At 47.9% G+C, this 250,110-nt stretch overlaps 7 protein-coding genes, 2 long non-coding RNA genes and 1 other non-coding gene across 24 annotated transcripts; 3 read left to right on the forward strand and 7 right to left on the reverse strand.

Moving 5' to 3' along the window:
* Positions 1–3,752: 3,752 nt before the first annotated feature.
* On the forward strand, positions 3,753–29,318 carry DHX8 (DEAH-box helicase 8). 2 transcript variants are annotated; one of them, XM_019752260.2, is made up of 24 exons: positions 3,753–4,034; positions 5,378–5,463; positions 5,767–5,839; positions 6,246–6,331; positions 7,265–7,374; positions 7,764–8,153; positions 8,561–8,705; positions 8,797–9,000; positions 9,689–9,776; positions 11,147–11,244; positions 12,229–12,376; positions 13,391–13,572; positions 14,857–15,051; positions 15,357–15,542; positions 15,665–15,875; positions 16,209–16,390; positions 18,485–18,625; positions 21,264–21,419; positions 23,733–23,870; positions 24,326–24,454; positions 24,632–24,828; positions 25,283–25,462; positions 28,725–28,735; positions 28,768–29,318. In XM_019752260.2, the coding sequence occupies exons 1-24, from the start codon at positions 3,887–3,889 to the stop codon at positions 28,842–28,844; spliced, it is 3,561 nt and encodes a 1,186-aa protein (XP_019607819.1). In that variant the 5' UTR covers positions 3,753–3,886; the 3' UTR covers positions 28,845–29,318. The 2 variants fall into 2 exon arrangements, with proteins under 2 accessions (XP_019607819.1, XP_019607818.1); XM_019752259.2 differs by lacking the exons at positions 28,725–28,735; positions 28,768–29,318 and adding an exon at positions 26,197–28,613 and having other exon boundaries at positions 3,754–4,034.
* LOC141569119 (U6 spliceosomal RNA) lies at positions 20,750–20,856 on the reverse strand. The gene has a single exon (XR_012492511.1). It is a non-coding gene; the product is annotated as a U6 spliceosomal RNA (small nuclear RNA).
* A 957-nt stretch (positions 29,319–30,275) lies between the features above and the next one.
* On the reverse strand, positions 30,276–44,911 carry ETV4 (ETS variant transcription factor 4). 6 transcript variants are annotated; one of them, XM_074320674.1, is made up of 13 exons: positions 44,512–44,666; positions 43,899–44,009; positions 43,617–43,710; positions 43,332–43,379; positions 36,720–36,773; positions 35,379–35,505; positions 34,754–34,909; positions 34,266–34,525; positions 32,431–32,505; positions 32,206–32,274; positions 31,858–32,030; positions 31,494–31,595; positions 30,276–31,154 (listed from the first exon to the last, which is right to left on the reverse strand). In XM_074320674.1, the coding sequence occupies exons 2-13, from the start codon at positions 43,956–43,958 to the stop codon at positions 30,930–30,932; spliced, it is 1,443 nt and encodes a 480-aa protein (XP_074176775.1). In that variant the 5' UTR covers positions 43,959–44,009; positions 44,512–44,666; the 3' UTR covers positions 30,276–30,929. The 6 variants fall into 6 exon arrangements, with proteins under 6 accessions (XP_074176775.1, XP_074176777.1, XP_074176776.1 ...); XM_074320676.1 differs by having other exon boundaries at positions 34,754–34,891; positions 44,512–44,662; XM_074320675.1 differs by lacking the exon at positions 44,512–44,666 and adding an exon at positions 44,134–44,283.
* LOC109458518 (uncharacterized) lies at positions 43,216–131,333 on the forward strand. 3 transcript variants are annotated; one of them, XR_012492352.1, is made up of 4 exons: positions 43,216–43,408; positions 125,403–125,542; positions 125,639–125,985; positions 128,563–131,333. It is a non-coding gene; the product is annotated as an uncharacterized LOC109458518 (long non-coding RNA). The 3 variants fall into 3 exon arrangements; XR_002139241.2 differs by lacking the exon at positions 128,563–131,333 and having other exon boundaries at positions 125,639–126,219; XR_012492353.1 differs by lacking the exons at positions 125,403–125,542; positions 125,639–125,985; positions 128,563–131,333 and adding an exon at positions 46,697–50,452.
* MEOX1 (mesenchyme homeobox 1) lies at positions 103,602–122,309 on the reverse strand. Of its 3 annotated transcripts, none has more exons than XM_074319837.1 (4): positions 122,099–122,309; positions 121,416–121,743; positions 106,437–106,609; positions 103,602–105,283 (listed from the first exon to the last, which is right to left on the reverse strand). In XM_074319837.1, exons 2-4 carry the CDS (start codon positions 121,537–121,539, stop codon positions 105,161–105,163), a joined length of 420 nt encoding a protein of 139 aa, XP_074175938.1. In that variant the 5' UTR covers positions 121,540–121,743; positions 122,099–122,309; the 3' UTR covers positions 103,602–105,160. The 3 variants fall into 3 exon arrangements, 2 of the variants coding, with proteins under 2 accessions (XP_074175938.1, XP_019607825.1); XR_002139240.2 differs by adding an exon at positions 106,003–106,087 and having other exon boundaries at positions 105,154–105,283; positions 121,416–122,309; XM_019752266.2 differs by having other exon boundaries at positions 121,416–122,309.
* Positions 131,334–149,065: 17,732 nt separating the features above from the next.
* On the reverse strand, positions 149,066–160,250 carry LOC141568872 (uncharacterized). The gene is made up of 4 exons (XR_012492107.1): positions 160,028–160,250; positions 158,078–158,146; positions 150,518–150,808; positions 149,066–149,270 (listed from the first exon to the last, which is right to left on the reverse strand). It is a non-coding gene; the product is annotated as an uncharacterized LOC141568872 (long non-coding RNA).
* Positions 160,251–185,547: 25,297 nt separating this feature from the next.
* Positions 185,548–193,897, reverse strand: SOST (sclerostin). Its single transcript, XM_019752198.2, has 2 exons — positions 190,281–193,897; positions 185,548–187,544 (listed from the first exon to the last, which is right to left on the reverse strand). Exons 1-2 carry the CDS (start codon positions 190,498–190,500, stop codon positions 187,123–187,125), a joined length of 642 nt encoding a protein of 213 aa, XP_019607757.1. The 5' UTR covers positions 190,501–193,897; the 3' UTR covers positions 185,548–187,122.
* A 3,765-nt stretch (positions 193,898–197,662) lies between these two features.
* DUSP3 (dual specificity phosphatase 3) lies at positions 197,663–208,706 on the reverse strand. The gene is made up of 3 exons (XM_019752248.2): positions 208,166–208,706; positions 205,016–205,242; positions 197,663–201,371 (listed from the first exon to the last, which is right to left on the reverse strand). The coding sequence occupies exons 1-3, from the start codon at positions 208,288–208,290 to the stop codon at positions 201,166–201,168; spliced, it is 558 nt and encodes a 185-aa protein (XP_019607807.1). The 5' UTR covers positions 208,291–208,706; the 3' UTR covers positions 197,663–201,165.
* An 892-nt stretch (positions 208,707–209,598) lies between these two features.
* On the forward strand, positions 209,599–212,783 carry CFAP97D1 (CFAP97 domain containing 1). Its single transcript, XM_019752249.2, has 5 exons — positions 209,599–210,087; positions 210,639–210,709; positions 210,992–211,110; positions 212,162–212,285; positions 212,727–212,783. The coding sequence occupies exons 1-5, from the start codon at positions 209,964–209,966 to the stop codon at positions 212,781–212,783; spliced, it is 495 nt and encodes a 164-aa protein (XP_019607808.1). The 5' UTR covers positions 209,599–209,963.
* Positions 212,784–213,475: 692 nt separating this feature from the next.
* Positions 213,476–241,851, reverse strand: MPP3 (MAGUK p55 scaffold protein 3). 5 transcript variants are annotated; one of them, XM_074319518.1, is made up of 20 exons: positions 241,629–241,849; positions 241,251–241,333; positions 240,377–240,439; positions 239,995–240,113; positions 239,679–239,756; positions 238,416–238,496; positions 238,008–238,145; positions 234,795–234,876; positions 233,531–233,616; positions 232,105–232,179; positions 229,624–229,820; positions 227,793–227,857; positions 226,587–226,607; positions 225,957–225,998; positions 223,654–223,818; positions 223,473–223,553; positions 220,959–221,052; positions 220,661–220,769; positions 219,098–219,220; positions 213,476–216,663 (listed from the first exon to the last, which is right to left on the reverse strand). In XM_074319518.1, exons 3-20 carry the CDS (start codon positions 240,399–240,401, stop codon positions 216,487–216,489), a joined length of 1,758 nt encoding a protein of 585 aa, XP_074175619.1. In that variant the 5' UTR covers positions 240,402–240,439; positions 241,251–241,333; positions 241,629–241,849; the 3' UTR covers positions 213,476–216,486. The 5 variants fall into 5 exon arrangements, with proteins under 5 accessions (XP_074175619.1, XP_074175621.1, XP_074175622.1 ...); XM_074319520.1 differs by lacking the exon at positions 241,629–241,849 and adding an exon at positions 241,493–241,622; XM_074319521.1 differs by lacking the exon at positions 238,416–238,496 and having other exon boundaries at positions 241,629–241,851.
* Between the last annotated feature and the right edge of the window lie 8,259 nt (positions 241,852–250,110).

Raw genomic sequence — 250,110 nt, forward strand, 5'->3', positions numbered from 1 at the left:
GACATTTTTAAGACAGCCCTTCAAGTGAGAGAGAAAGGAGGAACTTGACTGTGACACGCAAAAAAGAAAGACCTAGTTGAGGCAGAACATTTTTTTGCCTGATACTGGAAAGCTATGGAGAATTTAGAGCCCAAAGTACCCACTATTACTGATGGCAGGTTGATGGCCTAAGAAGAGAGGGAATTTTAGGTCATGGACATTTGGCGCAAAACTGAGGCTGTGCTTGGGCATTAGAATGTAAGGCAGACAAATAATGGATTGCAACAGCAGGAACTGCCCTGTGAGATGGCCGCGGCCCCAGCCTGCCCCCTCACCTCCTCCCAGCTACCTTCAGATGACAGAGAGCAGACCTGATTTGTTTTTTGTCTTCTAATCACCTGCCTTCATGTTTTGGCAGCAGAAATGCCTGAGTTATAAACACAGCTCTGTCCTCTGCCATGAGCGTGGCATTTAGAATATTCTAGTTCTTTCCTGATGGTTTTCCACCACTTCTCAGACCCCTAATGATCCTTTCCAGAATATACCACAGTGCCTGGGCACAAAGTTGGTGTTCCATACATGTTTGATGAATTGATTCAAATTTGGAGAAAAATTTGGGGGAAAAGTCAAAGAGTGAAAGATGAGGGGTGTTTCACTGCTTCACTTTCTCTGGGGTCCTGTCCCTATCAGTGTGGGCCTCAGATAAAAGGGCTCAGGCCACTCTAATCAATGTCTTTAGGTTGGTTCCCAGGCTCTCTGGTTGTGTCGGTTTCCAGAGGAGCAGTGAAGAAGGGTCCATTTTTTCTGAAGTCTCTCTGCATTAATAACAATCACAGTTGGTGGCACTTACATGCTTAGAAGCAAAGCATTCTTGTTTTGCCTTCCAGAGCAGGAATGTTTCCCCTCAGGCCCAGTTTTACACCATCAGAAAAAGCCAGAGCTGTCTTGCTTGCAGCAACACCATTTTGTGTGGTGACAGGAAGTCCTGTAATTTTTCTCACCAACTTCCCTGAGGATGCCACCTTTCAGTTACAAACAGACTACATCTGCCCTCCCCCATCCAATCTGGGGTTGCTAAGTGGTTCAATACTTTCTTCTCTGCTTCCTGACTTCCCCCTGACTGTCCAACTTCTTACCCAACTGCCCACAGCTGGGAGCAGTCTCCAGGACAGAACAGAAATAACGTGGGAATTGTGGTTAGGGTTGAACACATATATCAGTCTGGGAATAAGCATAAAGTACAGCCTTTGTTACTACAAGGGGGGTGGTGGGAAATAATTTCTTATCCATCATGGGTGGTAGGGTGGGTAGTGACTAAGCATAGGCTATTTTTAAAAATATTTTTTGGTGAAGGTAAATTATTTACTGGGAACTATCCTGGCTGTGTTAAAAGGGCCACATGGAGGCTGTCTAAGGAAAGCAATATAATAATAATGGGCAATTAACTATATCTGGTATAATATTTTAAAATATGATATGCAAAGGACAATTAGGATGCATTCACTTTGAATTGCATTTGGTTCAGCATCTCTTATGGGGAGAGAGAGTAGTGTCCATGTAAAAAAAGTCCAAAAGGGTAGAGAATATTTATAAGAGTTTATTTGAGCCAAAATTGACGGCAATTGCTGGGAAGCAAGATCTAAAGTGCTCTGGAAAATGACAATTTTGCAGTTTCTTTTATGCATTTGAAATTAAAGAGGGAATGTAAGAAAGATTACATGAAGATAGGAGAAAGCAAGGCAGGGACTGGGTTACAAGATTGTGTTCTCTTGATGGTGGTTTTGCCTTTGAGGGGTATTACTTCTGGCATTTCAAAGGTATATTAACCAAATGCACAAGAACAAAGGATAGGGCTTGCTTAGAAAATTCTCACTAAAGAAGTTATAGGCCTGGGGCATGATTACCCACATGACCTGCCCAGTTAGAAATCTATGATTTATTACAGCACCGCTTTTCATCCACAGTAGGTTTCCACGTGTATCTGTATTTGGGCTGTCAAGTTATCAGTGTCTATGTATTTATCTGTTTTCCTTCAGCTTCAAAAAAATTCCTTACTGTTACAGGAAATAGGTGTGTTGCATAAAAAACTTTTACTTCAGAAAATGTAAAGTTAATGGCATATGTAAATGAAATTTAATAAGTTTTGCTGTTAATATTTACTATTGAGATATATGTTCAACAATTCCCAAATAATTAGAAAAGTTCTTACAGTATTTACTGCTACTCCTACTACATGTATGGCTCTGTACTTTTTTTCACAGTACTTTTTTTTTTTAATTTTCTTTTTCTTTTTTTTAAGGAGGGCGCAGCTCACAGTGGCCCATGTGGGGATCGAACCGGCAACCTTGGTGTTATTAACACCATGCTCTTACCAATTGAGCTTATCAGCCACCCCTCCACACAACTTTTAAAACAAAACAAACTCCAGATTCTGTCCCCGTCCCACTTAAATATTGGAAGAAAGCAGAATTTAAAGGCAAAGAGGCACAAAGAAAGGAAGTCAAATGGATTAATCCCTGATATCCTAACTCCAAACTGGCAAGTTGAGCACATGGAATCAAGTGCAGGATTTTCCATTCCATTCATGGGGAAAAGAAGGAAGAGAAAGGGGAGGAATGGGAAAAGCTCAGAGGGTACAATACGGACTCCTTAGGAACCTGGAAACACGGAGCTCTTGGAGGCAGTGAGAACTATTCCTCCGGGGTTTTCTCCTTCTGCCATCCTTCAGTCCGTGGTGAGATGCTGGAAGAACAGAGTCCAAAGGTGCAGCAGTCTAATGCAACCTGAAGTTAAAAGCAAAAGGGTCTGATTTCCTTCCTTTTGTTTGATTACAGGTCACTCACTTTGGGGTGCCTCTGTTTCTTTATTTATCACACAGAGCAGTGTGATGTGGGAAAATCCTCACCTCACCATAGGGTTGCCACAAAGGAAAAGGGGGCCTGGAGTAGAAGTTGGGGGACCTGAGCTTATGGCACTGGGTTCATAGCACAGCAGATATTTGGAAGTATGAATTCTGAGAGGACTGAGGGTATTAGCATCATTAACATTGGGAAAATCAGGGGTTGAGAAATGGTTTTCACAAGAGAGGAGCCAGGCCAGGTGGCATTCTGGGGTCTCAGACTGAGGTTATCTGTTCTTGACATACAAATTTTAAAGTGAGCGTTGTTCCGGCCTTGGGATGGCAGTAACTGCCTTTGTAGTGTGTTTGCTTACTTTAGGCTCCTTGCATAGCTACCTCACAGTCATCACCTAAACCCAGTGAGAGCAACACTACCCCAGTTTACAGGTGAAAAACCTAAGGTCCCAGAGATTAATTTGCCCAAGGTCATTCAGCTAGACAGTGGTAGTTTTAGTTTCCTCTTCTGTAAAATGAGTTAACACAACTAGACTCCCTTGCCTGCTCGTTTGTCACAGAGTCGTTTGAGATAGTCATGAGCCACGCAGAAGCAAAGCCCCGGGAATGAATATAGGGATCTGTTGTAAAGAGACTTTTGCTCCCCCCCCACCCTCCTACTTGAATTAGGGTGCCTTTATCAAGGCCTCTAAAGCGCAGGCGCTGGCAGGTGGCGACCTCCCCTGGCACCCTTTGCGCAGGCCACGGTTGCCCTCTGCCGACGTCGGGCGGGAGCGCTCTGTGAGTGAACGTTTCTGGGCCTGAGAATCGGCCAAGAAGCTCGCTCTCCTGTAGAGGGCGCCAGCCGGCGCGCAGAGTAACCCACTCGGCCGTCCCTTCTTTACGCACTTCCTGTTTGATCTCGATGATCTATCCGGTTACGACAGGAGACGTTACTTGAGTTTTCAACTTACCGTAAACAAAAGGGATGTACGCTGACCCGGAAGGGAAAATTGGAGCCAGGCCGGAGTAGCTCCGAAGGCCGGCGGTGAGGAGGCGGGGGAAGCCGTAGCCATGGCGGTGGCTGTGGCCATGGCCGGAGCCGTAATCGGGACGGAGCTAGGCCCCGCGGAAGAACTCGCCAAACTCGAGTATCTGTCTTTAGTGTCGAAGGTTTGCACCGAGCTGGACAATCACTTGGGGATCAACGACAAGGATCTGGGTGAGCACGGGGAAGTTCCTGCGGCCTCTGGGTTTGGGAAGCGGAAGGAGAAAGGGGGTTGAGGGGCCCACTGGGTCGGTGTGAGTCTCTGTCACAGAGACTTCGGCCTGGGGAACCTGCGTCCTTGGCCTCCGCCTGACAGCCCGCCAGACCGAGCTGTTAGAAACCATTTTTTCAGGGCTGTTAGGGAAACCCGGAGCGGCCATCGCTGCTTCCTTTTTAAATTTTATTTTAGCCCCAGGTAATTAAATAGCGTTAACGACAACAGCAGCCACATGATGATGGTGATAATGGCAGACATACTTCTTGCACCGGGTACTTGTCAAGGAACTTTAATTCACAGTAATGTCTTGGGGCGGCCTGTCGTGGGCCCCCACAGTACCTACCTGTGAGGTGTTGTAAGGATCATGGATAACTGTGTGAAGGATCACGGATAACTAAGTGTGAAGCACTTAGCATAGTGCCTGGCATGTAGTAGATGGTCAAAAGGTCTTAACCATTGGCGTTGTTCCTAACTTAATATGCGTAAGCTGTGTTTAGGTAGCCTGATGGCATTTGGCTTTCTTCACTTATTGTCATCAAAAAGGTAAAGGCAGATTCCAGCATGGAAATGGCATGGCAGTACTAGTTTATGAGTTACTTATTCAGGTCTTCCATGTTGTTATTATTTGTTAGGATTAAAATCCAAATGAAATCGTTCAAATTTTCTTGCAGGACTCACAAGGTTGAGGCATATTATTTTGGCTTATCATAAAATGCACTTCTCTCCTGAAAGGTTCTTAATAAAATAGCTCTGATATTAGAAATTTCAAGAACTAGGCAGTATCGCAGAGAAGAATTTGGGGGGCAAGTAAGTTTTCCTTCAACTTGTAGATTGCACCATCCAGCAGCTACCTGGCCATCATATATAGATTGCGTCTGCCTTTCCAGAAAGAAACTAGAAAGCATCCTATGTGTGTGTTTTGTGTATACATGGACTCATGCTTTTGGACATTGTTACCTCTAGAGTCTATATGGCAGTGTACACAGCTATTAGTTTCATGAGAAGAGAGTACAATGATATGGAGGGGACAGGGTCCTCCTCCCTCAAGTGCACTCAAGGGCTTGGTGAGCCATTTTGTAGTAATATCTCCTTTTCATTTATAAAAACTAATTAGAACATACATGGATAATCTTGGTAGTCTAAATTCTCTTTTTTTACTGGATGGTGGTCTTTGGCTTTTATGATTGTTGGATAGCCTAATTGGTTTTGTTTTTAGCGTACTGATTTTGATTTTAGCATACTGAAATTGATTTTTTGCTCAAGTCTCCATTCTTGTTTTCATCCCTTTTTTCATTTGCAGCTGAATTTGTGATCAGTCTTGCTGAGAAACATACCACCTTTGATACTTTTAAGGCTTCTCTGGTCAAAAATGGTGCAGAATTCACGGTATGTGTATCTGAAGCACTCTGTTTTATTTTAATGTCACAATTGAATTTAAATTTTGATAGGATTTAATATGGGGTTTTGATACAGAAAGGAGATACTTTATACCTACCAATCAAATACACCTTAAGTGTGTAATGTTTTCATGCCACTAAGCAGTGGTGATGTAACTGGATTTCCTGTGACACCTTTCTAGGAAAATGGGGCAGGTGGGCATAATCACCCTTCTTTAAAGGACACCCTTGTCTTAGTGTTTTTAAGCACTGGTCCAGGGGCTGACAATTTTTGTTCTGTTTCTTTTCAAAGGATTCTCTTATTAGTAACTTGCTACGTCTCATACAAACCATGCGGCCTCCAGCAAAGCCTTCTACTAGCAAAGGTGAGCAGAGCTTCCAGCTGAGCTTAGCCTGCAGAATGGTTTAGGTCGCAAGCATTCTGTAAATTGTGTTTGTTTCCCTTGCAGCAGCTGCCAAACAAGTAAATGTTCTAGTATAAATTTTCAAATGACTTAAGACAAAATTAAAATAAGAATTATAAGACATAACCAACCAAATGAATACTGATGCACCCTCCCCCACCCTAATGCCCAGATAGTTTGTTGAGGGTTTTGTAATCAATGTTATTTTTAGAAAATTAAATTATGTGTATAGTAATGTATATGAATAATATGTAGAAAAATGCCATGTTAATGCATATCTAATGTTGAAGTTCTTTGGTCAATCATTGAGAATACTGAATGTATCTTCTTTTTTTTTTAATTCCTTCATGCTCTTTAATGAAACAAGATCCAGTTGTTAAACCCAAAACTGAAAAAGAAAAACTGAAGGAACTCTTCCCAGGCCTTTGCCAACCAGACAACCCTTCTGTTCGGGTACTGATACCATTTTGAGAATGTCTGCTATAACTGTATGTTGCCCTCACCCCTGCCTCTTTTCTTTGTGTCATTAGTTATTAACTTTAAGTTTACCTTTATTGTCACATATTTTTCAAAGTGAAAGTGATCACTCTGTGAGCATGTGCTATGTATAGAGTAGTGTTAAAGGGTTTAGATAATGATATTTGAGGGAAATGAGTTTGGGAATTGTAGAAAGCAGTGACTGAAGTATGTATAAAATAACTTAAACCTCTAGAACACATGCTGATGTGTGAAATTAGATTTTTTTTTGCTCCATTACATGTTAAAATATCTAATCTTTGAAATGTTTTGATTTTTAAATTTTATCTTGGCAAGTATTTGTTGAATGCCTACTATGTGCCAAGCATTGTTCTAAGTACCAGCAGTGAACAAAACAGTCTAGAGTTTCTGCCCTCTTGGAGACTACGTTCTAGTATTGGGCTGGGGGCAGGAAATAAACATGTAAATTCTTTTGGTGGGGAGGAGACAGGCAATAGACAAATAAGTAAGTATATAACATAGCTGATAGTGATAAGAACTATGGAAAAAAATAAAGCAGGTGAAAGGGGAGAAGGGAGTGCAGACAGAGAGTTGCTTTTAAAAAATTTTAGCATCTGTTTTCTATTTCTAATCATTATTTGTGTGATTCACGGAAGGGGTGATATCTAATTTCTTTCCATAGCCTTGCACTAAGGACAAAGGGGTTTGCCAAATGTAGAAATGACTTCCAAGAGCCTTCACTTATTCCTCTGCCTCAAATTGTGTTGGAAATCTCAACCCCCTTCTGCTTCTCTCACATAAGTAGGGAGTGATATAGGGGCTGTCAGATTTGTAGTACCTGAAGTACAGATTCTTGAGTGATTATTTTCCCCCCCTTTTTTCCTAACTTTGCTGGCCTTGCCCCTATAGACCATGCTGGACGAAGATGATGTGAAAGTCGCTGTGGATGTCTTGAAAGAACTGGAGGCCTTAATGCCCAGCGCAGCAGGCCAGGAGAAGCAAAGAGATGCTGAGCACCGGTTTGTCCCTGGTGTCCTATCCTTTGGGGAGTTTAGGATACTGTGGTAGTTGAATTTTGTGGACCAGACAAGCAAAATTGGGGGCAAGTTTACACAATCTAGACTGGCCATGTACCATATTGTTGGATCTGTTTTCATTGCTCCCTGTCAAGAATATTTATGCAACAAATGCTACGATGTTCAGAGGATAGAAATCTGGACCCAGAGAGGCTGAATATTTTTCTGGCCTCATTCTTTATTGGCCTGCAGGGACGTCATAATTGTTGAAAGTCCTAATTTAGTTTAACACTTAGTACCTACCACATGCATGGCACTGTGCTGTGTTCTTGAGAATGCAAAGATGAAATTGGGTGGTTTCTTTTTCAAATAGGTGTTTGTTGATTTGTTAGGGACAAGACAAAGAAGAAGAAGCGCAGCCGGAGCCGCGACCGAGAGCGAGAGCGAGAGCGTGACCGTGACCGTGACCGTGACCGTGACCGTGAAAGAGAGCGAGACCGCGACAGAGACCACAAGCGGAGACACCGGTCCCGCTCTCGATCACGTTCCAGGACCCGGGAGAGAAATAAAGGGAAGTCTAGATATCGGTCCAGGAGCAGAAGTCAGAGCCCCCCTAAAGACCGGAAGGACCGAGACAAGTATGGGGAGAGGAATCTGGACAGATGGCGGGATAAGCATGTGGACCGCCCTCCCCCGGAAGAGCCCGCTATTGGGGACATTTACAATGGCAAAGTTACCAGCATCATGCAGTTTGGATGCTTTGTGCAGCTGGAGGGACTAAGGTAATGGCTGGTGCTCTTCTTTCACACCAGTGATGGCCAGAATTTCTTTTATCACGGGATTTTCACATTGTAAAAGTTATGATTAATGACACTTGAATCAAATCAGCCATATCAGGTTGTTAGAAATTGATTCATTATTTGAAATGTCATAGAGCCATTTATTCCTGCCCACTGCTTTCAAGAGATCGACCCTTTTGCTGGTTAAGACATGAGAATTTGTCTTGTCTACTCCCCCTCCCCCATGTCTTTCCTTTGGGAGGGAGGTAATACTATTTTATTTGACCACCTTCTTGGTACTTTCCTCTTGAGTTTAAGACCATTTTCGTTTGTTCACTTCCAACAAGGGGGGAATCTATTGGGGAAAAGGTATTTTAGGAATGCTCCTGATGTCTCTGCCTCTCCCTCAGGAAGCGGTGGGAAGGCCTGGTGCACATCTCTGAGCTCCGGAGGGAAGGCCGTGTAGCCAATGTGGCTGATGTGGTGAGCAAAGGCCAGAGGGTCAAGGTCAAAGTGCTGTCCTTCACTGGCACCAAGACTAGTCTGAGCATGAAGGTAGGTGAGAGAGCCAGCTTATGACCACATTTGATGGCCAAGGAAACAAGAGGACAGCAAATGAGCTAGTTTCATTGTTTTTGTCCCTTAGGATGTGGATCAAGAGACCGGGGAAGATTTAAACCCAAATCGACGACGAAATCTTGTTGGGGAGACCAATGAGGAGACCTCAATGAGGAATCCAGACAGACCCACTCACTTGTCCCTTGTCAGCGCCCCTGAAGTAGAAGATGACTCACTGGAACGCAAGCGCCTTACCCGCATCTCTGACCCAGAGAAGTGGGAGATCAAACAGGTCAGGACTATTTGCTTTTATGGCCACATAGTCATACAGCAGGTAGCATAGTGGTTAAGAGTGTGGGCCCTGGAGCACGATGGCCTGGGGTGACTTCCGGTCACTAACTCGCTGTGTGATCCTGAGCCAAGTTACTCTACCTCTTTGTGCCGCTGCGCTCCTCTGTAAGACAGGGCCACTGGTGGCCTGAGGATTAAATGAGTTAATAGGAAAGAAGCTCTTAGATTACTGCCTGCATGTGGTAAGGCTACGTAAATGTTCGTTCTTGTTTCCATCATTCAATAAACAGCAGAAGCACAGCGTGCCAGGCACTGTGTAGACGCTAGGGCTGCGAAGACGACTGTATCATGGTTCCCGCCCTTGAGGAACTCCATGTCGGGTGGAGGAGGTGGATGGAAACAAATAGCTGTGAAGGTTTACATACTACATAACGAGGAGTGTGCAGAGTGCTGTGGAAGCAAGGGAAGAGGCAGATCACTGTTCCTGGGGAAGAGACCCTTGAGCCATGTGTTTGGGCACCATGTGGTCTTGTCCCCCAGGGGTGGGATACATGGTGTTTGAGGCCCTGCAATCCTGGGTCAGGAGGAAAATACCTTGGTTTCCTACACGAAACCTTTCTTAACTCTCCTACAAAAGAAGAGTTTTGATCCTAGCAAGTAACAAGTGCTGCCTTCTGTCCTTTGGCTAGATGATTGCCGCCAATGTCCTTTCCAAAGAAGAGTTTCCAGACTTCGATGAAGAGACTGGCATTCTCCCTAAAGTGGATGACGAAGAAGGTAATTAGCCACTGAGATTGAGCAGGATAATGTTTCAGGAGAACATTTGGCAATTTGAGCCCCTGGACTAGGTGGTTCTATTTGTAATTTAATCCAGTGGTTATGAATCATTTGTTCCTTGGATCTCACCACTCATCTCTCAAAAGAACAAGGGCCCCTCATGATGGAAGCAAAAAGCTTCATTTTTCTGGGAAACATTTATGTATTGTTATACTTGTTGCTTATAGTAAGTTTTTAGGATATAAAAAGTTATAATTGTATTTGGGGGAGTAAATTTGATCTCATATTCTTTAGTAATTGTTCTAAAAACCCTGGATCTGCCTAGATTATCTCTGAGTTGCCCTGGAAACAACTTCTAACTCAGCCCATTAAAAATTTTAAAAAATTGTGAAGTCCTATGACGGAACATACATAATTCATATAACAATAATAAGTAAACACCTACTAAGTGAACTGTAAGACCCAGTATTATATTATATTATATTACATTATAAAGACCAGGTCTTATGTTATATAATACCGGGTCTTATATTAATTTATGCTCCAAAAGACGCATTAGCGCTGATGGTCCGACTAGGTCTTGTTTTCGGGGAAACACGGTATCTATCTGTAAACATTGTATTGTTTAGTCTGTTTTTGAACTTAATTTTTTTTTATTTTAAGTGTGTTTTTCCAGGACCGTCAGCTCCAAGTCAAGTAGTTGTTTCAATCTAGTTGTGGAGGGCGCAGCTCACAGTGGCCCATGTGGGGATCGAACCAGCAACCTTAAGAGCACCACGCTCTAACCAGTTCAGCTAACTGGCCACCCCCAAACTTAATTTTTTTGATTCATCATTCTTTTGATATTTAGCTTTGTTGATTTTCATAGTCATATTTCACTCATTTTCAGTGCTGTAGAGTGTTGCTGTATATAAATTTACTATAATATATTGATTTTACCCTTAGTGGGGATCGAACCGGCAACCTTGGTGTTATTAGCACCATGCTCTAACCAACTGAGCTAACCGGCCACCCCTAATTCTTTTTGCCAATCTTTTTGTGGGTTGAGTTACTTTATAAATGAAGTTGAATGTCAGATGCCTTAGTACTATCTAGAATATCAGAACAGCATTTTTCCACAGGCTTAATTGCTTTTGAAAGTAGCTTTGATCAGTTCTTGGGCCGGAGCGTAGATGCCCTAGAAATGGCTGGAGAGCAGGGGGAATAGTCACCTGGGTTATAATTTCACTTGCATTGCTGTCCTTTTGACCTTAGGAGCCAACTGTGATAAAGACTGCTGGTGTTCATGGAAATTAATTATTTTGGTGAAAATGATTGGTCATTTTTGTGTTTTGTGTTTGGCTAATTCTTCTTTCGGGGGGGCCTTTTAGATGAGGACCTTGAGATTGAACTGGTTGAAGAAGAGCCTCCATTCCTGAGAGGGCACACCAAGCAAAGCATGGACATGAGCCCTATTAAAATTGTTAAGGTGAGAAATGCTGGGACTCTAACCTGGACATGTCAAGTGAACTTCTTTTCTTAATGTAACACTTCAGTTTTTCAGAGCAGGTTATTAGATCTGTGTAAGCAGAACTCAAGCCACAGGAGCTAGCACTGACTGTTGGTCAAGGTCTAGAATATTTTTATTTTAAAGGGAGATCGACTCAACTTTGTTGCTTTTGCCTTTTTAATTCTTTTGTTCTCATTTTAGTGTGTTTTGGGAGAAAGGAGAGCTCACTACACGTGCTTGATCTACTATCACTGCTTTTTCCCAGGCCTTAGGGCTTGAACCTTGCAGATTCAAAGGCAGTTCACTTGACCGATTGCTGCTGGCATCGAATAGGAAGCTTTAGTGCTGGGTGTTGTGGAGGGCAGAGTATGAGTAGAAGAATTCATGGAACAGTTACGATAAAATTTAGATTTGGAAAAAGGTTGTCTTAAAGGTCTCTCAGCCCAGCCACCCATTCAGTGCTTGCAATCCCATGTATCCTTCTACAGTGTTCCTCCCATGTGGTCTTCTCGTGTCTGCTTGACATTGTTGGTGACAGGGAATTAATTGACCAGCCCTTAAGAAGACACATTCCATTTTCAGGTGGATCTGATCATTAGTTCTTCTTTAGGCAGGAGTGAAATCTTTCTTACTGAGGTGTCCACATTGGTCTTCGTTTTAGTTCTTGGGACCATACAGAAGATTTTTTATCCCTTTCTTATATGTCCTATCTCTTGGAGTTCCCACCTTCAAAGTCAGCATCCCCAGTTCCTTCAGTGATGTATCGTTGTCCTTGTTTATTTTCTCTGAATTTGCTGTAGTTTATCCATTTCTTTCATGTAGTCTGGTATGTTGATAGGAACTTTCTTCTAGGAGGGTCTCATTCTTTAGATTCAAGTGGCTTAACATCTATGTCGTATTTCCTGGATATTTAATTCATGCTGAGACCCCATTCTGATGTTGCCTTGTCCTCTGTTGCGCTAGAACCCAGATGGCTCCCTCTCCCAAGCAGCGATGATGCAGAGTGCCTTGGCCAAAGAAAGACGGGAACTCAAGCAGGCTCAACGGGAAGCTGAGATGGATTCTATTCCCATGGGACTCAACAAACACTGGGTTGATCCTCTGCCTGATGGTGAGACCCTGGGATGGGGTGTGGACTTTTCAAAAAAAATCTGAGCCTTCAAGTACACAGGGAGGGGGCATTGTCAGCACATACTAAAGGTTCAGCCTTGGCTTTGGTGATTTGCTTTTTCCCTTCAGTTAAAGCATGTTTTTGTTTTTTTAATCAAGTGTTTAAAACCAAAAATGTTTTAGTAAGCCTGGTCAGGTTATTATTAGATTGAGTTTTTCTTCTGAATAACTTAAAATTTTTATTTAAAAAATAGTATAGCTCTGAAACTTTCCTTTTCATACAATTCTTTGTATGGCAAGTATTAACTAATTGCTGGATACAGTCATGACAAGTATTTATTCATTTATGTTGGGCAACTAGAAATACAGCTGTGAATTAGACACGATCCCTGCTTTTATGACACATACAAGTTAGTGGGGAAGATTGATGTTAATCAAATAATTGCCAGCTAACTAAATCATGACCAGTGCTGTATGAAGAAGTACAGATAGTATAGTTGGCTTAGGGGGTCATTTCCCTGGGAAAGTTGAGAACCGAAGGATAAATAGGACTTTGTCATAGGGGATGGGACAGGGGTTAGGGAGTTACAGGGGTTACTCCAGGCTGAGGAGTAGCCTGTGCTGGGGCTGTGAGGTAGGAAAGAAGACCCGTGTGCCTGGAATACAGAGTGATGGGCAGAGTGGTGGGGGGGGGATGGATGGCAGGCCAGGACTTTGTAGATGATATTAGGAATTAGGGCTCAATTCTAAAGTTCACTTGGAAATGTTGCAAAGTTCTAAGCAGGGGAGTGGCATGATTGGAGTTGCATTTCTAAAGGATGGATTGGATGGGGCAGGAGTAGACACGTGAGATGAATTACGAAGCTTTTATAATAGTTCAGAAGGCAGGGGATGGTGGTTTAACATGGAACTAGCAGAGAGGAAGGGTGTACTGGAGAAATGTGATTTGTTGGATGTGGGGGAGGGGCGGTGGGGTAGCTTCAGGACATTTCTAAGTCGCTGGTTTCCTTTGCAGCGGAAGGCAGGCAGATTGCTGCCAACATGAGGGGTATTGGGATGATGCCCAATGACATTCCTGAGTGGAAGAAGCATGCCTTTGGGGGCAACAAAGCTTCGTATGGAAAAAAGACCCAGATGTCAATCCTTGAGCAGAGAGAGAGCCTACCCATCTACAAACTGAAGGAGCAGCTGGTCCAGGTGAGAAGCCCCTTTATGATGTATTGGTGGGGAAGTAGGGGTCTTTTCTAAGGGAAGGATGACATGTTTTAATTGAAATTAGCTGGACAGGTATGTGTATGTTTGAAGTGGCTTTTCCAGAGGGCATAGGAAATAAACAATATTTCCAAGTACTTTTTTAAAAACATACAGTAGTCTACATATTTTATTTTTCCTATGAGGAAGTAAATCTGTTTGAACTGGGGGACCCTGGAGCAGTTCCAAGTGGGCAGAATATTTGTAGCACAGAACACTAGCTCTGGTCAATAAGAAAAATGTAGGTGCTTGGCCAACAATCTCATATCAGCAAGACTTTGCTTCAAGTACTTATTTCCATTTTCTGGAGATCTGATTTTAACACTACCAAACTTCCTGAGGCTACCGAGTTTACTAGTTTCTAGTGAATCCTTTCAGCAATATCTTATACGTATATAAGCAAATACAAATACGTATGTGTGCACACACACAAACATATGTTTTATGTGTACAGTGTGTGTTTCTAGATTGCAGCATGTTATATAACTGTTGGGCATCTTGCTTTTTTTCCTTAATGATATAGCTCAGAGGTTGTTCCTTATTATTATTACTTTTTTTAGTGCTTTGTTGTATGGATGTGCTCTGGCTTTTTTAACTAGTCCTGTATTAGTAGACACGTAGGTTGATGGCAATCCTTTGCTGTTATATACGCGTAGAAATGAGGTGACTGTTGGAGGAAAGACACTGGTGATTTGGGAGTGTCAGTAGAAAGGAATACTTTATAGAGCTTTTTATTTGCTATTAAACTCTTTATGTGTGTGTAATGCTTAAAAATTACACATATATAGTCCATACGTACATACATTGTGTGTATGTACCATATATATGTGTATATATGGTATGTGCACGCGCACACGCACACACACACATATTAGGGATATCTGGGTGATAGTTTATGCTTTCAGCATCTTTTTATTTTTATGAATTTAGGAAAACCAATAAATTTAAAAAAAATTAATGTTAGTTAAAGAATACCCATAAAGTTTAAAGTTTTTAAGTTATATGTGCAGTTAAAATAAGAAAGAGCATCGCCCATAGAAAAAAATCATTAATGTTTTTTTCTATGCATGATTAAAAATAATTTAAACCCTGGTTATAGTCTTACCATATGTACATTATCGTGTGCCCTTTTTCTCGTTTAGTTTTAGACCGTAAGCATTAGTTATTTTACTCCAGAGTAATGAGTGGCAAATTTTTATGACAGTATTTATATTCTGTTGTTGCTTTCAGGCTGTCCATGACAATCAGATCTTGATTGTTATTGGAGAGACAGGATCTGGGAAGACAACGCAGATCACCCAGTACCTGGCGGAGGCGGGCTACACTTCCAGGGGCAAGATTGGATGTACCCAGCCCAGAAGAGTGGCAGCCATGTCGGTGGCCAAAAGAGTGTCAGAAGAGTTTGGTTGTTGCTTAGGCCAAGAGGTAAGTGGGTAGTGAAGTTGTTCTGAAAATGCCTGAAGAAAGAGTAAAGGCCAGGTCTCTAAATATGGGCATAATGCTACCTTCTTTCAAGTTTCTCCTGAGGGAGAGAAGGTTCTCCTTGTCCTCTTTGATCTGTTTAGGATCAAGTCCAAGGCTGATTTTACTATGAGGGTATCACTGTACATCTTGGTCAAACTGAATCTAATAAGATTACGGGTAACAGTCTGCCTGGGCTGAAATCTTGCCTGGTGATTGCACAAAGGAGAGGTTTGTGTCTAAGGTTTTCAGCTTCTGTTCTGCCTTAGGTGGGCTACACCATTCGATTTGAAGACTGCACCAGCCCCGAAACAGTCATCAAATACATGACAGACGGGATGTTGCTCCGCGAGTGCCTGATCGACCCCGACCTCACTCAGTATGCGATCATCATGTTGGACGAGGCGCATGAGAGGACAATTCACACCGACGTGCTCTTTGGATTGTTGAAAAAGGTAACTGGCTGTTCTTTGGTGACCCTTCTAGCTGCTGGGAACTGAATTCTGGGGATGGGATGGGAGTACCTATGCCTTTTTGGGTAGTCCTTCCTAGTAAGCCGCATCGCATTTCCCTTTAGACAGTTCAGAAACGGCAGGACATGAAGCTGATTGTCACCTCAGCCACCTTGGATGCGGTGAAGTTTTCTCAGTACTTCTATGAAGCTCCCATCTTCACCATTCCCGGCCGAACGTATCCAGTGGAAATACTGTACACGAAGGAACCTGAGACAGACTACCTGGATGCCAGCTTGATCACTGTCATGCAGATCCATTTAACAGAACCACCAGGTAGGGGAAAAGAACATTTTTTTCCTTAGTCCTAATGTATCTTTTTCACTCAAATGCCTTTTAAATATTGTAAGTCTCAGGCTTGCATGTTTGAAATGGTGATGGTAAAAGTGTAAATAATGGTGTACAGGGTTTAAATCTACCTATTTAAACATAGACACAAATTATAAATAAATAAAAATGAATAAACATGGACAGATAAAAACCTCTTGATTTATTAGAGGTGAGAATTTGAGTGTGTCTTCTGTCGTTTGGAGTTCTGTTAATGTCACTATGGCCTTTGGGTAGAACATACACAGAGAAAGTAAATTAATGCTCCTATTCTCTTTTGAGGTGACATCCTGGTCTTCCTGACTGGTCAGGAAGAGATCGATACCGCTTGTGAGATCCTGTATGAAAGAATGAAATCCCTGGGCCCTGATGTTCCAGAGCTGATTATCCTCCCAGTATACTCTGCTCTTCCCAGTGAGATGCAGACCCGAATCTTTGACCCAGCTCCGCCTGGCAGCAGAAAGGTAACCCTGGGCAGAAATGAAGCTCCATTATGTTCTGAAACCACGTGGTATATGCCGCTGGCCCTGATGGCGATTGCTTAGATGTGTGCAGGTCTTGTTTATTGTTTTAGAGACTAGTCCAGCCAGTTTGTTAAGGAATGAGGGTTGTGTATGTGACCCCTGCTCTTCTTCCTCTTCCTCTCCTTTCCTTTATTTGACAAATATTTTTTGAGCATTTTCCCGGCTTTGGAGTAGACACCAGGGCTGCAGTCTGAGGACAGGCCTGTCTCTGCTGTGGGACGTCATCTACCAGTAGGCAGGCCTTTAGCATATGGTGTGAAAATGCTACTGGTGCTCTGGATACCCCGGGGGGAGCACCCAAACCAGCATTCTTAGAGGAGGTAAGGATCTGACTTGAAGAACACTTGGATGTCCATCTAAGCAAGAAGGGCAGGAGGGCACACGTTCTGATTAGACAGAGTAGCCTGTGATACTCTGTCTAGAGGTAAGACAGTGTGGCCATTTCAGGGAGCTGTGTAGTTCCAGGAGCTGACACTGAGTGTGCGTGTGTGTGTGAGACAATGGGAGAGGAGACAGATGGATTGTTTTTAAATAAAGCTTTATTGAAATATAACTTACATACCATACAATTCACCCCTTTAAAGTGTACAGTTCAGTGGTTTTTGGTATATTCATAGAATTGTGCAACCATTAATTACCATTACTAATGGTAATTAATCATTAACTCTTAATCACTACAATTAATTTTAGAATAGTTTTATCACCCCAGAAGAAACCCTGTGCCCTTTAGCAGTCACCCCCATTCACCCCTCTGCTCAGCCCCTAGAAACCACTAATCTACTTTCTGCTTCTATGGATTTGCCTGTTCTAGACATTTTATATAAATGATCATATAATATGTGGTCCTTGGTAATTAGCATCTTTCACTTAGCTTGTTTTCAAGGTTCGTCAATGTTGTAGCCTATATAAGCATTTCTTTTTATTGCTGAATAATATTCTATTGTAGAATATTATTCTGCATCCAAAATGTATCCATTTATCAATTGATGGACATTTGGGTTGTTTCCACATCTTAGCTATTACTCATATGCTGCTGTGAACATTTGCTTACAAATTTTTGTGTGGACATGTTTTCATTTTCCTACAAATGAAAGACAGATGGATTTGAATAACAGTAAAGAATTAGAATGGGTGAGACATAGTGGGTGCCTGGAAGTGTAGAGAGGAAGGGCAGAGAAGTCGGGAATGACTCCCAAGTTTTTGTCTTGGGCATCTGGAAGGAAGATGGTGCTGAGAATGGAAACACAGAGGAGGAGCAGGTTTTGGGGGAAAGATGGTGATTCCTTCTCTGTTCTGTTCCTGATGATTGGACTGGTTTCCGAGAGGTCATCTGCAGCTCTGTGGCAGGAAGAAGCCTCTCAGGGTCGGGCAGGTGCTGGCATGATGCAAAATGTTCTGGTGCCTCCTAGCAATGATTTTCCCAAGCAATGTGTTTTATTAGCTGAACCTCTGGGTGGAAGAGCAGTAGCAGTGCCAAGCTGAGACCAATAATCTTCTAGATCACAAATACTGCTGCATTCACGCAAACCGTGAAATTCCTCTGCCACCTCGTGGTTCATTTTATGATCAGGGAAAAAAAAGGCTCCCTCTTGTTCCACATACACAAACAGCCCATTTTGTAGTCCAGATGTCCCCGTGGGGGAAGAAAAATCTCATTTTGCACTGGCACATGTGATGCCAGGAAGTCTCTGCTTTCCCAGGGTGCTAGAAAATTAAAATTGTAGTAATCAACATTGGATCTAGAAAATGAGCTATGTAGCCATTTGTACCAAATGAAATTGGCTTTGATTGGCCTTTGCTTTTTCCTGTTCCACTTATCTCAGGTTCTACCCCCTCCCCAAGCTAACCCTTAAGATGAAGGCCCCTTTCTTTCCCCCCATTTGGGGCAAAACTGAGATTCAGTGCTATCTAGTCGTCTGTAGAGGGAGATAACTGCATACTGCTTTGGGAAGATGTCTGAGTTCAGAAGTCATGTTTCACACCTCAGGGCTGAACCTGGGTAGCTCAATCCAGCTGTGTCCCTCTTGCCTGCAGGTCGTGATTGCCACCAACATTGCAGAGACATCGCTGACTATTGATGGCATCTATTATGTGGTTGACCCTGGATTTGTGAAGCAGAAAGTTTATAATTCGAAGACAGGGATCGACCAGTTGGTGGTGACTCCTATTTCTCAGGTATGATGGCTTCTCCCAAGAGCTTGCCTGCAAATCCTGGTTGTGGCCTTTCGGAAATTTTTTTTATAGTTTTGTATTTTGAACTTTGTTGTTTTCAAAGGTAAACTTTTAAGATACCAGATGCTTTCGTGAGATAGAGATTTTGTGTTGTTTGTTTTTAATCTTTAGAATAGTTTTTCAACATTGAAAAGCCCCATATAATTTGAACTTAAAAAAAAAAGTTTGAATCCTAGCAACATAGACTCATCTAAGATAGTTGGTTAGAATGTATTTTCTAAATACCGTCCTTAGCCATAGATAGCTGAGATGTAATAATTAATGAGATGATAATGTGTTTCTTTGGTAATTATATTTGGAATAATTTCCTGCCTAAATTATATTTAAAAGTGAAGAACCTAATGATCCTTTCTGAGGGCAGTCCGGCCACATGTATCCAACATTTTAAAGATCATCTCTTTAACCGAATAGTTCCAATATATCTGAAAATTAGACATGAATATATACCTCAAGATAATGGAAAAGGATGTTCACTAAAGCACTGTTTATATGAAACTTGGAAAAATTCTAAATGAGCTCCAAAAGGGATGTAGTTTAATAAAATAAGGCATATCCGTGCCGTAGAATGTTATGTGGCATTAACATGGTGGCGTGTATATGTATTTAGTGACTTAAGCATAAAACTATGATATATTATTTGAAGAAAGTGAGCTACAAAATAGGAGGAATAGTATAAACCAATTTTTGTTTAAAAAGATGGTGTGCGCTTGTGCACAGTGTATGTAAACCCACCTGAGACTTGAAAGCATGTATTTGATATGTTAATTGGTATTATTTCTTGGTGGTGCTACTGGTTACTGAAACTTTTTTTTTCTTTATACTTTTATATATTTTCTTAATATTTTATAATAGGTGTGATTAGATTCATAGTCTATAAAAACCTTTAGTCTATTTTCATTTTGAAATTTAAGTAATAGTGGCTAATACTTGCAGGGTGCTTAGTACCTTGTTTTCCCGAAAATAAGACCCGTCTTACATTAATTTTTGCTTCAAAAGACGCATTAGAGCTGATTGTCCGGCTAGGTCTTATTTTCGGGGAAACACGGTAAGTGCTGCTAGGCACTGTCCTATGTACTTAAATGAAATCATTACATTCTTGTATTGATCCTTTGTGGAAGATATTATTATCCTCATTTCACAGATGAGACTGAGGCAGAGGGGTTAAGTGACTTGCCTAAGGTCACACAGCTAGTGGAGCCAGAATTTGAACCTGAGCAGTCTGGCTCCAGTGCGTGTACTCTGCACCACTTCTCAGGGTGGTGCGTGCAACTCACAGTGACCACCCAAGAAATTAGTACACTTGCCCTCGCTGATTTAGAGAGAGACGTCTGTAGAATACTGTGGAGTCTGCCACGGTGTGTGATCATTATGTGCTTTTGTGTGGTTCGTGACCTTTCATACTACATACATCCTTTGGTTTGGAGTTGGCATAGGAATTTGTAAATCCTGATACTATTTGTAAGATAGATGGTTTTCTACATGTATATATATATATATATATATATATATATATACACACACATACATATATATACATATATATATATATATATATATATATATTTTTTTTTTTTTTTTTTTTTTTTAATTAGTGCCCCTAAGTATAGAAGTAATATTACATTTTATTTTTGGGAAATAGGAAAAATTGAAATTACCATTGATCCTACCAATGCTGTCATCATTTTGATGCTTTTCTTGACCATCTTTTTTCATGTTCTTTTTTTTTTATGGTTGCAATTCTAGTAGTCTAGTAAGTAGGTTTTGTATATTTTTAAGGGTTAATTGTCCTGATTATTAAGGTAGTATGTGTTCAATATCAGATATTTGGTAAAGTAAAGAAAATAGAACCCATCAGCAAGCCTACTGTCAGAGTTAGCCATAGTTAACATTTTAGGTTATTTTTCCCTGGGTTTTTTCCTTTTGGTAGTTTATGCTATATATGCATAAAGATATATATTTTTTAAATCAGTATTGTTTTGTAACTTGCTAGTTCACCAATGTGAGTGAACATTTCCTTCTGGCATTGAGCATATCAAGCCTGATTTTTTTTTTTTTTCTTTTTTCTTTTTAAGTATGGAATGCTCCGCGAATTTGCGTGTCTTCCTTGCGCAGGGGCCATGCTAATCTTCTTTGTATGGTTCCAATTTTAGTATATGTGCTGCCGAAGCAAGCACAAGCCTGATTTGTAAAATGGGTACAGTCATCATTGGTATATTAACATTACATTTATTTAGTTCACTTACATTTTCGGTCCTAATTGTGGGGATAGTATTTTGTCATCTTGTTTTATGCATTGCCTTTTGTGTTGTGCCACAGTTTTGAAGGTACATTTCTGTAATCTTTACAATATTTCTTCTATTCACCTTGCCTATATTTGTGTCACTTGAACAAACTTTCCAAAAATGTTGAGTATTGGAGAGGGGATGATAATAACATTGATAGTCTTGGAAATGGTCCTAAACGAAGTGAAATAAACCCCATTTTGAATTTTGCTAGTTGCCCCTCTTTTAACAGATTTTCTGGGTAAGGCTGTTAAGCAGTTTTTAACAGATACGTTATTTTTATATGCCCACCCCTCTAGGCTCAGGCAAAGCAACGAGCTGGCAGAGCTGGGAGAACAGGCCCAGGAAAGTGTTACAGGCTATACACAGAACGTGCCTACCGAGATGAAATGCTGACCACCAACGTGCCGGAAATCCAGAGAACCAACTTAGCCAGCACAGTGCTGTCACTCAAGGTAGGTACCATTGTCTTGTTAGAATGGGTTGGTAGGACAGTCCAATCCTATGGCCTTAGTAAATGAGTGTTTTATGAACCTTGTTAAATACTTCAGTAACCTCATAGAAGCAGTCCCTTTGAGTGAAATGCAAATGGCTGTGCTAACAGCCTTTCCACTGCGGTTCTGGGGTAAAGTTGGCATGTGTGCTGTGCACATGCATTTTTTTCTTACCATAATAACCAGCAGAATGTTTGGTTATAAAAGATTTTAGTTAGGAACATTTTCTAAAAGGATATTAGAAAAATCTAATCGGTGCCAAACTGTGGACAAATTCACTTCCTTTATCCCTTTAGCTTTCAGATCCAATTGTGTTTTTTTAGAATGGAAGCAAAACTCCCAGTCCAAAAACTTTGCAAAGGAGCTATCAGTAGAGGTTTCAGACTGGCCCTCCGGGGCTTGGTTTTCATTCTGAATCATTGCTCTTCCTCTCTTAGTCCCCCGTGAGCACCTTCATTCTCCTTTGGCAGGGAGAGCCACATGAGTAATTTTCCAGATGATGGCACCCCCGCCCCACCACCCCGACACTGATGCTACCCTGGAGCCCTGGCACTTTCCTGGTGCAGAAGGCTCTGTTGTAATTTATTATTCATTCCCCGTGAGAGAGGCTACAACAGAGCTGCAGAAAAAAACCTGCTCCAGTCTCTGGAGTGAGAACAGAGGCATCTGTGGCTCAAATTTCTGCTTCGAGCTGTTTCTCCTTGGCAAATTTACCTGCTTGGCCCTCTGCTCTGTATTCTCTCAAAGGGGGAGGGAGGCTATTAATAGTATCTGTTGTGAAGATAAATGAGATAATGCAGGTAAAGGCACTTGGCACAATGCTTACTGATTGCTAACATAATTCCTTGTAGTTATTAGTCATACAATAAACATTTATTGAACACCTGCTGTGTTTATGGTCACAATCACTTTATGGGAAAGACACAGAAAGCTTATGTCCTCCCACATCACCCTTTGTATACACTTGGTTAGCACATCATTCGTTTCTTTTATTCTTCAACGTGGCTAACAAATGTATTGACTGCCCACTGTGTGCCAGGCATGCAGATTGCACTGTGTTGTCATGGTTTTGTGCCCATGTGTCTTACCATTGTGAACTCTGAGAGCAGGCGCCATAGCTTAGTCATTTTCATATCCCTACAACCGAACATGGTATGAGACAGGTCCTGGATGCACAGTAGAAATTACATGTGCAAGAGACAGGACAGGCTAATGTATTCTCTATTTTTAAAAATTGTGGTAAAATACACAACACATTACCATTGTTACCTTTTGAAAATTTTCCAATCAGTGGCATTAAGTACATTCACAATGTTGTGCAGCAATCACCATTCTGTACCCATTAAACTAAACTATCCCTTCTCCCCTCCTCCCAGCCCCTGGTAATCATTGTTTTCTGTCTCTATGAATTTACCTACCCTGGGTATCTCATATAAGTGGAATCAAACAATGTTTGTCCTTTTTTATCTGGCTTTTTTTACTTAGGATAATGTTTTCAAGGTTCATCATGTTGTAGCATGTGTTAGAATTTCATTCCTTTTTAAGGGTGAATAATATCCCAGTATATGTACATACCATTTTGTTTATCCATTCATCTGTTGATGGACATTTGGGTGGTTTCTACGTTTTGGCCTTTATAAGTCATGCTGCTGTGAACATTAGTGTACAAGTATCTATTTGAGACCCTGCTTTCACTTCTTTTGGGTGTATATCTAAAAGTGGGATCAGTGGATAGTATGGTGATTCTATGTTTAACTTACGAGGAATCATCCAATTATTTTCCACTGGCTGCACCATTTTACATTCTCACCAGCAATGTGTGAAAATTCCTGTTTCTCCGTATACTTGCCACTTATTTTTTTTTTTAATAGCCATCCTAGTGCGTATGAAGTGGTCGCTCATTGTAGTTTTGATTTACACTTCCTTAATTGCTAGTTATGTCGAGCATCTTTCCATGTGCTTCTTGGCCATTTTTATATCTTCTTTGGAGAAATGACTATTTAAATCCTTTGCCTATTTTTTAATTGTTGTCTTGTTATTGTTGAGTTGTATGTGCTATCATTTTGAGGGAGTGTTTTTTAAAGTTTCCTGAGAAAGTGTATGCTTTCTACTAGTCTGAATTTTGTGTGGCCCAGCCTTGGAGATTACTGCTAATCTTGCTGGTGGCTTCCTGATGCAATTGAAGAAACAGGAACGATAGCGACAAGGAGTCCTCCTGCACGGTGATTGAACCCTGGTGAGGCTGAGCCTCCCATCACACACTTTCTGTTCTAGGCCATGGGCATCAATGACCTGCTGTCCTTTGACTTCATGGACGCCCCGCCAATGGAAACCTTGATCACAGCCATGGAGCAGCTGTACACGCTGGGGGCCCTGGATGACGAGGGCCTGCTGACTCGCCTTGGCCGCAGGGTAGGGGACTTAACTTCCAGTGCTTTGGGGCTGATTCCCTGGCCAGTCTTCCATACTGTTTTGTGCAAAATGTAGCTCTGAGGCCCTGGATAAGCGTTGAGTAGAATTCTAGATGCCTGTTTTTAACTTGGGTTTTCAACTATCACTTAAAACTGTTTCAGAAAAAGGAAATTCTATCCACAGTTTTACCTCAGGATATATTATTGAGTCTAGCCTTAATTTTAAAAGATGTCTGCAAAATCCCCAACTACCCCAACAGTAGTCATGTTCTTGGTCGCATACATTTCATTGGGGTTTATTTGGGAATAAACAGTAACAACCTTCTGGTAGAGACAGGCACCCCACGTCATCATGCCTCCTATGGTCTGTTACCCACTCTGACCAGTATCTCCCGCAGGTGGGTCCAGATCCATTTTCCACAGGGAAGCAATTGCAGTTTCTTCTTCTCCCTCTAGATGGCAGAATTCCCCCTGGAGCCCATGCTGTGCAAAATGCTGATCATGTCTGTGCATCTGGGCTGCAGCGAGGAAATGCTGACCATCGTGTCCATGCTGTCTGTGCAGAACGTCTTCTACAGGCCCAAGGTAGGGAGTGCAGAGCCACACTCAGATGGGGGTGTGATAATGTCGGGTGCAATCAGCCGTTGCCACTCAGTGCTTCATGTGGACACTGACAGGGCCATGTAGGGCTCCGTGGAACTGCTGGGTGTTCAGTTCGTAGCTTCTGGGTGGCAAATGATCCTCTGTGCCACTGCTTGGCAGGATAAACAAGCCCTCGCTGATCAGAAGAAGGCCAAATTCCACCAGACCGAAGGGGACCACCTCACCCTACTGGCCGTGTACAACTCCTGGAAGAACAACAAGTTCTCCAACCCATGGTGCTATGAGAACTTTATCCAGGCTCGTTCTCTGCGCCGGGCCCAGGACATTCGCAAGCAGATGTTGGGCATAATGGACAGGTAACATGGTGACTTCTCCCACGTTTGAGTTGAAGCTCCTTGAATGTCATGTCTGTTCATCTCTGTATACCTGCGAAGCTGTAGAATCCTCGCATGACCCTTTTCCTCCAGCTTTTCTAGTTTTGTTGTGCTTCTCCCTAGGCAAGGGTGTAGCCGAGAATCACTTCAGAAAGAGTTCCTAAGGAAATTGATTTCTTAATTGTTGAAAAATGCTTTGTTTACAAGCATCTGGGACATTCTTAGTCGAGTTGAATTAAGTCTCTGGCTCTCACTGCATCCATCTTGCCCACTGTGCAGAGCTGCCCTGTAGTACATTTAGGTCTGGAAGGAGCGTCCTGGTGCCTACTCTGGGGACCCGAGATGGGGGTGTTGAGCACCATGATTCTGGAAGACAGAACCTCTGAAAACAGAGTTGCCCACCTCTTCATCCTGTCTTGACTTATGTTCCTGACAGACACAAGCTGGATGTGGTCTCCTGTGGCAAGTCCACAGTCCGAGTGCAGAAGGCCATCTGCAGTGGGTTCTTTCGGAACGCTGCCAAGAAAGACCCGCAGGAGGGTTACCGGACGCTGATCGACCAGCAGGTGGTCTACATCCATCCTTCCAGTGCTCTGTTCAACAGACAACCGGAATGGTAGGTGGGCTCTTCTGGGCGGAGAGAACCTATAAATCTGCTGGCACTTTGTGTCTGTGTCTTCACCCACCGCCAACGCTTTTTCCTATTCTCACATTGCTTATATTTCTAGGGCAGCAAGAGCCTGAATTAGGCCCAATATCAGGCCCTTTTCAGAGAAATAAAATCATAGGAGTGAGAGCTAGAAAGGATCTCAGAGATCACTCAGTGAGGTGGTTAGAAAAACAATTTTTTTTGAAGTAGCATTTTTAAAATGTTGTAATGTTACCCACCCTAATATAAAAGTGATTTAAAACCACCGTGCCACCGTGGTAGAAGAGTTGGAGAGGTAGAGCCTTGCCTGTGTGGCTTTTCCCCTCCCCTTTATAACAGCCCCTGAAGCTGCTCTTCAGGGCCCTAGAGTTCTGTGGAGATAGCCTGCAAACCTACCCTCCCATTTCACAGACCAGGAGACTGAGGTCCAGAGAAGTGATGTGGTTGTCTCTGTGTCACTTAACTAGTTGGAGCCAGAGCCCGGTTTAGAACGCATTATCCTGACAGCTTTCTTGTGGTTAGAGGTTTGCAGGCTCCTCAGTATTGGAGGGTGGTTGTCATAACGAGAGACAGTCTCCTGAGGGGTCAGGCAGGAGAGGGAAGGGTAAAATGCAAGCTCAGCGCCGCCCCCTGGGGACCCGGGTAACTGGAGTAGGGCCTGTATTGGAGGCTTGAGCCTATGTCTGTCCACCCCCCCTCAGGGTGGTGTACCATGAGCTGGTGCTGACCACGAAGGAGTACATGCGTGAGGTTACCACCATCGACCCCCGGTGGCTTGTGGAGTTTGCTCCGGCCTTCTTCAAGGTCTCCGACCCGACCAAGCTAAGCAAACAGAAGAAGCAGCAGCGTCTTGAACCCTTGTACAACCGCTATGAGGAGCCCAACGCCTGGAGAATATCCCGGGCCTTCCGTCGGCGCTGAAAGGCAAGACTTGTCTGTTTGCATCTCCTGCAGCACTGGCCTGGGGCTTGGACTCACTCGTACTGGTGAGAAGGAGGTCCTGAGGATACAGCTGTCCAGTGACTGAATATCTTAAGTGGACATTTTCTAAACTTGACTCGCATTTCTTCCCTGGTGGTGAAATAGAAACAGGGAGATTTATGCCTGGTTTGACCAGAGCCTGCAGCCCCCACCACCCCGTCACTGGGGCCAGCTGGGACTCACAGCCAATATGGCGGTGCACTGTGTCATCTCCAAGAAAGGGGCAACTTGTGTAGCTCTGGGATGGAAAAGGCAGTTGTGAGCATTGGAAACCTGGACAGACGGACGAGGTGAGGGCCCTTATGCCCTAGCTGGTACTCTGTGGAGGAGGAAGCCACAAAGCTCATTGAAAGTGTTGGCACCACTTCCTGGTCCTGTCCAGCCCCGGTACTTTACTTAACCTCCCAGAAATATTTATTTTCTTAAGGAAACAAAAATGGTTTTCTGTGAAGGTTTCTTTCAGCGGAAAGGTTAGGATATTAGCTTGGGCTCAGCATGGGGAGATTTAGTGTCTGTGAGTTCGGTGCACATGGTGGAGAGTCCCCTGAAACCAGAGCCCCTGGCCTCTTTGGGCTGAGAGGTGACGCACAGCCCAGACCTGTGTCTCGTCTCTCAGCACCCGCGCCCGCCCAGCTCTGCCATTGATGGCCAGGATTCACTGTATCCAGTGCGCAGGCGCTCAGGTCTGGGCGCCTGAGTGCTTACAGATGCCACATGCTGAATACAGAAGGCTGTCCCTGGCTCCCTGGCCAGCCCACCACACTCACCGTGTACAGCGTGTCCTATTTCCTTTTGAAACATGTAAGTAACGACATAGGTTTTGTTTTAGTTTATTTTTTCTCTTTTTGCCCCTGAGGTCCTCGATGAGTTTTAACAAAGGATTTTTATGGTCAAAGCCTCCCTCCCCCCACCCCAAACAGAAAACCAACACAACACGTCTCAGAGCCAGTTAGTGCTGTTCAGCATCTGTGCTCCGGGCCTCCTCATGCTGAGTGGTTGTCTCCCAGCATCCTGTTGGGGAATGGCCACCTCTTAGTGCTCCTCCCACAGTTTCTGAGGAAGCTCTTGACTTGGAAGAACATTAGACAAATGCTGCCAGTCCAGGTTGTAGAACTTGGAGAAAGCTGTTCTGGATGCAGAGCTTGTAGAGAAGCCCCTGGGGGGTTGGGCATACTGTATGTTATAGTCCCCACTGCCTCCCTCATCCCCATTCTAGTAAATTTTGAAACGATGTAACTATTAGAACTACCACAGATTTACACACCAGTCACTAAAAGACTGTGTGACATTCTAGGATATGAAGGAATATAGGCTGTTTCTGGGCAGCAGACAGAACACCCTAAAGACACAACTCAAGCCAGCAGAGGAGAATACAGGCCAGGGAGTCTGCTGACTGAGGTCCCTGCCCTGTTATTGAGCTGAGTGTGCACCTCTCGTTCTGTTGGAGTGTGCTCCTGGGGAAGCCCAGACCTGTAATTAAGGGCAGGGGATCTGTGTGCTGACCTTTACGACTTACGGGGAGAGACAGTGTAGGGGCTGACAGGAAACCGAAAGGCAGCAGGGGCCTGGCACCCAGGTCTCTCCAGTTCAGAAATAAGTTCTGGCCTTGGCAGCCCGCCTGACCCAGCCGAGTGCCCAGCACGACGGCATTGGCACCTCTGAGATCATAACCCCTGAGGAGGGAGTTCTGGGATTTCAGCTGAGGTGGAGAAGGGGATGTTTCAAGATGAGAGAGAGCCAGCAGGGCTGGTCCTCTTTGTGGGTTAGGTGTGCGTAAAAAGGACGCTGCTCTGTGGGTGTTCCTTGAACATCTCCCCCAGGAGCTGGGGTCACTTCTCTGCTATCACAACATGGCTGGGGTCTGATCTTCTAACTGTCCATGAGGAAACAGCATGCAGGCCGCATTGCCCAGCCTGCTCAGAAGGGGGCTTCCAGCCAGATTCGAGAGGACTCGCCTGCTGCTCCCACACAATGGGGCCCTTGTTTCTCTTCCTTGAACCAATATTACCCGGGATTGAGTGACAGCCCAGGAGAGGATGTGGGTCTCACACAGGGAGCTGGAATCTTCTCTGCCATTAAAATCTACTGTTCACTGCTCCCCTGCGGGAGCCTCGCTCAAAAGTTTCCTGCCCCTGCACATGTGCTGAGTCTGTGCTTGTTTGTGTATGTGGGGGGACCGTTCCCATGGGGCATATGTAAGCTCTACTGCTGGGTCAGGCTCTTCAGTCCCGGGTTCACCTTCTTCCAGTCCGGAGCATGGTTTGGTTTTGGCTGTCTCCTTCCACCCAAAGAATTTCCTCCCGTGGTTGCTGTAGCTGTCTCTGAGCAGTGCCCTTCCAAGTTTCAGGCTTTGAAGGAAGAGCTGTGAGGAGTGGCTTGTTGATGTACATTTCAGAGGGCAGAGGTCACGTGTCTCAGCCTGTGGAGACCTTTTCCGCGATGCTGCTTCTCATCCAAATCCCTGTGGCTTGTGTGCGTACTTAGGACCTGTTTGTACTCAATAAACTTTTACACCTTCCGATGATACCATGTTTCCCTGAAAATAAGACCTAGCCGGACCATCGGCTCTAATGTGTCTTTTGGAGCAAAAATTAATATAAGACCCAGTCTTATGTTAGGTAAGACCCGGTCTTATAGTAAAATAAGAACAGGTCTTATATTAATTTTTGTTCCAAAAGACGTATTAGAGCTGATGGTCCAGCTAGGTCTTATTTTCGGGAAACACGGTAGCTAGCCTTTAATGTGGAATTAAATCATGTATATTTTTAAAAACTTAATATTTTCTTTTCCTTGCTCTAAATTGTAAAAATCAGTACATTGATGTCTTCTGTTTCTAGGAAAATTTTTATTTTTGCTTTTTATTTGCGGGTAGTGGTTGAGAGGCATCTCTTCCTGAGAAGGCCGCCAGGTCTTAACATCAGTACTGGGCAGCGGCTGTGGGTGAAGTGGGACAGGCATTAAAAAGGGTTGGGTGACCCAGCCTCAGCATGGCTGTGGTTCTGATTTAACTGGAGAGCGCCTAGCTTCTGGGAAGCTGTTTACACAGTGGCTGGGTCTCTCGCTGCTCCTTCTGCTCTCTTATATCCACAACTACCCGTCATACTTGCTCAGCCACACTGTCACTTTTTCAGCCTTGCCTTTCCTGCCCACCCCCCAGGAAACTTGGCCCCAGGGTCTGGTCTCCCCCAGATTTAGGCAAGGAGAATCCACAGGTCCCCACTCCCCTTTCCCCTGAAGATCTAGTGTCCTTTTCCTAAACTGGCTAGAACCCAGGGCTTTCTCCAGCCTCTCCCTGCACCCTCTTGCCTGGGTGCCTTTCTTTTCCCATTCTCCAGATCTTCTCCACAAAATTGTTTCCAACTTCCGCAGAAACAACATGGAGCCACAGCAGGAGGGGGGACACACAGTTGGGGTGCCGTGGCTCATGGGAGCAACTGTCATCACAAACCACAGGCCAAACCCTGCCTGAACTAGCTCCGAAGGCCTCAAGCTCAGTAGCCCTACCTACCCCCCCCAACCCCACGCAGGGAGATGGCCAAGGGGCACAGGGCCAGATTACAAAGTACCACATCCATTATTTCAGGATCCTCATAATAATCGTGAAGGGGGGAAAGAGCAGGTATCACTGAGCCCATGAGCTCATTTTTCAGAGGAAAAAGGTAAACTTTTCCCCCAAAACATACGGGAAGTTAAGGGTCAGGGTCAGGGTCAGGCCCCAAACTCTGGTTGTCTGCTGCAAGGCTGAGCTTTTTCCACCCCAGGTCCTTCACCCATAGCAGCAAAGAGGACACAGGAGAACTTATAGAAGAAGCAAGGGCTTTTATTAGGGTCTGGCAGACACGGTGGAGGTGATATCCCAGGCCTGGGCCTAGGAGAAGGCAGAGCAAAGGGCCCTTGGAGCAGGAACCCAGCCCTTCCTGTCTCTACCAGCAACCCCTACCCCATCCCAGGTTTCTCCCTCCAGCTTCCCCCTGCCTCTGGAAACGCAGAGCACCAAGAACTAACAAGCAGGACCCTCCAGGGCCACAGCTTGGAGTGGAGTGCAGGATCCAGGCTTCTGTCCCCCAACAGTGGGAGATCTGAGCTCAATGCATCCCTCTCCACCAGGATAAAGTGGGGACGCTCCTTCTCTGTCCCCCAGAGCAGAACAAACTCTTGTTCTTGTGATAGGGGAGAGGGAGTGGGGCGTGGGTGTCTAAGCATGACCTAGGAAGAGACCAGAGGTAAAACCCCAGGAGTTCCCGAGATTCCACCTTTGCACTTGCAGTGTCTCCACTTTTCCTTCCCATTGGCTCTGGTGAGCAGCTCAGAGTCTGGGCAGGGCGACTGATGGGCCAGTGGGGATCTGCTCCAAAGACATCTGTGGGTTTCAGAGTGAGGGTTTCCCCAACACCAGATTCATCGATATATACATAGGGCAGCACCCCGGCAGCAAGGGAGCAGCTGCTAGGGGCTAGTAGGAGTAGCCACCCTTGGGGCCAAAGGGTTGGGCAGGGCCAGCCAGCTCTGGCAGGTAGGCCGGGCTCTCGTCCAAGTGGGACAAAGGGACTGTGTCCTCCTCACTGACTGGCCGGTCAAACTCGGCTTTGAGAGCTGGACGCTGATTGTCTGGGAAGGCCAGAGAGAAGAGGGCCTCAGGCTCGCACACGAACTTGTACACGTAACGTTCGCCAGCCACCTGTGGGAAGAGAGGGACTGGGTTAGCCTAGCTCTCCCTCCAGGTCATTGTAGGGTCCAGGCAGATGGCGTGGGGTCCATTTCTCTCCCATGCAGGTACCTCCCTTCACCATTCTTGTTCGCCTCTAATCTCACTGTCTCCATACTTGTGGCTTCTCAGTTACTGTTTAGCACTTTTTGAGGAGAGGGAAATATCAGGATTGTCCACAATTTCTTGTCCCTTCTGACTGGTTCATTATCCGCTCCTACAGACTCACTGAGAATGCTCTCCTACCCCCATCACCTTCCCACAGCCACTGCTGCCGCCCCCTTCCCTGTCCCTGGACCTTTAGTTCCTGACCTTCTGCATGATGCCTTTCTCATAATAATATCGGAGTGAGCGGCTCAGTTTGTCGTAATTCATGGCTGGCCGGTTCTTCTGGATACCCCAGAGCCTGGCGACCTGGGGGGATAGAAGACAGTTTTGGGATGGCGATGCTAGTTCAGCAGAGGATAAAGGGGGTCAAGTCAGAAAGAGCACTTGGGATTTTTAGTGCAAAAGGCTAAGCTGGTCCTGCAACTAAGCACCAGCCCAGACCCAAGTCTGGCAAGAATTCAGCTTAGGTAAAGCAATAATGGTGAGGGCACATGCCACCTGTTCCTGGGTTCTCTCATCTCCAGCCCCCAAAGCTGTTAGGAGAGGTGGGGACATCTGAGAGGCCCACCTCTTCGGGCTCAATTAGTTTGAACTCCATCCCCCGGCCGGTCCAGGCAATGAAGTGGGCATTTGTTGGGTCATCCAGCAGGGCCACCAGAAACTGCCACAACTGCAAGGCACCCCGGCGCTGGTAGGGCGGTCCCTCTCGGAATGTGCCAACTCCTTCCTGCTTGATGTCTCCTGGGGAACACAGGAAACAGGAGTGGAGAGTTTGTGCCTTCTAGTCCCCCAATCAACCCCCTCTCCCAGGGGTCTGTCCATGCTCTTTCTCATGAAATGTCATGTAATTCCTGGGTGGATACAGTCAGAGGGCATGGAGAAGACCCTGACCCTCTCATGAAGTCACTTCTCTGACCTTCAAATTTCTCAGGGACGACGCAGACATCATCTGGGAACGGTCGCACAGGTTTCTCATAGCCATAGCCTTGAGGAGGAAGTTGGGGATCATCAGAACTGAGGGCTCACTGATGAGATCCTCGAGTCCAGAGGGAGTCCTTGAAACAGACCCTCCCCCAAGGCAGGCAGCAGGACTCCCTCCTCCATCGTGGAGGGCTTGGTTGGGAGGAGGGGGCTGCCTTACCAATGGTCCCGTCACCTGGAGAGGGCCCAGGGAAACCCTCTGTGTGAAGGTACATTGACGCACACCCAGGGACATCTGGGGGTGGAGAAAGAGAAAGGGTGATGTTGTAGGGTAGAGGCGGGGGCAGCAGGCCTACAAACACTGAAGAACTTCCTGCCCGCCTGTTCTGGTTCTGTTCCTAGATGCCTGCCTACCACCAATCCCAGGGGAAGTTCACCCAGAGGGGCTGTGAGGCTGGAACCCCTCAGTGAGGGCTGGCCCAGAGGTCAGGGATGGCAGCAACTGGGGCTGGGCAAAGCTGTTCCAGAAGGCCCAGGATTCCAGGGAGCAGCTGTTTCCTGTGAGTTTAGCGGCAGGAGGGAGGGGTAGAGATGAACCTCCGGGGAAAGGCTACAGTGTCCATGTCTAAGACTCTCTTGGAATGGGCTAACCTCCGGTCAGCAGGTCAGGTTCCCTGCCCAGTTTATATGTGAAGGAGTGTGTGAGGGAGGGTGGTGGGGAGGAATCTGCACGTATCTGTATCTGGGGAAGAGGCAGTGGGCATCGGGCTGTTTTTTCAGGTCAGACAGCACATTCCACTCCATTTGATTCCGTTCCATAGGATTGAAACCTCCCCACTCCACCTGGAGGCGGTGGTGTGAAGCCACCCATTCAAGTTCCAGCCCCTTCCCGCCCTCCCCCTCCACTCCCACCTATGAATGAGACGGTGAAACCCGACACCTCAGGAAGGAGGCGGGAGGGTGGGCTCATTCATGCCTCCATTTTGTGAATGGAATTCCTGACTCCATTCAGAGGAAGCTGAAGGGGGAGGGACAGGAGTTCAAGGGCAAGTAACACGATCTCCTCCGGTCTACATCCTTTGAAGGTCGGCAGCAAGAGCGGCTCCCTCTTTCCTGCATCTCTCTGCCCGGACCTGGCTCAAGCTTATGCCCCGGGTTTGAGGAGAGGCGCACTCTTCTGGTTCTCACTGGGGCAGCCCGGGGGTGGGGTGGGGAGGTGGTCGCTCATGCCCCTGCCCCTGAAAGACTGGGCATCAGGATAAGGGAAATTCGAAAGCTCTGGCCAGCTCTGAGCCTATTCTAATTGCTTATTTTTCACATGCAAGTTTGCAGATAAACTCAAATTTGGGGATGGTAGCAATGTTACCAAGTCAGAGTTCTCTGGGGCCTCCCTCTGCGTTTGGGGCTTTGAATTACAGCTATCTATGACTATGGCTGAGTGCATCTCTCTCCGGTCAACAACAGGCGGAACTAGAATATATAGCAGTCCCTACTTGGGGTGCCCAGCTCTGGCCAGAATTGTGGGTCATCCATCAACCTGGAGGCTAGAACAGGTGGAAAACACCTATTAACCCTGAGTCCCAGTTGCGAACAATGAGCCTGGCTAGTTGAAGTTCATGGTTCTCTTCATTCAAATCCCTTTGTATTTTTAAGCTTCTGTGGGGACAGGGAACAAGGATACATTCTATTGATCTTTGTATCCTTCAACTCCCCACACTCCCGCGCCTGGCGCAGTACTTTGTTCTCAGTAGGTAATTAAAAGCCCAAACACTTGCTAAATAGAAATAGAAATGCCTTAACTTTCCTATTAAGTTACATGCTACCTGAGGGCAAGGACCTACATTGCATTTATCTTTTATCTGAATATAAGTTTACTGATTGAAAAAAAATGACAATTCTTTTGAATCTATGAAAAAAATGGATGAATGGGTTGGAGGTCTGAACTGGTAAACAGATAGGGAGGGAAAAAACTTATGGGAGGACTCTCTGGGGTTGATCCCATGCCACTCCACCAGCAATTCCACCCAAACTCCCTCACCCCCCAGCATCTCTTACCTGAGTCATAGGCGAAGTCTGTCTGCTCCTGTTTGATCACCACCCCCGCCCCTGGGTACCTGTGCCCATTGACCCCACCCTGGCCCACGGCCAGCTGTTCATACAGGGGGTCAAGATATTCCTGCTTGAAGCTCTGCTGGGGGTAGGGTGGGCAGGGCTCCGACAGCTGGTGTTGGTAGGGGGCTGGGAGGGGTTCCCGGCCCCCTCCCTGAGAGGACGTGAAGGAGTGACAAATATCCAAGGGCTGCTGGAAGACAGAGCTGGATGTGGTTGGATGGAGAAGAGGAGAGAATGTTAGGTTAAGCGCTCCTGTGCCTGCCACTCCCAGAGCTTGCAGAGTGGGTTCTAGTGGGTGTTGTGTCAATATCCCTTCCCCCTACCTTCCCCACCCCAGGTCTCTTAAGGGCAGGTGGACAATACTCTGGGATTGAGGAAAAACAGCTGAGACCTGGGTCTACAAGTCTGGGGGTTAGCGGGTGTCTCCTTACCTATGCTCCCCGAGGTACCCATGGCCAGGGTGGGGCTGAGAGGTGCTGGAGGATCTCAGGAAACTCCGTTGTTCTGCCCGGGGAAAGGGCTGCAGGGGCGACTGTCCAGGGGCACCAGGGGACTTGATGGCGATTTGTCTAGGGGGGTCATAGGCACTGGAGTTGAGGGAGGAGACAGGGATGAGGGGGCAGAAAAGTGGGGCAAGCATCTTTGAACCCTTCATCCATCCCCAGGGAAGTGAGGGCACAGGGATTATGGGAGGAGAGGACAGGATTCCAGGAAAGGAATGGCATGGACCAGATTCAGCCCCAAATGAACTTTTTCTCCTTTCATAAATGCTAAAACTGGGTATAATCTTGAGAACACCTCAACCAGCCCAGAGCCGCAGGGTTGGGCGGGAGAGTGGTTTCTCCAGGGGAAACAGACTCTGCCCTGGCCTTCACATACATCCCGTGAACCCCCTGCTGTGTTTTCCATCCTGACTACTCAGAGGAAATCCTGAGCTGTACTGTTCCCTTACAGGAGCTCGGAAATCCTTTCTGTTGTCTAATTTGCATCTCAACCATGGCCTCTGCTCCTAGGTGCCTCACTCCCTCCTCCAGACTACCCTTCAGCAGAGCTCACCTGGAATAAAGGCACTGCTCGCCATGGTGGTAGGGGAGTGGCGGCTTCCTGCTGCAGGACAGGGCCGGGTCTGTGCGGGGACTCTGGGGCTCCTTCTTGATCCTGGTGGTGGGGCTGTGGAAAGCTACTGTGGGGGTGGGAGGAGGCAGAGCAGGGCCACAGAGTGTCACAGAGGACGCAGTAAGAGCTTCCAGCACCTTCTGCTCTCTGAGAACCAGCTGGGGTCACCGGTATAGCCTCATCCCCTCTCTGGATCTCAGTTTTCAGAGAGTTGTAGTCAGACACTTTTAAGAACAGTTTGGCTATTTACATTATGTCTAGTTTTATACATCAGGCTAATGTCCAATATTAACCAAAGGAACGGTCTAAAGTTGAACATTTAATGCAACACCAACACCCCAAAAACACTTTTGGAGGAGTGAGCACCTCCAACCTAGGGCCTGTGGTTTTCCTGAGTGCCCTGGAAAATTCCAAGGAAGAGAAATGTTTTCTTATTTGGGGCTATAAAGAATCTTTCTTTTTCTGGTTAACGTTGGATATTAGCCCGCTTGCAAAGTCAGCTGACTAACATTATACACATGCTCCTAATTATCTGTGAAGAACATTGGCCTTTCCTGTGGCTCCTGCTGGGGCTGAAAACTCCAGCCACTAGGCTGAGCAGCAAAGAGTTGGTTCCAAGTTGGTGAGTGTGAGATTCTGTCTTACTGTAGTCGAGTCAATGGCCTGCAATCCACCATTCCAATACCTGCTGTTTTCGATTATTTGTGTCCTGTGTCATTTCATTGGTGAAGACAGTTGAGAGTAAGTAAAGTATCTGACATTAAAGCAGGGTATCTCAACAGCAGCACTACTGACGTTTGGGCCAGATAATTTTTTGTTGTAGGGAGGCTGTTCTGAGCTTTGCCGGGCGTTTGGCAGCGTCCCTGGCCTCTACCCACTAGACAGCACCCACCTTCAACCAAAAATGTCTCCAGACATTGCCACATGTCTCCTGGGGGGCAAAATAGCCCCCAAGTTGCATAAAAGTACCAGAATGGTAGAATTGGACCCTGCTGAACTTGTCCATACCCCTCATTTCAGAAATGAGGCAATGGAGGATCAGAGACAAATGTCTGTTCCAAGGTCACACAGCTAGCATGGAGCAAGCCCAGATTTGAACGGAGGTTTTCAGCTCCCAGTTACTGTCTTGGTCTTTGAGTCCAAACCCAAGAATGGGGAGCCCTGCCCTTTACCCTTTTCTTTAGGAGAGAACAAGTTGATCTTTTGTGATTCCCTATCCCTATGACTCATTTCCTGCCCTCCCTCACTCCCCATTCCCTCTACCCAGGGCCCTCTACTCACAGTTTTCTGAATGGAAATCAGGAACAAACTGCTCATCACTATCTGGTACCTGAGCTGCAGAGAGAGGTCAGAGGTGAGTCTGGGGTGGGGGCCCTGGATGGCAACCCCTGGGAGACACCATTATAGTAGCCCTGCAGACTAGCACCCGCCAGAAAGAGAGAACAGTCTTCCTAGGACTGAAGGCAACTCCACCCCGGGTCCTAGTGCCCGCCATTTCTGGGCTCCATTAAGACCCTGGAGGGAAGGCTGCAAGTTCTTGGAACCTGTCTGAACAGATTCCAGAGTCTTTTCCTAGATGCTTTGTCTTTATTCCCTCCATTTTTTTCTGACGTGAAGATAGCCCTGCCCCTCAGAGTTTACAAAGGTCTCTCAAAGCTTACAGCAGAGTCATGTCTGAGATGGGGCAGGCATTAAAAGGAATGAGATCCTGTGGACTTAGAATCATGTGGGGAGATTCTGAATCTTGGGCTGAGCCCAGGAATCTGCATTTCATACAACCTCGGGGTGAAATCTAGACATCTAGAGCCTGGGAAAGGAGATGGAATGGTGGAAAGAGGGTGGTTCAGAAGAGAATGACAAAGGGAGAGGAGGAGGCTGGGGACACTGGCAGGTCAGTGTCCTTTGATGTGCAGCTTGGAGAGGAGGGCTTCCCAAGCACAGAGGTCTGAGGTGCACTCCCACGGTGCCGTCTGGGTGACGCTGGGTTTGGGGATTAGGCAGCAAAACTAAAATAGAACAGCAATTCATCCATGGCTTCCAGCCTGGATATCCGGGCTTTGATTTCTAGTTTTTGTCATGGCCTCAAACACTCCTTCAGGTAGGTATGCAGCTGAGTACTTCCCCTGACCCCAGAGACTGCCCACTTTTGCCCCTCTCTCAAGAATAGCGATCACAGCCGGAAGGGGGAGGGTAGATACCAAGGAGATTGGTCTCTTGTTCCCTGGAGACAGCTCTCAGATGGGACAATGGGGTAGCTGATGGGTAAAATGACTCGAGTTGGGAACGGCTGGCTGGTAAGGGCCAGGGATTTGAGGAGACCGCTGCAGAACACCCCACTCATCCTGGCCTGCACAAGTACACACCCCACTCTCTACTGCTTCTCTCCTGAGCAAGGGTTCCATCATTTCTTCCTTGGATTTCAGCCATAGCCTCTGGTCAGAACTCCCTACTTCTCCTCTCACTTCCTATAGTTAGTTGTTCTCCACAGAACGGTCAGTGATCTTTTTACAATAGAAGTCCGATCCCTTCTCTCCCTTGCTTACAGCATGAACCCCAAACTCTTCCACTCGGCCTCCAAGGCCCCGCATGGTCTGGCCTTGCTTACCTCTCTGATCTGCCTCCCCTTGCCTTTTACCCTCTAGTGGTCTGGTCTCCTTTTGAGTCCTCAAAGCCGATCAGCTTGATCTCTCTTCCCCAGATCTTTGCCTGCCTGTTTTTCTCTGGCCACTTCCATCTTCGCTAACTTGGTCACCTCCTCAGAGGCCTTCTCTAACCACGCAAACCCGAGCGGTCCCTCCCAGCCCTCTCTCTCGCATCCCTGTTTTATTATTTTTTTCTTCAGCACTTAGGGCTACCTGAACTTATTAATTTACGTTTACGTGTTTATTGTCCATCTCCTCTACCAGAAAATTAAGCTTGCTGAAGGCAGGGGCTTTATCAGTCTTGTTCATCTAATGCCCCAGCATCCCAGAACGGGGTCTGGCTCAGAATATCTGGCTCAGAATACACAATGCGTTATTTGTTGGCTCCATGAATACACATACAATGACCCGTCCTCAGGCTTGTGGGAACCAGCACGGTGGGCTGGGGAGCAAGAACTAAAGAGATCTTAACCAGCCAGCCTGTCCCTCAACCTGAGGGCTTCCCCTCCCTCTCCACAACCAGGTAAATTAGAGGCAGGTGCTCTGGGGGGAACCCATCTCACAAGGAATACTTTAGGCCATGGTAGGAAGATACTCCATCAACTTGCTTTAAGTATCAGAGATAACAAGTGTTCTAAAATACACATTTATAGATAGTTGACTTCTTGACAGAGAGACTGGTTGGAGGGGGTTAAGAATCAAAAGCCACCAGCAGCTAAAGAAGAGCTTACGAAACGTCAGCAGAAAACAAGTCTAGAATGATCAAATAAATCAGTCGGACATGAAATCTCTTGGCCAAAACAAACAAAAACACACAGGCAGCACACTTTTTTTTTTTCAGGAGCGCCACCAGCGCACAAAGGCAACCATTCCTAAACTGGCCTGAGTCAAGAATTTGGGGGCACTGTTAAAAACATGGATTCCCAGGCCTCCCCCCACCTCAGTCTCATTGCATAGGCCACCAGTGGGGCCCAGGCATTTTTATTTTTAGCAAGCGCCCCTGGAGGCCCTTAACAATAGGCAGGTTTGGGAAACACTGGATAAAGGGCAGGTCGCAAAACCTGCTCACTGCCCAGGGAAGCAAGGCCCAAGCTCATCCCTGCTGGCCAGGGGGCGGAGGAACATTTCTCTCCCTGTTACTGAGGCAAGGAGGGTCCCCAGAGCGGGGGTGGGGGAGTGAGGCTATGTGCAGATCATGGGGGAGGGTGACGCACCTGGGCCCCCTCTGGGGCTTCATTAACTGCAGCTTTCCACTGAGGTAATGGGCTGAGGGCATCTCCTACTGGCATCACTGGCGTCACATGATGTTAAAGAGCCCTAGGGGTCATCTTGCCGTTGCCTGGGCTTCAGGTTTAACCAGACACCCACCCCCCAGCAGTCCCAGAGGAGGCCACCCCCAGCACACAGACCACACCCCAGAAGAGGTGGTGCCACTTTTTCCTGAGCCAGGAGAAATCAGAAGAGGCAAAAATGGGCTGTGGTATGAACCCCAATCCCTGGTTGGTTCTTCCCCAGAACGCTGGCTTCTCCGAAAGGGGCAGGACAGAGCCTCAGTTACTCAGAGAATGTTAACAAAGATAGAAATAGGAACAGTAACACTGCCTCACGTTCCTGGAGAGCAGGCACATTTCTGATGACCATGTTTGGTCTTGAGTGTACACCACTCTCTTTATTTGTTGACTTGGCTGAGGTTTGGCTGCCAAGCCTGAGTGCCAGTGTCTTCCCCCAACTCCATCCTGGCACTAAGGTTGAGTTTATCTGCCTGGGGACATTGCAGGTGACTAAAGAGGGATGAGAAGTGCCAAGCCAGCATAATGCCCAAAGAGAATTGTAGGGAACATCCCTCCAACAGGAGGAAGTGCTTGGGGGGGGGGGGCCTCCCAAGCTGGGCTCCAGGAGAATGGGGAGGTTAAACCAGCGAGGCAGCTAAGCCCACCCCTACTGACGCATACCCCAGATTAGCTACCCACCTATACCATATAGGCCCTATATCCTTCTCCCCTTCCTAGGGTCCAATCGCAGGGTGAAGGGGCCTCTGAAGGGGTCCCAGTAGAGAGATGGGGAGACATTCTCCTGAGCTTCTGCATCATTGTGTCACCACTGGCCTCAGCTCTCACCCTTACCCTGACCCCACTCTGGCAGCCTCTGTACTGGAAGGAACCGGTTCTCTATCTGTGGAGGGGACAGAAAGATGTAGAAGGAGGCATTGTAGCTAAGAAAGACTGGGGGAGGGGATTAACCCCGTCTCTCCCCACAGACAAGCTGAGGCACCAATGTGCATACACACAATTCACACTCACCCTGATTCCTTTTACTTCACGGCAGCACATGAGAGAAACATCCTCCAAACACACCCTTCACACATGGGGTCTCCTTCTGGACTTACAAAGATGATGGGGGAAACCAAAGGGAAAGGGGACTAGAGACCTTAGAGGATTGGGGAGCAATGGTTCTTATGAAAAGGGGAACACAGACCCATTCCTTTGAGAATCTCATAAAAGCTATGGATCATTCTTCTATTCCTAGAAAATCCATATTCCTTTGTGTATGGTACACCTTCAAAATTTCCCACAATGTCAGAGGGCTCAAGGACCCCTGCAACCTATCTGCAGAGCTTTTGAGACTCCACAGACTCCAGCCTCACACAAAGGACATACATGGCCCAGAGTCAATGTTCCTTACTACAAATAGACCAAAGCCATTGTCCCTGAGGGTTCCGACAAGCCAGGAATGGAACCCTAGACCAGAAGCAGCACCTTTTACCACAACCGGGCACAGTTTGGGTTTAGCCTACCTAAGCCTGGGTTTCCCTACAGCAGCCTGATCCTTTCTCCAGTAACTCAACAGATCCTAGGCACCCCCAAACCAGACACGCCCTCTTAGCCTCACTTCATCCCCCCTCATCTTCATCTGTCTAGAAAAACCCCAACCCCTAAGATATCGGAGCTGTCTCTACAGAGCCCCACTCACACTGACCCCCAATGATACCCAGACACCAGACTGTGAACCCACAGCCACATCAGCCGGATCTAATCTGGGCATCCCCCAAATTCTTCAGTCCCACCCACACTACAAGGACCTGCTTCTCTCCAGACTGGGGATTTAGGAAGAAATCAAGCTGGAGGAGGGCAGTTGGTCTCTGGTCCCCATCCCTACTGACGCATACCCCACCACTGGCAAGTTTCCAAAGGAGCTAGCCCCTCCCTGCCACCCCAAAGCTCCCCCTGGGCTGCAGGGGTCACTGACCTGGTGGGAAGAGGCAGGAGAGGAGGCTGGGGTGGTGCTGGGATGGTGCAGGGGGACAGGGCCCCGGCAGCTGCATCTGTCTCCGCAGAGAGAGTGAGAAGGAGCGAGCGGCCTCAGCATCCCCCCCTCAGGCCTGGCCGTCCATTGCCAGCTGGGAACCTGAGCTGCTCCCTCAGAAGGAAGGAGAGGGAACCAAGGAGATCCCAGCGCCCACCCCCCCCACACTCCGCCTTTCGATCCCCACCCCCCACCTCCCCACCCACTGGATTTAAATGTACAGAGACTCCCAGGGCAGCAGCATGAAACATACACACACATACACACTCGCTGTCACACTGACACACAGATAGACACCAGTACAATCTCTAGACCCCCCACCGCCAAGGGGTGGGGCTTCCAAGGTTGAGAGGAAATGAGGCTGTTTTCCTCCCCTTCCCATTCCCAACCCAGGCACAAATGGACCAGCTGCAGCCAAAATGCCAACCTCTGAGCGCACCCCTAGATCACAGCCCTGGGAGCTGCCCACTGTGGGGAGCCCAGGGACTCTCAGCTGACAGACAAGGAGCCTGGTGAGCCAGACAGAAATCAGGCGTTGGGAAAGGAAGTCTTTGAGAGACCACGGAAACTGACACCTCTGCGTTCTTCAGCTCCAGCCCAGCTCCGGAACCTCAGGAGGATGGGCAAACTGGGCATAGCTCTGCCTGTAACTCAGGGCTGGGCACTCAGGGTTTGCAGAATTGGAAAGATGTGCACAATACCCCCAGAACTCCGAAGACCCCTTCAGCACTCATGCAGCTGGTCAGCCATGAAATCCACAAAATGTCTGGAGTGCTTGTTCTATGCTAAATAGTCATTCTGTCTATCTATCTATCTATCTATCTATCTATCTATCTATCTATCTATCTCACAGTGGTCAAGAGAGATCTAGTCTCACTCCAAGGACTAGTTAGGGGTCTTTCTCTTCTACCCCAGTCTTTTATAGAGGGTTTCAGACGAGCTGGATTGGAGCTTAAAAAATCACCAAGGATACAGAGGTGAGAACTGTGGAGATCCTAAGGAAGAGAAAAGCCTCCCTAAAGGTGTTGCTAGTGTTGTGGTTTCTTGGTTTTCAGAGTGTTAAAATAAAGGGACCCTAAAATGGGGGTGTTAACCCTTCCCTCTCAGAGGCTGTCTAAACACCATTTGTCTCCTACCTATAGCCCCACCAGCGACACCCTCAGGCTCCACCAAAACACACCAGTGAATCCAACCAGGAGACCCCCAGAATACACTTCTCCACCGACCCAAGGCCCAGCTACTGACCCCACCCCAGCCAGCTCGCAGCTACAGCTAACCTCAAGGCAAACAAGAGGGGAAATTTGCCTGGGGTGCAGGATTTCAGGAGGAAAGGAGGAGGGATCAGTTCCATCAGAATTACAATCAAGGCTATTGGGGGGGAGGCGGGCTAAACCCTCTTTGCCACAGTGCTGCGAAAAGAATTAATTAAACGTTTGTTGTTCTTTTGGCTCAGACAGTAACTTGTTTGGCACTGGGAGTTGGGAAGAGAAACCAAGGGGGTAAAAATCAATGTTTTGGCAACTCTTGAAGACAGGTAACAAATTAATTGCTCTTTCTCCTCATCCTCCTGTTCCTCACCCCCCCACCCCCTACCCCATACACCCCGACATACACCTCGGCCTGGTGGCTGCTGCCAAACAAACTTTGCAAATGAAAATTTCAACCAGGAAAACGGGCCTGGGGCCAAGTTCCATTCAAATAAGCAAATACCCCGCACAATGGTCTGATTCATCCCCAGGCCTAGTTACACAAGCCTGGCTCAGGGCAGAGAAAATAAATATCAATATAAGTGTCCACACTGGGCGCTGGGGAGAGGAGAGAGGCCAGGGACTTGGGGAGGGGCCTTTGGAGAGCTGCTTCAGGCCTGGGAGAGAGGAAGTGGGCTAAGTTGGAATGCTGGGGTAGAGAGCACCCCCACCTCAATAGAAAAGGTCACAAAACTACTCACCTTCAGCGAGCCAGGTCTCCTGGAAGTGACTTAGATCCTGGAAGAGATCTGAGGGGTGAATAATGGAATTGGAGAAGGTGAGGTGGACGTGATGGTGAGAGAGAGCCCCAGCGAGCCCGGTGACACCCCCCGCCCTTGGGGTTAGGGGCCCAGAATGATCAGAGTCCCTGGGAAGGCGAGTCTTATTGGGAAAAGGGAGGGGGTTCCCGGATCGGCCCTTGGCGTGTGTGTGTGTGTGTGTGTGTGTGTGTGTGTGTGTCGCGGTTTGTCTGTCTGGCTCTTTACCTTCGGAGTCGGGGGGCGGCAGGGAGCCGGGGTCCATGAGCTTCCCCTGCGGGACCATCAGCGCTTCGCGCAAGCTCCCATTTCCGGGCGATTTCTGCGGGGAATGGAAAGAATGCCCGGAGTTACCCTGAGGCCCGCTGGTCTGGAGGGGTGGGACTCAGGTTCCGGGGTGACTCGGGCCGGGCAACCCTGGACCCCAACGGGCCGCGGAGAAGGGGCTGTGGGGCGGGTAGGAACCCGGTGCAGGGAGGGGGCGGGCGTGGAGACCGGCGCGGCGCTCACGCTGCAGAAGGTGTAGGGCACTTGCTGGTCCAAGTATCCGCCTTTCATCCTCCGTTCCATCCGGCCGCTCCCTTCGGCCGCACGGCCCGGGCCCCGCGCGGGGGCAGAGACCTGGGAGGGGGGGGGCTGCGTTCGTACACTGTCCTGCGAAGGCAGGGGGTGGGGGTGGGTAAGGGCAGCGGGGAGGGGACTGTCCCCAGGCTCTGGGTCCGACGGCAAAACTTCTCCGACTCACTCAGGCGATGGGGGGGTTTCCGCTTGCTGAGCGCCGCCACCACTCCCCTCCCGCCAAAGGAGGTCCCACCTGCTCCCGGGAGCCTGACTCGCCGTTTCGGCTGCCTTCTGCAGCCCTGCTCTGCCCAGGCTCGGTTACATAAGACGTGTGTGTGTGTGTGTGTGTGTGTGTGTGTGTGCGCTCGCGCGCTGAGGAACGGGCGAGGCGCGCACCATTCGGGTGCTCACAACTCCCGCGCCCCCTCCAACCCTGAATCCCAGCACCTCCCACCCCCGGCCCTGGAATCTGCGCTGGTGGCAGTGAGAAAGTGTGGAGTGTGTTGGAGGTGAGGCGAGGAATCACCAACACTCTCCCTCCCTTCCCTTCCCGCAGCCTCACCTGAGGCCGGGGCTTCAGTGCTGGAGCCGCGGGGGGTCCCGAGCATGCTCCGGGGCCGCAGCGAGGGCCGCGGGGCTAGGCCGGAGCGAGGCGGCCCCGGCCCCAGGTCCCCCGCGCACCAGCTTGTTTTCCGGGCGCCGCGGACAGTTGTGAGCCCGGGGGAGCCGCTGATTGGTGCATTTCCTCCTCGGCCTCGGCCCTTTCTCCCCCCCCACCCGGTTCCCTTTGTTTCATTGACTTTTGTGAATGAAACCCCAGGGCCGGGCACGCCCGCCAATCCGGAGACTCGCTTGGCCAAGCCGGGGGGGGCGGAGTTTCCCAGCCGCGAGGGCCAATCAGAACGCAGGGGCTGGCTCCCGACTTCATTCACGGCTTGGGCTCCCATTCATAAAAAAATAAACTCTTCACGGCCCGAGTTCATTCAGAAAGAGCTGAGAGAAAAGGAGGGAGGCCAAGGACCTGATAGCTTCTCCGCGGTGCTCGGCGGTGGCCCTGGGTCTGAGGCTCGGTGAGCTCCGCCGGCTGGCGTCTGCACGCGTCTCTGTGTATCTGTATGTAGTGGGAGTGTGAACACGTCTGTGTGTGCGCTCTGGGGGAAGGCGAGTGGACTTGTGCCCAGAGGAACACTAATAACTAACATTTATGAAGCACTCTTCTTCCACATGCTTATTTCATTCCCATAACCTGGCGAAGTAGCTCTATTGTTTCCATTTTACATAGATTGAAAACGAACACTCAGTTAGCTGCTGGGGTTTACAGCTCCCAATCCCCCACATTCTTCTAACAGCCCTTTGAGGCCACAGTTAAATAAATTAAAGCTATGTGACAACAACTAATACATGGTAGGCACTCAATAAATGAAAGCTGGCACAGAATCCAGGCTTTTCCTCAAGGGTCTGCTCTGCAGAGCAGTTCTGTGACCCACTTTCTACTGATTGCAGCAGAAACCAGAGCCCCCAGCTTGGACCTCTGAAAGGACAATTCCTCTCAGCCATGTTTTCTCTTATCCAGAGAACAAACATAGGGTATTAAGGAGGCCCCAGAGATCTGATGATCTGAGAGCAGGACTAGTTTCAGTTCTAGCCAAAAAAGCTGGCCATAGTCTCTGTCACTACATTTATTCACTTCATTCAATAAACATTTATTGTGCCAGACACAGTGCTGGGTGCCAAGCAGGAAGCAGTGACCAAGACAAGCACTTGATGGGAGTTGGGCTGGTTAGGCTGCAGCCATAGGGACACACAGGACACAGAATTCCCCAGGCCTTTTTTCTGAGACAATTCTGAGTCTACAGTCTATGCACTTCTACGAAGAGAGCCTGATTTTGCTCCCTGCCTGTTTGTGATAAAACACAAGAGAATGGCCAAACCCCAGGGCAATAGGAGCTATCTTCAAATCAATCTAATCTACCACTCCACTTTATGGGTGAGGCAGTGAAGCTTCAGAGAAGGAAATGATACATGTGAGCTTTCAGTTGGTCGATATTAGAGCTGAGACTAGAATACCAAACCTCTAGCACCTGTTTAGACCTCATTCCACAAGATCATCTTGGGCAAATGAGAATAACTTCCTCTCTTCTCTGCTGAAATATTCTTTAAGGCTCATGACTACTTCCCGTCTCCTCCAGGAAGCCTTCCAGATAGCCTGAATCTGTTCCTTAAGGTCCCACAACATTCTTGCCTATATCTCTGGTGTGGATGTCTTTTAGGCCTCATACCGGTAGTATAGTAATTCCTATGTATATAGAGATCTCCAGGGCCCCAGGAAGTCTCTTATGCCTTTGTAATTCTTCCCCCAGCCTGCTTCACACTTATGAGGGTCCCATGAATACTTATTCGGTGAATAGTTACAATAAAGACAAAACTAATGGAGCTTAGCAGCAACCCTGCCCAAGGGAGGAGAGACAAGCCCAAGCAAATCCCAGATTCAGGCTGGATGGAACCAGTTTGGTTAGGGAGGAGCTTGTGTGTCCAGGCCCAGGCAAGCAGGGGAGGAGGACAGAGGGTTCTTCTGGAATGCAGTTGTGGTACAGTCTCAATGACGATGAAGGAAATTCGGGCAGGTCCCTGAGAGGGCACTCCAGGTGGGGGCTCTCTAGGGGTGCCCCTAATTCTGAGTTTTTACTTTTTTGTGGAGAGCTCCTGGCTCTCTGGAGAGTAACTGCTCTTTCCCATTTCCCATCCAGGGACCCTCTCCTCTGTTTCCTGTTCAGCATGCAGGCTGAGTGAGAGAAGGCACCCGTGCTGCCACCACTGCTGTCACCTGGCCTCCTGTTCAATAACACCCAGGCTCAGAGTAGTAAGATCTCCAGAGGGAGCATTTGAGCCTCTTCCAGGGCTCGAGATAGTTGGTGGAGAAGAAGGAATAAAGCGGCTGGAGATTTCCACACTAACCAACATTTACTTGCTATGCGCTGCTGCAAGGACTGGACCTGTATTAACTCATGCAGCCTTCACAGCAGTCCTGTAAGGTGTCCCCATTTTACAAATGAGGAAACTGAGGCCTTGAAAACACACATCTACTCCAAGAGTTCACTCAACAGACTGAGTACACCCCAAACGGACGAGGCACAAAGACTACACCTTGAGGGAACACATAACGAGCTGGATGGAGGACAAACCTGAGCCAGAGAGTACACATGGACACCCCCAGATTAAGGATGCTTCTGGACGCACAGCTTCAGGGAGGATGCGCACACAACTCCCTGACATCCCCCAACACACTTTTGGTGGGGGTTGCAATAAGTAAATGCTTCCTTCCCTCTAGCATATTGGAGCTGGACTCTGAACAGTTTTCCAGGAGTCTAAGTTATAAAATGTAAATGTGGGTTTTAGATCTGCAGATGCTTGTACCAAGGCACCCCAAGGCTGGAAGGATGAATTTCTGGGATGAAAAGGGAGAGGAAGCCATTGAGACACCTGGATCAGACTAAGAGGTCCAGCAGCCATCAGCGAAGCAGGCTCACCTCGGGCCTTCAGATAGACTTTCCAATATAGTGGCAGGGGGCTGTAAACCTGACTACGAAGGAAGAACAGAAATGTCTTCAAAGGCCTGGCTTGCTTAATGTCTGGAAGAACTGAGAGTCCCAGAGGCTTAAAGGAGGGAACTTAGAGGGTAACGCAGGGCGACAGCTTGGTAAGGCCAGATAGATAAGATAAATGGGGTTAAGTGATGTCCTACATCCCTTTAGTGTCTCCCAGACTGGAGTGGTTACCTGGGGGAATGAACCAGAAAGCAAAGTCAAGCGGTAAGGGTGGAGGACATGGGGTCTTCCCAGGGGCTGGTGAGTCAGGACCACCAAGAAAAAAAAGTCCCACTCTTGGATTTCCTTTTGTCCTTGTCTCACAGCCCCACTTTCACATTTCTTCCTGTAAACTGTCGGGGTCCTGAGCCCAGAGACAATGGATGTGCAATCCCCTGAAACTAACAGCCTACATCGGTCTGTGCGTCCCTGTGTGTATTTGCTGGGAAGAGGGTCCATCAGGGGTCATCACAGAGCAGGTCTATGAAGCCCTCCTCCCCAGGTTAAGAACCACTCTCCTATGACTTTTATCACAGACGGCTTTACAAGATCATAGGTCTTGTAAATATATATTACCTTAAAAATGATTGGAAAGGCTCCACTTTTGGAGAGTGTGCTTGGGAGGAGGTAGAATGACTTCCCTTGTTCTTCTCCACCTTCCACTTAGCCTGAGACCTCTCATGAGACCCACAGAAAAGGTGGCCCTTCCTTCAGGCAGCTGGCCGGGAGCATGTTGGGTTAAACAAAGAAAGGTACACAGAAAGCTGGTGACTTGCTCAACTCCCGAGGGCACCCTCGTGGAGGAGAACTGTCTCAGGAGAAAAGACAGAAAGATGAGGCCTTGGGTGGAGACCGGGCCTCTTTCCCTTATGTTGTAGGGGTGGGATGTCCTTGGCAGAATCAGGAGGAGACAATAACCTCAGCCTGACTCCCGTGGGATCTCCTACTGCAGACGGAGCCACTGCAGTCAGGAATCGGAGGTGGCAGGTTCTGGTTCTGGGAAAGACTCTCCTCTGGGGTGACAGCTGTGAAATTCTCAGCAGTAAAGCGATAGACCCAATGACACCAATGTGTGGGCAACCCAATCAATCCCTGATTTTAGGATTCTTCCTGAGGGGTCATCTTTTGGGGAGCTGTATAGGAACTTGTCAGAAATCCAGTGAAGAGCATGGAAATATTTTTAAACAAGGCTGAATAAACGTGTCCTCCTTTCATCTGGAATATTGTCCCAGGAGGGAAGGTTGAGCCTAATGCTGGGAAAAGAGTCTGGGAGGCCAAAGAGAGACCAAGGGTACTCCAAGGAAAATAATTTTTATTTTTCGAGGGTGCTGGTGAGTTCACCTTTTCATATTTGCCGCCTGCAGCAGCTCAGGACTCCCCCAAAATGTAAAACCTTCCTTGTTCTGTTTTGTCTCTTCCCCTATTGGTTCAGATTTCAACCCTCTGCATTTAGATGAAGTGCCCCAGCTCAAGGACAGGCCCTCTCTGAAAGCTGCAGGATATAAGATTTTATTTTTCCTTTTGAAGTTTTCCCCTTTCTGTCAAAGAGAGACAAATGGACAAATGTCAGCAGCCTAAAGGATTGGAATGGAATCCGTGCCAGTTGGGCAGAGTCCAGGATGTTCCCTTTTTTAATTAAGTGCGGACTTGAATTATGAAGGCCACAGCTCCCCCTGGGCGGGGCTCTGCCACGGGAAGGTGATTTCTCTCCTGAAAGATTAAATGCCGCTTATTCCACTTAGTCTCTCCTCAGTTCTCTGAGAGTGTCTATATTTGCTTTTGCCATCACGAATAATGGGCAATCGAGTGGATGCCCCAGCTCACTAGGGCAGCAGCAGGGAACCCCATAGCTGGCAGAGGCCTGAGCACTTGACTCATCCTGGACTCTCTTGGGGGGAATGGTGGAAGTGGGGATTCCTGGTTTTATTCCTGAAAAATTTCCCCCCAAACAGAAACTTTTAACCCCCTCTGTCCCTGTCTGTCACGGGCACCCCACCCCACCCCTGACTACGCCTGAGGCTCTAGGGCTTCCCTGTGACTGGGGGAGCTGCTGCTATAGATTTATTTCTCCTGTTGATTCTCACCTATCCTGCTGGGCACCCCAGCCCAGATTATCTGGTAATTTACAGCCAAAATTATTAATTTACAATCTGGGGCCATGGAACCCTGAGCCGAGGAAATGACTCTCCTCCTGGGTGAAGGCAATGGTTTCTTCCCACTCCGTGAGGACCAAACGCCTGGGTGGAGAAGAGCATGGCATACAGGAAGGATCTTGTGGGGACACATGCTGAGAGGACACAATACCTAACCAGATGGAGGCTACTTCTGGATCTCAACTGCAGTTTCCAAAATATGGTGTCTGCACGTACACTTTACACGTTACTGTTTTCTTAAGCCTTTTCAGATAATGTTATCTTACTCTATTTTCCCAGCATTCCTCCAAGTAGGTCCTTTTAGTTCCATTTTATAGTTGAGCACTCTAGAATTTGGAGAGCAATTTGCCTTACGTCACCCGGGTGGGGAAGTGGGAGAGGGGACTAAACTCCTACCTCCTGATTCTCATTCCAGGGCTCCACCTAGCTCCAGGGGAATCCACCTCTGAGAGCCAAGTAGGGACAAAGCAAGTGTTCTTATCAGCCTGATCCCCAGTCCTCTGATATCCTGACCCACCTGACCCTCCCCTCCCTGACATTTCCTTTTTAATGTTCTTTTTTCTCCCTATAAGTCCCAATTTCCTGTTAAGAAATACCTGTTAGGGTCTTGTTAATTGTGTGTCTTCTTAGGGGGTGGTTCAGCATTTTCTTAAATTGCACATCAGACATGAATGTCTCCCACAAAAGGAGAACTGATTGGGGGGGAGCATGTTGTTCCCTAGAAATTGAGAATGTAAAGTATATTTAATTAAAATGATAAATCTGATTTTCAGTTTTGTTTTTACTACTGCTAAAACTAATCTATTTTATGCACGTTTGCAGAAGGCTGCAGCCATCAAATCAGAGAATATTAGAGCTGTGAGGCACCTGGAGATCTTTCTGGGCCAAACCCTTCATTTTATAGACAAACTGAGTCTCAAAAAAAATTTAAATTAAAAAAAAAAAAGAAAAGAAAAGGAACTAAGTCTCAGATTAGGGAAGGGACCCCTGAAGTTCCAGTGATGTGTGAGGGGCTGGGTCTTCAGGGCTATACCTTCTGTCCCTACTTAAACATACTGGTGTACTCCTCTCTCTTTAAATGTCTCCCCTCCCCCCCACCAGTCTCCAAAGCAAACTCTGTTGGGAGAGGCTTGGCCTCGGGAGCCCCTCCCCCCACCTCCCAGTTGGTACCAATTACTTCTCCATCCAGTTTCCTCCTTCTGACCTTCTGTGGCTTTCCGGGCTGAATCCTTATTCTGGATGGATCTCATCTGGTGAGATTTTATTTATTTTTATTTTTTAAATTTTTACTGGGGAATATTGGGGAACAGTGTGGTTTTCCAGGACCCATCAGCAGAGGGGTCAGCAGCCTAAAGATGTCAAGTCGTGTTTTCAATCTAGTTGTGGGGGGTCACAGCTCAGCTCCAAGTCAAGTTGTTTCCAATCTAGTTGTTGTGGAGGGCGCAGTCAGCTCCAAGTCAAGTGGTTGTCTTCAATCTGGTTATGGAGGGCGCATCTCAGCTCCAGATCAAGTTGTTGTTTTCAATCTAGTTGTGGAGGGTGCAGCTCACTGGCCCATGTGGGAATCGAACCCCGGCGACCTTGGTGTTATGAGCACTGTGCTCTAACCACTGAGCGAAACTGCCGCCCCCCTCATCCGGTGAGATTTTAAATCATACTTGGTTCTCTCTATTTTTCTCTCTGCCTTACGACAAGGTAGTAACCCAGACCTTTGTTTTTCTTGTCCCAGCTATGTCTGTCGTGTTGAAAACAGAAGCTATTGAATCCACATTTCATGTCGCTTTTGCTTAAAAATGTAAATGTTGTAAATGTTGTGAAATGTTTCTTTATTTGAGTAAGTAAGACAGCTACATGGTACAAAATTCAAAAGTCATATAATGCTCTCCGGTTTAATTCTATAATCTCTCCCCTGGCAACCCACTTTAACTTCCTAGAGGCAGCGAAGGTGTTCAATGTCTTGTGCATTGTTGGTGATATAGACCATTCACATGTCCTATATTCATATGTACAAACACACACACACATCACCAAATACACACCTCACACATACATTAATCCCCTCTCCTTTGTTTACACAAGTGGTATAGAACTGTGAGCCCTGTGACATGAATGTATCAAGAGCCAAAGAAACTTCATCTCTACAGAGCCTGGCATAAGCACAGAACATGTAGTTCAAGAAGCAATGTATGCAGATCCAGAGAACAAACATGGTTACCAGATGGGAGGGAGGTTGGGGGGCTGGGTGAAAAAGGTGGGGGGGATTAAGAAATACAAATTGGTAGCTACAAAATAGTCATAAGGATGTAAAGTACAGCATAGGGAAAACAGTCACTAATGTGATAATAACTATGTATAGTGCCAGGTGGGTACTAGACTTATTGGGGGGATTCACTTCCTAAATTATATAAAGGTCTAACCACTACACTGTACACCTGAAACTAATATAAACTAATATTGATTGTCAACTGTAATTGAAAAAAGAAAAAGAAGCCATGTATGCAGCTGGACTAGAACTTTTGGAGGTTGTTCTGTGTTATAATGGTTACCCTTACCTCCCATACAAATAAAAATAAAGACAATATAAACCATAGAATAAGTTAGAGGAGGTCCAGACAAGATTTGATTTTCATTCTGACAACCAATACCAAAGTATTTTAAAGAAAAAATAAATTTGGTGCTTCCACTTTGGTGGAGGCCTAAGTACAGTCTTAGTCTGACTGGGGTTACCTGACGTAGGTTCTGACATAGGCCCAGGTCCAAATCCTGGTAGTACCTCTGACTGACTTCGTGATCTGAGCGAGTCAGTGAATCTCTCCGAGACTCAGTTTCCTCATCTGTACAATGGGGATAATATGATCTACCTTGGCTCTTGATTTGAATTACCTTGTAGGAGAGTGGGGAATAGAGATAACGTGTTGTCAACAATACCTAGTTAACAGGAATGAGGCTCCTTTCACCCTTTCTCTATATAGGTGTGTGTACACACACGTACAGATCTCTTCCCCTTGCACATCCTCATTTCACTGCTTCCTCTACTTGAGGCCTCTCCTAAAGTAGATGGAGAGGGAGATTTGAGAATCCTCAGGGGCGAGCCCTGCCCTTCACTCACCCGAGTCCACAGTCTGAGAAGTGACCCCTTCTCCCAGGGCTCAGCCACCATACCACTGGAGTTGGCTCCAGCCTGCACTCTGCCACCTATGAACAAGGGGTTAAACCAGCGTGCTTTGTGCTCTCTCCTTCCTTTCTGCACCCACACGGAGGAGGCAGCTGAAGACATTTGGGGAAACTTGCCTTGAGGAACAGCTGAGTCCGAGAGATAAGCAAAAGACCCTGTGCCTGGGTGGCATTGACCAATGTGGGAAGTCACTATTGGGGTCAACCTCAGGAGACCACCTTGAACAGCACTGAGAGCATTCTTTTTAAAGCTTATCCTGACAGTGCTGGCCCTGTCCCTCCCCGCTTGTTCATTCATTCAGCACATGTTAGTGGAGTACCTTCTGTGGGTTGAACTTACCCTTTGGTAGGGAAGATTGACAGTCTCTACTCTGGGGAGAATGTTATAAGTGAAATAGAAATCACTAATGTTTGTTGAGAGCGTGCTAGGTGCCAGGCACTATTCTAAACCCGTGCCTGTGTAAAATCATTTAATTCTCTCAAAAATGCTGTGGGGTGAGGTTTGGAAAGGTACTGTCATTGTTCTTTTATTATAGATGAGGACACACAGGCTCAGCCAGGAGAGGGAACTTGTCTGAGGTCATCCAGTTGGAAAGGGGCAGAGCCAGCCTATGAAGCCAGGCTTGTCTGATTTCAGAAGCCAAAGTCCTAACCACCTAAGCCTGAACTTGGGTGAGAGAGAGAGAGAGAGAGAGAGAGAGAGAGAGAGAGAGAGAGAGAGAGACCCTTCTACCTGGGAGGATCAGAGAAGACTTCTTGGAGGAGGTAGCAATGGAGCTGGCACTGAGATGGGTGGGATTTGGGTATGGGGTTGTGGGGAGGGTATTCCAGGCCCAAGAGATATCAGGACCAAAGGCTGGGGAGCACAAGCTAGGTAGGGGAAGAATCCAGGGTAGCATGGTGAAGGGTTGTGGGGAGACTAAAAATCCCTGAGACATTTGCCTTGGAATTTTCTCTTTGGAATCTTGGCTCTGTGGCCTCAGACCTGATGTCTATGCTTACTGTCCACTAAGCTGAGTGAGAAATTCCAGGCCAGTATGAGAGAGAGAGGCTCCAGTTGGCCCTGACCTTCTCCAGGCCTGCACACACCAGTAGCCTTGGACGGATTTCCCAGGGCTCAAGCCTGGTCTGGGTGTCGGGATTCCCCGGAATGGAGCCCAGACTTGCTCCCCACGCTGAGATTCCAGGTCCTGCTTGTGTATTTTCCATGGGGCTGTCACACCTCTGGCACCATGGGAAGGAAGAAAGAAGGAACCTTTGTAAGCATGCAGCTTGTGGCTTTTCCTCACCAGGCTGGACCCACTGCTCCCTTGTGGGATGGAGTGGGGGAAATTTTACCTTCAGGAACCCGGGAGACCAAAGTTAGGGGCCCAACTAGAGATTTAGCAGCAGACACCCCAAAAGAACAAGCCTCCGGCATCCAACCTGGGTCCCTGGCACCTATAGCAGTGCTTAGTAAATAGGTGTAAATGAAGGAAGAAGGAAGAAGTTCAGTGTATGCTGGGGGAAAGGGTTTGTTCACGGAGGTGTAAAACAGGCCTCTACTTGCCAGAGGCTTCCTGTCTAGCCCGGAGGTGGGTGGGGAGTGGCAGTGGAGGGGTATAATAATAACAATGTATTTCATAACTCAAGTTTGAGGCAACAGAAAGGCGACCAGGGTGAGGTATGTGTCAACACAAAGGTGAGAGCCACTCCCGGAGGGGTCATCCCCAATTTTAGCCTGAAGAGATTCGGAGCTCCTGCTCTGCTCAGCAGTGGCTTTTCCTGGAGGCCCTTTCACATAGGGCCCCTCACACCCACAGTTTGGGATGTCAGGTCCTATTTGATTTCTGCAGTTCTCTGCCCAGGATAGAGACTCCAGAACCACATTGATCAGTGTGTGTCCTCCTGGGGGTGGGAGTAGGGAGAGGGGGCCCTGGTGATTTCCCACCAAGGGGACCCTCACCCCAGCAGCTGCAAAGCTTACTTTCTGTGCTCATACAGTGCCGGGGATCGAGTTGTGCTTTTTCTTCAAACCCAATTTTAGCCACTACCCGTGAAGGGAGAAACATGGCAGCCCTGAGCCACACTCATGGTGCTTTGTCCCATGGGTCCCCCTGGAGGGGTGTCTGCTCATGCTCTCCAAGTCATCCATTTTTCTGTGGCCAGGATAATGGTGATATCTCTATATCCCACCCCTCTTCCCAGATCCCCTCAGAATTTCAGATTCTGGAGATCTGCAAGGTATTCAGCCCTGACCCCTTCCTATATCCTGCCCTCTTTCCCAGGACAGGCAGCTGTCACAGGGAAGGGAACCCATCAGAATAATCTCGGTGAGGCTTTATATTGCTGAGTCTCACCCATCTCTCTACATTATCATATCACTGGGGGCTCAGAGAGGTTAAGTAACTTGCTTAAGGTCACATAGCCAGGAGTGGCAGTTGGAACCTGTACCACTCTGACTCTGTCCTGTGTTCTTGTATCAGTGGATTCAACAGACTAAGAACAGGAGATGTGGGCTTGTCCCAGACCCTCACTTCCTGAGGAGCAGGGCAAGGAGGCAGAGTCCCAACTGAGGACTCCTGGTTCCAGATAATAGAGATGGGAAAGAGAGTCAGAGAAGGGAAAGTGAAAAGGAAAGGAACTGCTTGTGGCAAAGCTCTGTGTTATCCACATCTGGAGGCCGGAAATCCTGGTACACGCCTGACAGCTGCTGGTTCAAAACGCCTTCTGCTGCCTGGTGTGGGAGGGGACCAGGTGTTAATTTATGTGGAACCCTTGGAGTCCTGTCTTCCAGAGGAAATACCAGGCTAATGGAAACAGCAAATAGGTGCTACATCTGTGCTCCCAAACTTGAACAAACAGCAGCATTTCTGGGGTTGGGGTGGGGAGAAGAGGTGGAAGGTAATTAATTAATCAGTTATTTTATCCATTGTATTCATTTATTGAGCAACTGGTACATCCCAGGCACTATGCCAGGAGATGGGATTACACAGTCAATGACAGCCAAAAACAACAGGGAATCTTTTTTTCAGCACTCACCATGTGCCAAGCTAAATGTTTTACATGTGTTTTCACTTATTCCACATCACGCACATGTGGGGCTCAGAGAAGTTAAGTAACCTTCCCAAAGTCACAGAGCTAGTAAGTGGCAAGGGGAGACAGCTGAGTACCTCATGTTGTCAATACAGCAGACCAGGTCTCCTTCCCAGAGAGATGCACTCTGATTGCCCTGGGGGATTTGAGAGAGGGGACTTTGCTTGGGGAACTGGGGAGGAAGCATTTGGGGGGAGGTTTGTTAGGATGAGTAGGGTTTCATCTGTGGGGGAGGGAAAGAGTTTCCAGGTTGAAGAAGCTGCATTTGCAAAGGTGGAGAAGCCCCAAAGGAAATATGTGTTCCAGGGTGGTGATAAGTTTGGGTATGGAGGGTGAGGCTGGGGAATGTGGACATTTTGGAGATCATGTTTAGGAGCTTGGATTGTATTCTACAGACAATGCGGAGTCACAGGGCGGGGGGGTGGGGCGCGCGTGTTAATGTAATTCTGACCCATCAGATCTTGGGCAGAGGGAGGGTACTGGCTTGGAATTTTCAAGAGTGTCCCATCCCTGGTCCTGTCCTGAAGCCTATACCTCCCCCTTCTTGCCGCATAAGACATGATGCCATCCTTCAACCCAGAGAGAAGGCAGAGGCATTACCGTAGCAAATGAAAGCATGGGCTCTGGAGGCTGATTCTTCTTGCTCTGCCATCAACAAGATACAGGGACTTGAGCAAGTTAACTTTTCTTGACCTCAGTTTCCTCATCCATAAAATAGCAGTGTTAATAGTACCTACCTCAGAGAGGTGAGGGTGAAGATAAAATGAGAAGCCCAGTGTCAGGCTGTCAGTAAACATTCAATAAAAGCTAGTTCTTGTTATCAGATGTCAGTTCCCCACCCTGTCCTGGGTCCAGTCAGCACCTGACTGTCAGAACTTCCTGAGTCTGATATAAATACCGCCTGCTGCAGATGGATCCCAGCTTCCCTGACAGTCTTTCAGGTCCAGGATGCACTCTGTGTGCAGTACTCCCTACCCTCATCCCACCCCTCTGATCTCAGGTCCTTCCCTTCTCCCCTCCCCTGTGATTATCATACCCCCCTGCTGCGGGCAGGCTTGGCTGGGCCCCAGGGCCCTTTGAAGTCCTCAGCCACGTTCCCAGCCCCACACATTGACTTCTGAGAAAGCTGCTTCCCATCAAATCCTGCTGCCAAAAAGACTCCTCTCTTAGGTATTCCTGCCAACTCCGTTTTATAATCTCCGAACTGGGGAGGGAGGACAGTACAGGCACTTTGTGCGCAGGAAGGAAGCAATTAAATTATTAGCACTTTGAGAAATTAAACGACATAACTTATGGCGGAATAAGTTTAGCAAAAAAAAAAAAAATCCTGTGTAATGTGAGAAAACAATTAAAAAGAATTATATAAGGTTGGGCTTGCTCCTTTATTGCAATAGAGTTAGCAGTTCATTGATTATCGTCTTGTTATAATGCAGCAGGATGGAGCGGGCTGCCATGGAGGCAGCGACACTCAGGAAGTGAGGCGCTTAGCTGGGTCCTGCAAAAGGACACAGAGGAGGAGTTGAAAGGTTTTCCTGGAGGGAGAAGGGTGAGGGGTGAATGGGGTCAGGGGAGGATCACCAGAGCAGCTCTCCCTGCGCGGGGCTCCTTCTGCTTTGGTAAAATTGTCAGTTTCAGTCTGTCCAGCCCCTGTGCCCTCGCAGTTCCGCTCCTAGGTATTTATCACAGAGAAATGTTCACACAGCTCCATAAGGCGACATGGCCCATATGGGCTGATCACCCAGGCGCCGTGTGTGTCCCTCACTGAAGAGTGGAGAGGTAAAATAGGGTGGAAATGCCCCGGAGCAGCAGCGAAAAGCAGACCGCTGGATGTATACAGAGCCACGTGGCTAGATCTTAAAAACTGAGTGCTCCATAGCAGTAAAAAAAGCAAACCGCTGCCCCCACCCCACATGGAGGAGTCTCCCAGAAGTTGAGCAAAGGAAGCAAGACATGAAGGAGGACCCACTGTATGATTCCATTTAGATGAAGTTCAAGAACAAGCTGAACTAATGGGTGGTGACAAGCTGGAAGAGTGCCTCTGGCAGAAGGGGGAAGGGATAGTTCATTGACTGGGAAAGGGACACAAGGAAACCTTTCTGGGGTGCTCAAAATGTGTTATATTTTTTATCTAAGTGGTGATTACACACGTGTACATATAGAGAAAAAAATTGAGTTTATGCTTAAGACCAGTGCAATTACACACTTTACTGTATGCATGTTATGCCTCAATAGGAGAATACAGAGTGAAAAATGTTGCCAAGGGAAAAAAAGGAAACAAGGAGATATGACGCAATACAATTTATGTAAATAAAATACCACACACATATGAAATAACGCCAATCAGTCTGTAAGAACTTAGCAAACAGAATGCTAGAGGCTATCATTTGGACATAGGCTATGGGAATAAAAGAGAATGAATGAATGAATGAATGAATGAATGAATGAATGACTATCAAGAGCAGGGCTTTGCACAGACTAATCATAACAGGCCATGAACAGAGAGTGTGGTTAACTCAACCCTCTGCCTATGATTTAGAAGTTTGTAGAAAATCACTAGCTAATTAATCAGAAGGTCTTTGGGCTGGAGGTGGTCTGTGTGGGGTATTGGGGCATTTTGATCTGAAGGGTGAGTGTAGAGTCAGTCACTGATGCCTGCCAGGAGGTTAGGATGGCATCTGTCTCATGTTTCTATCCTTTTCTGCAATTTGCCAAGCAAAGCCACCATGCCTGCTTCCTCAGAGGGCCTCACACAGGGTGGGCAGCTCCCTGGGGTAGGTGAACTGGAGCTTCCACCTACACTTGGCTTTAGACTTTCCACTCCCAGCTGGGATCCCTTGGCAGGTTTCTTAACCTCTCTGGATCTCAGCTTCCTTATCTGTTATGTGGGACGCTAAAAAGAGTGCCCACAGTGAAGGTGGTTTGGAGCAAGGGTCAGCAGACTTTTAACATAAAGAGCCAGATAATACATATTTTCAGCTTTGCGGCCCGTAAGTAAAGTCTTTGTCACAGCTACTCTGGAAACAGTCATGATGCAAATGAATGTGTGTGGCTGTGTTCCAAAACAACTTTATTTATGGACACTGAAATTTGAATATGATAATTTTCAAGTGTCATGAAATATCATTCATTTTTTAAAAACCATTTAAAAATGTGAGAATGACTCTTAGTTTGCAGGCTATACACAAACTGGGGGTGAGGGGCCGGATTGGCCTGAGGGCTGTAGCTTGCTGACCCCTGGTCTAGAGAATTAAATGAATTAAAGAGAATTAAATGAGTTGGAGCAGTGCTTGGCACATGGCAAGTGCTCAAGAGAGTTGAACAATATTAGTACTCTCACCTCCACTGTGCAGAAGAGAAAGCAAAGGTGCAGAGAGGCGAAATGACTTACCCAGGGTCACCAGGGAGTTAGTGGCAGAGCTAGGACTCCAACCCAGATCTCCTGAGTCTGTGGTCAATGTGGTGGTTTCAATCGACTTTGAAAAATGCCGAAGGAGGGAAGAGTCAGGTAGCACCTCATGTCCCCTTCCAGGGCCCACATCTTGCAGCAAGAAGTCTGGCTTCATTCTTGGGGGGCTTGTTTCACCTGATGGATCAGAGAACCCCTTGCATCCGTAGGGTACATTTTTACTCTTCAAAGCCCTTCCTTATGCTTTGTCTAAACAGTGATCAATGCTACTCTACATTCCTGTTTCCTACTCTTCTTTTCTCTTGTGATGTCACGGTTAGGAATTTTTTGATGTGGATGTCATTACAGGGAGTCAAAGTAAACTTCTGATTGCATTTATGTAAAGTGCAAAATCAGGCAAAGTTCATCTATATGCTAGAAGCCAGAAGGGTAGTTACCCCGGGAAGGCGGCACATAGGGGCCTCTGGGGTTCAGGAAATGTTCTGTCTCTTGATCTGAAAATGGTCTTTGTGAAAAGGCAGTGAACCTACACTTACAATCTGGGCACGTTTCTGGGTAGATGTTCTACTCCAATAAACGGTACATAAAATAGCTCCAAAGGCACTTGGGAAAAACAGTAAACTTTTGGTGAGTCTAGTTGCGGGAACAGGAGGACAATGCTGACGTCACCCAAGCCCTATTGCTCTACTGGGCAGCAGGGAACGCGACTGAAAAAGCTGTGCAGATGAGACCAGAAGTTCGCCGGCCCTTACACACCTTTCACCTTAACATAGAAGGTGCTAATCTTGCTTCCCTGGGGCACGGGGTATGTGTGAGTGTATATGTGTGAGTGGGTGATTGTGCTTGTGAGTGTGTATATGAATATCTGTGTGGTGTTGAGATGTGTGTTGTCTGCAAGTGGTGATTTTGTTTGTGAGTGTGTGGTGTGTGTGTGAGTGTGTGAAATGTTTGTGTATGTGTGAGTGGGTGTATTTGTGAGTGAGTGTATGTGTGGTGTGAGAAGTGTGTATGTACAAGTGATTGTGATTGTGTATGAGTGAATGTATATGTGTGACTCTTTGTATTGTGTGAGATGTATGTATATATGTGTGTTTGAGTGTGTACCTGTGCATGAGTGTGTTTGTGTTTGTAGGTATGTGTGAGAGATGTGGTGTGGGTGTGTATCTATGCATGGATATCTGTGCATGATATATGTGTGATGTGTGAGGTGTATGTATGAGCAAGAGAGTCTGATTGTGTTGTTGTGTGTCAGTGTGTGAGATGGTATGTGTGTGTCAGTGTGTGAGCACCAGCTTAAACAGGGCCCAGAAGCTATCCCCTCCTGCTGGAGTTGCAATTTGGGACCTAGCAGGGGCCCGTGTGTACACACATGTGGGTAGTGTGTGCCAGGCATGGAGGTGCTGGGCTCATCTCTCTGGCGCGAGTGCCTGGCACACACCGTGGCAGCTCCTTCGGTGAATGGCCTTTATGTGCTTTTGTAATGCACAACCCTTGATTGCTGCAGATTTATGCAGAGAAAATGGGTTCTGGTAACCGGCTGACCCTTTTAGCCATTGCTCATTTGGGTGGATCTCAGGCCCTCTGCTTGTTTCTGGAGGGTTTGCTGGAATTCTCTCTGAAATGTGCCAAGCTTCCTGCCTGGGAGAAGAAATTTATTTAATTTATTTAAATCAGATGATTTAATTCTCTCATTCACAGGGAGCAAAACATAGATTTTGCATTACAGGGACTGGAGGAGAGAGAGGAGAGAAAGGGATGAAGAAGGTTGAAATGGTGATTTCAAGTGGAGCTCTTAGAGGACTTCTCTCTGCTGGAAGGAATTGCTCACTTGGACCGAAAGGATGAGGGCCTGTCTTGCCGGCCTTTCTGTGAAAATGGGCTGATCTTGTTGGTCAGATCTGGGAAAGGACATTACATTCCTTCCCTTCCACCCAGTGTCACCTTCTTCTGCCCCCTCACTACTGAGCTCCCCTGTTCCTAGCCTTCAGCATCAGACTCCGCCTACTGAGATCTACCTTGACCTACCTCTCTCCCCTCCTTTGAACTTGACTGTTCTAGTTCCAAGAGCACACCATGCCTCTGCATGTTTCTCTCTGCTGCCTACAACACCCTCCTTCACCCTTGGCCTACCTGGTGAATCCTCATTTGTCCTTGACTCTGCTCAGATGTCGTGTTTGACAAGATGCTTTCCCGTCTCCCCTCCCTTGCAAATATCTTGACTGGGTATTCACACGCAGCTGTAATTCTTTGCACATGTGTTTTTCTCCCACATTCGGCCACAAGTTTCTCCTGGGTAGAGAATGTATCTTGCTCATCTCTGAATCACCAGATCTCAGTGCAATGCTTGCCACAGAGGAGATGCTGGACAAATGATAGCTTCCTGAATGAATGAATGAATGAATGAATGAATGAATGAATGAACACACAGCAGGGGAACAGACAGAAAGAACTCCACAGGTCTCAAACACAGGCACACAGACATGTGTACAGTGCATGATGCCACCCCTCATGTGCTAAAATCATCACACAAATATTCACCTATACAAACACAGGCGCCCCAGCTCTAACTCGTGGCTGCTGTGTTAAATTCTATTGATTGATTCATATTCTGCACACCTTGGCACTTTGCTTTCAGAAGGTCTCTGTGTAGCGTTGGCTGTCCTTTCAGGCAAGGTCTACCTGAGTCTAAAAAAGCACAAGATGAAGGTGAAAGGTGGGACTGGAGGGACATTCTGATATGGGACCAAAATCAAGTTGGGGGACTTGGTGCTTTGGGGTCCTAGCGGAGATGGGCTGCTCTGCCTGTGATCACAGACTGGGGTAGGAAGAAGGCCTGTGGGGAAAAGGGTTAGATCAGTGATCCAGAGCAGAGCAGGATCACAGGCTGCCAGGACAGATGCTATCTCCACATGGATGAGTATTCCCACAGGCGATTGGTGAGAACACATACAAGCACCTGGCACGGCAAATGAATGAATGAATGAATGAATAAAATAATTCATTGTATGAATTGGGCACTTTTTTTTTACATCTCTTGGACTTTTTTCTCACCTGTAAATGAGGGAGGGTTGAAGTTGATGCTTCCTGGAGCCTTTCCTATTCTGTTTCTGCTCCACTCCCCTCTTTGTCTATTAGTGGCACATGCACTGCACATACATAAATAAGCATATACTTACATTAAATATTAACTTTGCCTTATTCCCTTGGGCTCTCAGCATAGGAGGATGAAGACTGGAGTTAGACAACTGAAGGTTTAAAATTTTGAGCTAATTGTGTGAGTTAGGGCCGGTCCTGTTAGTCTCTCGTCCTTTGTCTTTGAAGCAGGGATAATAATCGTTCTACTGATGGCTCCGAGTTGTGAGCATCAAGTGAGATAATAAATTTAAAAGACTTTTGCAAGCTGTAAATGTTCCTAAGACATTATTTATGATTGTCCCACACAGTAGATACTCAGTAAATGCTCACTAAATGAGTGGGTGATTTTCTGGATTTGCTTCAATCTTCACTCAAGCTCCGCTAACATGAATTCCTCCGTGTGTTTGTGTGTGTGTGTGTTCAATGGCCTTTACCCTAATGCTGCAGAGAGCTGGAGACAATGCAGCCAGAAGTTCCCCATCACTCCATAAAGCCCCCCACCTAAGTGCTCTAACTTTGTCCCTCCCGTAAGTCAACAGACCGGGTGGGGGCTGGGAGGGGGAAACAAAGGAGCTGTTAGCAGGTAAGAGCAAGCTGGCTCGTCACTGTGCAAGTCACCACCAATAAAACCTAATCAATGCAACCCTTTTTAAGTTGGTTGGATTAGTGACCCAGAAAATAGCTCCCCTGTAGAAAAGGAAATGATAGTCAATAAACTGAGACGTCAATGGGAAAAATCTATTAAAGTGAGAGAGATATCAGGAGACCTCTGGTGTTAACGGAGACCTTTTGGAAAGGAGCCATGGAGTGAGAGTGGGTTTTTAACCCTCTTGAGGCTGAAGTTGTTGCCTCGGCTCCAACGCAGACAGCAGCAGAGGCTGCAGCTTCTGCAGCTTCACTTGGCCCCGGTCTCTCCAAACAGTATCCAGGAGCCCATGTAGTGCTGGGCTCTGGGCTGCTTGCCGGTTCAAGCCGGTCCTTTGGGTGCGTGTTCCCTGCTAGATGATCAGCAGGTGAGGCTGGTCCGAGGCACTGTCTGGGGTTCTGTACCAACAGCTGACACCTCTCTGGAAAGGAGCTGGTGGGCTCTGCTCCTTCAGTTACAACGGCTCCTCTGACTTGGGTATGGGAGCCAGAGGGCAGTGCCTCCCCCTGAGCCTGGCCTGCAGACACCACCTTGACAATTAGCAGGCTTCCCTCCTGTGGCGTTTCCAAGGAAACAAAAACTGTCCCCAAGAAACTGGCCCGGCCTGCACACTGCTTCAGTGACTCTTCAAGCTCTCTGTGGTCAAGTAGGGTGGGAGATGGGCTGGCGGGTTTCAGAGTAAAGCTGAAAAATATGGAAGCCCCTGGGCAGGACAGAAGCGCTCAGAGTGCTGTGTGCTGGTTCTGGGAATGCCGTACAGCCCACCCAGGCCCTTGTCCTACACCCATTCTCACCACCAGCTCCAAGCTGCTCACATTGCGCCTGTGTGTGTGCAGCTGTGGGCATGTCTCACCGGGTGAGGGCTGCTGTTAAAGAATGTCACCATTGTAGCACACTCAGCAGTCACAGTATTCTAGATAAAGGATATTTGGATGTGCTGATGTATTGTGAATAGATGTGAACATGTAAAAGTAAGTGTAAAGGGGGCAAGTTAATCGGGATTTGGGTTAGGTACACGGGACTGGCCTGGGGTGGAGGTTTGCAGGGAGCAAGACCTTCACTGTGCTGTGCCTTCTCTCACGTGCATGTGACTCCACCCATCCTTTGTATATTATTGTCATTACTACTGTTTAATCTTTGAGTTTTACAGTCTCCTTTTGGAAGGGGTAGAGTCATAGAGCTGTAGTATTTATGCTACCCCAGAGCTCTGGGCTCTAGGCAGTGTCTTGGTCTGTAGGTGGCATTTCCAGGGCCCGTGGGTGGGTGTTTATGCTCCAAGAGGCCAAAAAACTCCATAAGAATAAGATAAGATCACTGGATGAGACAATTACAGACAATATCTTCAGAATGGGGGTAAAGGTCATCCTTGCAGTCTCTCCTTCCATCTCTCCTGATGATGCCCACATTGCTTGTGGGGTGTCAGCCGTTATGGCGTGGGGGTGGTTACATTTGCTGGGGATGGTGAAAGATGTTCTAATGTGTTTGAAGAGGTAACTGATAAGCAACTCTAGGAACGTATAATTTTTGGAGCTGCGCTTGTCTTGTTCCCAAGGCGTAGGAATGCATCAGGAGGAGAAACAGTTTTCCTGAGTGTATTAGAACTGGATGGGTCTCTGTGTTCATTCACCACCTCAGGTTAGTCATGGCCTCTGGGAAGCGGTGGTGTGGTTTCTACTGGTGGTGGCAGAATACGTTGACAAACATGTCACAGACACATGAGTCTAGTTTCCGGTTTCTCTGAGTAATGGGTTCATGCCTTTTTCAAGATCGGGAGGTTTCTCTTTGGCATTCCAGGGAACATTCTGAAAGCTTCTGATGTGCCTCAAGTCTGCTTGGTGAGCCCAAAGCTTTGGGTGAGGGTCCATCTACTCCCATCCCAGGAGCAGGCAGGGGTTCATTAGAGACCTTGCTCCCTTGTCCTTCAACTTAAGAGTCCTGTAAAAATGGAGTATGAAATAGCTGAGAAAAGTCAACTTCTCGCTCCTGAGGAGGTAGCCTGAGCTTTGCAGTCCGTTGATCTTTCTCTGTATTTGGGGGTAATCTCTTTCTAGCTGTGTGACTTTGGGCAAGTCACTTCATCTCTCAGAGCCCCAGTTTTCTCATCTGTAAAATGAAGGGCAATTGATTATATCTTCCTCACAGCATTATTTTCAGGATCAAACAAGACAATGTGTAACCTATTTACCACGGTCACTGGCACATAGGAGGAACTTGGAAATGGTCGTTACCTATCTTTTCCAAGACAGGATCATATTTGCAACAATGAATGTCCTATGATACAAAGCGTAAGAGGGGGATTTTTCAAAACAGAGTCATTGTTGATATGAATGCATCCCTGTTGTGGGATGGGGATGGGGTGCAAGGACCCTTCTGGCCTCGGTGGTTTTGACCACAAAGGCGCCAAAATAGAGGCCTCAGCTGGGAGTTATGTGTTTCTGCCACAAGGTGGCAGTGTTGTCAAACACACCATCTCTCATTCACTGCTGAGGGGCCCTAAATCAGAAGAATTTTACCTCTAGTTTAAATTATTTTTAGAATGGGAATGCTCTTAGAGATCATCTAATCCCATGATTATACATACACCTCTGGAAATGGAGGCCCAGAGAGGTGGAGAGCTTTCCCCAAGATCACAGAGCTAGTCAGTGGCAGAGCTGAGTTCACAGTCCCTCTACAACTTCTGACTAGATTCATTCATCCAATAAACTCACCTTTGTCATCCTGCTCTTTCCCATCACATTCTTCCACTCAGGGTGGGTGGTAGGAATTAGGTGGGTTTGAGAGCCCTTGATTCAGCCTTCATGTTTATTTTCAGGAGCCCCCAACCAGTTTACATGATTACCCAAAATAAATTGAGGGGTCCCTGAGTCCCCAAGATCTTAATTATATATTTTGCACCTCACTGTTAATTAGTATCCTAGTGACAGGAGCAATGAGAAAGCTATTTCTCCCCGCCTCTCCCTGAAATAGTCTGGTATTTTCATAAATCCAGGGTGAATGGATGGCCTCGCTCTAGTTTGTTTGCTCCTTCACAGAATTAGAAGGCCGGGCCTAGCTGTGTTTGCTTAAGGTTCAGTCTATAGGCTTCGGCTTCATGTTAGGAACAAGATAATTCCCTGACCCTCACTGAGTGATACTGGGAGAGGATGATTAACACCCAACTCCCAGCTGAGGAAGCTGACGCTCAGAGGCTCAGAGACCAAAGTAACTCATCCTGGGTCACACAGGATTTCCAGATTCTGAGCTTCTGCTCTTTCTGGGCTGGCCCAGTAGGGTGGGGGAGGACTGAGATGGCCCACCTTTTATGATTTGTGTCCTCAGACCCAGGGCTTTGTTTTGCCATGAAAAGTCTTTCTTTGCTCAGACTCCTTCCCTCCTCCCACGTCGCCCCCTCCCCACTGCAGCTTCCCACCAGCTCCTTTCCAGAGCAGTCACTTGCTGAATAGGTTGCTAGTGGAAATGTGGTTTTCAAATTTGGGAAATCTCCATTAAGTCCTTTTATTTAAGGAGGATGTCATTATCGCGCCTCCCCGAGGACTATTACAGTTCTATTAGGCAAGGCCGCAGACTTCCTAGGTACTGTCTGGGGTCTGATTCCTGGGCAGGAAAATGTGAGACAGGAAGAAGAGGAGGGGGAGGGGGACAGAGAACAGAGATGGTGGGGAGGAGAAGGAAGAAAGGAGGAGAAAAATGAAAGAATGCAGGAGGGAAGGGGAAAGGAGTGAGGAGTGAGACAAGGAGAGGCAGAGGGCACACACTCTTTGGCTCCCCAAGGTGGTGAAGAGAGGCCCGAGACCCTGGGCCACTTGGCCACCTGCTAGTCTAGAGGGTTCAAGATTAAACGGGAGGAGAGATACTCAGAAATGCCTTCCTGCTTTCCCCTTCTGAGCAGATGGGAGCTACCGGGCAGCCCAGACAGCTCAGTCCTCGTGCTCTCCAGCGGCCAGTCCAGCCTCAGGCCTCTGGGTTCAGACTGGGGAGGGGCCTCTGGGCGTGCCCGGAGAGAGGCAGAGGACACCCCGCAAGGGCAGCTCTGGGCCTGGGTCTGAACTCAGGGCTTTGGCTTTTCTGACCTCTTTGGTGAACATCCTGCTTTCCATCTCTGCCCCTCTCTCTAGAAGGTAAACAGGACCTCTTCTCTGCTCTTTGCTGTCTCCTGGGCACCAAGAACAGGGCCAGACACACAGTAGGTGCTCTGCTCATTAAGTGTTTGTGGAATGAATAATGAATGAACGACGGATGAAGAAACCATTCTGCTGGTTCCCCATCTTCTCCCTTGTCGTGTTCAGAGCAGTCCTCTGGTTTGAAAGTATCTTCTCTCTGTCCTCTACAAAGCCTGGTGACGCTGGATCATTATCCACACACACACACACACACACACACACACACACACACACACACACACACACACCCTGGGCAGGGTTTAGGGAGGGTCAGGAACTGCATGGCATGCGGCTGACGCTGGCTTGGCCAAATGAGAAAAAAAAAAATATATGCCTCTCCCGGGACCTGCCTGTTAGGGGGTTACCAGCCACAGGCTGGAAGCGGTTTTTAACCTCCGGGCAGGAAGGCTGCTGCTCTGCGGACAAACATCCTGGCTGGGAAATCCCCTGGCCTGGGGGTCCCTGGGGCCTGGTAGCCTTGCTCCATGCCATCCTGGACTCTTCAGACCTTCCCTTGGCTCCGGGATTGAGGCCAGGTCCCCTCCTGCCTCCTCCAGGAGCCCCTGTGAGAACTAGCCCAGTGACCCTGGGGTGCCCCTCCCTCAGAGCTCCTGTGCAGAAGTGATTAATGAGGCTGAGGAAGACTTTCTTCCCAGCTGTGTCAACACGCCCCTGCCGCCTCCAAAGTGGCCCTGCTAGTTGTAGGAATGGCCTCCTCCATGCCTGTTCTCCCCTCACCAGAGGCCCCCTTCAGGGCCCTGGGCCTCCCACGGGGCCATAGGAGTCTGATGGTGGTGATGATGATAATAAAAATGATGATTTTATGTCTACAGCACTTGATCTTTGCAGAGAGCAAGGCCCTCCTTTTACTCTATTCCTTCCAGCTACCTGAGCCAGAAGATCAGGTGTGTGGCTAACTTTGGGTCACAGGGATCAACTGGGTTACTACTGCTGGAGCTTATGCCACCTCCTCTATGAAGCCTTCCCTGATCACAGGCAGGCTTTGTGCGTATCCCGCCCTCCAGTCACGGCTGGGTATTGTCATTGCGTGGGGAGCACATCTGTTTCCCTCGCTGCTTCCATAAGGGAGGAGACTGTGTTTCTCTGGGTCTTATTCATCTTTGTACCCACAACACTCTTCCTCCACATTCCTGTCCTCACAGCAGCCTAGCACGGTGCTTGGCATGTGCTGTGATAAACACAGGAATGAGCAAATGACCTGGAGATCTGGAATGATCTGGAATTCCAGGGCTCTGGTCTGTCTGTGGTTCTGCAGGCTGATCCCCTGGTGTTAGAGCTGGCTCAGACCTGCTCATGACCACACATCCTGCCACCGGTCCCAGCTTGTCCTTGTGGGGCTGTCAGCGGTTGCCACCCAAGGAACTCTGGTGGAGCGATTGTGAACTTGGCGGGGAGTAGTGGTGGTGGTGGGGTGGGGGGCCAGGAAGTCAGAAGCAGCCACATGAGTAAAAAAAATAATAACCTTTTTATTTTGGAATAACTTTATATTTATAGAAAAGTTGCAATGATAGTGCAAGTTTCCGTACACCCTTTACCCAGTTTCCCCTCATGTACACATTATATAACCAAGGCATTTTCGTCAAAACAGAAATTAACACTGGTGCCTTATTAGTAATTAACCTCTAGTCTTTATTTGTACTCTACCAGTTTTTCCATTAATGTTCTTGTTCTTTTTCAGGATCTAATCCTGGATGCCACATTTGTAGTTAGCCCACATGATTTTGAAGATGATGTTTTATATAAAAATGTGCATGAGTGTCGCTTTCTTTCTCATGATCTATCTGGGTTTTTATGAGAGAACAAAGGTTCTCCCTGCCAAATAGTCCAGTAAGTGAATGTCATCACGTTTGTTTCTTGTGGCCTGTCAGGCTCTCTTCTGCATTCTGCTGCATGCCTGAGGGAGTGGAGGACAATCTCTGGTCATCTGGATTCACAATATTAAAATCTGAGCAAGGAACAGAGGGATCTTTGAGCCAGTATAGGGCTGGGGATAGCAGAGGGGCAGGAGGGAAAGGATGTATGTGAGTATGTTTGGGGGGAAGAGGGACCTCAGGGTGGTAGCCTGGGGTCTCCTGAGAGGCAGAGACATAGTGTTTGAGCTGTGAGTAGGAGAATTGTCCTGTGTTCTCTGGTTATTGGTCCTCAGCCTCTCTCTCCTATCTTTTCACGTGTGTATCTATTTGCAGCATCACACAGAGTTGGTCTTGGTTTTGCTTGGATTACTGGTCAGCTGGTGGAATAATTAGAGTTAAATTTTCAATTAAAATGTTACCGGATGTTCTGTTAATAGCGAAGGCGAACATTCTGCCTGCTTTAGGAAAGACAGGATCTTCCTGTGCAGCTAAGGCTTTGGAGGCCCAAAGGGCTGGGGGAGAAAGAAGCTGGAATGCAGGTGGGGCGATGGGTCAATTAAGATCCCTGCTCTCTGGCCCCTCCACAGACCGGCTCCCCTTCTGGTGTGCTGGTCTCTGACCAATGTCCACTGATGTCATTTTTTGTGCTTCTGGTTTCTAATTCCTTTGCTCCAAGAGGTGGACAGGCTGGTGGGGCTATGGGAGGATGTGGGAGGTAAGGTATTTGGAGTTTGGTTTTGGAACTCTTCCCACTTCTGAAAGGCTAGCCAGTGACTTCTGGGAGAGCCCTCTGCAGGCTGTCTGTTCTGGGCGGAGGTGGGAGGAGAGGGAGGAAGAGGCTAAGGATGGACAGAAGTCTAAGCGACCTTCCTGCCCTGCTGGAGACAGAACACCCTGCTGGGTGGGCCTGCGGTTGGAGGTCCAGGACTCACCCTCAGGCTTTCACCCCAGGTCTCCCAAGGCCTCTCACTATTGGAAGGAAGAGGCCTGTAAAAGGCCAGTGCCAAGTCAGCAGGCAGGAGACCACTGGGCACAGGGATCTCCTGACCCCACAGACACCAGTGCCTTAAGGGGCAACTCCTCTCATCTCTGGGTGGAGGAGCCGCGATGTGTGTAGGCAGCATGGGGCATTCACCACCATCTCCTTCATAATTCTCGACTGCAAATCTACTTCCTGGTCTGAATGTGATAATCTCAGAGGTCCATAGCAGGTGGTCACTACCTTAAAAACCCTTGAATGGTGGTTTGAAACATCATCATCTCCTCTCATTCGGACCAATCGGCTGTTTTAGAGGCGAGCATGTTTATTGTGCTAGGTGTGCTTTGGGGTTCTTGTCTGCCCAGCCCTTGTTCCAGCCTCAGTAGGAAGTGCCTGCTTAAATAGTGGAGGTGTCCTGGGTCCCTAGTCCCGTTTGCTGCTCTCAATGATTGGAGCAGGGGTGGGCACCTAAAGACAGGCAACTATAGACTGGATAGGGACCCAAGGCCTTGTCTGAATCAGGAGCTGGGCCAATCAGATCCCTGTTTTGTATCTCAGCTAGAAAACAGAAGCTGGACCTGGTAGGGGCTATGACAGTAGCTGGTGGGGATTCCGTGAAGTTGAGGATGAAAAGCCAAAGCCTCATGCAAACCAAAGTTAGAAGGGAGCTGAAAAAACAGAGTGGAGGAAGCTGGCTGGCAGAGAAAGAACCATGGAACAGATGCCCAGAGAGAAACAGGGCCACCACAAGACAGGGGCCAAACACTGCCACCTCCTCTATGGCTTTTCCTTTTGCATTCTGGTTCTAGATCTCTGGCCACATGTATCCTTGCCACAAACTCCCCTTTCTTTGCAGTGACTTAAGTGGCTCTCTGTTCTTGGCAAATAAATGAGCCAGACCAGAATATAATATGTCCAGCTTGCCCACTCCTGGCAGCCCATTTTCCTCCTTCCAGCATCCTTAAGAGGGTGATACAGTCTCTAGAGCTCAGAGCTGGGACAAGGAATGTACATAATTAGTACTACGCTTCTGGTGGATTATGGGTAAAATAGGTTTTGGGGGCATCTGGTTGGGGAACCTAAGCACTACGTGGGAAAATGAGTTAAATTTGAAACAACCAGTTCAACAAGGACGCCTGGGGTTGGGGCCTGACCTGGGGCTCCTGTGCAGTGCAGCTGCGATATCACTTCTCTCTCCATTGCCTTTCCTCTTGATTCTAAAACTCTACTCAAGTCTCTCTCTTTATTAGACCTACTCACTTTCTCGCTACCTCCGGATTCTGCCTGTCCCACAGGCACCACCTTCTCTCTTCATTCCCAGATCTTCTTTTAACCATTTTTTTTTTTTAATTTTATTGGGGAACAGTGTGTTTCTCCAGGGCCCATCAGCTCCAAGTCGCTGTCCTTCAATCGAGTTGTGGAGGGCGCAGCTCAGCTCCAAGTCCGGTTGCTATTTTCAATCTGTAGTTGCAGGGGGCACAGCTCACTATCCCATGCAGGAATTGAACCAACAACCTTGTTGTTGAGAGCTTGCGCTCTAACCAACTGAGCCATCTGGCTGCTCCTCCAGAAGCTCAGTGGCAGCTCGTTGCCTTCATTCTAGTTGTGAAGGGCATAGCTCGCTGGCCCATGTGGGAATCGAACTGGCAACCCTGTTGTTCAGAGCCCATGCTCTAACCGACTGAGCCATCCGGCCACCCCCAGATCTTCTTGAAGGAGCTGTCCACCTCCTCACCTCCTGTGGCTTCCTCATTCCTCTTCCCACCATTCCCTGGAAACAGATGTTGTAGTCCATGGGTTTAAGGGAGATGCAGATTTTGGTTGATTTTGAAGTTGCTCTCACTAAAGTCATCAATGACCTCCTTGTCTTTAAACTACAGTTTGGTTCTTGTCTTCATGCCCTTCCTTCTCTTTTGCATGAACCCTTCCTCCTCCTCTAGTTTACCAGCTTTCCTGGTCTTCCTCTTGCAGGATCTCCTTGCTGGCCCCTGGTCTTCCTCATCTCTCTCTGCCCTTCCTCTGGCAGCCTCTCATCTTCAGCTCTCTTCTCCCTCTAAACCCTCTCTCTGGTTCAGCTCATCTGAGCCCATATTGCTTGCCCAGCAGTATCACCAGCCTAAACTTTTTCCTAAGCCTGAGCCCTTCATATTTCATCTGGTCATTTCATCTGAACATTGCCTATTCATTCAAAGTCAAGTCTAAGATTGAGCACATCCTCTGCTCCCCAACTTGCCTCTCCTCCCATATTTCCCTGTTTTATTTGCTGTTGCCACTATGCACAGTTGCCCAAATCAGAAACCTGGAAATCAATTTAGACTCCTCCCTCTCTCCCTCACCCTCCACATCTAATTGGTCACCAAGTTGGGTAGCTTCTTACCAGAAATCTCTTTAACTCCATTCCTGCTCTCCATTTCCACCATCACGGTGTTGGTTCAGGCCGTTATCATTTCTCCCTTGGATTATTACAAAATATCCCAACTGACTTTTCTATTTACAGACACTTCCAGCTTTAATCCCTCCTCTCCATGGCTGCCAGCATTCTCTTTCTAAAAACAGATTGAAAATGCCATTTTCTGTCTAAAAGCTTCCAATGGCTCCCCATTGCCAATAGAATATGATCCAAAATTTTATCTTAGTATACAGGGCTTTTTATGGTCTGTGCCAAGTTTATCTTACCACCTCCCTCGCCCACCATTGCTTCTCCTGCATGCTTTGCCCAGCTATCCATGCCTCTCCTGATCTCAAATCACGCTACCATCTTTTATACTCTACCCTGCCTTAGCACACACAGGTCTGCTATGGACTGAATGGTTGTATCCACCCCAAAATTCATGTTGAAATCCTAATCCCCAGTTTGAAGTGTTTAGAAGTGGGGCCTTTGGGAGGTGATAGAGTCATAAGAACAGACCCTCATGATGAGAAGAATGCCCCTATAAAATGAGATCCCAAAGAGCTCCCTTGCTCCTTCTGCCATAAAGACAACCCTTTATGAACCAGGAAGTGGCGCCTCCACAAACAGCAAATAGGCCGACACCTTCATCTTGGTCTTCCCAGGCTCCAGAGCTGCGAGAACAAATTTCTGTGGTTTATAAGCCACCTTGTCTATGGTATTTTTGTTATGGCAGTCCAAATGAGTTAAGACAAGGTCCTTGTTTGAAAAGTGCTAGCTAGTCTGTGTCTGACACAATTCTACTTTAAGGAATTCGAGGCCCTGCTCTAAAAAACCTCCCCCCGCTGTCAGCTAAATAGTTGTCCTCTCTAAATTCCCATAGTTCTTTGTCTCTGAAGAGCACACATCACTCTATATGGCAGTTCTTTTTCTGTCTAACTCTTGTAGGTTATCAGGATCTTGGGGCCGAGGGTCACGTCTGATTCAACCAAGGCCTGGCAGCGTCAGGCATACGTAGGTATTCAGTAGATGTCTATTATTGAAGGAATGAGTGAATAAATGGACAAATAGATGAATTATTTTGGTCTGCATTTGGGCCTAGCTCTTCCTAATCTGTGGGTATAAGCTGCAGAGGAGGCTATGGGTTGGAAATACATTTCTCACATGCTGTTTATCGCCATCTCCCCAAGACAGTGCCCGGCACGTGAGATGGGCTCTGAGTGTTGGTGGATTGGATGCACAAAAGATGCTGGGTTTGGGCTGACTTAAATGTCTTTGACATGAAAAGCAACACATAAGTGTTCCTCTCCCCATTTTACAGGTGAGGCAGCCTGAGCTTGTACAACTTTTCCCAGGTACACAGTAGCATCAGATTTTCTAAGTGACAAGGTGCCAGGATCTGGGGGGCCCCTTGGTTCAGAGTTGCGGACCAGTGTGGAGCCCTCAACACACATGGGATCAGAACACTCTCACGTCAAATTCACGAGGACATGTTGCTCTCTGCAAGCCAGAGCTTCTCACTGGGGTTTATATTCCAGGAAGGGGCGTCTAGGGCCGCCCAGGTCTAAGGTGAGGGGAGTGAGGTACTTGCCACAGGCCCTAAATGTAGTGAGGCAGCAAAACATTTAGTAATCAAGAGAAATAAAAAAAAAATCAGTAAACTACAGCCCATGCGTTGGCTGCCTGGTTTTTGAAATAAAGTTTTATTGGAACCAGGGCTGGGATTAAGGTGAGGTGGATGAGGCGGGGGATTGAGTACAAAAGGCTGGATCTTGTCTTTATTTGAAATTTTCACATTTTCTTCATCATGGATTGCTGCATTAATTTTGATTAAAGCATACTGCATTAAAATATTATCTATCTGGATTTCTGAGTTTTGGGGACTTCCCTTAAATTTTGGGCCCCAGGCGAGTGCCTCACCTGTCTCTCAGGGCTTTCCTCCAGTGGACTGGAAACCCTGGATCCCAAGATGGGCAGCTGTAGGTCAGTGGCAGGTCCCTGGGGCTCACTTCTGATGTGTCCCTGGCTAACCACAGCCCTGAGCAGCCCATATGAAGTAGCTGCGGGCCTGGACACTTCTCTGTCCTTCAGAGAGATAGGGCATGAGGTTTTGCTCTGGGTTCTTTCGGAAGTTAGGTCTCCCCTAGTCCATTGGTATTTCATTGTTGAACAGCTCCCATCTGCCAGCTACTGGGGGTAACAGAACTGGGATTCTAAATGTCTTCTAACCCCTGCCCTCCCCTCCTTCCCCACTGCCCTGCCTTATCAGCCGCTGTCTTCTCTTTGGACTGGTCCCCCTGCCTCCAGTCTCACCCCTTTGCACCCCAACTTCCACAGTGCCACTAAAGTCACGTGCACAAAGTGCACACCTGTCCTTGGTGTTCCCCAGCGCCCTCGACATAAGTCCCAACACCCTAAACAACCCCCTCCTGAGCCAGCCCAGCCCTTAGATCCTGTCTGTGCCCCAGGCACACCAGACTGCATGGGATGCAGGTGTGGATGTCTCTTTTCTTTCCTGCTTCTTTGTCTTTGCAAACGGTTCTTCCCCTTGGATGTCTTGTCCCCTCTCATCTACCTACCCTCTGCACCAGCGCAAGGGACTCCTCTGTGCTTCACGACTCTCCTCTGCTTACCTTGGTTATTTCATTTGTGCCTCTGCACTGTAATTATTTATTTACAGGGCTGTGCCCCCAATCAAACTGTGAGCTCAAGGGCAGGTCATGCCCATTTTATGTCCACCCCCCACCCTGTCCCATCCCCACACCCTCAGTACGGGAACTGGCACAAAAGAGGCTCTGAGTGAATGACTCAATGCACGAACAGAAAAAAACATAATCTTGTTTGCCTCTTTAGAATTTGTCACACAGCAAGATTTTGAGTGGAGCCCTACTCCCTGGCTTCATTCTAGAGCTCGTAGCGAGGTTCAGAAGTTAGGGGTTTCTGGAGCCTCAGCACCAGGGAGGACAAACGACCAGGCAACTTTGGGAGAACTGCGCCACTCCCGGGGAGGAAATGAAAACTAAGATGAATTAATTAATGTTCATGTTGAGCCCTGCTTTTTGAGTGTGATAAAATCTGATTAAATAAACAACAAAAAAGATAGAATCACTTTGATGTATATATATGTATTTTTTTTTTTTTAGTGAGAGAAAAAGCCAAGATGTTGATTTAAGATATGGCCCAGGGCTGGGGGCCGGGGGAAACCTGGTGAAGGCTCCTATTGTTTGGGGTTGGAGGTCACAGGAGCAGCCACTGCCTGGGGATCAAGCTCAAGGTTCTGGAGTGATGGAAAAACCTGGCCTGATGCTTTTCCTCAGCGGACCCTTAACTCGCTAACAGGAGCCAGCTGAGCGAACACAAACAGAGGCGCTGTAACCGGCACAGATCCCAGCTTCCTCTGAAATTTCCAGGCCTCTTTTTTCCTGTCGGATTCCAGACAGATGAAATTTTCCTGGCCCCAGCCCTGTTCCTGGCAGCATCTCCCCTCTGAATCACCATAAATCAGGGCTAGGGGTGAGCAGTGGGATTTTTCCTGATTGACAAGTGGCTGCCCTGCTAAAATGGGGGCTCCATTTCCTAGGCTAAAAATAGCTCTGGGGTGCTTGCTCGAGCCCTCCCCATCCCAAGTCCCTGGTAGATATCTGCTTTGGATTTAAAATGGCCATATCTGTCTGTGATTATTATTTCATCAAGAAGGTCTGTGGACGTGCAGATGTGAGCTGCTGGGGGCCTGAAGTGGTCGTAAGTGACACCATTGTTTGCGGGATCACATTGGGGGCCTGTGCATTCCTCAAAGCCTTCATCATCCACGAAGCCCCCAATTAATTTCAATACAAACACCGGATTTGGCCTCCCCCACGCCTTTGCAGCCATAACACATGAGGTCATGCCGTTTTGGTTAACTGAAGAAGTTTCAAGGTTTCAAGGGTGAGATGTGTGTGTGTGTGGGGGGAGCTTCCATGCCCCAAGAGGTATCCATCCTGCATCGCTCAGGACGGGTTGTTTACTGCATGGGGTCCACCGCACACCTCAACTCTCTTTCTTGACTTCCTTCTATCAGAAATTCTTAAATCTTTTATTTTTTTCTGTTGCTTTTCCCAGCCCCTCTAGCTTCATCTCCAGCCATTGGGCTGCCAACCCCCTCCCCTGTAGTTCTTTGAAAATATTCAGAGCCCCTCCCTCTCTGTGCTCGGGCACATACAGCTTCACCCACCTGGACGGCTTTTTACCATGTCATCTGGGTTCCTTGTTCTCAAAGATTCACTGCAGGAGTTTCTTCCTCCAGGAAGCCTTCCCCATCACTCCATTCAGGGTTAAGTACTACTCTCTGTTTTGTGTTCCTATAGCTCATTGGTTCTCAAACCTGAGCCTGTATCAGAATTACCTGGAGGGTTTGTTATAACACAGATTGCTAGGACCACCCCCAGTTTCCCAATCAATAGGTTTGGAGCAGGACCTGCAAATCTGCATTTCTAACAAGCTCCCTGGAGATGGCATGCTGCTATAATTCCCGGGGACCACCTTCATTGATAGAACGTACCCTGCTGCGTTGCAACGACCTGTTTATTGGTCCTCTCCTTCTATTGGAGGGCTGGAACTGTCTTTTTCATCTCTATCTCAGTGCTTAGCATGGTGCATGGAGTGGTAGAGTGAAGCTGTCCACTGGAGTTTTGTTGATTGAATGCACTGTGGTTATAGAACTGACTTGCTGGATGCAGAGCTCAGTTGGGGGGAGGAGGGCAGCAGACAGAGCCTGCGCTTTAAGAACCTGGCTGCTACCTTCCCGAGAAGGGCAGCTGGACAAGAGGGCTGGTTATTGGGGCACTCAGGGTTATGAAGGGGGATCACCTCAATCAAGGTGAAAGGATGCAACCCCCTCTCCCTGCAGGTCTCCCAGAAAGCCTGAAACAGGAGGGCCATGTTTCAGCTGCCAGCCAGAGATGCCAGAAGTGTAGAAAACAGAGTCAGGATTTCAATTTGATTTTTTCTGTCTGAGACCCGGGAAATGCCAGATGATGCAAGTTACTGGGGACCCTGTCCCTTCCCTTCAGCTAGGTCGAAATCCCAGCCGTTTTTTCTGTTACCTTATGCTCCAGCCACGCGGTTGGGCAAGATCTCACCCCCGGCCTCAAACTATGAGGTCACATCTTATGTCTTAATCATCTCTGTAGCTGCCCTTCTTCCACACTTACAACTGTGTTTTCTATAGTTTCTTTAATGTACCATTTCTTTCTTACCTCCATAGTTTTGCTCACACTGTCACCTCTACTCAGCACTCCCCTTGTTTCTTTTTTGCTAGTCAATATCCAACTCATTCATTCAAGGCCAAGTCCAAATGTGGCGACCTCTGTGCAGGTCAGAGTCTCGTTGGCTCCCCGGGCCTCCCACATGGTAGCAACATCACGGCCTGTTATGTTAGTTTACATGGGTTTGCTTCCTGCCCCAGATGGGAAGTCTCATTTGTTTCTCTACCTCTGTTTTCTGGCCCGGTTTGCAGTGGGCACTTGGTCAGGGTTCTTTGACCTGGGTCGTCCCTGCTTATCTTGGAGTATATGTTGGTGAAGGGGTTCAACTTGGGACATCACCCCCCTTTAACTACCAGGGATGAGCAAGGGGTTTCCTGCCCCAACCCCCATTCCAGGGGTGGCCCTGTCTAGCCACATGCTCAGATGAAAGGGATAACAAGTTGGGGTGGAGGTGGGTAGTGCCTAGCAGCTGGTGTGGCTCAGAGAGCAGGGACTCCTGAGTCCAGTGGGAGAGGGTTGGAAACTGGGTTCTGCTTTTTACCACCTGGGTCAGCTTAAGTTATTTGTTGTCATTGAGCCTCAGTTTCTTCTTCTGTAAAATGGGGATAATAACGCTCACTTCCAAGGCTGTAATGTGGAATACAGACGATACCATATAATGGGCTTCAGGCACAGGCCTTGCCTTGCATGGCGGCCTCCCCTCTCCACCAGAGCTTCAGAACTGGGCCCTTAAGCTTTCTCTTTGTAAGTCCCAGAAGTGGCCACCTTTCTACAGACCCCCCTTAATTTTCTTATAGTCACAGCGGACAGCCGTCTGAGAGGGAAGCAAGCTGTTTTGCCCAGGCTGATTTCGGCTGGAAAACCAGGCCTCAGACAGGAGGGAGGAAAAATTATTAAAGGATTAAATCCAGAATAATCCTATAAGCCCCAAGAGGCTCAGAAAGCAATAAGCCACAGACTTAAAATCTGATCTGTGAAGTCACGGGGGCGGAATCAGCATCTGAAGGCTGGGAGTGGGTTTCAAGTATACAATGGGGTCAGATATTTTATAAAAAGTGGCCTCATTTTCACTGCTCAGACAGCTTTTTTCCCCTCTTCTTGTCATGGTTTTTAATAACAATGAGTGAACTGCAGGAGTGGGGGAACTTTAGCTAAAATTCCATAAAAATAAAAATTTAATTAAAATACACAAGTTGTGAAATTCCATCCTTGTAAAGTGAGATGTCTTGGGACTGTGCCCCGAGCAGATCTCGTTCCCGGCCCCAGGCTCACACTGGCTCCTCCTCGGACCCTGATAGATGACATGCATCCTGGAAATGAGTTGCCCCGAGTGAGGAGGTGTCTTGGGCCCCTCCTCCACAGCTCTCTCCTGGATGAAGGAGATCCCCAGTGTCCTGTCCAGAAAAACCAGAAGAGCCACTGGGCTAGAGTGGGGGGCATTTTACAGGACTGAAGCCAGGCCCCTGTGTGTGGGCTGTGGAAGGGACTGAGCACTCTGAGGTTTGGGGGCAGAAAGTATGGTTTTCACATTTTCCCAGGCAGAGAGAAGCACACAGACCTGGCCACTAGGGTCGGGGTCTTACATCCTTGTCCTGGTGAGGTCACAACTGGTTGGACAACTGGAGTAACTCACTTCTTTGTGGGTCTCAGTTTCCCCATCTGTAACATTAGTTGATTAGGTGAGATCAGGAATTTTGCAAAGTGTGCATTGAGGAATCTTAGAACTTCACCAAACCTTCCTCAAGGTCTCTCGGGTGTCTTCGAGGGTCAAGGCTTCCTTTTTCCTCACCACCTTCCCTATCTCCTTTTGTCTGTTTTCCTGTAATATTTGTTTGAACACAGGGTGCTCAGGCTGAAAATGTTTGAGAACCTCTCAGGGCCCTTCTGGTTGGAATAGTGGGTGATCTGCCCTGTAGTGTCTGACTCCAGCTTCCATCTGACAGCGTGCTCCTTCCTCCTGCTCTAGTGTACAAGTAGCCCTCCCTCTCCAATCCCGTTACCTTTTTTTTTTTTTTTTTTAAAGATTTTATTGGGGAAGGGGAACAGGACTTTATTGGGGAACAGTGTGTACTTCCAGGACTTTTCCAAGTCAAGTTGTTGTCCTTTCAATCTTAGTTGTGGAGGGCGCAGCTCAGCTCCAGGTCTAGTTGCCGTTGTTAGTTGCAAGGGGTGCAGCCCACCGTCCCTTGCAGGAGGAGTTGAGGAGTTGAACCAGCAACCTTGTGGTTGAGAGCCCGCGCTCCAACCAACTGAGCCATCTGTCTGTCCCCCATTACCTTTTTATCTCTCTTGATTTCTGAGTCATGGAACTCTTTGAGAATTGCATGAGCATGACCAAGCCTCTCTCCAGAAAAATACACCTAGAAAAAAATATATACGTATTATGAAAATATAAATATTTTAGCATCTGGATTCCTTTGGGGAAAGAAAATGCCTTCATTTGGGAAAATTACTTGATGGGGCTATAGGTCCGATGTTGGGGCATGAAGGGTGGGAGCCGAACAAAGAGAGGACTAACTAGTTCTGTATAAGAGACTGGTGCAGTTTGCACATGGTTTCATGATACTGCAGGTACTGCTGTCCTGCTCTGGCTTGACCCAGACGTGCAAATCAGCCCTTCCTCATGACTTCAATACCAAAAAACGTGCTGCAGAATTGGCTAAAGGCGTGAGGACCAGCAAGGCAGAGTAGATGGAAACCCCATGTGTTTTTAGTCTTTTGATAGCAAGTGATTAAACCTCAATTCAAATTTCTTAAAAAAGAAACCAGGGAAAATGGAATGTGTTGGCTTGCCTAACCGGGAAGTTGATAGTGGATCCATGGTCCCACTGAATTGCACAACTCAAGGGGGTCCTGTTCATATTGTGGCAGCTTTCACATTGGCACAACAGGGTCCTGGGACTCAAACGACATTTCCCTTCTCGTCCCCCTGTCTCTCTTGGCTTGACTTCTTTTGGTCTTGGCTTCATCCTCATTCCTGGAGAGAGGCCTCTTTCACACAGTTGGGAAGATGTCCCCAACAGCCCCAGGCCTACCTCAGTCTCTGGGGGATGGGGCACCCTAATTGGATTGGGCCGGGCCTGGGTCAGGGGCTTACCCCAGTGGCTGGTGGGCTGGGATACTGTATATGGCAACACTTCCAGAAACATGGAACTGGGAAAAAGCAGTTCTCTGTTTTTACTGGATGGTGAAAGGGACACTGGACAGATAAAAAACAAAACACACACACAAATACAACAACATCGAAACAAAACAAATGTTTCTCTTGGTGGTTCTCAGACCTTTAGCCCAGTCTGCAATATGAGTTGAGCATCATATGAGTGATTTTGCGTATGTGTATTGACGTCACAGAGAGGGGCTGAGTTCTGTGTCTGGGTCAATCCAGAGCAGAATAAGAGTAGGACTTACATGGTGGTGAGATGACCTATGAACTGAACCAATTTGGAAGACAGTAGAGCCTGTGATAACCAGGAAAGTATTTAGTCAGATCCCAGAATCCCTGAAGTGGCTGGGAGGGGTGCACGTGGGGTGGGATAGGCACCGATTTTACTGGAACTCAAAGGATCAGGTGTCTTTGCTGACACATCTGGATCATGCACCCAAATTATTGCATATAATTCTGGGGAATTCAGGATCCCCCTGAAACCCATCCAGTGGAAACCCCCATCGTGGACCCTGCCTCTTTCTCTAGTCTTTACTTTCTCCATACTCATTTGTGCACTTCCTCTCAAACAGCAGATTCCAAGGCTGAGGCCCCAATCCTAATACTCAGCTCTCTCCAACTTCTTTGAGATCTGACACATATGCCGCCTGTGGGAATTTTCTGGACTGTTCTCAAAGGACTACTGGGCAAGCCTGCCTTCTGCATTTGTATCAGTTTTCCTCCCCCTCAGGATGAGGTAGAAATCCCAAGAGACAAGAAGTCCTGCTACCCTCACCCCTGCCATCCCCACTGCTGAGAACCCGTCCTTCCTGGTGACGTAATCTCTGGCACATGGGCCTCAGCTAGAATGCGCAGCTGTGGGTCACCCACTACAGGCAGCTCCTAGCAGGGGAGCTGCCACGACTTGGTCCTGGGCCGCAGCTGCTGTGGGATTTATAGTTACCTGCTTTTTTTTTTTTGGATCTGACAACTGCAGAAAGGGTTGGAGAAAGAATTTTGAATTTCTCCCAAGGAAATAATTCAAAAGAAGAAAAACGCTACAGGCAGAAAGTATCCATGGGTATGGTAGTGGTACTAATCAGCAAAACCCCAAAGTCCAGTAATGCCAATAACCACCATTTGCCCTGCACATGTCCCAGTACTCCTCCCGGTAGGCACTCAGCCCAGGTTTGGACAATGAGCAAGAGGCAGAGCTGGGCTTTCAGCCTGAGCTCTTTCAACTCCCCACTACAACTCAACTCCCTCCGCCTGGTTTCACAACTTGCCTTGTACAAGTTAGGTGAGCTAAGGATATCTTCTATTGATTACTGGCTTACTGTGCGCCGGGCACTGTACCACACATGCTACGTGTGTTCTCCTATCAAATCTTCCCCAAACCCTGTGAGACGGATGTTATTTTAAAGATGAGGATGCTGAGGCCCAGAGTGGGTATGTGATTTGCCCAGAATCACAGATGTACTTTCAGGCTGGGTCTGATTATTATTGCCACTGGTGTCACCCCCAGGAGACTGACGGACTTGACGGCAAGCCTGTTCCTTTCTCTGGCACTGTAGCACCTACTAAATGCCCAGTAAGTCCTGGTGGTGGTTGTGAAAAAAACAGTAACTGACAACTGTCTGGTAGCATTTCTTGGGGTCTAGCACTCAGGCTTCAAGTTTCTGGACGGCTACTGTGTTTCCCCAGAAATAAGACCTAACTGGAAAATACGCCCTAGCGTGATTTTTCAGGATGATGTCACCTGAACATAAGCCCTAATGCGTCTTTTGGAGCAAAGATTAATATAAGACCCGGTCTTATCTTTGGGGAAACATGGTAGGAGGGTTGTGGATGGGGGCTGGGAGCAAAAGGAAGCAAAGGATTGCTGATCTGGTTCTCCCATTCTGCACAGCCCACACCAGCAGCTGTAGCACAGCTAGATGTGGCCAATCAGATGAAGCAGAAAAGCTGCAGGTGCTTTCTGATGATAGCTGTATGAGGAAGCTGCCTGCCCTCCCCTCCTCTGTCTTCCGTGTCTTGGGCTGGAGTGTGGGATCACCCTAAGGAATGACAGGGCAGCACAATGGGAGGAATCTGGGTGTCCAGATAAGCTCTGGGAATTTGCTCTGGTTACTTGCCTAACCCTGGTGCATAGCATGAAAGAAAAAATGAAATTCTCTCCTCTGCTGTATTTCTGTTTGTTCCAACATCTTAGCTTGTACCTTCACCCAGAGAAGGTCATTCACTTGCCTTCCCAGTGTCACCCCTGCTCCAGACCTTCATTCACCAAATTGTCCCTCGTTCATCAGAGTGTGGACCCAAATCCACACTTTTCTTAATTTTCCTTAGCAAAAACTAAGACAGGATGGGGGGGAAAAATTTCATGAACTACAAAGAGAAGTCAAAGGAGAAATAAAATCCAGGACGCCAAGCACAAGCCAATTTGGTTTCTATCATAGAGAGACCTCATCCCACCACAGTCAGGACCAGGGCAAGCCCACTACGGTTTTTGCCCAAGGGGCTAGAAATGTAGAGGGTGTGAAATTTTAAAAAGATAATTCCAGAAAGTGATAAAATTTTAAATGTTGCAAAATTTACATGCTGATAGCACATGTACTCCTTCAGGGACACAGAAACAGAGGGATTTGGCTCTTCCATAGGAAGCTTCCAGAGGCCCATTGTTAATAACACCCCCCTCATGATTCATAGATGGAAAATCAAAGTTGGCTTGAGGGTGTGTTTCGGGCCCTTGCCTGAGGCAGCCCAAATACCACTTAGCGCTCTGCGTCCTACCATAGGTGACTCATTCCTTACCTCACCTTTCAGAATTTCCAACTGGTACAACTTTGTGACCACTTTCTGCAGTTTCTTGCTCCCAACTCTCTGGCTGCTTCTGTCCAACTAGCATCATCTTGTTTTCTGCCCTCTCTGGCCTGGGCTCCTGGCCTCGCTCGCTGTTTCTTTCATGGCCAAGACCGGGGAAGTTCCCTCTAGCTCCCTGGAACCCCTCTTCTTAATTCTGGGTTCAGTTCAGAGTGACATGTCAATCCTAGGCCATGCCAGGACTCTGGTGATGAGTACAACAAATAACCTGTGACCCCCTTATTTCTAGTCCTATGGGAATTTAACATTTCTAAATCCCAAAGTCTCACGACTGCTTCATTATATAACATCCTTTGCTTCCACAGGAAGAAAGGGCAGAGGGAAATACTAAATAAGCATCTACTGTGCTCTAGGTTTCTTCCCATTGGCTTTCTCATCTAGGTGCAATCTAGTAACAGATGAGACAGCAGAGGCCCAGAGAGGTGAAGGCCCTTGTCCAACATCACACAGCCAGTAAGTGGTGGGGCTGGGATTTGAACTGAGGTCTCTCAGATTCCAAAGCCTGGGCTCTTCCCTTCACACAGTCTCTAAACAAAAATACACACAGACACTCAAGGGTGTTGAGGGGGAATGTTTGGTCCAAGATGCAAGACGATCAGGGGATCAAATACGAATGGGCTCAGATCATGAGGAGCGAGATGATAGAGAAGGGAGGTTACAGACAGACTAGCTGATGGAGGAGGGAGGTGATGGGAAGGTCAAGGGTTCTACTTTGACAAGGGATTTGGGATTCCAAGCCTGGATCTTTTTTTCCACACTGTGCCTTGCTGGAAACACCTCACATCCCCACATGCAATGAGCTCACCCTTTTGTTGGCACTGACTCACCTCTCATCTTGGCCCTGGCGGGTGCGCACCAACATTTCTGCAGGAGGAATAAGCAATAACAGGAATCTCATTTTTCTCCCTAAAATAATACCTCTCTGTTCTGCCAACAAGCAGAGAGCTGCTCCTGCCAACAGTCCTGTGGGAAGCCTGTTCCCAATCCGGCAGCATTAGTCTGATGCTGGCTTCTCAGGAGACCCCAGCGGGCAAGGCAGCCCTCAGGTGACCTCAAGCTCCTGGCTACAGGTCCCCGAAGACTTTCTTAGCCCTGGAGGGTCCCTCACCTCCATGTCGCCATCCTAGGCTTTCCAGGGAAAAGGGACACACTGCTCTTACCAGTGTGGACCACAGGCTTCTGTAGCTGGTGGCTTCTTTGGCATTTCTCTAGGACCTAAGCAATTTCCTACAAGGAAAGGATCCTTGGAAAAACCATTTTGAACAGGAAGAATTTAATTTTTCTGCAACAGGCTTTTCCCCCTTAAAAAAAAAAAAAAGAGTCCTCATTTACCTAAAGGTCTGAGTGCCTGGAAATTTCTTCCCTATGTGCACATTACCCACTTCCTGGCTGCAGAGATGGAAGGACTCAGAGAATTCAGAGGATATTAAACAGATTCATAATGGACCCAGCAGTATAAACATGTCTCAAGTGCAGACAGAAATGCCACAAGTTCCTGTTTGGTTTAATGTAAAACATACACCCGTTGTGTCTGTGTTCCCATTTTACAAATAAACAAGGTGAGGAGATGGACTCTGAAATTGTCCCAGGGGAGCCAGGTGCCTCTGTTCCTTGCAATTTCCAGGCTTCTCCTGCCCACAAACAACTCGGAAAAGAACGCTTAATGTAGCCTTGCAGATCATTGCCAAAAGGCAGAGCAAATGGGAGAGGCCTGGCCAAATGGTCTGCAGCCATTCCCACCCTTCGGTGGTGATGCCCCAAGTAGCTGGGGGCGCCAGGCCCCTCCGAGGGTGTTACCAGTGGACTGGTTCAGGCATCGGGAGGCCTGGATTCAAATCCGGCCTCTGCCTCCACCTCCAGCGGGCTGTGTGATCACAGGCAACTGACAACAACCCTCTGCCCCTAGCTGGGTTTTCTCATTTGTGAAATGGCGTGACCTGTGTACCCCACCACGTGATGGCGAGTGCCCCATGAGACAAGGTGGGTCAATGTCCTTGGTTAAGATGTAAATGATCTCAGGAATGGCCATTTTCCCATTTTCATTCAAAATCAGTATTTCCTACCACTGGTTCTTTCAAACCCAGAGGTGGAGGGACGTGTCACTGTCAGAAAGTCTAAACATGTTGAGGCAGGATTGTTGACTCAAGGGCCAAAATGACTAATTTGGCCGCATAACTAATTTGGTGTGGGGAAAATCAGCCAAACCAGTGAGATGGCTGAATTGACCAGCGGGTTCAGTCAAGATGCACCGCCTGGTGGCTCCAGCAGCCCTGCTAGACAGTGAACGACGATGGATGAGACACTGGAGGATTGATTGTGGAGCCAGCCTGCCTGGGCCTTGCTATGTGACATGAGGCAAATTCCCCAACCCTCCTATGTCCTGGGTTCCTCATCATCAAAATAGGGAATGAAAGAAGGCCCCCAAAGGGGATTGGGAGGATGAAATAATGTCATATGTATGAATTGCTTTGGACAGTGCCTGCCCCCACCCCTCAACCCCCACCCCCACCCCCACAACTTCTCTGCAAGTGTTAGCTATTATTTGTGTCAGGGGAACTCTGCGCATTGAAAGTGGAAGGTTTCTAGAGAAATAAAAAATGCTTCAGATAAAGAAACAGGTTCCTAAATTGGACATGATCCCCTGAAGGTCATACAAGTTCAACTAGCATTTGCCTGATATTTTCCAGGTACCATGATCATAGTCACAATTGCATGGTTAACATTTATGGATCCTTTTCTCCATTCTGGGCATAGTGCTAAGCATATCTCACACTTTGTCTAATTAAATCCTCACCACCACTCTGTGAGGAAAATACAATTATCCCCATTTTACAGATGAGGAAATTGAGGCTCAGAGGGAAAGACTTTGCCTGAGCTCAGACAGCTGGTAGCTGGGATTAGTAGAGCTGGTCGTAGGTCTGAGATCTTGGAGTCCAGGTTCTTTGTCCCTGGAATGCTCACCACCCCTTCAGCCAGGCCCAGAAGCCTGGTTCTTGACTCAGTCCAGACTCCAGTCCTTCTCTGCATTGTCCCCTGCAGTCTCTCCCTCTCTACTCCAGGCTTACCAGGGCCTGGGTGTGCTGTCTCACCCAACGTGGGAAGTGGAACAGGATGGCTTTGAGCCCAGTCTTGGGCCTGCATCTCCTCTTCAGGTGGGCGTCACCATGTCTCTCCAAATGTCCTCACCTAGCACTACATTTTTCATTGTGCTTGGTGAGGCTTGGAGCACTTTTTCCCCCTAGGTTTTTGGCCATGCTCTTGTCTAAGGCTCTAAGGAGTCTCTGTTTTCAGACAATATATTACAAGCTTCGGAGTCTTCCAGAGAGGTGGGAAGGGAGACGCTCAGCAGCGCTGAGGTTTGAAGAGGCCTTGGAACTTACTCAAGAGTTCCTGGCATCCTGGTTCATATGTCCCCAAAGGCATCTACTCTCCCACTTCTCTGACTGGCCGACGTGTAAATTATCTCCAAATTCTTCCCAAGGAAAATTGAAGAGAGAGGAGAATCAGCGAGAGCAAGTGAAGAAAGAAATACCCAAAGTAATCCCCCTCCTCACCATCACTTTAGAGTTTAGACCAAAAGGCGGCCCCTGATCCGAGTCCTAAACTTCGTCTAAAAGAGTCCTAAACTTCGTCTAAACGTACCCCTCTCTGTAGCCAAGGGGATGAGTCCCCTTGGAGCCACCCCCCTTCTACACCATGCTGGGCATACCTGGGCCCTGGGAATTTCCGAGCGTTCTTCCAGGATCCACATAGGTGTCTTTCTTGACTCCATCCTCCAGTGTGTGCACCTCTAGGCCCACAGCTGTTTGTGGTGTGTGTGTGCGCGCGCGCGCGTGTGCATGCTTCTGTAGTTTAGACATTAGGGCTGGGCTGTCCTCATGTGTCATACCCTGAAGCCCTTACTGTGCGGGATGAAGCTGGTGGTGGGAAGAAAAGGGGGCATGAGGGCCACAGGCTGGCTTCCCCATGCCATGGTGTTCCATGCTGAACTCCAACGGGTCCAGGAATTCCGAATTCAGACCTGGCCCTCCAGGTTGTTATGATAGAATATTTGTCAAGATCAAACATATTTCATTTAAGAGTTTGTTAAATTTGACTTTTAGCTCATTAGTGTTTAGACATATGCAGGTGAACCTCCATCCATATTCTTGCCCCGGCCCAACAATTGTCAGGGGTGGGCCCGGTTTCCAGAGCCCTTCTTACCCCACCACTGACATTATCTTGTCTAGTCAGCATAGTAATACTATGAGCTGGGTTTGATCATTTTCAATGACAAAGGAAGCCTCTGAGGCTCAGGGAGGTTAAGACACTTGCCTGAGTCAGCATAGCTGGGAAGTGGCAGAACTTGGACATGAAATCAAATCTTCTGGGCCCTCATCTGGCTCGCCCTACTTTCTGGACCCCCTTTTGCCATGGGGAGCCCCTTTTCCTTAGGAGGTGGTGCCTAGGCCAAGTGGTCAGCCAAGTGGAAGGGGACACACACAGGCTGGGAATATAAGAGGACAGACTCACCCCAGCAGAGGAGGCTCTAAACTGGGGTCAATGAAGAAGAGCGCCTACTTAGAAGAAAGAAAAATGAGAACATTGTCGCCTGTTAGATTGGCGGTTCCAGACAGCTCCTATTTCAAAACCATAACCTCATCAAACTCCCCCCTACCCCCCTAAAGTCTCCCGTCTCCCAACAAACTTAGAGTTTTCCATTGTAGAGAAGGGAAGAAATGCAGCTCTAATCCCCTTTGTTCCATGATTTCATCTCCCCCCCTCTCTCTTTCTTTCCCTGGGGACTCCAAGCAAACATTTGGAGGAGGGAAGATGGGGCAGGGAGGGGAGCCAACACTCTTTTCATGGTCTGGTTGGGGGGGGTCATCCTGGGCTTTAGGCAGGAGGGAGGGGAGCTGGAAGGGATAACCCATCCCCTCCCCCAGCAGCCAACAAGAGCTGGAAACCTGGGAGACTTCCACCCTCCCCATCTCCGCCCCAGCCCACATGCCATTGATTTCACCTCCTTAACTGTGTCCCCAATGATCTATCATGAATATGCCCACTGCCTGCGTGCAAGCCTCGTCATTTCTCACTGGATTTTGCAACAGCTGCCGAAGTGGTCTCCCAGACTCCAGCGCTATTTGCCTTGGGCCTATCTCCACCCAGCTGCCCAGTGAGCCACCAGGCCACCCCTCAGTGGCTCTGTATCATCCAGAGGTTAAAGTCCAAGCTCCCGTGTAGCGCTCGAGGGCCTCCTGTCCTCTCCCTACCTCCTCTCCAACCTTGGTTGTCACAGCGTCCTCTTGGCACTGCAGTCACTATTCAGCAGCCCTGCACTCTTTGGGGGCTTGCTATCCTTCACCTCCAGCTGTCACCCCTGTTGCTTTCTCTCCTCCAGGAAGCCTTTACACTCACTCACATTCTCTCTGTCTGGACTGACCACTTCTCATAGGGGCTCCTATAGTCCCCTGTGCTTTTCTCTGTCATGTTCTTACCACTTTTTTTGTTCTTGTTTTTTTAATCATCCACTTATCTCTCACCCACTAAGGCCCTTGAGGGAGGGGACCTTCTCCACATCTCCACCGTTTTTGCTTTCCTAAGCCCTAGCAAAGCTCTTGGCCAATCAACCCTACGCCCCATTCCATGTGCTTCAGGGAAGCCAGGCAAGCCGTCTACTCTCAAACCCTCAGTCTCTCATTTACCTCCTCCCAGTCCTTCCTGCTGCTGGACACGACCCCACTGCAGAGCCCTTCTTTTCTTCCATGTAAAGATGGCAGACAAACGCATGCACATCAACTTGACTCCCTCCCAAACCAAAATCCCACTGAAACAACAGGTTTTTTGTTTTGTTTGTTTTTTAAAGCATAAACCCACAAGGACAAGGAGACCAGGAGAGGAAATAATACACAGCAAAAGAAAGCTCCGTCTTACATCAGCCATGGGGAAAGCTGAGAGCCAATCAGATTTTCACTTTGGGAATGGTGGCACTGGGGACCTCTGGAACTTCTGGGAGATGGGTCGGAGCTCAGCTAAGGCAGACTGGTTGGAAATCAGAGAAACAGACCCAGGTCCCTCTCACACTTTGAACAGCTAGTGACACAGGTCTTCTCAGGGCCTTAAATAAACTGATGTGCAGTGTATATTGAGACCGTCTAGGAAAGGGATTCACTAGGCAGCATTTTATAAGCATATTTATTCTTGAAAAGATTTCCCCCACTTTTTAACATCTTGAGGGACATAGCTTGGGCAATGGCTGTTAAAACTTGCCAATGGCTGGGAGAGGGGGTGGAGCATGTGTCAGATGTTAGTTCAAGTCACCATTTGAGCAAACTCTTCAGTCAGGTCTACTAAGTTCATTCATTCATTCAATCAATCAATGTTTATTAAATACCTACTATGTGCCAGGCTGAGCATGCTGTGGAAACAAAGATGAATGACATTGTTCTCATCCTCAAGGAGCTGATTTCCTTGTGGGGAAGAAATCTGTTCCCATCTGGCCCCATTCAGGTAAAAGAAGAATCTAGCCCTTTCTCTTCCTCTCTCTCTAGAACCACCTTCCTCTAGAATATTGAGGGCAAGTGTGGTATCTCCAATATCTCTGAGGGCTCCTGGGTTACGCAGCTCTCACCTGGCCCCGCCTCCCTGAACCTGCCTACCTCTGTCAGGGGTCTCCTCCAACCTGCCGTTGCTCATCGAGCTCCACGAACACAGGGCCGGTGTGTGGTTCATAGACTTTCACTCCAGGTTTCAGGTACTATGGGTTTCCAGACAGGAAGCCACTTGACACTGAAGATCAGCCATTGCTAGACCAGGGGTCAGCAAACCTTTTCTGTAAAGAGCCAAATAGTAAATATTTTAGGCTTTGTGGACCAAGAGGCAAAATCAAGCATATTATGTATATACGTCCATAACAACAATGAAAGCAAATTTTCACAGGTTTTCTTATTAATGAAATTCAACGCATAATGATAATAATTCAGTGAATTTCTTTGTAAGATAGGCCTACGAATGAGAAGAATTATTTTCTTTTGGTGGGTGGTAATAACGTTTTGCTTAATTGGTGTTTAAAATTAGTGTTCCCTATCAACAAATTGATTACTAATGATCCTATGTAAAAACCATTTTATCTCACAGGCCTTACAGAAACAGGTGGTGGGTCGGATTTGACCCGTGGACCACAGGTTGCAACCCTTGGCCTAGACATTCATCAGCCATTCCTGACTCCCTAACTAGCTCTCAAGCATAAGCACTGTCTATCTTTAAGCTGTCTCCTCCAGACCTTTTCTTCCATCTCTCCACCTACCCCTCCACCCCCACCCCAAGCTGTTTATTATGCAGAGCATTTAAATCTTATTTAGCTAAATGTTTCCTATCTAGACCAGGGGTCAGCAAGCTACATCGGGAGTCAAATCCAGGCTGCTGTCTATTCCTACAGTCTGGGGGCTGAGAAAGACAGCTTTATTGAGATATCATTCACATACCCTATAATTCACCCACTTAAAGCATACACTTTGATGGTTTTTAGTATTCGGCGATACGTGCAACCATCACAATAGTCAATTTTAGAATATTTTCATCACTCTGAAAGAAACCCCATACCCTTTCACAGTCACCCCCTACTCCTCCACGCCCCCAGGCCTAAACAGTCACTAATCTACTTTTCTGTCTCAATTAAGAATGTTGCTGTTGTTTTCACATTTTTTAAAAAAGCAAAAAAAGAATAATATTTTGTGACATGTAAAAATTATATGAAATTCACATTTCAATGCCCATAAATAAAGTTTTATTGGCACACAGCTATACCCGTTCATTTCTGTATTGTCCAGGGCTGCCTTCTGTGCTAGGAGGGCAGAGCTGAGTAGCTGCGGCAGAGACTCTGTAGCCGAAAGCCTAAAGTATTTATTATCTGGCCCTTTATAGCAAAGTTTTCTGACTTCTAATATGGGCTCTGCCCTGGGTTGGGGCTAGGGAGGAGGAAGGGGGGAGCTTTTCTTTCCTAGCCTGACGGGCACATAAGAAGAACATTTCTCACCTGTAGAGGAATTGAACTACTCTCCTGGGCCAGTGGTTCTTAGACTTTTATGGGGGGAACTTGGCTCCAATGCTGACACCTGGGCCTCATTCCCAGAGAGTCTGATGTAGATGGGTCCAATGTGGGGACCAGGAAGCTGCCTTTTTCATCAGTACCTGATGATTCTGAGGCAGGTGGGCCCCCGAGCACACTGGGGAAACCCTGTCACCTGTCAGTGCACTCAGACACTCAGATAGCAGCCCCTCTCACGGAACAAGGATGTTTTCTTCCTGTTCCATAAGCAGTGACCTTGAGATGTGAGAAGTGCCATAAGGATGCATGTGTGCAATGGAGGAGGGCGACTGAATAGGTGGGTGGAGGAGCCCTGGGGGAACACCACCATTGAGCAGGGGTCCTGAAGTGACCTATCTGGTCTCCGGAAAGAGCATGTAAGAAGCAGGGGCCAGATATGTACAGGAAAGCACCCACCAACCTCAGCTAAAGGAAGTTGGATGGAGGAAAGGACTTTGCATTTCTTTGAGCACTTTTGCTGCCCACAACCTGCTTTCTATTAATGCCTGCCCCTTTTCTTTCAGACCCTATATTTCTGGGCCTGGCCATGTCTCTGTGGAAAATCACTGGAGTGGTAGAACACACAGATGTGATGCTTTCAGAATCCTGGGCACTTAAACATACCCCAGCACCTTGTTTGATAGAGAGGAAGAACCTCAGTGGCCCCATAATTCTGAGAGCCAGGGGAGCTGTGCGGTGAGGTGGACTAGTACAGGTGTCCAGAGCTGGGGTCTCACAGACCTGGCTTGGATGCCCAACTCTGCCCCTTGTTTGCTGTGTTTCCATGTACCTTGGTATAGTCATTTGTAAAATGGGGATAATAGTTACATCTTCGTGGTGTTATTGTAAGGATGAAATGAAATGATGCACAGCAGCTGGCCCAGAGGGAGGATTTAATGAATATTAACATTTTTTTATTTTCTTTCAGTTTTATTGAAATATAATTGACATACAGCACTGATAAGTTTAAGGTGTACAGCCTAGTGACTTGACTTACGTATATTGTGAAATGATTACCTCAATAAGTTTAGTTAATGTCTATCATTTCAGAAAGAAAGGAAGAAGGAAGGAAGGAAGGAAGGAAGGAAGGAAGGAAGGAAGGAAGGAAGGAAAGAAAGGAAGAAAGAAAGAAAGAAAAAGAAGTGTTATTTGCTTTGTGATGAGAACTTTTTGGATCTATGTGTGTGTGTGTGTGTGTGTGTGTGTGTGTGTGTGTGTGTGTGTGTGACATGTTATTGTGTTGGTTCCAACTCCAGGCGACCTTATGAATAAGTGACGTCAATCCACCTCATATTTTCTTCCTCTTTTCCTGCTGCCGTCTGTTTTTCTCAGCATTACTGTCTTTTCCAAAGGACCCTGCCTTCTCATGATGTGCCTGAAGTAGGACAGCTTCAGTTTTGTCATTTGTGCCTCCAGCGATGTCTCAGGCTTAGTTTGCTGTAGGACCCACTTGTTCGTCTTTCTGGCGGCCCAGGGTGTCGTAGAGCTCTCCTCCAGCACCAACTTTCAAATACACCACACAGCAGTGTTAACAATAGTTATATTGTGTTGTACATTCTAACATTCTGATTATTAGACTTGTTACTATTTTTAGAAACAGAGCTCTGAATTGGAGTTCACGTGGCGGGGGTGGGGGCGTGACTCTGAGGCATGTTCTATACTAGCTTTGACCCGTAGAAGTAGAGCCACATGTAATTCTAAATGTTTTAGTAGCCACATTAAAAAAAAAAAAACTAAATTGGTGAAATTAATTTTAATAATATAATTTATTGTACCCAATATTATTTAAAATATTATCATTTCATTGTGTAAACAGTAAAGCAAATAATGAGATATTAGGCATTCTTTTTTCATACTTAGTCTTTGAATTGACGTGTATTTCATGCAGCACATCTTGATTGGGACTAGCCACATTTCAAGAGCTCAGTAGCCACACGTGGCCAGTGGTAACGCATTGGACGGAGCAATCCATACAGTCCCCCAGCATCTCCTGTGCGATTGTGGGGGGAAATGGGCTCCCTCAAAGGGCATGATGGGAAGAATGCCCATGGGTCCCCCAGCCTCATGTATCCAGCAAGAGGAGCAGACCAGATCTCCTGGAACAGGGGGGAAAAAAAGGCAAAAATATCTTCCATCTGTTGAGTATTAACCTCTGAACCATTTAACCAAACATTGGCTTCTCTTGTCATTTGATAAGGTGTATCCAGCAAAGGGAGATGAGAAAATTGGGAGGTTATTCTTTTAAATTACATCAGCAAGGGGTTTGTTTCTGCCGCAGAGCTCGGAGGGTCCCGTCTGGGCCATCACATCACCAGCAGCACATTCAAGGACAGATTTGAGTGCTTTCCTCTGCCTGGGCGTTCAGGCATTCACAGGGATATTAAAAAAAAGCAAGAGGGATTTGAAAATAAAGCCCATGCACGGCAGGCTGTCTGCCCTGAGCCAGGGCTGCAGCGAGGGTGATTATGGAGGAAGGAATGGTTTGTGTCACCGTCACACGGAAATGTCCGACGGCTTTTCTGCAGAGACAACACCTCTCAGTCTTCCAGAGACTCTGTGTGCAGACTTCCGGAGCTGTCGGGGACCTCCAAGGCCATCCTGCCCACTCCAGCCCCCCTTGAGTCGAGTTTCTCGGCGGGATAGGCCAGCAAACAGTCTAGACAGATAGGGACCTGCAGGGCTGGCCAGCCAGCTTCCGCTGGCAGAGCTGACCTGTCAAGAGGACATCAGGCCCTGGACAGAAGGGTGGGAGCCCAGGATTTGGCTGCTGTCTCTGGTCCAGTCCTTCCTCCTGCCCCTCTCCTGACCTGCCACTGATGGGAGCAAGTTGTTGACCCACCCCCACCCCCACTCTTCCTTGGCCCCACCCAGGCCTCCTGGGAGGTGAATTGAGCACTGGAGGGAGTCAGAAGTCTGTTATGAATGACTTGTATGACCCTGAACTTGTCCCTTCTTTCTGGAACTCAGTTTCTCGTGGGTCAAAGGAGCTAGATGAGATGGTCCTGTCAACTCTGCCCATGGTGGTATTGAGTCATAGGATTCCTCCAGTAGGGAGGAAACAAGCATTCTCTGCTTCTGTGCCATCTTGTCCAGACCTGTCTCACCCAAGCTTCAGTCCTTTGTTCCAGCCCTCTCTTCTTGGTTCCAGAGCCCATGAGGCCTCGCCTGCCTCTTCCCCTAGACTCACTAGTCTTGTATCTCATATGTCACTTCTTCTCTGGTGAAAGAGCACAGCAATCCACTCTCTCTGAATACTGACTAGGTCCAAGGCCTGGCCTTTCACACGTTAGATTATTTAATCATCGAAGTAGCTCAGAGCCACGGATGGGTCTCCTCTCAGATGGGGAGATTAAGGCTTAGAAACCATGGCCTGGCTAAGCTCCACACTTAGGGAGAGGTGGAACCAAGATTCAGACCAAACCAGTTTAACTCTAAAGGCCAGATTCTTTCCACTCCATCTTTTTATTATTATTATTATTATTATTGGGGAATATTGGGGAACAGTGTATTTTTACAGGATGTCAAGTCATTGTTTTTTCAATCTAGTTGTGGAGGGCGCAGCTCAGCTCCAAGCCAAGTCATTGTTTTTAATCTAGTTGTGGAGGGCGAAGCTCACTTGCCCATGTGGGACTCGAACCGGTGACCTTGGTGTTATGAGCTCTGTTCTCCACTCCATCTTTTAACACTTTCCCATGTCACTTAGCCATCTGGGTTCTTCCTGGGTGAGGCTCCAGGCTCCTCGAGGACAGGGGAGGCAGAATGGCAGCACAGACTCCAAAGACCTAATCCTTTGGCAGGTGGGGAAGAGGGAGGGAAGTGCTCAAGGCTCAGAAACTGGTCAGGACATGACAATAATTAACTGAGCCCAAGCCTCCCTGCATGTGACATCACACCGATTCCATACCCCATCTCAGGTCCAGTTTCGCTGACCAGCCTGGCTTGCCAGAGAGGACTGTATAACGAGTCCCATACAGTAGCCCAAATGACATAAGGCAAGGTGCCATCATTTCCAACACAGAGTAGATGTGTGACCTTGGACAAGTTCCTCCAACTCTCAGAACTTCATTTTCCTCATCCACATAATGGGCATAAAATGCCCACCCACCTCAATAGGCAGCAACAGAGAAAAGACTTCACTGGCTCTGATGTGAAAAATACGGTTTTTCTTACTCTCTCATAATGTCCATCCCTCGTGTAACCATATACTTGGCAGATATTTGTTGGACGTATACTAGTTACCAACCTTTGGGTAGCTCTTTAGAGTTTATTGAATATTCCCATACTTTATATTATTCTTTAATTCTTTCAGAAGGCAGGGCTGCCCTTGCTCTTGGCCCTAGTTTACAAGATGAGGAAACTGAGGCCCATCTTTTATGGCTCCCAGCTGGCTGAAGAGTTGGGGTTTTTTTTGCTGACAACTCTCTGTCTTCGTGTCGTTTGGAGAGAACAGGCCTGTAAGGGCAGCTCAGCAGCCAGCTGCGGCCCAGATGTGGAGGCCTGGATGGCCACAAAGGAGGTGGGTGGGTGGGAACATTTCCTCCCTTGAAGACAAATGGCTCCGGGGCCACTGGAGGCTCTGAGGCTATGGCTGAATTAGAAGCCTCCCCAGAGCCTTCGTGAGAGGCAAGAGTTGTGCTCATCTTGAAAACAGTTCCTCCATGAGAAGTGGCTACTTGAAGGCTAAAATCAAAGGGCAGGGGCTTAGTCAGCTGCAGCCCTTCCCTTCACAGCATAAGTTTGTTTAGGCCCTAGGGCCTAAGGGCCCTCATCCTGGTCTGGGCAAAGGCAGACATGCTAAAAAAGGGAGCCATGTTGGCCAACATTTTGTTTGTTTGTTTGTTTGTTTGTTTGTTTGTTTTTGGGGGGGCAGCATTTTGAACTCTCCTCTGGCCATGGAGTGAATAGACACACACACACACACACACACACACACACATAGAAGACAACACAATGCACACACTTAGGCAACCATACGCATGTACGCAGGCACACACACACACACACACTCACGTACATATGTGCACACACATGCATGTATATCCTCACCTCCCAGGAGCAACCATGAGCTCCTTCAATCCCCTTGGGGAGGAGGGAAGGAAGCTGGGTGTCATATATCATTTCTCTCCAAACAGGCAGTGTCCTCTCTGCCCAAAGCAGGGGTGAGGGGGTCAGCAGCCGCGAACTGGTCTCGGGAAGGAGCCCCTCTGGCCCATATTTCACAGACACCCCAGACAGAGCCTGCTGTCAGGAGCGCTGTCTAACTTCCTCCCCTGACTGCCGGCTCGGATCCCCCCAACAAAGAGGGGCATTGTGTCCTCCTCTCCACCCCTGGCATCTGCTCCACAGAGATCCATCCGGGACACACAGAGGGGATTTGGGGGATGAAGCCGCCGCATCCTGCACTGCAGCCCCCAGAAGGGCCACAAATTCTTGAGCTTAAAGAGCCTGGTGCTGGTCCCCCAGCCTCACAGGTCTCAGCCACCCCAGCGCCCCCCACCAGTCCTCTTAGGCCTCCCAAGGCTCTGGAATAGCTTCTCCTTAGCTCTTTCAGGGGTGAGGAAAACATTTAAGGGGTAGTAGCTGAGGATGAAGAGGCATTTTAAGGGGACTGGTCTTCCCTACCCTCTCCGAGAAGAAACACAGCCTTCAGCCCTTGGCCTCCCTTTCTGTAAGGATCCTGCAGGCTGGCCAGGCCACCTTCAGGGCAGCTGCTGGGAAAAGGCAGTTGTGCCTGCTTTTCCCTGCTCTAGAGCTTTCACAAGTTGAACATTCTGGGAAGGGAAAGTGGGGTCCTGAGGAGCAGTGCTGAGGGGAGACAGAACGAAGGGAGAGTGAGCTGGCAAGAGAACACTGCACGACTTCCTGGGAGAAGGCTATCAAGCAGTGCCCTGGGCAGCCACTTTCTGACTCCCTTCCAGGGTCACCTCCGAAGAGGTTGCTCCTCCCCAGGTGCCAGGCCACTGGGTCCAGATCTGAGCGACGCCTCCTGTGGAGGTTGTGTCTGTGTTGGGCTGGGGGGAAGATGCTTTAATGGCTGAATGGCTATCATAGGGTGTGCTTAGGGCTGTTGTGTGTGGACATGGTAGGGAAGTAGACAGGGGTTCTGCTCTGGATCCACACACCAGAAGCAAATCTGGACCCAGCATCCTCCAAGTCCTTGACCTTCATTACTATCCCTAATGCTTCTCAGTGGTGCTTCTTATCTGGACACTTTGGTGCTTTGAAAACATTTTGCCCATAGTGTCTGCTGATTTTTTTGTACTCAAGGCAGAACAAGGTATTAGAATGTTTTGTTTTTGCACATCAGGAAATTGACCCAGAGAGGGTAAGTGGCTTGCTTAAAGTCGCACAGCAAATGAGTAGGAAAGCAGATACTAAAACTCAGGCCTCCTCCTCCTTGCTCTGTGCTTTTGTTGTCACTGGGTTGAAACCTCCCTATAGAAAAAGAAGAAAAGAAAAAAACTCTGTCTGGAACATGGTGTGTGTGTGTGTGTGTGTGTGTGTAAGGGAGAGAGAGAGAGAGAGAGAGAGAGAATCTCACCATACGGAGGGCCCACTCTAAGCCAGGTACTGTGCTAGACACTGCAGATCTGACCCCATTGTCCTGGGGACAGGTTTGCTCTGTCTCCGTTCACCGTGCTCAGGACTAAATACATAGTTGGCATTCAAGAAATATTTTTGTGGAATGAATGAATGAATGAATGAATCTAATACCCCCCACTAGCCTGTGAGTAAAATACAATCTCTACTTTGTAAAAGCATTTTCAACAAATGTTTTCAAGCACCACAACTTCTGTAGGCCACTGGGATGTAGCAACTAGGCGTGGAGAAGTTAAGTGACTTGACAAAAGCCACACAGCCGGTTTGTGGCAGAGCCTGTGTTGCAACTTTAGTCTGTCGGTTTCCAAAGCGTGTGTGTGTGTGTGTGTGTGTGTGTGTGTGGAGTTGGGGGAGGAAAGGTGATAAGGAATAAGAGATTTCTCCTCCTGCCATACAGAGTATATTAAAGGAAAACAACCTGAAGAGAGCACGGTCCCACCAGGCAGGCATTCAGCTCAGACACAGGCTTGCAGCTCTCTAGCCAGGTGTGCTGGGTGCTTTCGACAGGATTTGTGTTCCTGGAAAACTGGTTTTAAATCATTTTTTTAAGACACAAATAAAACCATCCCTTACAGGCATGGGGGAGGCCTGCTGCTTGATGGAAGGCTGCAGCAATTTTCTTCTGTACCATGAGGAATTCTTTAGAGACTTTGAATTTGCCCTACTGGATTTTCTCAAAGCATGGTACATCTGCTGAATGGTAGAGAAAACAGACCAATGGGCTCTGGCCAAGATGAGCGCAGACTCGATGGTAGCCGCCCTTCATGGGGACTCTCAGATCCAGCTGAGCCTGCTCCCTTCCTAATAACTCTGGAGTTAAGCCCAGCCATGGGCCCCAGCTCTGGGGACAGGCTGGAGTCCTGAGCCAGCAGCCCCGGTTAGAAAATTAATAAAGAATGAGAAGCTCTCACAGCCAGGCCCATGGTGAGAGACGAGTTAGGTCATGTCTCTTTCTGTTCAATCGGATATTAGTCCCGACCCTGATGTCACCTTCAAGCTATTAAGCGTCACCCTCAGAGACATGCGTAAGCTGCTCACAAGCCTGTTATCGGGTCAGGCCCTGGATGTTGTTTCTTTGAAACTAACTGCAGGTCAAAGGGAAGAGGCTCATTCAGACTTCAGACAGGGCTCTGGGCTCAGAGTGGGGGAGTGACTGACAGAGAATCTTAGTCCTGTGGCCAGAATCAGAGACAATTCCCCTGGGCCACAGAACTAGGATAAGTGTCCAATGCCCCTTTTTTGGGCAAGGGCATGGTCTGCGAGACCTGAGGGGTTCTAAAAGCCCAGACTGCATCAAGCCAGCCAGTATAACAAGCTTCTGGGCCAGAGCTTTCCCTATGTGGTCCATGTGGCCAGCAATGGGTACTTGTGACCTGAGAAGCCAGGCATTAATTTAACAAGTCATCCATCCATCCGTCCATCCATCCATCCATCCATCCATCCATCCATCCGTCCATCACTATCTATTGAGCTTTTATTATTGTCCGGCATCATGCCAGCAGCTGGGAATGAAACGGTCAGAGAAACACAGCTCCTTTTCTTCCCTCCAGCTTGGAAAGCAGACCACAAATGAATAAGCAAACAACAAATCAAAGAATTATAAATTGTGGTAAGGGCCGTAAAGGAACACATCCAAGGTGGGAAGACAGAGATAAAACGATAGTAATGGCCAGGGTGGCATTCGAGAAGGGCATGGATTTCAGATATTTTCGAGGGTGTCTATTCAGGGTTTGCAGCAAAGGGGGCTGAGAAGGCAACCGGGGAGAAAAGGAACACAGTGAGAGCCCAGTGCTGTGGTGGCCAAGAGAGGATGTGGTTGACAATTTCTGCAATGGCATTTGTAAGGGATTGGCTGGCACAGGCCCCTCTGCCTGGCTGGCTGGAGAATATATAGCTCTTAATGGAAAACATTTCCACTCAATGGAAGAAAGCAAGCCACCCACCGTGGGCTCTCGTGGTTATTAGAACTATGGCACTTTGGGGGTCCAGACAGGAAAGAGTGGATCCTTGGCTGACATCTGAGTCCTTCTTTGAATAGAGGAGCTGTAGAAATTCACGCTACCATCCCAGGGCCTGACCCAGGCAGGTGGGTAGATTTCTGAAGCCCTGAGCCCTGCCAGGTCCTTTCACTTTGAAATGGATTCTTTACTCGCTTCATCACTCTACCTCTCTGCAAAGGGCAGCCACACACTTGCTCATCTTTGCTGCTCTTTCAAGGATGAAGAAATCCATTACTGAAAGGTTATTGTCTAGGAATTCTTGGTTGTTTGGATTCCTACCACGCCACTGTCTCTGGTCACAGTCACTGGTTCACATCAGGGAGCTGTCAGTGGGTGGCCTTGCTTCCCTGGTACAGATTTGCACTCCAGGAAAAGCAGAGGATTTTTAGCAACTTGAGGAGCAGCTGGTTTCGGCTACTGTTCACCTAGCACTGGTCAATCAAACGCCAACGCTGAAGAGTGGGAGTAGTTCAGGGAGTGTTCAAAGGAAACCGGAAAACACTTGATGGATGTGTGCATGCACCTTTAATTTCACTTCTCCTCAATGGACTTATTAACTGTGTTTATTGGGGAAATTAAAATTCTCACATCGAAAGAGAGTTTTTTTTTCCTATTGGTTTTAGAAATTGGCGAATGTTGCTGCCTAATGTCAGGCATTGGCCTGCTGTTGAAAATTAGTTGGGCCTTATTTACACGTTCAGACTTCCTCTGTGTTCCTTTCGAGTTGTCCCTTTAAGTGCTCCTAGGAGTTGTCCCTTTAAGTGCTCCTAGCACCTAAGTCCTTGGTCTAGGAGAGCAGTCCAAACACAAGAAAATGAGCAATGGGATGTAGGAGAGAAATCACGTGGTACGTACAGCAGAAGGGTGCATGGAGCATGTGGTAGGGGTGGTGGAATGAAGTTGTGGAGGTAGACAGGGGCCAGAGCATGGAGATCCTGTGTGGGGTTTTGGGCTTTATTTGCAATTTAATGGGAAGCCACTGATAGGTTTTAAATCTGGGGTGACATAGATAGTGCATGTGTATGTGTGTGTGTGTGCGTGTGTGTGATTGTTCTAGGGGGTGGACTTTGAGGAACCACAGAGGAGAAGGAGGGAGAGCTATTGGAGGCTCTAATTCAAGTGAAAGATGTTGACAGCCTGAACAAAGGTAATGGCGGTGGGAAGGCAAAGGATGCAGTGGGTGTGAGAAATATCTACATAGGAAGGGAAGTGAACAGGACCAGGTCATTGACTGGTCATGCAAAGCAAAGAGGTTAGCATCAAAGATGTGTCCCAGGTTTCCAGTATGAGTGAGTGGGTAGGTTGTGGTGTCACCAGTTAAAATACAGGATTCAGAATGCAGGCCAAGGAGCCCACCTAATCGGGGGGATGGGGACTTGCCCCTTCAGATATCTTGAGTTTGTGGTTCCTGTAGTCATCTAGGTGGAAAAGGGCAGTAGACAGTGGAATATGAAACCTTCAGCTCCCAGATTGGGTGTAGGAGAGTGTTGGCCTGGTGCCAGAATGCCTGAATTCAAATCCCAGTGTCATAACTGGTGTGGTCAGTTTTCACGAGGTGGTACAGCAGTGACACGTGACCCCCAAATCCCAATGGCTTCCAGCAACAAACTTTCACATCCTCACTGGCATATGTGAAGGTTGTGGGTCGGCGTTGGCCTTGCTCCACATCTTTCTCATGCTGGAATCCAGGCCAACGGTGGAGCCCATCTCAGTTGTGTGCAGAAGGAAAAGAGCAGTGGCAGAGCCAGCGCCCGGCACTGCTGTTCACATTCTTTTCACCGAAGCAGGTCACATGGACAGCCTGGAGTCAATGAGGCGGGGACGTACTCTCCTCTTATGAGAGGCACAGCATATGGCAGTGGACACGGAGCTGTGTTCCCTGAGCGGAGAGGGAGGCAAATAATTGGGCCCAATCATACGCTCTACCACAAACACTAACCAGCTATAAATCCTTGGGGGTTTACTGAACTTCTGGCGCCCTTCGTTATCTCATCTGTAAGACGGCAATCCTAGTACTACCTCTTAGAACACTGCCCGACACAGAGTAAACACTATATAAATGTAGGTGGATGGAAGGGAGGAGGGCACGGGGAGTTGTTTAATGGGTACAGAGTTTCAGTTTGGGAAGATGCAAAAGTTTTGGAGAGAATAGTGTCAATGGTTGCACAACAATGTGAAAGTACTTCCTGCCGCTGAACTGCACACTTAAAATGGTTAAAATGTTATGTGTATTTTATTGACCACAATAAAAAACTGCAGGTAGATGGGTTCATCTGGGGAGGACTTGAAGAAGGGGAAGGCTGGGGGCAGAAAGAGGACATCTTGGGAACCAGCAGTGGAGGCAACAGCATTGAGAAAGGGATCTCCATGGGAGACAGAGAAGGAATTTTCTGGACAGACAAGGGAAACCAAGAGAGGTGGATGTTCTTTGAAGTTCCTGGCGTCAAGTTCGAGTGCCTGAGGGGTGTGTGTTTTGCTTGGTTTTAAACCTGAACCTTCCCTATGGCACCTTGATTTTCGTGAGCCTGCTTTCCTTTGCCAACTCCTGATGAGGTCACATCTGGCACAGACGGCCTGCCTCAAAGCCAAATCCTGGCCAGGTAGGAACTCCTCTCCTGGCTCCCTCCCTTCCCTCTCGAGCCAGTCCTGTTTTGTTCACTGTTGGTATCTTGATGAGACAAAATTTTTTAAATTAAAAAGGCATAGAATTGGGGCATTTTTTCTTGTGTCATGTTTGTTACTATTGGTGTATGTCGTTTTACCCTGAAAAACAAAACTTCCAGACTTTGAATTTAAAAATTTGGGATGATCAGTGAAGATGCCCTTATTAACAAAAGAGTTCATCTTTTGTTTACAGAATTTTGATTGTTTGATAAGCCATAGGCTGGGGAAACAAAAAGCTCAAATTTTATGAGAAATAAAGACAATGTAGTTGCATGGGAGAAAATTTATTTTTTGGGGGGAGGCAATTATTACATTTGCACCCCCTCCTTTTAAAGAACCTAAAGGGGGATACCTTGTTCTAGATTATTCCCCTTTTTTGTTGCTTCTAGACATTAGCCAATCATCACGTGAGTATCAGAGGCTTGCACACACAGCTGTGGTTCTTAGCTCTGCAAGGAAAAAGGCCTGGGAACTTTGCTTTTTTTTTTTTTTTTATTGATTTTATTTCTCCAGGAGTTTTCTTACTAAGTGAATTGACCTTGCACAGTTAACTTGATGTAATCTTAAGAAAATATATGAAGTATGCTTTAGAAAAAATTACGCATGCTCTAACCAGCCATCTCATTTGGCAATCATTTCCCACAACATTAGTCCTTTTGGGATGGGGAGGTGGGATTCTTTTTACAAGTGAATGATTAAATCTACATGCAAGAGATCCAAACTCTTGCTGACCTCCCTCTGTGACAACAACTGGCATTGGGAGGCAGAGCACTGGAGCAGGCAGGGGATCTTTCTCCAAGACTTCAGTTGCCCCAGGATGTTTGGCCATCAGTCCTGGAGTGTCAGGCCAGAGGACGTGGGCAGTTCACACACATACACTCAGTAGCTCCTCCCGTAAGAACAGCATTTGTGGACTACTAGATAGGCTCAAACGCATCCCTTGGAGAAAGAAGGATTGTTTTGTTGTTGTTGTTCCCACTTGCAGTTAGAGTCCTTTGAAAACACAAGACATTGCAGCTGGAGCACCTTCCTCTCCAGGGTTCCACGTTTCTAGGCCTTCACCCAGCAGCCCTAGTATAATCTCTCCATCCTCAGAACATACGGAACACTCTTCACTCCTCAACTCAATAATGTGAGCATCTGGATAGTTTTTCAATCAGAAATCGTGAATTTAAAAGGAATAACTGCTCCGTTGCTCTGGGGCGCTGCTCAACAGTCCCAGCTGTATTCCTGAATTGATTCTGAAAAAGCAGGTGGTGTCCTGGGTCCATTCTCACCCCACCCCCACAGTTAAACCAGTGGAAATGGGCCTGTAAGGGACTGCGGAGACCTATACCAGGTTGTTTTTCCAACTGTCTTCTTCCAGCCAGCGCTCATAAACTTGCCCACCTCACAGCCAACAAATTTGGAGACAGGGATGGTTTCTTGTTTGTAGTAGCTGAGTTTCTGTCTTCATTCCTCCTCACACTGATTTTCCCTGGGGTTTTGGGACAATTCAGGGGCCCTAAAGCCTCAGATATAGAGCCCAGCAAGGAAAGGTGGTCTAGGTGTGTGTGTGTGTCTGTGTGTGTCAGTCATTTCCTTTCTTGTGAAGTATTAGCTTTCATGAGTCACCAGCTGGTCCCAAGTCTCCTCTCCCATCAGGCCAGGTGGTGTCCAGACCTGGCAGAGGCCTGGCTGGTGCAGAAGGAGGGGAGTAGGAGGAGGCATGGGAAGCAGTCAGAAGACCCTGAGAAGCAGTGTCCTTGGAGCTGTTCCCTGGATTCACTTGGGTCTGGTCTGGCCGCTGTATGATTCCACGAGACTTGTGGGAAGCAAAGGCCCTGGGGAAGGGGCTGCTAAGACAGAGCAATGCTGGACAGGACTTTCTGGGAAACTTCAAGGCTCCCAGCAAGGCTGGGCAGCTTTACATCCAAGAGTCACTGCAAGATGTGGAGACACTGCCCTGGGGTGGGTGGGAGAAGGTGAAAGTGGGGTTGGGGGTGGGAGTAGTTGGGTCGGGGGCTCAGTCCTTAGTCTCTTTTTCTCCATGGAGAATCTCACTCTGAACTTGGAGAGGCTGCAGAGTCCCCATCCTCAGGGTCCTGCCCCTGAGGGGAGATGGGCTGACCTCCCTTCACACGCTTCCACTTCATCCGTCGGTTCTGGAACCACACTTTGACCTGACGGAGGAAGCAAAGGAGCCTGGTTACTACAACCACCTCCGCAGTTGATGCTCAAGCCAACCACGGTGCAGCCCCAGGGACCCCAGCTCTAAACACTGCTTGTCCCTCACTCCTCCAAAAGTCCAGGAACTGAGACCAAAGGGAGGACACACCAATCTGCCCAGAGGCCTGTCTTGTGTCTCCAAAAAAGAAAGCCCTAGACAGACATGGGAACAGGTTCTACAAGTCACTGTGCACTGGCTCCACCCCCTTTCACATGCCCTGCCCCTCCTGTGCCAACACCCCCACCTCTAGCTTCTATTAACTAAGGGTCTGGGAACAAAGGATCACCAGCCTCATCTTTTAAGCACGTGTATAAAGCACCTTCCAGCTTGGTAGCTCTGGTCCACACATTGTTTCATCTGAGCTTCAGCATTACCTGCCAGGGTGGGGTTATGACCTGTTTTACAGATGGAGACTCAGAGAGGGTGGGAGGCACGTCCCAAGGGTCACAGGGCTGGGAAGTGATAGAGGCAGGATTTGAATCTAAGTCTTCTGATTCTAAATCCAGCACTCTGGCAGGGCGCTTAATCAACTGAAAGCTGCTATGAAATCATTATTACTATTATATTTTACTCCACATCAGAGCATGGTGTGGGTGGAATGCTCTGCGGGAAAGCCCAGAACAAAGGGCTAGGAAGTTCTTCTCAGAGTGTGCCCAGGAACCAGCCACATACCTGAATCACCTGGAGAATTGATTAGAAATGCAGATCCTAGGCCCAGTCATTATTACTGCAAAATCTCTCTCCAGAGCTCTGGAATCTGCATTTTAAACAAGCGCTTAGGTGATTCCAACGTACACTCAAGTTTGGGACTAATCAGATCACGGGAGTAATAATCTCACTCGCCAGCTGCATGTAAGAATCACCTGGGGGACATCTGAAAAACTCTGGTGCCCGAAATCCATCCCATGACCATGAAAATAATCGCATGGATGTTATTAAAACGTCCCCAGGTGATTCTCAGGTACAGCCACAGTTGAACCACTGGACTGGGCAGAGGGAGAAGAAAACAGGAGAAGTTTAGGGAGTCAGTGGTGGGAAGGGAGGGTGATGAGAGAACCAAGGAAAGGAGGGATGCCCAGAGGAAGAGGGGTCCCTTGGGGCCGCACCTGCCGCTCGGAGAGGTCCAGGTTCACGGCGATCTCATATCTCCGGAGCCTGGTCAGATAGTTATGGTGAGCAAACTCGGCCTCCAGCTCCCGCAGCTGCTCCTTGGTGAAGGCTGTCCTCTCCTTGCGGGCCTTGCTGCCACCCTCCGGTTTTCCTCGGTTCTCCTGGTTGTCTGGGGAGAAAGGGCCCCAAACAGGAAGTTGTGAGCCCCAGGGGCCTCTGTTCCCTTTCTTTTGTCCTCACACAGTAGGGCAGCCTTTCCTTATCTCTCTTATTTTTAAAGGATGCTGAGAAAGGATCCAAGTTGTCCCTTCATCTTTCCTTCTAGTGTCTTAACCCCCTTAAAATTAGGAAGTTTTTTGATTCCCAACCGCAGGTGCCACCCCTCCCCCCCAACTGTTTGTTATTCCCAAGACACAAGAAGCTGCCTTTGGCTGTTTAATGATCTCTACCACTCAGCCCACCCACCCAGTTTGACATTAGAAGTTGGCTTTAAACTTTTGGGTAAGATGCTCTAAAACAGAGGTTCTCTATCCTCGGTGACATCACCATTACCTGAGAACTGTTAGAAATGCAAGTCCTGGGGCCTCACCCCAGACCCACTGAATCAAAGACTCTGGGAGTGGGGCCCAGTGATCTGTTTTAACAAGCCTTCCAGGTGATTTTGACTGCATGGCCCAGTTTACAAACCACTGCTCTAAGACCTTGCTAAAAGGGTGCTCCGGTGGCAGCAGCAGCAGGGAGCTGGTCAGACTTGCAGGATCTCAGTGGCCCTCCCCACTGAATCAGAATCTGCATTTTAGCAAGATCGCCAGGGGAGCTCTGTGCACATGTAAATTGAGAAGTGCTGCTTTAAGCTTCTTCCTCGCTGACATGCGGAGGGGTCTGGAAAGTTCATCTATGAAGGAGGCTCTGAATTAGACACAGCAGGGACTTAATCCTCACAATAACCCAACTAGATGAGTTCTAGTAGTAGCCCTATTTTATAGACCAGAAAACTAAGCACAGAGAAATTAAGTAAGCGGTCCAAGTTCATCCAGTGTCATCAGCCAGTGAGTGACGGAGGCAGGAATCAAACCCAGGCAATTTGACTCACGTACTGTTCAAATGAAATATAGGAAGGGTTTACAAACTGTAAAGAGTTTACAAACTGTCGAAGGGTTTACAAACTGTAAAGTGCTGTACAAACAATGGACTGTATCGCTATCTCCTGAGCAGGGTAAGAGGCGGCTCTCCCTTCACGTTAGTGGTGGTGGTGGGTGGAGTGGGCACAGGAAGGAGACCCATACACTTGCACAGTTAACTAACAATGGGTGCCCGTGTCCAGTGCAGGGTTTACAGGAACCACCCTTCCTGCAGGCTTTAAGAGTTAGAGAAGTCTTTCACTTCCTTGTCCTGGTTTTACAGACATGGGGGTGGTGGCTCAGAGTCAGGTGCTTTACTGAAATCTGCACCCCTATCCCCACCTGGATGTGTGTGTTGTGGGGGAGATTATCTGTTCTCAGACGCGGAGTCTAAACTGACCCGCGTGGTGGGTGAGGCAGGCAGGCTGCCCACACTCCCGGCCAAACAGCCACATCGCAGGGCTGGGTGGGGACGTAGGGACCCCGCGTCAGCCCCGCGTGCCAGTTCCCTTCTCAGTCCTTCTCCTGTTTTCCCTTCAGTACCGGTGTATTTCAGGTTTCTCGTCCTCCGCCCCCGTGTCACGCCGGCCTGAGCACCGGATAAGGGCCGGGGTGGCGGCTCCTGGCGCGGGTAGGCGCCGCGTATAGCGATTTGGGCGCCGCCGCCTCCGCCCCGAGCCCCAGAGAGAAGATGAGTGGGCACCGCTGAAGTCCCGGGAACCCGAGAAGGCGGAGGAGGGGACGCCCCCGGGGGCTCCCCGATGTCTTGATGCCAGAGTACTGGGGGTCGCGGCGCCGGGTCCGGATGGGCCGCCTGCGGGACGCGCCTGGGAGCAGGAGGGCGCGCGTTCTCGGGCCCGGGCTGCCTGCCCGGCGGCCTCTGGCTCCCGGCCGGAGAAGGCCGGCTCAGATCCCTCCGGAAGCGGGAGCGTGGGCCGGAGGGGAAGGACGTGCAGCCCCGGTCGGGGTCCCCCAGGAGCCCTCGGCCTTGGCCGCCGCGCGCCGGGGAGGGCGGTCGGTCACGCGGCGGAGGGACGGCCTTCGGAGCACATCCCGGCCTACCGGCCCACAGTGAGGCCGGGAAACCCGCTCATTTCCGGCCCCCACCTGTCCCAGGGCTCAGTGTTTTCCAGCCCTTCCCTTTAACAACGGAAGGGGTGTAAAACCCTGGATCTGCTTGCTGGAGCTTTTGAGGAAGTCACTTAACCTCTCTGGGCTTCAGTCACCTCATCAAGAAACTGGGGAAAATAAAGTACCTACCTCCTAGGGGTTACTGGGAAGATTGGACGAGCTAATGTGTGGAAAATGCTTTTAAAACTTGAGAGCGCTAAAAGAAAGTATTCTTGCCAATTCTTCAACTCTACAAGATACCATCTGAGGGGCTGGGATAATAATAGGTTACTGGCGTTTTGAAGGCTCCGCTGTGTTTAGATGCAGCCGCTGCTTTAATCCTCTCCATGTAACACTTAGGAGAAGGTCCTGTTATTATCCCCTTCAGCATTGCCATGTGGATGTGTGATAATTTGATTAATAGCTCTCCCCACCTCACCCCCCCCAGAAATGTAACTGCTTTTCCTCACTTGCTACTGTACCTGGCACATAGGAGGTACTTGCTAACTATTTGCTAGATCCTTCTCAGTTAGAGAGGAGGAAGCAGCCTCAGAGGGCTCAGGACCTTGCCCAGCGTTCTGGGCAGCTTTTAGGTGGCAGAACTGAGATTGGATCCCAGACCCACCTGACTGGCGCTGAGGTCATCAACCCTGGTGTCAGGTTCTCCATCTTGTGTCTGTCTGGCTGGGGGCTAGAGCTGGACCATGGCAGCTCTGCTTGTCTCCACCTCCAGGGTTCCTGGGGAGGCCTGTCCTCGGTTGATCCCCGTACCTACACTCCCCTTTTCCCCAGGCCTGCTTAGGTGTGCACAGGTGCCCTATAGAATCCCTGAAAATAACACCTCTGCCCACACAGTCCTGTACATAATTCTCCTGAGAGAGATGAGGAGAGGTAGGGAGAGGACCCCCTTGAGTCGTTCTTAGACTTGTTATGTGGGCAGCTGACCACTGTCAACCAAGCCAAGTCACTCCCTACCCACTCTCTTCTCCTGTCTCTATCATCCTGATTTAGGCACTGGGGCCTCAGATGGAAAAGAAGAGGAAATGAGACAACTGAATGTGTAAACCTTGGGCAACCCCCACTAGAGGGGGTAGGATACTGGCTTTGGGAGGATATTTGTCCCTCATTAGCTTCCCAGAGGGGGAACAACTTTCATTACTGATAGAAATGACAAAAGGGCCAGAAGTACCAAAGCTAGCTATGAAAACGGAAGTGGAAGTTACGGTTCTCTTTGTTCTGCAGCATTTTCATCAAGATAGAAAAAGACAGACTGAGCACTTCCACGCTATTGCTGGCAAGGGAGTATGTCGCCGGCTCACACACACACTATCCCCAGGATGGCTTGATCCCAAGAGTACCCCTTTGTTGGGGAGCTTCCCTCCCTCTCTGGGACTCAGTTTCTCCATGTGTAGAATTATGGCGTTGGGCTGAGTCTTCTTTTCCCTGGGGAGCTGGTGTCAGAGTCCTTTCCCAACACGCAGCCCTGATACCCTCTTCTCTTTGCCCTACTCCCTCTCCTGTTGAGAAACCCTGGGCTTGAACCTGCAACCCCTTCTAGTTTCAAATATTCTTGTCTTAGCCCCTAGTTCCCCCCTTCAGTCAAATCTAGGGTCTTGCTGTGTGCTCCGTCCCAAGACATCTCCCCCCATCCCCAGCCTTCCTAAAATCCTCAGCTCAAAGATGAGGACTATGCCAGGGAATTTCTCCCTCTGACATGCAAAGCTCCTCATTCCAAGCTGAGTGCAGGGAAATTGTGTTTGCAGAGGTGTTTGAGGACCCCTTGGAGAGCCTGGGTCTTACCTGCCTCCAAGAAAAAGCCCTCTGACCTTGGGCAAGTCTCTTAAATTCTCTGAGCTTCACTTTCATCATTTGCAAAACAAGAATAGCTACATCCTCTGTGATCAGAAGGCTGCTGAGAAGGTGAAATGAGATGGGTGGGGTGTGTCTAACACCTGGCACATTGCACGGCACACCACAGAGACTCCGAAAAAAACCATCAGAAGAGGTTATACTGGAGATGGAGAGATGATTCACGGAGGTGAGAAACAATGCTCCTCAAGGTATCACGTCTCCAGAGCTGTGTGAAAGGGATGCCTTTTCAATGTTTGGTCTTTTAACTATTTCCCCTTCACTACTTTTCTACATCTCTGCTTGGAGCTGTGTCTCTGGCCACTATGGATACTATTGTGTCAGCCTTCCAGGGGGCCATGATTTCAGACACAGAAAGTAGCATTGATAAGAATCACTCATCAGTCCTCCTGCTCCGGCTTCTCTCACAGGGGCAGCGGGTGCCTCTTCTAGGACTGCAGAGGGAGGAGGCTGGTGCTCAGCTGGCCGACTCCATGGTTAGGGAGGAGCTGCCTGCCCTGCTCCAATCCCTGCACAACCCTCTGGGGGAGCAGGGCCATGATGGAACAGTAGGCAGAACCCAGAGAAATGCAAACAGGATGTGTGTGTGATTGCGGTTTCCACCATGAGCTTTTACACCACCCAAAGTAAATTATTTCATAAATAGCTGTCACTTTTGGCAGGCCTTCCTAAAGTCAGCAGACAGCTTTATCGGAGCTACAAGGAAGTTCAGACAGACTCTGGGGAACATGCCTTTTTGGAGTCCTACATCTCTACCCCCCCAACTCTCACAGTCATTTTACATAAATTTCTATGCAAGACCAGATAGAAAGCCATAGGCCATGTATTTAAATGGCACTTTGCAGTTGATAATGAATTTCTTTTGGGCTTTCATATATACTACAGAATCATAGAAGACTAGAGCTGGAAGGGAACTTAGTGATGACCTAATGTCACTTTTTCATTGTACTGGTGAGCCTAGAGTAGGTAAGAGACTTGCCTAAAGACACACAGCAAGTTAGTGGCAGGATTGAACCTAGAACCCAGATTTCCTTGATAGGAAACTATTTCCACATATTATCCTGCTTCCCATTGTATCCTCTTAGTTATTCTGTGAGGTAGGTAAGGTACACATTAGCCATTAAACAGACGAGGATATTAAGACCCAGAAACTGAATGGCTTGCCAGAAGTCCTGTGGGCCCCACGCAGGGTTGTAGCCACTCTGTCACACTGCCCCAGGGGGACGATCAGCATGGAGGCTGTGCTCCAGGGACAGCCTCTGTGTCTGGGTCCATGTCTGTCTCCTTGGGAATCCCCAGGGAAGGAAGAGGGAGAGGATATTTAGGGCATGATGTCAGTAGGTGAGACCCTGACAAACCTGAAAATGGTGTCTGGCTTCCTTCACAGCACACACCTTTGATGTCCTTGTTAGTTCTGACACTTTCAACTTCAGAAGGAGGAGTCAAACCCATCAAAGCAGACAAGACCTGGGTGGAGCCAGCCCAAGACCAGTTGATTGTTGGCTTCCAGGACCTCTCTGGCTTCCTGGGACTGGCCTGCCCTTCTCACTGGGTCCTGCCCACCTCAGTGTCCAGGCCTTCTCCTTCTCCCGTAGGTGCCAGAAGAGATATGGGTTGGGCTCCCAGCCTCTTTGAGGAGCCCAGCAGTGGGGCTGGGGAATTCAGGGTATGTTTTTTGAGAGAGAAGCAGATTCTTCTGGAATGAGAATGTCTGGTGCTGCAGTAGTCTTCGCTGAGAGTCCCAGGTGGGGTAGGGCTGTGAGGGTGGAGGGCAGTGAAGGAGAGTGAAATGGATGGGGCGATGAGATGGGGTGTGGGGCCTGTGGAAGGGGGGAACCGAGAAGTGAGGGGGCAGGGAGGCAGTGGAAATGAGAGGTGGGGGCAGCACCAAGCCTCCAAGATGAGTTGGGGGAGGTCTGGGCAGCGCTGGGCTTTGTTTGTGTTTATAAGTTCCAGATGTCGCCTTTAGCTGCCACCAAAGGAAGTGTGGGCTTCAGGCCCCAGGCCCCACTGCTTACACTATTCCTCCACCACTGCACTCAAGGAAAACAGGGAAAAACATGAAATATAAAAGACTGGGGTGGGGGGTGGGGGAGAAATGCTGGCTAGAGGCCAGGGAAACTTGACTCAATGAGCAGAGAGGGCCTTGGGGAAAAAGTCTGGCTCCAGGGGCGTGCAGGGGTCCTGCCCCTCAGAGAGAAAGGGCTGCTCTGCCTCTGGGATCATCCCCACCTCCTTGGGCCCAGGTGCCCTAACTTATTCAAGCCTGAGAAATAAGTGCGTGGGATGGGACTCCTGAGCATCCAGCACAGCAGGACGGTAGGCAGCTGAGGTGGTCCCTCAACTGACCTCATGATCCGTGTGCTCTTTGGACCCTTACATCTTAGAAGCTGGTCAGAATCCTGCTGCCCTAGTGGAAACAGACTTTCACCAGAACTTCCAGAATGTATCTGGGTGGGGCCTGAGCAGGCCCAGGCACAGGATTTATGCTGATGCCTCTGAGTTCAGACAATGGCCAAGACCCGGATTCCTGCACTGGGCTCCCGATCTCTACCTGTCAGAGGAGGAGGGGAAGGAGCTCTATCTAACCAGGAGGCAGGGGGTGCCCAGAGGGATGGAGTGTAGACTTTCTGTCTCTCCTCCCTAGCTGTGAGATAGCATTAGCCTCATTTTTCAGAGGAGACCAGGACTCAGTGAAGTGTAGGACTTGACTGAGTTCACACCACCAGGAAATTGTGGGTCCAAGACTTGAACTAGGTCTCCCTTGTTAGTGCACTTAGCATTACTCCCCTCACCCCTCACCCCATTGCTAGGCTGTGGCCAGCAAGTGGATGGGGGTGGATATGAGATCACCCAGCCTGGTACTCAGCATCACTCTAGTGACCCAAGTGACACTCCCTGAAGTTGTCTATTTATTTTGTTATCACCTTCTTTCTTCCTCTGTCAAACAGCCCACTTCTTTAGAGACTCACGCCTAAAACTGCCTCCACTTTTTTCAGCTCTCTTTGTGGGTATAAGAATGCAGAGCCTGCTTATTGACAAAATAACACTCTATCTGGGTAAAAAAACCCTAGTGCCTAACCGGATGCCAGGCTAGGAAAGCTCTGAGGTTGTGCCCACCTCTGAGATGTTGCTTTCACTAATGGGGTTTTTAACTGGAACATTTGTGACACTGCTAGAACCTTCTCCCTGCCCCTATATCCCCTGTTTATGGGCTGAATTGTATCCCTCCTGCCTAATTTATATGTTGAAATCCCAGCCCCAGTACCTCAGAATGTGACTGTGTTTGGAGACAGGGCCTTTCAAGAGGTTATTAAGTTAAAATGAGGCCACTAGAGTGGGCCCTAATCTAGTGTGACTGGTGTCTTTATAAGAAGAGTCGTAGATTAGGACATATAGACAGACACCAGGGATGTTCACACACGAGGAAAGACCATGTGAGGATACAGCAAGGAGGTGGCCATTTGCAAGCCACAGTGAGAAGCCTCAGGAAGAACCAAACCTGCAACATCTTGGTCTTTAACTTCTAGCTTCTAGAACTGTGAGGAAATAAATGTCTATCATTTAAGCCACACAGTCTATAGTATTTTGTTATGACGGCTTGAGCGGACTAAGACACCTGCTAATGTCCCATAGCTAAGTGCTCACCACTGAGGAGAGGGAGCAAAGCCATGAGGGGTGGTTGGCAAGGCTGATTCTAGCCCCTAGGGGACCTCTCTGTAAATTAGAACAAGGTGCCCTTTCCTCTACACTAGGAAAAACAGCCACCTATACATGTGACAGATGGGCCCTCTAGCTGCCCAGTCATGGCAGCCCCCTAACTTCTCTGCCAAGGTGGATCCACTTCATCGCTCAGCCACAGCAGCTCCACTTATTTCCTATAGTGGCCCTGGTACTTGGGAGCTGGCCCCAGTACCCAGTGGGGGATTCTTGTAGAGTCAGCCCAGCTTGCATGTGGCTGTTTATGTATCTTTCTGACCCCAGCACTCTCTCTCTCTCTCTCTTTTTCTCTCTCTCTCTCTCTCTGACTCTGGGCTGGTTTTATGATTGAAGTCTGGCTCTCTGCACATTTTTTTATGAGTGAGATTGTAAAAGTTCTGATGCATTTTACAGAAGTATATCACACATGGTGGAAACCCTCATGCCAGGCAGTGGAGCCACGCTCAGAGAGAAGGTGACAAAATGAATGAATGAATGAATGCCAGGCTGCAATAGAGATTATTGACCAGACATTGAAGGAGCTCCATGTGAAAATGTTTCAGTAGGTGTTAGGGAAACTGCACAGGTGAATTTTGGCCCTCCAGACACTTCAATTTTGGGGAGAAGGGCAGCTATATGCATCTATAACTCTGGATACAAGGCCAACTGTGGTTTGATGCTAAAATGGAGGAGGTGTGAACAAGGCTTGTTCTGTGAGAGTGAGGGAGGAGGATGTCAAGAAAGGATTCTAGGACACTCAAAAAACTAGAAATAGAAGGAAATTATCTCAACATAATAAAAGCCATAAAATCTTATAGCTGCCATTATATTCAATGGTGAAAAACTGAAAGCTTTTCTTCTAAGATCAGGAACAAGACAAGGATGCCCAGTGTTGCTACATCTATTCAACATAATACTGGAAGTCCTAGCCAGAGCAATCAGACAAGAAAACGAAAGACAAGACATCTGAATTGGAAAGGAAGAAGTAAAATGATCTCTGTTTGCAGATGACATGATCTTGTATGTGGAACCCTAAAGATTCCACAAAAAATCTCTTAGAACTAATAAATGAATTCAGCAAAGTTGTAGGATATAAAATCAATATGCAAAAATGAGCTGCTTTTCTATACACTAGCAATGAACAATCTGAAAAAGAAATGAAGAAAACAATTAATGTTTACAATAGCATCAAAAAGAATAAAATACTTAGGAATAAAATTAACTAAGGCAGTGAAATACTTACACACTTAAAACCACAAATCATTGCTGAAAGAAATTAAAGAAGAAAATAAATGGAAAGACATCCTATGTTTATAGATTAGAAGACTTAATATTATTCAAATGTCCGTATTACCCAAAGTGATCTACAGATTCAGTGCAATCCCTATCAAATCACAATAGCATTTTTTGCAAAAATAGAAAAAAAAACTAAAATTCATACAGAATCTCAAAAGACCTTGAATAGACAGAACAATTTTGAGAAAGAAAAGATGGAGTCTTCATAATTCCTGATTTCAAAACATATTACAAAGCTACTGTAATCAAAACAGTATGATACTGTCATAAAGACAGACATATAGACCAATGGAACAGAATAGATGCCTAAAAGTAAATTCTCACCTACATGGTCAAATGATGTTCAATAGAGGTGCCAAGGATACTTGATGGGGAAAGAACAGTCTTCAACAAATCGTGTTGGGAAAACTATCTACATGCAACAGAAAGAAGTTGGACCCTTACCTTACACTATATTTAAAAATTAACTAAAAATGAATTAAAGACCTGAACATAGACCTAAAAGTATAAAACTCCTAAAAGAAAACATGGGAGGAAACTTCATGATATTGGGTTTGGCAATGATTCCTTGGATATGACACCAAAAGCACAAGCAACAAAAGCAAAAACAGACACATGGGACTACATCAAACTTAAAACCTTCTGTGAAGCAAAGGGGATAATCAATAGAATGAAAATATAACCTACAGAATGGGAGAAAATATTTGCAAATCACGTATCTGTTAAGGGGTTAATATCTAGATTATATAAATAAATACAACAAGTCAACAACAAAAATCAAACAATCCAATGAAAAAATGGGCAAAGGACTTGAATGAACATTTCTCCAAAGAAGACATACAAATGGCCAAAAAGCATATGAAAAGATGCTCAACATCATCAATAATTGGGGAAATACAAATCAAAACCACAATAAGATATCCTTTCACTTCCATTAAGAGGGCCACCAACAAAAACAAACAAACCCAGAAAATAACAAGCGTTGGTGAAGATGTGGAGAAACTGAAACCTTTATGCACTCTTGGTGGAATTGTAAAATGGTATAGTGGCTATGGAAAAGAGTATAGTGGTTCCCCAAAACATTAAAAATAGAATTATCATATGATCCAGAAATCCCACTTCTGGGTAAATATCCAAAATAATTCAAAAGCAGGATCTAGAAGAAATATTTGTACACCCATGTTCATTGCAGAATTATTCATAATAGCCAAGAGGTGGAAGCAACCCAAGTGTCTGTCCATCAATGGATGAATGGATAAAGAATATGTGGTACATACATACAATGGAATATTATTCAGCCTTAAAAAAGAAGGGAATCCTGTTATATGCTACAACAGGAATGAACCTCAAGGACATTATGCTATGTAAAATAAGCCAGTCACAAAAAGACAAACACTGCATGATTCCACTTATATGTGGTAACTAAAGTAGTCAACCTCTTAGAAACAAAAAGTAGAATGCTGGTTCCCAGGCCTGGGATGGGGGAGAAGGAAGTTTTTCAATGGGTATAGAGTTTCAGTTTTACAAGATGAAAAAGTTCTAGAGATCTGTTACACAACAATGTGCATATAGTTAACACCACTGTACCAGGCACTTAAAAATGGGTATGATGGTAAATTTGGTTCTGTGTTTTTGACCATTAAAAACAAAAAGTAGATTTCAAATACAAGATGTCCCATGGTAAGAAGTCTCAGGAGAACTATGAAGTTATAAACTATATTTAGAAAATCAGCACAGGTTCTAGTGGATACCATGATTTGAAATGTCTTAACTATAGCTTTCCCTGCAATGATGCTATGTACCAGCGGAGTCATAAACTTAAAAGAAAGAAAGCATTCTTGAAGGGGGTGGTTTGCAAGCTGGATGTTGAAATATGTAGGACTTCAGTTGGCAGAAGAGTGGGGGAGAAAAAGCAAGGTGTGTTTGCAAGGCAAGTAAACTGGTATGGCTTGTGGCAAGGTGAGCAGAGGTGGGAGGGTTGGCCTGTAGAGGGAGAGCAGGTGGCAAAAGCGCAAAAGGGGCCAATTTGTGGAAGGTTTTAAACCTCAAGAGAAATGAGAGTTCACGTGGTTGGGTAGGGGCAGGTGGAGATCAGGTCTTGCAGGGGAGGGAAATCAGGAAGGGAGAGCCCTGGGGAGGCACACGTGTTGGAGCTGAGGGAGGATGGGACAAAGCGAGTCTGATGAAGGCAGAATGAGTATGTGAGAGCCCAGCCAGCAGTGCTGAGCCCTCGCACCACAGCTCTCCCCCGTGGGCGATCAGATTCACCTGCAGCCAGGCTGATCACGCGCGACCTTCCCTTGAACCCTGTCAGGAAATCACTGCGAAATCCCTCATCCCCATAAATTAAAGACAACCACGGTAGCAACGACAGATTGGGGGCAAACAACAGTGGCCTCACAGCTGTCCCTGCCAGCAGGAGTCTTTAACACCCACTGGCCCGGGTCTGGGAGTGATTGGGGTGAGATAACATCACACTGGTCTCCTCAATCAGTTTTGTGCTGCGAACCAACAGAAGGTCTCAGGGTGGGGGGCCAGGGATCCCCACTTTCCTGATCATTTACTTGAGCACGTCAGCTCTACTTCCAGTAGGAGTGAAGGGGGAGCAGTTGGGGCTGGCAGAGGAAGGAGAGGGGAAAGCATAGAACGTTCCTCTTGAAACACACTTTAGTAAATTTCTGTTACTGATGCCTCCTTGGCCAGCCAGTATGGGACACATTCAACCCCCAACCTCCCCAGCACAACTCACCTCCAACCTCCCCAGCAGATCTCTGAGCTCCAAGCTCCTAATCGATGACTATTGGATTTTAGGACCAACAATGATTGCAAGAAGTTCCCATGTCTTATATTCCAGACTCAGGAATTTCTGAGACAATGTATTTGAAAGATTCAATTCCATTGACCCCACAAATATAGGGAGATTTGTTAGACGCTATGTTCCAAAGGCTGGTTCTGTAAATAGGGGCCTAATGCCATTCATAGCAGCTATTGATTGAACTCACGGGCCAGGCACAATGTTACTCTTGTGGGTCACTGCATTTACCCTTCACAGAGATTCTGTAGAGAAGGTGCTATGGCTGTAGTTTCATTTTACAGCTGGGGAAACTGAGGCTCCAAGCAGTTTAGAATTTTCCCAAAGTCATGCAGTGCTGACACTGCAACCTGTCTACTTGACGGTGAAGCACTAAGAAAAACACATTTCTGATTAATACTAGTTACCCTTCCAGAGATGGCTTAGCAGGGGCCAGGGGGAGGCGTTGAGCGCAAGGGGCACCTAAAACCTCAGTAATCAAGAGAAATCATATGTTAGTGCAATGTTTTTAAGAATCAAAATTAATGCAAAAAAATCCATGATGAATAAAATATTAAAATTTCAAATAAGACAGTATCCAACCAGTGACTCAGGATTGGTGGGATGGGGAGGGGGTCCTTTGTGGGTTTGTCTCTTGTGAGTAGATTCCTGGAGTGGGTTGTGAGCCTTGCCCATCACGTTCCCCTTTCTTTAGGCTCTTAAAAGTTGATCTTTTCTCCTTCCGCCCCTTCCAGTTAAATTCCAGAGGAAGACTCAGGCAACCAACAGGGAGATAAAGATTTCCGTGCTGAACAGAGGGTGGGTCTGGAACCCCAGAGAACGAAGGAAAGTCACCCTACCTTGTATGACTGCTACTGCTCCTAAGGGGACCTTGAGAGGGATCCCAGGGGTGGGAACCTCTCCCAGCCTGAGGCTTACCCTGTGAAGAGTGCAGGGCATTCAGGAGAGGGTGCCCATGTGCTTTTGGGGATGGTCAGCTGCTTGGCACGAGAGCTTACTCCCTAATACAGTTCCATGGGCCACCGGCCAAAAGGAAAGACACTCGTTTGGATCTTGCTGAAACACGGAATGATTTTGCCTAAGCCCAGCCCTTGGCTTTGCCCACGCCTTCCCAGTGCCTTGGCTCCCAGTTCCCAGGAAAGTGGCTAGATGCAGCCAAGGGAGGTGTGGGCAGAGATGGAGCTACGGTGGCCGGCCCACAGAGGGGAGAGCTCTTCAACCAGGCACAGGACCAAGTTGCTGAGAGCTCCTTGGAGAGGAGAAGCAGAAAGTGCCCCATCGTTGGCAGATCTCCAACCAGGGCTGGGAGTAATTCAGAATTTAACCGGTTGACAATTTAAAAGTCCCTTCTATTGAACAAACAGGAGGGTTGTGGTCATTCCCATCTATTATGAGTGCGTTGAGGGGATTCTTCATGCATGGAGACCAAATACGTCAAAATGACGATTGTGCTTGAAATCTACTGAAGGGTGTGGGATTTGGGATCTGAAGTTCCGGGTTTAAGCTCACTTTGAGGGTGACAAACTGTCCTGGTTTGTCCGGAGCTGAGAGTTTTCTGGCACACTGGACTTTCAATGCTAAAATCAGAGGAGTCCTGGGCAAACTGAGATGAGTGGGTCACTCTCTTTAGATTCCATCCTAGCAGTGATCCCCTCAAATTTTCCGAATCTCCTTTTCCACACATGTAAGAACCAAGATACTGGTAAGACTTGCTGTACTTGCCTCGCAAACTGCTGGGACTCAAAAAGAACTAATGAGTGTTGCCCCCCGTACCTTGAACCTCTCTGATTATAGCACATCCACTGCCAGACAGGCATCTGCAGACCTCTCTGCCTTCTCAGTTTGAACTCTTTGGGTGGGGGAGGGTCGAGACCACCTTATTCATCTCTGTATCCCCAGGGCTTTGGCCAGTGATTGACAAAGAGAAGATACTTGGGAAATTTGTGCTACATTGAAGGGGTTTTGCAAAGCACCTTCTCATTGGTTGGTTGGCACTCTCATTTTCTGCCTGTGCTGGTTAGCCCCATGAGAAGGTCCTCTGTCGGTTCAGACAGACAGATGTTGCCCCAAGGGCAGCTGTCAGGAGGACAGAGCAGGCAATGGGGGCAGGAGGCATGGACACTGCCTTATTTTGGGCAAGGCGGGGCCAAAGAACGATAGGAAAGGTGAATAGGCAGCGAGAGAAGCCGGGGATGCCCCCATGGGGAGATGAGGAAATAACAGGTTCCCACCACACAGGAAGGAGATGGACTTTAGCTGGGATCTCAACAAGTGGGCCAACCAACTCCATCCTTTGGCCTCTGGGGCTCCAACACCGAGCTGGGTTTTACCTGCATTCTGAGGTCCAGTGCTTGCCCTCAGCTGCCTGCCCCCCTGACTCTCCCCAAGGCCAGTGACTGCTCAGGAGGGCCTTTTCTGGGGGTCAACCAGTACTTAGCATGCTGAGCTGCCCCCTTGGCCTGGGCACAGCCCAACTGGGCAGGGTGATACCTTGTGGGCAGTCTGCCCCAAATCTCATACTCCATTCCCCTCACTCCTTGCCTCTCTCATCCCAGCCCTAGGCCTGCTTCTCTGCCTCCAGGCTCCTGGAGACATAGGGTCCTGGCTCTGCTTGACTGCCCAGGGTGCTAGCCTCAGTCCTACCCCTCCAAGCCTCTGACTGCCCTGTTGTGCAAACCCTGGGGTTCTGCAGATCATTTGGATCCAGCTGGAGCACGGTGGGGAGAAGCATGACCCAGAGGCTGCTGGGGTTCAGGAAAGCCCTTCTCCAGCCCTTGCCAGCTTGTACTGAGGCTCCATCTCACATATCCTCCAAATCTCTGTGGATCCTGTTTCATTCTTTTGCTGGCACATCCTTCCTAGGGCCCAGGAGTGCTGGGTACACAGACACAGCCCCCATCACCAGAGGATCCTAGAACTCTGAAGTAGAAGAAATCCCAAAGGTAATTCTTGCCTTTAGATAATACTGTTCACAATTCATGGTTCAGGGCAATTGAGTTCAGAGAGGGCAAGCCACCTCTCCAAAATTGCACAGTAAAAAAATGGTCAGCTGCTCTTCAGCCACCTACCTGAATTCTCCTTTTTCCGTCTAGTTGACTTCTTGTCTGTCTCGTTGGCAGTGCTTCCAAGGACCTCGTAGTCCTCACCTGGGCCTCCCGTGGCGTCCATCAGGCTTGGGCTGCTGGCCCCCATCTCTCTAGAGCCCCCAGCTGGGCCTGGGTTGAGCCTGCCCCGGGTCTCCGAGACAGGGAAATGCCAGTCAGGGGGCTGTGGGAAGGCAGGGTGCTGCTCAGTGAAGACGCGCTCCTCCTGGGGAAGGCTGTGTGGGGTGGCCGCCAAGCAGGAGGCCGAGAAGTCGGGGTATGCTGCTGTCGCTGTCGCCGGGAAGTCTGGTTTCTGGTGGAAGGAGAATGGGGTTGGCGGGTAGTGGGGTAGCCCTGAGGCCCCACTGCCTTCGGAGTGGGGATTTCGAAGGCAGCCCCAGACAGGGGCTGGGGGGTGGGGGCTCCTCATGCAGCTGCTGGCCACAGGATCCATCTGCCGTCTGCTGCACGCCTCAGTCTTTCAAAGGTTTGATTCTTACACTGTTTATATTCAAATTTTTAAAAATGCAAAAAAAAAAAAAATCAAATAGGAGGGAAAAATGTTCAATAGAAAATTCACCCCAGGAACCGAGACAAAAACCAAAACTAAAGTCGCTTTTTAAAGTCCGCGCACATGTGTCCAGCTACACATATATGTATACACACACCTCTGTCGGACTTCACTCCTGGCTTCCTGCTCCCCGACACACCAGCCTGCCTATTGGGGTCCCCTGTACATGTATTTGTTGCCGATGACACTAAACATTTTCACTGTCCCAGCCCAGAAGCACCAGCTGATGGAGTGCTCGTCCTGGAGCCCACAGCAAATGCCTGCGGAGGGCTGGACCAGGGCTGCTGAGACACACTTTTAAATGCTGCGGTGGGGAGAGAGTGACAAATTTCTGAAGTGAAATGTGAGAGAGGAGAGGGAGGGGTTAACCCGCACCCACACGATCCCCTCCAACCAAAACCCGAGCAGGCAACTATTAATCATCGGAAACCTTATATGCACATCTAATGGGATTTGCAGATGGAGACTTTTAAAGAAACATTGTCTGTATTTTTTTTTGAAGGAGAGAGAGCAGCACACACACACACAACTTCTTTAATGTGCCTCCTGTAACACTATGAAGTTATTTTATTGCACTGTTAACAAAATTCCCCAAGTCTTGGATTTGGAAAAAGCCTTAAGTCAGATCCAGAATCCATCAAGTGCCAAATTCCAGGGAGTGAAGCAGGGAATAAGTGTAAGAGACAAGTTTGCTGATTGCATTTGATTTAAAAGCCCTTCTACTGCTGCTTGCAAAAAGGAAGGTGGATTAAAAGAAATCTTTTTTTGCAAGTCTCAGTGGCCCACTAGGGTCTGTGGTATAAAGAAAGACATACTCCAGAAAAAATTTTTTTCTCTCTGCCCAAAGTGACATTCTCACTTTCTCAGTAACTTAAAAAAACAATCAGATTCTTCCTTCCGCTCTTTAACCCCCAACTTAATGCCAATTAGCCACACTCTTCTCTAGAGGGGTTTCAAGTCATTTTTCTCCACAGCAAAGGAAAGCCTCTTTAGATAAAGTCCTTGAAGTTTTTCCAGGCCTCCCCCACCTGCTCCCTGGCCTCCTAACCTTCACCCACCTGCTTCCCCCTCTCCACTTCCAGAGGCCAAGTCTTCCATGGACTCTGGAGCACAGAAATAGAATCAGGGGTATTCTCATTCCCAAAGGAGTTCTCTTTGGCAAATAGTCACGTGGTCTTCCTAGCTGGTACCTATCACAGGAGGGCCAAGGCCATTTTAACCAGTCAGTCCATCTACTTCATCCCCATGGCCTTGCTGGCCTTTTTGGAGGGTTAATGTAATTTCTTGGAGGATGACATTCCCAGCCCACGAGCCCAGAGCTCCTCTCCCACTGAATATTTCCATGATCCAGAGTGGCAGGACTGGGGCTGAAATGGGCACGGACCATTCCATCTTTGCTGGCTGGTTTCAAAGGAGGAGGGGTCTTAGCTCTGCAGCCTGGAGGCTGCATACATGCTCTCCATGAAACAGGCATTTCATCTTTTGGAATGGGCATTGTAGGCCAGCAAAGGAGATGGAGCCATAGCCACAAACTAGACTCATCATTTTGCTTTGTCTGGGACTCAGCTGTTGCATACACATTTCTTCTCTGAAGCTCACCACTCTCCCATTATGGATAAAGTGAGAATTGTGTTCTACATTTTACCAGCAAGGGAAATGAGGCTCAGACAGATGACATGGGCTGCTCAGAATCATACAGCTAAGAAATGGGCAGAACCAGGAGTTGTCTTCAGGTGTCTGGAGCAGCTTGGACTGATGCATGGACTTTGGGCTTAAACCTATGTGAGTCCAAATCCTGGGTCTGCCACTTTCTGGCTGTGTGTCTTGGGACAAGAAACCTCACCTCTCTGAGCTTCTCTGTTCCCTTATCTGGGATGATGGTCCATTCATCACTGATGATAGCGGACATTCATCCACTGATCTTAGCATCTCACATATATTCCCCCAATGGATCCCCACAAAAGCCCTCTGAGGCAATTGTTTGTTTCATCATCTCCTTTTTTCAGAAGAGGACTCTGAAGCACAGAGAGACTGTGTAACCTGCACAAGGTCACATAGCTGGGAAATGGAAGATCCAGAATTCAAATCCAGGCAGCCTGGCTCCACTGCATCAGAATGCCTACTGCACAGACATTTGAAATTTTTAAATGAATAATTTATGTGAATTGTGAAGTAGGTAACAGATAAATGAGGCTCACTTTCTAGCATAGCTCATTCTTAACTCAACGATTCCAAAGGGAGATTGTAGGACTGGGGGGCACTGAGGAAATTCTACAGAAATAGCCTTGAGAGGTCCCTCGAGACGCTCCAGGTTGTGGGGGCTCTAGAAGGAATCCCTCAGATATTCTGGGAGGAATATCTGGTCTGTCAGCTTCTCTAGGAAAACCTTCCTGGGGCCTGGCCCGGCAGGCTGTAACCAGATTCCTGCTCTGCCTTCACATCTGGTCCAGGGACCCCATCCCAGGGAGACCCAGCCGCCTGGCCCTTTGCCCCTGGAAGGGGTGGGCCCTGGGTCATGGTGGAGTGGGTGGAGAGGTCAGGAGGGGCAGCAGGGAGGGGGCGTAGCAGGGGTACTCTGTGCAGGGCCCTGGCACCCCGGCGCCCACACAGCTGCCGGTGTCTGTCAGCTACCCTGCAGGGCGCGGCTGGGGGCCCTGCTGGCCTCTACATCTTCCTGACAGGCCCCTCTTCTGAGGCCAGGAAAAAACAACAGCGGTCCCTCCCCTCTCGGCAACCCATTTGTTAGATGAAGGCCGGGCACCAGCACCTTTAACCTCCTCAAAGTCAGCATTTCCCTGTCAAGGCCCCACAGGCCCACGAGACAGAGATGGATGGAAGTGGCTGTTTGTGGAAAAAAGGCTCAGCCCTGAGGCTGGGCGGCCAAGAAGAGCAGGTTTCAGGAAGGGAGGGGCTCCCGTTTCTGGTTGTTGTTGGGGTGGTAGGGGGAGGAAAAGGAAAAGCGTGTGTTCGGGGGAGGGTTCTTGAGGGCCCCTGAGGAGGGCCACACCTGAGCCATCCCAAAGAACTTTTGGAATTTCCCCCATTATGCATGACAAACAGGCGTGTCCTTGGCACTACAGACCCACTTCTGTGCTTGGCCACCCCACCCATTTGTGCGGGGACTTGCAGGGTGCCTGAGGGAGAACCTGGGGCCTTTAGACAGAAGACTTGAATTCAAGGTGTAGCCTTGCCTTTCCTCAGCTGTGTGGTCTCAGGCAAGTTACACCCCTTTCCTGAGCCTTGGTTTTCTCACTGGCAAAATGAAGATGACAGTACCAGCCTCATGTGGCTGTTCTGAGGATAAATGAACTGATGTCTGTGAAAAGAGCTGGCTGACTATAAAGGGTGATACATGTGGAGAATTATTATGCCTTCTCTTTCTTTATTCTGCTGGACCACAGGGCATGTCCCATCTCAGTGGAGGATGAAGATGGCCCATCCAAGCCCCCCAATACCTTTTCCTATGGCAACATAACAGAAGGTCAAGATCATGGCCTTGGGAACCAGGAGAGCATGGGTTCAAATCCTAGCTTTGCCACTAGTAAGTTGAATGGCCTTGAGCAACTCACTTGATCACTTGAGCCTCAGTTTTCTCATTTGTAAAATGGGAGTAAGCTTTTTCTTCTTTCCCCATTAGGTTGCTGAGAGAAGTGAGTGAGGTGAACCAGGAAAGCTCTCGCCAAAACCTGGTATACAGTTTTCAGTGGTAATAGCTGGATGACGATGATGAAGAAAATACCTGAGATTTTCTCCTTAAGGACAACTCCAGAAGGTCCTGTGAAATACTGATATGCCACCTAAGAGAAATATGATGAAACCATTAGCATTCACTCACGTGGTAGCTAGAACATGTGAACCGGACAAGATACCTGCTGCCGAGCAAGACCTCGGGGGATGGAACAGGAGACAGACAAGCTTTGAATATGGTGGAACTCACACTGGATTAGGATATTTACCCCTGGGCCTGGCATTTATTTGGACTGTGTATGTCCTTTGCTTCTCAGAAAGTTTTATGGCAGCAGGGTCATACTATCCTATAGGACTTTGTGAGGCTCAAATAATAGGCTGGACAGGACAGAGTTGAGTAAACCACAGAATACAGGCCTCAGGACTATTGCAGATGTCCCTGTGAAGCCTGCAAGGTGGGGCCAAGACTTTCCGCCCTAGGGAACCAATAATGTGGTCTTTTCTTAAATCCCAGAAAACACTGAGTTAATGAGAGTTAATGAGAGTTTCCTCAGGCGAATGTTTTCTCTCATGAATATATTTTTTAAACATTTGGTGCTAGTCATACCTTGTCTATTACTAAGATTGTGGGCAGATGAGTGAAAAACCCAATACATAGAGGGGCCTGCATCAGAACCCTGGCTCTTGGAGGTCACGTGACCTGTTTTCCTCAACTGAAAAGTGGAGGCTTGCTGTGTAGACCACATACATACACTCAGGAGGTGCTCAGTAAACATGCCCTTTCTAGGGCTTCTGTGCCTGAAGGAGTTAGAGGTGTGTTGAACTAAAGGAAAGGCTCTAAGTTAGGGCAACCAGATAAAATACAGGGAGCCCAGTTGAATATGTTCCATGCGATATTGGCGACATAGGCTAAAAAGTTATGTGTTGTTTATCTGAAATTCAAATTTAGCTGGGTGTCTTTTTTTGCCCCCTTAAGTCTGGAAACCTTAATCTAAGACCAAAGTCATCCTGATGAAGAAGGCTCAGGCCTTACCTTCTAAGCCAGGATATTTGCACTTTGACAGAAGGTTCTGGAAGGAAACTCTAAAGGAAGCATTCCAGGGGTGTGTGTGGTAATTGGGTAGGTTTGCCTTTGGCTGTGGGCTTTCTGGTTGCAGGAGGAGCCCAGGGTCCCCCAGGAAGGTCTCCCATGGAGGCCTTTTGAGTGAGACAAAGCAGAAGGGAGGCGGGAGGAGGGAGGAAGGGCATCAAGGTGGAGAGAGTGAGGACAAAGGTGAGTGCCCCTGGGCAGGAAGTGCTGAAAGAGAGAAGGAGGGAGGCCACCAGTGCTGGCTGGGCAGGGCGCCAGCCTGGGAGACTCCTGGTCACCCACTTCCCGGGGCGCACTTTTGCAGCCCTTGCTTGAAAGGCAGCAGTGCCATTATTTGGGGGAAAACCAGCTAACCAGATAGGACAGCAAACTGGGGATTTATGTGGTGTGGGAACAGCTCGGGTTTCCCTCACTGTTTATCCAGCAGTATTTTTTAAAACAGAAATCAGCGCGCGGGTAACCACAGCTGTGAGTTACTGGCTCTGGCTGTAAGGGCTGTGGGGGTGGGGGGTCTCCCCCACAGTGTTTTGCTCTGTATCAGCTTGGAAGTTGCTGAAGGAATGCAACCTCCCCAGCCAGGGTCCAAGTGGAAAAGGTAGCCCTGGGCAGGACCTAGGTCGCTGTCTCTTCCCTAGGAGGGATCCTTAGAGATCACTCACTCTAGGGGTCACAGCCCCACATGGGGCCAGACCAGTACACAAAAGCTGGGGAAGCCAGCTGGGAGGGAGACAGAGGAGTGCAGTGAGAGAGGGGCCCCAACAGCTACTTGGCACTGGCCAATTTTGCCTTGCAAGAACATGGGCCTAGTTTTACCAGACCTTTCCATTTTTTAAAAAGAACCATGATTCTAGATTTTTATAGGCAATCTCTCAATTTTCAAATGTTGGTAATAAATTTAAAATGCTGCTGGTCAATTAAAAGAGGCCCACGGGCAGATTTTGGTTCTCAAAATGGCAATTTGCAATCTCAGGTCTTTTCAAAGTCTGCCTGCTCCCCATTTTACAGATGACAAAACTGAGGCCCAGAGAGGCCTAGTGACTTGCCCAAGACTGCACACTTTGCTATTGGGAAAACCATGGGTCCAGGACACCTGTCCTGTTCTCCTTGCCCAAGCTAGTAATTTTGCTGGCTGAGCCGAGGGTCTCACCAAGCAGTTCTCAAGTGTTCCCGAGCAGCTCTCTTTTGCACAGATATGACATTTGCTAGCACACCCATAAACTACTTGATTCTGACAATGACCCTGAGGGAGCGAGGCTGGCATGAATCCACTTTTTACAAGTAAGGACACCGAGGCTAGGGATGCTAGGTGACTTGCAGAGTGTCAGTCTTAGGAAGGGCTAGAGCCTGGGTAGATCCCTGATTTTTCCACTCCCAACCTCTGTCATCCTCAGGGAGACAGACTGAGATGGATAATAAACTTCTAAAAGGGAACAGAAAATGGATAAGATACTTGGGTAAACTGAATATTCCTCGTAACTTAAAGTTAATTGAAAATCCATAGGTTATCAATTTTCCAAGCAAGAGAATAAAATAGAAGGTTATTTCAAAGAGCAATTATACGAGGCATGGTTTAATCTTTCTTTGATGATTCCAAAGGCATTTCAGGGGAATGTAATACCTTGGGGCATCATTATGAACACCAATAATTACTGTGTTAGGCTGTGAGACAAGTTCTCATCAATTCCCTCCTGGCTATTTGGGTTGTTGTAGGAGACGATCACAGCACACGGTGGTGAGCACATGTCTGTGTCCTGCGCTGCTCTCTCTGTCTTTGTCTGTTTCAGGGCGGTGTTGTGGAGAAAGCAGTGTCCCAGGAAGAATCCTGCCGACCTTCACCTACTTCTCTTATAACATGGGGCTAATGCTGACACCTTCTATACTCACTGTACAAGGTTCTACTTAACAAAGGGCCTCAGCTGGCACTGCGTCCGAGCAGGAGGGCACTGCATAGTGTACACCAGCTTCATTTTTATCACAGAGGAGTCTGAAGCCCAGAGAGGTTAGGGGCCTTGTCCAAGGTCACACAGCCAGGGTGGGGGTGCTAGAATCTGGGTTTTCTGCTTTCTAGACTTTCTGAACACCGTACTGAGGCAGAGAAGACCTGTGGGAACTGAAAGCTTCACAAGCGATCACACATGCACACAGAGACTCATGGGGCCTCTTTGGCCACAAATCTTCCCTGCCTCAGAAGAAGGACTGCCCAAGTCCAGGGAGGAGGTGAACTCCTTAGTTCAGGGAGGGAAGAACCTGGGCCAGGGTAGCTGAGACACCACCACGAGGTTTATTGTTTCATGAATGTCGGAGCATTTTACAATGTGGTAATTTTGAGTGTACAGGCTCCCAGGGCCTTTCTTCTTTTAATTGAAGAAATAAACAATCTCCTCTAAGGCATGCTCGGCCAGGGAGAAAGGCAGGTGCAATGTAAACCGAGGAGAGTAGCAGCCTGGAAGGACTCTGTGTCATGGAGAAGTAAAACATCCAGGAACTAGACAGCATGCTGGCCGTGCCTGAGCCCTGGGAGGGGAAGGTCAGCAGGGGTACCCCACACACATAAGCTCTCGTACACATATGCCTGCCTTCGGCCTGGGCCCTTGCCGTCCCTACATAGACCCCATGCGTTCGGGCCACATGTCACACAGAATTGAAGAGAGCGCACCAGCACCACGTGTGTGTCCATGACAGATGCTCTCAAGAGATGCTACTGCATGTACCTCCTCACCCTTAGGGCAGAGCCCGTTATCTGGGCAGAAATACCAAAGCAGGGGCAGGCACAGAAACACGGCACAGCCACAAATGCTCGATAAGGTACTCCCAACCACACGCACACACAACTAGACACGCTAGGAGGCACATCAGGACAAAAGTGTCCCCACATCCCTCTCCCTCTGTACACATGAATGTTCTCCCTCACCAGGCATTGTAGGGAGTTTTTTTCTCCATCCAAATTCTCAGACAGCGGGACACAGAGATGAGCTCTGAAACCCTGATGTACAGGCTCCTTGACCTGTCACACACACGTGCACACACACATATGCACACACTGACGCATGGCATCAGCTTTGGGTTAGTTTTGAGAGCTTAATGTGTGTGGTTACGTTCTCAAATAGCAGCAGCATTCATCTCTTTCGGCTTAACCAGCATAACAACTCCCACGTTCCGCACCCAAACAGTTAATGTCCCAGGTCTCGGACCTTCAAAGCATCTCACACCCTGGTCAAAGGGTCCCCCTGATAGTCTGTAGAGGTGCTTTCACCTACACTGAGAGGAAGAGTTAAGAAAACCTGGTTCAAGGTTTTAAACCAGAAACATTCTAGCTTGGGAACGGGACGATGGGCCCTGGTGCGCTATCTAGTGGTTAGAACCAGAACTGCAGCACATTCTGCAATGAGCCTGGGCCTAAGCTTCTACCTCTTCCAGAGTGAGGACTCCCTTTCGACCATACAAGGGTGGGGAGGGATGGGGTGTAAGTCCCATTACCCCTGCGACTCCATAGCTGCATGCAGACAGGAAGGGAGGGAAGAGAGCTACCTTCAGGTTACTGAACCCCTCCTTTCCAACATAGCCCCTGGCTTACGTCCACCTCAACTTTTATTTTCTGTATTTTAAATGGAAGAAATGTGAAAGCCAGTGAGCTGGACATTGTCCCCACCCCTCTGCTGTTAACTATAGGCAACAAATATTTATTGAGTCCCTACTGCCTTAAGTGCTGGAGTGAATAAAACAGGTCAAGTTCCTGCCCTCACGGAGCTTACCTTGTAGCAGGGGCGGAAGAGCAATACAGGCCTAAACAAGAATATGTCAGGATGCTAAGTGCTGAGGCGAAACATAAACCAGAGTAAGGGGGTAGAGAGCTAGTGGGGGTGAGGGCTTGCGTTGCTTACACAGCGTGGGCAGGGATGGCTACTCTGATAAGGTGACATCGGAGCAGAGACCTGATGGATATGAGGGAGGGAAGAAGAGAGGGAGCATGCTGGCATCCAGGAGAACAGTCCAGGCCAAAAGAACAGCATGTGCAAATGCCCTGAGGCAGAGGAATAATTAATGGTAATAAGGCTAGAACAGAGTGAGTGAGGTGGAGCGTGGTGAGAAAGGTAGTCAGAGACATAGCTGGGTGGGAGGAGCGGGACACAGGGCAGGCCACTGTACATGGTTACCTCATCTTGCTCCAAAATGGAAATTAAGGCAGCTCTGGGTATTCTCCATGGACTCAGCTCTATCCTGAAAGCTTAGCAATGCACAATGATAAACCTTGGGCCCTCTCTTTGTCTGTCATACAGTCCGATTTCAGAGATGAGGCATATTCGTGCAAAACAATAGCATAAACAAGAATATGTCAAGATGCTAAGTGCTGAGGTGACATAAGATGTTAGTACTAAAACAGTGTGGCATCCACAGGCATTTGCAGCCTGGAAGGTCGTCTGGGACTGGAGTGGTCACAGAAGTCATCTTGGAGGACTTGAAGCTGTGAGCCTGGCATGGCTACAGGGAGAATAGCAGAGAGACAGGGCCAGCAGAAGAGGGGACAGTTTGGGCAAAGGATGGCAGGGGATGGAAGAATCACTTGGAGAATAAATGTGCCACGTTTCAGCAAGAATAGAAAGTGTCTTGTTTATTTCATATGTATGTATTGAGCCAGGCACTGCTCCCCAATTGAGTCACTTACTGACTGGGTGACCTTGGGTGAGTCCCCAAGCCTCTCTGAGTCTTAGGGCAATCTGGTAACAATACTATCATTGAAGCTGCTATGCACATGTGACATACTGGGTGCTCTGGGATGGTAGGATGAATGGGTCATAGTGTCTGTCAGCCCAGAAGCTTACAGTTCAGAGAAGGGAAGGTGGTAGACCCGTTAAGCCCAGATAGGGATTCAGACTTGCTGCTAAGACTGGCTGAGGAGAGTGGGGCATGTGGAACGCTAATCGCCCAGAAGGCCAGGGCTGAGATCCCCACTCAGGATGGAGTGGCCTGGCCTGCCTCTCCTGCAATAAACTTTTTAAAGCAGGCTAGCCTCTCCAAGAGGCATTAATGGAAACCTCTCAGAACCAATCTCATCCTCCATGCACTGTGGGAGCTGGCTGCACAGAGAAAAGGATTATACGTGTAAGATCACTCGTTAATTCACAAACAGGCATTGAACACCCACCTCGCCCTGGAACCTCCTGAAGGGGCTCCTTGGGGGACCCCAGCCAGCTCTCAAGGAAGATAATGACTAAGCCAAGGGAATAGAGAAGGTGCCCAGACTGATGTCCAGAGAGGAGAGGTCTCCCGGGCAGGGTGGACCGGGAAGGCCCAGGGTGGGCAGAGTCATCAAGGAAGTGTAGGACTCAGGGGGCCCAGAGGAGGGAGGAAAGTGTGAGAAAGCAGGAGATGGGGTGTGTGTGTGTGTGTGTGTGTGTGTGTGTGTGTGTGTGTGTCAGTCAGGAGGGATGGGAAAGAACAAAGCAAGGATGCGCACAGGGCATCCTGAAGTCTGGGTGATGGGGAACAGGAGCAAAGCAGGTTGTGTAGAGGGAAGGTTTTGGTGGAAAGCAGGGAGAGACAATGTTAGAAGTGTCGCTGAGAGCCAGAATACAGAGTGGAGAATGCTAGGTGAGGGGTCTAGAGGCAACAGAAGGCACTACAGTTGTGGGGGGTGAGAGGATGTTGGCAGAAGGGCACCGGGTTGACCCAGGGCGGGTTGGGGAGGCAGGGTCTGGAGGGAGAAGGGGAAGGAGGCTGTTAGGGAATTTGGGAGATCAGTGCCCTGAGGTGGGCTGCTGAAGGTGGGGGAGGGGAAGGCAGCAGACTGGAGCAGCCTTGTCCTTTAATTCCCTAAGGGAGGCAGCTATGGGTTCAACACGTCTCTAGGATTTGCCACTGGAATGCCCCTCAGCTGGCAGAAGGCTCCTTGAATTACTGCCACAGGCCCCCTAGGTCTGGGAATCTCATAAATTCAGCGGTGGGGGGGCACCTGTATTTGGACAGAGCAGTCCAGCCCACCCTGAATATTGTCACTAAACTTGCAGAGCAATCAAATCCCAGAGGGAGGGGCTGGAGGGCAAGGTCACCTCCAGCTGGTGCCCCTCTGGCCTCTAACACTTCCTTCACTGTCTCCCTTCCCTCCTTTAACACTTCATTCACTGTGTCCCTCCCTCCTTTCTTGCTTTCTTGACTGGGACTCAGAAGTTTCAAGGCCTTGCTCTGCTCCTCACTGGCTGTGTGATCAGGGGCAAGCCCTGTAGGGTGTGTTAACATTCTCTTCAGTGCCCTCTTACTTCCCTTGTTTAAAAACCTTTTCTCCTCTGACAGGGACCACCACCTGTTGTGCCTCTGCGCTCAGCTCACACTTACCTCAGAGGAGTCAGACTAAGGTGAAAGGTGCTAATAGCCATGCTGCTGATGCTTCTGTGGGGTGAGCTAGATTCGGAGGCAGCTGCCAGAGGAGGCTCTGAGGCCCTGGGTGGCAGTCCTTGAAGAGGCTGTCCCAGGGTCTGGAGGAGGCACCTGTGGTGACAGGGGATTTGCGTTTTGCCTCTGCCAGATGAGGGCGTTGTGGTGACTGCCCCCAGGCACCAGTCCACAACAAAATCCCTCCAACTCCCCACCATTGTTCACACATTTGGCCGCTTCTTGGCCTGGGTCGTCTGTCCCTGCTCTGGAGAAATGTTTGCACCGAGTCCCTTCTTGACCGGGGGAGGCTGGTAAAAGTTACTGCCATGGGGGCCCTTGCCACCACGTCCCAAGCACCTTGATTTTCCTCCAAAGGAGGCCAGACCTCACCCTCCAGCTCCGTTTCATTCCTCTTAGAACAAAGCCTTGTTTCTGGTAATTAGGTTGGATGGTGTTGACAGTGGGGAGGACACAGAACAGCCAGGCTTAGGAGACTCATGACAATTTCTCCTTAGGGAAGAGAGAAGAAAGCTGTGATGAAAGACAGCCAGGGTTGGGAAAGCTAGAAGGGACCCCCAACTCTGCTGACCACCAAATCTAACCCCCAACTCCACGACTTCTGTGTTTAATGTTCTTACCTACCAAAGAAGCTGCGTGTACTTGCATTTAGTTTCTTTTCCCATATCGATCATCAGGGACATTTCTTAGTTTTTGGAACACTGAGACTTACACCAGTGTCTGCAGGGTGTTCAACCCTTGTTACCTCGGTTACTCTGGGCAGTTTTCCAGAGGGTAGATGTGGCCCCTACCGTTGGGTTTTCTGAAATGACAGAGGGCGACCCCCTGCTCGTCCCCACTTCCTACTGCCTTCAGGGACTCAGGGGTCTGGGCCCACTAACCCTGCTATTTCACAGATGGGAAACAGGTATGACCGACTGGGGTTAGAACCCAACACACAGGCACCGGGAAAAGTACCTCTGCTTTTCCGCAGGGGCCTGGCAGTGATTGGCTTCCACCGACCCCCAGATTTTGGCTCCTGGGCAGCCTCGGAGAGAGGAGCCGCGGTCCGGATGGTCCAGACTCTAGGTGCTGAAAAACCAGACACCACCGCCTTTCAGGCGAGTCCGCACACTCCCGGGCCCCATGGCCTCCGACCGCCCTCTGCTGGCCAAGCCCAGCACTACAGCTTCGCCGTGCCTTGGTCTGTACGCAAACACCCCAGAAATCAGCTGGAAGCACCTACCTGCACCCTGGCCCTGCCATGGTACTTTTTAGCTGCGTGATCTTGGGCAAGCGAACCTCTCAGAGCCCTACCTGTGAAGTGCTTACTTTTCAGAGTCGGTATGAGGATTATATGGGAGAACATATGGAAAACACCTGGCACATGGTGGTTTCTTTTAATGGTAGCTGTTATTCAGAATGCCCATCTCACATGTTGGCTGTGAAAGAGATGAGGTCTGAGAAAGCTCCTTATAAAGGTAAAATGATAACCAAATGTTGATGCAAGACAGCTGGTATGTTATCAATACATCCAAGTTGGTGGGCCCTCTGGGGGTTGTTAGGAGCTGCCCTCCATTTTAGTATGGACACTGGACTGTTTTTCTTTTCTTCCTTTTATTTACTGCTTACTCTTGGGTTGAGGGTTTGGGGAGGGCATGACTCCAGCAGGGCAGGATACGATTACCTCTCACCACGCAGGGAGGGTTTGAAGACCAGCCTCCCAGCTTTCAGAGAAGGGCAGCTGTCCGTCACTAATGATTTGGATTTGGTTTGTAATGGACCATCAAGCTATATCGTGAAAGAAAAACGAAGGAGCTTTTTTTGTGAAGGGCCACGAGGGTGTGGGTTGGAACCCCAGGGAAGAATGAGAAGAGGAAGAATAAACTAGGGGGTGCTAGTGGGGTCCTGGATTTAGAGACAGATCTGAGGAAGTGGTTCACAAGGCCCCTTACTGAGTCAGGAAGGATGGTGAGTGGATGGTGAGTAGGACCAGTGAGGAGACTGTTTGCCAGAGTCATCACCAGCCAATGCCCAAGGTCCTGCCGTTGGATCACCCAGCCTGCACCCAGGATGGGATGCTTGCGATGACTCCATTCATTGCCTGGACCCCTAGAGCCCTAAAGCAAGCCCTTGGACCCCTAAGCAGTTGTGGAGAGGAGTTTCTTTTGTACTTGTGGGGAGGGCTCAGGGTAACACAGGGAATACCCTTACTGTGGGGGCAGAGCCCCAGAAAGTAGTTTCCAGGCTCTTGGCCTCACGTGGAGGAGTGCTGGCTCGGGTAGTAGATGGCCGTCAGCTGTGGCCGATTGGCCGTCAGCTGTAGCCAGTTAGCCAATTAGCCGCTAATATAACTGCTGCGGCTACGGAGGAGAGGAGAGGAGAGAGAAGGATGGGGGCTAGCAAGAAGATGGCGGCTGGGCTGGCAAGCATGGATGGCGGTTTGCGGACAGTGTGGATCCAGCCTCCAGTGAGAGTATAGTGCCGCCAGCGAGAATATAGTGGTATGACTCCCCTACCTATGGCTCCGTGGGTGTTCCTTTTTGGCCTCACCATATCCTGCGTTCTTGTATGGGGAGCGGGAGCAGAGACCCCACAGGCCGCCCCGCACGACAAATGGCGCAGCGAGCAGGGTCTCCCGCATGACACTTACACACAGGTTTTCTGGAGGGTCTTAGTCAAGGACTACATCCCCTGGGAGGAAAGGTTCATACCTTCATCTGAACTGCTCAGCAAGCAGTCCCACCCCAGGGAGGTGCTGGAGGATGAGAAGGGACAGCTAGTTAGATGAGGCTGAGAGGGTGGGCAGGTATTTATGTTAATCTTCAGAGAGAGAAGGGGGAGGCCAAACCAATTTGCTGCTCTTGACAGTTTGCTGAGTTCTGTCTGGGTGGGCAGACAGGGCCACACCAGAATGGCCTTCTTGCCCCTTCTCTGTGTTCCTCGGGCATTGCTGGCCCAAACAGACTTTTCTTTTATAGAAGAAGATGACTGGTGGATGGTAAAAGACGCTGCAGAGGGAAGGAAGGAAGCACAGGCCTGTTGCCCTGGGAATTAATATGATTTAGGAGATACGCAGGTCACCCTCTCATGACTGAAAGCCATCCTGGAGTGAAGGTTTGCAGCTATTTCTAGGCAAAACTGTATGATGAGATGAAATAGCTCAACTTCTGACCATTAAGTCATGAAGGCCATGGCCATCGTAAATCTCGATCTCTGCAGCCCTCTCTGTCTTGCCTAGAAGCACAGATGAGCCAGTGCCAGCTGCCTTGGTGGGACCCTTTTCCATTCTGGCAGTGCCTCTGAGGACTGGGCAGGCTTCAGTGCCAAGGAGTATGAGGGCACTTCAAAGCCACCCTGCAGCGTAATTGTTTTTCCTAGGTGATCCAGAACTCTTCCTGGTCTGTACCAAATCCTCCACAACCCACACTAGGCAAGCTGACCCTGCCATTTACATTCTGACCCCTTTGGGCAGGTAAATTTACCTTCCTAAATCTTAATTTCCTCTCTTAAAATGCGAGCAATAATAGCTCCCTGGCGAGGTTGTTGTGAGGGTAAAATGCAATAATAAGCACAGACTGCATCCTGGTACAAAACATGGCTTGTGTCCTTTTCTTACAAAGCCTGGCTCAAGTTCTGTCCCCTCTTCCTTAGGCATCTTTCCCTAGTTGTCTCCTTGGCCATTGCCTACCCATCCACAAGGCCCTCCTCCCCAGAGGGTCTTTGTGAATCACCCAAACATAGCTGATCTTCTGCTTCCTGCTGTGACTGCACTTAGGACTCTTTGGTATGGTGGCTCAAGATTTAGAGACAATGTGTCTCTGAAGAGTGGAAATGGCCGTGTTTGCTTTGTGTTTGAGGAACTAGGGAGGGAGATGGATGTTAGAGAGGGTACTGGTTAGGGGCAATTTCAAACTGAGGGATTTGGGATTGGGGAGATGGGATTATTGGAGTTGGGGATATAGCTTCTCTCCCAGGTCAGCAGATCGGAGGAAGATCCTGTCAGGTCCTTCCCAGACACTAGGCCTGCAATTCCACTTCTGGTCACCAGGTGTCAGTGGTGTCAGTGGGGCAGCTATGCTGAGGGAGGGAGCCTACAAAGCAGAAAGCATTGCTTAAAAAAAAAAATTAGCACTTGTTCAATCGCATTTTAATAAGGTTAGAGCTGTAATTCTTGCTTCTCCTACGCTGCCGCACCTTGTGATGATATTCAGTGGTGTCCCACGCCCGCGAGAATCTATTATACTTCACGGACCGCGTAGGACTCTGGTGCTGGCTCTTCCTGCAGCCCTTTCTCCTACAGTCAGGAAAGCCAATTGCAATGCCAATGAGTAAGAGTGAAACCACTTGAATCTACCCTAATTTTTTTAAAAGTTCAATTATTCACAGACTTTGGTACTTTAAAACTAGTAATATAATACCTATGACATACTTCAAGATGGTGTGTTGTGATATTGTGGTTGAAAAGCACTGAGCTAGAAATGCTGAGAAGGTTGCCCTCCTGGGACAAGCAAAACTTCCAGCCAGGGGGCTGTTCCTGTTGGGCTTTTTCTGGCTATTTTTATAGAGAAGCAGCAGAGTGCAGTGATTAAAAGCATGATTCTGGAGTCAGACTGCCTGGGACCAAAGCCTGTCTCTACTACTTATAAGCTCTGAGAATTTAGGCAAGACTTACCCTGTCTGTGCCTCAGTTTTCTCATCTATGAAATGGGAGTAGTAATAGTCCTATCTCATAGCATTGTTGGGAGGATTAAATGAGTTAATAAATGTCATGCTGAATCAGTGCCTGGCACAGGGCGAGAACTACATGAGCATTGATTAGCTCATATTATTATTTGAAAAGGCCCCAACCTACCCATTTATTGTTCACTTGCATCAGATGCTAGGTTCAGAGCATTGTTCTTTTTTAAGATCAGACATGGAAAGATGGGTGGGAAGAAGTTGATCAAAACAGGCTTCTCATCCAAGCAGACAGGGCTGGCCTCATGCACGGGCAACACATTTAGTTTAATGCTCTGCTGCTGTCGCCTTGATATTCTTAATAATGTGTGAAGAAGGGATGCCGCATTTTCATTTTGCCCTGGGCCCACAAATGTAGCAGTTCCCACAAGCAATTTTCTCTGGATGCTGAAGGCCCCTTGTCTTCTCCCTCCTCTGTTCATGCCACTTCCCTTCTCCCATCACCAGTTGCCCCAGACTGAGCCTTTTTTCCTCTCCAACATTTTAATAAAAAAGTTCAAGCATACAGCAATGTTGAAAGAATTTTAGAGTGAACACCCATCCACTTGCCACGCAGATTTCACTATGAACATTTCCTGTACTTGCTTTATCGTAGCTACGGTAAAGCTTTTGCCACCTTAACTACGCTCACCCTGGACTCTGTCCTCAGCTAATGGACTCTTGTCTCTTGCTGACAGCTCTTATGCTTCCAGCCCTGCTCCTTAGACCAAGAAAGCTCTCCAGGGCTTTGGTGACAGACAGTGACCTGCAGGAAGGCCGCCTGTGGATGAGGGGGGAAGGTTGCTTGAAGTTCTAAAGAACCTGCCGGGGAAAAGCTGGGAACAACGTTCCACTAGCCCTGTGGAATGAAGGTGCAGGACAGCTTAGGATGAATTCTAGAAAAACAAGGAAGGTGTTATTCTGGAATTAGTGGACTGAGATTCCTACCTGTGACCATAGTTCTTGCTAGTTCCTCATGTAGTTTCTTATGCCTCGTATGGTTTTCCAAGCGTTTATCACAAATGTGGTCTGGTGAGCAGACCCTAACAGCCCTGTGAGGGGGGCAGGAGGGCAGGGAGGGGAGCATTTCGCAGCTTGGGGAAACTGAACCTCAGTTTCCTTCACTTCCCTGCCCAAGGTCCCAGTGCTCAAAGAGGCAGACCCAGCAATGACAGCCATGTCAGCGGATCCCAAGAACAGGCCTCTTTCCTTTGATCCCATGGGACAAGGGCAACAGTGTCACATTCCCTTGGGTAATTTGAGGTAACGACCTCCCCAAAAACTTTTTAGGAGAAAAGAGGGTGTCTGGTCTGTGATTTAGCTCTGAGGGTGTGGTCAGGCCAGGAGAGATCACATTTCAAAGGGTTAGAACTCATTTTTCTACTTTTCCAGCTTGGGCCCAGAGCTCAGAACTGCGTAGGCTTCTCCCTGCCCCTCCCAGAATCCCCACCCCCTCCCAAGTGCTGCAGGCAGGTGACACCTGTATTATTGCTAAGGGTTAAAAAGCCCCCGAATCAATAAAACCCATTAATGAGTGTTGGTACCGCGAAGGCTACAGATAAACCTCTTCTACTCACTGAGTTCAATCCCATAAAACAGCTCTCCCCTTTCGATCCTGGCATTCATTTGATAGAAAATGTGGAGAAATTTTTAAAAGGTGACTTACTAATTGCCTGTAAAATAAAAGGCAGATGGAAGCTTTATTACAGTTGAAGGAAGTCAGGAATATTAAGGTAAAGTGTCAAATAACAATTGATTTTCCTCAGACATAAAGGGGCGATTTATGGCTTCCTAGTTACTACAAATGAGAAATTATTTGAAGTTTTAAAAAGTATGAGGAGAAATAAAGATTAAATAGAAGATGAAATCATAGGGATTTCTCTGGGATGTGACTTCAATGCCCCTAGGGGCTAGAATTCATGTGGCCGGGGGCCCAGGCAGCTGGGGCTTGGCATGGCGGCTTCAAGATTTAGATGTGAGGTGATTTAGACCTGAGGTGTCGCTTGGAGTATTTGCTTTGTTGGAGGAACTAGGAAAGCGAGATGGCATTAGAGATGGTAACAGTTAGGGGTGATTTCAGATGTAAGGATTTGGGATCAGGGGAGATGGGTTTATTAGAGTTGGAAATATAGCTTGGTTCCCAGCTAGTGGATATCGGGAGTCTAGGAAAGGAAAGGGTGAGTTGGTTTCCCTGGGACCATGATGACCTTCTTTCAGCCAGGTGGGGCCCATCCGGGTCCCTGGACAGCAGTGATTACACGCCCCCCTCCAGACCACAGCACTACCCACTGTCCTGTGGTGACTTTGCCTGGTCTGGGCTAACCTGGTCACACTGAGAGCCAAAGAGGACTCACTTCCTGGCTGCCAGACCCTGCTCTGGGGCTCGTCTTAGCATGGGGTCCCTGAGAAGCCAACCTGACACAAAGATTCAAGGGCAAGTTGTTTATTGAGAGGTGCTCATAGTAAACTCCAGGAGAGTGAGGAATGAGGCAGGGAAGGCAGTTTGCAAAGGGTGTGTTATTAGACAAGTTACCCCGTGAGTGACTGGGGCTTAATCTCCCTGGGGGGCTAGGGGGGGCCGTGTGAGAGCCATGCCTCAGGGTTAGCCTGTCTGAAGGATGAGGGAGCTGGGGTATTTATCCACCAACTCCATTCTGTCATTGGTGAGCCTGCTGAGAGGGTGGGGGCATTCATTCTCTGGCCCTCAGGCAGTCAGAAGTTAGGTCCTTTGGGTTCCAAGATGATGGGGCCCTGGGGGATATGGGCAGAGCATCCACAGCCTCTGCTTTATGTATTTACATTAATCCTCATAATTCTTGTCATATGCATAGCAGAGCCCCCCAGTTTATGGGAGAGACCCTGGGGCTTGGAGAGTTTAAATAACTCCCACACTAGGAGGGTTCAGCCAGGGCTGCTGACATAACAGCTCTTTCCACTCCATAATTTCCGTGTCACAAGACACATCTGAAGAGCATGTCAAACTGCAGGTTCCGGGGCCACCCTTAGAGACTCTGCCCTGGCAAGGGGGCATTTATGGGATGACTGGGGTGTCAGAAATATGCACTTTAATAAGCCACCATCTAGGCTAGCCTAGCCACCGTCCAGGCTTCAAGAACAGCTGTAAGGAGGCCAGCCTCTTTCTCACAAGTCTCCACTTTCCCTCCTCCCCTCTGATTGGGTCCATCCCCCAGATGCTCCTCCTGGGAACACTTTGAGCCACATCTCTGTCCCTGAGGGCCCAGGGATGGAGAGAGAAATCGCCAGACTGGAGCAGGCCACCAAAGTGGCATTGAGAAGGGATGGCTCACTCTTTGACTCCTGAGGCTATGAGGGCTGGCGGGGATGGTGGCTGAAAACAGGAGAGGCTGCAGAGGAAATGTCTTGGACAAGGTCACTGTTTCCTTATCTTCTCTGTGGTAAGAGAAATCTTCCAGAGGAGTGGATGAGAGAGGTGAGGGTGTAGTGCTAATACTTGTGGGGGAATAACTTCCCCTGCCAAGACTGAGGTGGGCTGGGCTGCAGAAAAGCTGCAGAGGAGGGACCAAGAAAATGGGAGAAGACTCCACTGCAGCCAGCACAAACGGGTGAGACAGTCGGGGGAAGAGCAGGCGGGAGGCGATGGCCCCGTGGTTTCTGAACAGGAAGAGCTACTTGACACCAGGGATCCTCTGTGCTGACCCTTGGGAGTAGGGGTCCCTCTCTGGCACTGTCTGCAGACCTGCCAGTGCAGTTTCATGTGTCAAAGCTTCTCTTGAACACTATGTTAGTTTCTTCTTTCGGCTCTAACAAATTACTACAACTTTAGTGGTTTAACACAACACGCATATCTTACAGTTCTGGAAGTAAGCAGTCCCAAATCAAGGTGTCAGCTGGGCTGCGTTTCCTCTGGAGGCTCTAAGGGAGATTGTTTCCTTGCCTTTTCTAGCTTCTAGAGGCCACCGTGGTTCTTGGCTCATGGCCCCGCATCATTCTGGCCTCTGTTCCGTCTTCACTTCTCCTTCTCAGACTCTCCTGCCTCCCTGTTTCCTTTCTAAGGACCCCTTTGATTATACTGGACCCATCCAGGATAATCTCCCCATTTTAGTATCCTTCATGTAATCCTACCTGGAAAGTCTCTTTTGCCATGTAAGATAACATATTCCCATAGGGCAATTAGGGAATTAGGATGTGGACATCCTTTGGGGGTGGGAATAAACGCCTGGGGTTCTTGTCTCACATCAGCCATAACGATTGGGGTAACCGTAAGTAAGGCCATCCCCTCTCTGGGTCTTGGTTTCCCCACCTGTGCAGTGAAGGTGGGCCAACTCGAGTTTTTCAGTCGGGGAGCGTTTGGGGGAAGGGTGTATAGCTGTTCCATTTCAGGGCCTGCCAGAGTCCCACAGTGGAGTGTGTGTGTGTGTGTGTGTGTGTGTGTGTGTTTAATTTTCTACATTTGGATGTGGTCCTAATCCAATAAATGCTTAGGAGATTTCTATAGAATAGATTAATTTTTACTAGAAAAAAATATAATTGGTTGACGTTAAGGCTACTGCCCTGACAAATCTGCCTTGGCCATATATCTGAGAAAGTAAAAGACCTGATGCACTTGCATATAAATATGCCATCCCCCCCGCAGTCCCCAGCGGAGCACTCCGGGCAGGTTCCTCTCGGTGATTTATTCTTCATTAATAAGCTCTATGCTATATTAGGATCAGATTTATGACTTTGCCTTTCCAATATTTCTGACATCTCATCTGCAAGGAATTACAAATGAAATCTTGAAACTTTGCCACTTCTCCCTGCTGCTCCCTGGACACTGTGTGGTCAAGAAGAGCTGGCGGGACGAGGAAGCCCTGAGGAGTGGGGCACAGAGGCGTGTTTCCAATGGAAAGGAACTTTGAGCTCGACTTTGGGTGGCCTGAGGTTTGCAAGCAGTTCGGAATATGGGCAATTCAGATGCGAAGGCTGCAGACCACAACCACAGCAGCAACAGCCACACCAGTAACATTTCTTAGAGGCCTGCCGTGGTGCCAGCACAGTGATTCATTCATTCATTCATGCAATGAATATTTACTGAGCCCTTACTATGCGCCAAGTGCTGTGTGTGTTGCTTGGTGATCAGGATACAACAACAACAACAAAAAAACCAAAATGAAGCAAAGATAAAAATGCTAGCCCTCATGCAGATGATGTTCTAGCAGAGGAAGGGGGATGTCAAACAAGAAAGCATGAACATCATAAATAAGGAAAATACACAGTATGTTCGCAAGTGATAGGGTTTTGGCGAGAGAGCAGGGTAAAGGGAGCCAGGTGCAGCCTGGCGCAGGTTTCAATGTTAATTAAGGAAGCACTTCAACTCATGAACTCAGGGTACTGCAGCTCTTCCCATTTCACAGGTGAGGAAAGAGGCCCAGGGTGGATAAGGAACTACGCAGTGACACGAAGGGACCATTTGCATAGTGCTATCTCAGCCCTTAGTGTCCATTCTTCCCCTTGGCTGGATACTCGAAACCCTGTGGACCTTAAAAATATTGTCACGTGGGTCCACCTGCAGAGGGTCTGGGTGCAGCCTGGGTCTTGGGGTGTTTGAAACCCTCCCACTCCCATGATTCTGTTGTGTTTCCAGGGTTGAGAACGACTGGTCCTAGGGCCAAGCTCAGGTATTAAAGGCAGAGAGAGCTGCTTGTGAATTCCAGCACTGCCTCTTGGGCCTCTGTTTTCTCACCTGCAAGATGTGGATAAAAATATTTGCCCCTGTGCTGTGAGGGGATGGCATGAGATTGGTATGTGGCAAGTGCTCAGGCCCCTCGGGCCCTTCCCCCACGCCAGACCCCCACTCCCGGTTGGCCCATCTAACCCCAACGTGGCTGTGATGACTTCACTCCCACGTGTCAGCCAGCCTCTGAGGCCACTTGCTCAGAGATAAAGAGCTGGTATGTGGCAGATGAAAATGCAGACCTGAGACTTTCAATGCCACCACGGCCAGCTGCCTCTGGAGAATCACAGCTTTCCAACTCCTGAATCACATCTACTCTACGACCTGCAGCGTTAGAGCATTTGGTCTCGCTGGGCACTGTCCAGCTGGAGAAGGAGATTTTTCAGCTTTAAGAAATCTGTGTCATGTAGAAATGTACCCAGAACTGTGTGCATGTTAGGGAGGTTTTCAAATGTGTCCACATCAAATATTTTTCCTCCAAGTACCTCTCTCTATACTCCTGTCATTCATCGTGGACTAAGAAGCTGCCCATCACCAGGTCCTGGTGGGGAGGATGAAGGAGTCAGAGTCTCATCATCAGAAGGCCTGCAGATGGGAGCCCTTGATGCTCGCTCATTAAAGCAGGGCTCTGAGCCTCATTTTGGACTGGATTATTCTTTGTCGTGGGGGCTGTCCTGTGCATTGCAGGATGCTCAGCAGCATCCCTGGCCTTTGCTCACTAGATGCCTGTACATCCACTTGTTGCGACAACCAAAGCAATGTCTTCAGACATTGCTAAGCGTCCTCTGCAGTGCAAAATTGCCCCCAGTTGAGAACCACTGCATTAAATGAAAGAAGAAGAAAGAAGACTCCTGTATCCTCTACCCCTGGACTAAATTTCAGTGACTTTAATCTAAAATGACCAATTCCATTTCCATATTACCATTATTTTTTTTTTTTACCAGCTGCCATTTTATTTCCTAATAAAGCACAAATCGAATTTAAAGTACAGCTAGATTTCCTTTTGTAAATAATGCCTAATGGATTGAATTTTGCCTGCTGCCTACAAAGTTCGGGTAGCTCAGACAGAAGTGAAGCACCAATTGGGGGCGCTGCAACTGAGAAGTTCTTCTGACCAGCACTCCCGCCACCCCCTTGAAAGACGTTTATACTCGGGGTTCTCAGCTGGGCTACAACTGAATCGCCAGGGCCTACAATACAGATTCCCCCCTCCCTCTCCTTGAGGTTCTGGTTCTCTAGGTCTGTGGTGAGGCACTGGCGCCTATCTGTTTTAAAAACATTACAAATAATTTAGATCACTATCCAAGTCTATAATATTTATAATCTGATATTTCCCCCCATTCTTCATTGTCCTGGAAATAAAGCCGAGTTCTACTGAGGTGCCATACTACAACTGACCACGAGATGTCGCTTTTCAGCCACAATTCCCCGCCATGTGGCCTCTCTGGGGAGGCAGGTGCCTTCTGCAGAGAGAGATACGGCCATAGCTGATGGGCCAAGGCCAGGTCATCCTGGCTCCTTCTCGATATACAGCCTTTCCACGGATGTGAACTATCCCCTCTCCCTGCCTGCCCTTGCCTCAAACAAAGCTTCTTAGCAGACAAGAGCTAGGAGCCACCAACGGATGCTATTACTAGTTCCTATAGTGTTGGGAGACACCAAGGGCAGAATTATTAGGGCTGAAAGGGACCTCAGAACATCTAGTACAGTGGGTTTCAAACTTTAAAAAAATAAGTGTGGCTTTGAACAACTTATCTACCTCTCTGCCTCAATTTCTTCATCTGTAAAATGGGATAAGAATATATCTGTGCATAGGGTTGTTACAAGGACAAAGAGAAGTAATGCATGTAAAGCACATAGTTACGTCCTCCACAAATGGAAGCTTTTTTTTGTTGGTCATAGTTTTATATATGGGTAAACTGAGGCTCCATGAAAGGAAATGACTTGCCCAAGGTCACATAATGAGATAGTTCTGGATCTGGGGCTGCACCTCAGAATTCCTGATTCCCAGTCTATCACTATTTTCAGTGCTCTGCTTCTTCCTTTAGGGAAAAATAAAAAACCCTGAAGATAGCATAAAGAATAATAAAAGATAGCTTTTTAGAAGTTGGGGAAAGCCCTGATCCTGGCTTGGGGACAGAGCTGTGAGTTCCACTTCAGTCTTTCTCTGGCTTGTGGGGGAGGACAGGGCCTCTCAGAAGAGCAGTAAAGATCAGACCAGAGTATCAGAAAGACTCAGCACCTAGTCAGATGTCAGCACTCAACACAGCCACGGGACCCTTCCCTCATCTCTATCAGAGGTGGCCCCTCCCAGAGGCCATGGGTCCAAGACTTGGCCCCAACCTGGGAGCCCAGGGACCTCAATGTGGTTCTAAATCTGGTTCTGCTGCAACTTGCTGTTTGGCCGTTGTCAAGTCATTTCCTCATGTACAAAGTCGAGTTGGATGAGATTATTTGGGGGGTTTCCTTCTGGCTCTCACAATCCTTACGTGCTCACCACGTCCTTTTCAATTTAGCCAGCATAGTCCAATAAAGGGTTAAGCAGTGGCAGCCCCTCTCCTTCTTTGGACAGGAAGGTCAGGGATAAAGCCAATACAGGAGGTGGCCTCTGTCAGTAGAAATGATAATATTTACTTCCCATCTCACATTTGTTCCCTGTCCCTGAAGCCTTGCCTGCAGTGCCCCCATAAAGACGTTGGCGAGGAGCAAGACACTGGCTCAGGCCTTCTCTGAAATGGATATGCCGGTCGCACCCCCTCAAGGCTGGTCTCATTTGCCTTCATTTTTAGACACATTCCAAACTTTTCAGCAAATTACAGTGTTTGCCAACTGGCCGTCTGGAGCCCAGGAGAGATGCTATTTATAGAGGTGCTGGGACGCTGCCACTCCAGAGCAGCCTGTAAGAAATTGGGCCAGAGTGGCTGGGAGTGAGGTGCTGCGCCCTGGGGAGCGGCTGGGGCTCCTGGTGCAGGGTGGCACAGCTGGCAGCTCACAGCAAAGGCCACCAGCACATGCCCACACCTGGGCCCAGGGGTCTGCCCTCCATGCCTTGCACGTCAGGGGGGTCCTTGCAGATGCCTGAGAGCACCAGAAAGACAGCGGTACTGCTGTGGCCACAGAGCAGAGTCAAGGTTAAGACTCACCATAGGTCAACAGACCACAGATCACACTGACCGCTGCTCCATTTCACTTCATTCATTGCCCCACTCACTCGTTCCTCAGGGTCTGATTGCGGCTCCATCACTACCAGGGGTGTCAAGGCACCTTGGTAAGCCTTGATTTTCCCATCTGTGTAGAGGGTGAGTCTGAGCTCCAATGTTCCTTCTGGCCACATGTGCGGGAGCCCTGTGGGGTATCTAACATACAACATGTGCATCATAAATGTGTTTGTGTTCCCACCTGCCCAGTGCTGGGCACTAGGGCACACAGAGGAGAAATATGGATACCTGTTGTCCTTTTCCTTGAGTGACTCAGGACCCAGTGCAGGATGAGGCAAACAGACCAGGAAAGCAGCATGCCCTCCCCTCTGTGCTGACATCACAGTTGACAAAGGGTTTTTGTGGCTCTTGCTTCTCCCTACAACATGTGGTGGTGCCTGTTCTCATGGGGGAAACCCAGCATCTCAGAGAGGCCGAGGTCACGCAGTCAGTAAGTGAGGGTCTCCCGGTGCCTTTTCAGGGCTCTGCATTTTAACATGCTCTCTTGGCCTTCCCAGACTCTGGGTCTCCCCTCTGTGGGGCCCCCTAACTTCCATCAAGAACGCAATTCTCTTATCTTCTCATTTCTTCCCCACCTCCTGTCTCCCAGGAAAACTCTTCCCACTCTCAGAAAAGGCTTTGATTCAGTTATTTGCACCATAGCTCACACCCAAATTACTGTGGGGTCCCTGGTGCTGGCCTCATCGGCCACTGGGGAAATCAAGGCTGCCCTCTTCTGCTAGGAAGGGGGATGGAGGCTCCCTTCCTAGCAGAGGAGGGCAGCCTTGAAAAAGCAGCTGAAGACATCCTGTTTTTTTTAAAGGGAAGTGAGCACATACTACTTTTACAATTAAAAAAATAAATATAAAAAGAAAGAAATCTTCATCTAAAAGAATAATCAGACACAAGGCACGATATGCTTAAGAGCCTAATAGCCCCGTGGCAGGAAAGGCATTGGTCACTGAGGCCCTGAGTGGCCCAGCCTGGAGGGAAGGTGGAGGCACCCAAGGGGGCTGTAGTGGTCTGCCAGTTGGCCCCTGCTCCTCAGCACCACAGACAGTGCCTTGCACACAGTCGGCCCTCAGGAAATACCTGTTGATCACAAGGTAAGGCAAAGGCTTAGGTATAAGTGTGCTTGAGGCCTGGGCAGGGGGATGGGGTCCTGCTAGGTTGGAGGGGAAGGTTTACCCAGGGAGCAAAGGTGAACTGAGACCTCATTAGAGACGCACTTCAGTGCCAGCCCAGGAGGGTTCCTTTATCCCATGGGGAAGAGCAACCACCCAAGGCAAGGCCTGAGGAGTGACATTTGAAATCAGCATTTTAGAAATATGGAGCCAGTAGCCCAGCCAGTGCTGACTTGTGAACTTGAAGGGACTCCGGGAGAGGTCTACGGAGCTCCTAGGTTTCAGACAGCCCTCTGAGAGCCTGTCCCCTGGTGGTGGGCTCAGTTTAAACTAAGTCCAGTGTGAGAAGACCACAGGCAGAATGCTCAGGGTCCCAGAGATACCTACGAGTTGTCCCCACTTTGAGAGATGAGATGGGGGTGACTGAGAGGAATAGAAAACTAAGGGCTGAGTGTTGGGGGAGGTCTAGGGAGGGCTGTGTCGGCGAGGTCGGAAGGGAGTAAGGGTAGGAAGAGTCACAGAGACAAGTGAGGGGGGAACCTCAAGGAAAAGGAGGGGAACGAGGGCTGGGAAAAGGCCTCAGGACACAGGTTTGACTGTAGCTTACACCGGTCCTTTTCTTAAAGATCCCAGAACAGGGCAGGAGGGCTCAACCAGTGACTCCCCTCCCCCCGCATTCTGCCTTTTCACATGTTCTCTGGCTCTTTCATCAGACAGCTAGAAACAAGTTATACTAGATTTGTGAATAAAATTCCACGTCCTTACCGCAGGATCTGTCCCCAGCCCTCCTCCCCCAAAGCCATCTCCTGTCACCCCCACCCTGTCCCCACTGCTCTAGCCACACAGTCTTGCTCCTACACGAAATTCATTCCTGCCTCGGGACCTTTGCACTTGCTATTTCCTCTGCCTGAAATTCTCTACCCCAGATAACCACATGACACATTGCCTCACTTCCTTCAGATTTCTGCTACCTTATCAGAGAGCCCTCCCCGGGCACCCTTATCTACAGTTGCATTCACCACCCTCTTCCCCTTCTCCAGTCTTCTGTCTGTTGTTCCTATCTCCATCTGACATCATACATTTACTAGTTGGCTTGTTTGTATTCTCTCTCTGCCAATCTTAGTCAGCTATTGCTGAAATAATGCTGCATAACAAACCACCCCAACACTCAGGGGCTTAAGAAAACACACATTTATTATTCCTATTTATGAGCCTGTGGGTCCGTCAGGGCATGGTGCCTCCAGGCTGTGGCTTGGATACTGGTCTGTTCCAAGCATTTCTTCATTCTCCTTGGACCAGCAGCTTTGGGGCATGTTCTTCTCGGAGAGAATAGCAGCAATGTAAAAGCCAAGCCGAATGTCACAGGATGCTCATGATACACCGCTCACATTCTATTGACCAAAGAAGCATCATGACGAAGTTCAGTGTTAATAGAGTGGAGAAGTATACACCCCTGCCCCCTACAACAGGTATGTAAATGTGTGGGTGGGCCAGGTGGGGCGAGAAGGGGAGCCACTATCTCTGTAACAACAACCCAAACAATCACGTCCTCCAATAAACACCATGAGGCTAGGGCTGGGGCTCTATCCAGCTGTATCTCCAGCACCTAGAATAGTTCTCCATTCATAGCAAGAGTGCAATAAACACTTGTTAGGTGAATACACAAGTTAGCCACTTAACATTCAAATGACAAGGCTTTCTCTCTCTTCCTAACTCCTGTGCCTAAAAGATTGATGTCTCCCCATCTCCCTAACACAGCTCTCCAGCCCCCACCTATCTGGGCCCAGGGATTGGATGCTGTAACAGGAAGCATGGGAGCCTCCTGTCTCTCCCTTGGGTTCCCAGTCCTTTCAGAATCTGTGTGCCCCTCTCCTGCTCACCTGAACTCCCATCCCCTGGGTCCCTCTGGAAGAAGTTTCCAGGGCTCCCCAAGTTTATCCAGCTCTTAAGTCTGGCCCCACTTGTCATCCCAAGCTTGGCCTTGTTTTCTGACCTGACCATAACTTCATTCCTCCTACCTGACTGTGCAGACTATTGAAGAGTTTGCCAGCCTGGAATGAAAAAAGAACCTTGTTATGAAGGATGTTATTGGGCAATCAGTGGGATTCGAAGATGGACCGTATATTAGATCATAGTATTGTGTTGATATTCAATTTCCTTACGTTGAACATTCTCCTGAAGGTATCTAGAAGAATGTCCTTGAAATATTTAGGGGGGATAGTCATGATCTCTGCATCTTACTCTCAAATGGTTCAGCAAAATAAAAGACTAAAAATAATAATGTGTATATTATTATATTAAATATACATATGGATAGTGAGAAAGAAGCAAATGTGGCAAATGTTAAGAATGGGTGACCGACTGTAGGTGATAGGTATACAGCCGTTTATAATACTCTTGCAACTTTTCTGTATGACTGAAAATTTTCAAAATAAGTTTAATAATAAAAACAAGCTGACAGCTGGGGCCTTTCAAGCACTCTCGAGGGAGCTGCTCCCCCCTTTTTCTGTCCCTTGTTTTCTCTCAAGCATCCCTGCCCCTACTCAAGGGCTTAGGGTCTTGTTTACTAAACATCTCAGCAATGAGCTCTGGCTCCCCCACCCTGATTTCATCAATTATAAATGTGCTCGCTACTCACCACAGGGCAATTTGTGACGGTCTGTGGCTTGCGGTGAGAGTAGCACCATCCAAGTTCACCGCAGCCTCGAGTAGAGACGAAGGTTGGGGCCAGACACAGGGCTGTGGGGGTGGCATGGGCACCCAGGCAGCCCTGCCACCTTCCTGTTTGTCAGCCAAGCGAGGCTACAGAGGGCAGCGGGCAAGTGGGTCACTGCTCACGTTTGTTACCGCTGCTAGGCCAGCCTATTCAGGTCTGTGTAGCCAGAGCTAGAGGTTCCTGCAGGATCTGAGGTGTCCCGACTCCTGGGAACTGAAGCAAACACTTTGGCTAGCTCTGCTGTAAGTGCCTTATGTGTATAAATTCATTTAATCTTCACAGAAAAACCAGGAACAGATATTATTGTACCCATTTTGCAGATGAGGAAACTGAGTCATAGAGAAGTTAAGTAACTTCCTCAAAATCACTGGTAAGTGACAGAATCAGGTTCTACTCCCTTAATCATTATGCCATATTGTTAAGTTATTTACATTAATAGATACGATGTATGTTTAATTGACATTTAATGATTAGACGTCATGAATAGCAGCAAGTTCATTGCTGCCTGATTGAATTCCCTGAACCCTATGTCAATAACAGCTTTTCCCTGTTAGCGCCTACTGCCAATTTGTAAAATTGAAATCCTTAATCTGTACAAAGCCCTCTTTCTTATCTAATTTCCCATTTTCCTGCCCCTCACCCTCCTTCTGGTAATAGCTTTTTCCCTACCTGCAATACATTTAGTTCTGGCGGAGCTGATCCCAGCTTGCCTCACTTCAGACCAATCATGTGAGCCAGGATTGGCTAATCAGGTCACTGAATCCCCCAGCTATAGTGATTGGTTTAGGGAGGGACACATGACCCACCAGAGCCAATGAGGATCAATTCTGGGACTTCTTTCTGAACTCTTGGGGGAAAAAAAATCTCTTCTAATATTGGGGTGGCTGAGAGAATGAATGTGAGCCAGGAGCTGCTGGCAGCCATCATGCTGTTCCCTTCAACTTCCAAATAGTATTTTCACTCCTTCTATTAATTTTAAATCTTAATTTTTCCTGAAGTTCTTCCTCTAACCAATAGCATTAGAGGTCTTACATGGTTTCTCAAATTTTTGGAGTTAAAAGCCTTTGCCTTGCAGCTTTCCTGGTCTGAGACCTGGCTACTCTCTATTGATCATGGGGAAGGATTTAGCCTGCCTACCCTTCCTCCCTGGTTATTTCTCAGAGTGCAGATTCCCTGCCTTGCTCTTCCACACAGATAACAAAAAAGAGAGTCAGATCGTGGCCCTACAATAAAAGAGAGAAAGTCAGATCATGGCCCTAAAAGCACAAGAGGCTTGTGGTGAAGCAGAGAGAGCTCCAAAGCTGGGGCTAGAAAACTTTGGTTAGAACCTAAAATTCGCCATTACTAACTGAGCGTTGTCAGGTACATTAGTTAATCTCTCTCAGGCTCAGTTTCCCCATCAGTAAAATGGGTACTGCTGAAGGTTAAATGAGATGTGATCTTTACAAGTGTTCTCTAGACTGTAGAGCACCAGGCTTCCTGATTGTTGCCTAAACAGAAATATAAATGAGTTTCTTCTCATCCAGGGTGGCATTGAACTTCTGGTCATTGTGAGATGGGTGGCTGAATGCAGGTCTGCACACATCCAGATGTCTTCTCTATCTGTGGAGCTTTCCCAGCTACAATCAACCACATATGGACCCTCAATCGGAGTTTGCTGAATGAGTGAGTAAATGAGAATTGTTTCAGAATACAAATGTAGACATTCTTGCTACAGTAATATTATACAGAACCCAGAAATTCCAGTGTCTGAACTGAGATGGTGTTTGTGACTTAAAGTGACTCCGGGACTCTGTTTAACCTATGAGTGGGTGGGCAGAAAAGTCATGGGCCTCTGAGAGTTTTGATTCAGAAACGGGAGAATGCTCTCACCAAAGAAAATTTAAAGAAAAGTGGGAGACAAAAATAAAGTTGCGTTTTGATGATACTAGGAGTTGTGATTGGTTCAGTGTACCAGTTACATCTGCCATCACAGAAGTTATGAGTCAAGGAACCCAGGAGTCTAAAATCATATCCAGAAGGCCTCTGAGGGCATGGGAGCAGAAGTCCCTTGGCTAAGAGTGAATTAAACCCCAAGAACTTTCCCAGACTGTCAGCCCTCATTTCTAGGGACTCTGTCCTTGAATCTTGCTGCTTCTTCCATAGGGTGCTAGAAGCCTGAATCTGTCCCCACTCCCTTCTTCCCCCAGGCCCCAGTCGTGGGAAGGGGAGCTCCTGAGCAGTAAGTCAAGCCCTATTCAGCCTGGACCCAGATTCCCATCCATGGGGTGGTCTGTACAGCGGCCAGCCAAAGAATGGTAATTACTGCGAGGTGCAAGGAGCTCAGGTGGGCCCCCCAGATCCCCACCTCCTTGTGGGCAGTGAATGGCCCTGGCCCTGGATAAGACGTGTCAGCAAACGCCTGCCCACCCCTTGCTGGGTTCCCAGGCCCCTGGAGCCCTCTCGTAATAGGAGCCATTTGCCCCATAACCAGTGGGTGACCAGGTTTTTAATCTTGGAGGCCCCTTGGATCTCAGCTGGGAAGTGGGATTTGTCAAATGGGGAGGGGAGGGCCTGTCTGGGAATGCCAGAGGGCTTCTCAGCAGAAGGGGGTTGTCCTGGAGCAATATGTCTTCGTTCCAGACCAGCCCCCCGCCATCCCTCTAACCTTCCCCAACCCCTGAAGTCAGCTCTGCTCCTCCCAGTGTCTCCAACAGGCCCAGCAGCTGGAAGTAAATGAAAGCCTGAATTCGAAATCAGGATGCTTATTTTGTACTAACTCAGGTACACTTTCATTGGGGGGGTTCCTTTTTGTTTGACCCTCATCCTCCCTCATTTGAAACTTCCTCCTTGGCCTGCTGCCTGTCAATGACTGTCCTGCAAAGACCCTCTACCCGGCTACTGAAGAAGCTGCCTCCTGGCTGTCAGAAAGGGGGAGAACACTGGACCAAAACCTGTCTCCTCTCTGCCACAACTTGCTGTGTGACCTTGGGCAAGTCACTTCCCCTCTCTAGGCCTCACTTTCAGTAGGGGGACACACAGAGTTGGAACTTTTTTTTTTAATTTTTATTGGGGAATATTAGGGAACACTGTGTTTTTCCAGGACCCATCAGATCCTCGTCAAGTCATTGTTTTCAATCTAGTTGTGGGGGGCGCAGCTCACTGGCCCATGTGGGAATCGAACCCACAACCCTGGTGTTATGAGCACTGCTCTCTAACCATTGAGCCATCTGGCCTCCCACCGGTGGCTCAGCTCCAAGCTCAAACTGTTGTTTCTCACTGGTCCATGTGGGAATTGAGCCTACAACCCTGGTGTTATGAGCACTGCGCTCTAACCACTGAGCCAACCAGCAGCCCCAGGTTGGCACTTCTTAAGGGCCCAGTTCTTAAGACGCATGATCCCATACAACCCTTGCCAATGACCATGTGACACATCTTATTGTTCTCAGTTTACAGATGCTGCCTGGGGGAGGGGAAGTGGTTGGCTCAGGCCTCATAGCAACTTGGTCCAGGGCCAGGATCTGAAGCCACGTCTCTTCAAACCACTGCCTAAGCACTTTCTCCTCTGCTGCGACCTCCAAGTGACCCTGAGGATGTCTTCCAGACTAAAGGTAGTGAGCTGTGATCGCAGCCCCTCAGGTCCTCATGTCGTCTGTGTGGCTTTCTCTGCCTGACCACCTAGTGCCTTTCCTCTAACTTGTTCCTCTCAGCTCATCTTTCCCAAACTTTTATGGTATGTATAAGCCTCCCACAGTTTAACCTTTGAGCCCCGGTTTCCTCATCTGTAAATTCAGCTTCCTAGGGTTGATAAGTTCAGATTCCACCTCCTCAGGGAGGTCATCCCTGATCACACCATGTGAACCAGAACCCATTACTCTCACAGGGGTCAGATTATCTTACATCTTCGTTTGTTTATCATCATCTGTTCCCCACTAGAATGAAAGTTACGAAAGGCAAGGGCTTGATCTGGTATGTTCACAGTTTTATCCCCAGCACTTAAAACCATGCCTTGCACATATAGTGCTTGGTATGTATCTATATTTATGCTGTGTGAGCAAATGAATGAATTTATGATACAACACAGCTATAATTTCTGGAGTGTTTACTATGTGTAGGGCACTGTGGCAATCTTCACAACCAAGGTCAATTATTATACCCATTTTACAGACCAGCAAACTGAGTCACATGGAAGTTAAATAACTTGTCTCACCGCCTACTAGCTTTCAACCTCTGCATGTCTGACTCTAGTGCTCATCAGAATTCTTTATTAACTCAAATGTACCCTAAAATGCAACTGGCTTATATCAACAGAGTATCTCCTGGCCTTGCTAAGGGCTGGGCCTCTAATATGAGTGGAGCCCTATGCACAGCTGGCCCTCTCCTGGGCCTTGCTCTTGCCAAGGGGAGAAGCACTAAGGTCCCACAAGAGCCCTGAGTACAGAGACTTGGATCCTTTCCCTCTTGTGGGCAATGGTCCAAAATTGAAAACAAACACTTTAAAATAAAAGCCATATTAAAAAACAAACCCAACTTTCTGCCTTAAAATATTGTGAGCCAGGGGGGCAATTAGCAATTATGCTGTATTTTATTATGAGGAGATGGAATTCTAATTGGACTGATTTGAATTCCACACACCTCCACAGATTGTTTTGGGAATTAAGGTATCAGTTGTATCGGTAATTATGGTTTACCATTAAATTACCCCCCCACAGAAAACTGTTAAATTGTCTGTGACGGTGCTTAAATTTAGCCCAGACCCATGTCCTATGAAGACTGCGCGAGTCAATACAAGCCACCCGGAAACCACTGGGTGCCCTGTGCCAGGCGGTAATTAGGGGTTGAGGTTTCCAAAGTTTTACCTGAGACAGCAGGGACAAGCCCTGGGCTGCAGGATGCTCATGTGGAGGGCTTGGATGCCGCCCGCCCATCCCCCAGAGCAACGTTCTTGGATCCTGCCCTGCTTTGCTGGGCCAATACCTGAGCTGCAGTAGGCATTCTGGAAGGCACTGTGGTTTCAGCTGATGGGCTACACTCTGGCAAGGTGTACCAGCACAGAAGGAGCCCTGGGACAGTGAGGGACAGTGTATGGCTCAGGGACATTGCAATCACACATATCTGGCATTGAGTTCCTGCTCTGCCATTTAGGGAGGCAACTTGGGAGGGCCAATTGATCTCTTTGAACTTTACTTCTTCGTCTGACAAGGCGGTGTACCACCTGCCTCATGCATGGGTTATTGTGAAGATTAACTGAGAATAATAATGGTGACAACCATCTCTGGCACCCTTGCAATATGCCCGTCATGTGCATTCATCTTTAATCTGTAGGACAGATCTATGAGTTAGACAGACGTGCTAAATTGGGAGGATTGTTCGATTGCAAGCCATAAACCTCAATTCCAGCTGACTTAAGCAAACTGGGAATTTATTGAAAGGGCGAGGGGGCGCTCACAGAACAGACAGGAAAGCTGGAGGAGAGACTTAGAGCAGACAGGATCCAGGGAGCACCAGGGGACCTCAGGAGCTGGAACCTCTTGTCCTCCCAGGTGCCCCAGGGAAACGAACAAGTTCTGATCACCCTGCCCATCCCAGACGCCCACCCCAGACCTTGGTTATGTTGTACAGCCCCCTTGACCTTTAATGGAGGACAGCGAGAGGAGTTCCCAAAGGGCAGGTACTTGGATTTCCTGTTCCTCAAGACAATACAAACAGTGGTGAGGGCAAATTGGGGGACTGGGGAACAGACACAATTATTACTATCTCTATTTTATAGCCCAGGAAACCAAGAGACAGAGCTGCTAGCCACTTGCCTAAGTGCACACAAGCAGTGAGGAGCAGAGTTGGGACGTAAATCCATGCGTTTCCTAGAAAACAGCTTCCTTCCTTCAGCTCCCAGTCTGGACTTTTCCAGGGCAGGACCAGACACCAGCATTCAGGGCTCTACTACGGTGTCTCAGGCACATGTCTGGTTCTGGGGGGCCCAGACAGGGTGGGAAAGCCTCAGAATAGAGGGGGAGCTACTCTTGCCCAACTCATAGGACCAGCCTATCAACATGGGAGCTTCTCTCAGGTCTGTGTGTGAAACACACGGCTGACAGGATGAGTCGGGAGGGAAAGCTTGTTGTCATGGCACTGAAGTTTTAGATGTTGTCCGTGTTTAGGGGTTGTTTTGATGTGTTAAAGGGCTTCCCCTCTCTTAACTCCCTACCTTGGCTTCTGCTCTCTCTTCCACCTGGAATAATGTCTCCTCATCAAGGTTTTACAAACCTACATATTATTGAAAGCTGGACCCAAATTCCACTTTACCAAAGACGCTTTCCCAACTCTCCAACCAGGGAAGCCCTCCCCTTCCTCTGGCCCTTACAGGGTTTGCTCTCACGGCCCTGGCTGTGCTCTGCGTGACCGTGAGCTTATTTCCACACCTGCCACCCTAGCAGCAACTCTGAGAGGTCTCACCTACCTCATCCTATAGCACAACGTTGGATCCACGGGACAGTCATGCGGTGTGTGTTAAATGGAACAAAACTGCTTTTTTTTCCCACTAAGAAATTGCGTCTTTTTTTAGTATTCCCTACCTGCCAGATACTTTATAAACCATCTTCTCTAATCCTCCCAACTGCTCTGAGGGGTTGTTTTCTGTTTTATAAATGAGGAAACTTGGACACAGAGAGGTTAAATAACTTGCCCACAGTCACACTGCTATTAAATAGGGCAGCTGGGATTCAAACCAGGGCAGTTTAGCACCACAGCCCAACCATGAAACCACCACGGTAGATGCCCTCTGCACTTGTCCTTCTATCTGGGAGTGCTTTAAAAGGCGGGGCTGGGGACTACAGTGTTCAAATGATGGGCCACCCCCCCAGAGGGTCCTGTTGTACTGGGGAGACAGACTGAGTGTGAGGCAAAGAACAAGACAATGAGGTGAAGCTGGATTAACTGGGCCTTGCAGACACTTGGAGAAGATGACGTTGAGCACTCATTGGGTGGTACCGTCACCAAGTACAAAACAAATTAGACTGTGAGAACTAGAGGCACTGAGACAATATTCCAGATTAGGGACTTGAGCCAAAGAGGCTGGAAAGGGCTGAGTGGGGAGGAGGGGAACGAATGCCTACTAGTAGGCAGTACTTATGGGAAAACATTGCCCCAGGCAGGAAAGGACCAACCTAACAGTGAGCAGCCAGATGCCCCAATTCACACCCATTTCCACTCAGCAGGGACTAAGGGTATACTCATTACCAGCCTCGGTGGTTCCCCTGTATATGGGCTTCTGCTTACATGTGAGGCTGAGGAGCCTCAGGAAGGAGCCATGGTAGGATCCCATGACATGCTAGCAGCATGCTCTCCAGGCAGCTGGAGCAATAATGGCTTCCCTCTGTCCTCTCAGGCACAGTAGCCAATGGGCATGAACTTCACCAGGAACGAGGGCAAGTCAGAGGCATAGCTGGATCCTGGGACTCTGGTTGGGAGCTGGGGTGGAGGGGGGATTCTGAATGTGACACCTACCAGAGATGACAGCATGGTGGCTTTCCAGCAGTCCCTCGGGAAGCAGGCACGGAGACAGGAGCTGTGGACCTGAGGGATCAGAGGAAAACGCCACGTTACCTGGGTCTCGGCTCTCCTGGGCAGGTAACAGTTTATCCCAGGAATATTCAGATTCCCCGTCTTGCCCTCTCCCTTCCCTGTCAGATGTTCAGACCTGTCATTCCCAAGCCCCCATCTCACTGTCCACCCCTCAGATCCCTCCTGCCAGGGCCACCTCTGTTCACTTCTCTGTGGCACAGCCATGGAAGGAAGATGAGACTCTGACAATGGCTTTTGGGTCTCCAGGACAGCACTGATGTGGCCAATCCATCCAGAACTTTGTTTTGTACAAAGTTGGGGCCTACATTCCCTGAGTGGCTTGTCTCAAGAATACATGGGTTAGTACAGAGAGGAGAAATCAAGTTTGTCTTCTCTTTGCCCAGTTGTTCCCTACAAGTGCTTTCTTCCTATAGTGTTGCCCGGAAAGTAACACAACAGTCTACAATGTCAGCTGGGGTGACACCAAAACCACTGTGGGAGAAAGGACATCAGCAAATCAGATGGTTGAGGTGTGGACAGCAGATGTTTTATCTTCAGTTGCATCTCCCAGTCTTGGTCTTTGTAAATACAGAAGATCCCACTGTAACCCAACCTGGCAAAGACTTGGATGCACTGTGAGGTAGATGGCTTCTCCAAGCACACTCCAGCTGCCCCTCCTTAGCCTGTCATTGAGGGGTTAGCTCTGCTTCACAGAAAACAAAGACGACAAGAAGCTAAAGTTGTGAATAGCTCCTCATAAAGCTGGCTCAGCCAAATAGCATGCTATTTCAGGGCCAAGGCTAAGCCGTTCCCAGGCAGCCTGGCAGGAGGAACTCTGAGGGGTGGACAGTGAGTTGGGGGCTTGGGAATGATGGGTCTGAACAAACATCTGACAGAGAGGACACAGACGGCAGGAGACGGAGTCCAAAATCCAGGATACCTGCCCTTCCAGAAAGTACTGACACTGGGGGAAGGGCTCTCCCAGCACCCCTCCCTCCTAGTCATTTTTCACCTGTACCTCTCTCCTCACCTGGAGCTGCCCACAGGGACTGGCTCTTCTGATCCCCAAGGTCATGGTCTTTGTGTGTAAGGAAGTGCAGTGCACACATTTGGTCAGCTCCTCCTTTTAAGACTGTAAATTATCAGTCACAACGCTTTTGGAAAGCAATTTGGCAATAATACCAAGTGACATAAAAATGTTCATAGCCTTTGGCCCAATAATCTTCCTCCTGGGAATTAATCCTAAGGAAATAATTCATCAGAAAGAGAGAACAATTCTATATCTACCGAGACATTTACTGCGATATTATTTATGATAGGGAAAAACTGGAGACACCTTCTCTGGCCAACATAGGGGGATGGTCCTATAAATGATGGCACATCCATCCAAAGAAGTACTATGCCACTAATAAAAATGGGAAATTGGAAAATTGTGTAACAAGAGACAGTATTTACAAATTAAAAGCATGTGAAATAAAGGAGCACAGAATGGGATATATGCCATGATTATTACATGCTGACCAGTCTGTATATGTGTAGAGGTGAAGACCAGCCAGAAACTAGAGAAATTAAAATAGCTGTTGTGTTGCACGCAGGAGATGAGAAGGTGGGTGTAGCTATGCTTCAAATGTCCTCTTCCATGGCTGTAAAGTCCTACTGAGAAATCATTTTTGTAAAATTATAATTTGTCACCACGGGTTTTGGCTTTCTTTATTGCCTCTTGGGAGGTGGCGCAAGAAGCCCATCTCAGATCAAGCCTTGGTTGCCCCCCCTTCTCTACAAAGGAAGATGCTGCAGCCTCCCGACTCCCCATTGCAGCGTCTCCCGCTTTGCCCTGAGCTTTCGGTGGCGGAGTACTTTGGGGCACTTTTTCATGATCATAATTCAAATTACCTGTTTAAGTCGGTCAAATGAAAAAATAGCAGCTCCGCCCGCACGCGGGCCGGCGGGGGCGCGGGGAGCGCCGGGGCGGCTGCAGCGCGCTCTCTGCGGCGGCCTGGCCGTGAGCTCATTTCCTGGGGCGCGCGAGCCGGTCTATTTCAGCCTGGCGCTGTGCAAACAGGACAATTTACTGCGGCCAAAAGGGGCCCAAATTACAATCGTATCACAGACAAATATCCGCCACGCCAGGCCTCCGGAGGCCGGGGAGGGGCCTCTCTCCAAGCGCAGGGGGTTGGGGGAGGGGTGGCGCGGGGTCAGGCGGGTCCTTGGGGCTCAGCCCCAAGAAGACGCTAGGCCGCTCGTCCCTTCTGCGCCCCTGTACGTGGTTGTCAGTGAGCTGTACCCGCTCCCTGCATCAGGAAGGGGGACCTCAGGAGATCGTTCCTACATGGGCTCCAGTGTAGAAAACCTTGTCTCTTGGGCGAGGGTGGGGAGAGTGGGAGGGTGGGGGGAGTGTGGGGGTGGAGGGGTTCTCCCAATTTAGGGCGCCCTTGTATTTGGCTGCTTCTCTGTACTTAGCAAGAAAACATCCCTCCATCCAGTCACCCCGGGGTTCAAAATCGTATCTCCTTTCCCAGAAACCTCAGTGTCTCCCCACCACCTTTAGAAAAAAGTCCCTAGCCTGATGGGCAAAGCTCCTGTGTCCTGGTCCAGTTCACTCTTCCAGAGTTAACCCCTGCACCTCCGTGCTCCAGCCACTGAGAGCATACAAGGCTTTTTGGCAATTTCAGACCTTGTCATTTGCTTTTTCACTCTGCCTAAATGTTTCCTGTTTTTCTCTGCCTGGTGAACTCTTACACATTCTTCAAGACCCAACTCATATGTTACCTCCTCCATGAAGCTTTCCCTGCCCCTTTCCCTTCCTAGCACTATGCAGAACTCTGGGGTACTTCTCACATCCTGTAGTTACTTGTTTGTATGCCTGTGCTACAATGTCCCCAAGTTCACAGATAGTCTCTCCTCCTCTCTGGAGAAGGATGCTACTTCTCTGACCCACTGGCCTCCCTCAGGCTTTGTCACGTGATGTGCTCTGGCTAGTGAAGGGGGACATACAAGTCAGTAGGGAGCAGAAGCTTCCAAAGCCAAGTGTGGCTCACCAGGCTCTCTTTTTCCTCCTTACAACAGAACAAGCTAAATGTGAAAAATCCCAGACACTCAGCTTTCTGGTCAGAAGAAACCCCAAAATCAGCATGGCTCAAGATTTAAAGTGTTCTACAAAAAGATAAGAGATAACAGTTGTTGGTGAGGATGTGGAGAAAAAGGAACCCTTGTGCACCATTGGTGGGATTGCAAATTGATGCAGCCACTATGGAAAACAGTGGAAGTTCCTCAAAAAATTAAAAACAGAACAACCATATAATCCAGCAATCACACATACACAGAAGGAAATGAAATCATCATCTCAGATAGATACCTGCACCCCCATGTTCATTGCAGCATTATTCACAATAGCCAAGACATGGAAACAAACCTAAGCGTTCATCACCAGAAGAATGGATAAAGAAAATGTGACACACACACACACACACACACACACACACACACACAGAGGAATATTATTCAGCAATAAAAAAGAAAGAAGTCCTGCTATTTGCAACAATATGGATGGACCTTGAGGGCATTGTGCCAAGTGAAATAAGTCAGACAGAGAAAGACAAATACTGTATGATCTTTTATATGTGGAATATAAAAGAATCAAACTCATAGAAATAGAGAGTAGAATGGTGGTTTCCTGGGGTAGGGGGTTGGGGGAATAGGGAGATGTTGGTCAAAGGCTACAAACTTCCAGTTATAAGAGAAATAAGTCCTGGGGGGTCTAATGTAGAACACGGTGACTATAGTTAACAATACTATATTGTATACTTGGGAGTTGCTAAGAGTAGTTACTGTTCTCACCACACACAAAAAATGGTAATTACCGTGTGAGGTGATACAGGTGTTAACTAACCTTATTGTGATAATCATTTTACAATATATCTGTGTATCAAATCATCATATTATACACCTTAAACTTATACAATGTTATATGTCAATCATATCTCAATAATGCTTCTGGGGGGAACACTGGAGATATATATATATATATATATATATATAATATTTGAAGTGCAGTATAGAACATCCAAGAGAGAGAACTAGGAGTCCAAGATCATTTCAAAACCCCAAAGCTAAAATCTTTTACCTCTTCCTGACCTTCATGGCTTGGGAATCTTGGCAACCTCTTGGGGGGCCTCCCTTTCCTGATGTAACCTCAGCCACAAAGTCATCCATTCAGCCCTGACCGATTAAGTGCCATGTGCCAGGCAAGGGAAAGCAGAAATTAGTAGGGTGTCTCCAAGGGGATCAATGTCTGTGGGAAACAAGGACCTGTTAACAAATTGGAGCGCAATGTCGTGCTGAGTGCCATGACAGCCGTGTGCATGGGCTGTTGAGAAAATACAGAGGGGAGAACCTCCAGATCTTATGGGAAACCCAGGAAGGTGCCTGGAGGAAGTTAGAGTTGAGCTGAGCCTTGAAAGATGAAGAAAAGCGCTCACATGGAGGAGATGGAGCAGTGTTCTGAATACGCTAGGAGTAAAAACTCTGGTACATAATGTGAATGAATGGGGCAGGGGGAGTAGGCAGCAGGGATTGTTGGAGGAGGTCACCCGGAAGGCCCACTTCCTGCCTATAGGGCCTCTTCAGGGCAGACAACCTGGTCTGGATTCAGTCTCCATTGTCCCATCTGCCAGGTGACTTTGTGCAGTGCACAACCTCCACAGCGTCACACAGCCGTCCTGGCTGCCTATGCTGCCCAGCAGCTGGATATTGCTGTGCTGAAAAAGAGGGTTTGGTTTTCTGCCACATCTTACCTTTTCAAGAAAAGCCAGGGGTGGCCGGAAGGCTCAGGTGGTTAGAGCGCAAGCTTTCAACAAGGTTGCCATTGAAGGACAACGACTTGGAGCTGATGGGACCTGGAGAAACACACTGTTCTCCAATAGTCCCCAATAAAAATTAAAAAAGAAAAGAAAAGCCAGAATCTCAGATTTTAATGTAAAAATTTCCAATTTGTAAAATACTCCTGATGCCAAACAATGTTTAACCTCAGACTGGATCCACCTTAGAGTTCTACTTTGCAGTCCCAGTGGGAACCAATCGCCAGGACACATTCCACTCTCTCTCCTTCCCATTTGTACCACACAACCTAGTTCTTCGCTGACATTTGACAGGGAAAAATACAATCATGGACGAAACTCCCCACAAGCTGCTGCAAAGCCCTGTCAGAAAAACAAGATTGGCCTCTGAACAAGAGGAAAACAACGTGGGGCTGCCCAACAGCGACCACCCCATGACATTGATGGATAAAACTTTAATTTATCAATGTACCTTGTTTGAGAGAGCCTCCCCTGCCCTCTTAGATGCCCCCACCTCTGACCCCTCCTGTCTTGCTAATGATAAATGACAAGCAGTGGACATTATTAATTAAACTGCCCCCAGTAGCCAGTGGTAAGCTCCAAGGCCACATGCAGATGACGCATTCAAAGCATTCCTGCTGCCCCTGCCCTGGGCGCAGGCCCCAGGCTCACTCCTGCTCTGGTTGGAGCAGGCCCCAGCGGCCACAGCCTCGCACAACAGGCCTTCCTAGGAACTGTCTGGGCTCTGCTCTGTCAAATGGAAATCACCCACACGGGCCACACAGTAATTAAACTCCTGTCATTCTTTTGACAAAAAATGCTCCTCTTGGGACATTCCCACAGGCCACTGAAGGACTGTCTGGGGCCTGTAAGCTCCCAGCTGATTACCAAGGGATTTTTGTAGTTGGCCTTGACTGGGGATCAAAAGGGGATGGGAATTCAGGGGATGAATATGGGGGTGGGAAACGTCTTGTAATTAAATGTATCATTTGGTAGTTCAGCTTGAAGCACCAATATCTGCTTCCCCAGGACCAAGGTGGGCAGAGAGATAAAATCAGACCTTCAAGGCCCATTTATTTATATTATTTGTTCACCGATTTATCCCAAGCACCTAAACAGAGTCTAGCATATAGTAGGTGTTCAATAAGTATTTGTTGACTGACCAGCAGAAGATGTGCTGATGCCAGTTCTTAAAAGCGGCAATCAGGAGCAATTCCTAATTAAGGTTCTAGAACCAGTGGCTTCTAATTGTTTGTTGCCACAAGACTGTAAATGTGTTAAGGATGAGACCAGGGTCTTATTCAACTGGCTGACCCCAGAACCAGGCACAATGCCAGCCCAGGGCCTGCACGCAGTGGTTTCTTAATAATATCTCTTGACTAAAGGACTCAGGGGCAAACCACCGTCCATGGCGAGGTCCGGCAGATCCCCACTGGGATGTGACCTGTGTATCCTCAGGCAGTACCTTGAGCTGTAGCAGCAGCAGTGCAGCGATAAGGTCAAGAGGCCCAGGGATCGGACCCACAGGGGATGTCACAGCTGGAAAGGCCTGAGATGGCAGCCAGCCCCTGACTGGACAAAAAGAAGAAATGAATTAGCTACAATTTAGGGGTTCTAAAAAGATGCAACTTAATTTTCCTATCGTCTCTTTTTGAGATCCCCATTTTGCCCAGTAGCAGAAAACTTAATCAATTTCAGCTGAACTAAGAAATTTCAGATTTAAATTCAATCTATTCAGGATTTTCTCATCTCCCTCCCCAGGGCAGCACCTTAGATCCAGGGGCTTCCATAGCATAGGAGGGGGAACCGAAGGACAGGGGCTGCTGAGCCATGATCATTGATATCTGTCTTCACCAGCCTGGTCACCCCACCTCACTGGTGTCTGCTATATCCATTTCCTTTTTTCAGTGGCCATCAGTCCACCCACTGCGTTCTCCTTACCCTGCACCCAAGGCCCTCCAGGACCACTCGCCCTTCCCAACGCCTTCCATGACCTCCTTGGGAATGTGGGAAAACTAGCTGAATTTTCATTACCCCAGGGCCCTAGGAGGCCCTCATTGCCCCTGGATGCCAAAATAGAAGAGGGTTACTGCCCACTCAGGGTTCCTGATGAACATTGGGAGCACAGTTTCTTCTGTTTTGGTATTTCCCAAACTGGTTGGGAGGATTCTGATGGTGTCCCCACCCCATTTTTAACCATTGTCTTTGTTGTGAGTTACACACACAGATGAAGGGGAGGGTCGCCAGCCACAGGGAAATGCAGGGGAGGGAACCCGGTTGATCTTGCACCATTTTATCCCCTGAATGTCATGTGGGGAAATGGAGGTTAGGAAAGCAGGAAGAACTGACTCCATTCCACATAGCATGAGTGAGAGAAGCAGCGGGCCAGTAGCCCAGGACTCGGTAAATCTTTGATTTACCATCCTAGATTCTGAGTCTCAAGAGTTAGGGGAGGAGGATGGGAGGTGAGACGGGACACACAGACTCCCCTGAGTTACCACGGAGGAGTGGGTTCCAGAACTTGGGGTGTAGAAGAAGTACCCAGAGAACAGGTTAAGATGCTTGGCTCCCACCCTGAGAGATTTGGATTCAGTCAGTCCGCAGTGAAGCCAGGCATGTATATTTAGGGTCCTCCTGCTGTTCTGATGCACAGCACCCAGACCCCAGCATTTGGGGACCACTGCCTGAGAGCATCTTCTCTAGTGCCCTCAGCAGACAGAAGAGAACACAGAAGGCAGTGAAGGGACAGGAGCATGCCCTCACTTCTGACAGCACAGGCTCAAGGCTTCCCTCCCTTTGATAGAACAGATGGGAGGGTCCAGTGTGGACATCCAACCTCTGCCTTGGACCCCCATTTTCAGCCTTTTTGGATTCCAGGGGAAAGCCTGCCTTCCTCCTCCCAAGGAAGCGGGGAGCTCAAAGTCACAGACAGGGGAGTCAGATGGGCTGGGAGTGAATCCCAGCTCTGCCACTCATTAGCAGCGAGACCCAGCAGCTTCGATAAATAATCAGCAGACCATTAAAAATATACGGCTTTAGATGAACTTTTAATCAAGTCCTCAGAATGCTCAAACGAAGAGGAAAAACTAGGACACATAAAAGATGCAAATGGATGATTAGGCAAATAAATCATTAGCTAAATTGACTTCAAGCTAACGGTTCTCCTCCATCCACGATATCGGGCAAGTTACTTCTCTATTCCAAACCTCAGTTCCCTCACCTGTAACATGAGGCTAATAAAACCTGTTTCACAGTGTTGGGAGGATGTTGTAAGATGGCATGGGTTACGCGCCAGGTAGATGGTAAACATTCAATAAATTAACCTTCCCTCCCTTCCGGAGCATTTGGACCACACAGAGGCCTCCCCTGCTCTTGGCTTTGGCTTTAAGGAGACTGTGGTCACTGAGAGGATTTCACACTGGAAGTACATGCATTTCAAATTGATACCTAACTGTACATTTTCTGGTGTAAACTATATGTCGACTCTAACTTTAGCCTGGGGGGAGCTTTATTATTTGTTTCCCTTTCATGAAAGCTATAATAGAGGAAGAGAAAACCCTGCCTCGTACATTCCAATTCCTAAATACACAATTTACAATTTTCTGGGATATTATTTAAGTTTATTTTAGTTCTGGAGTCTCACCAACCCTGTGGGGTGCTCGTTTAAGTTCCGGGTGGGCTCTGGAAAGGCCTGGAATATCTCAAAGGGAGGGAAAGAGAATCTTCCTATTCATTAAATAGCAGGTCTGGGGTCTTTGCAGGTTCTAGGGCCTGGAAGCTTCCCTGACACCAGCTGAGGGACCCCAGCATGGGGCTGTGCTCACACCAAGCTCTACCTTTCATGGCCTGGAACTTTGACAGTTGGGCTTCTTTTTGGCTTTTCCATTCTCTGCTCGTAGTTAAGCCAATGAGAAAGCATGCTGGACCTTGGTCTGGTCAGGGATCCTGCCTCCTCCCTTCTTTCTGGAGACGATCATTGGGCCTAACTGCCCGTACCTGTGCCCCACATGCGAGAAAAGACCAGCAACTTTCATCAGGTTCTCAGAAGGGTCAGGGGCCTCCTGAAGGACAAACCTCATTGGCCAAATGGTCAGTGCCTCCCTCCCCCCTATTTTTAGCCCTAAGCCCTGTTCTTGGGACAAGGCCTTCCCTTTCCCAACTGGAGGGTCCCCAAGGAAGGCCCCAGCCTATCTGAACACCCTGCAGCGGAGGGTGGAGTGGGCAGGGTGTCGGGGTTCTCCTTCCCTGTTCTGGTTGCAAATCATAAACTCCTATCCTGGAGCTTCATACCAGGGCCCTCAAACTTCAGTGTGCAGAAGAATCAGGTGTGTTTTTAAAAACACGCCAGGGAATTTGAGGCAAGTGGATCCTTGGAGAAACACTGGTTGATAAAGATGCTAGAAAACTGGTCCACCTTGCTGGGTGTCTTCGAACTGTTCAAAGTCAAAAATAGTAGGCGCTCTTTAAGAAGGCTGACTGTGAAATAGACCAGTTCCCAAGAGGGCAGCCTCTGAGCAGAGTCAGAGTATAGCAGCTGATGCTGGCCTAGTACCACTGTGTGCTGGGCTCTGTTCTACGCACGTGGGACCCACAGCCCCACGAGGGGATGCTCTTCACAGCCTCATTGTGCAGCTGTGGAAACAGGTACAGAGAGGTTGAGCAGTGTAGACAAGGGCCCACAGCTACGCTGGTAGGGCCCCCAGTATTCTGGTCCTGGAATCCCTGCTCTTCCCCACATGCTAGAACAGGCTCAGAAGTTGGTGCCTCTATTTCAGAAAGGCCATCTGGACCCTGCAGGAGGGTGAGAGGGCGTGGCAATGGAGCCCAGGTAGGTGAAGTGGACAGTGAGGCTGGAGAGAAATCGAGAACATTTAGAGATCACGAGAGTGTGGTCAGCAGAATAATGCCCCCCTCGAGGGTCCTAATCCCTGGAACCTGTGAATATGTTACCTTATGGCCTGTAAAGTTTAAAGTACTTACTATCTGTCCCTTTATAGAAAAAGTTTGCTGACCCCTGGTTTAAGCATCTTTTGGTGGGTTTTTCTATTACTTGGAGCAGAGGGTATCTATGAGTTTGGAAGTTTAGCATCCCCAAGATAGCATTGTTAATGATGGCTAGCTTTGCCCCTTCTAAGCCATTTTTCATGAGAGAATTATCACAGAATGATCTTTCAGAGATTTCAACAGTAGCACCCAATCCCATTTCCTACGGGGATACCAGGTGGTATGGAATCACCCAGGTAGGGGCTGCAGACAGGCCTGGATTTGTATCCAGATTCTACCATACAGAACCAGTTGCCTGTGAAAAGTTACTTAATCCTTTAGTCTTCAACTTTCTTATCTAAAATGAGGACAATTATATTTACATGAAGGATGGGTAGGATGATGGAGGGACTTCCCATAAAGGAATCAGTGCTGGCAAAGGAACTCTATCAGTCTGCTCAGGCTGCCATAACCAAATCCCATAGACTGAGTGGCCTCAACAACAGACATTTATTTTCTTACAGTTCTGAAGGCTGGAAAGTCTTACGAAGCTCCAGCAGAGCTGGTGTCTTGTGAGATCCCTCTCCTGCTTGCAGATGGCCAAGGTAACTTCTTGATATATCCTCACGTGGTGAAGGCTGGGGGTGGGTGGGTGTTGGAGAGAGAGAGAGAGAGAGAGAGAGAGAGAGAGAGAGAGAGAAAAGAGTGCAAACTCTCTGATGTCACTTCTTACAAGGACACTAATTCTATGGGATCAGGGCTCCACCATACTGACCTCATTTAACCTTAATTACTCCCTAGATGCCCCACCTTCCAATACAGTAACATTGGGGGATTAGGGCTTCAACATAAGAATTTTGGGGAAGGTGGTTAGGGGATACATTTCAGTCCAAAGCACAAACTAAGATGAGAAAACTCTGAGTACACATAGAGAACACGTGGAGAACAGCAAGAAGGTCTGTCTGGCCTGAGCCAAAAGCTTGTGGAGAGGGGTCATGGAGCGCACAGTGGTAAAGGTAGGTTGGCACTTGTATAATCACACGTCTGGTCTTTGTCTTAGGTTCCTGGAGGGAGTTTCTAAATCCTTGGAATTTCACTAGTGATAGGAGTATCTTTGTTATTCGTGGTTAGGTCCCTGGGACCACCCAGAGTTTATGCTCACAAAGTGACTCAGGGTGGGCCCCTTGATAGTTTCCAGTTAGAGGCTGTCCATCAAAGACCAACCATGTGATTAGAGGATTGGGCCTTTGAGCCCTGTGATATCAGTCTGACTTCTGAGGAGGGAAAGAGGGCTGGAGATTAAGTTCAATCACTAATGCCTATGTAATAAAACCTAATAAAAACTCTGAGGGTTAAAAAAAAAGCATGGTTGAGCTTCCTGGTTGGTGAACAAGGAAGTTCTGTGTTCAGGACCCTCCCAGACCTCACCCTATGGATCTCTTCATTTATCTTGCTTGATTTATATCCTTTGTAATAAAACTGTAAGTATAGCACTTTTCTGAGTTCTACGAGTCACTCTAGCAAATTATCAAACCTGAAAGGGTCATGGAAACCCCCAAATGTATAGCCAGTTAGTCAGAAGTTTGGATGACCTAAGGACCCTCAAAATTGTGGCTGGTGTCTGAAGTGAGGGCAGTCTGGTTGGGGACAGTGTCCTTAACCTGTAGAGTCTGTACGAACTCTGGGTAGTGTTGAATTATGGTGTAGATTTATGAATGTCTGATTCAGGAGTTGGACTTGATTTGGCTGGTGACTGGAAGTCTCACAGAAGGTTTATGAGAAGAAGAGTGACAGGATAAGTAACTGGGATTCTGGAAGAATAATCTGACAGAGACTGAGGCTGGCCAGAGTTTTCCCTGGGTCCCAGGCCCTTTGGTCATGCAGTCTCAACTTTCACATATAATGCTGGTCGCGAAAGATGCTTCTCTTCAAAAAATAAAGAGCAGCTATAAAGCAACCCATATATATTGGTGGGGTTGGAGCCATCCCAAGGTAGGCCAGCTGCAGAAAATGCTCTCCTGGGAGCAGGTCAGTTGTTCTTCCTGGCTCTCCCTCTGCAGACATCGAAACTCAGGTAAGAGGCCTGGATGCACACCCAGCCCAAACCTTCTCTTTAAAATACAAGGGGTGGGCAGGCCCGGTGGCTCAGGCGGTTAGAGCTCCATGCTCCTAACTCCGAAGGCTGCCTGTTCGATTCCCACATGAGCCAGTGGGCTCTCAACCACAAGGTTGCAGTTCAATTCCTCTACTCCCACAGGGATGGTGGGCAGTGTCCCCTGCAACTAAGATTGAACACGGCACCTTGAGCTGAGCTGCCACTGAGCTCCTGGATGGCTCAGTTGGTTGGAGTGCGTCGTCTCAACCACAATGTTGCCGGTTCGAGTCCCGCAAGGGATGGTGGGCTGTTCCCCCTGCAACTAGCAATGGCAACTGGACCTGGAGTGGAGCTGCGCCCTCCACAACTAAGATTGAAAGGACAGCAACTTGACTTGAAAAAAAGTCCTGGAAGTACACACTGTTCCCCAATAAAGTCCTGTTCCCCTTCCCCAATAAAAAAATCTTAAAAATAAAATAAAATACAAGGGGTATGGCAGCAGAAACAGGGTACAGCTTCCCCTTGGATGTTTGGGGAACCTGGAGCCCCTTTTCTTAACCTTCCTGTGCTTTCTAGCTGGGTTCTTTCCAGCAACAGCTAAACACTGGCAAACTGTATTTGAACATTTCTTGAACACCCTGTGGAAGCGAGGCCCTGTCCCGCATGCTCCCTCTCACTGGCTCTGATTCAGCCTTCACTGAAATCCTACCCGGGGTGATGACTTAATCTCTGGGCCCAGTGAGTGGAGCCACGAAGTTCAGATGGATTTTGCAAGACAGAAACCTAAATCTATTTTGTGGCTGCCAATACACTGTCTGACTCTACCACATCCGCGGTCATTCCGACCACAAACACAAAAGGTGCTATAAATTTTTTTTCCATGTGGCATTTGATTGTTTCTGGCATCACTCCTTTCTTGATAAGTCAGCCAGTCAAAATAGCCAGCCCAGGTCTGCCATTGATCCCATGAGCCCCATCGTGATGTCCTTGAGTTACTAAAGTGTTAGGTCTTAATCGTTTGCAGCTGTTTCTTCTCATGAACTCTATTTTCTCGTTGACTTTGATGAGAAAAAAAAATTGAGAGAGATACTAATGAAAAACTTTAATTGCACTCAAAGAAACAGCAGTCTTTTTTATTTTTTTAGAATGGTGTTTGCCAGGGGCTTCGAGAAATGGGAAGTTATTATTCAATAGGTGAAGAATTTCAGTTTTGTAAGATAAAAAGAGTTCTAGAGATGGATGGCGAGTGTGGTTGCACAACAATGTGAATGTACTTAATACTACTGAACTATACATTTGAAAACAATTAAGATGGTAAATTTTATGTCATATGTATTTTACTACAATTTGAAAAATTTGTAATCAACGGACTGTACCTGTATAGGTTTGTGGAAGCTTTTAAAAACTATGCACAAAGAATATGCTGCCCTTGGTTCAAAATAAGTCACAAGAACACATTTGTAAGTGAAGTTCCAGAACTATGGTGGTACTTTCTAGAACTTCACTTTCAGGGTTGCATTCTTAATTGCTTCTCTAGGTGCTAGAGCCGAGTTGCTTAAAGTGTGGTTTCCAGACCAGCATTAGCCTCACCAGAGAGTTTGTTAGAAAATCTTTGGCCCCACCCTTGACCTGAATCAGAATCTCTGGGGCTGGGGGCTGGGAATCTGTTTTGCTTTTTTAAATTTTTATTTTTTATAAATTCTATTGGGGAATATTGGGGAACAGTGTGTTTCTCCAGGGCCCATCAGCTCCAAGTCGTTGTCCTTCAATCTAGTTGTGGAGGGCGCAGCTCAGCTCCAAGTCCAGTCGCCGTTTTCAGTCTTAGTTGTAGGAGACACAGCCCACCATCCCATGTGGGAATTGAACCCGCAACCTTGTTGTTGGGAGCTCGCGCTCTAACCAACTGAGCCATCCGGCTGCCCTGGGAATCTTTGTTTTAACTACTCTCCAGGTGATGATCTATGATCACCAATTTGAGAAGCATTGCCCTAGAGCAGGAGCAGCGAACTTTTCCTGTAAAGAGTCAGATAGACCATTGATTGAGTCACATAGTAAATATTTTGGGTTTTGTGGGCCAAGAACCAATATCAAGTATATTACGTAGGTACTTATATGTAGCAAGAGAGTAAACAAATTTTCACACATTTTTTATTGACAAACTTTTAAATATAATCATAATAATTCGGACAATTTTTGGTTATACAGGTTTACTAATGAGAAGAATGGACTTTTTTTTATATAACTTTTCACTTAACAGGCAGCAGGCCGGATTTGGGCTCATGGCTACTCTGGCAATCAGTTCTAGCACATGGCAACCTCCAACATTCCAGCAGCTCGGCTACTGGCGAGCTGTTACTTTTGCCTGCATCCCAGCTTTTCTTTGAGTAACGCCCTCTGTCCTGTTCCATACAGTCCCGATGCAACTGTCAGTTCCTCCGATGCCTGCCATCAGTGTGGGGGAGCAGTTCCTCCAGAAGCCTTGTGATGGCAGGGACATGAGTGAAACCCTGCCATAAGGATCACACAGCGATGTCTAGGCCTTGTGGGATTTGTGAGAATCACACTCCATCTGCCCCTGTTGTAAGATCCGCAGACAGCCTTTGCCATATCCATTTATCGATTCAGTTTGACAACATCTAGTAATGACCCTTAAATCCTGTGCAAATGTATTTGAAGTGGCCCCCAGGGATTAAAAATCTGGATGTTCTCTCTCCAGCAACAGCATCGCTGACCCACAGCCTGGAGATTTTCCATTCTACTTGCTATTAAACATTTATCTTTTGCATATTAATATGTGCCAGAAATGAGACCCTCTCTCGCCCTATTTGGGCCATGGGATTGGAAAAGTGGTACTTATCTTCTGGAAAGCAATCAGACAATATATGTCAGGAACCACAGATATATCCCCCTTCTGAAAAAATAAATACTCCTAAATACAGAAAACTCTATTTGGGCAAAGATGTTCAATGTCCAAAAGTGGGTACAGGCTCAATTCACCACCAGCGAGTACCACTCACTCAGGACACAGGAGATTCCCACGCTTTCCACTAGGTTTCCTTCCAGAGAGAAGTCTCATTAATGCCCAGCAACTTCTGTGTGTCTCTGTCTCCCTCTCCTTCTCCTTCTTTTCCTAACCTTCTTCTCTTAGAAAATCAGCTTCATCCCCTTTGGTCATGAGCCAGCACATCTGGATTGTTCCTTGTGACCCTTGTGCCCAAGGTAGGCACGACCACCTGCCCTGCATCCCTCCACCCTCAGCGTGGAAGACCCTCGACATAATCAGCCTCTGGTTAGGGTGGATTCTCATGCATCTCCTTAATGATTTATGGTGTTCAAAACTCCCTCTCCGGTAGGGATGAGGACAGAGAGGGGAAAGGGCTAACAGGGCTGAGTTCAAGGAGCAGGAGCCTGGCCCTAGGATAGAACATAGAGCTCTAATGGGTGCGTCAGAAGACAAGAACAGCCCTTAAGGAAACCATGACCCATCATCTCAATGGCCCAGGCAGCCATTAGGAATAAGGGTTATGAAGACTCTGAAGCAACATGGAAAATGTTTATGTTATCATGCAGAATACATGACTTTATGGGCCTAAAATATGCACACACATGCACACGCGCACGCACACACACACACACAGACACACACACACGAATGCCCAGGAAACAAGACTGGAAAGAATTGCACCTAAATGCAAGCCTTGCTTGTGTTGACTGGGAGGGTTCGGATTGTGGATAGGTTTATTTGCTCTGTATTTTTTAAATAAAATAATGGCCCAGGTCAGAGATAACTGAGTCAGCATCTCGTCCAGCAGCGTCCAGATCCCAGGGAGAAGCCAAATTCCAGTGCAGAGAGTGCCAAATTCCCACCACCTGGCTGAGAAAGACGGGGAGGGCCAAGAGTTTCCTTCTCTCTCTTTCAGGGCCCTGAGCCACCAATCTGAAGCCATGTTTCTTGAGAGACTAGGCAGGGATTAGGGGCAGATGCTGTGGTTCCTGTCCTGGTTCCAGCTCCTTCATTGTCACCCTAAACAGCCTGAGGCTGGCTGTCCCCACCCCATACATGCCCACTTCCCCAGCCAATCGGGCCCAAGGTGCCTCCAGGACACCATCTTCCTCATTCATGTGTTAGAGAATGAATCTGTTTCCTATTCCAGCTCATCAGGAGACCCACATGAGAGATCCTCAGAGCATGGGCTGCTGTGCTCGTGGTCTGAGCCCCTTCCCATGGACTGACCCACCCATCAGCCATTCAGCTCTTCCCAGCCAGTGCCTCCTCTGGGCTCCTCAGCGTTCCCAGGAAGACAAGGAGATTTTCTTGATGCTGAGGTACGACTGGGCCTCTGTGTCCAGGTCGGGCCCCCGACAGGGCTCCACACCTAAACTCTACACTTGTACCCACTGTCTTCTCCCTTATGTTCCCTCTTTAACCCTTTAGGAAATGTGGGGACCCTTAAATCCCTTAGTCTGAGCTTCAGGGCTTTCTTCAAAAGCAGACTATGACCTGTATGGACTTATAAATATTTTGACAGTAAGTATTGTTAACAAACTATGTAAAAGTCGCTTATTTCTCTGTTAGAAGAGGCATAACTCTCCTCTATAAAAGCATCAGACTTAAACTGTAAAAAAATGGATTCAGCCCAGTCTGAGCCAACCGGGTGTAATGGAGAATCACTTGGAAGTTTGCTAAACCTTGCAGGATCCTGGGCCCAGCTCCAGAACCACTGAATCAGAATCTTAGAGAGGTGAAGACCAGGAGCGTGAATTTTTAACAAGCTCCCCGGGTCGTTGTGAAGCACAGTAAACCCGAGGTTGAGTAGCTTCCATGCCAGGGGAGCCTGGCTCCCTCCTTGGAAGCCCCACACCCCCAGCACACACACCTACACGCTCCTTCTTTCTAAGATTTTCTGTGCGCTGGGGATGAGGAAGATACAGCAGGCAACGGGAGCTGCGACATGGGTTTGCTCTGGAAGCACAGAGGAGAGCAGACTCTCAGAGAGGAAAGACTTCTCAGGGACGGGTCTCTGGGGCCAAATCCTGAAGTCAAAGTAGAGTTGCCAAGCTAAAGAAGAGAACGAGGGCATTCCACATCAAGGGCATGGCATGGGTGGGGCATGATGGGGAGCGTAAATAATTTGGGGCCAGAGCATATGTCGGGGAGAGGGAGAAAAGGAGGCTGGAGAGATGAGTGAGTCAGGTCCCCATGCTGGTTTGTGTTATGTCAACTTGGTTAATCTGGAAATAATACTTCTTAGAATCCCTTTTGCCCTATGGGTCTGCAGTAGAGTTGGTCAAGAACTTGCAGGAGACTTGGGAAATAAAAATGAAGCAACACCATGACTCTCAAAGGGCTGTCGCTGTCAGACGCTGTGATGGACAGAGGGAGAGGTGTCTCACCTGCCGACCTTGCTAAGCAATGGCTCCCCACAGACATCCCTACATGGCTCCCCTTGGGTAGCTGGACATGCTTAATTTCTCAAATGTCTCTGCAAGTTTCGACTTGTCACCCATAGCAAGACTGGTTAGTGACACTTTCTCTGACCATCCAAATCCCCTTTCAAAATGGTCACTTCCCCAGCTCCTCCCACATTTGGGTAAGGTGTAATGCATATAGTAAATCCCTTATTCCCATAGATGCTGTTTCCATGGCTGGACGCTAATCAATACAGCTTTTATCATGAGTTTCCCCCCGCCTTTTAAAAAGATTTTTATTGGGGAAGGGGAACAGGACTTTATTGGGGGAACAGTGTGTATTTCCATGACTTTGTATTGGGAAACAGTGGTGTGTTTTACCCAGGACTCTCATCAGCTCCATCCAAGTCAAGTTGTTGTCCTTTCAATCTTAGTTGTGGAGGGCACAGCTCAGCTCCAGGTCCAGTTGCCATTTTTAGTTGCAGGGGGGCACAGCCCACCATCCCTTGCGGGACTCGAACCGGCAACCTTTTGGTTGAGAGCCTGTGCTCCAGCCAACTGAGCCACCTGGCCAGCCAGGAGCTCAGCTGCAGCTCATTGACTTCATTCTAGTTGTGGAGGGCGCAGCTTGCTGGCCCATGTGAGAATCCAACCAGCAGCCCTGTTGCCCAGAGCCCACGCTCTAACCAACTAAGCCACCCGCCCGCCCCTCATGAGTCCCTTTTTAAGAGCAGGAAAACCTTCTCTAAGTATTTTCTCCAAACACACACACACACACACACACACACACACCCCACACACAGTTCACCTGGGGTAGACCTCTTAATATCCAGGAGGGCTGGAGGAGAGGTCTTCACATACTCAAGTATTAGGAGAGCTGTGCCCTCTTTCCGACCACCTGCCAGGAGGAGAATGCGGGCCCGGGCCCTAATGGAGGGGCTTTTTCAGCATCAGGTGTTTCTAAAAGCCTTGGAGGGCTGCCCCTGATTTGTACTTGTAGAACACAGTCATGCCTGCTTGAAGACAAAAAGATCAGACAATAGGATATCTGGGGCTCCGACTTTCTTTCCCAAGGGCCTCAAGTTCTAATCAGTTTCCCTCCTGGGGAATCAGGACCTCTTGGCTGGGATCCCAAAGCAAAGTGGGTTCATTTTATATCCTTCAAGTCCGGCTACTCCTGCAAGTTCAAGACACAGGATTTTCAAATCAGGGTCTTCTCTATGACTCTGAGCATGACAGCCAGCCCCCTGCCCTCATGAAGCTCCCAGTCTTTCAACAGAAGGAATAGATAGCAAACTGGCGATTAAAGGTCACTGTGCCAAGGGCAATATGAGGGAAACTACAATCTGCCAAGAGAACACAGGGGAGGGTCCTAACCCAGGCTCAGAGGGCGCTTCCAGGAGGAAGTGATGTGAGCAGAGACAAGAGTCGCAGGGGATGCACAAATCAGTTGCATAAAAGCTGGAGGTGCGAGAGCGTGGGACTTGGGGAAAGTGAGAAGCACCCAGCGAGACACATGGGAGATTGCCAGGCAGTGGGAAGAGGAGAGCTGGGAGGTCTGCTCAGTTCTGTCCTGGGACCTGGTTGAGGTGAAGACTCACCATCTTGAGGCCACAGGAAGCAGAGGAGGGGCAGGATCAGATTCCACTCCTGTGGGAAGACTGGTTTGGAGGTGAGTCCAGAGGCCAGTTGAACCTCAGAGGCTGGGCTAAGGGAGAGAGTGGCTGAACTACGGGGGTAGCTCTGGGGAGAAATGAATGGATTCAAGAGACATTAGGCAGATTGAAGTAGGTAGAAACCACTCAGGTGGTGGTTGGTAGGCTGGAGGCAAGGGGTGGGGGGCAGAAAGAGTCAAAAGGATCCCAGGTGTCTGGCTGGAGCCCCTGTGGGGGTTGGAGGCGCCCAGCTGGTCACTGAGCAGAAGCTGCGGTGTGAATGGCCTCCACACTGACTTCGACTTGTGCACCTGGTCTCCCCAGACAGCACAAAAGGACCAGGAAAACATGAAATGGATTCTATGGACAGTATTGTCAGTAAAATGAAGCCTCTAATGAAGGTCTGACTGCTGAAAGAAAGGAAAATACAGTGGCTTTGGGAAGGAAAGCATCTGTGCATAAAGAAATGAAGAATGAGGAATAAGAGCTCAAAACGTTTTTCCAAGTCTAGGGTCTCCTTCTCCCTGTCCAGGAGGAGGGCTGTGTTGGCCCACCAAAGCTGAAAAGTGTTTGGGATCTGGTATTGGAATGACATCTACAATGGCTGTGTTGACGGCTCGTACAGGGAGTGTGCCAGGGGGGCTCACATACCCCTTGCTGCTTCTCTCACTCAGCGAACATTTGTTGAGCATTAGCTCTGCGCCACCCTCCATGGTTTCCCTGTAAAGGGAGGGGTGCCGGAGGCCAGCTCAGTTCCTGTCCAATAGAGCTTTTGATTGGGCAGCAGAAGCAGACATGACACCTACAAAATGACAAATCCTGACCGGGGTTGGGAAAGAGAACAGAGGGGTCCTATGGGGTGGTGGTCAGGGAAGGCCTCTGAAGAGGTCACATTTGAACTGAGCTTGTAAGGCAGGGAATTCGGGAAGAGCATTCTAGGCTTAGGGAACAGCATTGTCATAAGCGACAAGGCTTTGCTTTCGAGGAACTGAAAGAAAGGCAACGTAGGTGGAGGAGCGAGCCAGGGCCGGGGTGGGGGTGGGGGACATTATGGGAGACGGGGCTAGAGAGGAGGTGGGGGTTGACTGTGCAGGAATTAGAATATTTTGGCAAAGTCCAGACCCAATGATTCCTCAGGGCCCTTGTTACCCCAGGTTTCAACGACATTTTAAAAAGCCATCCTGACTCCATCTGTCATAAAAGGCTCCAGTCTGTTTCCATCTCCAGCTCTCCTTTAATAAGGGGGGCGCCCAGGGTCTCATGGATCCAAAAGATGCCCGTTGGTGCTCTGCAAACTTTCCAGCAACATTTTTAGAAAGTGTTCCTTCCCTTTTAGATTTAACTTCTCTTAGCCAAATTATCCAGGGAAAAATAAGTCCCTACAAATAGCGATCACCGGTGAACGAGGAGAGTCATTATCTTAAATTGAGGCTGGTTTCTAAGAAAAAAGAAAAGAAAAAAACCCTAAGTGCCACTGGGCCAAAACCTCACCCCCACCCACCCCCAGCGCATACGTGAGGCTGAGGCCGGTGGCTCCACCACCCTCCCTGCAAGTACAGGGCTCAACGCAGGCCTCTGGGCAAAGGGAAGGAAACCGGCAGAGGAAGGAAGGCAAGAGATTAGAGAAGCTGACAGATGTAAATAGCCTCAGAGGAGCCACGCTGTCCCGGCGTTCCTCCCCAGGGAGCCCTTTGTACCAAGGAATCTGGTTGCCTGAATGAAAAATGATATCATTTATTTCTTTAGTCAGAGTTGAGCTGTTTTCTTCAGACATAGAAATAACCTAACACCACAACACTAAATTGTTGGCCAAGTGATAGAGATATCTGTAATTTGGACGCTTGATAATATCCTGGGTAAACAACCATGGACTTGGTTTCTTGGGAGGGGTCCTTCTCCCCCTAGCAACATTGCAAAGCTACAGAGGGACTTGCATGAAAGAAATACTTTTGAAAAGGTTGTTCCAGAGCTCTTGCCTGCTACTGAGCTGGAAAGAAGCTGGACTTTTCATTCCTGCTGCTCAAATCACACCCCACTGGTCAAGCATCCATTAATTCAGCAAATGTTTATTGAGCATTGACTCTGACCAAGCCTGTGCAAAGGCACTGGGGCTACAGATGTGCAAAGGCTGGTGCCTTGCCCTCAACAGACTCACAATCCAGGGGAGAGGAAGTCAAGTTCAGTCTGTATGGCAGTCCCTATAATACAGTACGTACATGGCACAATTGTCTGCTCTCACGGAAAGGGCAGTGTTTGAGATGAGACGAAGATAAAGAGGACTTTCCAGACCAGAGAAGAGGGAGGAGGGTGTCCTAGGCAGATGAAACAGAATGTGCAAAAGCACAGACGCTTGAAACTACCTGGGCTTTTTGGAAATTAAAAGAAATACAATACTGCAGAGAATAAAGTGCTATGGCAGCCGCTGGTCAAATGTATGCCTGGACAGGTAGGCAGAAACCAGATCACATCCTTGTAAACTAAGGAGTTTAGAGTTTATCCTTTAGGTAATAGGGAGCCATAGAGGAATTTTGAGACAAAAATGACATGATTAGATTGTTGTATTAGACGACTCATTCCTTTCTGTCTTGAAGAAACTCTACTGTATGTCCTATCAGGAGTCTAGTCCAGGCAACTTCCTTATAGCATTGCTTGTAAATAGGGAAAACATTGGAAACAATGTAAATGTCCACCAGTAGAAAAATGGATAAACAAATAATGGTACAGTCATAAAATGTGATAGGGTTCAATAGTTAGAAATGACTCAACATGGCACGATCTTAAAAGCATAATTTTGAGTAAAAAAGAATGAGTTTCAGAATATGTATAGTATGATGAAGTGTATGTAAAATTTTAAATCATATATGTGTGTATATTGGTTATAAATAAAAGATATGTAAAAAAGTATTGAAACATGACTGTTGCTTCTAGAGAGGGAAGGAAAGGCATGGGGAAGAGGAGAAATTCAAAGAGAATTTTATCTGTGATGTTCTATTTGTTTCATATAAAAAAGAAATAATGCAGCACAATTGCAAAAACGTTAAATTTCTTGCATTTAAAAAAAATTTGAACTTTGTCTTTTAATAAAGAGAGAGAAAGGTCCATCTGGTCATGATGTAGAAGATGGAAGGGAGGAGACTACAAGAAGAGACCTCCAGCCAGCGTCTTTGCCTCCACCCAGCTCCTCCTGGATAGAGCAAAGCTGGAGGCAGGTCTTGGGTGGCTCCCAGAGGGCAATGCATACAGGTGGCTAGAGCCACTTTCTTGGGCTCCTTTTGGCCTCTGGGAAGAGCTGAGGCCCAATCCAGGCTCTTATCTGGTGTCCCTGGAAGACACGGAGCTCTGTCTTATTCAGAACTGGCCATTGTTCTGATCTGATGTGACTTCTAGATCACAGCATCGTTCACAGTCTCCAGATGCCAGTACCATTCTTGGACACCTGCTAACTAAGGGGCAGAAACAGGAGGCTTTTAGAATACAGGGGAACATCTGGCATTGTATACTCAGAGTAATGATGGTGGTGTGTGGCACGCACACACATGCACACACGTGTGATTGCGTATGCCAAGCCAAAGAGCAGAGTGGTTTGCAGTGGACGCCGTGAGGAGGGTGCTCACGGATGGGAACGTTCTTACACAGTGCAGAGAAGTAAGAATGACTCTTTCCAGAAGGAATTCATTTCTGACCCTTCAGACCTCAATCCCCTGACATACAGTCTCAGCTAACAGAATAAACATGTATATTTTGACATATATTTCTGTGTCTGGGCTAGAGCCACGGCAGGAAAGAACACCAAAACAATCATGTTTGTACTTTCCTGGGCTGAGCCAATCCTTGCTTCTCCCCCAGGTAGGATTCTGAGGGCATCCATCAAAGGGAAACTGCGAACTTTTCTGCAATTATATATGAATTTCATAACGTATAGGTCCTAGAAGAAATGCATCTGCCCAATGCCCACAGCCTTACTTAAACAAATCTATCATGCATTTTAAGAATAAAGGTGTGCATAGCTACATAATTAATAATATGCAAATTATTCTTCTCTGGGGGCCATGTGGTCTTTAACATACAGAGTCAGGAGAACATACAACGAGACACTCTCTTTTACAGACACACACACACACACACACACACACACACACACACACACACACATCTCCTCACTATAATTATAATTACCATGCTGGCTTCCAGATCAGGGGTTAGCAGCCTTGGCATGGAGACGCCTGAAAAGCATCCAAAGCAATTAGTGGTGTCCCTTCACCACCCCCTACATACCTTCTGGGCCTTTGCACTTGCTGTTCCCCCTCCTGGTGCATGCATCCCCCAGGTCCTGTGGGGCTCGCTTCCTCACTGCATGTAGGTCTCAGCTTAAATGTGACCTCCTCAGAGAAGGCTGGCGTGGCTCTCCATGGCTCTCTGTCTGCTAACCAGCTTTATTTTGTTTTACAGAACATTGCATTCCTGGCATTATGCTCTACATTTCTTTGTTGTCTGCCTGACATCCATCTCCCTGCCTACCATGACCTTCATGAGGCTCCATGATCACACCCACACGGCCAGAGCCTCAGGCGGTGCCTGGCACACAGCTGGCATTCAGTCAATATTAGTGGAATGAATTACTACTTACCCTTCTTTTCTTCTCCCTGTCCACCTTCTCCTTCCTCTTACTTCCTTTCCTGCCCTCATCTCTCCTGCCTCTGCCTTAAAGGCCCTGGCAGAGTCAATCCTTAGGAAGTTGTCAGGCAGGTAAGGGTTGTGCTCTGGCCTCCTCTTCTTCCGTCTCCCTTTCCTACCCTCCGTCATGGGTACCTGTCTCCCACCTGCAGCCACCACTGCCAGCTCTGGCCCTCTTGGTGCGTGGGACCCTAGTTCAGGCACCCCAGATGATTATAGAGAAATTGGGAATTGGTGGGGATTAGGTTGTAAGAAAGGCAGGGCCCAGTCTCCAAAGCATTCCTGCCAGGCTCATGGAGAGCAGAATGGTCGTTCGGAGCACTTTTCACATCCATGACCCAGCTTCTTGTCTTTCCCACAGGAGTCGATGCCACTATTATGGGGACTCAGCCCCTCCCTCCTTTCCATGCTATGCCTCCTCTCTCCTGCCATGACGGACAGTATCCAACTCTACCCCCACCCCACCTGCTCTATTTCCTGGCTTCTGCTGCTTCCTTGTGTAATGAACTTGGATGCAGAGCATCCCCTGTGTGCAAGGTCTCATGCTGACATCACCCCAGCCCATCTGGTGTGTGCCCCCCTTGCTTTCTTCCTGCCGCTGTCTCTCCTCTCTGCCCCTCCATGTCCTGGCAGCCTTCAAAGCTCAGCTGGACCCAATCCCTGCCTTGCCCCTCTAAAGCCCCTCCCCTCTTGCTCCTCTAAATCCCCCCTCTCCCTCTGGCCTTAACCACTCTGGTGGCAAAAGATCACATACATACTCCACAGTGGCACCTCGTGCCCTCATGTTCCACTTGACGCCCCAGCAAGCATATAAACTGCTTGAGGGTAGGAGCTGTGTCTTATCCTCAGAGACCCAACAGAAAACAATCAGAGCAAACAGCCTCTTTTCACAGATGTCTGATCTTCCCCTCCCCACTCCCACCATCAATCCATTCCATCCACCTAATCTCATGAGAGAAGAAATCCTAAATAGATTGAATAACAACTGTACAACCACAATACATATGAGGCACCTACAGTATCTGGGTACAGGGGGTGCCCTGGTGGGCAGCGACAGACAAGAGTCCCTGCTTTCCTGGGTCTTATAGTCTAGGAAGGGAGAGAGAGATCAATCAGATATTTACAGGAATACATCTATAATTCCATAACTTCTGAGATAAGTTCTCTGAAGGAAGGAAGCGTTACTTATGAAAGAGAAAGCAACAGGATTTGTACTGGCTTGGTTGGTCAGGGGACATGACAATTGTCTGAGACCTGAGTGATGAACAGGCCTTAATTACTCACAGAAGGAGCACCCCCGACAGAAACACCAGCATTTGGAAATGGGCAACTGGGCCCCAGTCTATTTCAGAGGAAGCTGCATCTCTTAATAGTAGGGGACCATACAATTTATTGCCCAAACTGGGATGTTTTTAAGAGTAAGAGTGGGAGCTGTTAATAATTATGCTGGGCCAATAGGTGTCCATGCCTGGGCAAACCAGGAGCATGGTGGCACTAATTTAGGAGAAACAGTCCCCCTGTCTCCTGCCCCGCTAGCCACGAAACAAACTTCAGGTATTGGTCAATGCTGCCAGAGACTTGAGCCTCTGCCTGCCCTTAGACAAGAGAGAAGACAGAGGCGGCACTCCAGGAATGGGGATGGGTAGGAAAGACCAAGCAGGCCCCAGATGAGGAACAAGGGCAGGCCTGTGTGGTGGGGAACCTGTGGGAGGCAGGCGGATGTGGGATACACACCAGCTTTCAGTTGCTGTGTCTCTGAGCTCAGCTCACACACAGGTGGCTTTGCAGGCTCTCCACCTTCCCTCCCCCGCTGCCCAAGTTCTGCCTGCTTCAAGGAAAACAGGTTCCTGGGTGTTCTTTGAGTTTCTTTTGCTCTACCTCCTTATGCAAAGGTGGCCTGATTTTTATTCGAAGTATAGGTCGAGCCCCATGGATTGTGTGTATATGCGAGTGTGTGTGTGAGAGAGAGAGTGTGTAGGAGAGAGAGACCCATTTCCCTCTGTCCCTCTGCCTGTCTGACTCTCAGATTATTAATACAAGCTCTGAGTTTGGCTGCACCCCTAGAACCTGTGCTCCCCACAGCAGAACCCCACCCCTGCCAGCTGAGCCTGTAGTCTCTTTCGCTTCTGACCAGCACCAGGTTTATAGATCGCATGTAGGTAGAATATAACTTTCCACAAATAACCCCTAGCCCGACCTACAGTTTAGCCTTTGGGTTTTTTCCCCCTCATGGTTATGGGAGCGTAGCCGGGGCTGATGTCTCCGGGATCTCCGGGCCCCAGAAAGCAGATCCTAGGTGTACTGAGAGGAGGCATTGCCTGGAGTTCCAGGTCCGCCATGCTGCTTGTGCTCCCGTCTCCACCTGGTGGACCTCCAAGCAGCGCCCACCTCTGTGAAACTTTCCCTAACCTTTATCCCTTGCCCTCAACACAGAGCCAATTACTCTTGTCTTCAGTTGCATAACACTTTGTACAGAACAATGTGACCTGATTATTTGCCCATGTGCCCACCAGGCTCTGAGCTGCTTGAGTGTCAGGGAAGGGACGGAGCCCATATCTGGCTGTGGACAAAACATTTAACCCCTCAGTGCCTCAGATTCAGACACAAACATGGCTCCCGAGCCAGTGTCCCACCACTAAACCACATTGTCTCGGGGGGCTGAACCATGTATCCATTTCCTACCTGCTCCTGTTTTCTGGGTTCCTCACAATGCACAGATTCCTTGCAGGCCTGGAGGCAGCAACACCCACTGACACTTAACAGACTTGTTGATGATGATGATGATGGCTTTAGGAGGGTTCATTGGGAGTTAAAGTTAAAAGTCATCATGGCGGACCTCAGCTTACTTTTGGGGGTAAGGAAGGTTCTGGGGGTGGGGTTACCTCAAGATGGGCTAGACTTGATTGAAAGCTTTGCAACTGATTATCCCTCCTTATGGCAACTAAAGAGTATTCCTTGAGTCTCAGCTAGCATCCGGCACTAAGAGAGAAGTGCAAGATATTGTCCTTGCTTGTGACAATCTTACATCTTCACCAGAGAGGCATAACATTCATGTTTGGGTCAAAGCTTGGCTGCGCTTCCTGCGAGCTGGTCCTGATTTGTCCTTGGCTCTGTGTCTATCCCATTACTCAGCAGGGTGTGGCCAGGTGGGGCAGGTGGTCCACCGATGAATGTTGAATCAAAGACTCAGGAACCAAAATCGAGGCGTGGACAAAAGGGGCTGGACACCTGAGGCGCGAGGGATCAGTGGGGGTTGGAACACTTCTGGGAGGATCAGGGAAGAGATGACAAGGAACATGAACCCCAAAGAAAGAGCAAGAGTTTTTTGGGGCTGGGGAGCAAACTAGGGAGGTGGGGACCAGTACAGCATGTGGCACCTGGAGTCAGTAAGGAAGCTTGGGGAAGTGGAGGATGGGAGTTAAGCAGGCGAAAGCCGTATTTGTCAGGCTGAGAAGACTGAACTTGATCGGGGCAAGGAGGAGCTATGAAGGGATTTTGAGCAGGGGTGTGACACAATGAGAACCGTGTTTTTGGAATAGTGCAAAGGGCAGGCTGCTTGAGGGAGACCAGGCTGAGATTTATTACAATAGCAGAGTGAAGGAATGAGGTCTAGGTTTGGAGAGGAAGGGACGAACAGGACTTTTCAAAGGACATAATTGTCACAAGGGCCACCATCGTGCAAAGGTATCGTAGTGACCCAAAGAAGGATGTTAACTTTGACAGAAATGACTGTGTGTGGTTGAGAAATGAGACCACATCCTCTCCATAACGACTCATTGTGTTTTATTAACAATGCTTCTGGATTCTGAAAGAACAGACTGGCATTTCATAAAGCAATATTAACGTTGTCATTCTCTACAAGAAAAACTTTTGCATAAATAACTTAAGTGAGAAAATAAATATGTAACTTAACTCTTTTTAAAAACCACGACTTTCATTCTTGTGGACAAATCCCACATGAAAGGATTGCAGAAAACAACCAGCCCAGCAGGCTTTCACATGGCATGTGCTTCTGTTTAAAAAAAAAAAAAAAAAAAAAAATTTAAACAATTATAAACTACACAGAAAGTAAGAGGTGTCTGGAAATGATTTTCAAAAAGATTTTTGGATGGCAGCTATTAGGCTTTGCAGTTTCTCAGCATATGTACAGCACTTGTAATTTTTCCCCAATAATATCATTTTAATGTAAGATATGCCACCACACGTAACAGCAGTAAGAAGCAATTTTCTAGACAGAAATGTGTCCATGAGTTACGAAGAGGTGCCTCTGAAGGGATCTGCTTGCTGGTCTTTGAAAGGGTGGTGGCTGCTCCCTTGGGCCTGCAAGTCCAGTGTCCTGGGACCTTGAGCTTCTCTGCAGAAGGTGACTTTAAAATATGGCCACGGGGTGGGGGCGGGACACTGCTCTTTGGGAATAGGGGGGTGATTTCTTTTCCTCCCACCACCCTTGGGATCTTCTCCTTCTCTACCCCAATTAATGATGTTGCTTCTGCATCCTTTGAGATGGAAGGGTGGAGGTAGCCAAACATCTAGGGAACCCAGCCTTGGAAACAACTCCGTGTCTTTCAGGAGTCTGTCAGCCATGAATACACTCTTTTTTCCTGTTTGTTTTTCATCTTTGGCTGTCAGGTCACAGGATTACAACTCCGAATTCTGGACATGACCATGGTTCAATCCAACCTCTCTCCCTGGCCATTCAAAACGCACCCGAGTCCTTGGAACCGTATGACAGAATATTGCTGGAGACCCTAATCCCACCCCCAGTTGCATTTTACAAAGAGGAAATCGAGGTCCAGAAAGGGAAGACTGTAGTCCAAGTTCACCAGCAAATTAGTGGCAGAGCCAGGACTAGAAACCCTATTTTCGGACCCCCGTCTTGTGTTCTTGGCACAGCGTGGCACTAAAGGCTTTACGACAGGCAGAGAAGTGGATAGGGATCTTATGGGAATTTCTTAACCAGTCCCCACACTTTTCTCACTCCCCACCGCTTCCTAAAACCCCGGGGCGGTGAAATGCTTCCTTTTCTGCCTCCTCTGAAGTGGGACCTGCAAAGGTAGGCGGCCCCGGTGGGCGGGGCTGCATGGCTCAGTGTCTGTGACTCTCCCTCCCCAGCCCTGCGGGACCCTCTCGGCGGGCGGACGGGGAGAGTGGGGCTTTGTCGGCACCCGGGATCCGCAGGGTCTGGCTACCTTCTGCGAAGCCAGGAAGGTCTCAGCCCCCTGCCCTGGGTTGCAGGCATTTAAAATGAAATACAAACAATCAAACCGCGCGCAGAGGGCAGAAACCTGCGGCGCCCGGATCGAGGGCGCCTGCTGGGGTGGTGCGGCCGAGGTGGCTCTAATAGGCGTTCTCCAGCTCGGCCTGGTTAGCTTTAACGCCCCGGGCGCGGGGCCTCGGCTTCCTGCCTTTCTGCGGCCGCGCAGCCTCGGGCCCGAAGTCCTTGAGCTCGGACTGGTTGTGGAAGCGGGTGAGGCGCTTGCACTTGCACGAGGCCACCAGGCGCACCTTGCGCGCGCGCGGGGACGCGCCGCCGGGACACAGCAGCTGCACCCGTTGCGCGCGGTAGCGATCCGGGATGCAGCGGAAGTCGGGCCCGTTCGGGCGCCACCACTTGCCGCGGCCGATGGCGTTGGGCAGCAGGCGCGCGGGTCCGCACTGGCCCGAGCACACCAGTTCCGTGACCGGCTTCGCGCTGCGACATGGCCCGTCCGTCACGTAGCGGGTGAAGTGCAGCTCGCGGCAGCTGTACTCGGACACGTCTGCGGAGAGAGGCGCGCGTGAGGGCGGCGGCTCCCTCCAAGCCTTAGGCCTTACACCCACTCCATCCCCTCACCCCGCCTTCCCCAAACCTGCCTTTCTCCAGATAGGGTTCTTTTGTCCCTGGGCATCTATTATGGGACGGGCCCAGCCGGTGGAAAGATCTCCAGCCCACCCTCTCCTCCTAAAACGTTGAAGCCAAGTTTTGGTGGGTGTTTTTCTTTTTTCTTTTTTCTTTTTTTTTTTTGGTTTTTGGTATTTTTGCAACCTATCTGTAAAATGGGTTGTCTTGAGGATTCTGTTCATTTATCCATCACATATATAACGCAGGGGACACCACCGGCACATAGTAAAAGCTGGAAGTGTTGGCTGTTACTATGTATTATTATTATTCCTCTTTGCCAGACTTCGGTCACACCTGTGCCACAGGGTCCCTCGCCATGGCAGGGTAGGTACTAGCCACACCCTCTGCATGTCTCTGGCTTCTCCCAAATTCCTTTTCCGGCCACTTGGTAGGGGCGGTGAGGGGATGGAGAAAGGGGTAGGGGTTAATTGAAGGTAATAAATCAGGGCAGCTGCTGCTAAGGAGAAGGATGGAAGAGAGGTGGAGAGGAGGACAAGTCATTAGACTTGAAAGGAGCCAAAGGCAAACCCCCTCATTATCACTGAGGACAGACAGGGAAAAGCACTTGCCCAAAAGGCAGAGCTGGGTCTCCTGACTCTACTTCCCTGGGGCCCCAGCACCTCTTGGCTCCCACACAGGTGGAAGCTGGGTGCCTAAGCCACCATGAGAGGCTGGGCTGGGGAATGAGGGGCGGGCAAAGGGCTGCTTTTTATTATAGTTACTTCCCTACCAGAAGGGGACCAAGCTCTGCCAGAAAACCTACAGGTTCAACTGCCACAAACATTTATTAAGCACCTGCTGTGTACCAGGCACCCTGCTGGGCACGTCTCTTGCTCTGTGCCATTTGAACAGACACCTGATGGTGGCACAGGCTTGTTTCTTGGGTGGGGTAAGACTGAGCTCGGAGACCTGGCTTAGGCCCCTAAAGTCACCTTGATGGTGTCTTCTACTATGGGATTAGATGAGTGGGAGCTTTTTAAACAGCTGATCCTCGTGTAAGCACCTGTCCACCCCCAAGAGTCTTATGGGACCCATGTGACACAAAGGGATGAAAAATAGTCCTAAGACCAAAACCAGAGAGGGGGCAGAGAAAGCCAGACACTGGAGAGCAAACACAGCAGGGGAGATGTGGGGCTTGCCTTCCTCCTGTGGCTGGCTTTCTGGTTTCTGGGTTGGTTTGGCATCCTCACCCCTGCTCCCAGGCTGCAGGGGTGGTGTGTGGGGGTGGCTTGTTTGCCCAGGGAAGAAGGCTTTTGGGCTTTCCAAGAATAGTGCCCCTAGGTCAGGCACTTCCTCTTCAGAGGGTGACTTTGTTTTGAGCAAGTGGCTTCCTTGGGGCTTGTGGCCTCTCATGGGAGCTCAGGGATGTGGACATCTCATACTTGGGTCCCTTACAGCCCATGGATTGAGCTTCATTGACCTTCTCTGGGGGTGGGGGGAGTAGGGGGAGGGCACGCCCGAGCTCCAGGTAGGAAGACCCAAGGGTCCCCCCAGCCTCCTCTGGTTTTGCTCTCAGCAGAGCCCCATGTTCCCAGCTAGTTGGGAGGAGGGGACGGATGGAATGTAGGAGCCTGGGCAGTGGGCTCCTCTCCCACCTGGACAATGGCCAGAGGGCACTGGGGCCCTTAGTCTGAAGTGTCATCCCAGCCCCCACCCCCAGCCATTCCTGCCAGCTGCAGAGCCAGCTGTGCACACTGCCCCACAGGCTTCTCTGTGGGCACCTGATCAGGAACCCAGGTGTACCCTCCACTGGGGCCATTGACTTTTCAGTAGGGTCAGGCTCCCTCCACAGAAATGAGGCAAGGTTGGATCCGAGGCGGGGACCCAGGACAGATGGTGCCACCTGTGTCTACTCCCTGCACAGAGGATGCTGCCTCCCCTCCAAGGTCCAGCTGCCACCCAGAGGCTAAAACTGTGCCTACACTCCCATTCCTTCAAGTGCCAGCTCACCGGGCAGACCATGGTCAGGGGCAATTGATGGAGTGCCTCTCTGCCATCCCTTTCCCACTGCTTTGGGGGGATTTGCTCTGGCTCTTGGTCTCCAACACTCCACCCATAATCCTCTACCTGGGCTGTCTTGGAATTGGATCAAAAGGGGTTCAAATCTCAGTGCTTCTACTCACTACCAGATTACTTAATTTCTGCTACCTCAGTTTCTTCACCTTCAAATTGGGAGTTCACCTTAGGGGTCTTCCACGTGGTGGGTCCCTGGGGGACAGCCCATGTACAGCCCACATAGAGCATCTGGCCTCCAGCAGGTGCTCATAGATACGAGGCTCCCTTGCCTTGTCCCCTCCTCAGTGGTGCCGACAGCTGGACCAGGCTCCTGTATTCTCAGGAGGGGATTCCTTGAAAGCTTTCTCAGCCTCTGAGCCTGTCCCAATGCTGTACCCTCACCACCTCAGCCTCCATCCTGCCCCCTGCCAGTCTCACGTCACTGCACTCGGATTCCCAGGCTATGCTGGCAGGTCCTCCTTCTCCTGCTTCCAGACAAGACTGTCCCTCCACCGTTGCTGGCAGTGGCTAACAGTCTACCCTAGTCTTCAACACGTCCCAAAGGGAACCCTCCCATCAGAGGACCCCTATGCTTAAAGTGCTCTCCTCCACCCCATACCTTTGGTCTCAAAGGGGTGGTGGGGAGGCCTCCCGCCGTTCTCCGCCCGGTTCATGGTCTTGTTGTTCTCCAGTTCTGGCGGGGCCTCAGGGTACTCGCCCAGCTCAGGGATGATTTCTGTGGCATCATTCTTGAAGGCCTGCCATCCCTGGGCCTCCACCGCACGGAAGGCTGCGTGCACCAACAGGCAGACGAGACACAGGGCAAGAGAGGGCTGCATGGTGCCAGCCGGAGGAGGGCACTTGGCCTTCCAGTAGCACAAGCTCCAGTCCCCAGCCCAGACACGTTTGCCTTTTTAAAGCCCCCTCTGCCTAGTGCCAGCCAATGACAGGCTGGGGCAGTGCTGGTCCCATGCTTTCCTCAGCCCAGGGGGAGGGAAAGGGGTGTGCTCAGAACAAACCCGCTACAAAGACTTCTCCTCAAGGGCAGCAAACTCCCAAATTGCTGCTGGTGCTCCCAGGTGACCCAGAGAGAGGGGTGTGTGTGAGGCGAGCCTGCTCTCCAGCGCCTCCCACAAGCAGACGGCTGTGGTTTTCAGATATCAAAATGAATCCCGGCTCTTAATCTCTACCTTCCTGGGGCCCTCAGGCTTTCTCAAAACAAACTTTGGACAAGCTTAACAAAGAAAACTGCAGCTCTGAATCCTCCATAGGGCTGAGCCCAGCTGATCCCATTTCTAAGGCCAAGTTCATTTGTCACATGAAAAAATGGCCCTAGGGGGTGTCGATTTGGCCCCCACACACCCAAATAGAGGCAGAAGTATGCTTTTAAAGAAATCTCATTGGTCCCGAAGTCCATGAGGCTCAGCATTGATTGTTCTGCCCAAAAAAGCCCTTCTGGGTATCTTCTGGGAGGCAAGAGAGAAAACTGAGGGCCACAGCAAGGGCGCCCACTTGGGCAAGGGGATGGGGATTCCCATTATAAGTAGCCAGGATGAGCACGTGAACAGGAACTGGTGATGGAGCTCAAGGAGGAAAATGCATTTCAAGCTCCTCAGGGATCCCGCACATGGTGACAGGCACTTTTTGGCCAGGACACTAACTGTGGCTCGCAGGCGCATGTGCTAAAGGCAATTATTTCTTTGGCCGGGCTGTGGGTAGGAGTAGAGAGCACAAAATCCATTTTCTTAGCAAAAGCCAAGGCCAACATTTTTAGTGCTGACATTTTTTTTTCCTGTCTCCCAGCCCATTTCATTTTTCAAAACCAGCGTTGAGTCCTATATGGAAAATCTGATTGATGCATACCAGGGGAGCATTCCACGAAGCCACCCCAGGTCCAGCCAGCCACAAAGAAACCAAAAGGAATTGCTACCTCAGCCCTGGAGCAGAATGAGGGGCCTGGGAGGGGCAGAGGTGTGGGGGCAGGAAGGTTCACACCTGAGGTGCAGGAAAAGAAAGGAGGGCCAGCGGAAGCTTTCATTGCAGACAGATTGAGGAGGTGCAGCCACTCCGGCTCTGAAGGAGCTGGGAAGAGGGCTGTGGCCCAGGTCCCCTTGGTATTTTCACTGGGCAATGAATCAGCATGCCCCACCTGCAGAGCCTCTGCCAGGCCTCTGCCACCTGCCTGGACTTGTAAGTCACTGTGTCCATCTGTGGCCATCTGTCCCTCCTTCTTTCCATCATCCATCACTCGACACATGAATGCAGCTGCTCTGACAGTTTTACAAGCCAGACAGAAGCCCCTGCAGGAAGGGCCCTCTCTGATACCTGCTTCCTAAGTCAGTTTCCTTCAGGGCAGACGAAAACAGCTGTGGCCATTGTTGGGGGTGATCTATCTCTCCCAACAGAGGCTGTGTGTTGTGAGAAGCTGGCCCTCCAGAGTCCCCTCTGACTGTCTATGACCCACCAGTCTCCTTTTCCCTTGTTCTGGAATGTGGACTGTTAACCCTATGGAGGCCAGACAACTGCCTCTTTGCCCTGGACTTTGGAGAGGACAGTTCTGCTGCCTGGATTCCTAGAGCTGGCGGGATTGATGCTCGAGCCCCTCCTGCTGTTGAGAACTGCGGACTTATCCAAAGGAAACAGAGACGGTGGGGACCATCCTTGGAACACTTCTGCCACCTGCTGGAAACAGAAGGAGGAGCCAGGGACGGCGGTTGGAGAGACTCAGGATTTTTATTTCATGTCATTATTTTATTTGAAACTGAAGTAATGTTAAAATGAGAGAGAAAGAAGAATCTAGTGGACTTGAATCTCTAAATTATCTACATATTTTTGAATTATTCTCTGCCAATGTATAGCCATACTTTCCATAGAATGGCTCAGAGAGAACCTGCTATGATGCCATCTGCTTTTTCTCATAACACTAATTCAACTTTAGATTTACTCAGTCCACAAGTTTATTGTTGTTCAGAGCTCAGCAATACTCCCGCACTTAAACTCCCAGGGTTTTAGCTGACTTCTGTTGTGGGTGGTTTATTTTCAGTGTTCCCCTATCCTCAGTTGGGATGCTATGAATATCCTGTACAAAGTAATTTTTTTGTATTAAACGTTTTGTTTTGAGATAATTGTAAATTTACATGCACTTGTAAGGAATGATACAGAGACAATTCCATGTACCGTTTCCCAGTTTCTCAATGGTAACATCTTGCAAAACTATAGTGAAACATACTAATCAGGATATTGGCATTGATACACTCCACCAATCGCATTCAGATTTCCCCCGTTTTACTTGTATGTATGTTTAGTTGTATGAAACTTTATCACATGTGCAGGGTCAAGTGGCCACCATCACAGCCAAGATAAAGAACAACTCTGTGGCCACAAAGATTCTCTTGTTGCCTTTTTATAACCAGAATCACCCTCCGCCCATGCCAACCCTCTTTACCCCTAACCCACGGTACCACTAATCCGTTCTCCATTTCTACAGTTTTGTCATTTCAGAAATGTTATATAAAGGAATCAACTAGTATGTAACCTTTTAGGATTAACTTTTTTAACTCAGCATGATTCCCTGGAAATTCATCAAAGTTGTTGCATGTACTATCCACAATGTATTCTTTTTTATTGCCCAGTAGTATTCCACAAAGTAATTTTTTTTTTAAACGTTAGAGTATTTTCCAGAAGTGAATGCTAGTCCAAAAGGGTAAACAGTTTGCTACATGTTGCAGGGTTGTTCTCCAGAAATCCCAGCCAGGTCCCCAGTCCCACCAGTGACATATAAGTGGGCATTAGTTTGCTGGGGCTGCTGGAACAAAGTACCACACACTGGGGGCTTCAACAACGGAAACGTATTGTCTCACAGTTCTGGAAGCTGGAACTCTATGAGATCAGAGTGTTGGCATGGTTGGCTGCTTCTGAGAGCGGTGAAGAAGTCTGTTCCATGCCTCTCCCCCAGCTTCTGGTGGTTTGCTGGCCATGTTTGGCCTTCCTTGGCCTGTCAAGAAGCAGCACCCTGATCCATGCCTTCATCTTGACACAGTGTTCCCTCTGTGTGCATGTCCATGTCCTAATTCCCCCTTTTTATAAGGACATCAGTCATACTGGAGCTGACTCTAATGACCTTATCTTAATTACCGTTTCTCCAAAAATAAGACCTAGCTGGACAATCAGCTCTAATGGGTCTTTTGCGGCAAAAATTAATATAAGACCCAGTCTTATAGTAAAATAAGACCAGGTCATAATATAATATAATTAATATAATATAATATAATTAATATAATATAATATAATATAATATAATATAATATAATATAATATAATATAATATACGGGTCTTACATTAATTTTTGCTCCAAAAGATGCATTAGAGATGATTGTCCAGCTAGGTCTTATTTGCAGGGAAACATGGTACCTCTATAATAACCTTACTTCAAAATAAGGCCCCATTCTGAGGTAGTAGGTGTTAGGATTTGACATATGAATTTTGGAGGGACACAAATCAAACCATAACCACATGTTTCTCCACCAGGCTGTCAACACAGGTTTTGAGCTAAGACTTTTTAAATTGAATTTAATATTGTAATACCATACCTAAATTCCTAGCAAGGTTGTTTTTTCTATATGATGATTTACTGGTTATTGCTTCTACCACGCTGCTTGTTCATATGTCCACTTGCTAAACATTTAATGAAGCAAGACCTCTTGCCAGGTGCTACGCTCGCGTCAGGAACTGACACTCTCCCCCTCCAGGAGCTCCTGTAACAGGGAAGAAATAAGTTCTTCAACCAAATAACTCCATAGAAAGTGATTAGTGCCACTGAAAAAAGGTTCAGAGGCTTTTTTTTTTTTTTTTTAAAGGAACAAAGTGTTACGGGCCTTCAGAGGAGAGAACACTCCCTTCCCCCTAAAGTGGATCTGGGATCCTCATAGAAAGACATAGGATTTCCACCAGACTTTGAAGGACACGCCAAATTTGGAAAGTAAGTTACACTCCTTTGAATGCACAGGACCATAGAATCCTTGATGTGAGAGGAACCTCAAAGGCCATCTAGTTTCACTCTCTACTTAGTATTCAAGCCACCTGTCTCTAATTCATGGAAACTGAGGGCTGCATTTTTGAACAGATTTTGGTCCCATAGGTCAGTGGCGAAAATGGAATATATGGATTTGGAGGGAAATCTGTTTATAGGCAGTTGCCTACATTGAGGCCTGTCCAAATCTCCCCATCTTTATTCACAGTTGAGAATTGTTCTCTGGGGAGTGCAGGGTCTTGGCACAGATGGAAATCCTACTTGTACATTCAGCAGCTTCTTAGGGATGGGGGAGAGGAGCTGCAAAGCACTTTGTAACACAGGCTCCTGCTTACAATAGGGTAATGGCTCCCCCAGCCCTAACGGGATGAAACTTCCGTTTCCTTCTGCCTGGCAGACCAGGCCCTTCAAGGTGGGGCCCTGACTCATTCCCCAGAAACTCCCCAACTGCCATCCAAACTATCACCCTCTGCTTGGGGGGCCCCTGACTGCAAACCCTTGCTAAAGAAAAGATTATTTCTGACACTTGTTAAAAATGGTAAAGAAGACTTCGTTCAAGGGGGTACTATGGTGCTAGGTAAGTACAGAGGCCCCTGCAATGGGGTCTTGCAGTGGAGAAGAGAGTTTGGGCTCAATTCCAAATACAACATGGAAAAGTTGGAATTTATAGCCAAGGAGCAGGGCAGGGGTCAGTGAATGGAACAGTACTAAGAAGAAACATTGGGGGTAAGGGAGATTCTAGTTAAACTGACCTAACGGGAGGCCAGTGTGATCAGACTTCAGCAGGAGGATGAGGAAGCCTCTTAGATATTGAGGGTGACCAGCTAAGGAGAATGAGAGATTCTGGCTAATGCGACTTAGCAGGATTATTGCTAAAATTGGACAATACAGAGACAAAGATGCAAGTCCAAAAGTCGAGGCCTAGTTGAAAAAGAGTTCAGGGGAGAATGACTGGAGTTTGGCCAAAGAGAAGCTCTTTGTTACCCTGAGTTTTTGTAGACTCTTGCCCTTCAGCACCTAGCTGCAGGCCTCTACTCTTCCTTCTTTCAGCATCTTCCCCCCTCTTCCTTCTGCCTTCCTTCCTCCAAGGGTAGCCACCCAACTCTATCCCTGGGAACATTAAACTGGAAGGTCATATAGCTTATGGGATTTCAAACGAGGTTTCTCAGAACCCCAGGTTTCCACAGAAATGTCTCACAGTTTTAAAAGTATGTACTTTTTAATTATTTAAAACTATAATAAAAACATACACATTAATCAAATGTGTTATTCATCTACTTCTAATGAATTAGAGACCACCCATTTATTTTGTTGCCTGCAGGTTAACTCTAGTATACGCTTCAGACATTGAATCTCTATGTCCTTGAACTTCTTTCTCATAAATGGGTCATCAATTCAGGAGGCCATAGCTCAGAGACTACCTTTTTAAAAATTAGGCTTGGGCATATCCACTCCCATGAAATTACACAAGCAAGCACAGGACACTCCTTAGCTCTGAGTATTGGGATATGTTTGACACTGTGCCACAAAAGACACAGAAATTAACAGGATATAGTGCAAATAAAAAAACTGCAATTGTCATCTGTAAGTCTCATTTCAACATTCTGTGCTGGTTAAAGCAGCCTGGACCTTTAAAATAATAGTATCCAGAAATCACATCCATACATTACGCAGTATATACCGTAATACATCCATACACAATGGAAAGCTATGCAACTGTTAAAATGAACAGGATTAGAAGAAACAGTGGGTAAGAGATATTAAGCAAACAAGACAAAGTACAGACTATTTTCCATTTACGGGGAAAAGGCGATCTCTACATACACACGTGTGTATATGCTTACCTATGTATGGGATTTTTCTAGAAGGATATACTTAGTGGCTTCCTCTGAGGAGAGAAATTGAAGGGATTTGGTGTAGGAGATTCACTTTTTGTTACAAGCCTTTTGTATTGAATTTATTACTATGTATATATATATATATACATTATTGCCTTTTTAATTAAAATGTTTTTTACATGATGCTTTAAAAAACTTTTACCAGTTTTATATATTAGTGTTCTGCCTTAAGATTTTGGGTAAAAATATGAAGATTATGTTGCCAAAAGGTCTGACAAACAATGAGCTAGCCTAACTGCCTCATGCTATGGGGAACGGGAGAGTAGAGGGGCTCTTTTTCTGCGCAGGCCGTTTCTGTCTGGGAGAAAAGGCACCAACTCTGAGTTTTTTTATTCAGAGGGGAAAAAAGCAACGCTTAGCCTAGGAGAGAGAATGCGCAATGGTGGAATTTAAGGCATCTGGAGGCAGGGGTATGTTTTGAGACTCCCCATCTGCAGGATCACTCAAATCCTAAAATGCCTCCTAATCATCTTCACATGAGGCCACCTTGAGACTGTCACCCCAGTCCCCTGCTTTCTTAGGAACATAAATCTTAATTCACTCATTTGGAAGGGGCCACTCTACTCAAGAATATTCCAGTCAATTATACCTCAATAAGCTGAATTTTTTTTTAATTCAGTAAATCAAAAAATTAGTCCTAACACAGGAAATTTCTGGTACTTGAGAGATGTTCAACAAATATCTACTTCATAAATATAATCATCGTGCAATCTATAACTATAGCTCAGGAGGGCTAATTTTTAGAAAAAGCAAACATAAAAGCTAAGCACAGGGGGCCGACCCGGTGGCTCAGGCGGTTGGAGGGCGTCCTCTCAACCACAAGGTTGAAGGTTCAACTCCTGCAAGGGATGGTGGGCTGCGCCCCCTGCAACTAGCAACAGCAACTTGACCTGGAGCTGAGCTGTGCCCTCCACAGCTAAGACTGAAAGGACAACAACTTGACTTGGAAAAAAGTCCTGGAAGTACACACTGTTCCCCAATAAAGTCCTGTTCCCCTCCAATAAAATCTTAAAAAAAAAAAAAAGACTAAGCATAAAAGCAATCAACTGTGATAAGGACAAAAAAAGACCATGTATTTGTAATATAAGACATTTATTTAGGTTACAGTATTAGTATTTTAACACGGATTTGTGATATAACAGATGTGTTAAACTTGAACTTTTTTTTTTAAACCAATTTGATACCTTCTCCTTTTCTGTCCAGAAAAATCACACTTTCACAATCAAATGACCCTAAAAGCTGACAGGAGGTAACGTAAGCTTCCAACCAATCTACGCTCTCAACTGGAGATGGTCTCAATTTCCAATCAGGATAAAATCTTAACTTGGAAGGACCCTCATTGTTGGCTCTTCAGTGATTCTTGATACCGGTTTTACGATAGAAAATTTCCTGCGAGAAAAGCTCGTATCTTTATAAGATCAGTGCTTATTTTAATTAAAACGTTAGCATCTTAACATTAACTCGTGACAAAAGGCACCAACATTCCTTTTCCAATTATCCATCATCACGGGGGGAACACAGCACCACCTGCTGGTCACCATATTATTACATGCCCTCTAATTTTCAGGTGGTGGTAAATTCCAAGTGGGGGGATTCTTAGAGAACCCCTAAGTGTCAGAGCCAAAAGTAACCTTAGAGATCTTTCAGATGAATTCCCATAATTGATAGATGGTGATTTCTGCTCTCCAGATAACTTAGAGTGGCAGGGAAACAGACCTGCCTGTGAAAGGTGTACTGCTTTAGAACAGAAAAGAAACGTGTGGTGCTCTAATTGTGCGGTCTGCTAGTCAAAGAAAGGGATCAGGTTAGGGGAGGGGAGAGGGCACCCTGAGTTCGCACTCCTTCACTTCCCAGGGGTAAAAAGCTGTCCAGAAACAGCTTCCACTCACAGCTGGACAGTGTTCACCCTTACACAATAAAATGTTATTTACTCAAAGAACTAGGAGCTAAATCTCATGAAGTAAATATGGGGTTTCTAAGACTAAGGACTATCAAGAAATCCCAAGTTACCGGCATAAAAGTCGTCCCAAAGTAAAGGCAGTAACTCTCCCACTGACCTTTTCTCCCTCATGCCCCCACAAACAGGCCTTCAAGAGCAACTAAGGAGCTGTGGGGTGACCACTGCCTGGGCATGGGAGGGATGCCCCAGCCCCATATCCTGAGCCTCTTCCAGAAATGGAGCAGAAAGGTCTGATTTAGGGATACTACATTTTTCCTAGAAGAAGAGCCACACATTCCAACCCAATCTTTTACTTCCTTTTTCTGGAGGATGGGTTTGTGCCAACTCTTTCCCACCCTCATCCAGAAACGCCCCCCCCCTTGGCACCACAGCTTGAATTGTTGTACTCTGTCCAAAAAAAGCTAACTGGCCTTGTGCACACAGGCTGGGTCAAGGGTATGTGCAGTGCACCTGGACACTCCCAGGGGGCTCATTTCTTGAGAAGGAGTGTAGTACGAGAGGGAATTCAGTTTCAGGGAGCAGCAAACCTGAAATCGTGCCTCAACTCTGCCTGAAGCTGGGCAACCCTGGGGGCCATGCCCTTAATCCCTCTGAACATCAGCTCTTTTTTTCAAAAAAGGTTAACAACACATGAATACGCTCTACCATCTAGGGTTATTGTGAGGATCAAGTTAGATTAAGGGGGAGAGTTATCTGAGAACTGTGAGGTACAGAGTTTAGAGGATGGCCATTTCACGTAGGTGGCTCTACCTGGACAGCCAGTGTCTGAAAAAGAAGACAGATCCTAGTTTGTTCAGGGCTGCTGTGGCCACAGAGAAAAGGGGGTCATTCAAGCTGCCCAGTGCTGCCCCTGCTGAGATAGAGACCATTACCCCTGTGAGTGAGGCCCGAAGGCACCCCTGCTTCTCCTAGTCCTGGCCGAATGCTCCTGGTCAGCGACTCTGAAAAAGGCACATTCCACACCTTGACATGTTAACATTGCCTAAATTTACATTTGAAACTGAATTTTAATTATTCAACAAAAGTCCCTGATACTTCATTTTGGGTAAAACTCCTTTGCAAATTCTTGCAAGTGATCCTACCACAAATTCAGGCTTCTGGGAGCTTGGTACGCCCACCAGAACGATGCCCTAAATATATTTGGTGCTCAAAAAAAAAAGTTTAATTCCACAAACTTCTATCAGACACCAATGTGTGAGGCGCTGGGGCCATGGCTGAGGAACACCTCTCTGCCATTAGGGAACCTGAAGATGGTAACATTGCATCATCTTCCACGATGACAATCGTGCAAAGTTCTAACAAGTCTGTGTTGAAAACAAAATCTTATATTCCGATAAATGTGCACACACGTGTATGAGAGCTAGTGTATCCCATTATCACCCTAAAAATGGTCGTTTCTTTTTGTTGGTTTGTTTGTTTGTTTGCTCTACCACCAGTTAAGGCTCCATTTGGATGCTCCGCCATGTTTCATTTTTACCTGGCTGAGTCATTTTTGCTTTCAAGGGTCCATGATCTTTTCTGGCACCGGAAAGCCATAAGAACTACCTATAAGTGGGCAGGGTGTGAGCCGGGGACCCTTCATCTCCTTGCTTGTCGGTCCTCTGGCTGTGTTTCTGAGACACACACCCCCATGCACACCCACACACACACGCTGTAATTGGCCAACTTCCTCCTTCTGTTCTTGGAATAGCAACCGAGACAAAAAGCAGTTAGCACGAGTGGCTTGGGCTCGCCAACACTATAATTCAAGACAAAACCCTTGTAATTCTCCAAATGGTGGGGTTTTTAAATAGGCTGAACTTGTACACCCTGTTTTCTAAAAAAGAAAAATAAAACCATGACTAAGGCATCGCTCTTCTAACAAACCAAGTGACTAAGAACTGTCCCAGGGGAATATTCCAGTGGCTACGGAACTCAAGACTTTCAAGGGTTCACATTTTAGAAACTATTGATTCAGGAGAGACCACTAGGGGAATTTGTTCACCCACCTGAGGGCTTCTTTGTTAAAGTATCTTTAATCCTATGGAAACAATTAAAACATGGTCTCTTCATGGGAACTTCTGCCCACTAACAACTGATGGCCATCCCACACTGGCTTCAGACCCCACAACACACCTCTGCCAATGTGCAGGGTGTGGGCAACTATGAGACTGGGAAGGCAGACCTGGGGGAGAAGAGGGGCCCGGGTTTGCATAGTTCCTTTACAGGGCTCAAGGTGCTGCAGTCCCCACTCAGGAGAGGACCCCGGGGTGCAGGGCAGGGAAGGTCAGGAAGGGCCCCGTGAGCCTGTCTGGCCTTACACTTCCACAGACCTCCTGCCCTGGGCCACCCAGAAGCATGCATGTCCCAGACTTTCTCCCTCCGCGACCCTACCTCAAGGAGAGGACATAATAAATTGCAGGCACAGGACACACTGGGGAGCAAGAATGTCCTCTTGCAAGCTTTATGTGCTCCCCAGGGGGAAAGTGGCCCAGGGTTGTGTTGGGACAGATTTGTGGGCAAGTGCCTGGTGATACAGGGAGCAGGGTACACTGTGTTTCCTAAACATGGCAGCTTAGAACACCTCAACTAGGGTGTCCCCTGTCCAAACTCTAGAGAAGAGGCAGTGGGGGTGCCCTAGAGTTTCAATTTCCCCTCCTTGACAAGTCTGTCATTGAGCTGGCAGAGTTGGGCCAGGAAACCATCATTGGGGCCGATCTCACGGTTCTGCCTCACAATGCTCAGAGCAGACTTGACATCCATCTTCTGACGCATCATGAGGTATGCAATAACTAGAGTTGGGGAGCGGCTGTAACCTTCGCGGCAGTGGACAAGCACACGGCCTGTAAGAAATGGGACGACACAGTGAGCTGGGACCATCCAATCAGAACCACGACTCTAGTCAACACTCTTCCAGAGAATGTGAATGAAAAGTACAACACAAGGCCATTCTGTACCCACCAGAATGATGGCTAAAATGAAAAGACAGAAAACACAAAGCATCAGTGAGGACATGGAGGAGTTAGGACTTGGCCATGTGGCTGGGGCTGGGGAGGGAGGGTAAGTTTGGCACACCACTTGGGGAAACTGTGGCAACATCTACTCAAGTTCAACACATGCATCCTCTGCAGCCCAGCAATTCCATCCCAGGTCCACGGCCAGCAGGAACGCGCACCCATGTTCACCAAAAGACATGCTCCAGAACGTTCATAGGCAGCACTACCCATAATAGCCCCAGTCTGGAGACTCCCAAAGCCCCTCAACAGCAGAGTGGATAACAAGAATGTACGCTCTACAACTTATCAGAAACAGCATGGATGAAACACACCAACAGGATGTAAATGATTGCACAGAGTAGGAGAGCAGGAAAACTGACCTATGCCATTAGAAGTCTGGATAGTGGTAAAGGAGAGGGGTGGGAGGATTTGAGAGGGAACATGTGGTGGGCTTTCTGGGATGCTGGTCATGTTTTGTTTCTTGATCTGGGGGTTGGTCCATGGTTGTGTTCAGTACACTGATCTACACACTTGTAATATGGCCACCTCTCTATATGAATTTGTATTTCACAATCCAAAGCAAAACATGGAAACATCCCAAATATCCATCAACAGGTAAATGGATAAACAGACTGTGGTACATCCATATGACGGAATACTATTCAGCGTTAAAAAGGAATGAACTACTGACACATGCAACAACATGGATGAAACGCAAAGAAATTATACTGAGTGAAGGAGGCCAGACCAAAAAGGCATGCATACTGTGTAATTCCACTGATATAAAACTCTGCAAAACATAACTAGTATCGAGTGATAGAAAGCAGATTAGTGGTTGCTTAGGAAAGCAGAGGAGAGAGGGCGGAAGGGAGAGGTCACAAAGGGACAGAAGAAAATTTGGGGGGTGATGGATATGCTCACTGTCTTGGTTGTGGTGATGGTTTCAGAAGTGTATACATATGTCAAAACTTATCAAATTGTACTATGTGTAGTTTATTGAATGTCAGTTATACCTCAACAAAGCAGTTTAAAAAATAAAAGGAACATAAATGTCAAGTACAAACGTGAACCAAGACAAAAACATCAAAACAAAAACACCATCTCAAGGCTCCCCAAATAGCCCACGAGGCCCTGCCCTTAGGCTAGTGCCTGGCACATGCGAGCCTTCAATAAATAAATATTAGCCAACACTAGGAGTCCTCTGGTGGCACCTAGTACATCGTCTCCTACAGCAGCCCTGTCCTGTGTTACTATTGGTCAAGCACAGACCTATCCTCCTCTGCCGAATGCGAGTTCCTTAAAGGCAAGGAGTGTGGGGGACTGATTTTGGATTCCCTATGATCGCCAGCATACTCTTGATGCTCAATAATATTTGCTGAGTAGCCAAGAGAATGAGTGAATGATCACCCACCAACACCTCTACATAGGCATTATTTTGAAGGAAATCTGCTGGCTCAGAGTCTGTTAAACAGTCTAATGTTCCCAACACACGACTCTATCTTCCCAATGCCTCCCAAAGCAGGAAGGGGGAGTCCTCCACTTCTCTACCCATTCACACTCTGGCCCAATGGACCCAAAGTATTCAGTGTGAGGATTTCCCTGCCCCCATGGCCCTCTGCAGAGCAGCTGCTGCACCACCCAAACATGCTCAGCATGCCCAGGGCTCACAGAGCCAATGTGGAAGGGGAGGGTTCAAAGCCCATTCTTCCAGGCCCTGCCCAGACACCACCTCCTCCATGAAGCCTCCCTTGATCTCCGAGGCTGGAAGTGACAGCTCCCTCCTCTGAGCACCCTGGACATCCTCCTCAGCTCTCCAAAGTGATGGGTCCTTGGCTCTCCTGAGCCCTGCACACTGTGAGAGGCCAGTGGGTTTCTATTGACTCACTTAGCAAATCAATTTTAGAACATTTACACGTGGCATTAGAACCCACAGAATTTATTTTGTCACTCATTTAGTAATTATTTGCTATGTGCTCGATGCTACATCAGGTGCTGGGGACACAGACAAGGGGGCAGGCTTCATGGAAGAAAGGACACTAGGCCCAGTGCTAAAGCACGCGGTAGGGTTTGCCAGAGAACAGGGTAGGGAGAGGCAGAAAGAGCTTTCCAGACTGATGACCCAGGCAACATGAGCTCAGGCAGGAGATCACAAAAAGTCAGGCTATGTTCCTACTTGTATGGAAAGAAGAAACAAAGTCAGAGAGCTCTAAGTTCTCTGAATGCATGACCAAACGATATATGAGAACAACAACATACATCCCCTTAACTTGGCCCCTCATCCTCATCTATACAGGAGTAGAGGGTGGGATGACACGTATGTGCAGGAGACCGTGAAGAACCATGAAGGGCCTGACAGTAAAGTCTGCAGATTCCCCGGGCGATAAAACTTCCCTCCTGGGCCCCAAACATGAGATAACCAGTGTCTAATAAACTCTGTTCACTGGAAATCATTTCAGTGGGGAGGCTGCTGGCACAAGAAGCATTGGTGTAGCAGAGACAGGCTAGAAACAGGAGGACAGGGCCCATCACACGTCAAAGGAGGTCACTTCCCCTGGGAAGGTTTGGGGTGGGGAGGAAGGAAGAGGCTGGCGGCAGCACAAAGGTAAAGGCAGCTGCTGAGAGACCCAAGCCAAGCAGAAAGGGCAAGTCGCCCAGCCTGCGCAGCGGATGCATGCCCTCTGGCCTTCTAGGATTTCTCTCTGGAACACCTTGCCTGGCTATCAGTGCCTCAGCAGTTCTGCTTCAGTCTTATGTTTGGGAGCTGCAAGAAACATTTAAAATATGGCTGGAAGATGTGGCCTGTGGGCTGTAGTATGCTGACCCTCAGCCTAAGCCAATCAGGGCTGCCCCCTTCCCCTTGCCAGGTATACATGTCGCTCAACTCTAGCCAGTGAGATGTGAGGGGCATTCTACTGGGGGATTTCTGAGGAATGTTTTACTTACTCTCAGAAAAATGAGAGAAACATGAGGAAGGGATAGATGGCTACCTCATATTTTGCTGCAGTTTGTCCTATTAGGAGGTGGGAACCAGATCTGCTGCAGCCATCTTGGGCCCCTTAGGGGAGTGCCTCACAATGAGGGTGGCAGAAGAGAGAGAGGGAAAGAAAGCACCTAGTACTGATGCTACCACTGAGCTGCTAAATCAACCAGCCCAGAGCTCCTTCGCCTCAGAACTTCTTATCATGGAAAATAAATCTTCATTACTGAAGCTATTTGAATCGGAGGGAGGGGTGGCTGGAAATTAACCCTCAGTCAAAGTCGAATCAAACACGAGGGCCCGGGAGCTGCCACTGTGTGCAAGGTTTGTACATCTTATGCAATATGGGGCCACTTGACAGGCAGCCCAGAGAGAGACTTAAAGCTCTCAATTGTTCACCACAGGAGACAGGAAATCAGAGGTTATCCAAGAGAAAGCCTGTTGTGGGCCTGTTTTCTAGAAAGTGTCCAGTCAAAGCTGCCTCCCACTGTCTCCTGGGTGGTAGGACCCTTACCGTTCTTTTGAGCCAAAGCCTGGTCAATGAAGTCTGCAGCCCTTTCAAAGTAGGCGCTAAGGTTGAACTCCTGCGTGTCGTTGGCCTTGACACCCAGGTAGGTGATGCCGGAGTCCTTGTAGAAGTTGGCACTGGTGTTTACGTGCATGAAGGACCTGCCCTCAGCAGCGTTCAGGACGTGGGTGATGCCCAGTTTCTGCAACTTGGGGATGTCTTGAGCCACAGACCTGGACAGGAGACATCAGCAAGGGATGTTTATCTGACCAACTGGCGGCCCCAGGGGAGGACGATGGAAAAGCTTCTAAGCCTCTTGGCAACGTGAGGAACTCTGCATGCTCTGGCCACTGCTGGTTTCTCCCCATCTCAGGACCCTCATGCCTCACCCCAGCCATATCTAATTACCAGCAGCCACCCCAGATAGACTGGGTGGTTTCATGCCCGCGCTGTTTCCTCTACCTGGAATGCCCTTCTCCATGGACACGGACCCTCTCATTTTTCACCACCCTCTGCAGTATTTCCTGATCTCCCCTCCAATCCATTTGGCATCATTCTCCCTGTACTGTGGTGCTGGTATAGCCAAGTGGCTAAGAATGGCTCTGGAGCTGGACTGCCTGCGTCTGAATTCAGCCCTGCACTTAGCGGCCAGGTAACCTTGAGTAAGTCACTTAACCTTTCTGTGACTCAGTTTCCCTGTCTATAAAATGAAGACAATAACAGTACCTAGCCCCTGGGGTTTGAGTGTTAAGCAAGCTATTCTATAGACAGAGCCTGACACTGAGTCAGTGCTACTATTCTAAGGCTTGATTATGCTTATTTGTTTTACGAATATGTGGTGAGTCAATGAAGAAGAATGAAATCAGCATATGCCAGGCTGCTTCCTTCCTTGGACTATAAAGTTCAGCAGCCCCCTCCCGTCCCCCAGAGGGGTCCCTCCTGCCACAGTCCACTAGCCATGCCCTGATGTTCTCTTGAGTGAGTAAGCACATGGGGAGCAGTGGCCCCAACAGAACTATGGGGTTTATAAAACATTTGACCTGAATAGTCAAAGGGCTCCTTTATTTCATCTCACAACAACATCCCAGTTCAAACAGCTGTTTATATGTTACCAAATGCTTTCTCCTACATGATCTCGTTTGCCTGTCACAGCGGCAGCCCTGTGAGGAAGGAAGGACTGAGCTTAAATTCTGGCCTGATGGGACAGCGGAAGGATGTGTAGGTATGTGCTCACACATGAGGGCAGAGCTGGGAGGAGACCTCCTTTCTACCGAAAACAGCCACACTGCTCTGCCTTCCTCCTCACTCTGCCTCTCATGCCCACATCAATTGCAAATTCACCAGAAAACGTGGCACATCCAGGCGCCTCTCTGCCCTGTGATCCGTGATCAGGAGCCCCGGTTTTGTTTCCCCCGATAGGTGGGGGAACACTAAGTGCTCAGTCAATCCTCCTTGCTGGGTGCCCCACACATCTCTGGCTAAGTCAAGGTCATATTTGCTTAGAGGGCAAGGAATGTGTTTTTCGCAGTTGCTGTCAGCCCTTGCCACTCTGGCTACCACCAGACGTTCACAACCTTACTTACCACTTGGGAAGTGGCAACAGCTAAATGTGCCAAACTGCCCAAGAGAGGACGGTTTCTGTGAGTGCCAAGGCCACTTGCTGCCTGGGTGGCTGGAGAGGGGGTCATCCTCAAAACTTTGCAATTACTGAGGTCTTTGGCTGGGACTCTAGGACTCTGCTTTAGCTATCTCTGCTCCCGACGCTGCATGCAATGGTAAAGCAGTGGCTCATTAAAAATAAAATAACTAACTTTGAAGAGTCACTACCCTTTATCTCCCTTCTCTAATACTAATTCAACATTCAACAAATTTACCGTCATCATCACTATCACTACAATGAATGAACAATGTACACTGCCTCACACATAGTAGGTGCTTACTATGGTGAATGAATGACAGAATGGATGATATGGTCCCCCATGAGGCTGGGACCTGCCTTATGGACCCCTTCTAGCTCCAAGATGACCCCAATTTCTGTGGCAGTCCTTGGCAGAGTAAGCATCCAGTCCTAGTCCAGGATAGTGATACAGACATGAGCAAGATACTGACCCTAACCTCACAATCCCTCAGCCGCTCGCTTGGGGACCACAACCTCTTTCTGTGTAAAACAACATAAGGGGGTAGTTCTGAGTTTCTAAAATGCTGTCCCTGGGCCCAGGGAGCTTACAGCATTGGTAACTGGGTCCTCGGGGGTCTCATGACAGTCCAACCTGAGCCCTCCCAAGGCTGTACAGGCCTGGTAATCTATTCTTTGCTTTTGGCTGGTATTTCAGCACCTCTCGGAATGGTTAACACTGGTTGTCTCCTGCTGCTGAGAATTTCTTACTAGTAGTTTGACTAACAAAAAATGGAATATAAATTTGGTACGACCCCCTTGCGGGGGCCAAAAAAGAAAATATTTGGTACGAACTCGTAAGTGATAAATAATGCATTTCCTAGTGGTGAGAAAGTGAGAATCTTTTCTAAGTGATGGCTCAGGTCCTTAGGGGGTCTAGAATTCCACATAAATCAAACCCCATCCGGAAGGCAGGAGAAGCGAGCAAACCCCCCGCCCAGCTCTCTGGACCCCTGGCTCTTTTGGAGTATTTCGATTCCCTGATCTGGGTCTGCCAAGCAGGGGAAAGTTCCACGCCCAAATTGTAACGTCAGCTCGTTGCCATGGCAGCGAAGGCAGACATTCCGCGGTGACCTCACTGCAGAACCAGGCAGCTGTCACGTGACATGCAGGCCGTTGACCCGCCAGGCGACAGAGGGACACCTGTTAAGTGAACATGGTAGCCCCAACCTCGCCCCAGGCCGAGCCCCTCGCGGGCGGTGGCTTTGGGCCGGACGAGGGGCTAGCCGAACTGACCCCCGGGGCTCTGTGCCTTCCCGGAAGGGAAAGACTGCGCCGGGCGGAGGCGGGGACCAGCCCTCCGCCCCCAACGCGGGGGTGGGCGGTGACTCCAGCCCCCACGCAGCCCCCGCCCAGTCCCTGCCGGAGTTCCAGAGGGTCGACCATGCCCCGGCTCCCCACACCTGCACCTGCCGACGCCCCCTCCTCAGATCCCGGGTGGGCGGGGCGTCCTGGGGCTGGAGCTGGGAGAGGAGACTCACGCGTTGCCCACGTAGATCCTTGGGGTGACCTCGTTGCAGGGCTGGCTGGGGAGGCTGTAGCAGCCGCTGCCGTCCGAGAGCAGGTCGTTGAGATCCTGCACCGAGAGCTCGAACGGGCCGGACATGGCGGCGGCCGGGCCCTGCACGCCGGGGCAGCAGCCAGCGAGGGGAGAGCGGCCGGGTCAGCTGGGCGGGGGCTCCCGAGCCGGGACCCGCCCCGCCCCGCCCCGGAGGCGGGTTCGCCTGGCGTTAGAAGCAGCGGAACGTGGGCGGCCACGCGCGCTCCATTCCCGGGAAGTACGCGCTCAGCTCCGCGCGGAGCTAACGGTCGGAAGATTCCTGGGCCCAGCCCCGGGGGCGGAAATGCCGCCACTGTTGAGTTTCGGGAAGGGGGTCCTCTCTCACCCCCAGCTAAGGCATTTCCTGTAACATTATAAACTGGGAAATGCAGTCACTTCATCGGACCAAATGCAGGGCGCAATAAATGTTCCTATAGACCCGAATACACCCAAGTGTCGCGTATTTTTTTCAGATGACGGGCACCCGGGTTCCGCTTGTGAGCGCTGACGCCTTGCTGCTGCCAGCACCATTGGCATCACGCGGGAGCGTGTCAGAAAGGCAGAATCTCCGTCCCAGCCCAGACCCGCTGAATGACAACGTGCATTTACAATCCCACCCCCACCCCCACCCCGGGGATTCCTAGAAAAGTTAAAGTTTGAGAAGCTCAATTTTGGGGCACGATTCTTTCAACGTTCATTGAGAGACCGCCTGGTTCTTAAAGGCTTGGGCTCTGCGCAGCCAGGCCTGGCATTCTTACCCTGGGGAATTACTTAACCTCTCTGAGCCTGTTTGCTGGGGGGGGGAGCGGGGGGGGGGGGATAATAATAGTAGCTCCTAACTCCTAGAGCTGTTTGCAAGATTAAATGTGACACTTAAGGACAGCGCCCAGCACTAATAGCACTGAATGGGAGTTTGTTCTCTCCCTCTCTCTCTCTCTCTCTCTCTCTCTCTCTCTCTCTCTCTCTCTCTCAGCAAACGTGTGGAGCACCCCTAGGTGCCACCCCCTGTGCTAGTATGGAGATGAATGGGGCTCCTCTGCAGCCCTTCCTGGAGCTGCTGCCAGCCTGCTATGAGCCACAGTGTGCCCGCAACTCACTGCTTACTGAGATCCCACTAGGAGCAAAAGGCAGTCTCTGTCCTCTCCCACTGCCTTGAAAATGGCAGATTCACACACCTCCCCCTCCAAAAAGCCAATGTGGTCGTGGGAATTCAGGAAACCCACATTCTGAGCCCAGCTCTGCCACTAACTTGGTTCTTGAGCCAAGCTTGCTGCTCTGGGCTTCAGTTTCCTCACCTGCAAATGAAGAAATTGGATCAGATTATCGTCCAGGTCATCGTTCACCTCCCCCAAAAAGCTTGTGGTCTCACTCTTTAGGGGAACCATTGCAGTGGAGACTATTAAACTTATAGCCCAAGGCTGGTTACATCCTTTCTCCCTCAATCCCCACCCCTCCCAGCACTCCACACCTTTTCTGGCTGGTGCTGGTCGCATCTGCACTCAAAGCACGTGAGAAAGCTTCCAAATCCCTTACCCCTCATCTTGACTTGGGTCTATGTTAGCTTTCAAAAGAGAAGCCCAGGGACAGCCAGGCGTGCTCTGCTGTGGCTCCTCCTTCCCTGAGACCTGTCCCTGATGTCATAACTGGGTAGTCACTATGACAGCCCGTCATGGGAACAGCTAAGTACCTCACAGGGGAGTCTAGGTCCCTCATTTCTGAAGTAAGACTAGGAAGAGAAGATGAACAATTCCCTGGATTACCTAGCCTACCCTGTAATCGTCTCTAATCACAGGCAGAGCACAACCTTCAGGAAGACACTGGACTTTGGCCATTACCTATCTCACAAGAATAGAGTACAAATCGGTATGTGGGTAGTTTGGGCTGGACACTGCGATTAGGGGTTCTGGAAGGGTCCACCTTAGAGAGATTGACAGTGAACCAGACCAGTTCATAACTATGCAATGATGTGGCCTTATCCACTGAGTTGGGTCAAGAGGACATTAGCATCAGTGGCAAAAATTATCTTCTACCAGGGATTTCCTTTGATAGAAATGTTCATTTAAACTCTAAAGCCAAAGTAAGTTAGAAAGAGGACAGTACTGGAGCACGCAACAGACAAGGTGGTCATACTAGGAGAGGGTGGGAGACAGGCTCTTTCATGGGATTCAGAGGACATTTATCCCTGTAAATTTTACTTTTTCTAGCCTACACCCTTCTTTCCTTTCTGCTTACAACTCTTCGAAAATGTCAGTTAGGAGAATTAAACTAAACTAAAATTCCTGAGCTGGATTAAGATCAGAATTCAAAATCATACTGTTTATTATCGGGGCCGTTGTCTAGAACGCGAGTAGATTTTCTGAGGCTGTTAAGCGGACACCTGTGGCGTAACATTGCTCATTTTTATCCTTCTCTAGTGAAGCCTGCTGTTGATACCAAACCTCCAGTGGCGCACACACACCACATTTTAAAACTGAGCAAACTACAGGTATTTAATTGTGCATGCCATCTGCTGATGTACCTTACTGATGATTTTTAACTGTGTCCTAAAGAGGTCCAGTTTCCCAGCACCTTCTAAATACTTACCTAACCCAAAGATTTGTTAATTCTCCTCCCTATACACATCACCCCATGTCCTCAGCTCTGCTCCCAGTCTTCACTGTAGCCCTCAATTTGCCTCTTTCCCACAATCCCAGTGGAGGGTGATGCTAAACCATTGTGTTGGAGCACAATGTAGCGATGATGTCACCATGGAGGGGTTTCTCACCAGGGTGAACAAAGGAAAATCGACAAAATCGAATATGAAAACAAGCAACTGTGTCAGAAAATCGCCAATGCCCATCGCAGCCCTGCCACGGTAGATTGCTGGAATGAATATTTTTCCAAGAGGTAGTGTTTTTTTCTCTTCATTTCATTTTTGGAAAGTCAAAAATGACTTTCCCTTCGTTAAGTTTTAGTGGAAAGTTCTCCTGAGTGGGGGGAGTATTTACAGGAGTATCATCTCGAGGAATAACCAAAGAGACCATGTCAAGGAGAATGAAAACTACTGAAAACAGGGACCTTCCCTAGTGTTGAACAGCTAACTTTTATTTCATTTAAGAGACTTTTTGGAGTCTTATTCAGAGTTTGTCACAAGAAAGCACTGCAGAGGAGCATTTGAGATCTTGCTCTCTGGCATATGTCATCAGTTTGGCTCAAAAAAACTCTTACAAAAATTCAAAAGAAAAGAAAGCACTGCATACTTTTGTGAAGTGGTGGCCATAGCTGGGACTATGACACAGCACTCTTAAGATTCGGTTCTATAACTATTTCCTGAGCAACTACTATGTGCTCAGCACAGGCAATAGAGATGAAATGAGATATACATTTCCTAACCTCAACAGCTCAGGTTCTGGTAGGGGAAACATTTATGTAAATAATAATGCAGTGGGGTCGGGGCTACAGAAGAAATGTATATAAGGGAAAGAATTTGGTGGCTGTGTGTGTGTGTGGTAGGGAGTGTCAAGATGACTTTCCTGCATTCTTGTATATCTGAAACGGAGTTAAAGCTGAGGCAAGTGAGGTGAAACAAACCTTGTCACCAGCCATTTGAGATTTATCCATGGGCAAGACCTTCCCTCATCGTAGAAATCAGACATTCTCAATTCTCATTTCGCGTAATTCCTGAGGAGCTTTTACAAAATGCTACTGCCAAGCTGCACCCCAGACCAATCAAGTAGAACCTTCTAGACAGTGGGGCTGGAAACCACTGCTGTAAACCTGCCAGTGCTAAGTACATTTCCCAGAGTAGTGTGGTTCAGCAGGTGTGTGGGGCTTCAGCTCAGCGGTACTTGCTCCCTGCACTTAGGCAGCCTGGATTTATGACATCACGACTTCATTGCCCCTACTCCCATCCAAGAGAATTTTATTCACCCATCTTGGGATTTTTGTGTTTTTTCAGCTTAAACAGAGAAACAAGGAACCGGGAGCTAGTGAGAATCACCGTGGAAAACCAGGGCATTCTGAAGAGGCTTGGTGATCGCAAACCCTACTATGACCGCAGGTCATCGGAGATGGACTGGCAGGCACGTGGGGGACTCTGGGATATTCCCATGTACAGAGTTCGTCTGTACTCAGAATAGGGTCAGTCTCAGGAGAGTGAGATCATGAGAAATGCACTAATCAGTTAAAGAAAAACCACCCAGAACAAACCATCCACGAGCTAAGGACATCTCCTTGGTAGCAAAGCCATTATGTATCAGTTTCAGAAAAATACCTGGTAGCATCTTCCTCCATCCCTAATTCATTAAGAAAGGCTGAATGTACAAGCACAGAGGATGAAGGGTACACGATCCAGTATGTGGTTAATTTGACCCTTTAAGAAGAAAAAAAAGCCATCTGCACTGTTTTTAAAACCTCCTCTCCCTGGCTTTAACCTGTCTTTTCTAAACCGTCCTTAGAATTTAGAACTTTCACACCAGCACCCTCGCTTTGACATAAATCTTTCTGATTTTTTTTCCTTCAAGAATTCAAGACGCTACATCAGAAATACAACAAAATATCTTCTCTCCCAAGATGAATAGGTATGTCTTACCCCAGTTGCTCTTTACTGTAAGACAGTGATCACAATTGATACCAAAGCCCCAAGAACTGTATAGATGGAGAGCAAGGGTCCTAGTTACGGGGTGAATTTGCTCTTCTATAATATTGATTGGTCGTCCATTCAGGGAACTTGGGAGCTCTGTCTGTTTTCTCTCCTAGTAGGAAATGACTGTCTTTCGTCATCAGCTTTGAGACTTTACCTGAGTCTAAGGAGAAGTGATTTGTTCCAAGAAGATATAAACAGAAGGTCTCATGGCTTTAATGTTGTGCCAAAGTTACATTACAGGCCTGTCACTATTCAAATGTACTATTGTGTTGTCATTTTGTATTATTGAATATTATTAGTAATGACTGAGTTTGGTGTTTCCCCTCCTGGGGAAAAGGATAAATGGACACTCAGGCTTTCTAAAGAAGAGTTCTGTATAACTGATGGTTCTCCATTTCTCTCTCTCTTTTCTCCCTAAATACAAGGTTACTCACCATGGAAAAGATACAAGGAAGACCCTAGGATTTCTTAGCTGCTTAGAATCTCAAGACACTCCTAAGTGGCTGAATGCTTAATCTCAGGATGCTACAATAAAGCTTGGAACATAAAATGAGTAAATTAACATTTAAGGTACCCACAGGCTTTAAGTCTCATCCCCAAATGGAGACACAATGGGGCAGGCAGAAGGAAAGACAACACGCATTTTTATTTGGGGCTATGAAAAGAAGTTTTAATGAAAGAGAACTTTTTAAAACACACTATCACCACCATCCTGGGGGGAATAGGTGCAGGGAGATGATCTAGCCAAACGTTCAGCTCTGTCAAAATGGAAAACAAAAGCATGTGATGAAATTAAGGTTCCGACAGCACAGAGAACAAATGCCAGTAGTTTCTCTGTGAATACACAGAATTGGAAAAGAATGCTTCAGTGACATTTCCATGTACTGTGTTCATTTATAGGGAGCAGCAACAGTGAAAGTGTCAAAAATATATCAAAATACATGGCAAGACCGCGTTTGCATGGCTTCTGTGACTGGTCATGCTGTTTTTGAGCCTGACTTTTTAAGCTTATTATTTTGAAAGTTGGTAGATCTTAAATGATCTCATCACAAATAAATAAACTTTTTATTTTAAAATAATTAGATTCACTGGCAGTTGCAAGTAAATGTGCGGGGGCGGGGTGTCTCCTGCACCCTTCACCAGCTTCCCCCAGGGTTAGCATCTTGTGTAACTATATAATTCAATATCAAACCAGGAAGTTTACATTGGTACAATCCATACAGCACACATCTCAAGGAGTAGGTAATAAGGAGATTTTTTGGTGTGGGGGCCCAACTGATGAACTTTTGTGAAATTTTTGCCCAGGAGCTCAGAACATATGTATTAACAGCGGGAATGGGAGTTGGAATTGCATTTGCCCACATCCCACCAATATATATTTGTAAACGGATGTCTTTTTTTCAACACTTTTCTGCTTGCTTACAAATAGCAGAAACACTTTACAAATGACTTCTGTCTCTATCCGAGCCCTATCCATTCTACTCTCACCGATTTAGTAGCAGACGAACAGCTGTAGACACAGCTTGTCTTCGGGGTGGGGAAGCTACTTTGACAGGAAGTAAAGCAAGCATCACATTTCAATGCCTTGCTTCATAATGCACATGAAGAGTGTTATTATGATTTCATCTGACAATTGTGTAAAAATATTAAGAAGCAGAAGAAGTCTGTTGAGTAGTATGAAATACAAATAAAGTCATCTGGTGCTCAACCACTGTGTTCCTTCTGGAGGAAAAACCACCAAGATGGGACCTGGTGAGAGATGGTTAGGATCTCCACCAGGGAGCCTCCCTAGGGGATTTATCGTGAGTAATTTTGATATATGTGGTGTTTGCCTGAGAGCTGCCTTTAGATCACAGCTCTCCTACGTAATACTCACAATTTCACAGGTACCATTCACACTTCAAGGGGCAGCTGCCCTTCCCGCCCTGGTTCTATGTGAAACAGCTCAAGACTAACGTCACTTGATAAGAATTCAGTACTCTGTAAGTGCAAAGAAGTCTTCATCCTATTGCTAGAAAGTTCTGAAGAACGTGATCCTGTTAGGTGGACCTACCAGGTTAGTGAGCCAGAAAGCGACAAAGTTGTCTTTGTGTAACAAGGCAAAACGGAAATTTAAGTGGACAGCAAATCTCCCTGGTGCTTCACCCTTAACCTGGCCTCCTTTACTTCTCGAGGAAAAGAGCTTGAAATTACATGTATAAGCAGCCTCTTTTCAGAAGTTACAACCACGCTACATAGTATTGCAAATTCTAGCTGTGAACACATTCCTCACTTGCAAGTCAAAGTAGCCACAATTATGGGACCACAAAAGAATGAGGCAGTATAGGATAGTAATTGATGACCATCTCTGATAGTAGGAAGACTTGGGCTCAAACACTGTAGCTCTACCATTTAGTTAAAGCTGTGCGTATACCTGAAACTAATAAAAAATTAAGTAAAATAAAATATGCAAAAAAAAAAAAAAAAAAAACCCAACAAAATAAAATAAAATAAAACTGTGCGAGCTTGGACACGTTATGTAAACGTTCTAAGCCTTGTTTTTCTTCTTATACAATGGAGATGATAAGAATCTTCCATCAAAGGTTTGGAATATTTATCAAAGTAATGTACATAAAGGCCTGAGCATAGCTCCCGGCACAGAATAAAGACTTATATACATACATTGGATATTAATAAGAAACAAAATTCTCTGAGCAGCTAAGAAAGCTCACGAATCCTGTATGATAAACACTTTTGCTCAGAAACAACCCATTAGGCCCATAACTCAGAGTCTATACAATTTGATTTTTACAGTCAGGACTGATGTATCGTGGCTTAAAGAGTTTTTTGCGGGGAGGGGGCGGATCATCTGGTTTCCCATGATCTAGCATGACAGGAGCCCCTGTAATCTGAAGGTAGGGACAGGCAAGAACCAGGGCAGCTGTCAGTAACGAGAGGGACAAGTGACGGAATCGAACAAATCAAACAAAGCAAGGACTCCATTGTAGGAGTCTGACGGTATTTAAAAAGGGGACAAGCAGCCCTATCTTCCTTAAGAGTCCCTGAAAACACGCCTATATCTAGAAATTCATGGTGACAGTGAAGTGTGCCTCAGTCTTCCAAAAAAGTTCATGCATCCTCACTATTTGAGAAGTCAGAGAACCAAGTTTTCCATTGCCAGGCAAGCACTCACCGTCACCGAGGTTAAAAATCAACATTTTGGTGCTTGAAGACGGGACCTTCAGTTACATGGGCAAATGCCCTTGGGTAAAACAATTCAACTTCCAACAAAGCTGGATACATGAAGTGTCTTTCTAAAGCTTACATCGCTGCAAATAGGTGCTGTATACATTCACCACCCCCCAAAGACAGTGGCTACTTAACTTTGATACAAAGAATCAGGATCAACTTGCCTGTGATACTTGAATGAATGGCATGTTATTTTGTGATACGCCCCCTTCCCACTCATGTTTTCTTCTCCAAAGGGGTTCAGTGAAGAACAATAGACAAAAACCAACCAAACAGGACTTCCCACTCTTCTTGATGATGGAGTTTATGGAAAATTCTGCCCCTCTCCACACTTACAATTCCTTGATGGTAACATGGCTGGACTAGGTAGTCTTCCAGGTCCCCTCCAACCTGGATGTTCTAGGATACAGTTACCTGACCCAACTAATAGGTACCCAGTGAGTGTCCTTGCTCAGCTTCTCCAAGAGCCCGCTCAGCTGGCTGTGTGCACTCTGGAGATCCTCCTTTACCAGGACAGCGTCGACGAGGTGCCCGTAATGCTGGTCTATGAAGGCAGCGGAGGTGGCCATTTCTTGCTGCTCCTCATCCTGCAAGGAAAGGGGCAGTTATGGAGCAACCGGGTGGTTCTCCCCCAAAATAAGAAACTTACGACCTGTGTCTTGGACAATGTTCCAACCTCTACTTTTTAAGTGGTGATGACGATGGCCCATTAATAACCAACTGTGAACTCAACAACAGAATATAGTGACAACATGCTATCAAACTTTCCAGAAAGTTAATGGGCAGTAGACATAATCATTGTTCAGTCATTCATTCACAAAATATCTACTGAGGACCTGTTATGATACGAAGTGCTTTGGGGAGGATGTTGACGCTATATAGCTGCCTGTGTGTGATTATCACACTTCCTGTCCAAAGGTATTTCCAAAGAAGTGGTACTATCCTATTGTATGGCAATTTAGTTAAATAATTACAGGAAAGAACTATAAATAATAACTATATAAAAGCAAAGCAAGCATTTCTGGAATCCACTAGGAGGAAAAGAAGGAGAATAAGTAATTCTAATGCCCTCTGAAGACTCCTAAATTCATACTGTAGAACTCAATTCTTTTCATTTCCTCATACTAGGGCCAAACACCAGCCCAGGAGACACAGTAGAGTTATTTAAGAAAGTGCTGGGGCAACCCTGATCAAATTCCCCATTTCCTTAGGGTACCTGACTTCTTTAATCAGATTTCTTTGCTGACATCTAAATACTAAGGTATAGCCAATGATCTCTCCTTTACCCAACATGCACAATGTTTGCTTCTTTATTCAAAAACTTCCGGGGCAGCCTTATGGCTCAGTTGGTTAGAGCATGAGCTCTGAACAACAGGGTTGCTGGTTTGATTCCCACATGGGCCAGTGAGCTGCGCCCTCCACAACTAGATTGAAGGCAATGGGATGCCGGAGGGATGGCCGGATGGCTCAGTTGGTTGGAACTTGAGCTCTCAACAACAAGGTTGCCAGTTCAATTCCCGCATGGGATGGTGGGCTGCGCCCCCTGCAACTAAAGATTGAAAACTGCGACTGGACTTGGAGCTGAGCTGCGCTCTCCACAACTAGATTGAAGGACAACGACTTGGAGCCGATGGGTCTTGGAGAAACACACTGTTCCCCAATATCCCCCAATAAAAAAAAGAGAGAAACTTCTAATAAGAACTTCATGCAGGTAGCTGACTGATAAATAGCTTGGTTCTTGGAAGAAAGGAAAGTGGCAGATCCACTCTGAGCAAAGTTACAAAATGGAATTTATCACTGGTGTTCACCCATCTCCCTTTCTCTTTCCAGTCCCCTATTGCCTTGTCTCCTCTGCTTCTAGGGGTTCAGTGTTTTGATGCTGCCAAAGCAGGGGGTGAGCTGTCCTCCCCCAAAGAGACCTACATCCCAAAATAGTCTCCTCTCCTCCTCTTCTATCACCAATCAAAACCGGATTCCTCCTTCAGCAAGAACATCTACAGTTTCAGAAGATATGTTCTAAAGGTCTAGGAAACAGTTTTTATATGCCACCAAAAAGACAGCAGGGACCTAAGGGAAGGCTGAGATAGTTTTTTCTCCTTCTTTCCCCCAGGAGGGGAAAAACTAGATCAAATTGGGAGAAGCCTCCCAATTCTACATTGTATCTTACAGAGCTCTTCTCATACTCAAAAGCACCCTGCCGTTTCCTAGCACTGGCCCTGGCACTTAAACCCTATCTCCCCTGCCCCCTTACACACATATCCTCTAGACCCATCTGCTGCTTCTGGAATTTTCCCTCCTCTGGGACCCTCACTCTTCATCCTGGAAGCATTTAGCTATTTGAGAAATTATAGAAGGAACATTTTTGCTACTATGTACCTCAATCTTCCAATAGATATTTGCGTCTTGGAAGAATGCAAATAAATCTAATGGAATAATATGTGTGACGTTTGTTTTGCAGCCACAGATTGCCCTGAACCCTTTCTTAGCCTGTAAAGGTGGAATGTTCAATCACCTGCAGCTTCAGCAAGAAAGCCACAGACCTGAAATGCACATGGGAAAGAGTCCCTTCGTGCTGCCCGTTGCCCCGTGTTGGATTAGTTTACTGGATCAGAACTTGGTTTCAATTGAAAACTACTTAGAAAAAAAAAAAAGAATATCTTATAATATAAAGGATAATATTTAAAACAACAACAACAAAAACCTACTTAGGTTTGGCTTAGGAGTTTAAGAGATTTGTGTGGTTTGTCACACTCAGATCAGGTCCCTGACAGATGTCAGTCCCTATTTTCCAGGACAGTGCTTATGTGAGGGAGTGAAGGGCAGGTGAGGAGCCCAGACAAAGCCACCCATGTCTGAAGTGGGAGGTGCTTCTGGCTGCCCCACCTTGGGCCTTCCGGTCACCTGTCCATCTAAGTCTCGCCAACAGGGAAAATGAAAAGGTCTGTGCAAAAGGTGGTCTGCACAGCTCCCTTCTGTGGCTGTAACAGGCCTTCAGAAAAGAAAGGATCAACTTAAACTCACAAGTGGAGCTGCTGTGTCCTCACAAGTTGGGGACATGGGTGGTGTCTTCCTTTTTTCCTGAATTGCAGGCTTCACAAATATAACATAGGGTTTGAATTCTGAGGTCCTCAGTTGTCTCAATGCCTGAGAAAGAAATTTCAGGAATATCATACTTTGGAAATATTTTTTTGTGAAACATACTTTTTGAATGCTCAGTAATGATGTGCCTCAGTGGCAAAGACCATCGCATAGTCATACGACAGTGGACTTCAACTGGGCAAACCAACTGCTTATTTTTCCGTGCTCCACTGTGACACTGGACTCAGCTGGGCCCTGAAGGCCCACTCACTGAGAACACAGGTTCCAAAGCCTCGGCTGGCTCCAAGACTTGCCATCTCTCTCTGCTCTGACCCTGCAAGCTCTAATTAACCTCCTGACACCTTTCTCCACCTGCCCAGTCCTGATGGATGAGCCAGCAGGATTCAATGTGTGTCTATTTAGTCAAATGTCATAAATTTGGACTACACTAATGCAAAATGTGTGCTATCACACAGGCCTCTTTATAATACTCAAAGAAGAAAGGTTTGCTAAGCAAGTGAAGAGACTAAGAAATCGCTTGAAACAAATTGTAAAGTCTTTAGAAGGTTTTCCATATGCAAATCATCCTGTTTATTAGTGCATTTGATCTAAAATGTAAAGTCCTCTACTTAGAAATAGTGGTATTCAACTGCTGTATGTATACTCTGCAGCCAAAAGGAAAAAAAATCAACAAAATCACTTTCCAAATAAAATTTTGAAATTTAGACTTTTAATTTTGACTAGCAACTCCCAGTAAATCCAAATTTGCCAGGGTTTTCTTTTACAGACATAGTGTACTTTTTGGGATCTGTTTCAAGCAAATTTCTAGAAAATGAAGTCTACAGCTTATATCATAAAAATCACAGCTCTGTTTCTTTCTATAGAGGAATAAAGTTCCCCAGACTGAGGTCAAAGCTTAGAAGTGTTTCTCAAAAACAAGGTTAAAAAGATGGTTAAGGCCCTGTCGAGCACACAGCAGGCAGGATGTACAGAGCTGGAAATGTTTTTGAAGTACTTCACAGGGTCATGTCTCCTTTCCCTTCTGCCTTCCAAATTGCTCTCCTGACTGCCTCCCTCAGTGGTTCCCCAAGCCACTAATTTCATTCGTCCTGGTCAGGGAAGGGGTGGCCTGATGCCAAGAGCTGAGACCCAGCTTCCACCCAGGCATTGACATTTAATTCCCTGTCACATCACAATTGGCCAGTCGGTGCCACCATCTACTGCATGACTTACTCCATGCGGAGGTTCCTATCCAGCCTGGGTCTCTAGGCCACCAGGAGCATCCATGAACTCCCTACAATTTGAATGCAGTTTTTGTGTATAAAGGTGCTCATTTGGGGGTACAAAGCTTTCATTGGATTCTCAAAGGGAGACCCAAGGACATTTTAATATCCAGTGCTCTAGACTAAAACTTCCTTAGACTGAGGTCAAATGTTCTATAAAATATACAATGCCCTACTTTATGAATTCCGTCTACAGGAAATGTCCAATGGCCCAGGAACTCACGTCCGGCGCCACGTCCACTAAACAGACTTTGTTTTTGGCCATCACAGCCTGAATGGCATCCAGGCTGGTTCCATAGAGATTTTCCTTGTATTCACCATGCTCCAGGAACCTAGAACACCACCAAAGGGGAAAGGCCTTTAGTTCCTGAGCTTACCTAAATTAGCACAGAAACTTTCCACCACGACTTCTCTCCCACTTCCCCCATCTTTTCAGGAAGCCCTCCCAGGAGGTCAAGTGGAATACGGGACACATGCAAAGACAGTCACACGGGCCTAACTGGCCCATCGAGCAAACTTACTTGTTGTGATGTAAGTCGGCCTCAAAAGCTTGCTTAGACACAAAGTGATATTCTACCCCCTCCTTCTCATGGCTCTTTCGGGGCCTGGTGGTATCTTTGAAAGAAAGAAGGAAAGCTGGGCAAAGAGATGTCACATCACAATGAGCAAGCACAGTGGCTAGCCTCTGCCCTCAAGCAGAGTTCATTGCTGATTTGTATATAAACCAACCACTTCCATTCATCCAGTGTCCCTGTGTCAGGCACAGCGTCCTTTCCAGGCTCATCACTGATTTGCACAACTCTTTGAAGTAGGCAAAAGGAGGCCTCCCACTTTGCAGGAGAGGGAACTGAGAGGTGAGGAGAGGCGAAGCAGCATGCCAATCACCCAGAGCCAGCAGGTGGTAGGGCCAAGTTCTGAACTCTGTCTCGTGCTACGCGTATGCCCTTAACCACCTGACCAAATTGCCTCATAGATGCTGTGGCTTTGCAAGAATCACTGAGGGAATCCCAAAGCTTTTATTTTATCCCCAGTCCTAATTGCTTTTTGAGAGCAGAGGAGGCACAAACACAGATGACCTTGCTGTATGCTTTTAATTCTTTATTCAATTATTTCCCATTTTGAGAGAAAAGGAGGCATGAAGACAGACAGTCCCTTTATGGATGAGATGTGCTTCAGCAGAGCTGGCTCTCACATAATTTTAAACCACACAGTGTTTTCCCAACCTTCTCCATAATAGAATTGAGATGCACACTTCTGGGGCAAAACAGGTCCTCCACAGAATAAGAGCACGTATGAAGCAACACACAGCTTTTTCCAGAGCATTCCAAAGGAAAAGATAGGGTGTTGGAGGGTAGTGTTTTCTGGCCCTTGGGGGCCACCCATGGGGATGCTCTGTGTTCTACATTTGGTATCTTTGGCCAACCTCTGGCAGAGCTGCTAGGATCCCTTGTCTGACCATGTCATTCCCTTGCTTTAAAATTTTTATTCACCTACTGATTACATTCTAAAGACCTCAGATGAATATATGAGACCCTCGTTGTCTGCCCAGCCCCCAGCTCGGCTTCATCTCCCCTACATCATCCACACCATCTTCCCCAGTCCCTAGCACTGCTACGCTGGGTAACACCTTCATCCCTTTGCACATGTTGTTCCCTCTGTAGAGAGAATTCTTCCTTTCTTCTCTGCCTGAAAAACTCCTATTTACTCTTCAAAACCCGGCATAAATGTCACTGCCTCTGGGAAGCCTCCCTGACTCCCCCAGTTCCTAAAAGCAAGTGGGAAAGTCACCTATCTTTGTGGTACCTAGAAGCAGGTAGGCCTGACCATCTAGGTACCCCTCCCCCAGGGGATGGATCTGAGGGTTTCCAAGGATCTATGTGTGAGCAACTTCCACATGTCCTGTTTCATTCAGTCCATCCTATCAGCCTAGAAGGGCATGGACACCTGAAACCTACCAGGCCCATCACAGGTGTGCTGCCAGATGGCCTCCCCAACACCTTCCCCGTCCCCACGGCTGCCACTTCAAGTTGGGCTCTGGAAGACAATTCTGACGACCCACAGACTAGGCTATGCACCCCAAGGCCCAGGGGAGTAGCTTTGTAGATGTCCTTCCTCAGAACACCCTGGAAAGATCTCATTACTGCCACTTTTGGTGGTCACCAGGTGCTCACACTGTCCCTCTGAGGCCAGAGGGACTGAGAGAGTGTCCCAGAAAGGAAAGGGACAGCCAAGGACAGGAAGTGACAGGCAGCAGGTGAGAGGTTGTCGTGTGGCCTCATTAAAAACGTGACTGGGGCAGGCTGCCTGGGTTTGAATCTTGGCTCCACCACTTACCAACTATGTGACACTGGGCAAGTTACTTCGCCTTTTCGGAGCTTTAGTGTCTTCCTCTGCAGTATGGGATGATAATAGTCCCTCTTCTCAAGGGTGCTGGGGAAGCTGACCGAATTACCACATGAAAGCTCTTGGTGTACTTCCTAGCGCTCCTCATTCTCCTCTTCCTCATCACATTCAGAACCAGGACTTCCCACCTGCTGGGTTTTAGCATCCCCAGCTGCCTCTAGACTCAGGAGCCACCCTGACAGGCGGATCTAGCTATAAGGGAGTGCCCAAGCAACACCATTCACTGGCTCTCTGGCTTCCCTGCTTTGCTCTCTTATCCAGGCAGAGAGCAGGGGCCATCGGAGTCAGAGACATTTGGAAGAAGAGGCTGGGGGCCCCTTGGTGTTGGGTTGAGTTTGCCACTTTGCCTGCAATATGCTCTAGACTCATCTCCCATCCCAGGCAGGAACCAGACAAGTGGTCCTCCAGCTTCTGCCTCAGAGGGTCCTAGTGGACCACTGAGAGTGGGTCTCTCCCATCATGCTTAGGTCCCATGATCTGCCTATAGCAGACAGTGCCTGGCAGTCCCTGAGACCCAAAGTAAGGATGAAGATGGATATGGGGAGTCAAGTACCCATGAAATGTTCCTGTGTGGATGCGCACACCACCCCCCAACACACACACACGCACACAGACACACACGGCCCTCTTACGTGGCACGGCAACACCAAAGTGCTGTGGGTTCTCTGCCACCACTTTCTGCTTCAGCTCATGCAGTCGGGCTCCCAGAGACCCTGGGAAACAAAGGGAATGCTGACCAGGGACCCGGCTGAGCTCCCGCCCACTCCTGCAGGGTGGAAACCAGCCCACCCCCTAGAGATGCAGGTTACCTACCAATCAGAACCACCAGGCGCAGCCGCTCGCCTGGCTGCTGCTGGTACCTGGTCACCTCCTCATAGGTCAGCAGCTCCAGAGACTCAGCTACTGTGGACATCTTTCCTTCCTGCGGGCTTCCCAATCTCTCCCTGCGGCTCAGCCGAAAGCTCCTCCGAAGACCAGCTTTAGGGGAAGGGCAGGGGGTACCATGGCATCTGTCCCTGGATCTCCTAGTAAAGACTTTCTCTACCTGGCCCCACCCGGAGGTAGGACTGAGTCCCACTGGCCTCTCCCAACCTCCACTTGCTACAGGAAGGGGTTGATGGAAACACATAGTAGTATGATGAAAGGGTGACCACCTGGCATCCAAAAAATAGGGTTCAAGGTCACTTTTTACTTAGCACCACCTCTCTGAGCCTTGCTTCCCTTATCCATGAAATGGGAATAGAAATCTACAAATGCAGTATGCTGACTGGATCGTAGATCGGGGAAAATGCTCCAAAGAACATTGTTGGGACAATTTGCAAAAATTGAATATAAACAGTATATTAGATATAGAATTGTATGCATGTTAAATTCCCAGAATTTGATAATTGTCCAGGGTTATATAAGAGAATGTCCTTGTCCCGCTGAGGTATTATGCTGAAGGTGAAGGGAAATGACATCTACAACTAACTCTCACATGACTAAGGGGAAAAAAATGTATGCATGTAGAAAAAGGGAGCGATAAAGCAAACACAGCAAAGTGTTAACAACTGGTGAATCTGGTTGTAGAGTATATGTGAGTTCTTTGTACAGTTAACTTTTCAGTAAATTTGAAATTACTTCAAAATCAAAAATTAGGGGCTGGCCCGGTGGCTCAGGGAGTTAGAGCTCCGTGCTCCTAACTCCGAAGGCTGCCGGTTCGATTCCCACATAGGCCAGTGGGCTCTCAACCACAAGGTTGCCAGTTCAACTCCTTGAGTCCCGCAAGAGATGGTGGGCTGTGCCCCCTGCAACTAAGATTGAACACGGCACCTTGAGCTGAGCTGCCTCCCAGATGGCTCAGTTGTTGGAGCGCGGGCTCTCAACCACAAGGTTGCCAGTTCAATTCAACTCCCACAAGGGATGGTGGGCAGCGCCCCCTGCAACTAAAATTGAGCTGAGCTGCCGCTGAGCTCCCGGATGGCTCAGTTGGTTGGAGCGTGTCCTCTCAACCACAAGGTTGCCGGTTCAACTCCCGCAAGGGATGGTGGTCTGTGCCCCCTGCAACTAGCAACAGCAACTGGACCTGGAGCTGAGCTGCACCCTCCACAACTAAGACTGAAAGAACAACAACTTGACTTGGAGAAAAGTCCTGGAAATGCACACTGTTCCCCAATAAAGTCCTGTTCCCCTTCCCCAATAAAATCTTAAAAAAAAAAAAAAAAAATCAAAAATTAAGGGCCAGCCCAGTGGCTCAGGTGGTTAGAGTTCCATGCTCCTAACTCCAAAGGCTGCCAGTTCGATTCCCACATGGGCCAGTGGGCTCTCAACCACAAGGTTGCCCTTTCAATTCCTCGAGTCCCACAAGGGATGGTGGGCAGCACCCCCCGCAACTAAGATTGAACACGGCACCTTGAGCTGAGCTGCCTCCCGGATGGCTCAGTTGGTTGGAGCGCGGGCTCTCAACCACAAGGTTGCCGGTTCGACTCCCGCAAGGGATGGTGGGCTGCGCCCCTGCAACTAGCAACGGCAACTGGACCTGGAGCTGAGAGCTGCGCCCTCCACAACTAAGACTGAAAGGACAACAACTTGAAGCTGAATGGCACCCTCCACAACTAAGATTGAAAGGACAACAACTTGACTTGGAAAAAAGTCCTGGAAGTACACAGTGTTCCCAATAAAAGTCCTGTTCCCCTTCCCCAATAAAATCTTAAAAAAAAAAAAAAAGTCAAAAATTAAAAAATTCTGGTCTCTAGGCCTTTGAGAAGACTGACCAAAATAAAAGAAGTGAAGGTACTTAGGAGACTAGTAAAAGGCTGCGTTACTATGCAATGGTGGTGTATAGTTGAGATCGTGATAATAATAAAATCGGTATCAATGTAGGGGGGCTATGTCCATTTCCTGCCAGGGCTCTGCTTCTTGTGGCTGGGTGAATGTTGAGGTGGGGAACCCCAAGGCCTGGGCAGGCAGCCCCTCCTCTGCTGACAGAGACGTGAGAAAATGTGGGTCCCAGCTGCTCTTAAAATGTTCCCGGCACTCAGATCACTCTGCTTTTTTCTCTCCCTGACCCAGGAGACCATGATGGGCTGTGCATGAATGCAGGAGAGGGTGTTGCGGGGAGAGCCCCCACTACTTACCCACATAATGCCCTTTGAGGTACCCCTCACAGTCACAGGTCTCTGAGAACCGAACAAAGAGGGAGGCCAGTGAGCCATGCTGGACACACACCCCAACCCACAGGTACCAGGCCCCTGGATGGCCAGGCGGAGCCCTCTGGGATGGTGTCTCAAGAGGGCTCAGGAGAAATCCCACACCCTGGCCACCCCAGAAAAACAAGTTCTTCTGTTTAGCTCAGTTCTCCATGCTTAGGTCCCAAATAGCTTTCCCCGGTCCTGGCAGGGGTTATGGGCCAGGAGGCCCCCATCCCAGCCCCTCCGAGTTAGGATCAGTGTGAATAAGGAAGATTCACTCACGCTGCACCCCACCTCCCATGTCTCTTGCCTCCTACGCAGCCCAGTCACAGCCAGCCCAGCCAGCATCCCGGGAAGGCTGGGCGCTGCATGCCAGGCAGGCAGGGAGGGGCTCCGTCCCCACCAGCTCTGCAGTCTCAAGGAAGAGGCCAGTCCAGCTGGCAGAGCAGGGAGAGGTGTGCAAAGAGCCAGAGAGGCACAGCCACCCCAAAGCGGGGTGGGCAGGTTCCTCCAGCCCTAGACAGTCCACAGAAAAGAGGCCTTATCCATGCACACAGGGACAATTACCAGGCCTACCTTTGTCACAAGGCTGATCATCTGGGGTTTGCACAAAAGACAGATGGAACAGCGTTAGTGGAGGGGAACCAGGAGGCCCTGTGGCTGCGAGACAGCCATGGCCTCGTGTGCCTGAGGAGCCCTCCATCTGTCCCCTCTTTCTCTCTTCCAACAAACCTGTGATCTGATCTGTGGTGTGTTATTAAACCAAGACTTGCTCTAATTAGTTTTCCTGTGCGTGTCTCATTAGTGGCCCAAAGAAAGCCAGCTCATCACTGCTGTAAGCAGCCGTAAGGCCAATTTACTCAGCAGCCCTTCTGCTTGAGAGCAAGTCTAGAAGAGTGACCGTGGGCAGTGGCTGCCAAGCCATGGGAGCAGCTCACTCCAGGCTGCCAGCAGTGGGCCAGCTTCCTCCTCATACTCTAACTGGGGGCTCTGATCACAGGCCTCTGAAAACTCAACCCGGGCCTCACTCCCTCAACCTCCTGAGCCTCCGTTTTCCTATCTTGGAAAAGGGGATGCTCCAACTCCACTACTTTACAGGGCTGTCAAGACAATTAGAAGGCAAGAAGGTAGGTGGATCTTTTCTAAAAGGTAAAGTGCTACACAGAGTAGAGATGTCAGATAAAACACAGGACACTCGGTTAAATTTGAATTTCAGTAAAACAATGAACTGGTTTTTAGCATAAGTATATCCCATGTGATACTGGGGGCATACCTATATTAAGAAATTATTTGTTTATCTGAAATTCGAATTTAACTGAGCATCCTTTATTTTTATTTGCCAAATTTGGCCTCTAACACAGAGGCACAGGATCACTCATAGCCATCTCCATTCCCTCCCCCAATCAGAGGTTCTTAAATCGACAGGATCAGAGAGCCCCTTGGGGATGTAATGAAAGCTGTGGACCCTTTCCCAGAAAGACAGACACACTCACTCACACATAGAGGTTTGCACACAGCTTTGGGAGAAGTGTTAACATGCCCCCCAGTGTCACCTACGGGCTCCAAATACAGAAGCTCTTCTCCAGAGAGTAGGTCTCCCCAATACATCCCTATTTCTCCTCCTCATCCCTCTCCCCGCCCCCTCCTTCCTCTGGAGGCCTGGGAGCTCAGAGCAGACCTTTGGTGCCCCCTCCAGCCCAGTGCCTGCTTCTTCGTGGCAAAATGCCTCCAAATACTAACCCTGGCCCCTCCCTGAAGTGCCAACCCTGCCAATTTACTCACAGGGGGGCTTCTTGAGGTTCTGGGGGCTTGGAAGGGTACCCGTGGCTCTTCGGTAGCTTAGGCGCCTGTGGGGACACAAAGGGAAGGCAGGCCCATGAGCTGGGCTAGGGAACCAGTCGGGGGGAGTCTTACGGAAAACTCAGAGAAACTAAGGCCTAGCTCCTACACAGCAGGCACTCCGAGGGCCTCCTGCCACACAATGAGTTCCAATGAAGAAAGACACTTTCACAGGCACTCACTGGCTCCTGGGGAAGAAACTGAAGGTCTTGCTCTGGGAGGAGCTCTCCTAGCCCCAGATGGTCACACACAGGGAACCAGCACAGTGCCCGGTCAGCAGTTGGTTGTTAACTTTCCTGTGACTGATTCTCAAGGAAGGAGGCCCCTTCTCCACTCTCACCGGCCTTCCCATCCCTGAGGAAGCTGGAAAATAGCAGAACCACTCCTAGGAGAGGCTGAGGGCGAGCCTGACCCATTATCCAATATGGCCATTAATGGACAGCCAGCCGCCAAGGCCTCAGGTCTGACCTGAGAAAACGCCCAGGACTCGAGATTTCCACATTAAACACAGCTAAAGAGCTTTCCCCCAAGACCTTGAAGCCAAAGATGCAGATGGGTCTGAGGCTTCCCGGAAAAAAGACAGCAGTGGTTCTCAAGCCTCAGCACCTCAGAATCCCCTGGAACATCTGCGAGAACACAGAGCTCAGAGTCCACCCCTGGAGTTTCTGATTCAGCAAATCTGGGGCAGGGCCCAGGGGTCTGTCTCTCCAACAGGTTCTCAGGGGCTGCTGCTGCCCCTGCCCTTGGGACCACACCATGAGAACCACACCTGAGGTCTGTTGTTACCACATTCCATGCCCCCCAAAAGATGGAAGAGGGCTACAAACCCCAGGGAAGGCGATGCAGTCCTAACTGCCACCCGCTCTGACCCAGAATTTACATTATGGAAATCTATCCTAAGAAAATCATTTGAAATATGATGAATAGTCTATGCACAAGATAATAATTGCAGCCTTGTAGCAGTGAAACACTGGAGACGACTGGAAAGGAAGGAAGGAGTGAAGTCACTTGGGAACAACCCTTCCTCTGAGAAGCTTTCCCTGTATACCCAGACGAGGGCCAATCCTCTTACTATGACTTTACAGAGCACCATCTCCTCCTCCCTCGCCCCCTTCACATTTATACAGTGCTTGTTTGAACCATCTGTGACTTTCCAGCTAAACTGTAGGCTCCTCGAGGGTAGAAACCAGGGGTTCACAGCAGCCTGCAGGATGCCTGGCACAGGCTAGCTCCATTCATAACAAATACTTTCATGCTGCCTGAATGAATGGTGTAGCTCCTGATGAAACCTGATGTAGCCACCCAAATCACACAATAAAGAACAGGTAATATTGTAGGACATGCTAATGTCAAAATGCTAAGTTGAAAAAAAATAAAGCAAGACCTCAAATTCTATGTGCAACACTCACATAAAAAACACAGAAAGGAAATACATTATGCTGTTTGGATAATGGCGAGACTTTGGGTAATTTTTTTTCCCTTGTCCTCCTTTTCTGTATTTTTGTATTTTATTTCTCAACTTTCTCTAAGTGTGCATTATAAGATATATGTTACTTTAAGAACCTAGATTTCCATATATTGATTTAAATCTCAAACAGTCATCATCACTGGTTATGAATCAAGAAGAATAAACACAAGTGCAATTGGTACTTATCTCAGGGAACAACACACAGAGTGTGCCCCTCTGGCTGTGGTGGCAGAGATTTAGGGGTCTCATGCACCTATGCCTCTGACTACCCCAAAACCACCTCCTTACAACACACCCCAGACCCACCTTTCCTGGAACTGCTTGGAGGGAATAAGGCCAGCTCGAAGGTTGGTGTCCCCCACTCGCTTGGCCTGCCACCACGTGGGGTCATCCTGGCTCACCACCTCCAGGACCTGCCTTCGCTGGAAGGGCAGGCCTGCCTCCTGGCAGGGAATGGCCCGGTCCTCCTGAGGGTTGTAGTGGAAGAGGGCCCGCATGAAGACCTGCAGAGGAGGGGCTCCGGTGAGACAGACCTTCATCCTGGAAGCATAGGTATGTCTATGCCACATTGAAGGACATACGACAACTGCCGTTCACAATTTGGAAGAACAAGCAGCCTTAAGAATCAAAAGCGAATCAGAAACACACCGCACATATTTTCTCATTCTGCTTCAACCATTTTGATTATTATAGTCAGGCAATCCCTCAAGAATCAGAAAATTAATAGAGGGGCCGCAAGTCTGAATTGCTCTTTCCAGCCTAAACATTTCCTTTGTTACCTGATCTGCTGTCCTTAGCATACACAAAGCAATAATTAGTCCTGGGAACAAAACGCAAAGGCAAGCACAATCTGAAACTTAAATGTGATTTTTGATTTGCTAACTGCCCCTCGTGAAGTCAGCAGCCATCTGTTAAATAAATAATCAAGATGTTTTGGTAAGAACCCAAATATCAACAAAACTACTGTTACTTATTTCCTCACCATCATATTTCAGTGGGTAATTGACACCACATTTTTTACAGCTCAATCCTGCCTCATCTGTCATATACTTGGCCAACCCCTTACTCTCCCCTTTACCCTGAAGTCATCCTTGCTAGAGAAGATGGTGGGAAGACACAGCATTTTGTCACACTTCCTTGTTCTCTTCTACAATTAAATGGCATGGATTTACTTATTTCTATTTGGGCCCAATTACTTTATCAGCAAACAGGGGGGGGAAAAAGTTCAGACGGCTTCCTTAGATCCAAATCATATTCCTTTATGTGCCAACCAGAAAAGATTCAGTTAGACGACAAAACTTCCTAGCCAGATATTGTCATGACAGATACCCTCCTCCAGCCACAGATGTCACCAGCGTCCCAACCATTCCGAAGAGAATATAATCTTAAACGGGAAGCCAGACCAAGCTTCTGGCTCAAGAAGAAATATTTGGGAAGGATGGGCTAAGGGACAGGCTACCTATTTTCTCCTCCAAGAAAACCACGTTCTCTCCCTGTATCAAGTTAAAACCTTTAGTGATTGCTTATGACAACCACGTTAACTTGTCCCAAGAAGAACCACCTTCCATCAGGTAAGAGAGAGTCCATATTATGTGTGCCCTGGGATTCAGTGGAAGAGTGCAAATAAGAAACAAGCCATAAAAGCATTATTTCTTCATTTGCTGTAAAAACAAACAAACAAAAAACTTGATATCAAAGACATTGTCCATTATTAATCCTCATTCATCAAAATATTTATTGACACCTATTATGTGCCAGGTGCTAGAATGTCCCTTCATTCATGCATTTAGTACTGGGAGGCAGGGGCTTCAGGAATCTACTATCCTGAAAAATTGGCAAGCTTTCTTCTATCCACCAATGACAAATTCATTACGTTCCCCTTTCTGCCTTGGCTGCCAGGAAGTTCATATCCAAACTTATTTGAAATCAAGTAATGCCCTCTTCTGTCCTCTCTACCACCACCTCAGCTCAGGTGTTAACAGCCTCTCACCTGGGTTTTTGTAACAACCTCCTACCAGGTCTTCCTCCCCCCAATCTCCACCCACTCCATCCTCCTCCAGGTGGCTACCCCGAGAGCTTTCTCAAACACAAATAGGGTTGTATCACTCCCCTCTTAAAAAACAAAAACCCTCCCAGACCCCACCACAGTGCTTTTTCTCACCGACACCCAAACATGCTTCTCTCCATCACTTTGAGCCTCTGTTTACGCAGACCCCACTGCCTGAACTTCCCTCTACTTCTTCTTCCCCAGGGACGTCCTACTCATCTTCACCCTCCGCGACAAGCCTCACTTCCTCACCCCTGCTAGCTGACACTTTCCACAGCCCTGTCACTCTGTACAGTGTCTATAGCACTTATCACATAGTAACAAAAGATTTGTTCCCCAGTCTTCCCTTCTGAGCTAGGAAGCTTCAGAGTTCCTAATCTACCCTGTCTCTAGCATCTGGCAGAGTGCCTGGCACAGAGGAGGCACCCAAAAAAAGGTAGGCTCCACAAAGAATTAAACAAATGGCAATTATTTAATTGGTCCTAAAGCCAGCACATTGGGTACATTCTCCTCCTCTTCACAGCCCCGATTTTCTATTTCTGTTAAAATAAGCTTTCCTTTTATTAGTAAGCTGCATCAAATCCTCTTTAAAAAGACGCCGGGTACAAATAAATGAATCACTCTGTGACTGAATTACAATCTATCAAGTGCGAGTCTGAGGGTCAGATGTATGATCTCTTCCCATATGACCTTTTCAAAGACTGGGCTGGGGCCCTGCCCCCCCTCCAGCCCTCCCATACCTTACTCTCCTTTAACCGGTCCTCCTCCTGGGTGGCTGGGATGATTTTCAGGGTGATGGATCCCTGGGACTGCGCCTGAAAGGAGAGAGCACAGGCTTATCTTCTAGATCTAACCCTCCATGAGTTCCCATCTTCTCAAATCTGAAAACTCACATTCAGAGGAAAGTCAAACTCGCTGCCTCCCCTGTGACCCACCCTTATATGGCGGCACTTGGTTGAATGAACTAAAGCAAAACTCAAAAACCAAGTATCTGCATTTTCATGGGACAAAGGGACAGACTTTAAATGAGAACCCAAGGACAATGCATGCCCTGAACTCCAGCTTTGCATCACTCCTGACCTCTAGTGCCTCAAAGGGCTACCTTGCTTTCCTTCCTCTAAGTTATTTTAATAACCTACTCCAGTTTCCTGTTCCTCCTTCCTGCCTGATTTGGGGCTGGTTCCCAATCAGTACTTCCCTCTTTGCTTCCATCTTCCCCAATGGGCTCTCCGATGGCAGGCTACTCTAACCTTTCCAGGAGTTCCCTTCCCCTTTGCACGACAGAGACCCTGTGACCCTGCATCTCCATATATGGGGCCCATGAGGAAGACTGCTGTCCGCCCATGAGAGCACATCTCACCCAATGGTCCCCTAGCCCTGTATCACTCTGGAGGTCAGCGCCCAGAACCAGGAAACGGGCAGTGGAGGCAGGAAGACTGAAGGGGCTGCCAGCAACCAGGCCCCTTACAGTGGGGTCTTAAAGAGCAGGCCTCCGCTTTTCAGATTTCATCTTGTTTCCGCCCCCAAACCATCAGAAGGTAGCAAAGAGTGTCGGGGGAGAATGCTAAGGATAAAGAGAATAAAACTATGACTGGGGCTCTTTACAATTTCAGTTTTGACTTGAACTTCCAGAATGGACTCTGGGGGCTGTTTTCATCCCAGCACTGACATGAAATGCTATATCCCTTTCCAGATGTTCACATACTAATGATCACGAAACTGAATGAGAAACCATCCCTGTCCCTACTGTCCAGGAAAGGAAATCGAAACTCAGAATGATTTGATAATTTGCCCAAGGTTGCACAGCTAGAAAGTGGCAGAGGCAGGATTCAGACCCAGGATCAGCTGACCTCAAAGCCCTTGCTCCGGGTCCTCCCTGTGCTGCAATCTCTTGTTCCATATTCCTCAGCCCTTTGGAAAAGGGGACCCTTTTGAGGGGGGTCTCCCAGAAGGGTCCTCAGGAAAGGGAGCTGGGGATCAGGGGGATTGGCTGTGCTGATGAGAGGGTCTGCGAGGGGCAGATGGACTGGAGTTCCCACCCTGCACCCAGGCACACTGTAAGGCCACTTTGTCTGTGGCCTTCCCATGAAAACAGGGAGACTGAGCCAGGTCTGAGCGCCTGGCTTTGGTCTCCAAAGCAACCCCCAGCATGCGTGCAGCACGGACCAGAATCTGGCTGATCTCGTCAGGCCGCTTGTGCAGGACTGTGATCCCATTCACTTCTCGAAGCTCGTCTCCCACGTGGACCAGGCCTAGGAGACACGGGTACTGACCATCAGCACAGGAAGGGGGTCCCGGCCCCCAGAACTCGGAGCTCTAGGCACCATTGGGGGGCATCTGATGAACCTGCTGCAGGGCAGACTCAAGATTTAAAGACGGGAAGTCCCTACTGTGTGCTGGGTGCCTCAGCTGGCATCACAGCCTTACAACCACCCGGTGAAATCCCCACTTTGCAATTGGCAGCCGAGATCCAGAAAAATGAGGCCGCTTGCCCAAGGCCACACTGCTAAGACATAATGGAGCCAGTGTTGAAACACAGCTATTTTGACATAGAAAGCCTGTGTTCTTTCTGCTGTAACCTCCGCTTCTTTAAAAATACCATTCACTCCTCACTTTCCTGAGTTTACAGACACACTCCGAGAATGTCCTTCTCCAATCTTAACAAGAAAACTTAAGGGCACCAGGGAAGATGTCATCAAGAGTGTTAAATACACCTGTCTGTTGGCCTCAGTTTTAATGACAAGCACTTTCTGCATATTAGGCCCTATTTGCTACGAAAAATGGACAGGGGCTCAGAGGCATCCGCACCACCCAGGAGGAGGTTAGGGGTGCAGATCAGGGCCCACCCAAGACCTGCTGAACCAGAATCTGCCTTTTAACAAGATGCTCTGGGGTGGGGAGGAAGGGGGTTCATTCACTTGCTCATGTTTGAGAAGCTCATGAAGGATTCCCCACAAAAATGATCCCCAGACTTTGGTGGCAACACCCCTCACATCAGGAGCTTTGCCTCCTGACTCAGTTCTTCCCCACACCAGTGATTTGAAACCTGTTTTCCACCCAAACAAATCTGAGACATGAACACCCTCCCCTCAGTAATAATGGCAACCAGATGGTAGGGAAGGGTGTCCCTGCCCCCAAGTTAGGAATTACCTTCCAAGCCCACGCTGTATGCTTAACTACCATAGTCCTCACGACAAGCCAATGCATGAACCCCTCTGATCCTGCCCTCCCACCCCAAGTACTCCATGCCCAAGAGATTTTTCAGACAATTAAAATGTCTACTGGGCTTGGGAAGGAGAGAATTTCAGCCCCGCTCCCCTACTCCCGGCACATCCCAAACAGGAGACTGGATAGAAGGGGGAAAGGAGACCTGTAGCCAAAGGGGGACGATGGCCATCCCTTCAGCCAGGCCGGCACTGATGTCACTTACCGCTCCGGTCTGCTGCACCCCCTCTCATGATCCTGGCCACCACGACAGCCCCCGAGTGCTCATCCCGCCGGATGGTGGCACCCTGCGTCAGAGACAGAGAAGGCAGCCTCCTCAGATGCAGCCCTACACCTCAGACCCTGACTCTCTGGAGCCCACAGGGCTTCCCCATCCCTCCCTCTGTCACCCCAGAGGGCAGATCAGTGGGGGCCTTGTCGATGCAGAGGACGCAAGAAAGCCAACATCTCACATTAGTATCACACAGCACTACAGTTTAAACAAAGCAAAAAAACATGATGACAGTCTCATTTTAGGAAAGAGAAATGGGTTCAGAGAAGGTAAACACCCTCAAGGTCACCCAGCTAGTAAGGAGTAAAGCTTTTTGTGACGCCGAATCCGGTCTTTATCATAACATAGCCCTGGCCTCTTGCAAAGACATTTAATAATGAGGAGAGTAGGTGCCAGCAAATCCTCATCCTGCCTCTAACCCATCACAGGGTTACAGGGCCTTCAGTTGCTGAGGGGAACCAATCATACCCCAGGCAGAGCTTTGGGACCAGGACTTGGTCCATGGAACACAGCAGAAGGAATGTCAAGGATAAGAAACATGCTAATGAGCCCTCGACGTCGTGCACCACGCAGGCTGGACTGTGGCAAGGCAGGGCGGCAGTCAGGTGAAGAGCTAAGCTCTGGAGTTGGACAGCCCTGGGTTTGAATCTACTCTGCCATTTACTAAAAGCATGCAGCCTTAGCAAGGAAGCCCATTATCCTCTCTGAGTCTGTTTCCGCTGGGATAGCATTTAGCTCACGGGGCCGTGAAAGGATTGCATCAGGTAACACATGCAAGGCACTTAGCACACAGTAAGTGCTCAATAAATGCTAACCATTTATTACTGGCTGTAACTGCAAACACACTGGCACACTGATTAACTTCGTTCACGTCATCTATTTGAAGTACGTAAGATAAATATTGCTGAAAAGAGAGGCCATCAGCTAAGCACCCTGTGGCTTCGTGCCCCTAGATCTCCTAACTTTCCAGCATCTCTCTTCATTCTTTCTTCCTTCCTCCATCTCAGGAGAGGGGTTCCTTTTGTCTAAGCTGGTTCCTCTACCCCTCCCTCCCTCTCCTGAATTCTCAATGCCCCCTCTCTACTGGCTCCTTCTCCTGCTCCTAAATATATTATCAAGTCTCCCCCATCACTAAAAGGCCTGCATTCCCATCCAGCAGCAGCCAGTCTCCGTTTCTTTGGAGCGAAGCTTCTTAAAGAAGCAGTGCCCTCTCTGCTTCCTGCCCTCCAAGTCACTCACCAGTGCAATCTCAAAAGCTCCAGCAAAAGTACTAATGACCCCAGCTACCACCCTCGGTCTCTCTCCTCTGATCTCCCTCTTGTCTGACTCTGGTATTCACTCTCCCTCTGGAATTCTCTCTTAGCCAGGACCCTCGGTGACACCTCTCTCCCTGTTCTTCTCAAGGACAAATCTCCTTTGCTGAGTCTTCCTTTATCTGCTTTTTAAATGTTGATTATAGGGCTAGGGCTTGCCCCTGGCCCTCCTCTTGTCTCACTCTGTATACTCTTTACCCAGGTGGTCTCGAATGCTCAGGTATGATTTTAACCCCTCCTGGACGGGGGACGCTGCCAAATTTGTATCTCTGGACACATAATCCTTCCACCTTCTGGACATCTCCACTTGTGGGTCACACGGGCCTAAGCTCCTCCTTAATCCCTCCCATGAATGACGTCTCCAGAGCCCACCTAGTCCCAGCCAGACACCTGGGCATTATCCTATGTGGCTCCCCAGCCTCCTGCCCAAACCGGGGCAGTCTCAGGGTGAAATTAATTTCATTTCTGAAGGATTTCTTGGATTTCTCTTCCTTATTCCCACAGGCCTAGGACAAGCCCCATTCCTGAATCTCATGTATCTGGCCCCCACCCTCAAATTGGTTTTCTGCTTCTGGCCTCAGACTCCAGGCCACTTTCTACTCAGTAGACAGGGCGATCTTTCTAAACTGCAAATCTGGCCACGTTTTTTCTTACTTGAAACCTTTCAATGGCTCCCCACTGCCTTTGGGGTCGAGGTAAGCAACTGTGTGTGGACAACCAGGCTCATGATCTGCCACTCATCTGGCCTCCCCTGTCGCTCCTTACCTCAAACTTGGCATTCTATGTCCACACCAGGCTGCTCAGAGTTCCCTAAATACCGTATACCATGCTGTTTACCTTTCCCTGGCTTTGCTCGTGCAGTCTGCGTGGAATGCCCTTCCTCTCCCTTTCCCTTCTAGAAAACTCCTGTTCCTCTTTTTGGCATTCGTCATGGGCATTACCCCTTCCAGGAAGCCCCCAGTCACGACCTTCTGTGAACTCCTAGAGGGCAAGGACTAGGTTTTAATCATCTCTGAACTGCCTGCAGCCAACAGGGTGCCTGGCACACAGGAAAGTACACAATGTGTTTGCCAAGTTGATGGATGACTGTCCTGCTTTGAAGGTAAGAAAACAGAGGCAGAGGAGAGATGCTGGTCTGTTTGTTGAAGTGGCTGATCTGAGGTCATCTGATGAAAGATGACAATAAAGAGTGCTAGCTGCGGAATCTCTCGGGTAAGCACTCAATTCTCTGGCCCTGCCTTACTTCCTTCCATCTAATAAACAACCCTGCCCCTTTGCTTGGTAAATCAGTGCTCAGCCAGGACCAAAATGAAAACCATCTGTCAGCTGGAGAGAAGAAGGGCTGCTGCCCTGAGCTTCCTCAGTATTCAGAGCAGGGACTGGGAAACTTATTCTATAAAGGACCAAATGGAAATATTTTAGGCTTTGTGGGCCACATGATCTCCTTCGAAACTAGTCAACTCTGCCATCGCAATGTAAAGGCAGCCGCAGACAACATGTAAATGAATGGGGTGGCCGTGTGCAAGTAAAACTTTATTTATAAAAACTGGCAGTGGGCGGCTGGGTTTGCCCTTGGGCCGTAGTTTGCCAGTCTCTGGTTCAGAGTATGATGATCAGAGCTGCCTGTACAGCTGTGCAGGTTCTTCACTGCACAAAAGAGCTTGGCCACAGTTGAGGGAGGCTGTGTCCACCCAGAGAAAGAGGTACCCTGCACACAAAAGTGACAGCCCTGACAAAGCTGCCATCTCTCACTCCAAAGACTTCAGGAGGGTCCCTTCCCAGTTTTCTGGATGGAACAGGGAGAGGGTGGGGAAGAGAAATGGGTGCCTCATACCAGGGGTTCCTTGTTCTTCACCAGGCGGACAATCTTCACTGATTCTTCATCAAAATCCTCATCAATACTATCAGGTAGAGGGGGCAGAACAGGGTCGAAATTCTTCTGGGCCACCGTGTCATGTACCATGAGCATGGCCTGTTAGGAGAGCAAAAGAAATGAAAGGCTGGCCCAGAGCTCACAGGGGCCAGGGGACCATGGCTGGGCAGTGGTCTGGGGGACGGGGGGAGCAGTGTGTGTCTTGGATTTCATTTCAGAGAGACAACAAACAACCCCAGACACCGGCATTGAAGATCCCTCACTCAGAAATCTCCTTTCTTCAGTCTCACGACCAAGCGAGCGCTCCCTCCTGCCCCCATCCCAGGAGACACAAGCTGTGTGGGCGAACAGGGACCGCAGCGTGACTACCCTGAGGTGGGGGGTGGACAGCAGCTGGAGGAGCTCCCTCTCATCGCTGTGCACAGAGGCGGCCTGCAGCTCCTCCATCACCTACAGGGGAACAGGACAGGCGGCTGTGGGTGCTTCGAGCTTGCTGGGAGTCACCAGGAAAAACCCTGCTCCCTGAGCCTCAGACCCAAGGGCCCTCCCAGCAACTGCTACAGCACCCAGGGGCACATTGGACCCTGAGACACCCCAGGACTGACGTTCCCAGGGAAAGGACACCACGGATCACAAGAGCTTGAGCAGCTCCACAGGGTAATCTTAATGGGCACTAATTGATAAAGCCCTTACTGTGTCATCTGCTTTGTGTGGACCTGCTTACTTAACTTTCATAATGAACTAGATGCAGTGGATACTATTACTATGCCATTTTACAGATGAGAATTAAATGAAATTAAATATCTTGCCCAAGGTCACAAAGCTGGTAAGTGGTACTGCCAAGAGTTGAATCTGGGTTTATCTGACTCCATTAACTGTGCCCTTACCACTGAACTATTTTATAGATGAGGAATTTGGGGGCTCAGAGAGGTCGACTGACTTAAGGTCACAGAGCTAGCAGTAGAGGCAGTGCTGAGACTGGGAGCCTGGCAACCCAACATGCTCCTCACCACATTCCACAGAGGAGCAAGATGTAAGATCTGCACCCCCAGCCTACACCCTGCCCTCACCAGGCCGTCTCCCGGGGTTAGGTGGGTTTATTCAGGAGCTGGACTTAGTCATCGGTCAGCTTTTCCCAAACCATGCAACACAGAGAACAGGTTCACAAGAAATTAGGAAGCATTCTTTTAAAAAATGAGGAGCCTAAGCCAGTCAATGGGGATGCACTGCAAGTCCCTTGCCACCAGGAATTCACATTGGGCCTCCCGAATGCCTAGACACAAGGTCTTGCTTGACCTTTTCATGTCGCCAGTCCTCAAAGTTTGGGAACTGCTGATCTGATCCAAATGCTCTCATTTCACAGCTGAGGAAACAGACTTTCTTGGGAACACACAGTAAGTGGGCGTCATCGTGTCACCATGTCCCCCAGCCCAGTCCAAGGCTCACGAATTCCTCCCTGCTTGTTAGGGGGCCCAAGGAGGAGGAGGGGAAAGAGAAGGGAAAGAGACGCTCTTCATCTCAGGGCTCCAGAGTCCCTATGTTCCCTAGCTAAGCAGTGGCAACGAGGCAAGACGAAGGAGCCCTGTGGGATGGGGAAAAGGCTGACACGGTAAGGAAAAACCTGGAACTTACATCCTCAGCAAGGGCCACAGCACTGTGCAGAACCGGGGTTGGACTTTGCCTCTCGTAATAACGAAGCTTCTCGTGAATCTGCAAAGACAGCCAATTTCAGGCTGGGGCCTCCCAAGCCAGCTGCCCAGGCTTATTCTGGATACCACACAGCCCACCCACGACTGTGGGTCTGCAAACTGGGTCATCAGCAGGGCAGTGTAAGAGAAAGCCCTGCATGGTGGGCTAGTGAAGACCTTCCTAGGGTAGGAGGATGGCCACAGCCAGCTAGAAAGACCTCTAGAAACCCTCACCAAGGAGAGATGAAATGGGGCTTTACCTTCATTAAGTAACTGAGGCTTTTTTCACTGAAAACATCCCTCAGGAAGCCCATCTCGTCCTTGTGGTTGGAGTCAGGTCTGAGCTGAGAGGTCAGCAGTGCCAGGGTTTCGTGTAAACCTGAGGAGAGTGTAAGAAAAACAAAGTACAGCAAATGCAATGGGTACTTCCTGCCCCATGGGACCCCCAGTGGACCCTCAACCAATGTTTCAGCCCTGCCATGTGGACATTCTCTCCCCAGGCTCTCCTTCCCAGGGCTCAGAGGCACTGCAGCTCCTGAGAGCCCACACTGGCATCAGCTTGCTTTCTTTCCAGCCAGGGTTGCTGGGCAAACTCTCGTCTTAAGGGCCTTGGAGGCCCAGCCCGGGGAGGCAGCCACTTACCAGAGTCCTCGGACAGCACTGGCATGTCTATGCTGGTCAGATCCCCAGCTCTGCCTATGGATTCTGGGAGAAAGGGGAGTGGGGGTGAAGCTCCATCAAGCATGTTCATTCAACAGTGATTGCACATCTACTGTGTCTGTCCGTGGCCAGTGTGGAGACAGAGGATTTGGGAACAAATAACTCTCTGCTCAGTTTTTTTCAGAGAGGAAGGAGAGAAAAGTAAGATTTGCTGAGTGCCCCCATTGTGTCAAGCATTGTGCTAGGTCATTCATATGTTTTCTTAATCTGCATAAAGCCCTGAGAAAATAGATATTAATGTTCCCATTTTATTGATGAAGAAACAGAGACTTGAAGGAATTGAGTAACTTTCAGGTCAAAACCCATATTCTGGTGGCCCTTCCAGACTGGTCTCAGAGGTACAAGTGGCCCCTGACTGAAAGTGGGCGCTCTCCTCCACAGCATACCCTCTCCCCTGTGACCTTCTAGAAGGCCTCCTCAAGTCCCTTGCCTGTCACACCTTCAACAAGTACCTGGCTGGGCCTACAAGCTCCCTGCTTCCCCTCAATCCCCAAGCCCCAACCCAAAGGGACCCTCCCCCCAGGATAGAGTATACAGAGGAGGTGGAGAAATGAGAGCGCGGGACGGAGGAGCCCTGTCTCAGGGGGCTCCCCGATGTGCTTTGCAGCACGTGTACCTCAAAAAGTCCTCCTTCAGAAAGGAACAAGGAGAGTAATGATTCATTCATTCCGCAAACAAGGAGCCAGCCCCTCTGCGCCCGAGCTCCGGTGACACCAAGATGCATAAGAATGGTACCCGGCCTCTAGCCACCGCCCCCACCCGCCCACCACCACCACCACTACCGCACCGGACTCACCCTCTGGCTCTTTCTAGCTGTGCCCCCGTCCCCGCTCCCCGCAGGCGGCGAAGCACAGACTCCAGCTCGCTTTCGGAAGGAACCTGTGGGACGAACAAGGAGCGCGGCTGGTCAAAGGAGAGGGAAACCTGGGTGACGCTGGGGGACAGTCTCGGAGGATGCTGAGCGGCGGGAAAGGAGCCGGGTGGGGGTTGCAGGGAGGAAGGCCCGGGCCGAGGGGCGGGGACTAAGCACCCTCTTACCCCCAGCTGGGGGCTCGATGGGCCGCGAGGCCGCCTTGCGCGCGAGAGGCTGGCCTCGGCCCATCCTCCCTGCCCCCGCCTGGCCCCTCCCGCCGCAGCTGCCGGTCCCTTGTCCGTTCCCTGCGGGGATTCCTACCTGGGCGCGCCGGGATCACTGCTCCAGCCCGGGAACCATGCGGGGGCCGGGAGTCTCGGCCACCACTGGCTCCTCCTTCCCGGCCCCTCCCTGGCGCGGACGCGCTGGGCGGGAGTGGTGGAGCCGAAGGAGGCGAGCCGGGGGAGAGAGAAGGGGACGCGGGAGGAGGAGGGGGAGGAGCGGAGGGAGCCCACAGCGTCTGGCACCGCCAGCCCTCTGCTGGCCCAGGCTTCGCCCTCCCCACTGTCCTCCCACCTCGAGGAGCTGCCTGCCGGTGCCCCCCCACTGGGACACACAGCCAGCCTTCCCTTCTGCCCCCACCCCCGCGTATTGTGGTGTGGACGCTTGCTTAATATGTAATTTGATTTTGCGAACATTTATTGAGTGCCCTCCAAGTGCCAGGCACTGTGCCAGGGACTGGGGGTTCAAAGATCCTGGATTTGAGGGACTCCCAGGCTGGGGCGGGGGACCGATCAGACACGAGGGCAACTCGCTGTAACAATACAACGTGCTGGGAAAGATTTATCAGTGCGCGCTGCCCTGGGGACGTGGAGAAGTAAGGGAGGGAGAAGTCGGCCTGAGGAGACCGCAAAGCTCAATTCTGCTCTGGTAGAGTGGGGGGAGCGGAGGCGGGGGACGGCGGCTTGTGTGCAGGGGTTTCTCCTAGGGGACAGGCTCGGAAATGGCCATGACAATCACTGACTTTTATTGTGCTGTCTCTATGCCCCAGGTACTCCTCAGATCCCTTCCCATCACATTAACCCAAGACAGAGACCATTATTATCTCTGCTCTGTAACTGAGGAAACTGAGACTCAGGGGTGAAAGCTGTGCTTGGAGGAGAGGGCAGAAGCTGTGAGATGAGAGAGTAGGTGGTTGTGGGTATCATGGGGTGAGGAGTAGGCGAGTGAGTCCCCTCCCCTCTCCCCCAGCTGCAAAGAAAGCTAAGGAGAGGAAATGGGTGCACAGCCCTCCACCCCCCATCCCCATCCCCACCCCCACAGCCTGCAGTGCCCGGGGAGGTTGTCAGTGGCAGAGTATGTCATGATGACATTTTTTCCCCTCCTTCCTTAAACATCTACATCAATGCTTCTGCAAATGTAAGGTGCTGGTGAATCATCCGGGGGTTGTGTAGGGCTGCAGTGGCGCCAGATTCTGCCTTTCTAACAACCTCCCAGGGTATGAGATGCTCCTTGTTTTAGGACTTCATTTTGGGTAGAGAAAGGCTACAGGAGATACATTTTTATGTGGGGTGCTTAGTGTCAGATATCAAGAGCCATCTGATATAGGGTCAAATTATTTTTGACAAGGGCACCAACAAATGGTGCTGGGACAACTAGGTATTCATGTGTGTATATGGGAAAGGGGTGAGGGGACTGAATCCTTACCCCACCCCACATACAAAGTTCAATTTAAGAAGGACCAAAGGCCTAAACATAAACTAAATTGATAAAGCTTCCAGAAGAAAACATAGATTATCTTCTCAATTCTTCAGTAGGCAAAGAATTCTTAGGAAAGACATAAAAAGCATAGACCCTAAAAAGTTGATAAATGGAATTCATCAAAATTTAAAACTTCTGTTCATTAAAAAACACTATCAAGAAAATAGGTGAGCCACAAACTGAGAGGAAATATTCATAAAAGATATATCTGACAAAGGACTTGTATCTGGACTAAAGAAATCCTGCAACTCAATCATATAAAGACAACCCAACCCCAAAACAGGTAAAAAATGTGAATACACACTTCACAAAAGATGTGTAAATAGCCAATAGGCATATGAGAAAGTGCTTATCCAATATCATTTATCATCAGGCAAATGCACATTAAAGCCACAAGCAGGTATCATACAATCTACCCGATGGTCCAGCAATTCCACTCCTGGGTATTTATTCAAGAGAAATAAAACCATCTGTCTATAACATCTGTACAAGAATATTCAACGCATCTTTATTCATAATAGTCCCAAACAAAACAATCCAGATGTCCATCAACAAATGAATGGATAAATAAATTGTGCTATATCTGTACAGTGGTATATTCACTCATCAGTAAAAAGAAACAAATGAGTATTCAAAAATTATCCCCACCATGCAACAACATGGGTGAATGTCAAAATATATTATATAGAATGAAAGAAGGCAGACGTGAAAAATACATACTGTATGATTCCTGGGGTGTTGTCATCTTGAGGCTGTCACTCAACTCAGACTTGGCTGGTCCAGAAACGCAGTTTATTATTCTTATACAAATTATCTAAAGTACTCCAGAAGAGAGAAAATTATTATCAGACTGATTTCAATAGAGTAAACTTGTCAAAGAATTGCTCCCTCAAAAACACCAGATAGCTCTGCAGGAGACTTCTACCAAACATTTAAAAAACTCTTTTTGAACATAGACATAGAAGGAAATCTTCAAAATTATTTTTATAAAGTAAGCATAGTACTGATACTAAAACCTGTCCAAGAAATAAAAACAAACAAAAAACCAACCCCACAAACCAATCTCACTTATGAAAAAATCCTAAAAACTATTTTAGCTGACAATTTCACCAGGACACACACACACACACACACACACAAATACATCATGATCAAGTAGAGTGTACTCAAAAATGGCTTAATTTTTGGAAATTAAAAGGTTTAATATTTGGAAATCTATTACTATAACTCCATATATGGTAATCTATCAATAGGATGAAAAGTGAAAAATTAATATTATCTCCATAGACTCTGAAAAGGCATCCATACATGATTTTTAAAAATATCTTTCAAAAATGAAAGCGAACAAAAGATTATTAAACGTAGTTACCATAGGATCCAGCAACTCCACTCCTAAATATATACCCAAGAGAAATGAAAATGAAAACACAAAAACTTGTATGGAAATATTAAAGCAGTATTATTCGTAAGAGCCAAAACGTGGGAAAAACCCAAATGCCTATCAATTGATAAATGGATAAATAAAATGTGGCATAACCATACAATGAAATATTATTTAATAACAAAAAGAAATGAAGTACTGATACATGCCACAAAGTGGAAGAACCTGAAAACATTTTGCTAAGTAAAAGAAGTCAGTCATAGGCATGGCTGGTTAGCTCAGTTGGTCAGAGCACGGTGCTAATAACACTAAGATTGCCGGTTCGATCCTCACATGGGCCACTGTGAGCTGTGCCCTCTTTAAAAAAAAAAAAGCAGTCAGTCACAAAAGGCCACATATTGCATGATTCCACTAATATGAAAAATCCAGAATCAGCAAATTTTTAGAGACAGAAAGATTGGTAGTTGCGTAGGCTTAGGGGATGGAGGTCAAGGGTGACTATTAATGGATACCAGGTTTCTTTTTAAGATGAAGAAAATGTTCTAAAATTAGATGGGTGATGGTTTTACAACTCTGTGGACATAATAAAAACCATTGAATTGTACACTTTAAATGGATGAATTTTATGGCATGTAGATTACATCTCAGTAAAGTTGTTTTTGTAAAAAATAAATGGTCTAAATCCTCCAAATAAAAGAGATTGTCAGACTGGATAGAAAAAAGCAAGACTTCACTCTGGGCTAGCTAGAAAAAAGTCACTTTGTTGCCGAAAAACGGTGAGGACCGAGAGACACAAACTGCACCCAGAGGGCAAGGAGAACTCAGCTTTATTACACTAGTAGGCCCAGTGGGATATTTCCCAAAGAACTGAGCACTCACTGGGGTCAGGCGTTTTATTTTATATGTTTAGGCCTCCAGGTTGGGCGGGGGAGGTCTGGCCTGGGTGCCAGGGAGATCCGTCCCTAGCAATTGTGATCCCTCAACTTTGTTTTGACAGGGAGGCCTCTAACTATGGTGCCTGCAGGAGTCATCTCTGCTAAGGTATGGGAGGAGGGGGAGGATGAAGCTCTGAGCCAGAGGGCCTGCAGGAGACAACTCCGATAAGGAGGGAGGAGGAAGGGGGACAGAGCTCTTAGGGGGAGCTTGCCAGAGATAGCTCCAATAAGGGGGAGATTGAGTTCTTGGGGGGGGGGCCTGCAGGAAAAACCGTCTCAACAACTTTAAGCATAAAGATACAGATACGTTAAAAGAAAATGAATGAAAAAAGATTTACCACAGAAATACTAAGTAAGAAAGCTGACATGACTACATTAATATCAGGCAAAGGAGACTTCAAAACAAGAAATATTAGCAGGGATAAGGGGGGATATTTCATAATGATAAGGGCTGAGTTGATCAAGAAGACATATTAACACTAAATGTGAATGGATGAAATAAACCTCAAGATCCTACCATCACCAGTCATTTAACACATCACTCTGAATGTGTTGGCCAATATGAGCAGACGAGAAAAACAAAGAACAGGCATAGATACTAGAAAGAGGCAGCGCAGGTGATACATGGTATAGGTAGAAAATCCAAAGAATTGACTAAAAATAGAAATGATGAGAAAATTAAATAAGATGTCAGAGTACACAAGTTAATATTAAAAATTCAATGACTTTCCTATGAACTACAACAATAATAAAGTATAATGAAAAAATTCCAAACAAAAACAGCAACCAAAAGATTAAATACCAAGTTATAAACTTAACAGGAAAAGTGAGGGACCTATTGGTATACGGGGGGAAAAAACCCTTTAAAATGCTAGTAAAAGACACACACAACAAACTGTAACTCAGATAGGGGAAGGGACAGTTCAATACTATCAATACGTCAATTCATTCTAAAATAATCTCCAAACCCAATGCAATCTCAATTAAAATATAAAAAGGATTTTCAGAGGAAACTTATTAAACGCTACTAAAACTCATCAGGAAAAATTTGCATTGGTGAATAGCAGAAAAATTCTGAAAGAGTTTATGGGACCAGGGTGGGTGGGGTGAAAGGCGGCGCTAGCGCTATCAAATATGAAACATTTCTGATATGAAAACAGTTTTTTAAAGTTCAGTACTGAAGAAATCCCCAACAGTTAGACAAATAGAACAGAACAGAAAGTACAGAAATAGTCCTCATGTATATGGTAATTTAACTTTTTTAAAAAGATGACGTTATAAATATATACATATACATGTATACATATAAATGTGGCGGGAGGGAGGGACACCTAGCTACTCTTTATGCAAAAAGAAAAAAAGAAAGCTGGATCCCTATCTCACTCATCATACAGTGCTAAGGTCCGGCTGCCTGCTGTTTGAAAAAGTTAAATCAAGAGACAAGGTGGAAAAAGTTAAATCAAGAGACAAGAAAAGCAGGTTTATTCCGAATGCCAGCATCTCTGGAGGATGGTGGACTCCTGTCCAAAGGCCGTCTCCTCATTTCTAGATCTGGCAGAAGGTTTAATGGGTACACAAGAAAAACAAAGGTCAGGCAGGTTTGAGGACTGACATTGCATCCTGGGGTCTTGTCTGTTTTAAGATAATGTTATCTCTGGACTCAGGACTCCATCTCGTCCACCTCGGCCTGAGGCTTTATGCATCACCAGTAAAAACAGCAAGGGAGTTGCAAATTGGATTCTGGTGTCCGGGAGCCTGAGGATTAAGAAATTGCTCTTTTAAGGTTAGGATTCTGTTGACTAAATGGATTAATGAGGTATGTGTAGCCTTGAGAAAGGGAACAAAACAGAGTTCTTACCATCAATCAGTGGGGGGAGAAACAAAGAGAAAATAGCTGAATATCAGGGTAGATCTAAATGCAAACTAAGTCTAATTACAGGTGGCTAGATATAGAGCTCTGTGGTGAGTTAAACTGCAAACTAGCTAAGTCCAATTACGTTATTGATTCCTGTATTTCTCCTTTACACTCACACCAAAATACTTTCCCAGTGGGTTTAGGAAAGCCTTTCTAAAGAAAATCTAAACCCAGATCTATAAAGAAAAAGATAGATATGTGTGACTAAATAAAATGTAAACACTTTTATAGATGAAAACATTACTTGTAACATGATGTGATAGCATAAGCAATATGATTTAAAAAATCCAATTCCTTAATTTAAAAAAGTTCACACTATTCAAGTTCACACACTTTAAAGAAAAACTGAAAAAATAGAAAAATTATCAAAGAAAATAGGCAGTTTGCTACAAAAAACATATATACAGCCAATACACAGATAAAAAGATGCAGGACCTCACTTATCATCAAAGACATCTAAACCAAACAAAAAATTGAAGCCCCTTTTCACCTAGTAAGACAAAAATGTTTGAGTGTGTTGACTTCCAATGTTGTCAAGGATGGAAGGAAATAAATACATTTACACAGTTGGAAGGAGTGTTAGTTAATTGGTGTAAACCTCCTGGAAGACAATTTAGCACACTAAAATGTTTATATGTATATGTCCTTTAGCCTGGAAGATATTTGGGCGAGGAGACTGAAATAAAAAGTAAGAGGGGAGAGAGAGAGATGTTTGGGTGAATGAGAGTTTAGAGCTGGAATGCTGGGGAGAGAACTGCACCTTGGGCAAGAGGTGACACAGGGCAAAGTTGGCCAAGATGGCTGAAAGCCCAGGCAGCGATTGCCTCATCCAGTCAGGCCCTGGTTAAGATGCTTTAGCCAGGGCAGCTGCAGACAGAAGAGCAAGATGAGCTCAAGGCCTGAAGAATGAATGACTTGGGGTCTTGTCCATCTTGACAGTTAGGAGAGAGTATAGGAGACACACTCTGGAAAAGGTAGAATGTCAGTGATCCTCCAAGAGGTGACAAAAAGAATCTGCTTCAGGCTAGGTCTGCATCATTTGGTTTGGCGTTCAGCCCAGATACTGACAGGAACCGGGATTAATTCCAAGAGGAGAAACAGGCTCACTCCCAGACAGCATCAAGAGGGTGAGTCAGAAGGGTCTGAAGCAAGGGCGGGCTCAGTCCATTTATATCTCAGTGAGAACCAGGGAAAGCACTGTCACTAATTTTGGGGGAAAATTTCTGATAACTTTTTCTTTTTGTTGTTTTTGTTACTCCATCTCAAAAAAAAAAAAATTTAGATTTTTGAAATAGAATGTGCACACCAGAAAGGGCATAAACAAGACAACTTCACAAATTAATGAAAAGTGAACACCTGTGTAGCCACCGCCTTATGAAGAAATAAACTCTGTCAGCCCCAGAAACCCCTCTCAGATCACAATGTGTCCCCAATAATATAACCACTACCCTGACTTTTCTAATAATCCCTCTGCTTTCTGGTTGTATCGTCTAAATATATCTGTCACAATACAATACTATTTCATTTGGTCTGTTTTCAAACTTCATCTAAATGAAATCATACAATATGTCTTTTGTACGCCTGGCTTCTCTCACTCAACGTTACCTTTTTAAAAGATTTATCTGTGTTGCCTATGATATGTGTGGCTGATATTTTTTCCCACCCTGGGTATGTCTTCTCACTCTTCATGGCATTTTTTGATGAACAGTTTTTAATTTTAACACAGTCTAATTTATCAGTCTTTTCCTCTGTGGTCTGTGCTTTTTGTGTCTTGTTGAAGAACTCTTTCCCCACCCCGATGCCATAAACATACGCTATATTATCTTTGAAAGCTTTAAAATTGTGCCTTTTTCATTTATTCTGTAATCCACCTAGACTTAATTTTTGTGTGTTATAGGAGGCAGGGATCACATCTCACATTTTTTGCATGTGTCCCAACATATTGAAAAGACCATCCTCCCCCCACTACTCTACTGCGCCACCTTTGTCACAGATCAAGTGTCCACACTGTACCTCCCTTGGACCAAGGCAAGAGGGACCTATAACCTGGGTCACAGGCTTTAGCACCCTGCATATTGTAAACACAGACACAGACACACAGACACACAGACACACACACACACACATTAAAGAACATATGGTGTGGTTCTTCACATTTGGAACATTCTCAGCAATTATTTATTTCATTACTGCTTGTGTCACATCCTGTCTTCTTTCGTGCTACATCTCCAATAAAATGCATGTTGGGCATTGTCACTTTATTCCCCATTCTTTTACCCTCTCTACTCTATTTTCCATCCTTTTCTTTTCCTGTGCTTCATTCCGAATGGTTTCTTCGGTTCACTATTATCACTTCAACTGTCTCACCTGAAACTGATTTATTGAATTCTTAATTCTAATTATTGCCTTTTTTCAGTTCTAGAATTTTTTTATTTTTTTTTTCAGTCCTAGAATTTGAGGTTGTTCTTTTTCAAATCTGCTGGGTCATTTTTTATATTTTCCAGTTTCCTGCCAAAACCTTCAGGCTTGACTCTTACCTCCTTGAACATAGTAAGAATCATTGTGTTGAGGCTGTTCCTGCTGTTTTTAATCTCTTGAGTCTCCGCAGGTCTGATTCTGTTGTACAGTCTTGCTTAAGGAGTCTTGTCTCCTCATACTATGTTTGGTTCTCTTTGATTGTATATTGAGTTGTATTTAAAAATCAATTTTTAAATAAATTGAGGCTTAGGTCCTGCCTGGTGGCTCAAGTGGGTGGAGCACCATGTTCCTAATGCCCAAGGTTGCCGGTTCGATTCCCACATGGGCCAGTGA

Source organism: Rhinolophus sinicus, linkage group LG15, assembly GCF_036562045.2.
Source record: "Rhinolophus sinicus isolate RSC01 linkage group LG15, ASM3656204v1, whole genome shotgun sequence".
Lineage (NCBI taxonomy): Eukaryota > Metazoa > Chordata > Mammalia > Chiroptera > Rhinolophidae > Rhinolophus > Rhinolophus sinicus.

Bases quoted from the DNA above. Each gene is read 5' to 3' on its own strand.
- ETV4 (XM_074320677.1), bottom strand. From the start codon at position 44,896: ATGGGAGCCCAAGCCGTGAATGAAGTCGGGAGCCAGCCCCTGCGTTCT. The intron at 32,275-32,430 runs GTAAGGCAGCCC...TTCCTCCTCAAG, and splicing joins TCCAGGTGACGGGACCATTG to GCTATGGCTATGAGAAACCT. The intron at 32,031-32,205 runs GTCAGAGAAGTG...TGTGTTCCCCAG, and splicing joins CGTCCCTGAGAAATTTGAAG to GAGACATCAAGCAGGAAGGA.
- SOST (XM_019752198.2), bottom strand. From the start codon at position 190,500: ATGCAGCCCTCTCTTGCCCTGTGTCTCGTCTGCCTGTTGGTGCACGCA. The intron at 187,545-190,280 runs GTATGGGGTGGA...CTCTCTCCGCAG, and splicing joins CCACCCCTTTGAGACCAAAG to ACGTGTCCGAGTACAGCTGC.
- MPP3 (XM_074319518.1), bottom strand. From the start codon at position 240,401: ATGCCAGTGCTGTCCGAGGACTCTG. The intron at 234,877-238,007 runs GTATGAGGCACC...TCTCTGACGCAG, and splicing joins TGAAGAACAAGGAACCCCTG to GGTGCCACCATCCGGCGGGA. The intron at 227,858-229,623 runs GTGGGTCTGGGG...GTGTCCCCACAG, and splicing joins TCCAAGCAGTTCCAGGAAAG to GCGCCTAAGCTACCGAAGAG.
- DUSP3 (XM_019752248.2), bottom strand. From the start codon at position 208,290: ATGTCCGGCCCGTTCGAGCTCTCGGTGCAGGATCTCAACGACCTGCTC. The intron at 205,243-208,165 runs GTGAGTCTCCTC...TCTCCTGTCCAG, and splicing joins AGGATCTACGTGGGCAACGC to GTCTGTGGCTCAAGACATCC. The intron at 201,372-205,015 runs GTAAGGGTCCTA...CATTTCTTACAG, and splicing joins GGCTTTGGCTCAAAAGAACG to GCCGTGTGCTTGTCCACTGC.
- DHX8 (XM_019752259.2), top strand. From the start codon at position 3,887: ATGGCGGTGGCTGTGGCCATGGCCGGAGCCGTAATCGGGACGGAGCTA. The intron at 7,375-7,763 runs GTTTGTCCCTGG...TTGATTTGTTAG, and splicing joins CAAAGAGATGCTGAGCACCG to GGACAAGACAAAGAAGAAGA. The intron at 11,245-12,228 runs GTGAGAAATGCT...CTGTTGCGCTAG, and splicing joins GCCCTATTAAAATTGTTAAG to AACCCAGATGGCTCCCTCTC.
- MEOX1 (XM_019752266.2), bottom strand. From the start codon at position 121,884: ATGGATCCTGTGGCCAGCAGCTGCATGAGGAGCCCCCACCCCCCAGCC. The intron at 106,610-121,415 runs GTAGGTGGCTGA...CTTTCTCCCCAG, and splicing joins ACGGAAAAAGGAGAATTCAG to ACAACCAGGAGAACCGAGGA. The intron at 105,284-106,436 runs GTGCGGCCCCAA...TTCCTCCGTCAG, and splicing joins TGGACCTCTCCGAGCGGCAG to GTCAAAGTGTGGTTCCAGAA.
- CFAP97D1 (XM_019752249.2), top strand. From the start codon at position 209,964: ATGAACAATTCCCTGGATTACCTAGCCTACCCTGTAATCGTCTCTAAT. The intron at 210,710-210,991 runs GTATTTAATTGT...GTTTCTCACCAG, and splicing joins TAAAACTGAGCAAACTACAG to GGTGAACAAAGGAAAATCGA. The intron at 211,111-212,161 runs GTAGTGTTTTTT...GTGTTTTTTCAG, and splicing joins AATGAATATTTTTCCAAGAG to CTTAAACAGAGAAACAAGGA.